Source organism: Trachypithecus francoisi, unplaced genomic scaffold, assembly GCF_009764315.1.
Source record: "Trachypithecus francoisi isolate TF-2019V2 unplaced genomic scaffold, Tfra_2.0 Contig01440, whole genome shotgun sequence".
Taxonomy (NCBI): domain Eukaryota; kingdom Metazoa; phylum Chordata; class Mammalia; order Primates; family Cercopithecidae; genus Trachypithecus; species Trachypithecus francoisi.
This window is the reverse complement of record NW_022681431.1, coordinates 2,854,414-3,142,771: the sequence shown is the minus strand read 5'-3', so window position 1 is coordinate 3,142,771 and position 288,358 is coordinate 2,854,414. Positions and strand designations below refer to the sequence as shown.

At 37.0% G+C, this 288,358-nt stretch overlaps 1 protein-coding gene, 1 long non-coding RNA gene and 2 pseudogenes across 3 annotated transcripts; 2 read left to right on the top strand and 2 right to left on the bottom strand.

Annotated features, from left to right (window-relative positions):
- Positions 1 to 20,645: 20,645 nt before the first annotated feature.
- On the top strand, positions 20,646 to 21,823 carry LOC117092107 (annotated as a pseudogene).
- A 49,188-nt stretch (positions 21,824 to 71,011) lies between these two features.
- Positions 71,012 to 286,922, bottom strand: TUSC3 (tumor suppressor candidate 3). 2 transcript variants are annotated; one of them, XM_033225936.1, is made up of 11 exons: positions 286,236 to 286,922; positions 212,752 to 212,921; positions 190,909 to 191,026; positions 181,813 to 181,953; positions 177,523 to 177,663; positions 163,642 to 163,731; positions 105,449 to 105,512; positions 92,739 to 92,813; positions 87,657 to 87,747; positions 78,789 to 78,853; positions 71,012 to 72,781 (listed from the first exon to the last, which is right to left on the bottom strand). In XM_033225936.1, the coding sequence occupies exons 1-10, from the start codon at positions 286,371 to 286,373 to the stop codon at positions 78,835 to 78,837; spliced, it is 1,047 nt and encodes a 348-aa protein (XP_033081827.1). In that variant the 5' UTR covers positions 286,374 to 286,922; the 3' UTR covers positions 71,012 to 72,781; positions 78,789 to 78,834. The 2 variants fall into 2 exon arrangements, with proteins under 2 accessions (XP_033081827.1, XP_033081836.1); XM_033225945.1 differs by lacking the exon at positions 78,789 to 78,853 and having other exon boundaries at positions 286,236 to 286,717.
- LOC117092421 lies at positions 147,934 to 148,598 on the top strand (annotated as a pseudogene).
- Positions 257,001 to 271,440, bottom strand: LOC117092426. The gene is made up of 3 exons (XR_004440810.1): positions 271,307 to 271,440; positions 257,277 to 257,282; positions 257,001 to 257,010 (listed from the first exon to the last, which is right to left on the bottom strand). It is a non-coding gene; the product is annotated as an uncharacterized LOC117092426 (long non-coding RNA).
- Positions 286,923 to 288,358: the final 1,436 nt, after the last annotated feature.

Genomic DNA, 288,358 nt, shown 5'->3' with positions numbered 1-288,358 from the left:
AGAAAAGATTGATAAACTAATAAAAATTTAAAATTTTGCATAGCAACCTCTATTATAGTCAAAAATAGAGGAAATGGAAAACTGAGAAAGATCTTTGCAACTCATATTACAAAGGACTCATTTATATTAAACTGTACCTAATAAGAGTAATGCAACGAAACTACTCTGAGATAAATTAAGCCTTATCAGATTGGCAAAGATTGAAAAGTTTGATAATACATATTTAGGTAAGGAAGGGTAAAAAAACAGCCCCTCTCACTTAGCCCCTTTGCAAGGCAATTTGACAGTATGTTTCAAAACTGAAAGTATACATAATCGCAGTCTGGCACTTTCTCTTCAAAAACTTTATCAAACATATATACTCAAAAAGGTATATTGACATGAGTGAAGTTGATTCTTTGCAACATTTTTTTTCTAATAGCAAATGATTAGAAACAACTCAAATGCAATTTAATGAGAAACTGGTTGAATAAGTTGCAGTACATACACAATGGAATTGTAGTGCACATTACCATAGAACAACAAATAATAATACAATATGAAAAAAGAAAAAGAGAAATGGTAAGTATGAGAAGAATACATAAGTGAAAATTTGGCGAAAATAGATAAAACAGCAGCACGAGTGGGGAGATTGGCAGGAACTCTGCTAGAATTGGATACTTTTTCCAGTTCATGTTTTTTGTCAACAGAGGAAAGTGCCATTTAAATATTTAATGGATTCATGTATTTTCTTTCACTCCAACATTTGTTTGCTTGGCTTGCCTTCCTCCTCCAGTGATAAAACAAATGGCACAATAAGATTTAATACACAAAGAAAGAAAAACAGACTGTTTTCAGCCTTAGAGAGTTTGGTAGCTAGCCACCTTACAGCATGGATTCCACCAAGATATAAATATGTGGCAAAGGATTGTTTCAGCTCTCTGTGGTATCACAGAAAAGTCCAATATTAGATATTATTTACAATGTGTTTTACTGTATTTTTCTAAGGAAAATATCATTTCTTGTTTGCTAACACCTTATTCTTTCTTGATCCAAAAGCAACAGATGCATGCCTTTGTAATTCAGTTTATGTGGTAAATATATGAACAAAGCAAAATTCCCATTTGTTTACTACTTTCTAAAACAAACAATTGGTAGCACACTTTCAGCTACTAGAGAAGTTGCAAGAGTGGCTTGTAGAAAATAAAGACCAAGCTGGCATCTCTTACATAGTATTCTGTTCAATGGTAACAGAAACTAAGACAGTTGATAAAATGTCTAAGAGTTTATGGTCACCTATGGATGTTGATATAAAACTAGGTTAAATGCATAGGTTTATAAACCTAGTTTTACATCAACATTCCAATCTACAATCTACAAACTGTAGATTTAAAAAATGATATTGGTTGGGTGTGGTGGCTCACGCCTATAATCCTATCACTTTGGGAGGCCAAGGTGGGTGGATCATGTGAAGTCGGGAGTTGGAGACCAGCCTGACCAACATGGAGAAACCCGTCTCTACTAAAAATACAAAAATTATCCTGGTGTGGTGGTGCATGCCTGTAATCCCAGCTACTTGGGTGGCTGAGGCAGGAGAATCGCTTGAACCCAGGAAGTGAAGGTTGCAGTGAACCAAGATTGTGCCACTGTACTCTAGCCTAGGCAACAAGTGTGAAACTACGTGTCAAAAAAAACAAAATACCAATTTCTGTATTAGTTTTCTGAGGTGTTAGGACTTCAGTATATATTTTGAGATATACACAATTGAATCCATAACAGTTCACCCTCTGGTCCCCCAAAATTTGTGTACTACATATATTTACCCCATCCTCAACTCTCATCTAAATATCATCAACTTGAAGTTCTAAATCTCATCATCTAAATTACCCAAATCAGTTTTCAGTGAGATTCAGGGTATGGCTTTTTCTGGGGCAAATGATTAAGTTTACCAATAAAATTTACAAAGATAATCTGGTTTATAAAAGATCTATGTCCAAAGATCAAATGTACACATTAGCAAAATCTGAGGGTAAATATTATTCTTAAAATCGTGAGTCCATAGGAACAATTTCAAGCCTAAAATCTAGAAGTGAAAGCCTATCATCTTAGAGTTTTCTGAAGCCATTTTTACTTCTATTAAGCTAACTGTAAGGTTTTATTTGTATAATAATCAATGAGAAATTTTAAATCTGTCCATCACACAGCAAAACCCAATGTAAACTGAACACTACCCATTGAATCCCATTAAAGATTACTTACACAGAAAACACTCCACTTTTTAAAAGAATATCCATAAATACCATGTATGACACTAGTGTTTGGTAGAACATAATTTGAGAAATATTTTTTAATGTCTTAAGCCATTATTGCCCCATAACTGGTTTGTTTTCAGTCTTACATGAGTTAGAATCAAAGAATGTTAGTGCTACATAATAGATCACATGCTCCTTGTTACAAATGCTTATGCTGAAATCCAGGGTACCCCATCAGTTATGTAGGATCATGGAGAGGGATGCACTTATAGTCTCTAAATTGCCTCCATATCGGTAAGAAAAGCTTCAGAGTCAAGAGACTAGAAATAGGATGCTAATGTCAGAAATGTGGCAGGGAATTCAAAGGGAGAGGTTGAATATACAGCTGGACAACGAGCAGACCATATATTATAACAGAACTCTGACCTGCAACCTCTGCAGCAGTCAACCCAGAATGGTCAGAATTTAGTTGAGGATTGAGATCTTCCCTATTTTTGTCCCTGTTCCCAACCCAGGCCTAATCAGATAAGACTGGATATGCTCCTCACACCAAACACATAAGATGCCCCCTCCTAGTTGTCATCTCCAGCTTCTCCATATCAACACATTTCAATAAAAGGATAGGTAAAAATTTCTTTTTTCCCCTTACAATAAAGCCTCCCCATTCCTCTTCCTGCCTTTGAATCTCTGTGCTATGCAGGTGATGGTGGCTGACTCCTATGCCACAGCAAGCTTGAAATAAATAGCATTCGCTTCTTCTCATTTGGGTTATCTTCATTTATTTCCAGAAAAGGTAGCATCATTTTACCTTAAAAGCAGGAGAAAATAGCTCAGATAAAAATCCAAGCCTAGAACCATTTACTCTTGAGTGCAGCAAAACACAGCTCCCCTATATAGGTAACTAGTGTTTTTTCTAACAGTTGCAATATATTAATACAATGTGCGATATCACTAAACCAGAGGAATCTTATTTTTCTGTGTGTTCCACAAAGAACACACTGAAAAAGCAATTAAAACTATTGAAGGCATAGAGGGTGCTAATTAATCTTTACTTGTTATTTATTCGCTGTCTGGAAGACGAAGGATGATTATAGTGGAGGTGTGGCTGGCCAAATCTCATTCGTACTTAAATAAACCAAATGACCCAGAAGAGTATCATAAATATCAGAATTCCCACTGCAGCCAAATATGCCATCTCCTAGAATTACATTTTTAAGTAAGCCCTAAAATTTTAGAAAGAATGCATGAACTGTATATTTAAACTACTCAGAGTCATGCATCATGTTTATGCACTGGAAACTCTGAGCTCAGTTCAGATACAACATACCTCAAGCTAGAAATACAAAGTAACGTGGAAAATGACACACTGATAGCACCTTAGTAGCAGCTAAAATCTAGCTCACATCAGCACATTTTTACTTTAATGTGTTCAAGTTTGTGCATGAATTTCCCTAGGCAAATTTCTTTAGGTGTATTGCTTCTTGTTTAATGAGTTAAAAAAAAAAAAAAAAAAAAACTGTTGATTCCATAATTGGTCACTATCAATCATTTCACCAGATTTACTATACAGTTAAGAGAATGAACTTAAGGTAAAACAGTCAAGGCCTTAACAACAAAATAACTGGGCAAAAAATGGAGAGGAGTTTATCTCTGCTTTGTAATCTCAATGTGCGTATCTTTCACATTATATATAATACTTCAAGGCACTTCTTTGTATGTATGTTCTATTTTCCTCTTATGGACCTTAATTTCCTTAAGAATAAGCAGTGTCTTTAATAGAGTCTTAGCCTGAGTGTCTCAGCACCTTGTTGCAGCCTGATATAGTTTGGTTCTTCCCTACCCAAATCTTATCTTGAATTGTAGCTCCCATAATTCCCTCATGTGGGAGGGACCTGGTGGGAGGTAACTGAATCATTGGGATGGGTCTTTCCACAATGCTGTTCTTGTGATTATGAATAAGTCTTACAAAAATATGATGGCTTTATAAAGGGGAGTTCCCCTGTACACATCCTCTTGCCTGCCACCATGTAAGACGTGCCTTCCTCCTCCTTTGCCTTCCACCATGATTGTGAGGTCTCCCAAGCCATGTGGAACTGTGAGTTCATTAAACCTCTTTTTCTTTATAAATGACCCAGCCTCAGGTATGTCTTTATCAGGAGCATGAGAACTAACACACAGCCTAAAACATAGTAGGTACTTAATGAATGCAGAATGGGTGAATAAAATTGTCATTGGCCGTTATTTCCCTCCCTTGGCACTGACTGTCATTTCTGGCAGTAAATATCAGGAGCTCCTGAAAGGACATAATTGCATGGTCATAGGAGATGGTTAAAGCTGAGTTACTACTCTAATATACATTACCTTTGAAAATTTAAATGAATCAACAATAAAGAGGTTGACTTTTGTCTCAAGAGTCTGGTTTATATAGAGAGTCAATCTTATGGTCAAGCAAGGGAGGAATAGCATTGTAACTGAATTTCATCAACAGATACTAAAACTTTTTAGTCCAATTAAAAAAGGGTAGGAAATGCTATCCCCTGGGAGAACTGACAGGTTGGCTTAAATTTGTAATGGGAATTCTGTGATAGTTACATAAAAAAGACATAGGACAGTGAACATCTTTATAGACTTTTAAGAGTCCCAGCACCAAGTTTGTATATATGAAGCCCATCTGTTAATATTCATACCTTGCCAATGGAGTTGCCTATTTTAGGAAAACATTGCTAAGTGTTTGGTTTATTTGCATTAGGTGTATAAATAGACATTTGTAAGTACCTTACTAGGAAGACTGTGGAGTGATTGATGCATCAGGTAGTAATTGGATATTAATGATAAATAACAAGATATCTTCCACTTCTGTGACTATTTTATTCTATGAGACAATGCAGTGATTCTCAGTTTAGCTCTGCCATGAGTGAGGGCCACTCTGCACTTCCTAGACCTCATCTTTTTCCTCCCTCTAAAATGCCGCTTAGCTGTAGTTGATTCCTAAAACATTTTCTTACTTAAAAATTTAGAATTCTTTTTTTCTTCAAGAACCAAAACCTTTTTAAATGATAAAAAACACTGCTTCTTGGATATGTTTTCTCAGTGCTTTAGTCAATATAGGGAAGGCATCATATTCCATTTCAGATCATACTATCCCTTAGTGGAAACTACAATAATAAATAATGCTTTACAGAAGAGATTTGTGGCAGAAAAATTCTTGTTATTTACTGCTCATATACCAATAACAGAGGTGGTAACCCTTAACTTACTTAACTTCCCAGTCTCAGTTTGATTTAGTTGCAGAATTAAGAACACGATTTCAACACTGACATTTTAGATCCAATTGGTAACTCCTTTCTAAATAACAGACGTGTTTATATCACATTTGCAATTATGTACGAACATTTTACATGGAGAAACTTTATCAAAGACTTATTTTATAGTCTAGATGTTTTCTTAAAAATTACTTAAACTCAGATTTTTATAAATCAAATACTTCAAATATATTATGGTATCTTTTGTTTGGAAGAATCTACAACAATGAATAAAGAAGACATTCCTAAATACTGACTTCAATCTCTTGGAGGAAATTTAGAGAACCTTAAAGAAAGAAATGCTGCTTGACTGCTTTACCATTTTTATCTTAATGTAAAGTTATAGAATCATGGAAGTTTAAAGATGAGTGTGAGTTTTGAAATGAGGTGGTCCACAGTCTTTAATTCACATAAGACAAAACTGAGGTTATGGCTGCTTAGTAAAAAGAAATAATGGAAAAGACAAATTTGGACTTCACCAGGAAAGTGGGACTATGATAGAGCCTCCACTATTCAGGCTTTTGGGTGGAGCTCCAGAAAACTCATTCTGTTGACAGAGCTAGAATTAAACAGGATCAGAAGAACTGTCACAGGTTAAACTAACTTTTAAAAGACTGATACCATAAGCAAAAAGTCAATGTGTTAATTTGAATTAAATATTTTTAACTTTAAGGCAAATAGGAAAGTCACACTGGTTGGTCTGCTTGTCCTCTTCCTTTAGAAAAAAAAAAATCTATGATGGATAGTATTGTTAAGAGGATTTTAGTGGCTGGTATTATTGAGTTATGAGGGCCAATGAACCTGTCTGTGAACTTGACTGTGTTATACAGATATGACTTCAATTCACTACAAACAAGCTTTTGCCCCCAAATCTCCAACAAAACTGATACTGTGAAGGTCACTAAGAATCTTCTTACTGGTGTAAGCAATGGTCAGTTCTCAGTTCTTATTTTATTACTTGACGTATCAGCAGCAGATGACAGCTGATAATCCTCCCTCCTTGAAAATCTTTTCCAGGACACCATTTTCCTGCTTTTCATACCGCACTTCTTCTCTGTCCCCTTTGCTGGTTCTTTATCTTTTTTAGGACATCTTAACATGAATTTCCCAAAGCTCAATCCTTGGCAGCTTTCTCTTCTTTATCTTCATTCACACCTTAGGGCAGTAATTCTCAAAGTGTGGTCCCCAGACCAGCAGCATCAGCAAGACCTGGAAACTTGTAAGAAAAGCAAATTTTCACATCCCTCCAAAGACCTAATTAATCAGAAACTCTGGGATTAGGGCCTAACAATTAGTGGTAACAAGCACTGCAGGTAATTCTCTCGAATATTGAAGTTTGGAAACCATCTCCCTAGGGGACTTTATGGAGTCTAAACTATTAATAATACCTTCTGTAAAGTGGAAACTCTATTTTTTAAAATCTGTAGCCTAGTCTCTTCCTTATGAACATTTATATGTCTTCTGCTAATTTGACCTCTTCACTTGAATAGTTAATAAGCATTTCACCCATTACATGTCAGAGCTAAAGTCTTGACAGTTCACCCATATTTTCTATTTGTAATGTTTTCAATTTCAGTTAATGACTAAACCTGCCTTCCTATTGCTCAAGCCAAAATCTTAGCATTGTCATGGATATCTCACTTTCTTTCCTGCTCAGTATCTGATTCACCAGAAAACTTCTGCTGGATTTTAAGAGGCATCTAGAAAATGGATACATCTTATTATTTGCAGTGCTACCAGCCTTGTCCAATCACTATCATCTTTCACCCGCAGATCTGCAGTGACATCCCAAGAGGTCACCCTCTTACCTGTTTATAGTCTCATTTCACCAGAGCAACTAGAACGATGCCTTTAAAACAGAATTTGGGAATTTAGTTGCACTTTGATGGTGTAGTCCACAAAATCCAATCCTTTTGCTAATTACAATAAAAATTTGTGAATGAAATACAAAGATACAAGTAAATAAAAGGAAAATACCAATATCTATGGGCTCTCAAAGGCAAACAAAAGGGGGCAGATTGTGAAGGAAAGTCAACACTTAGAGAAGGAACCTGGCTTAGGGTGTTTGCTTTTGACTCAATGAGAGGTTTTAGTCCCAGAGGAGAACATCAGCATTGGTAGATAAAACTCCTAAAAAAACCACCTCATCCTTTTGGGAGAGTACAGGGGAAATCTTATAGTGGGAGAAAAAAGCAGAAGAAAGGCTAGTTTAATTCTGTGTAGGAATCAGTATAAGGCTGAGATTGGAAAGAAAAATCTTGAAGAAATCATAGCAGTAAACTTCCAAATTGTCTCAAACACATAAATTTACAGATCAGCAAACCACAAACAAACTACCCTACCCCCCGCCCCCCCCAAAAAAAAGAGAAAGAAAAAGGAAACACTTGCCTAGGTACATTAAAATCAATCTGCTAAAATCCAGAGATAAAATAATCTCAAATGCTACTAGCAAAAAGAGACATATTACAAACAGGGGAACAATGATTTAAATGACTAAAATTTCTCAATCATGAAGGCCAGAAAACAGTGAACACCTTTAAAGTACTGTAAGAAAATAACTGTCAACCCAGAATTATATAGACATTATAAACAATTTTCAGATATGAAGGCAAAATAAAGTTATTTTAAGATGAGGGAAAACTAACAGACTTCTTCACTAGCAGATTTACTCTACAAAAAAATGCTAAAGAACATTTTCAAGTTGAATAGAAATATGTTAGAGAGAAATCTGGAAACAGAAATCTGTTTTGTTAAGAGTAACAAAAGTGGCAAATAGCTGAGCACATCTAAAACTCAATTTTTACCTGTTTATATTATACTTACATTATGTATTACATCTACATACATTGCAACCTCACAAGGTAATGTTATGATTTTGATTTTAAAGAACATATATTAAAGGACATAAAAGGGAAACGTTGAATTTGTTATCTAACGCGTTTCCAAAATAATATTCCAAGGTAGGTAGTTTCAATAATCAAGGAAGACATAACACTAATCTCACAGAAAGGTTTTCAGAAAATAGAAAGGGTGCAATTACTGCTTAACTCCTTTTGAAAGCCCAGCATAACACTAATACCGAAATCAGAAAGTGATGTTAAGGTAAAATAATTACAGAGGCTGGGTGCGGTGGCTCATGTCTGTAATCCCAGCACATTGGGAGGCTGAGGTGGGCGGATCATGAGGTCAAGGGATCGAGACCATCCTGGCCAACATAGTGAAACCCCATCTCTACAAAGAATACAAAAATTAGCTGGGCGTGGTGGTGTGCACCTGTAGTCCCAGCTTCTCGGGAGGCTGAAGCAGGAAAATCACTTGATCACTTGAACCTGGGAAGTGGAGGTTGCAGTGAGGAAATATTGTGCCACCGCACTCCAGCCTGGTGACAGAATAATAATCCATTTCAAAAAAAGAAAAATTACAGATCAATATCTTTGATTTCACATAATCTTTCACATAGTTATGATTGTCCTTCATTTGTAAAAATTTAAAAAGTGAAATAGTGTCATTTATACCATTATGCTTAAAAGTCTTCTTCTGATCCTCCATGTCAGTCACAGAGGATTTGAGAAACAAAAGATTTCTTTACTCTTTAGAACTGCATTTTTGATCACCTGTCTAATGCATTGGCTGAGTGGAATGAGCGAAATGACAAAATTCAAGCTGTACAATCAACAGATCTAAGAACATTCGATTTTGCCAATTCTGTGAAAATTAAAAATAGAGTACATTTGAAGGCATCTTAAAAGAGGCAAATGAAAGTACAATAATAATTTATACAGAAAAGTCAGCTCTAAGGAAAAAGCTGAAAAGCTGTTTGAAAAGGATTTCTATTGAAGTCCCACAATGATATATGAAATCTTTACATGGTATTTGCTTCTGAATACATGCTCTCTCCATCACTAAAAAAGAACAATGACTATCGTGTGTCAATTTTTTTTCTTAATGTATCAACTGAGAATGGAAAACTTTTAAAAAGTTTGTCTTGACATCATCCCCTGACAGAATATCCTAATAATCTCAGTATTTCCACTTCAGATTCAGCTTGTCTAATCTTACCTCTGCTCTTCTCCAAGGTCCTAGAATTTAAATCTGAAATTTTATTTTCACCTTGACTGCTAGTTGTTCTTCCTTTCTCTCCTTCATCATAGTCTCCCCACCTTCCACCTTTTATCCATTCCTATAGTCACTGGTATAAGTCAGGGGCTTTTGACCTGACTCTGGGACCATTGAAGTCTGTGGGGTTTCTCTTCCTCTTATTTTTCCCCAATTCACTTTAGCACTATAGGTGCAGTTCCTTAGAAGAATATCATGACACATAGTTTGGGGACAAGATCTTTAGTAGGATCAACACTTGTGTATTAGTCTGTTCTCACGCTGCTAATAAAGACATACCCAAGACTGGGTAATTTATAAAAGAAAGAGGTTTAATTGACTCACAGTTCTGCAGGGCTTGGGAGGCCTCAGGAAACTTACAATCATGGTGGAAGGGGAAGCAAACATGTCCTTCTTCACATCATGGTAGCAAGAAGTGCAGAGCAGAGGTGGAGGGGAAACCCCCTTATAAAACCATTGGATCTCATGAGAATTCACTATCACGAGAACAACATGGAGGTAACCACCCCCATGATTCAATTACCTCCCACCAGGTCCCTCTTACAACACATGGGGATTACAGGAACTACAATTCAAGATGAGATTTAGGTGGAGATGGAGCCAAACCACATTTGTTTTATATGTTTGCTTAAGGGTACCACATAGTTACCCTTTGGGCAGATGCATTTCAAGTCTTGATTTCTTTCTTCTCTGGTTGTTTAGAAATCAAAGTTCTAAGGTGGTAGAGAGAGTAAGTGGGACAGTCATCACATACCATGAAGAACCTAAATATGGATTGACAGTTTCACAGCTGTGCTTACTTCACTACCTCATGCTTTCAAATCACAGAGAAAAGCCTACCTGAGTTTTTAAAAAAGAGCAACATCATTGGTGACTTCATTAATAGGAGTAGTCTGCAGCGACTGAGAGTCCCTTTTAGATAATGACAAGATTGTACGGAAATTATTGCTGGAGTTAACATGATTGTTTTAAAAGCAAGTTCCAAATTACTAATCAGTAATTTCAGTTTCTGGCCTTCACATCTTATATTTTATTCTGCAACAAAATAAAGGAAGGACATTTTGGAGTGACAAAAATAGAAATAATGAATTTACTTTTTCTGTTTCATGTGAAACATTGGAGAGCTGGTTCTGCTAGGTGCTATAAATCCCAGTGCTGCTATCAACACATACTTGGTCTAAACTGTGATTGTAAGTTACTTACATCATATCATTTAAATGACACTGAATTACGTGGTGGGTGTCAAAACATGCTTCTTCTCTGTGAGGGCTTTTTGATTGTTGGGAAAGCTCTAATTTGAGGGCATGTGAATGTCTTATGTTCCCGGTACTAAAAACAAAAATGTAGTTAAAAACCTTTCCCCAAAAGCTTGTACTGAATGAACTGGTGGTTTGGGCAAAACCATCATGCGAATGAAGTCTTCGAACAGGTTGACCCAATAAAGTCCAAAAAATCCCAGGGATAGAAGAGCCAGCAATCCTCATTGCTGGTAGTCACCTACACCAGGATGCTTCAGATATCTTTCTTGTCCCATAATATCTTTTTTCTTAATATATTGTCAAGCATTTTACTATCAGAATTATTAATAAATGGCCTAAATTTGGAATTTGTTCTCAGAAGATTAGTGAAAATGCATACATTGCCACCCCTTCCATTGTTTCCTCAGTATTCTAATATTCACAGCTTATACTTGTGCAATGGATGGCCCAAATCAAAGAACGAACGAGCCTTTCCAGTATCCCCTCTGAAAACTCATCTCCAGTTCTCTTCACTGTCTAAATCTCGAGATAATTTAGAAATCTGACTCATTAACAAAGGCACAGCCGAAGACAGAGCCTTAGAGAAGCTCCTAAACCTCCCTCCAGGTTCCATTTATCCAAAGACTTGCTAACCGGGGAAAGAGGGTCATCCATCTTAACTGCCATCCATGTTGAATGCTCATACACTACACTGGGTAAACTGCCTCACTGAAATTTGGATTCAATATATCTAGTACCTCTTCCTCCTTCTGACAGCCCTGCCAGAGAAGGCAATTAGGTGTGTCCCATGAATTGCTATTTATGGGCCCATGTTGGCAATTAAAGAGAACTTCTACTGTATTAATTGCTCTATATGATAATTTATTCTGGAATTTTTCCCTGGAAACAATGCCAACTTTGAAATTCTGTAATTTGTAGCACTCACCTTTAGAAAACATTTAGTGATACTGTCTGCAAGTTCTTTAATAAGGGACTAAAATGTAATTTGTCTGAATCAAGAGATTTGAACTCATTGTTCAAAGGACAAGAAAATGAGAGACAGAACGCCATAAGAGATGGTATTTGCGGAACATTAGAAAGTCAGAGCTCTGTCTAACATTTGCCCTGGGAATAGGTAAAGATTGCCCTGCAGAGATCGCCGACAGATGCTTCTGTTTTCAGGTCTAATTACTCTTCCTGTGTCTCTCCTTCCTCTGCATGAATTTCTCTGACATATTGTTTTCACTTGAGCTTTATCCTATTCCTGACCCATTGAAGAATTTTTAATAACTCCTAATAGTCTACTGTATGCAATGAAAACACATCTACTTCTTAAAAGTCTGCAAATCTGACTCAGTTTTTAAGACTAAATATCACTTACTATGTTCCCCAGGGACTCCATCTGACTCAGGATGCTGATTTCCTACATCTTTCTGTATGCACCCCCCAAGAACCTTCCATGATTATGTCTATAGATTTGCTCCTGCTCTTACCATTAGAATTCCCTTCCTCTATCTTTATTAATAGTCTGTCTTGCAGATCCACCTTGTGCAATACCTTCCTTGAAGTCTTGCAGTCACTTGCCTTCTAACATTTTTATGTACTATTTACTAGCAGTTTATTCTTCAGTTAATACATTTTATTACACTACGTTGTCTCATTACTGGTATTTCATTACTTGTTTACTACATTATCTCATTACTTATATCTCATTACTTATAACTTTAAAAGCATTTAATTTGTGTCTCTGTGTATCTTGCTTCATGTATTTTCCTATCAACTAAACGATAAACAATTTGTTGTAACCAATATGTTTCATATTTCTCTTGTACTCAGCAACATTAGCATGCATGTAACTTTACTATGAAGTATACAGTAGGCAATCAATGTATATATACTTGAATCCTGGATCACCTGGTTTTCAGCCTATGGCAATATATTCACGAATATTTTTGTGCAATAGGTTATTTGACAAGATTCCACACTTTTAAAATATTTAATGTTGATAAATCTCTAAGTCCACAGGTCAGCTGAAATTTTTCATTTGCGCAAAAGAAAGACTCTGGGTAAGGCAACTCTTTAGATAATAGAAACAAACATAAAAGACTAATATTATGTGGATACTTGTGTGTGAACATGAATGTATATTTTTCATTCAACTCCTGAGCAAAGAGATATTTGTGAACTTAAGCAAATTCAATCACCTAAAGTGCAGTAGCACAGAATTCCTAGAAAATCAACTAATTGTTGAAGCAAATGTATACATATTGACAATGCATTGCATTGGAGTAGCTTAAAATGAGGCATCTACAATTACATCTTGGTAGGTTGAAAACTGCATCTCCCTCACTTCTCTATTAGCTACTCATATTCAAATATGATTTTCTTCCTGCAAGGAGTCAGGTAATACAAAAATATACATTTGTTTTGGTGGGCTTATGTCTTCCTCCTTCTAGAAAAAAATATATTGCTACTGTTTTTATCATGGAACTTAGTAGGAAGACCACACACACACATACACTCCATCACAGAAAGACTGAATATAACTACAGATAAGTCAGACATTAAATTGAGTTCTTACTCTCTTTATTCTGGTGGGAGACACCTGCTGATGCTATGTGAGACTACATCACAACGATGTCTAAACTCTTTAAATGAAGTTCTCAAGATACAGATAAATAATATAGAAGAACTCTACATCCAGGCACTGTTCTAAGTATTTAACGGGTATTAGCTTGTTTAGTCCTCACAATTACCCAGTGAGGTAGATACCCTCATTTTGAAGAAACAGACACACAGAGGTGAAGTGACCTGCTCAATGTCACAAACTTAGTAATGGTGGAGCTCGAGTTTAGACTCAGGCAGACTGGCTGTGAAGACTGTGATCTTCACTTCATCCTACTGCCTCAACATAATACTTTGATGGTTAGCACTAAGACTGAATGAAGAATAACACTGACTGGCTAAAAAAACTCTCTCTCACATGAGGGTTAATAAGCTATCTTGATCTATCCCAAGAGTGTAAATACAGAAGGAGCTCAATGCAAACTTGTTGAGTTAAAATGATTCCATTTTCCCACATATTTTATAGATTAAAATATAAAAATGATACATTTCTTAGAATCATAGACAGTCTTAACATTTCATATCATTTTTATTCTAAAATAAAATGTGCCTTAAAATTTACAGTATCTTCCCATTGCTGCCAGCAAGTTGTAAGGCGGTTATGATTACCTCATACTTTCTAGTAAACTCAGGAAAGATCCAGTATCAGAACTTACAGGATGGGGTTAGAAGCTTTTTTTTTTTTTTTTTTTTTTGAGACGGAGTCTCGCTCTGTCGCCTGGGCTGGAGTGCAGTGGCTGGATCTCAGCTCACTGCAAGCTCTACCTCCCGGGTTCCCGCCATTCTCCTGCCTCAGCCTCCCGAGTAGCTGGGACTGCAGGCGCCCGCCTCCTCGCCCGGCTAGTTTTTTGTATTTTTTAGTAGAGACGGGGTTTCACCGTGTTAGCCAGGATGGTCTCGATCTCCTGACCTCGTGATCTGCCCGTCTCGGCCTCCCAAAGTGCTGGGATTACAGGCTTGAGCCACCGCGCCCAGCCGAAGCTTTGAAGAGAACCCCAGAGACAGCAGAGACAGGTGTGCCTTTTTTTTTTTTTTTTTTTTTGGAAATGCTACATCACCAATATTCTTAATGGTACAGAGGACTCAGCTGCCTTGAGTTGAAAGTCATTTCAGGGGAGTCAGACTTCCAATTGGAAGAAATTTCAGAAAGATTTTAATCAATCTAGTTCCACTGTATTTTATTTGGCCGATTACACAATGTCTACATCTAAGTGAAATCCTCCAGCAAATGTAAATTGTAAATCCCCAGTGATAAAAGAGCATTGTGTCCTGGATCAATGGCAGCATTTTTTTCTTTCTTTTTTATTTATTTATCTTTTTTGAGACATGGTCTCGCTCTGTTGTCCAGGCTGGAGTGCAGTGGTGCAATCTCAGCTCACTGCAACCTCTGCTTCCCAGGTTCAAGTGATTCTTGTGCCTCAGCCTCCCGAGTAGCTGGGACTACAGTCACGTGCCACCACACCTGGCTAATTTTTATATATTTAGTAGAGATGGGGTTTCGCCATATTGGTCAGGCTGGTCTTGAACTCTTGAGCTTGCGATCTGCCCTCCTTGGCCTCCCAAAGTGCTGGAATTACAGGTGTGAACCACCACACCCAGCCCATTTTTTCCTTAGTGTTATATAAAATAATGCTATATGTTGCATTCCGTAAGCTAGTGGAATCAATGGAACAAGACATATCATGTTGAAAAGGTCTACACTCATGTACTATTCGCAATAGGTTTCTGTCCATTTTCCACTATTGGGAGTTATCCAAACACCCACTGTACTCCACCCTCAATAGGCTGCCTTTTTTGGGACCAGTGGCAGCCATTGAGTGCAGAAGGCCAGGAGTACAAGTATTTGCTCAGTGAGAAATTAAGGTAGGTGAAACCTGTGACATAATTGGTTGCAACCATGGCCATATTTTTACAGCAGTAACAAGTGTATATGCTATCTCTGTGACTATTTCTTTCACAGGAAAATAGATATATTCAAATCAAAACTATTTTTTCAAAATTATGCTCCTAGTAGTTGTATCGATGTGTACACTTTCGTATTTTGACTCCCACAGAAATAGTTAGAACGTACACAGACAACGTCCTGAATGTCACCTGTAACACCTTCTAAATGTTTTCTGTTTGTGATTCTTTTGAACCTTTCAGTCTACAATCCTCTAGCTGTAGAAACAGATAATTTTACATTGAGTACTTGTTTGTTTCTAGGATTTATATTCATGGCAGCAAATACATTTCAACTTAAGATGCACTTTAATGCCTGCTGACAATACAATTAAAACTTCTCATCTAAGTTGGATGTCCCCAAAACCTTGACAAGAAAACCAATAAAAGTAGTCTTGCATCGTGTGTCCTATTTCTTTGGAGAATAAAAGGAATGCAAATTAAGTCAATGAGAAACCATGGGCAAAATATTTTAATTGATCATCATCAAAGAGAACATAAAATCCTCTGTTCTTCAAATACCTATTACTGTTTTTTTTTTTTTCTTTTCTATTTTTAATCTTGCAAGAATCAGTGACTGGAGAACTGGCTCGGCTATTTTGTACAGGCTTTTGCTACTCAGACAAATGTGACAGCCCTCAAGGAAACTTAAAAACATCATTTAGCCCCAGAGGGTTCTTTTAACCTTTACTATATTATCAAGGCACTGTAAGCTTTAAAATTTAAAAAGTCAATTTATCCCACCACCTATTCACTTCTTTCACCCCTCTCCTCATTTGCCTTTTCCAAATTGAATTCATAGGTCAATTTTGATACTCACCTGGTCGCTCATATCCACTAATTCCTTGCCTTTCATTTGCTTCTTTGTGCCTGTTCTGCAGACCCCCAGTTCTGGTTGGATCCAACTCTCTGCAAATAAAGCTCGACTCCTTTTTCCAGTCTCCTTGACAGCTGGTTGAAGCCCTGGGACTGATTTCTGGTCAGTGAAATGTCAGCAGAAATGATGGCAACTACCCCCGAGCTTGACTCGTAAACATCTGTGGAATTATCTGGTTCTTTCTTTTATGATCGTGAAGGAATTTTGGTGGACTTCGAAGTTAAGAGTAGGGTGTGGAGGCGATGTAGTTAGTTATAGACACTTGATGTAGACACTTGACTATGTGAAGAGCAACTGTTACCCCTAAACCTCTTTGGAATGCGACAACAGAGAGGAAAACAAAAAGCCTCCACCTTGTTACGTCTCTGAGATTTGGGAGCTGTTTGTTAGCTTCGTTTGCTTACCGTAATCAATAGCATTAACACCAACAGTGGGTCCTTAAATGCTACAAGAAAACCATGTGACATTTTCCAAGCATGTTGACACTTCTTGTCTCCTAAATGATTTTCTCATACCCGTTTTTTTCCTTTCCTCACTGTCTGCTGATGATCTTGTTTCTTATTTAGCTGAGAAACTGGAAGTAATCAAAGGAGAATGTCTATAAGCTCCAGGTGATCACATCTGCCTACTCACCCAGCATTGCCTGGATGTGCCCTGCTTCCCTGGTGTCAGTGGTCCTGTCTAACACGACTCTAGGTGTATGTACTGGTAAATGTGTCGGATCTTTATGTCAGACTCTCAGCTCATCTTTCCTATATTTGGCCAATGGAAGACCTGGTGGTCTTAATGGAGATTCTCTACAGATGCAAATTTCCCTCACAAAAGACAGCTTTGCAGGGCAACTTCAGTCTGCTGGCCATGTGGCAGCCATCTCAAAATATGTCAAAGATATATATTTGGGGATAAAATATTTTGATTTCTGCCTCGTCCCCGTCCCCCACCAAGATAGGATCTTGCTCTGTTACCCAGCCTGGAGTGCAGTAGTGCCATCATGGCTCATTGCAGTCTTGACCTCCTGGGCTCAAGAGATCCTCCCACCTCAGCCTCTCAAGTAACTGGGACCACAGGCAACTACACCCAGCTAAGTTTTTTATTATTTGTAGAGACAACATCTACCTATGTTGCCCAGGCTGCTCTCAAACTCCTGGACTCAAGTGATCCTCCCACCTTAGCTTCCCAAAGTATAGAGATTATAGACATAAGCCACCATTCCCAGCCCTGATTTTCTTCACCAGAGTATTCAACATCTTGTGTATAATGAATTGGCATGGAGGAAATATTTTAACATGCAATACTCTAAGCCAGGGGTTCTTTAGCTACAAAGGGCAGCAGAATCACCTGAATGACCTATTACAACACGGATTTCTGAGCCCCACCCCCAAAATTTCTGATTCAATAGGTCTGGGGTGGGACCTTAGAATGTACATGTCCCCCAAGTCTACAGATGATGCTTCTGCTGCTGGTCCAAGGACACACTATGAGAACCACTGTTTAAGGCTTGCTGCCAAAAGTGTGATTCCTGAACCAGCAGCATAGAATTATATAGCATCTCTGTCTATATTATATATATATATAATATATATTAATTAATTATATATCAGAATCTCTGTCTATCCCAGAACTATTTAATTGGAATTTGCATTTTAACTAGGAGGTTTAACAAGGTGTATTCTCCAGGTAATTTGTATGCATATTAGAGTTTGAAAAGCATTAGGATTTTTAAAAATAGGAGGGATGTAGGATTGAATGTTTTCCTTAAGGCAAGGAGAAGTCTGGCATTGCCAAGTGAGAAGAAAGCCAAATGTTGAGAACTGTTAAGTAATATAGTTACAGTAGTTCTTCTCATCCATGGTTGCATGTGCTATGGTTTGGGTTACCCTTGGTCACTGAAAATAGGTGAATATAGTACAATCAGATATTTTGAGAGAGAGAAAATACATTCATAAAACTTTTACTACAGCATATTGTTACAATTGTTCTGTTTTATTATCGTTGCTGCTAATCTCTTACTGTGCCTAATTTATAAATTAGACATTCTTATAAGTATGTATGTATAGGAAAAACAACATATATAGGACTAGATACAGTCTACAGTTTCAGGTGTCTACGGGGCAGGGGGACTTGGAATGTATCCACCTCAAATAGGTATAACACCAAAGCAGCAAAAGCCAACATAACTAACTTCATTTTTGTTTAAGAGAACTTTACCTATTCCCACACATAGGCAAGGGTAATTATAGAGCACTGAGATCATATACAAAAACAGCAATCATGTAGTTTTTCAGAAAGAACACTGAGTTTAAAGGAAAAGTACACAAGCAACTATGTTTTGTTAAAGATTTATGGAAACACTGTGACCTGACCAGGAAAAGAAATTCCCAACATCCTCTCACCCTTGCTGCTGCCCAGATACCTACAGTCATCAGTTACCTCTTGCCCCAAGCCCTCCATCTTCCTCCTGCCCTTGACATAAAAAGAGCCAAAAACTTGGAATGACTTAAGATGGTACTTTAGCATGATAGTCTGCCATCATCTGGGTTGGCTGGCTTTCTAAATAAACCTGCTTTTCCTCCCACCAACCCTTGTCTCTTGAGTTTTGCCTTTCAAGCAGTAAGCAGCCAAACGTGGGTTTAGCTACAGGGGCACTATTGTGTATATTATACAAAATAGCTATAATTATATATATCTTAATTATATGTGTGTATGTGTATAATTTGTTTGTAGTCTATAAATACATGTTATCTTTTTTTAAAAAAAGACAACTGGTATAGGTTGAGAAGCTTTAGAATCCCTGAAAGCACAATTAGTAACCCAGGTGACAAAGAGCTCAGAATGAGGCAGAATTTCTTGGGTGGCAGCAGGCCAAAGCTAACACTGACTGACACCTGAGCCTAGAAATTGTCAAAAATGGAGAAGCCATTGGGCAAGTTCCCAGCTACATCTCTGGCACTCTTACTCCTGGGAACTATAAAAGGGTTACTCTTGGGCTACTTCTGTCTTCCATGTTCTTAGCTTCATGTAAGATGTAATGATGGCAGGTCTGAGAGTAGGGAAAGACGTTCAGTAAGAGAATAATTCTCGACAGTCTCATTAAAAGGCTAGAAGCAGAATTGGCCAACGAGAGGTATATATTGAGAGAACTTTTCTAACCCCTTAAGCTTTTTTTGTCCAATTCAAAACCTCTCACTGATAGTAATAAAATGCAAAGGATTATTAAGAAAGGGTTACATAAGTAAATGTATCATTTTATCCCCTAGTGCTCTGGAAATAGTATTTTTTAAAACAGTTATATTCGTTTTATGTTTAATATTTTAGAATAAAATTTAGTATTGAAATAATAACCAATATTTGAAACAAAAAGTCTTTGAAATGTTCTTAAGTTTCTTAAGGAACATATTATACCAGGCGAAAGAAGTTTGCATAAAGATTGTAGGTAATTGTTACTCAAATCTTTTCTAATACTGGTCAGAAAATAAAGCTTCCCTGATCTCTACAATAAAATGATATGGGTATTTTAATCATATGTTCAAAAGCTAGTATATGTAGGATGCTTTAAAATTATGCTAGTATAAAGTTTTTAAAAATAATTTCAACTTTCATTTTAGATTCAATGGATACATATGCAGGTGTGTTACATGGTTATATCACATGATGCTAAGGTTGAGGATGCAAATGCTCTGTCCCCCAGATATAGAACGTAGTATCCAAAAGTTAGGTTTGCAAATCTTGCTTTCCTTCCTCCATCCACATTCTGTTAGTCCCCAATATCTATTGTTGCCATATTTATGTTCATGAGTTCTCAATGTTTAGCTCCCACTTACACATGAGAACAGGCAGTATTTGTTTTTCTCTTCCTGTGTGAATTTGCTTGGGATAATTGCCTCCAGCTGGATCCAAATTGCTGCAAAGGACATACTTTTGTTCTTTTATATGGTGTTTAGTAGACCAACATGTATATGTACCACATTTTGTTTATCCGATGCACCACGGATGGGCATCTAGATTGATTATGGTGCTATAGTAAACAGCACTGTTATGAATATAAAAGTATATGTCTTTTTGGTAGAATGATTTATTCCCTTTTGGATACATACTCAGTAGTAGGATTTCTGGGTCTAATGGTAATTCTGCTTTATGTTCTTTGAGACATTAAAAGTTTTAATTTCTTTGCTTTCCACAGTGGCTGAATCAATTTACATTCCCACCAACAATGTATAAGCATTCCCTGCCTCCACAGCCTTGTTTTTGTTGTTGTTGTTGTTTTACTTTTTGGGGTTTTGTTGCTGTTTTTTGACTTTTTAATATAGTCCTAGAGGATTATGACATAATGGGAGCATTTTTAGACAAACAAAGATGGAAGAGCATAATGCCCAGGGGTAGGGTAATGAGTTGCAATATGAGCTAAGCAGCATGCAAGGTTGGCATATTGAAATGGAGGATGCACATACGGCTGTGATTGCTTTGCCAGCTAGACTTGAAACATGGTCATTCTTTGCTGTGTAGGACGGACATCCTGGTTCTTAGGTTGCCAAATACTGCTGTGAGCATTTGTTAGATCACATTGCCAATAACCAGGGTTTTAAACGGTCTGTAGGAGCCCCTTCTGTGGAAAATGTAAAGAATGGAATCAGAACAGGTTTCCTGGAGATTGATGAGCACATGAGAGTTATGGCAGAGAAGAAAGATGGTGCAGATAGAAGTGGGTCAACAGCTGTAAGTGTCTTACTTTCTCCCCAACATACTTATTTCACTAACTCTGGAGACTCTAGAGGTTTACTTTGTAGGAACAGAAAGTTCATTTCTTCACAAATTGCAAATCCGCTGGAAAAAGAATGAATTCGAATGCAGGTGGCTCTGTAATGACTCAGCATGTGAAAGGCTCTCTGGCTGTATCGATAGCCCTTGGGGATTTTGATTACAAATGTATCCATGGGAAAGGTCCTACTGAGCAGCTTGTCTCAACAGAGCCTAAAGTCCATGATATTGAAAGACCTGAAGAAGATGATTAGTTCACTATCCTTGCATGTGATGGTATCTGGGATGTTATAAGAAATGAAGAGCTCTGTGATTTTGTAAGATCCAGACTTGAAGTCAGTGATGACCCTGAGAAAGTTTGCAATGAAGTAGTCGACACCTGTTTATACAAGGGAAGATGAGACAACATGAGTGTGATTTTGATCTGTTTTCCAAATGCACCCAAAGTATCATCAGAAGCAGGGAAGAAGGAGGCAGAGTTGAACAAGTACCTGGAATGCAGAGTAGAAGCAATCATAAAGAAGCAGGGGGAAGGTGTCCCTGACTTAGTCCATGTGATGTACACATTAGCCAATGAGAAAATCCCCAGCCTGCCACCTGGGAGTGAAATGACAAACAAACAGAATGTTATTGAAGCCATTTATAAAAGACTGAATCATTATAAAAATGATGACACTGACTCCACATCAAATGATGTTATGTGTTAAAACTGCTCATCTAGCCATGGAGTTTACCTTCACCTCCAGAGTTGAGTACAGCTCAGCTTTGAACTTCTAACATCCGTCCTCAACTTTAAGGAAGGGGATATGACATGGGTGAGAATGATTATACCAGAGAACTTCAGTAGTACAACTTCTAGCTCAGAACTGATTTTTTTTTTTTTTTTTTTTTTGTAAATTTGACACGTAAACGTGATTTCAAACCATAATTCAAACATACCTTCATCCTCTAGGTAGTACCAGCTGGTACTAATTCTACTGAAACTATTCCAAAAAAATCTAGGAGGACGGAGTCCTCCCTAACTCATTCTATCAAGCCAGCTTCACCCTGAAACAAAAACCTTGCAGGACACAACAAAAAAGGAAAACCACAGGCCAATATCCATGATGAAAATAGATGTAAAAATCCTAGCAAACTGAATCCAGTGGCACATCAGAAAGTTAATTCACCGTGATCAAGTAGGCTTCATTCCTGGGATGCAAGGTTGGTTCAACACATGCAAATCAATAAATTTGTCACATAAACAGAATTGAAAACAAAAATCATGTGATCATCTCAATAGGCATAGAAAAGGCTTTTGATAAAATCCAACTCCTTTCATAATAAACCATCAATAAATTAGGAATCAAAGGAACATACATCAAAATAATAAGATCCATTTATGACAAACACAGAGCCAACATCATACCAAACAGGCAAAAGCTGAATGCATTTTCCTAAGAACTACAGCAAGACAAAGATACCCACTCTCAACCACTTTTATTCAACATAGTACTGGAAGTCTTTGCCAGAGTAATCAGGTAAGATAGGAAAGATCAGATAGGAAAGAAGAAGTCAAATTATCTCTCTTTGCAGACTTAATGATTAGATACCTAGAAAACCCTGAAGACTGCACCAAAAGACTCCTGGAACCTGATAAACAACTTCAGTCAAGTTTCAGATACAAAACAGTACCAAAATCAGAGCATTTCCATACACCAATAATGTTCAAGCTCAGAGCCAAATCAAGAACACACTCTCATTTGCAATTGCCACACATACAAAAACAAAATACCTAGGAATATATCTAACCAAGGAGGTGAAAGATTTCTACAAGGAGAACTACAAAACACTGTCAAAAGAAACTACAGATTACACAAAGAAATAAAAAACATTCCATGCTCATGACTGGAAGAATCAATATTGTTAAAATGGCCATACTGTCCAAAGCAATCTACAAATTCAATGCCATTCCTATTAAACTACCAATGTCATTCTTCACAGAAGTAGAAGAAAACAAAACTATTCTAAAATTCACATTGAACCAAAGAAGAATCAACATAGCCGAAGCAATCCTAAGCAAAAAGAGCAAAGTTGGAGGCATCACACTACCCAACTTCAAAGCATACTATTAGGCTATATTAATCAAAACTGCATGGTACTGGTACAAAGGCAGACACATAGACAAATGGAACAGAATAGAGAACCCAGTAATAAAGCTGTGTACCTATAGCCATCTGATCTTTGACAGAATCAGCAAAAACAAGCAGTGAGGAAAGTACTCTCTATTCAACAAATGGTGTTGGAATAGATGGCTAGCCATATGCAGAAGAATAACCCCAACATCTCACCACATACAAAACTTATCTCAAGATGAATAAAAAATTTAAATGTAAGACCTCAAACTATAACAATCCTAGAAGAAAACCTAAAAAAACACCAGTCAGGACATCAGCCTTAAGAAATAATTTATGACTCAGTTCTCAAAAGCAATTGTAAATAAAACAAAAATTGACAAGTAGGATATAATGAAACTAAAGAGCTTCTGCACAGCAAAAGAAACTATAAACAGAGTAAACAGTGTAAACATTTTTAAAAATCTATTTAGCCATCTCATACCAGTTAGAATGGCGATCATTAAAAAGTCAGGAAACAACAGGTGCTGGAGAGGATGTGGAGAAACAGGAACACTTTTACACTGTTGGTGGGAGTATAAATTAGTTCAACCATTGTGGAAGATAGTGTGGTAATTCCTCAAGGATCTAGAATGAGAAATACCATTTGACCCAGCAATCCCATTACTGAATATATACCCAAAGGATTATAAATCATGCTACTATAAAGACACATGCACACTTATGTTTATTACAGCACTATTTACAATAGCAAAGAGTTGGTACCAACTCAAATGCCCGTCAATGATAGACTAGATAAAGAAAATGTGGCACATATACACCATGGAATACTATGCAGCCGTAAAAAAGAATGAGTTCATGTCCTTTGCAGGGATATGGATGAAACTGGAAGCCATCATTCTCAGCAAACTAACACAGGAACAGAAAAGCAAACAACGCATGTTCTCACTCATAAGTAGGAGCTGAACAACACGGACACAGGGAGGGGAACATCACCAGGGCCTGTCAGGGGGTGGGGGAAAAGGGGGAGGGAGAGCATTAGGACAAATATCTAATGAATGCAGGGCTTAAAACCTAGATGACAGGTTGATAGGTACAGCAAACCACCATGGCGCATGTATACCCATGTAACAAACCTGCACATTCAGCAGTGTATCCCAGAACTTAAGGTAAAATATAACATAAAAAAAAATCCATTTAACCTTTTATGCTACTGAAATTTCCTGCTTGTTTTTATTTCACCCTTACATAAGAAAAATATATTTTGTTGTCATATTAAATTCATTAGATCTCCTTGCTTACTGTGACCTTTCTCATCTTCAATTGGAAATGTTTTGATTTCAGAAATTCTAGTGCATGTTGAAAGAAGTTATTGATTTTTGTCACATGTATGCTTGTCTGTCTAATTAGGATGATAGTACTACATTTACTGAGATATATTGTGCATTTCTATGCAATATTAGGCTTTACTTTTTTTTTCCTTGGAAAGTATGATGAAAAATTGCCACAAAATTGCATTGCCCGAAAGATAAATTCTATTTGTTTTAATAAAGCACGTTTTAGGAAATTTGGAAATGACTCACCCCTCACTGTTGACTTAGTGCACTGGTTATGATGACCAACCTTAAGAAGGTAACTAACCTTAAGAAGGTAACTAACCTTAAGAAGGTAAACTTTTAGAGGAGAGGAGCGAACATCAACACTGACCTTGGTCTTATATTTAATTCTCTGTCTTCTTTCAGCCAGTATTACCATAAGTTGTTTACTGAATCACATATTTACCTAAAATAAGTCCTTTTTATGCAGCAATTATTGCAGGTGACATAGTATACACCTACTAATTGCATATGCTTCTTGATTTTTTAAAGAAAACTTTTCTGCTGGAATGACCACTGAATATGAATGCAATTAGTGATTTTCTGCTACATTTAGCCACATTCTGGGTACTTGATGACACAAATGGCTTTTCTTTTGAGAAGATAAGCTTCATTTGAGTTACGTACGAATTTTGTCTTTTATCTGATTAATGATCCTTAGACTGGCCACAGATGGATTATATGACCAGTAGGGGCATATTTCTGGACAAAAAAAAAGTAATTAACCCTGTGTTTGTTTATTCAATAGATGAATTATAGCCATGTCCAGCATGAGGAAAAATGAGGATACAAAAAATTAGCTGGGCCTGGTGATGTGCACCTGTAATACTAGCTAGTCGGGAAGCCAAGGCAGGAGAATCGCTTGAACCCAGGAGGCAGAGGTTGCAGTGAGCCAGGATCACATTCTGCACTGCAGCCCGGCGACAGTGCAAGACTCTGTCTCAAAAAAGAAAAGAAATTTTGCAATTATTTATATTTCTTCTTATATACAATTTTCATAGTTAGTCTTTCAGGAGTAGCTCAGTCTCAGTATAATTTACTTAAGCACCATGGACAAGCAAAACATTTATTAAGATCTTATGTTTTGACAAGAAAGGAGGCGTGTTAATTACCTGATAATTATTTAGGGCTCTTCATGCCCATAATGGGGTGGGATTTTACCCAGTGACTCTTACAGCACCAGTCTCTATCGTGGATTAAAATGTGTTTAATGAATCATCTTCCAAAACCAAAGTCTCAGTCATCCGTCCTTCTACTCTTATGTGGTGTGCCTTCAAAAGCGCACGAACGGAACAAGAGTCACGTTTAACAGCACTGCAGCTTCCCAGCTCCATACTCTCTCCCATGCAAGTATTGCCCGAGATTCTTCTCGAAGAACAGCTGATCAGAAGTGAAGCCTTTGGGACCTGATAGGAAGAGCTAAGAGACTAAAACCAAATCTAATGGCAGCTGTTCATGTCTTTTCCCCATGATTTCTGAGTCCTCTTTCCCATTTCAAAATCCCCACTATAGCCTTCAGGATCCTTGTTTACTCAATTTCTTGAAGAGTGTTGCCTATTTATACCCGGCTACAAGAGCATCTAAATGAGAAAAAACTCATCCCATGGTGTCAGGAGGTTCTCTTGTGGCTCTAGAACCCCTCTGAGCACAGCGAGGGTACGTACTGCATGGACTGCCACACCCAGCCCCGCACAGCTCTCTCACAACCCTCACGGTGCTTTTATTCTTATGCTTCTCTGGGTGTTTGATCAAGTTGCCTGCCATATACTGACTCCAGTTTACCCAGCCATCTATAGACACTGAGCCATCATATTTACGAAAAAACACAAGATACCAAAATGGACATGTCATTTTGTATTTCTCTTTTTTTTTTTTTCTCAAGGCTACTAATGAAAAGGTTTTAACAAAAATAGCAACGGAGCCCAGTGACTTCTCCAAGATAATTTGTGAAACTCCTTCTTCACACAAATAGGACAGCTTCAACAAACATGCTCTCAGCCACCCCACACATTGATGCAGTCTTTAAACTGTTCTGTTACAGCCCCTCAACTCCATACCACCAACCTCCCAAAAATGCTTTCAGGATTTAAGCTCCAAGCAAAATGGTAAAAATGTATCCATGAAATGTTTAAAAATCCAGCGGGTCTCAGAAATACTGAAGGGTTTGAGATAATGAGATTGATTGAATATCTTCAGCAAATGCCTGTCTTTGTGGTTAGCTGGGAGTTGAACACCATCTTGTGAACTGTCAGGAATAACTGTAGTTATGATTTTTATTAGTCTCTGGGGGATAGAGTTACATGTTCTCCCATCTTCATTTTCAGGCAACTTTGTGGTGGCCTTTTCTGCATCTTAATTTAGGAAACTGTGTATTAATGAGTATATACCAGTCTGCCAGGCGGTATGTACAGGAAATAAATGATCCCTATTCCATATTTTTGAGATCTCATCAGCTAGACTTAATATGACTTTTTAAATCATGCACTTCAATGTGAATATTTATATTTATTTGAATCTCTTATTCCCCTCACATCAGGAACAAAACTCGAACAGGCAAACGTACTTAAAATGAACCCTTGCAAAACTGTGCATTTCAGACTTGTGAATGTGGTGAGCACTTTTGATGTTGCAAACTTCCTTTGGCCTCTCTTCTCAGCTGTGAGTTTTCCTTCTCCATTCCTGGGCCCTTCAGGTTAGATTCTGAACATGTGAATAGCGTATTTTAAATATCGCTCAAGCACTGGGTCTTTAAAAGACACCAACACCTCATGTGGCATTGGAGGTAATTTTCATCAAAGGAAAGGAATTTCCTAGCAGAACAGAAGCAGACTATGTCCTTTTTTGTACCGTGTTGGAATAATTCTAACTTTACTATCAGGAACACCTGACTGTGACCCATGAAAATGAGAACAGTTGTTCATTTTCACTCTATTAGGAGAGTGAGAAACCCTAGAGTTAGAGGCCCCACTGGAGCTCTGGATCCCACCCCTCCCACCTTTCCAGGACACTGCCCCAGAAATTCTACCTCCCTCCCTGCATTATTATATGACACCTGTCTTGTATCATTTTTAACAGCAAAAATATGTAACTATATATATATATATATGTATATTAAATCCCTTGACCCCTTGTAATCGTCCAGTTACTATCTCATTCCTTTGCTTTTTTTTTTTTTTTTTTTTTTTTTTGAGACAGGGTCTTGCTCTCACCTAGGCTGGAGTGCAGTGGCACCATCTTGACTCACTGCAGCCTCCACCTCTGGTCCCCAGCAATCCTCGTACCTCAGCCTCCTGAGTAGCTGGGACTACAGTAGCACAGCACCACACCTGGCTAATTTTTATATTTTTTGTAGAGATGGGGTTTTGCCACATTGCTCTGATCCGCCCACCTTGGCCTCCCAAAGTGCTGGCATTATAGGTGTGAGCCACCGTGCCCAGCCCCTTTGCATCTTAACTGAACATTTTTTTTCCAATTTTCTCTGGAGTTGTGTAAGTTCCCTACTTCCAAATACTCTTGCGTTGTTTCTCAAACTAACTCCAGCCAAGCCACTTTACTGCACTCGCTCTTGATAAGGTGGCTAAGAATTTTCACAGTCCCAGATCCAATGAGCAGCACTCAGCCCTCACGTTACCGGACTTAGCAGCAGCATCTGATTTAGCTGATGATCCTCTCCTTTTCAAAACATTTATTTCACTTGGCTTCGGACGCCATTGCCTTGTAGTTCTCCGGCTTCATCGCCGAGCCTCTTAATCTCGGCAGCTGGCGGCTCCTCATCTGCCAAGTGCTCAGAGTTAAATGCGCTCTGAGTTCTGTCAGTATCTGTACCTACACAATTTTCCGAGGTGATCTCATCTACTTTCCATGGCTTTTAATACATATATAGACTGACAATTCCCTAATTTCTGTCTCCTGCCTGGACCTCTCCTCTGATCTCCAGATTCCCATACACACTGTGTACTGGATAGTCCCACTCGAGTATCAACTAGACATTTCAAAATTAGCATGTCTAAAACGAAATTCCTGGCCGGGTACGGTGGCTCACTCCTGTAGTCCCAGCACTTTGGGAGGCTGAGGTGGGTGGATCATCTGAGGTCAGGAGTTCGAGGCCATCCTGGCCAACATGGTGAAATTTTGTCTCTAGTAAAATAACAAAAATTAGCCAGGCATGGTGTTGTGCCTATAGCCCCAACTACTCAGGAGGCTGAGGCACAAAAATCGCTTGAGCCCTGGAGGCGGAGGTTGCCATGAACCGAGATCACACCACTGCACTCCAACCTGGGCGACAAAGGCAAAAATCTGTCTCAAAAAAATAAATAAAACCAAATTCCTGTTTCCTCGTCCCACTCTACCTCATTTCTGGCAATCATCCCGAGGTCAGTTTATGTGAAAACTCTCTTCAAGCAGTTGCTCAGAAAGAAAAACAGACAAACCTTACCGTCATCCATGATTCCTCTTTTTTTCCTCATATCCAAACCCTCTAGTTTTCCACCTATTTTGAGTGCCGCTCTGCCTCCTTCCCCATTCAAGCCACCCTCACCTGTCACCTGGTTTAATAAAATCCCTCCTGATTTCCTGCTTCCATGTTTTGTCTCCTGTTCCACTGCCATCCCTATACCATGTTTATCACCTTACAACCGTCAGAATAATCCTTTTAAAATATTAGTCTGAGCTGTCTTTTGTCTGCTCAAAACCCTCAACTGACTTTACTTTTTACTCAGAGTAAGATTCAAGAATCTTGACAATGGCTTAGAATCTTATTAATGACACCGTCTGCCACCTCCCTGATTGCATTTTTTTTTTTTTACTTTTATTTTTTTTTGAGACTGAGTCTCGCTCTGTCACCCAAACTGGACGGCAGTGGTGTGATCTCAGCTCACTGCAAGCTCCGCCTCCCGGGTTCATGCCATTCTCCTCCCTCAGCCTCCCAAGTAGCTGGGACTACAGGCATAAGCCACCATGCCCAGCTAATTTTTTAAATTTTTATACAGATGGGGTTTCACCACGTTGGCCAGGATAGTGTCAATCTCCTGACCTCATGATCCACCTGCCTCGGCCTCCCATAATGCTGGGATTACATGTGTGAGCCACCGTGCTTGACCCCTGATTGCATTTCTTAGCACATGACACAGTCCTTATTCTGCTCCAGCCACACAATCTCTTTGTGTGACTCAAAAATGCCTAGGAAGCTCAGGCCCTAAGGTCTTTCTCTCTGCCCAGGCTAACCAGTGACATGAGTCACTCTCAGCTACCTTAGGTCTTGCTCAAACATCACCCTGTCTTAGGTGGCATCCCTGACCATCTTGCAAAATAGCAATAGGACCCCAATTAAGTCCCTCTATTTTCCTTACCTTATTTTTCTCCGTTACACTTAGCTCTTTATTTAGTTAGTTAGTTACTTGTTTATCTCAGTCTTCACCCTGGCCCCATAAAATGCATGCTCCATGAAAATAAGACTTTTGCCAGTTTTCACAGGTTTTTTGTTTTGTTTTGTTTTGTTTTTTCTCAATGGCTGTTACAGGTGTTTGAAGCAGAGTAACTCCATCTTGAATAGCAACTGAGTAAAATGAGGCTGAGAGCTACTGGGCTGCATTCCCAGACAGGTAAGGCATCCAAAGTCATAGGATAAGATAAGAGGTTGGCAGAAAATACAGGTCACAAAGACCTTCCTGATAAAACAGGTTGCAGTAAAGAAGTTGGCCAAAACCCACCAAAACCAAGATAGTAATGAGAATGACTTCTAGTCGTCCCTACTGCTACACTCCCACCAGCGCCACAACAATTTACAAATGCCATGGCAACGTCAGGAAGTTAAAGTATATGGTCTAAAAAGGAGAGGCATGCATAATCCACCCCTTGTTTGCATATAATCAAGAAATAACCATAAAAATGGGCAACCAGCAGCCCTTGAGAGTGCTCTATTGAGTAGCCATTCTTTTATTCTTTTACTTTCTTAATAAACTTGCTTTCACTTTACAAACTCACCATGAATTATTTCTTGTGTGAGTTCCAGAACCCTCTCTGGGGTCTGGATCAGGACCCCTTTCCTGTAACAGCTAAAACAGTGCAGGCATGTAATAAGAGCTCAATAAATGTTTGTTGTATAGATGATTAAGTGACCAGAAAAGTCTCTAGCCGTATTGCTTGGAGTTTTCAGAAGAAGCATGCTGTAGAATCTTAGGGTGTGGAGGGAGACCAACAGAAGACAATGAACACAGTAGCAGGTTAAGAACAAGTTGTATGATTCTTGTGTTTGAAAAAGGGTGTTACTATAGCTGTGCCATGAATGTCTCAGTGTGCATAAAATACTAAGAAGGCATCTTTTATATTTCTACATTCTGCAGAGCAGGCTGACAGGTAAGCAGATAGTACAGGCCGGGGATAAGTAGTCATAAAATCAGTATTGCTCTGAAATCTGTTCATCCGTAGGAGAAAATGTCTTCCTTCCCTTCCTTTCCCTTCCCTCCCCTCCCCTCCCCTCGCTTTCTTTTCCTTCCTTCCTTCCAGACATGGTCTCACTCCTGTCATCCAGGCTGGAGTGTAGTGGCATGATCTCAGCTCACCGCAGCCTCAGCATCCCAGGCTCAAGTGATCCTCCCACCTCAGCCCCCCTCGTAGCTGAGACTACAAGCATGAGCCACCACGCCTGGCTAATTTTTGTATTTTTTGTGGATACGATTTTTGCTATGTTGCCCAGGCTGGTCTCAAACTTGTGGGCTCAAGCGACCTGCCCACCTTGGCCTCCCAAAGTGCTAGGATTACAGGCAAGAGCTACTGTGCCCACCCTAAGAGAAAATGTCATCTACGATGTTGTCAAGTGGTAGTGTCAGAAGAAAGCTACAAAGAGCTAATTTGCCATGAATCTTTTATGTTTCTCTAAGTTTTGGGAGCATGGCAGTGATTTCCCTGTGTTCTGGACTATCCATTCAAGGAGCAGCTATGGACATAGAGGTAGTGTCTCCTCTGTAGCAAAGGATAAGTTTGCTTACAACCTTGGAAGATAGAGGAGTATATCCCCTTGGACATGCTTGTTGCCCGTTATAAACATTTGGGGTTCCCAAAACTCTCAGGGTCCTCTCCTGTAGTGCAACCTACTGAATGTGTAGGGGCCATCTGACCCTCTTTGTGTTGACCTGTGGTACAAGCAGCTCAGGAAACCGGCACAAACATGCACATGTTCTGGCCGCTGCTGTTGTTTGATGAACTGTTTTTCATCTATGACGTGGGGTCTTATGAGGTCTGTCAACATCCATGAAACTGGGGCAGCCACACTTGTTAGCTTGCAACGAGAGTAAGATTTCAGACCCTTCGTAGTTCTCCACAGTTCTGGCATTAAGTGTGGGATGCTGAAAAAGGTATGCCTTTCTAGAAGGGAAAGAATGAGGACCTTATGGGCTGATGAACAAGACTTGAGAAAAGTCCATGGGAATTGGTAGTAAATATTTTGACCAAATTGTATGGTTAGCTGGACAATCAATAGAACTTCACCACTGCCCACTGATGAGGAGGAACTGGGAAGGTGGTCACAGCTGACAATACCAGGAAGCAGGTTCAAAAAATCTAACAAATTTATCATTGTTGTCAACTCTCCTCCAGGCAGAGGAACTTCCTTGAGAAACTGATGGTTAATCGGGTGTACTAAATTATAGCAACTTGTACTAAGATTTATCTTAGGTCAGCAAAAATTTCCACCTCTTTCTAACAACTGTTGCATAGCTGAATGTGTATACTGAGTGTGAAAGGAGGAATCTTTGGGACCATGATTAGGGGCTGAACTAGGCTAATTGTTAGAGCGCTGGCTGGTTCCCTTGAGACATGTGCTAAGGAGGAATGGTAGCAGCTGGGCCCTCTTCCAGTTCAGTCCCTCCTGCAGTTCATCATGCCAATTGTGGATCCACTTAAGACAACGGTACACGGACTTAGAGGCGGTTGGTTTTTGTTTGGGTTTTGTTGTTGTTTGTTTGTTTTGCAGTGCATCCTGGCTGCTATAAGGGAGGATTAGCCTTGTCAAGGAGATTTCTTGATATAGTTAAAGTCTTGGAGAAACCATAGAAGAGACATTGACTAGTATTCTGGCTCTTACTGCTCCTGATTGGATTTACAATGTTGATAAAGGAGACCCACTGGAGAATGAGATATTGACCCAATGAAATCTACATGAATTCTTGTGGGCAGCCTCACCACCATGGAAAATTTCTATAGTCTTTATATTGAAATAAGGCAAGAGCTTAAGTGATATTAGCATGAAAATAGAGTTGCAGGTGTCCCATATTAAAGTGAACGCCTTTAAAATGTTGCCCCTCTAAGAGCCAGTCAAGCATTAGTTGGCCGGAGGATGCAAACCTAGTGGTCCCAGCTGGAAAACGGCTGACAAGTTATGGGGTTCTCATGGTGTAAACAAGAGAACCCCTCCACCCAGGAGAGTACTGGCTGGGATGAACATATTTGAAGTTCCTTCGGTTGAACCAAAGCTGCTGCTACACGGAAAACTGAAGGTAAATGTGAAGCTGCATGCGCAGAGCTTCCCTCTTTGTCTGTACTATCCTTCACTCTTTCTCTAACCTGATCTCAGCCACTTTAAGGAGACAGAAGATTAGAGGTGGAGTTGAGGTCTGTTTCCAAGGTGGAATCAAAGGTTATATGCGCCTACTGGAATATGTTTGGGAATTTTGAACAGGGGAAGGATTCAAACTTTTATGGCTTTTTGGGTATGGGCACCTAGGGAACTATGCTATGCAGACCCATGAAAGAAAATGGGTCTAGATTCAGCTAATGAGGTTGGGGAAGGGTTCATGGTGCGAAAAGAAGGTTAACGTGACCTTATGGGCCTATTCAATGTTCTGTTGTTGATGCTTGTACATATGAATGTATAGTAGACATGGGTGTGTCATATGATTGTACTTCTTTGTTCCATACTGCCACAGACAACTTTTTTTTGACTGAGAAGAGCCACACGTAGAGAACTCCTAGTGGGACACAGAAATAGCTCCATACCTTATATTTTTTTCCTCTCCTAGGTGTTCTATCAGAAATCATACAGCATCTTGGGGAAAGGAAGATCATAGCCTTGTTGAAGGACTTAGAGGTAGAAAGAATAGCAAGAGATGCATTAGCCCAATACAACAGCCTTATACAGTCAGTGGAAAAAAACTTAACAGGACTAGAGTTTCACAGGAGTAATCAACTTGAATTCAGTTATTGCTCCAAACGTGTCAGCAGTTGCAGACATTGTAAAGGTGATTGAATTCATTACACAGATTGATAGCACTTGGTGTGTTGTCTTAGACACTGCTGAAACCTACTTTGCCATAGGCCCAGCACCAAGGCATCCGGATCAGTTCTCATTCACGTGGTAAGGTCTCCAATGTATGGTTGCCATACTCCCTGAGTGTTGCTTAAACTTCCCTGTAGTTTGTCACCAAGGAGCAGGTGAGGATTTAGCACAAGTGTTTCTGTTCTTTAATTTCCAAAGTTTTTCTTATGTGCGTGTTACCAAGTCAGAATATTCATCCTCAATGGCCCCGACTGGTTTTATCACACTTTCTCTAGCGGGAGTAACTGATAAATTCTAAAAAACTGCAAAAGAACTGTTTGCCAAGTAAAGTTTTTTATGGAACAATGTGAGTGGATTCACGATGCTGAATCCCTCTGGCGGTCAAGGAAGACTGCTGTCTCATCAGACCTCAAAGCCCAAAAAAAAAAAAAGAAAACCAAAAAGATGCCACATTGTTGGGCTCTTTAAGGACTGGAGATAGAATGTACCTCTCTTGGGCGTCTACTTACCGTTTATATTGGCTTATCCAAAAATCGTAATTTGAATAGGGCCCAAACCAACAGTCTCCACTGAAAGGTGTTCAGTAAACTGAAATATGCTTTCCATTTTGGGAACCCACAGCTTTAACATTCATCTTGAGTGACCAATGATTTGCTACTTTGTGCTTCTGATAAAGAGAAGCTGCCTCCATTCAGAGGTGCCCATTAGGGTCTGGAGTTGTCCACTCCTTGAGACAGACAATGCAGTCAGGGAGAGGATAAGTCCTGACCTCAGTGGGTGTGCTGAATGGAGACTGCTTCTCCACCAGAGGCTGAAAGTAGCAAATTATCACGCCCTTTATAAAGCAGCTTCTGGTTCTTGTTGACATAAAAAACATGATCTACAGAGGTCTTGTGACTTGCTGAACTGATATTGTCATTTGGTGGTGGTGGGTGAATTCAGAATCAATGACAAGTTGGGAAGGGCCCAACAAGCCTTGGCTGGCAAAAGGAAACAGCATATTTACGAATGCAACTAGCTTGGCCTCAGCACTTTCTTAGCATCCTGGCAGCAACTTTACATAAAACATGGTAACTATCTTTTTGGTAGATTCTTTATCTCCTTTTCTGTCACCTGAGGATAAGCTGCTATATCAATGGAGCCTTCAGTCCACAGTGGTCCCCTAAATGCCTACGGCTGGTTCACGGATGGTTTGGCTGAGCTGAATTACAACAATATCAGCAAGGCTGCTGGGGCTGTTGAATCTCTGTGGCAGCTATGCAGAAAATGAACGTGGTTCTCTCTAGTAAGTGGGCACAGCTCAAGGCCATTCTCTTTGATCTAGCAAGTATAGTCCTTGGTGAACTTTGTTACATTTTTACTGACTCTTGGACTGTTCCCAGTGGCCCAGCTGTTTGGCATGCCACTTGGAAAACCACAGACCGACAGATTCAGTATGTTCTCTTTGGGATCAAGAACTGTAAAAATACTTCACAGCTGTTAATCAAAACATGTGGACCACTCATGTCGATACACCACATGAGTTTGTTTTCTGATAAGACCACCTGGTAGCGAGCAGCTGATTGAGCTTGCACCACCGAGGATGTCACCTTGGCTGCCTGAATCCATCATGGTATCAGGCATGCTAACATATCCACCAACATAGACTGGATACAAAGGAAAGGACCCTGTATTTCTGATGCAGAGGCCACCATGCAAGCCAGACCTGGGATTCCTGCCAGAAGCTGAACAAACAGCTTACCTGAAGGTGAGGCCACATTGTTTGGGGTACTGCACAAACCCATTCTTGGAAGCCTACTCTAAGCAGTCAGGTGGTGGTGCTTCACCACTCTTGATTTAATTTAGGTTCCACTGTGGCTGTTTGAGTTTGATCATCTGACCCTGTGGCATTCTTGGGGGGGGTAGACAAATGCCCCCCACGAACATAAAGGGCAGACTGGACTGGCTGGTGTCATGCAGTCCCTCCAGAATAAGGATTGACTGCATTATGCAGACTGATCTGGAAATGCCAGGGCTCACCAGCCATTTGGGCAGCCACACCGGAGGCCCTGGGACCTTTGCCCAAAAACTGATGTGGGTGCTACTTTGGCCACTCCAACAAATGTATACAGTGCCTTCTTTCCAGGGACTCTGTGTCCTCACAAGAACTTTGCTTCTTGTGTGAAGCCACGCATTTGTTATTCTCTCCTTGAAAACACGGTGACTCATACCTTAGGGTGGTCATAAGAAACCTCTCAGATGACCTCAAGGATCCCTCCAAAATGAGGCTGTCTTTGGTTTATCCAGAGAGCTTCCTGGAGGGGTAACTGACACTTTTTTTTTATGTGCAACCTGTGGGCAGTTATCTGTGCATTGGCAGTCCTTCAATTAGAAATGGTGATACAAAATGTGTCCCTGATTTTAGCTCAAGTGATCAGTGGTGCCAACTTTGCCCTGGAAGACAATCAAATCAGTTTCAGCTCACTGGCCAGGGTTGTTATGGATGATACGATTGCCCTATTATTTTCTGCTTGCAAGCCAAGGCAGGGTCTATGCAAATGCTAATACATCCTGCTATATGTGGATTAATGTCTTGGGTCAAGTGAAAAGGTCGATACAGAAACTGATGGTTTATGGGATTTGTTTAGCTGGTTAGGCCCGGGATCCCAGGAGCCATGACTGAGGTCACTCCTGCTGCTTGGAGTCTTGTTGGTAATAGCCTCAATTAAATACTACATAAGATAAATTGAAAGCATGTGTTCCAACCTCTTTCCGTCAGAGTAATTAGAGTGGTTATTAGAGTGGCATACGTAAGGAAAATTCATCAAAATCCAGGATGGTAGAGAAACAAGGGGTAGATGTTGGCAGATAACCCATCATAGGATTCTTACATTTATCCATATCTTGTGACTTTCTTTGTTTTGGATTGTCTTTTAGAGGATGTTTGTCCAGAAAACAGCCATGGAAGATAGTTTGTCTCTCTAGAGCAGAGGACAGACATATTTGCTGTCTGGTGTAATAAAGGTATTTTCCCCCCTGTGGATCAAAGGGCAAACATGCTTACTGTCAATTACAAAAAATTTGGGTTCCCAAAGCTTAGGTTTCCTCTCCTATAATGCAGCGCACTCACATGCAGGTGTCCTTGGGCCCTCTTTGTGTTACTGCCTAAGAATTGGCATTTATGAAACCAGAAAAAAATTCCTGTTATTCTGGCTATGCTATTGCTTTGAGTAATATACCATCCTTTATCTCTAACAAGGAACCTAATGCCTTCTACCTACCTTCATGAAATGGTGGCAAGCTAGGTTGTCAGATTGCAAGAAGGAAAGAATCTCAAACCTTTTATAGTTCTTGACAATAAGTTCCAGTGAATTCAAATTATGTTCGACTTATCCCTCTATTTGTGAGGAATCATCAATTTTGTATATAAAAATGCAGTCTGATTTTGCAGTTAGAAAGATGGAAGGCCCAACAGTCACCTCTGTAGGGTGAAGTTTACTAAAGAAAATAAGAGTGGCTGTGTTACTGTGGAAAGACTTATCCTCAAAAAAAGGTGGGTCCTCAAAAAAATGGGATGAGGCAGAGAGAGTCAAAAACGACCAAGGAGGCAGTGTTTCTCAAGGGCCTAAATGATGCTGAGGTCCTGAGCAGGTTCCGTAAGTTTAATTCTATCCTGCATTATGTAGTAGAATGTATTGTGTTTCAGAAGTGCTGTCATTGAAATGTGCAGTTCATTCAATAATGAATAACGGGAGGTCCCATCCAGCAGAGGGAGAAAGCATCAGGATATAGCAGGCAAGGAAAGGTAGTTATCAACTGACTTTCTTCTTTAGGAGGCAGAATCTTGGACCACTCTTCTCTCTTCCCACTTTGCTCTACCCACACTGACCTTTGGTTTCTTCCAACACACAAAGCTTTTCCCCTTTATTGGGATATTTTATGAGCTATGACATCTGCCTGAAACGTTCCTTCCCATGATTCTAACAAGACTAGCTATGTCTTGCATGCATTCAGTTCATTCAGCAGTTAGTGAGACCCTGTATGTGCCAGATTTTGCTCCACATTTTGGGGATAAGACCCCCAAAGAAGCTGTGCATTAATACAAAATCCTGCCCTCATGGAGCTTACATTCTAGTAGGGTGTAGGAGCACAGACTATACATTATGTAAATAAATAAACCAAGTGCTGTTGCAAATAATGGCAAATGCTGTAGAGAAAAAACAGCTGGCAAGAGAGATTGTGAATGGCAGAATAACAGTGGGCATTTTACACAGGTGTAGCGAACATCGCACTAGCAACATGGGAACAAAGAAGAGAGGTCAGGGGTGAGTTGTGTAGATACCTTGGGGAAGATAGGTCAGAGCAGAAGAAATAAGTACAAAGGCCCTGAGGTGGAAGTGTGCTATGCTGTGTGCATGGCTGGAGTACAGGGGAAAAGGAGTGAAGATGGAGGAGGAGCTAAGGTCATGCAAGTACTATGGCTGAATCATGTCAAGTCTCGTAGTCACTGTAGGGACTTGGATGCTGCTGTGTGAGAAGAAACAGAGTTTCCATAGTCTGGTGCGCTGAAATGATGGATGATTAGATTGACTGAGGAGAGAAGGAACTATCGGAGAGACAGGAGAGCGTATCTCAGGGTAAGTCAGAACAAAAGATCTAGTGCAAAAGTGGAAAGAGGCACCTTACATAGAAGCACAGGAAGTTCTTCCTCCAGATCAGCAGGAGAAGGCAGCAAAAATGGGTAGGATTGGTTGTTGGGAGCTGAGGAAACATCTCTTCTCATTGCTTTAATTTTTGTTTTCCCCCAGAGAAACAGGAGGCAGGTGCCTTAGAGAGGGTGAGAAAAGGAGATATTGGGGCTATGCAGAAATAGTAGGTGGCCAGGCATGGTGACTCACGCCTGTAATCCCATCACTTTGGGAAGCTGAGGCAGGTGGATCACTTGAGACAAGGAAATCGGGACCAGCTTGGGCAACATGGCAAAACTCCATTTCTACTAAAACTACAAAAATTACCTGGATGTGGTGGTGTGCACCTGTAATCCCAGCTACCCGGGAGGCTGAGGCACAAGAATCACTTCAACCTGGGAGGGAGAGGTTGCAGTGAGTTGAGATCACACCACTGCACTCCAGCCTGGGTGACAGAACAAGGCTCTGTCTCAAAAAAAAGAAAAGAAAAGAAAAATAGGTATACAATGGACTAGAAAAATGCAATACGATTTTCAGCAGTGTCAAGTGTCCTCTAGAGGTCCCCGATCATGAATTTCCTATGAGACTTCTCATTATGGCTGTATGTTTTTACTTTAGGCTAAAATTCAACTGTCAGTACAGGTGAGAAGTAAGCTAGTCACTGTTTGTTTCTCAAAAATGCTCTATTGAGATAAATCTCTTTCCCTCTCAAAAGTGGCCACCCAGTAACATCAGCCCGATTTAATTCTTTGCCTTGAATACACCACTATGCATATTTCTTGTTGACTTAGTTGTCTTGATGATATTTGTTACTTACACGGAAATATAAGAACCAACCTATTTGTACCTCATTCACTGTTAAGTTTGAAAACATTGCTTGGTACATATTAGGTGTTCATAATATTAAATAAATGATGACTTCCATTAAAGGTGGGTAGAGGGTATGTGTGCATGTGTGCATGCATATATGTGTGTGTGTGTGTGTGTGTGTGTGTTACAGGATGGGTAATCAGAGATTCATTTGTTTTCCAAGTACAAATCCAACTGGCAAACAGACATCCAACCCATGAACCACACGACATTCTCCTACGCATCTATGGCTTTTTTTATGTTAGAAAGAAAAAGGAATGTCTTGGATGCTCCTTTAAATACTAAGAAACAGTTCAGTAATTTCTTTGTCACTGGTTGAGTTTTCACACTGGAGAAGACAGATGATGCAGGTTGGCCTCATAGATGACCTAAGAGATCACCGCTTGTTTGAAGCCCAGTTGATGAGCTGAAATGGTGAAAGAGCATGTACTTATTTTATGAAGATGCAAAAACAAAATCAGAAGACCTATGACCCTACCAATAGGTCAAATTAGTAAATTATTTACAACGTAAAAGGCAGAGCTTAAATGAACTTTCTCCATTTCTCACTTTTAATTATTTTTTCCTATGTGTAAGACAATAAGAAAGGGAATGGTTTTGTATTTGAGCATTGGCCATGATGTGAAACTTTCCGGGAGAAAATCAGGCCTAATATAAAAGACAAATTCTAACAGAGCTGGCCAATGGTGGAGCAGTATCTCTCGGAACAGTGGTCTCCCCAGTCTTGTCATCCAAGCAGAAACTGGATCAGATGATTTCTAATCCAGTTTACAAACCACACATTCAGATGAGCAGGCCTATGCATATAAATTAACATATTGTGAAAACAACTTATAGGACCTCTACTAATTTTGTGCATAATGATAGGATTACTGCTTTTTACCACTATGGATAATCATATTCCACTATAGATAATCATATTTCAAGATGCCTATGTGTGTGTGTGTGTGTCTGTGTGCGCACGCGGGAGTGTGGGCGGGTGCTAAAAGGCTGGTTACCCAGTTAGCATGTTATCTTTGCCTTTGGTTCTTTCTCATCATTACATCAGCAACTATAATAGCAAATAGGTAAACAGTAGGGCAGACAGACTGGCAAAGGTAATTCAGCTGGCAACTCTCATAAACTATGTGCGTGGGGGAATATTGTGAATTTTTTTCTAAGATAAAATCTTTATTCTCTCCATCACCATTTCCATTACCCTGGGTTTAGTTCATTCACTTTCTGGCCTTGACTATTGCAATCTCTTCTATACTTGCCCCCATCCAATCTGTTCCCCATGTGGTAGCATAAGTGCCACTTTTGAAATGCAGATTGAACCACGCCTCTCCCGTGCTTAAAAACCTCAGTGGCTTGTTGATGGGCTCCGTATCTATTCCTCAAGTTTTCAGGCTCCTTCAGGATATGAACCTCACAGTTGTTTCCAATCACCTCTGGGGCCCCCTCCTCTCCTCACTTGTGACATCTCCGCCGTGTTGAACTAAATTCATATCCTCAAATATACCTTGATTCTCAAGTTTGAGTTTTTACCAGTTCTCCTATAATTTGTGTGCTTTTCCTGGCAAACTCCTACCATCCTTAATCTATCACTAAACATTGTACCGGTACCTCTACCCTTCGAGGTAGAGGTTGTGAGGTAGGATACTGGCAGGGCTTACTTCCTGGGTCAGACAGGATGAAGTGAAGAAACTGGCCAGAAACAATAGGTGCCACTGAAGGCAACCTCTAGTTACCCTCACGGCTCATTAGTATAAGACACTCCCATCAGCACTATGACAGTTTACAAATGCAATGTCAATGGTGGCTCATGCCTGTAATCCCAGCACTTTGGGAGGCCGAGGCAGGAGGATCAGAAGGGCAAGACATGGAGACCATCCTTTCCAACATGGTGAAACCCCATCTCTACTGAAAATACAAAAATTAACTGGAGTGGTGGCATGTGCCTGTAGTCCCAGCTACCTGGGAGGCTGAGGCAGGAGAATCGCTTGAACCCAGGAGGTGGAAGTTGCAGTGGCACCACTGCACTCCAGCCTGATGACAGGGCCAGACTCCCTCTTGAGGGGGAAAAAAAAGGCCATAAGAACGACCGGTTAGTTACCACTCCTTATTCATAGCAACAACCCCACGGTTACTACCCCTTTTCTAGAGATTTCTGAATAACTTGCCCCTTAACTTGCATATAATTAAAAGTAGGTATAAATACGGCTGCCTACAACTCATATGCTTCTGGCTCTGGGTGCACTGCCTAGGAGTTAGCACTGGTCTGCAAGGAGCAGCTCTGGTTCAATCAACATTGCTATCTAACACCACCAGCTCACTTTTAATTCTTTTCTGGGTAGAGTCAAGAACCTTGACAGGGTAAGCCCCAATTTGGGGGTGTATCTGCCCTGCATCAGTTGGGTGTCTTCTTTTCATACCGTTTTCCATTGTCATCTGCTTTTCTTTTTCCTTGTTATTTTTAAGGGCATTGAGAGCAGGGACTCTATATGTCCTGTTTCTTATCGCAGCCCCAGTGCATTTCATAGTTCTCGGCGCCTGGCAAATGTTTGGTACATCTTTTAAATTTTGTTCAGTGCAATAGATTTAGAATTGTAGTTTCATTATATATATATCTGCATATACAACTATGTAATTGGCACAGTCACAGGTTATATGATTTTGTTTATTTTTGTTAGAATGATTTGAACGTTCAGAATGCTATTCATAAAATTTCATGGCTTCATTATGTTAATAGCCTTCATTAGGCATCTCTGTGAGATCCTCTGTCAAACTTGTGAGCTGTCTCTGAAGACTGGCTGATAAATGAACGTACAGTTAAAAAAACAAAAATAATGTTACCAAAGTCGACTGGGTTGAGATGATATGAAACACCATTCTTGAAAATGCTATTTTCTATGATTTCATTGTGTAGAGACTGGAGTCTTGGCTGCTCTTGATCATGTGGTGACGTAGGATATCAGATCCATATTACGGTACACTGAACATTGCAAACAACTGCTGAGATACACTCACTTTGCTCCTCTGAGTCAGTGACATAAGCCGCCTTGGTGGAATGCACTGTGGCAGGTTCTGGGTGACACACAGAAAACAGAAAGGTGTTTGCTTAACACTCTGGAAAATGTGGATAATGCTATTGGTTCATAGTCATGAACCATGATGAATGATGGCTTGAATGATGACACGGATTCTGTTTCCTTGAAATGGCAAGAGCTTTTAAACAAGCATATGTGAAGCTAAGCCTGAGGGTAAGAATTCCTGGCAGCTGAGGAAAGGGGAGGTGTAGCTTGCCAGTGCCATCTGCTTAATTTTCCTAATAATCTAACACCTGCCAATGAGACTCATCTTGTATCCCAAAATGGCTGAGAATTGTAGAAACACCAATAATAACTTCTTCCAAGCCCCTCGCCCTCATTACTAAGAGAGTGGCTTTCCAGCTTACCTACTTAGTATAAAATGATGAGGACGTTAGCATCTCTCAGTGCCATCATCAGTGCCATTAAGCTCTGTTTCCTGAGAACCTACAGCATTCTTGGCACACTCTGTTTGAACTAAGAGACTGATTAAATACAAGGCTGTAGAGAGAAAATCACCTTTCACCTGATAGTAGGCTACTTTGATGCTTCCATCAGCCCTCAGGTAGGCAGTCTGGACTAGGATCCGATTTTCTTTAGTTTTCTTGTTACGAGTTTTGAAATTTAACTTGTTTGTTTTTGTTTGCTTGTTTGTTTGTCTTTGAGACGGGGTTTCACTCTGTCACCCAGACCAGAGTGCAGTGGCGCGATCTCGGCTCACTGCAACCTCTGCCTCCTGGGTTCAAGAGATTCTCCTGCCTCAGCCTCCCAAGTCGTTGGGACTACAGGTGCCTGCCACCATGCCCGGCTAATTTGTTTATTTTTAGTACAGACGGGGTTTCCCAATGTTGGCCAGGCTGGTCTCAAACTCCTGACCTTAAGCGATCCTCCTGCCTTGTCCTCTTAAAGTGCTGGGATTACAGGTAAAATTTAACTCTTAAATAAGCACTTACCTCCACCACAAGAATGGAAGAACGCTTGTATTCTAATGTAAAACAACCAGAATTTAGTTTAATTAGTGTTCAAGGTCTAAACATGTCTTTCAAGTCAGAATTTTCTCCCAAATATTCTTGTCTCGTTTTCAAAAGTCCTTACAGCCGTAGTCTGTTAAAGCCCTCATCAACCCTATGAAAGGAAGGACTACAGAGGGACAGGGGGCAGGTCAGACCATTCAGGGAGTTTGAAAATGTTCCCCTGAAAGTTATGTACTTCTTCAGAATTATCCTTTGTAAATGAGAGAGAATAGGAATATTTGAAGAATAATAATTTACCTGGTATGACTACATAATGTCATTCATCTCTCCAAGTAGTAAATAATTATATTTCTTAACAAATATTGGGCTTGTGACTAAAGTTCAACCTGGCACATTTTAATTCTTTGAAGAATGGGAAGAAATTATGTGAATGGTCTTAATATCACCTCTGGGAAGCAGGTTCTATTTTCATGGACACTTCCAATCTAGAATAAAGAGGAATAAGTTGTGTAATAGTAGATACCCTGTGGTCGACTGATTTCTGTTGCATATTAAGATTCGATCTAGGAAACAGCTCCTATGAGGTGAAAGGATCAAATTCTCATCTTTGGGAACCACATATCATAGAAATAAGAACTGATCGGTTTTTGTGACAAAATATACAGAAGTCACTGGTAGTGGTCTACTATTCCAAGGTTTTCATTGACATCATAAAATCCCTCAAATAATGTATTTTCCTGACAAATTTTTTAATAGACTGATACACAGATACTCTAGGAAATACAATAATCAACAATAAATATATAATCTGTTGACAGGATTTCACGCAGACCAAATCATCATGTACTTTGTATTTTCATTGCATTTTATATTCCATGCCTAGTTTTATTGTCAAGGATTGATTCTAATCCAACATTAATCAGCACATTAATATTTTCATTATGTAATTAGTGCGCATGATGCTGATTGTAAAAATAGCTTACTTACACATAAGAATTATTTTTGAAACTAAAAGAACTCTAAGACTTTAACACTCTGTATAAAACAACACAATGAAGTAATATTTTTCTGAAAATGATGTAATTGGTAGCCTGATTTTACCCAGAGGAAATTTATAAATTAACTCACAGAAGGATGAAGTGAAAATATAGCTACCTGCATGTTTGATACCCTGGAGAATGCCAAAGTTCTCAATCTTGAGATGCAGTGTGGTAGGGTGGGTAAAATTTAAAAGGACATAAAAAGCATTAAGTATAGTAAACCACAGACCCAAAGTTATTAAGTTCATGACTTCCCTACTACCTTTGAATCCCATCTTATTCCACTCCAGTCTTTTTTTTTTTTTTTTAACGGAATCTCGCTCTGTTGCCCAGGCTGGAGTGCAGTGGCGTGATCTCGACTCACTGCAACCTCCACCTCCCGGGTTCATGCCATTCTCCTATCTCAGTCTCCCAAGGAGCTAGGATTACAGGTACCCACCACCACGCCTGGCTAATTTTTTTAATGTTTAGTAGAGATGGGGTTTCACCCTCTTGGCCAGGCTGATCTTGAACTCCTGACCTTGTGATCCAGCACCTCGGCCCCCCAAAGTGCTGGGATTACAGGTGTGAGATACCACACCTGGTGCACCCAAGTCTGTCTTTAATGAGTTTTCTGTATGTTTCAAGTGTGTCTACCTGCGTTTATGTTTGAGTGAAGACTAAGGGAACTAGAAATGCACCAGGCAGTCTGTTTTTCTCTATTCTACATCCTTGTTTGGTTCTAGATTAAAAGAGAAGAAATGGTTGCTATTGAAAATCTTTGTGAAAAACAAGAATTTTCAATTTTCCTACTGTCCTTTGAGTACTTTCTTTTGTAGCTTCCACATTATTTTGTCTTTCATTTTAAAGACACAGTAAAATATTTTCCACTTAAAAGTAGTCTATATAGAGACAGACTGTACCTTTCAGAAGAATGTTTTCAATTCATATAAATTTTCAGGATAATATTTAATAACTTGCTACTTCACTGAGATAGTGTCACATGGCCTCAATTTTAAATTTGTTTTCGGCTTTTACCTGGGACAAGCTTGCATGTAATGAAGTTGCAATGGACTCTTTAGAGGTGTGAAAAACATTTGTGCTTAGTCTGCCATCTTAAACTGGAGTATGGTATAGATTTAAAAATCTTTTAAATTTAAATGGTTTAAATTTAATCATTTCATTGTATACAAAATTTATTAGCTTTGGTCAGAGTAATTATACAAATATATTAAAAAATAATTTTCAAAACATCTCAAGAACTTATAAAGAATTAACACTCAATTCCTTTTTAAGTTAAATTGCTTGTCATATAATACATTTAAATATTTTAGCTAGTAAAATTCTTTTTAATTTTTATTGAAAAAAAAATTTTTTTTTAAACAAACAGTTGTATCATGCAGCATAGAACTTCTGAAATGTCTCTATCCAGGAGGATGAATTAGATGATCAGGACTGAATTTAGCTCTTTTCACTTCCTGGCATGTGAGCTCATTATGGTAGCTAGAATGCTTGGTGGTATGTTAGGCACCTATTCTGTACCACCAGGCGCTCTAGATTGCAGAGCTCCACCTGAGGGCCATTAATAACCTTATTGTCCATCTCTTTAAATAATCAGTGTGTGTGTAGGAGGCAGGGGCAGGGTGGAGGTAAGGGAGTGGAGAGTTGTTACAATGCTCAGATTGACCAGTTTTCAGTTTATATATCTCTAAAAGAAGGAATAATGCCTCCCCCCCAACCCTATCCTGAGAGTCTCAGAGGGGTGTTTTCCAAAGAAAGTCAGGAGGGTAGTTCCAGAAAGGTTAAATGGTGACTGAATAAAAAACAAAAGAATGAAAAAATAATATCCACAATATTTAATGTACTTTTAATATGCTAATGCTTATATTTTAAAGATATCTAGGCTAAGCCCTAAAAGCAAAGGAAACTTTTCATTTCTGTCTTGACTTAGCAACATATTGGTTGTACCAATATGTAGGTGAGTTACAAAAGTGAAGATTTTTACTAGTCTCTTAATCTGTAGTTTCTTTCTATATGGGTAATAGATCTTCTTTTTAAAATTTCAGTAGCTGTGGAGGTATAGGTTACATGGATTAGTCCTTTAGTGGCGATTTCTGAGATTTTAGTGTACCCATCACCCAAGCAGTGTATACTGCAGCTAATATGTTAGAAATTCATTCCTTGGTGGATTAACACATTATCCTTTTTTCCTTTTTAAAAAATTCATTTTTAATTGAAAAATAATTGTACATATATATTAGGTACAATGTCATGTTTCTATACATGTATGTATTGTGGCATGATCCAGTTGGGCTAATACATCCATCACCTCACATATTTCTTTGTATTTCAGAATATTTAAAATCGAATCTTTTAGCAAATTTTTAAAATATACATTGTTATTAACTGTAGTCACCGTGCAACAGGTAACCAGAACTTATTTTTCCTAACCAAAACTTTCTATCCTTTGACTATCATCTCTCCTTTCCCTCTCCTCAGCTTCTGGTAGCCACCATTCCATTCTCTGCTTCGATGGGTTTGACTCTTCTATATTTCACATATGAGTGAGATCATGCAGTATTTGTCTTTCTCTGCCTGGCTAATTTCACTTAGCATAATGTCTTCTAGATTTATCTGTGTTGTTACAAATGATAGAATTTCCTACTTTTTTTAAGGCTAAATGGTATTCCGTGGTGTGTGTCTGTGTGTGTGCATATACACACACACATACATATGTATATATACACACACACACATACGCACACATAAAACAATTTTCAAATCCATTCATGATGGGCACTTCAATTTTTTCGTATCTTGGCTATTGTGAATAATGCTGCAATGAACATGGCAGTGCAGTCATTTAATATACAGTTTCAAATTTGTTGGACATCCTGTTTTTCCACATTTTATTTTCAATCCCAAAAGTAAGAGTGCTGGAAAATCTATTTTTAGTGTTTTGCGGAACCTCCATATTGTTTTCTAAAATGGCTGGACTGATCTACCTTCTCAGCAAAGACTGTACAAGACTTCCCTTTTCTTCACATCATCACTATCACTTATCTTTTCATTGTTTAAAAATCATAGGCATTCTAATGGTTGTGAGGTGGTATCTCATGGTTTTAATTTGTACATCCATGATTATTAGTGTTGTTCAGCATTTTTTCATATATCTGGCCTTTTATATGTATTCTTTTGAGAAATGTCTATTTAGATCCATTGCCCATTTTTAAAATAGGGTTATTTATTTTCTTATTACTGAGTAGTTTGAGTTACTTATATATTTTGTCTGTTAGCCCTCTATCTGATGCATAATTTGCTAACATTTTCTCCCCATCTGTGCGTTTTCTTCACTCTACTGCTGCTTTTGCTATGCAGATTTTGTTTCACGTCATCCCATTTGTAGATTTTTGCTTTTGCTGCCTGTCCTGTTGGAGTTATATCCAAGAAATTACTGCTCAGACCACTGCCGTGAAGCTTTTTCTCCTTTGTTTTCTTCTTGTAGTTCTACAGCTTGTGGTCTTATGTTTAATCCATTTTGAGTTGATTTTTGCATAAAGAATGAGATACTACAAATTCATTCCTCTATAGTTTCCCCAACACTATTTATTAAAAAGATTGTCCTTTCTCTATTGTGTGTTCTTGGCACTTTTGTCAAAAATCAATTGACCATAGATAAGTTGCATTTTTTCCAGAGTCTGTATCCCATTCCACTGGTCAATGTGTCTGTTTTTATGGCAGTACCATGCTATTTTGAATACCATAGCTTTGTAATATATTTTGAAATGATATAGTGTGATGCCTCCAGCTTTGTTCTTTTTGCTCAAGATTGCTTCAGCTATTTAGTATTTTCTGTGCTTCCATATACATTTTAGGATTTCTTTTTCTATGTGAAAAATGACATTGGAATTTTGATAGGGATTGCATTGAATCTGTTAGTGGATAACACATTAAAAAATGTCATACTTTGGACAGTATAAAACATTTTAACAATATTCTTCCAGTCCATGAATATGCGATACATTTCTATTTATTTGTGCCTTCATTTTTTTTTTTACTAATATTTTATAGTTCTCAGTAAACAGATCTTTCACCACAGGTTAAATTTACTCCTAAGTGTTATACTTTTTAAATGCTATTTCTTTTTTCCACTGGCAGCAATGTTCAGACAAGAAACTGATTTTTCTTTTCCTACCTTTGAAAGTTTCAAGTTCACTGAGGGTATCTAAGTCTCTGGAGAATATAGTTTAAGTGCCACTACCCAATAGGTTTAATGGAAACAGGTTGTGGGGTAACTTCCTCAAGATGATACATACAAATTTCAGTCATTCTTACCTAGTAACCACCGTGGCTTTCTTGTTAACGACTAAAGAGCAAAAGACATTTAGCCTCAGAGAAGTATCTTATCTCATTAATGCTACTGCATATCAAAGAAGTTAAAATTCACAAGCTGAAATAACATATCAGAGTTTTCATATCCACCACTAAGTATTGATTGATCCACAACAGTAAGTCAATTATGTAGTTATTATATATAAACATCAAAACCAGACACTGAAGGGGATCTAGAAATGTAACAATCAGCAAAAACCAGACTCTTGTCCTTAAGAAATTTAGAGGGGTCAAAGCCCTAGATAACAGGAAAAGGTATGTGAATAATCTTTTTAAGTTACAAAAGCAAAACATGTGCTATCTTTTCACTAACTAATGAAGTTAGTGGTGACAATAGGCAAAGTAAGCAAGATAATAAAAAAAAAAAAGGTGTTGTACTGTGTATTGGGCTACAGTTTTCTAGAAAAGCAATTTAGGATGTTGAACCCTAAATTAAGACCAATAATTCTTGGTAGAAATCATGTGAACATTGAAATAAAACCATGGCCCATGTAGGTGAGAAAAAAATAAATAAATAAATGCTATTGTAAGTGGAATTGTTTTCTTAATCTTCTTCAGATACTTCATTGTTAGTGTATAGAAATGGTGATTTTTGTATAATGATATATATCCTACAACCTCACAAAATTTGTTTATTAGTTCTAATGGCTTTTTGCTGGAGTCTTTAGGGTTTTTGTTTTCTTAAATCACATCATGCTATCAGAGACCCAATTCGTTGTTTCTTTTTCAATTTGAATGTCTTTTGATTATTTTGACAAATTGCTCTGGCTAGGACTTCCAGGACTATATCGAATAGAAGTGGTGAGAGTAGACATCGTGGTCTTGGTTCTTCTCTTAGAGAAAAAGCTTTCAACTTTTTACTATTCAGATGTTAGCTTTTGGCTTGTCATACATGGCTTTTATTTTGTTGAGGAACGTTCTTTCTGTACCTAATTTGATGGGAGTTTTTATCATGACAGGATGTTGAATTCTGTCAAATGGTTTGACTACATCTATTGAGATTAATCAAATGATTGTTGCCCTTTGTTCTGTTAATATGGTGAATTATATTTATTGACTGGTGCACATTGTTGAGCCATCATTGCATCCGAGAAATAAATCCCAGCTGATGGTGAATAATGTTTAGTGTATTAGTATATTCACTTTGCTACTAGTTTCTTTTATTCTTGAGACAGGGTCTCACTGTGTCACCAAGGCTAGAGTGCGGTGGTACATTTATAGCTCACTGCAGCTTCAAATTCCTGAGCCCAAGTGATTCTCCTGCCTTACCCTTACAAGTAGCTATGACTACAGGCACATGACATTATGCCTGGCTAATTTAAAAAAAATTTTTTTTTTGTAGAGATGGAGTCTTGCCATGTTACCCAGGCTGATCTTGAACTCCCAGCCTCAAGCAATTCTCCTGCCTTGGCATCCCAAAGTGCTGGGATTACAGGGCCACTTTGCTCATATTTTGCTGAGGACTTTGCATCTGTGTTTATCGGGGATGTTGTAGTTTTCTTTTTCTGTTCTTGAGACAGCGTCTCACTCTGTTGCCCAGGCTGGAGTGCAGTAGCACAATCTCGACTCACTGTCACCTCTGCCTCCTGAGTTCAAGCAGTTGTCCTGCCTCAGCCTCCCAAGTAGCTGGGATTTACAGGTGCCTGCCACCACACCCAGCGAATTTTTGTATTTTTTAGTAGGGACTGGGTTGTGCCATGTCGGCCAAGGTGGTCTGGAACTCCTGACCTCAGGTAATCTGCCTGCCTCAGCTTCCTAAAGTGCTGGGATTACAGGTGTGAGCCCCGTGCCCGTCCATTTTTTTTTTTTTTTTTTTTTTTTTTTTCTTATGGTAGCTTTGTTTGGCTTTGGTATAAGAGTGACTCTGGCCTCAGAAGATGAGTTTGGAAGCATTCCTTCTTCTTCAGTTTTGTGGAAGAGTTTAGAAGGATTGGTATTAACTCTTTAAATGTTTCATGGAATTCACCAGTGACGCTATCTGGTGTTGGGCTTTTCTCTGATGGAAGACTTTTTATTACCATTTCAGTCTCTTTACTCATTATTGGTCTGTTCTGATTCCATTTTCTTTTTTTCTTTCTGAGTTTTTTTTCATCCCCCTCCCTTGTGGCCTGAAAGGTTTCTGTTGAAAAAGCCACCGATGGTCTTACTGTCTTTTGTACGTAATAAGTTGCTTTTCCCTTGCTGCTTTCAAAACTCCCTCTTTATCTTTGGACAGTTTGATTATGATGTGTCTCAGTGCGGGTCTCTTCATGGTTTGTCCAAACTGCTGTGTTTTAGGTGGGCCCCAGAAGATTAGGATGTGCCTACACTCTCAGTACAATGAGACAGGTAAGGTAGGAGCCAGACCTATTGGAGGCAACTGGAAAGGCTGGGGTTCCACTTTCTTGTATCCCCATGATGAAGCTGAGAGTGTTTTATTTCAGTTCTCTCTGCACAGAGCTTGGGAGAGGAACTGTGGCAAATGCCTGCACCTGTGCTCAGACTGCACCCTTCCTCCCGGGAAGAATGGGCAGACCTGGATCTACATCGCTCGGGCAACCTGGGAAAGGACGCTCAGGAAGTGCGAAGCTTCTGCTCAGGCTGCTGGAGGGCTTCTGTTTGTCTATCCCTTTAACTACCTGACACAAGTCAGTTAGAAGCTAGGCCATTAAGTAGCCACAGGAAAACTGTGCTTTTAACTCTCGACTGGGGTAAAACAGGGAGCTTTGCTCTTCAGTCTCTTCTCTACTCTGTTCCCAAGGATATAGCCTTTGGAAATAGTTGCATATTCTCTAAGTATCTCTTCACTTTCTCACTTAGGGAGACTTACATATTCTCAGTTTCTCCTGCTCCCAGAGCTAGATTTAGAATGCAGCTAGTCCCTCAGGTGGTAGCTGTAAAATGCTGGGGTGCTCAATGCCCACACAAACTTCTTTTAGGAGGAAACAGTAGACCTGAAGTTATTGCTGGGGTGAGCCAGGGAAGGGGGCTGAGAAAGCGTCCAGGTCCTACTCAGGCTGCTGGAAGTCTAACATTAGTTGGCCCCATTAGCTCTCTCATGCAGACTAGTTAGAAGCTAATGGGTCAGCAGCAACAGGCGGCAGAGTATGCTGGCAAGTGCCTTCCAGAGAAACTGGGAACTTTTGAGTTTATCCCTTTCTCTGCCCTATTCCCAGGAATGAAGCCCCTGCAAGTGTTTGTGTGTCTGTACAAAACTGCCCTTCTTTTTCTGTGGTCTAGAGACACTTGTGCATGCCTAGTCCCCTTTGTTCGAAGTTGGTCAATCAAGAGCTAAACCATGGGGGAAACTTAGAGTTAGGACACTGCATGTGTGGTTCAAAGTCTCCTCCCCTCAGGGAACAGCTGTGTGTTAGGAATTCCTTTCCAACTATATTGTGCAGTACCTGGGCATGGGGTCCATGCCCAAGTGTGCCTCAGCTTTGCCTACCCATTTGATGTTATTTTCTTAGTTGGCCAGTTCATCAGAATCTTTGAATTCCTTTCTGATTTTCTCTGAAAGGGAACTGACCCATGAACATATGTGTGTTTGGTGCGCGTGTGTGTGTGAGTCAAGAGTCAGGAGCCTCCTCTTTTGCCATGTTGCTGACATCACTGTATTACTCATTTTCTGAATGGCGTAACACATTGCTAGTTTGGTGTAAGGCCAGAGGATGAAGAAAACAGAATTCAGATTCTATTTCTCTTTCCAGAATCTCCACTACGTTGTTGAATATACATCATGAGAGACACCACTCGTTTTGCTTCTGATCTTAGCAGGAAAGCGCGCATTAAGGCTTTCACCATTAAGTATGACACTGTGACTATAGCCTTTCTGTAGTTGCCCTTTATTAGTTCCCTTCTGTCTAGTTTGGTGAGAGTTATAATCAGAGGTAGATGTTGAGTCTCCTCTAGGAATTTGGATTTACAGATCATGGTAAAACATAAAATGATGACTTTTATACTTATCCAAAATAGTCGATCTTTTTAAAAACATGCAATTAAAAAGACTAATTTTTGATACTATTTTTATCAAATCCTAGGAATATGTCACATTTTTACTCTTCCTCTTTTCAGCAATTATCAATGTAAATTGTAAGAACATATTAATATTGTAATTACTAAAGTTCTTAAAGTACTTACTGAAATGTTAAGTTATGTTGTCTTAATTACCAGGGTCACAATAATGTTTAGACAGCTTCCGTATTACAGTGGTGGCAAAGCTCATTGAGCTTTTGCATCATTTTGTTTCCTGATTTCTCATGTTTGCTTAATCACATGGTTGGTAAGAGGATATTTTTGGATAATTTTTATTTTTTATAAAAATGCATATGTGGGCTGGGCACTGTGGCTCATGCTTTGGACTCTGGGAAGCACTTTGGGAAGCCCAGGTGGGAAGACTGCTGAAAGGAAGGAGTTCAAGACCAGCCTGGGCAACAAAGTGAGACCCCAGTCATATAGTTTCTTTTCTAATTTATTTATTTTTTATTATATTTTTAAGTCCTAGGGTACATGTGCATAACTTGCAGGTTTGTTTCCTATGTATACATGTGCCATGTTGGTGTGCTGCACCCATCAACTCATCATTTACATTAGGTATATTTCCTAATGCTGCCCCTCCCCTCTCCCCCACCCCACAACAGGCCCCGGTGTGTGATGTTCCCCTTCCTGTGTCCAAGTGTTCTCATTGTTCGATTCCCACCTATGAGTGAGAACATACGATGTTTGGTTTTCTGTTCTTGAGATAGTTTGCTGAGAATGATGGTTTCCAGCTGCATCCATGTCCCTACAAAGGACATGAACTCATCCTTTTTTCTGGCTGCATAGTATTCCATGGTGTTTATGTGCCACGTTTTCTTTTTATTTATTTATTAATTATTATTATACTTATAGGGTACGTGTGCACAACGTGCAGCTTTGTAACATATGTATACCTGTGCCATGTTGGTGTGCTGTACCCATTAACTTGCCATTTACATTAGGTATATCCCCTAATGCTATCCCTCCCTCCCTCCCCCTCCCCACAATAGGACCTGATGTGTGATGTTCCCCTTTCTGTGTCCAAGTGATCTCATTGTTCAGTTCCCACCTATGAGTGAGAACATGTGGTGTTTGGTTTTCTGTACTTGAGATAGTTTGCTGAGGATGATGGTTTCCAGCTGCATCTATGTCCCTACAAAGGACACGAACTCATCCTTTTTTATGACTGCATAGTATTCCATGGTGTATATGTGCCACATTTTCTTTTCTTTTTTTTTTTTTTTTTGAGACGGAGTCTCGCTCTGTCGCCCAGGCTGGAGTGCAGTGGCGCAATCTCGGCTCACTGCAAACTCCGCCTCCCGGGTTTACGCCATTCTCCTGCCTCAGCCTCCCGAGTAGCTGGGACTACAGGCGCCTGCCATCTCGCCTGGCTAGTTTTTTGTATTTTTTAGTAGAGACGGGGTTTCACGGTGCAGGCCAGGATGGTCTTGATCTCCTGACCTCGTGTTCCACCCGTCTCAGCCTCCCAAAGTGCTGGGATTACAGGCTTGAGCCACCGCGCCTGGCCGTGCCACATTTTCTTAATCCAGTCTCTCACTGATGGCCATTTGGGTTGATTCCAAGTCTTTGCTATTGTGAATACTGCCACAATGAACATACGTGTGCATGTGTCTTTATAGCAGCATGACTTACAATCCTTTGGGTATATCCCCATTAATGGGATGGCTGGGTCATATGGAATTTCTAGTTCTAGATCCTTGAGGAATCGCCACACTGTTTTCCACAATGGTTGAAGTAGTTTACAGTCCCACCAACAGTGTAAAAGTGTTCCTATTTCTCCACATCCTGTCCAGCACATGTTGTTTCCTGACTTTTAAATTATTGCCATTCTAACTGGTGTGAGATGGTATCTCATTGTGGTTTTGATTTGCATTTCTCTGATGGTGAGAGATGATAAGCATTTTTTCATGTGTCTGTTGGCTGTATGTATGTCTTCCATTGAGAAGTGTCTGTTTATATCCTTTGCCCACTTTTTGCTGGGGTTGTTTTTTTCTTGTAAATTTGTTTTGAGTTTTTTGTAGGTTCTGGATGTTAGCTCTTACTCAGATCAGTAGATCGCAAAAATTTTCTTCCATTCTGTAGGTTGCCTATTCACTCTGATGGTAGTTTCTTTTGCTGTGCAGAAGCTCTTTAGTTTAATTAGATCCCATTTGTCAGTTTTGGCTTTTGTTGCCATTGCTTTTGGTGTTTTAGACATGAAGTCTTTGCCCATGCCTACGTCCTGAATGGTATTACCTAGGTTTTCTTCTAGGGTTTTTATGGTTTTAGGTCTAACATTTAAGTCTCTAATGCATCTTGAATAAATTTTTGTATAAGGTGTAAGGAAAGGATCCAGTTTCAGCTTTCTACTTACGGCTAGCCAATTTTCCCAGGACCATTTATTAAATAAGGAATCCTTTCCCCAATTCTTGTTTTTGTCAGGTTTGTCAAAGACCAGATGGCTGTAGATGTGTGGTATTATTTCTGAGGGCTCTGTTCCGTTCCACTGGTCTATATCTCTGTTTTGGTACCAGTACCATAGCCTACCAACCAAAAAAAGTCCAGGACCAGACGGATTCACAGCCGAATTCTACCAGAGGTACAAGAAGGAGATGGTACTATTCCTTCTGAAACTGTTCTAATCAATAGAAAAAGAGGGAGTCCTCCCTAACTCATTTTATGAGGCCAACATCATCCTGATACCAAAGCCTGGCAGAGACACAACAAGAAAAAGAGAATTTTAGACCAATATCCCTGATGAACATCAATGCAAAAATTCTCAACAAAATACTGGCAAACAGAATCCAGCTGCACATCAAAAAGCTCATCCACCATCATCAAGTGGGCTTCATCCCTGTGAAGCAAGGTTGGTTTTGGTACCAGTACCATGCTGTTTTGGTTACTGTAGCCTTGTAGTATAGTTTGAAGTCAGGTAGCATGATGCCTCTAGCTTTGTTCTTTTGCCTTAGGATTGTCTTGGCAATGCGGGGTCTTTTTTGGTTCCACATGAACTTTAAAGCAGTTTTTTTTTTCCCAATTCTGTGAAGAAAGTCATTGGTAGCTTAATGGGGATGGCATTGAACCTATAAATTACCTTGGGCAGTATGGCCATTTTCACGATATTGATTCTTCCTATCTATGAGCATGGAATGTTCTTCTATTTGTTTGTGTCCTCTTTTCATTTCACTGAGCAGTGGTTTGTAGTTCTCCTTGAAGAGGTCCTTTACATCCCTTGTAAGTTGGATTCCTAAGTATTTTATTCTCTTTGAAGCAATTGTGAATGGGAGTTCATTCATGATTTAGCTTTCTGTTTGTTACTGGATGCTTGTGAGTTTTGCACATTAATTTTGTATCCTGAGACTTTGCTGAAGTTGCTTATCAGCTTAAGGAGATTTTGGGCTGAGACAATGGGGTTTTCTAAATAGACAATCATGTCATCTGGAAACAGGGACAATTTGACTTCCTCATTTCCTAACTGAGTACCCTTTATTTCTTTCTCTGCCTGATTGCCCTGACCAGCACTTCCAATACTATGTTGAATAGGAGTGGTGAGGGCGGGCATCCCTGTCTTGTGCCAGTTTTCAAAGCGAATGCTTCCAGTTTTTGCCCATTCAGTATGATATTCGCTGTGGGTTTGTCATAAATAGCACTTATTATTTTAAGATACGTCCCATCAATACCGAATTTATTGCGAGTTTTCAACATGAAGCGCTGTTGAATTTTGTCAAAGGCCTTTTCTGCATCTGTTGAGATAATCATGTGATTTCTGTCTTTAGTTCTGTTTGTATGCTGGATTACGCTCATTGATTTGCGTATGTTGAACCAACCTTGCTTCCCAAGGATGAAGCCCACTTGATCATGGTGGATAAGCTTTTTGATGTGCAGCTGGATACGGTTTACCTGACCGTGTGAGGTGTCATTCTGCCCCTAGTTGGGGGTGCCTCTCAGTTAGGCTGCTCGGGGGTCAGGGACCCACTTGAGGAGGCAGTCTCCTGATTTCAGATCTCAAACTCCATGCTGGCAGAACCACTACTCTCTTCAAAGCTGTCAGACAGGCATATTTACATCTGCAGATGTTTCTGCTGCCTTTTGTTTGGTTATGCCCTGTCCCCAGAGATGGAGTCTACAGAGGCAGGCAGGCCTCCTTGAGCTGCGGTGGGTTCCACCCAGTTCAAGCTTCCGGACCACTTTATCTACTCAAGTCTCAGCAATGGCAGGTACCCCTCCCCTAGCCTTGCTGCCACCTTGCAGTTAGATCTCAGACTGCTGTGCTAGCAATGAGGGAGGCTCCATGAGCGTGGGACCCTCTGAGCCGGGCATGGGATATAATCTCCTGATGTTCCTTTTTCTAAGACCCTTGGAAAAGTGCAGTATTAGGGTGGGAGTGACCCAATGTTTCAGGTGCTGTGTGTCATGGTTTCCCTTGGCTACGACAGGTAATTCCCTTCCCCCTTGCACTTCCCAGGTGATGTGATGCCTCGCCCTGCTTTGGCTCTCGATTGGTGGGCTGCTCTCACTGTCCTGCAACCACTGTTCAGCATGCCCCAGTGATATGAACCCAGTACCTCAGTTGGAGATGCAGAAATCACCCTTCTCTGCATTGCTCATGCTGGGAGCTGTAGCCTGAAGCTGTTCCTATTCGGCCATCTTGGAACCGCCCCCCAATCATACAGTTTCTATCCAAGGTCCTGGTTTCCCTTGTAGATACATGGGGATTCCCCCGATACTGACCACAGTAGTTCTCTCTGGATAACCTAAAGTTGTATACAGTTACTCTATTACTAGAAGTAATGTGAAAAAAAAAAATTAGTGGGTGGCCTGCTTCTGGTACTTAGCCAGGATGAATGTGAACGTAACTGAAATACAGTATTCCGACTCTAGTCCTAGCACTGAGGAATTACTAAAGCTATGTAGAGGTGATATTATTGTGAACTAAATAGCCTTTTGGGTTTCATATTCAAATATAATTAATATAAACTCAGAAGGACAGAAAAGTATAAGTGCCTCATCTGTATTCATTGTTCTGTATCTAACTCAAGTCTGAATGATTTGCATAAAGAGTTTCTTGATGTTTCATTCCCAGATAGTCACAGTAGCCTAACCATGTTAATTTTGGAGGAAATTCCTTTTGTGGCCAGTTATAGGGCCCTTTGTCTAAGGAAAAGGTATGTTTTCAGAAAAGCAGATTTTGAAATTTACACTTTCCCTATTTAGCATAAAATCTAGGTAAATAAGGATTCTAAATGATATATAAAGAATTATGAATTATGGCTCTGTCTACTACTTGGAACAGAAAGGGGTGAGACAAGTTATTCTGTTAGCTAATAATACTGGCTCCTTTTATATTGTGTTCACATGCTGATGATGAAAGTGGGAAGCAGGTAAAAGAGGAAAGATGCTTGTATTACAAAAAAAAAAACAGTAACTTTTCTTCTGTGAGTCAGGCTTGATTTTTAGTCCCCTGGCTAAGCAGATGCTGATTAGTCAATAACATCTAATGTAAGAGCGCAGAGATTTCTGCTTTGTCTCCTTGTCTGTTTTTCCAGGACCCTAAAAGTAAACGGTAATTGGGAAAATGTTTTCCAGTACTGGTAACACTCTCACCTCATCAGGTCAGACTACCTGAGTAAGAATTACAGTTTTCAGAATAAGTGTAGTAAATCAGGTCTTGATGGAAATCAGGTGGGAGAGGCAGTGTTGGTACTTAGGAAGTAATTCCTAATTAGTTGGAAACAGGGGTGATATTAGCCAGTGGTTTTTATTTTTATTTATTTTTTGCCTTAAAGTGTGGGCTCTGAGTCTGATGTCACGCAGACTGAAAGCACAGTCTCTGAAAGCACAATCCTACTAGGATTGGTAGGGGGCAAGGAGAGGGAAATCAAGATGTTTTTCAATGCTCTTTTTATTTAAAAAAATTAGGCATAGATCTTTTGCTGGTCATTTCTAATCTGGTCCAACTACAATGAAGTTACACCAATTCCTCCAAGGGACTGACAAACTTCTGATTGATAGCCTTAATTTTTAAGAATGTTTATGAATATATACTTTTTGTGTGTGTCTGTATATATATCTGTATATAATATTTTAAGAGAGAATTCCTGAAAAGGAGATAATTCAAGAAGTTAGCTAATTGCCATTGTAGTCAGTCAACCTTTAAGCATTTACCTTTGTCTGTCTGTGTCTTAGACATTTATAAAGCTTATACTTGTCTTATCAAGTATGTAAAGTTGTCAGGATCAAATAAAATTACTTATGTGCAAAAATTTCAGAAAGCACAGGCACTATATTAAAAAGGAAGTAGTATCATTTATATACTTCCTATCTGCTTCAATTCACGGATTCTGTCTCTCCAGTTTTACCTACTTAAATATAGCACAGTGAAAACCTGAATTATATTTTCATGTGTATATTTAAGCAGCATACATGGGGATGTATATATTTTACTCAGTAGTTTTTGAGCTTTGGCACCAGGATATGATAAATCCCCCTTTATGGATTATAGAAACTGCAGTCAAGGACATATGGAGCTCAGGAAATTTGCTGAGGCACACTATGCCTTCCTTTCCTTCAACTTTGGGTACAGCTTGGAAACCCCTCCCAGCCCCCGAAAAGGGGGGGTGAAAGTTACACAATACCTTGAATTTTCATTAGTAAGCTTTCTTTGAAATATTATTCTTGATATGATTGGAAGCAGGAAATTTTAAGAAGTAGTTGACTTATCTTTTAGTTACCCAATTCCAGACTCTAAGATGAGGCCAGGAAAAGTCTTCTCTCTTTGTTTCCTGTTCTTCAAAGAAGATTCTAGCTGGAAAAGAACTTTGTAAGACTTAAAAAACCAAGAACATGTAAAATACATTTTTTGGATTTCACAACCTGTCTACATTAGATATGGTACCACTACTATATTTTAAAAGCAGAGATAGCAACACACAGAAGTTAAATGATTTCTTTTTCAATAAACATGTGACAGTGTTACACTTAAAATTTCAGTCTCAATTTTTTTTTTTTTCCCATCACATTACCCTGTTTTTTTCACATAACAGTAAAAGGCTCATCTTACAGAGTTTTATGGAATCATTCTGGAAGACACCAATTAAAATGATAGTATCTGAAGAATGCCTTAAATGAGTATTTTGTGATGGTAGAATACAGTGCAATTGGTAATAAAGTTACTTAAGTCATAATATAGCTCACTGCCAATTGAGTATAGGGATGAGGCAAAAATATTACTGTAAGTTACAAAAGAATGTAAAAATTGATTTGAGGATCTAGCACAGAAATGCTGGATTTTAAAACTTAAATATCAGTAACACAATGAAGTGTTTAAAAGATGGCTGTGTTGAAACTTGCCAATATGAACAGATACACATGGGCAGATGAGAAACTTGTGCAGGCTGACAACGGAAAACATAACTGACATGTCAAGTACTGCAAAGGTGCTTAAAAAATAGTATTCCCTAGTTATCAAGCAACAGCCTTCTCTCCCAAGATGAGTGGTAAGACGTGTGTTCCTTTTTTAAGGATATTTGCCCATTCATAAAATAAATAAAAACGTGTTAAAGATAGAATTATTTCTTCCCAGAGAGGCCACGGGGGGGTGGGGGGAGCACCTTTACATTATATGTTTATAGGTAAAACTGAGGCCCCAGGTAACTTTAATTTTAGCTTTAAAATTAGGCTGAATGAGGCCGGGCACGGTGGCTCAAGCCTGTAATCCCAGTACTTTGGGAGGCCGAGACAGGTGGATCACGAGGTCAGGAGATCGAGACCATCCTGGCTAACACGGTGAAACCCCATCTCTACTAAAAATACAAAAAACTAGCCGGGCGAGGTGGCGGGCGCCTGTAGTGCCAGCTACTCGGGAGGCTGAGGCAGGAGAATGGCGTGAACCCGGGAGGCGGAGCTTGCAGTGAGCTGAGATCCGGCCACTGCACTCCAGCCTGGGCCACAGAGCGAGACTCTGTCTCAAAAAAAAAAAAAAAAATTTGGCTGAATATTATTCATAATCAGCTGAAAAGTGTTTGATATAAAAGCAATCACCAGTTAAAACGTCATTCAAGGCTACTACACTCTCTGTGATAAAGGTACCAGTGCTTTATCACAGAGAAACTATTCTGTATTTGGAGAATAGTGAATTAGATGAGCACATCTTTTCTATAGTCAAACTATACAGTAAAAATTAAGAATTGAGAAATCATTAACCTCATTCCATTATTTAAATATTATATATTTCATTTTTCTGCATCTGTTTATCTTGTTCTCTGTCCATTTTCTCTTGCTTTCCACTAATAAACATCTTACTCCTACATAAAGGCACAAATACAACAGGAAAAGGAATCCATTCAGGTACAATGACTGCTTCCCTTAAAAGAATTAAATGGTGCTTTTTCATTATTATGGACGATATATAGTGTAATATATAGTTATATGTGTGTGTGTGTGTATATGTATGTATATGTAAATCTTTTTGGTTATGACAAGGCTAACTGGGACACTGAAGTTCGGATAAGAGAACCATGTCTTCTTGAACAGCATCAGCAGGTTGTTAAAAAATTTTTTTTTTTTTTTTTTTTTTTTTGAGGCGGAGTCTCACTGTCTCCCAGGTTGGAGTCTGGTGACCGGATCTCGGCTCACTGCAAGCTCCGCCTCCTGGGTTTACGCCATTCTCCTGCCTCAGCCTCCCGAGTAGCTGGGACTACAGGCGCCGCCACCACGCCCGGCTAGTTTTTTGTATTTTTTAGTAGAGACGGGGTTTCACCGTGTTAGCCAGGATGGTCTCGATCTCCTGACCTCGTGATCCACCCGTCTCGGCCTCCCAAAGTTCTGGGATTACAGGCTTGAGCCACTGCGCCCGGCATAAAAACCTTTATATAGCTATATGCATAATTTGTGTTGTGGTGTTGGTAAAATGCATGTAACACAAAATTAATCATTTTAAACTTTTTAATACGTATAAATGACTAGCATGAAATACATTTACAATATTATGCAATCATCACCACACTCCAGAATAGTTTCATCACCCCCTAAGAAAACCCTCAAACTACTAGTCACTCCCCATCTTACCCCTCATCCAACCCCTGGCAACCACGCATCTGCTTTTTGTGTATGAATTTCTCTATTCTGGACATTTCATATAAAAGGAATGATATACTGTGTGGCTTTTTGTGTCTGGCATCTTTCACTTGTTTTCAAAGTTCACTCATGCTGCAGGATGTATCAGTATTTTGTAACTTTTTAATGGCTAAACAACATTCTAATGCATGGATTTATCAATTTTGTTTATCCATTCCTCAGCTGATGAACATTTAGGTTGTTCTCCCTGTTGGCAATTGTGAATAGTGCCATGAACAGTTGTGCAAGTTTTGTTTAAACACCTACTTTCAATTCTTTGGATATATACCTAAGTGGAATTGTTGTGTCATATGGTCTGTTTCATTCATAAAAGAACTACTAATGTTTCCAAAGTGGCCAATTCATTTTAAATTCCTGCAGTGTATGAGAGCTTCGTTTTCTTGACATCTGCACCAACATTTTCCTTTTTTTTTTTTTTTTTTTTTTTTAACAGACATTCTGGTGGGTGTGAAGTGATATCTCATTTTGATTTCGATTTGCATTTCCGGAGTAACTAATGACATTGAGTGCCTCATGTGATTGCTAACGTTTGTATATTTTACTCTAATGTTTATTCAAGACCTTTGCTCACTGTATTAGTTTCCTAGAGCTGCTATAACAAAGTACCACAAAATGGATGGGTTAAAAGAAATTTACAGTCTTAATGTTCTGAAGACTAAAAGTAAAAAGCAAGGTGTTGGCAAAGCCAGGTTAACTCTAAGACCTTCATGGGAATCCTTCCTTGCCTCTTCCTAGCTATTGGTTTGCTGGCAATCTGTGGCATTTACTGGCTTGTAGATGCATCAGGCCAATCATCCATCTTTGTATGGTTTTCTCCCTGCATCTATCCGTACATGGTTTCTGTCTTACAAGGGCACCAGTAATACTGGATTAGGAGCCTCATTCCAGTATGAGCTCATCTTAAGTAATTGCATTTGCAGTGACTCAATTTCCAAGTAAAGATGTACTCTGAAGTACTGGGATCAAGACTTCAACTTATCTTTTTTGAGGAGACAAAATTTGACCCTTAAACTCCATTTTTAATTGAGATTTTGTCTTTTGGCTATTGATTTGTAAGAACTCTTTATATATTTTGGATACTAGATCCTTATCACATACATGATTTGCAAACATTTTATTACCATGGGTTGAATTTTCACTCTCCATAGTGCTTTTAATGCGCAAAAGTTTTTAATTTTGAGGTCTAATTTATATTTTGATTTTGTTGCTTGTGCTTTTGATGTCATATCCCAGAACCTATTGCCAAACTCTAGGTCAAAAAAGTTCACACCCATGTTTCTAAAAGTGTTACCATTTTAGCTCTTAAATTTACATTGTTGATCCATTTTGAGTTACTTTTATGTGTACAGTGTGCGGTAAGGGTCCAACTTTATCCTACTTTTGCACGTGGAAATTCAGCTGATGGTTTTGGCACTCTTGTTGAAAATCAGTAGAGAGGTTATGGGTATATTTTTGGATTCCCAATTGCATTCTATTAATCTACTATGTTTATCCTTATATTAGTGCCTATGTTTGGTACCTGGTAGTTGTGTTTCTATTATTGTAGAATTGTATTAAGTTTTGAAAGTGTGAGTCTTTCAACTTGGTTCTTTTTCAATATTTGGTTATTCATGACCCCATGCATCTCCATACGAATCAGTTTTCTTATTTCTGCAAAAAGGCTAGGCCATTAGATTATAATAGGAAATTGAATTTGTAGATCATTTTGAGGAGTATTTCCATCTTAATAGTATCATGTTTTTCAACGTATGAACTTGATGTATTTCTATTTGTTTAAGTCGTCTTTTAACTTCTTTCAGCAATGTTTTGTATTTTTAGTTCCTTGGTTAAATCTGTCCGAAAGTATTTTATTATTTGGTTCTGTTATAAATGAGATTGTCTTATTTTCCTTATTCAGACTGTTTTTTGCTAGTATATAGAAATTCAATTGTATTTTGCATGTTAACCATGTATCCTGCAACTCTGGTGAATTTATTTTTAATCATTTAAAAAATTCTTCATTTTACTTTATATATATCATGCCATCTGTGAAAGGAAATAAGTATTATGTCTTCCTTTCCAATTCGGTTGTCTTTTTGTGTCCTTAGTGTCCTTACCTAGTTATCCTGCCTAGAACACACAGTATCATGCTGAACAGAGGTGGTGAATGTGGGCATTCTTGCCATGTCCCTGATTTCAGGTGTAAAGTTTTGTTTTTAACCATTCAGTGCTATGTTAGCTGGTGGTTTTTCACAAATCTCAACCTGATAATGTTGAGAAAGTCCTCTTTTTATTCCTATTTTGTTCAGTGTTTGTGTTCACTTTTAAATGATGGATGGGTATTAGATCTGGTTAAATGCTTTTTCTGCATGAACTATATCATTATGTAGTTTTCCCTCTTCATTCTGTTAATGTGGTGTGTTACACTGATTTTCTTTCTCATATGTTGAACCACCTTTGCATTTCTGGAATAATTCCCACTTGGTCATGCTGTATAAAAGTTTTAATATCCTGCTGGATTGTTTGCTAGTATTTTGTTGGGTTTTTACATGTACTGTCATGAGAGATACTTAATTACATAGGAGATGGTTTTCTTAGTGTATTTGGTTTGGTGTCAAGGTAATAGTTGCCTCAGAATTAGGAAGTGTTACTATCTATCTCTTCTGTTTTTTGAAATTATTGAGGATGATTGTGTTCATTCTTTAAATATTTGGTGTAATTCACCAGTGAAGTCATCTGGTCTTGGGTTTTCCTTTATTGGGAGGTTTTTGATAACCAGTTCAATCTCTTGTTAAGAGGTCTGTCCAGATTTTCTGTTTTTGCTGAGAAAATTTTTGTAGTTTGTTTGTTTCTAGGAATATGTCCATATCATTTAGGTTGTTTAACTTTTGGTATACAATTATTCTCTTATAATCATTTTTACTTCTGCAAGGTGGGTATTAATCTTCCCACTTGCATTTCTGATATTAGTAATTTGAATCTTCTTCTTAGCATAGCTTAAGGTTGGCCAATTTTGTTTGCATTTCAAAGAACCAACTTTTGGTTTCATTGACTTTACGGTTTTTCTATTTTCTGTTTTGTTTAGCTCTGCTCTGATCTTTATTTCTACACATCTGATTGTTTTGGGTTTGTTTTTCTTTTTCCAGCTCTTTAAGGTGTAGTTCGGATATTAATTCAAGATCTTTCTTCATTTTTTTGAGACGGAGTCTTGTTCTGTGGCCCAGGCTAGAGTGCAGTGATGCGATCTTGGCTCACTGCAAGCTCTGCCTCCTGGGTTCACGCCATTCTCTTGTCTCAGCCTCCCAAGTAGCTGGGACTACAGGCACCTGCCACTATGCCTGGCTGATTTTAATTTTTTTAGTAGACACACAGTTTCACCATGTTAGCCAGTCTCGATCTCCTGACCTCATGATCTGCCTGCCTTGGCCTCCCAAAATGCCAGGATTACAGGTGTGAGCTACTGCACCCGGCCTTTCTTCTTCTTCTTTTTTTACTACAGACATTTCCGGCTACAAATACCCCTCTGAACATTGCTTTTTCTGCATCTCATAAATTTTGGTATGTAGAGTATTTGTTTTCATTTGTCTTAAAGTGTTTTCTAATTTCTGTTGTGACTTCTGTGATCCACTGGTTGTTTTACATTATTTATTTTCCACATATTTGTTAGTTTTCCAGTTCATTTATATATTGTAGAGTTTTTAATTTATGGGTTCACAAGATTTACAGTTACTATATTATGCAATCATCTTTTAAATTACATGAAACAAAGTTAAAAACCAAAAATAATGCTGTCTTTTATATTTAATCTATGCACTTATTTCTTTTAATAATATTTTTCATTTCTTTGTATTGCTCTGAGTTGTCCTTTCAGCTTGAAGGACTCTCTTTAGCATGTTTTATAGGTTGCGTCTATGTAGAACAGACTCCTTTGTCTGAGAAGGTACTATTATATCCTTCATTTTAAAAGGAAAAGTTTGCCAGGTACAGAATTCTTGGCGGATGGTTTCTTTTAGCACTCTAAAATGCCTTTCTGCCTCAATGGCCTCTAATGAGCAACTGGCTATTAATCTTGCTGAGGATTTCTTCTTCATGTTGAGTCACGTCTCTCTTGCTGCTTTCAAGGTTCTTTCTTGATCTCTTGACAGTTTGATTTTAATGTGTCTTGGTATGGACCTCTTTCAGTTTGTATACTATGTGGAATTTGTTGAACTTCTTGGATATTGGCTTCATGTCTTTTTTTCAGATTTGGTAAGTTTGAACATTATTTCTTCAAATACTCTTTTCTGTCCTTTCCTCTCTCTTCTGGGACTCCTGTTCATACTTAATATGCTTGATGGTGTTTAACAGGTCTTTTAGTCTGTGTTTATTTTTCTTCATTTGTCTCCTCAGACTGGATCATTTCAGCAACTAACCTAGCTTGAAGTTCAATGATTCTTTTTTCTGTCTATTCTCCTGTCAAGCCTCTCTAGTGACTTTTCCAATTATTATATTATTATAATTTCAACTGATTCATTTTAAGATTATATTTTTCAACATCAAAATTTATATTTGACTCCATTTCATAATTTTTTTGAGTTATCCTTAAAGTTCTGGGATACATGTGCAAAACGTGCAGGTTTGTTACAGAGGTATACATGTGCCATGGTGGTTTACTGCATCCATCAACCCATCATCTAGACTGGGTATTTCTCCTAATGCTATCCCTCCCTTAGTCCCTCATCCCCTGACAGGCCCTGGTGTGTGATGTTCCCCTCCGTGTCCATGGGTTCTCATTGTCCAGCTCCCAGTTGTGAGAAAATATGGTGTTTGGTTTTCTGTTCCTGTGTTAGTTAGCTGAGAATAATGGTTTCCAGCTTCATCCATGTCCCTGCAAAGGACATGAACTCATTCTTTTTTATGGCTGCATAGCATTCCATGGTGTATATGTGTCACATTTCCTTTAGCCAGTCTATCATTGATGGGCATTTGGGTTGGCTCCAAGTCTTTGCTATTATGAACATTGCTGCAATAAACATACCTGTGCATGTGTCTTTACAGTAGATTGATTTATAATCCTTTGGGTATATACCCAGTAATGGGATTGGTGGGTCAAATGCTATTTCTGATTCTAGATCCCTGAGGAATCGTCACACTGTCTTCCAGAAGGGTTGAACTAATTTACACTCCCACCAACAGTGTAAAAGCATTTCTATTTCTCTACGTCCTCTCTAGCATCTGTTTCTTTTTCAATGATTGCCATTCTAACTGGTGAGAGGTGGTACCTCATTGTGGTTTTAATTTGCATCTCTCTAATGCCCAGTGTTGATGAGCTTTCTTTAATGTTTATTGGCTGCATAAATGTCTTCCTTTGAAATTGTCTGTTCATGTCCTTTGCCCACTTTTTGATGGGGTTTTCTCTTGCAAATTTAAGTTCTTCGTAGATTCTGGATTATTAGCCCTTTGTCAGATGGACAGATTGCACAAATTTTTTTCCCATTCTGTAGGTTGCCTTTTCACTCTGAGGATAGTTTCTTTTGCTGTGCAAAAGCTCTTTAGTTAAGATCGCATTTGTCAATTTTGGCATTTGTTGCCATTGATTTTGGTGTTTTAGTCATGAATTTTTTGCCCATGCCTATGTCCTGAATGGTACTGCCTAGGTTTTCTTCTAGGGTTGTTATGGTTTCAGGTCTTACATTTAAGTCTTTAATCCACCTTCAGGTAATTTTTGTGTAAGGTGTAAGGAAGGGGCCCAGTTTCAGTTTTCTGCATATAGCTAGCCAGTTTACCCAACACCATTTATTAAATAGTGAATCCTTTCCCCATTGTTTTTGTCAAGTTTGTCAAAGATCAGATGGTTTCAGATGTGTGGCATTATTTTTGAGGCCTCTGTTCTCTTCCATTGGTCTGTATATCTGTTTTAGTAGCAGTACCATGCTGTTTGGTTACTGTAGCTTTGTAGCATAGTTTGAAGTCAGGTAGAGTGATGCCTCCAGCTTTGTTCTTTTTTGCTTAAGATTGTCTGGGCTATGCAGGCTCTTTTTTGGTTCCACATGAACTTTAAAGTAGTTTCTTTCTAATTATGTAAAGAAAGTCAATGATAGTTTGATGGGGATAGTAGTGAATCTTTAAGTTACTTTAGGCAGTATGGCCATTTTCATGATACTGATTCAACCTATCCATGAGCATGGAATGTTTTTCCATTTGTGTCCTCTTACTTCCTTGAGCAGTAGTTTGTAGTTCTCCTTGAAGAGGTCCTTTACATCCCTTGTAAGTTATATTCCTAGGTATTTTATTCTCTTTGTGGCAATTGTGAATGGGAGTTCACTCATGATTTGGCTGTTTGTCACTGGTGTATACAAATGCTTGTGATTTTTGCACATTGAATTTGTATCCTGAGACTTTGAAGTTGCTTATCAGCTTAAGGGTATTTGAGGCTGAGACAATGGGGTATTCTAAACATACAACCATGTCATCTGCCAACAGACAATTTGACTTCCTCTGTTCCTATCCTTTTTATAATTTTTATCTCTTGATTGATATTCTTTAATGATATATCATTCTCTTTGTTTCCTTTAGTTGTTTGTCCATGGTTTCTGTTAGCTCTTTGAGTATGCTGAAGACATTAATGTCCCTGTCTACCAAGTCCAGTGCCAGTGCTGCCTCAGGGTCAGTTTCTGTTAATTTCTTTATTGTGAATAAGATGCCTTTGTCTCTTTATATGCCTCAGTTTTTAAATTTTTATAAACTGGATAGCCTGAACATTATAATGTGGCAACTCTGGAAACTAGATTCTGCCCCCTCCCCAAGTTTTGCTATCATGGCTTGTTGTGAATTGCAGTTTGTGTAGTAGTGATTTGTTTAGTGTCTTTTGTAAACTGTCATAAGTTGTCCGTGTAGTATCTATTCCATGAGCTTAGTGGTCAGTAAGGAGACAAAAGAAAAAAAAAAGATAAAAGGAAAACATACTCTCCCCACCTTTACAGACAGGTTCTCTATTGGGGAACTCTTTCAACCCTTATTCGGGCTGTTTACAACTCTGTTTTAGTCTTCACTTCCTGTTTGGTCTGGGTGTAAATATTAGTATCAGCAAGAGGTGAAAGCTTAGAATCTTCTCAGGACTTTTCTGAACATGGATCCTGCCCTGGGTATGGGTACATCCTTCCAGAGTCCCTGTTATATGTAGTATTGTTTCCAAGTCCTTATTTTCCAAATTATTTCACTACCCAGCTTCTCCTTTCCAGGCTTTCAGAGTGTGTCTATTTGTCCCAACTGCAATGTCTTCTCCAGGCAGCAGTGGTTTGTTCATTTACTTTCAATGCTTTCAAGAAATCATTCTCAGCACAGTCACTTTTTCACCTGGAGAGACTTCTGAGTTACATGAACCAAAGGCAAGCCCCTAGATAGGTCAAAGCGAACACCATTTCTTAAGAATGGGGTCTATTCTGCTCCCTCCAAAGCCAGGAGCCCACATAAGGAATGCAGGCTGCAGTCTTCAAGACCATTCCTGACCGGGGAGGAAAGAGGGCGAATCAAGATAAAATGCCATTAAGCTATCCAGCTGAGTTTCAGCTGCCTTTTTAATTCAAGCAGTTGTTTGGTAAGTTTTTTTTTTTTTTTAACCAAATTTCCAATAAGTTGGAGTCTGGCAGTTTTTTTTCCCAGCTTTTCTAAGGATGGCTATGCACCTGGAGTTCCTTGTTGTCATTTTTCCTCACATCTATGCATAATATTTGATGGAAATAGATAGACGTTATCAACATTTTGGTAAATGTGACATGATTTTCCTATTATGGCCAGAAGGTGAGATGCTTTGTTAAAACTTTATATAGTACTTGGACCCTTGGTATATGATATAAATATATGCATGTATTTCAGCTATAGAGGAATATGGAAAAAATCATAAATGGCAGATGCTCATGAATTATATTAGGGAATTTAGGAGCTAATGAGTGCATACTTGTACCCTTTGAGTGTGACTAGCTACAATGCTCATCTTTTTCGTATTACATTATTACATATATTGGTCTGATCCAGTATAGTATATTGCTGGAGTATGAAGAAGACGTTGTTTTACTATTTTAAACTTAATGAGCTCTGTGGACTCTGAGAACATGGAGTCTTCAAGCATCAATTCAAATATTTTGTCCCTAGATACTCCAGCTAATGTGTTTGCCCCAGTGACCAGTCCTTTTTAAAACACAATTTTTAATGTCATTGCTTGAAAAATATGTCATGCCTTATTTAGAACAACCACTCCCTTCATGTACCCTTAGGGAGGTTCTTCTGATAGCAAGAAAGGGAATACTTGTCAAACTCTATGGTTACAGCAACATCTAATCTCCCCAAATCACCATGCTTGCTGAATTGTAATTGACAAGGGATATTACTTCATGTGTAAAAGAAAACTCCAGTAAGCGCAAAATGCTACTGGGCTTACTTATGTGAATATCTAATGCCAGGAACAGTATGTTGAGCAAAATGCAACAAGTTATTAATCAGATGTTATTATAAAATGAAACTCCTTTAGGTGGAATTTTATAATTAGGATTTTTCTCTCCATTGTAGTAGAAAAATAATTGTTAAACATATAATCAATTTTTATGACAGCCTGGAACACACAGTGAGTCTGGTTAAAAAGTGACAGTGGAGGATATAACATACCAGGTACAAATCAGTGATTCAATTTTCATTGTTTAGCAAAGGTCAACACATCATATGTATGTAATTTTGCGCATGTTACATTCTGTAAGCAAACTATGTGTTTGAGCCACTCTTTGCAATTCTGCCTAGAGCATTTTCCAGTCAGTAATGACTTATGCTGAGGCAGTATATTTTGCTCTAGAATCACTTCCGTAATGTAACAGTTGTCTATAGAGAAGCCACAGCTTTTTAAACCATGAAATTTTAATTTTAATTGCTCAATTAATTTTAAATGCTCAGAGGAAATTTTAAATGCTCATAGGAAATTACAAAATAGGAGCTAGAAAACGTTTACTAATATGCTATAGGAAAGCACTACTTATCTGATAGTGTCTGAGAATGACCTGACTTTGATATGATTAAAAGATTTACAGTGAGATTAGAGATAATTTGTAAGATCATTTAATCAGCTGCATATTAACTGCAAGATAATTCTGAGGTTTAAGGATACAAACAAAAGTGATTATAATTAACACGTTTAATATTTGTAAAATTTGACCTGAGATTCTCTATGTAATCTCTGAAGTTTTGAGTAAAATGTAAAAAATCTTCAATGGATTAAGAATTATAGGTCAGGTTTTGTCTAGGGATAGGCAGTGAACAAATGACTAAGTTCATCTATTGCTTTTGCATAAATGTTATTCCAAAACTAAATTTATTCATCTAAGTACAAGAACTGGGAAAATTAATGTTATTTTTAGTAACAGACTTGGGAGTATGACTATAAACTTAAAATTATGTGATTTTCACTGAATATTATGTTTTGAAAAGATAGCATTCATCCTGCTAACACACACATTGCGCTGGGATATAACTTGATAAACATGCCCTAGTAGGCCTCTGTATTTTGCATTCTTCATTGAAATTCATAGATTTAAATAAGTAAACTCAGTGGTTGTATACCTGTTTCTTGTCTGAGGCTATATAGCTGGAACTTGCAATGAAAACAATCCTCCATGGTCTGTTATTCAAATGTTAATGAAAATTAGATAACAAACCTTAAAAAGAAAAAGCAAACACTTACTTGAACTGACTGAAGAACTGCTTTCCTAAACCCATAATTTGGGTAACTCCACAGAATATAAAAATCCATGTTTGAGAGTTCAAAGGCCTGGCTATAAACTTTAGTTTTGGCTTTCAGCTTCCATCACTTCTATAAGTCGGATAAAATTTACATTTCCTGACTAATTTACAAGGTTATTGTGAGGAAGAAATACCATAATATATGTGTAAGTGCTTTATAAACTAAAACAGGATAGAAACATAATAGGACGCTACACTCCTGCATTTGTTTTCAAGAAAACTTCATTGAATCATTCACTAATCCTATGATAATTAACCTTTTGTCTGGGTTCAAGGATTGAGGCTTTGATGGAAAGCTGGTTCCATAAAACACACGAGGAAAATGGACATAGTGGGTTGTTTCCTCGAAAATGGATAGAGCGTGTTAAGTTTGCTCTTACTTGTAAGTCTATATTCCCAGATGACATCTAAAGTTTGAGAAATAACTCCTAGTTGTGGTATGTTGCTTTTATTGTCTGATGCCTTTGAAGCACACTGATTTAATGCATATTTACTTTAGATTCAGATCTCAAGAAGCTCTAGGCCTTGGTTAGGCATCCAAATTCTAGGTACCATTCATCCAGTTCCCTGTCCTATATACCTTTATTTAGTTAATAATAACAAAAGACTATTTATAACAGTGCACGTCCTTTATAACTGAAACTGCAGTAAGTTTAATTTTCAGTACATGACATATTTTCATGCATTTGCTTTATCCCTGTACAATACTAAGAATCTTTAACATTCATTTCATAGGTTTTCTTTACTAACATTGCAGTCCTTTACTAATGAGTCAACAGTTCTAAAACATGAATTCATAATTACATTGTCATTTATTTCAATCCTGTGGCACACACTGAATATAATAGGCTTGAAAAACACTTTGATATTTCCTTTGTAGATTACTAAATGCTACCATTGATTTCTATAAATTAAATTTACTAGGAAAACCCACAGTTTAAAAAAAGTACACAAGAATAAGCTAGCTGATCACAATCGAATGAATTCAAAATAATATCAAGTCAGGAACAGTTTATCTTCATGGTAAACATTCACTTTACGCAAATCCCACTTGGCTTCATTTAATTAAAAAGCTGAAAAAGAAAGAAAATTATTATGTGCTGAACATAAGGAAAATACAGTATGTTTTTTATTCCATTCTAAATTAGCACATGTAAATATAACATTAAAATGTCATAATTGTATTAATTCAGCTAATTGTAATGTTTACATCAGAGCAATTTTTCTGAACTAGTGCCTTTAACCAGATCAGGCTTAGGGTGGGAACAGGGTCAGCTGAGAGAAGATGCTGAAAACTATTTTGTGGTTTAAATTTACATAAACATTCTTCTCACTGCTGGCTAGAGAAATAGTTAAATCAGCATTTAAAATGGTAATGTAGAAGAAATACAAGGGAATGGACTGAAACAAACGTGTGAAGTGGGTCATTTGAATGTCCTAAAAATATTTTTTCTCTAAATGTATAATTTAATCACTTGTTTTTTTGTTAATATAATTTACAATTTCATCATATTGAACAACCAAAAAGAGTATACATAAATCATAAAACTTCGGATGAAACATCAGCAGAGATACTTGTCCACATAATAGATAACTATTTTTTTTAAGCTTCCCTAAGCAAAGCTTTATGAAACAAAATTTAATTTTGTAAGATGGTAAATCAATTTAAATAACATTAATGAAGCTTTTGTTTATATCTGTATCTTTCTGCTAATATGTGGCATGTTCTTTTTGAGTCTTGACAACACAAGACAACTTTGCAAGGCAACCAGAGACAAACCAATTTTTAATTAAATATGAAAGCAAAAATGAAATCAATAGTTCCTGTAGTTAAAAAAACAAAAACAAAAACAAAAACAAAGAACAACAACAATAACAAAAAACATGTAGCTGGAAAAATGTCCCAAGTAGGTAAGTTTTATTATCTGGATGTTTGAATCATAATATCCTAGGCATAAATTGTTTTGTCTTTCTGAACCTCGGTTTCCTCATTAGTGAAAAGAACATTTGTTTTGGATGATTCCCAAAGTTCTTTTCGGTGCTAGTATTTTAGGATTCTGGTGATACTATGTGCAAAAATAAATACATAACATTTTAGTATAAAACATAAAATATATATAATATATTTAAATTATATAATATACAATGTATATTATATAGCATCAATTAAAATGTAAATAACGTCATAGCACAATACAAACCAGAAAAATTACTCTTCTTAGCTGTTTCTGAGAAATTGTTAAATTAGAAGATAAAAATGATGTGGTGCTATCAGGACGCAATGAGACATCACCTTTACTTTCAAGATAATAAGTAATGAATAAAGCGTACTATAAGGGTGACCATCTCCATGAAGAAGAATGTCAGCAGTAAACCTCGTCAGGATCTTAAGCTGTAGTTGCTGTTCAATCCACATGATCCTTAAAAACACTGCTGGTAAAGCAGATAGATGTGTCAGCTGTAGATGAACTGTGGCATTATGTTTTGAAAAGATAGCATTCATCCTGCTAGCGCACGCAAGCTATCATCAGCTTGCTCTGAAGATGAAGCTAACTGAAGAACCAGGGTTAATGAAAAAAGAAACCTTAATCATAAAATAAACTGATACTTAAAACTAAGGATTTGTAGCTTTTTGTTGTTTAGTTTTTAAAGGATCTGCAATTTTTGAGTTATGGAGCACTAAAGATAATCTTTATTATTGCTAATATTACCCCTGTAAAAGCAAAAATACTAACTTGATCCGTAATGGTAATTTTATACCTTGTAACTTTTTAGGAGTTTTATGATACTTAGGTATAATCAGAGTAAAAGGATCTCTGTGAGTACTTTAATCTTTAGTTATGCTGTTTTTTTCATTTTATGGTTTTCAAAACTGAAATACTTAGTAAATTTTAAGCTGTTATAACAATCAGTTGTTTATATCATGAAATGACCAGTATATATTTAATCTGAAACTGATTAATTGTCCTACAATAAAGGATACATCTAACAAGTAGAGTACTTTCTATGGTTTTATTTTCAAAGCTATCATTTTCATTTTAAAATGTTATAAAAATGTCTTTATTTGTTCAAGACACTGTAAACACTTGAAGCACAAAAATGTCAAAAATGTTTGGCTGGTTAAAACGTTTCTTAGAAAAGTATGGACTGCTGTTCTCTAATCAGTATTTTAGGTTTCATTTTATTTTCGTTATATAAACAATGTCCAAGGTATGTTCCAGTATGAATGTTTTATGTTGATATTATCACTTAAGGAATTAGTCTCTCATTTCTAATCAAGATCGGACATGTATTTTTTCCCTTTTCACATTTATCTGTCTAACAATTTTGCTGCATAATCTAACAGTGTAATAGTTCTTACAGATTTATGGTTCAATAGTGCTTGGATATTGTTTTTTCTAATAATGCTTATCACAAAAATGTATAAATGCCTTTGTATCATACTTTTTAAAAAAACTGTCAAGAATAGTGAAAACTGAATGTATTCCCCTTATGTGTGCTTTTTAGTTTTGCGGTCTGCTTCCAGAGTGAGTGAGAAGCAGCCTTGGGTACCACCATCAACTTCTGTATGGAGTCCGCTCCACTCTCAGTCATGAATGAATCGCACTATAGTTATCCACAGTAGTAGTCAGCATGTGCATAGCACTGATTGCTGGGACTGGCTTATTTGCTTATTCTGAAGTGAATATATGCATGGTCAGCTGTCACTCAGGTAGTAATAGAAAATGGAAGCTAGCTGTCAAGAGTAGCAAGTTGCACACAAGGGATAGGATAGAAGGCTAGGACTAGCACAAATGTGACCCCAGAAGCTCCCACTTCCCCTAGCCTAAGGGAAGCAACCATTCCTTTCTAGTCTGTGTCACTTTGTTGCTTAAAGTCCATCAGGGATGCAGAGAGAGACTGTCTACACAAAGAAGGAATGGGATGACAACTTCAAACCATTTCTCTGTTTAAGGTTGGCTCTCTCCTCAACACTTCCTCATGGTAGAAAACCACGTTTTAGATGAAAATATTGTCTTTGATGTGCTGAGGAATATTCCATAGGTTTATTAGCAAGTTTATTACTTGAAATTCAAAATACTTTTCTAGAGAAACACGCAAGTGTTAGCTATTTTCTTAACCTCGGGGCCCCTAGAAGTCTGTTTCAGTCAGCATTGAACAACTAATGTGTACTAGAATTCTGTGGATAGAAGCGTGTTGCAGAAAATGAAATGATTGAAAGTCATGGCCCTTATGTTTCTTTCAGCTAAACGAGAGAAAGACCTGGATATGATGAAGTAGGATACAGTGACATGTTTGATATGATGATGGTGTTACAGGAATTGAAAAAGCAAAACTCTGAGAACAAGTAAGATAAAGGGACAGCAGCCTAGACCAAAGAAGCTGGATGGGGAAGGGTATCAAAGTATGAGAACATATTCAGTGTTGTGTTCAGCATGGCTAAACTAGGAGTTAGCGCATTTTCTGTAAAGAGCCAGAAGGTAAATATTTTAAACTTGGTGGGCCATGGGTCTTTGCCGAAACTACTGAACTGAGCTGTTGTACAAAAGCAGCCACAGACAACACATAAAACAAACCTGGCTGCGTTTCAATGGAACTTTATTCATAGGCACTGAAATTTGTATTTCATAATTTTCATGTCACAAAATATTCTTTTTGACTTCCCACCCCCTGATGATTTAAAACTGTAGAAGCCATTCTTAGTTTGTAGGATAAACTAACACAGACAGCAGTTCCTGAGTCTTGTATTAAACCAGAAGGTGTACTGAAGGATATACCATAAAAAGTTGAAATGGCATGAAACTTAAAATAGTTGTGGCAATTCATACAATGGTATTACTATATAGCTAGTAAAATCATATATAGTGTAGAATGTAGTTAACTGCATTGGAATATGCTCATGGTGCATAAAAGAACAATAAGCAGCTTACAAAATATGTACAGGCTAAACTGATGACAGTTGATGACCTGGGTGTTGGGATTTATGAATATATTTTCTTCATTTTGCTTATCTATCTGTATCTTCTAGAAGGAACATGCATTAGCTTTCCCTTCCTCCTTTTTATTAGCTATTAAGGAATTTTAATGCAGAAGCAACATAATCAGTGCATATCTTTAAAGAATTCTGACACTACCGTACAATAACTGATGGATTATGGGGGATAATGACTAGACATTGGGAGACAATTTAAGAGGCTCAGTGATAGTCAGAAAAAGATACAACGTACTTAAGACAGCAACTGTGGGAAGAGAAAAGTAATGTAGACCAAATAACACAAAGCAGGATGAGGATGTGGGATGAGGACGAAATGACTCCAAGATTTCCATCTTGCATGACTGTGAGAATGACAGTGTCAGGGAAAATGGGGGAAAAGGAACGGAGAAACAGATCTGGAGGCAGATAATGATTTTTGAATGTATTGAGGTGAACTGTTAATGTGGTATTCAGGTCTGGTTCTGGATCTCAGGACAAAGGTCAGGAGGTGATAATGTATATTCAGGGCTGAGAAATAATCTCAAAGAGAAAAAGAAGGTGTAAGAATGTCATGTTACAAAATCCAGGGTATACAGTTTCCAAGACGGGCTTGTTAACTATAATGCTAGGAAGGTCACATGAAGAGAACTTTGGATTTGGTCACTGGTGGTTACTAGAGCCTGAGGATATATCAAAAGCTTGTTTGTTGCTTTTCCCTTTCTGTGAAATATCTGAACAGGTAGCAAATAATGGCTTGCTGTTTGTTTTGTTTTTTTATTTATCTTGAATTAATGACTCCATCTGTTTCTCATATTTCGAAAAACCAGAATGTACACAGTGTTCCGGAACAAATGTACTGTGTTCCAAGCGGGAGTTGGTTAGACTCTAATATCTTCAGCTTGACAGAATTTTTTGGGGCACTGTTCTTCCTGTTCTCAAACTGGGGAGGAAGTCAGGGAGACCTGGTGGTTACAGAATGTCATCTGTCTCACAGAAATCACCTACGCGGGTAAGGGGCAGTTGCTCAGACTTCATTTGGGATCAAAAAAAGTGCAAAGGGGAAAAAAGGTCTGGGTTGTTCACCAAACAGAGACAAGCCAGTAGCTGAATTTTCATTCCTATCCATTGACCTTGTGGATATTGCAACTCACTGAGTTATTCCTTTTAATCTTTACTCTACATTCACATGTGTTCTATGAGAATGCTAGAGAGAAGGACATTGTAGCTCTTAGGTAGAATTCTTTAGCCAAAAGTCCTGGGGCTCTCTTCTCTGTAACAGAAGATGACTAAACCCAGAAAAGTCTTCGAATCTGAAACAAGTGGTCTTCCAAAAAGGCCTGAAGAAATCTAAGCCTGGCCGGGCGTGGTGGCTCACGCCTGTAATCCTCCTGCCCTGCTTTCAGTGGGTTGCTGAATGATACGGAGTTTCTGCCAGAGTAAGAAAGCTGAATTACCACAATGGAACTAAGTCTGTAGAGCTGCTTTTGATGTGTGTGTTAGCCTAGACCCTTGGTTCTCTGGGTTTGAGGGGGTAGGATGTGTAGTGTGGGATCCAAAAACTGGATTGTGATTTTTTTGCAAAAAATTACCGTGAATTTATATTTTATATATATAAAAGAACGTACTATCTGTTTCTGAATTTAGCAAATGTTGATTTTAAAGTATTCAGTAAGCTAACTGTTTGGAACACTTGTATTTTTTTTACCTTGAATATTAAGACTTACATTATTTGTTAATGGGAAAAAAGATTTGGCTACATTTTTCCTAGGCAGAGTTAAACATATTTGTCAACTGCCTTTTTCCCCTAAGTGATAACAAACAGAAGTTAAGAAAGTACATTTGCTGGGATTGGAAGGATTGCATCTGTCAAATGATTAACTTCACGTGTCAGTCTTTTCGTAGAAATTTTTATCTGAGGACTTTTTCCTAGAGCAGATAGACATAATAATGTAAGACTGGAATATGGAATCTCACAGTTAAAAGTTAAGTTATCTTACATTTGTAAAACAGTAATTTACTATAACTTGTCTTATGAGATAAATGTTATAGTCTCTATATTTGAAAAATGAGGAAAACTGAGGCTCAGAGAAGATTAAAAGACTTGCCTGAGGTTATAGAGTTTTTAAGTGCCATGGTCCAAATCACATCTTCTCACTCAAAGTCCAGATCACTTTCCAATACACCACAATGAAATACAACAATATGGAAAAAATAATCCTTAAGATTGAATTTCCATTTGTACAATATTATTACAAGATTTAGCACTACATTCTTTATCTAGATAAGACAGGGGATAGACAATGGTGCCTTTACAGAATGCCAGCTTATCTCTTAATCATCTCTAAATCCTTGGCCCTTTATAAGTCATTCTACAAAGCTAGGACTCAGTATGAGAAAGGTTAATACCAGTGAAATTCTCATCAATGATGTGTCCTATGGGCTGATCATCACACCATTTAGATATTATTGTTCTATTTGTACAGCTTAAGGTTGTTAAGATGTACAAATGAATGCAATATTGCTATACACTCTACATGCTGGAATTTTTGCCTTGCTGTGCTCGTTCATTATCATACTTTCTTCAAAATTGGTATGAGTGCCTTTCATTTTTAGCTGTTATTCTGTACATTTCCTTACTGAGCACCATTCCATTTTTGTTCATCTCAAGGTAACCAAGGACATTAGGAAGGAACTATCAGTTTTGTTTTAAGATAATGGAAGGCACTTTGTGTCCACTATAAGCTTAATTTATATATTCTGTTTTTCACTTGATATCGCCCAGCTCAGAACTGGAATGGCAATACCTCTTTTTTAAAAAGTTTTTTTAGAGACAGGGTCTCACTCGGTGGCAGAGGCACAATCATAGCTCACTTGCAGCGTCAAACTCCTGGGCTTGAGCAATCTTTCCACCTCAGTTTACCCAGCAGCTGGGACTACAAGCATGTGCCACCATGCCAGGCTCATTTTAAAAATTTTTTTGTAGAGACTCATCTTGCTGTGTTGCTCAGACTGGTCTCAAATTCTTGGCCTCAGCCTCCCAAAGTGCTAGGCATGAGGCCTGACGTACCACTCCCAGCCACTGCAGGCTGGAGTGCAGTGGTACAATCTTGGCTCACTGCGACCTCTGACTCCGGGTTCAAGCAATTCTCCAGCCTCATAGTTATCTTTAGAGCTCAAGTTTCGGGAAAAACTAATTTTTCCACACACCTTCGGCTATGAAGAACAACCTGACAACTCCAGGGGGTGTCATCTGATATGAACTGCATCTTCTGGAGCTGGGGTAAGCCAGTAATCTTCACTATATTTCTATTTTAATGGTTCCGATTGCATTTAATGGAAGTAGACAAGGAATAAAGTTTTCAAGTAAACAGATTCAACTAACAACTATATAATGAGCACCTACTATGTGCATAGCACTTCGGAGATATATAAAAGGTATTTATCAAAGACACAAATACCTTATAATCTAGAAGAAAAAAGACAAACACATGAAACAACTGTAAATGAATACTTAATGAAAAACATAATGCAATAAAGTATGACTGAATAGTCAATTGCTGACATGGCTAGTACAGTTGAAGAGGTAGGTGAAAGTGAGTACTTTTTATTGAGAACCCATTACATTTCAAGGACTATAAATGGATTATAATAATTTATCCCCATACAATTCTGAGGTAGGTTTTATCATACCAAGTTTACAGATCAAGAAACAGGCTTAACCAAGTTCAATATAGATAGAGAAGTGACTAGAGCTGCAGAAAAATGAGACTTGGAAGTTAAGTAACTAACTTTAAGTCCCAAAGTTAAGAGGAACCAAAATTCAAACCTAGATTTGTCTAAATGCAGAGCCAGAGCTCTAGCTAATACACAGTGAAACCCCAACCTTGAACTCGGGACCTCTCCTAATTACTGTTATTTTTCTGTTAGATTATACTACCTGCCTAAGACAGAGTCTAATGAACAGTTAGGAAGCAAAGTGATGGAATTACTAGAAATGTCTCATGTTATTTTCCTAACAGAGAAAACAGAGACTTGATGTACCTCAGATGTAACTACAGACATCTTCTAAAGGAAACTTTTGTGAACACAGAGTGCCAGTGAAAAATATTAAGGTAGTTACCCATATGTGAATATGATGTCGTTGCTAGCACTTTGCTCTTCTTAGAAAATGGGGCAAGCAGCAAAGTTCATGTAATATATAAAATGAATTCAGTGCTACTCCTGAAGTAGTATTTCCTCCTTTCTGAACTATGGCTCAGATGGTAATTACATCAGATTGATAGTAACCCTCCTATTTCATTGACAGCTTCAAGAGACTCAGGAGCCCAATTACATTAATCAAAAATAAGACAAAACTACTTAATCTTTAGCATAAAGAAAAACTTTATAGCAAAAGATTAAATAAAAATGAATTTAAATAATTAGTACTATGTACCAGGCAATGTGCTAAGTGATTTGCAAGCATTCTCTCATGGAATCTTTGTAATAGTTGAACGACATATGACAAATCATCTCCATTTATAAATGAGAACTTAGGTTGACAAAAGTTAACTTGCCCAAGGTCACACAGTCAGTAACCAGCACACTAGGGATTCCAACCGGGAAAGTTTGCATATTAAATTTAGAAGACAATTCGAGAGAATTTAGTAATGGCATGAAACAGATTCATGCTGTAAAGTGTTACGGGTAAACTTTAGGGAAGATTTAAGAATACAGGATAAATATTTAAAGTAGATATTTATCCCTTTAGCAGGTACATGTATCAGCAAAGAAAACAGCAATTTTTGTTGTTGTTGGCCCCGCGTGCCCCCTTCGCAGGGGCCCGTCCCCTAGCTCCCACCACCCGAGAACCCCCAGAAAACAGCAATTTTGAAAGTACTATGAAGTACTGAAAAAATATGAAGGGCATAGATGTTTAAGGTTTTGAAATAAGGCTTAAGATTAAAATAAAAATGAATAAACAGAATAGGATCACTTCATACAGAAGAAATTAAGGACTGTATTTTAAATAAAATTAAAACTTGTGAGGACAGAATGTAAAAAAAATTAGTTCAAAGATAATTCTGATCATGGTTCTGTACATAAAGATAATTATGGATACAGTCCTGTGTATCAGTGCCACAAAAGTTTATAATTTAGAAAAATTAAAAATGAAGACATTGAGGGCTTAAAAGGCGGATGCATAACACCCAAGCGAGTACTTTGGCATTGGAGGCTAAAGGCCATTACGAAAGGTGATTTTAATTAAAAAAAAAAAAAAAAAAGTAGGTGTTATGTTCAAATGTGCATTTTCACTAAAGGGTAACTCAGGTGTCTTATCCCACGTACAGGTATGATCTAAAGTAGAAGTGGGAAGCTTCCCAAGAGTTACTGTGAAGAAGAACGTGCGTCTGTACTAGTAATTGATCTCTGCAACATGCATTCTTGTTAAAATTGGGAAAGTCAAGGATACAGTCTTGGTTGAAAAACTATTTTTCTCCTCTTGTCAGCCTACTTCAATGTATTTCTATCTTGGGTGGCTGGAGTGGTTCAGGTCTGGGTTACTAGAGTTTACGATTTACTATTTTACAGTCTAATGCTCTTAGAAAATGGACATCTACAAATGTCTTTGCAGAAGTACCAAAGGCCAGGAAATACCTTCTGGGTTATGTGTTACGGATTTTCCTCTTCCTAGAAGAATTGTTTCCTGCATCTCTTTCTCTCATTTTCTACAAACTGCCTTTATCTGATGTGAGCAGTTTTTAAAACATATATAATGCTGGTGCCACAGGTAAATGCTTCCAGGAATACAAAAATGTTTTTGAACAATGTGGTGCTCTTTATCAGCATCTCATCTTTCAACTAGTATCAGAATTATTTCTTCTTCTCCTTCATTTGTTCCCTCTTTGACACTTGCTTCTGCCACCACCTTTGCTCTTTCTTTCGTTAACTAATTGAATAGATATATATTTGCTTTCCCTGTACTGTCAGGTTTTTGTAATTTGGCTCAGGGTGTACCCAAATCTCTGGTATAGACTCTCTGCAGTCTTTTAGTAACATTTGTTTTTGATGTTTGTCAGGCAATTATCATAATCATTCACAAGAGAATGGATAAAACAACTGAGAAGACAATGAAAGCTTATTTAAAAGGAAATTAATGCCATGAAATAAAAAGATGACTCAAAGTAAAATATATTATTACTAAGTTAACTTTAGCATATATACATGTGCTAGACTAACAAAAGGGATTAAAACTTTTCAAATGGAAAACTGGTTTTTTGTTCATAATTCTCCCCTGTCCACTGTATTTTGTTGGTTTAGAAGGATATTGTAAATGTCATGAAGGGAACAATTATACTATGTAAACCTGAGAGCAAAATAATTCAAGTATGAATGATCATAAGAAGGGTTATCTATGAGCACCATGAGGATTTATGAAAGTTTGCTAAACAATTTCCCAGTATATCAATAGAATGTAGGAAAATAGATAAATGACAGTTCTCAAAAGAGCTGAAAGGACATATTAGAAGGCTTTAATGTGCTCTGGGAAGCTGTAATTACAGGGATTATTTAAATTGGACAATACAATAGCTCAATAACTAAGTCATGAAATTCATAAGAACAATCTCAGATATGATCTGAGGATACATGAAGAGAGTATTATAAAGATTAAAAAAAGGGCATCACATCTATGTAAACTATAGCAGCTTTCACTAGTAAAGAATAAGATATAAAAACTACTTAAATTTAACAAGTAGATTTTGTCAGTGTCTCTTAGTTTTTCTGTAGATTTTCTTTTGTTTCATTGCATATATTTGTACCAAGTTCAAAAAAAGAGAAAGTTCTTCCTTGAGTAAAATCGTCATCTCTCGAACTAATTCAAGAGGCCAAAGTAAGTTATTATCTTGGTGCTGAACATTTATCTAATTGTCAACATTTTTCTTAGAGGCTTTGGCTATCACATTATTGATGTCATTATACATTTGACCTCATGTTATTTTCTACATTTGACCTCATGTTATTTTCAACTTTGATTCTGGGATAATTTTCCACTTATATGAATATACAAATCATGTTTTTCTACACAAAATATGGCAAAGGAGAGACAAGTGAGCTAAGAGTCAGATTTTCTGCTTCTGTCTTTAAATAGAGACATTCTCTTGTTCGCATCTGTAAAATGAATAATAACGATATGATCTCTATGATCCTGTGCAAGTACTAAAATCCCAGAACACTATGATGTTCCAGAAAAAAAAAAATCCCAAAAACTCACCTGGAAAAATACTTATTAGTTTTGCAAATATCTAGAATTTGAATTAGAACACTGTCGTAAAATTCACCCAAATTGGTTAGGAATATTTCCTTTTGTGTATATATCTTCCTTTTCATATATTTCTTTGTCTGATTAATGCATTTTAAGCCAGAAACATGTTCACTATTGAGTAGTATACTCATAATCCTCAGAAGATACCATGAACATATTTCTCTTCCCATTCCTCTGTACACAAATTATGACTTTCTGTCCATGAAATATCCTCAGCCCCTCTTCTTTGTCTAAATGCTTTGTTGAATTTTACCTAATTCAAGCCTTCTTCTGGAGTCTTCCTTTCTCATACCCACAGTGATCTTTCTCAATTATTTCCATACAACAGATCTGCCACTTAGCTTTCGACACGTTACACTGTTATTCCCTGGTTCATGGATGTATGTACTTTCTCCAAACAGATGACTTCACAGTAAACATCATGGCATCTCTATAAAGCATTTGTTTAACAACTCAAATTTAAAGCTGAGAGGCAATTGTGAAATCCTTTATCACTTAGTTCCCTAAGACAGGATCATAAAATGGTTATATCAGATTAACCTAGGTAACTAATAACCTGATTCTTAAAATCCACACTTGCAGATTCTGACTCAGTTGCACATGGTGTAGGAATAAGAAGCCACAGAGTTTGGAGAACCATCTCTTACCATCTCTTAGGATCAAAGATCTATTTTCCCAAATACATGAGCTGAATTAAATACTGTTCACATATTTGGTGGTTTTATCTTTCATAGGTGTTTGTCACTGTATTGGGCTTCTGTTGGATGTGCTTAGAAAACAGAAAATTAATGTAATTCATTGGGCTCTTTGAAAAGCTCCAACAAAAGGTGGTAAAGGAGATACCTTCAAGGAGTCCAGAAGATAGACTATGGCATAAGAGGTAGACTGGGGTGAAAGTTCTACTTACATCAGAAGCCCAATACTGGGGAGTGAAAAACTTAGCCAATCATTCCCTTTCTCTTAGAAAAGAAAATTCACAAAATCATGTTGAGAGAGTGAGAACCGGTAGCATAGGGGGAAGTCTAAGGGACAGAGAAGGCTCTAATCAGCTGAAGAGAATGGTATACAGACATTACTCAGTAATAATAGTGGAAGAATTAGAGCAAGAGATTAGTCATTGAGTTACTTCTGAAGCTATGGATTTCTGTTGTTGAATGACCTATTTTCTGAACCTTTTCAAACATCTGTGAGATCTAGCTATGGGGCAACGTTTTTAATTGTCTTCCTTGCTTCTCCATATATCTCTCCAATAAACCTCCCATTATCTAACATACTCTGATTGCCTTTTGGCTTCTTGAATCTAAAATTGCCTAACAGAGCAACCAAACTCTACTTAGCTTGTCTAGGTCAATCTGTGACACAACAGCACAGCAAATGATGGAACACTCTGAAGAGCTGTTACAGCAGTCAGAGGCCTACCTGTCATTTCTCCACACAGCATGGCACACTGTTTAGCACACCTGGTGTCCCAAGCTTCTTTGATAGGCTCTCTTCTGATTCTGTTTCTTGGCAGCTCCTTGTTAGGGTTTTCATCTAAACTATGTCAAATTTCACATTCACAAACCACTCTAAGACATAATTTCCATCTCTGACTTCTTACAAGAGTTTCATCTATATTTCCAGCATTATAAGGCCTGCTGAAGGCAAATCCATCTCCTGTTAGGTTGGTGGGGAGCTGACAGGAGTGTGGGATTGGTTACATAAGAAGAATGTTCAAATGCCACATTCACACAGAAATAATGTAAGTGGCATATATGCTGGTTCAGATGTGCTTACTATTCATATCTATGGAGAAGTCAAGGATATGTATTTTGAAAAGCTTCCCAAGTAATTTCTATGTCCAACCTCAGTTAAAAAACCACCACAAAACCCCAGAGCACTGGAGAGTTATACTAAATGACAACTGCTACTTCAAAAGAAAGTACAAACTGAAACTCTTCATATCATAACAAAAATAGTGCTGGCAAATGCAACATTATAAAAAACTAGTAAAATACTTTTTTCTGCACTTTTCCTAGTCATATTGCTGTGTCAGATAATCTAGATAGGGAATGATATTTTGGTATCATTACGTGCTCTGATATATAAGGAAAATTAGAATTTGCCCTTTACTCTTCCCTATGTCCTGTCAACTAATTAGGGTTTAAGAATCTCACAGTATCACTTACTGTATAGTTTATCTTTTCATAAAAAGATATATATTTCCTTTGAAACTGTAAGTACTATAGATGAAAATGGATAAATGTTCAAGTGTTTATGGCATCATAGATAAAATAGAGTATTTCTATTTTTCTTACTTTACACCTTCCATTATAGAACACATGTCAAACTAAGTACCAATCATACAGAAACATGATTCTCAATCCTAGAGCAGGGCGAAAGAAAAGAAAAACTTCATCTTTCTTAGGTATTACTTAATCTTAGATTTGATTATTTCACATCATCAACACCGAAATTGGCTGGCTATCTAAAGTCAAGAATAAAATGAAAACCCTGAAGACTCTGCTGGCTTCTCTCGTAACTCTTGCTGTCCTCGGAACTGATATTTTTAAAAATTTACACTGCAAGCAGGGTGTCAGGAAATCTGATTCCCATCTTTCTTCCATTCCCTTGGTATATTTATTTTTAATGGCGATGGGAAGAACAGAATTGGAAATGTACCTCTGGCCATCTATGAAAACAGAGGGGGTGGGGCTGAAGACTCATATTCTTGTGTTATAATCCCATGGTTAGATCTCTCTTTTATGGGATTAGTTTTCTCCCTGATAAGGCTATATATTGTTACTATGATCTGTGTAGAAATGTTCTAAAAATGTCTACTGTTAACAGGCAGGAGAAATGTAGGCTTTGAGAAGCTTTCATTTTCTATCAACGTATCACTGGTTCTATTACCTAAACAGAATCTTCAAAATCTCTGAAAAAGGAAATACTGAGCTTTTACTCATTAGAGAAATGAGCTAAGCTAAAAGAAGGACTGCCTAGAGAAAGAGAAAATGAAAGTTATTTAAGAAAACTTGGAGGAAAAAGCTTAAGAATGAATACAGGCCTAATTCACAAAGCGAATAACTGTAATCTGGCACATCTACTATAGTGTACTTTAGTGAAAGTATGGTTTGGTAATAATAATGTGGTCTTTGATTTTTCAATATCTTTCCATCTCCAATTATGATAATTTGTAGAAAATTTTACGAGATACTCATTATGATTTATAATGACCAGAGATTATTTTATCACTTAATTTTTCCCTTTCATGTTGGCTCTTATTTTTGAAAAGTGAAAATTTTGTAGAATTGCAAAGATAATACAAAGTTTATTAGACAATGAACAGTGAATTATATGAGAAAACCATCTTGCAAATGAAGTCAAAATCATGACAAACCAAGGGAAGATAAAATTTTGAAGTCTTCAAAATGAGCTTCAACCTCATTTGTTATATAAAAATATGTATGTCTAAAAATAAACTATATGCTGTCAGGGAACAAGAAGTATGTCGTATATCTCCTTTGTGTACTTTACTATGCTGAACACATGGCAGGTGCTCAAACACTTGCTTAACTGAATTCAAAAATTACACAGCAACTTTATATTCATCCTTAATTATATATTAACCACTGAAATTCTGTTCTATTAGTTAAAAATAAAAACATTCATGTTAGTATAAAGATATTACCTATAAGGATAGCCGTGGTACTTGGAACGAAATATTGAAAGTAGAAAACTGAAGAAGAAGACCACCAGGCCCAATCCCACTAGGCAAATTACTGGAAATAGACAGAAAATACCATTAGTGTCTAAAAATATGCAAATGAAACCCCAATTGTTTATATTTTTAAATGCATTCAATTACAGTATACTTACATTTAACAGTTCATGGCACATACAGGTACAACAAACCAGATTATCCACAATATAATGTGTTCATTATTTTCCACATTCTTCTCAATGAAAATGTACTATTTGGGGTATGAAAACAACAAAATTGACTGATCTAAGTCTTCTGGAGGTTTTCTTCTGGTATAGAGTTCTTACAACTACTAACATGCCCCAGAGTGATCAAAACAAACCATGTTATAAACCACAAACAAGATCATTGGCTCTTGCATTATTAAGCATTGTCTATATTAGCAGGAACATTTGCATTGCTAAAATGCTTAATATAATTTTAATATTTTCAGATGCTAAGCAGTAACTTTAGGTTTTGGTTAGTATCGCCTCAGTGAGAGCATACTGAGGAATAAAAGCAAGAAATAAATAGGAAGCAAGGAATAAAAGCTTGGAGAGAGAAAATATGGTCTAAGTGACAACCAGAGGGGAGGAAACTCCCTCCACGGCAGGTAATAGTGTCAAAATGTTGTCTGTCTTACAAACAAACTGAGGGCACATGTTAAGGTCAAATGTGCTGTGGTCTAGGTTTTCAATATTCCTCTGTCCCAGGAAAGCTAACAATAGGAAAAGTACTTTATTTTCTCATTTCCTTTTTGTTATGATTGAGAAGATTTTACTCTAAAGCAGATAAATAATAAAATATGTTTCTTTTGTACATATATTTTGGATATTTAAACAAGATTCATTGCAATTATTAGTACAATCTAAACATGCTTATAAAATTTAAATACTTAAATATGTTCTGGAAGTAGAAATTAGTGTTAATCTCTTAAGAAATATCTAAACATCTTTTAAGAACAAATATTTGCACAATACACCTTTTATTTCAGAGATTTCTAAACAAATATTTGAAATTACTTGTAAAATAAAAAAGATTTTAAAAGATTAAAAACACTAAAGCAGAATTAGGAAAATCAAACATCTATATGATTCTATAAGGAACTATGATTTTTAAAATTTTTTCCAATATATAAATGAAACCAAATTTAACTGCAATTCTGGCAATCATGGAGTACACAAGGTACAGCTTTGTCAAAATATAGTCTGCAAATGTGTCTGTTTTTATGCAACTCTGCAGGAATACCTTCTAAGTTTTCAATATGAATTGTGAAACATCAAAAGCATTTAATAGCATCCTCAAGCCTGTAATCCCAGCACTTTGGGAGGCCGAGACGGGCGGATCACGAGGTCAGGAGATCGAGACCATCCTGGCGAACACGGTGAAACCCCGTCTCTACTAAAAAAATACAAAAAACTAGCCGGGCGAGGTGGCGGGCGTCTGTAGTCCCAGCTACTCGGGAGGCTGAGGCAGGAGAATGGCGTGAACCCGGGAGGCAGAGCTTGCAGTGAGCTGAGATCCGGCCACTGCACTCCAGCCCCGGCGACAGAGCAAGACTCCGTCTCAAAAAAAAAAAAAAAAAAAAAATAGCATCCAAGTGTAGCCTCTGACATTTCATTTCAGACAACACTCATGCAGCTGAACTTCACATGAATATTGGGAGAAAATAAAGCAAACAATGGGTTTGTGAATATCATAAAATAAAAAAGTTTTTGAAAATTATAGAATATCCCCGTATGACAGACACCAGGACCCATACAGCATAATAACTTTGCATAGAACAATCTTACTAAATCCATCATGAATTACAAAATGATTTACCCTATACCTTCCCAAATCTGGTATTTTATCTAACACTTCTTTCTTTTCCTTCCATCTCCTTTTTTATTTTTCAAAAGAAGAATAAAGCACTCTTTTCATTCCCTTTACTCCTTTTTAGTAGCTCCCCTGGGTTGTGCTCTATGGGAAATGAGGCTCGAAATATGTGATCAAGTAAGACAGAAAAAAATTACTTGATCCTATGCAGTGGAACCAAATAATGCTACTTCCCTTGTATATGGGAAGGGAGAGGAACTGAGGGTACTGAGGGGTTAGTAATTATTAAAGGAACCATGGCAGTCACATGAGATACTCCACCTTTGGAAAGAAAATGCTATGGTAAGGCAGATGCATTCTGACCTGGGAAACACTAATCATAGTAGTTGTGCCACATCAAAAACAAAAATCACATCAAAAAGGAGTAATCTGAAAGTTTTAAAATGTTTTCCAGCTCGCGCTCATACACACACACGCACACACAGAACATGAATAAACAATTCAGGGGTGGGTGTGAGCTGGAGTTAAAGGTACATCTATCAAGAGGGAAGTTGGAAACGGTGATTTAATAAATTCGGTATCATATTACTATAATAAATGATCTAAGATTTAAAAATTTACTACACATTTCTTACTATTATTTACCTTAAGACAGGATATACAGTAAACACATAATTAAGAGGATGTCCTCCACATAGACCAATGGAACAGAACAGAAAACCCAGAAATAAAGCTGCACATTCACAACTATCCAGTCTTCAACAAAGCTGACAAAAACAAGCAATGGGGAAAGGACTCCCTATTCAAAAAATGTTGCTGGGATAACTGGCTAGCCATACGCACAAGAATGAAACTTGGCCCCTACCATTCACCATATAATATGAAAATTAACTCAAATGTAAGAACTAAAACTTTAAAAATCCAAGAAGAAAACCTAGGAAATGCCCTTCTCAACATTGGCTCCGGCAAAGAATTTTTTTTTTTACTAAGTCTCCAAAAGCAGTTGCAAATAAAAATTGGCAAGTGGGACTGATTAATGAGCCTCAGCAAAACCATAAGACAGAGTAAACAGACAACCTACAGAATGGGAGAACATTTTTGGTAGCTATGCATCTGACATCTAGTATCCAGAATCTACAGGGAACTTAAATCCATGAGCAAAAAACCACCCCATTAAAAAGCAGAAAAAGAACATGAACAGGTATTTCTTAAAAGACATACAAGTGGCCAGTAACCATATGAAAAAATGTTCATTATCACTACTCAGCAGAGAAATGCAAATCAAAACCACAATGAGATACCATCTCACACCAGTCAGAACGGCTATGATTAAAAAGTCAAAAAGCAGATACCGGTGAGGTTGTAGGGAAAAGGGAATGCTTATGTACTGTTGGCGGGAATGCAAATTAGAGCAGCTATTGTGGAAAGCAGTTTCGAGATTTCTCAAAAAACTTAACGTAGTGCTACCATTGGCCCAGCAATCCCCTTACAGTGTATACACCCAAAGGAAAATAAATCATTCCACCAAAAAGGCACATGAACTCTTATGTTTACTGCACCCCTATGCACAATAGCAAACAACAACAACAAAAAAAAGGAATCAACCCACGTCGATTCCATGGTGCATATATACCACATCCATGATGGACTAGATAAAATGTGGTATATATGCACCATGGAATACTATGCAGCCATAAAGAACAAAATCATGTCCTTTATATCAACATGAATGCAACTGGAGGCTATTATCCTAAGTGAATTAACGCAGAAACAGAAAACCAAATACCACATGTTCTCACTTGAAAGTGGGAGCTAAACATTGCATACATATGAACATAAAGATGAGAACAGACACAACTAGAGTGGGGATGGAGGGAGGCGTGTGTAGGTTGAAAAATCACCTGTTGCATACTACGGTCATTATTGGGTGATGGGATCCGTACTTAAACTTCAGTATCATCCAAAATACCCATGGAACAAATCTATACATATACTCCCAAATCTAAAATAAAAGTTGAAATTATTAAAAAAAATAGTATGTCCTCATAGGGATAATTTGTCATTCCTAAGGACATGAAGTTTATTCAAAAGACACATAAATACAATTATATTCAACATGATAATGTGCTCATTTCTTTTGTAGTTTCTTTAATAGATGATACCATAGGAAAAGAGGGCAGTCTAAACTGTGTATTACATCAAAAACATTTCAACCCCTAAGACTTTTAAGTATTTAGAAAGCACTATGATTTGTTTATACACATGTCACCCTAGCTAAAAACCCACGAGGTCTGGATTTTTGTTTTAAATTTATTAATAAATACTCTTTCAGATACCTATGCTGCTCATACATAAATTTTGGGTTTTAAAGAGTTCAGAAATGCAAAGAATAATCAGAAAAACTGATAGGTTTGTGGACATATAAAATCAGATAGGGACTTGATATTAATTATAAAAAGGTCTGTGGCAGGAAACACCGACTGTCCTTTGCTCCTCAGAGCACGTTTTCCCTGTGTGTTCTTCTCCTTTTGCTAGAAAACTCTTTACTTCTCAATAACCTCATATGTTTTTCTACAACTCGGAGAGAAATGGTCCCGTCAAAGAAAAACCACAGAATTAACTTGCTTAAAAACATAATGCTGGAAAACTTGTTGGAGCTGTAAATCTTGTTATATCAATGGAAAAGGCAAAGACCCTGGAAGAGACAGTATCAACAGACGCCCTTTAAAAAATGTTAAAGGAAGCTTTGGAACGAATGGAAAGGTAATACATCTCAGTGTACAATACCTATGCAGAAGTTTCATCTAAGTCAGGCTTTGAGTGCACCCCTGATTCTTGTAGCTGAGAGAGTATGTTATATGACAATAAAATATCTGAAGACTCTGTCCCCAGAATTTTCCATCTCTCTGTGCCGGGTGGAATTACAGCAAAGACTATGGCTTCAGCAGGGATGGATTAGAGCACCCTGACAAGGGTGAAGGACAGCTCCACTTTATATGCAATTCCACAGAAAACTACCCCGTCCCCTTTTGGAAGAAATATATTTGCAAGTACACGAACACGTCCCAGACATAGAAAAAAGTTACAATCTTCTTCAAACCAGAACATTTCTTTATAAGTTTGTTTACAAAGGGCTTTTATGTATTTCCCATTTGACTTAAATGAATCTTAAGACTAAAACGAAATTACAAAAATGGCAACACAGAGACTTACTCCGTCTTTTTCCAACATCTCCTTTCGAAGTTGCTGCTTCGTTTAGAAGAACCATCCCCATGGTGATAGCGGCATCTGCAGTAGTTGTCAAGGAAGCCATAGACATACATGTGAATAAAATCTATTAATTTTTCTGGCTCTGAACACAATGATCCAGAATGGTTAAATTATAAGTGCACAAAGAGATAAATAAAATCAATTATCTTTATATAACATAAAATTACCATTCTTTGCGTGAGGAAATATGCCTTAATTTTTTAAAAATTTGTAACACGAAAGTTCAATTTGTGATATATTGAGAGGCTAATTCTAAAGGTTCTTAAATTCCAGGATTTTCATAGCACATATGAACTATATGGACTCTCAAAACCAGTTACAACATTTCACATTATACATAAAGATATGCACTGCTTATAGACATGATGACACATGACACTGACACATTTCATTTTCATTGTGTGCACACAGCTTTTTCTTCTAAATGTGTTTTTTCATAGATTTTGTTTAGCTGAAATCTTTATGAAGCTCAGGTATCATGCCACTTGAAAATCTGGGGGTATAAAATTAAAAATCTTACAAAAGCAAATGAACATATTATAATAAAACAATTTAATGAATCTAGCAGGACCCTGAGCTAGTCAGCTAACTGAAACCTTAAGAATGAGATCACAAAATTACTTTCGTATTTAATACCTGCTTCCAACAGGATGGATATATTCATGCTATGTTGAATAATGCCAGAATTAAGAAAATGATGGGAAATTTTCACCTTCATAAAAACATTCTTTGCCATATTATTAAAAAATTTTTGACATCATCGACTCTTAAGATTTTAGAACTCATCAATTCTGAAAATACATTTATTATGTATTTTGCCCAAGCAATTAATGGATTAAAAATTGAAGAGAAAAATAAAACAATTCAGGCCAGAACTTCCTCAATTTGCTTAATTTCATTATGATTCCCTTGTATTTGTTTCTACTGCTATTTGTGTATAAACAGCATCAATAAATCTCCTGTGCTGGATCTCTCTATCAACAAAAGCTCAAAGGATAATATTGGGTAATATACGATCAAGTGGAGGAGGTGAGAGAAAATTCTGCAGAGAACATTTCCTCTCTGAGTCTTGTTTTTATAATCATATTATTGAAATTCTGATTATTTATAATGCTCATATTTGAGTCTGTCTTCATGACCGTATTATCCAATTTCTGGATAATGATAAATGCCTGACTTCTCTATTAAGGCATTTATGCTTCCATGACCTCTCTATACAAATGGTTTTCAAACTATTGTATTTGTTTTAGCATTGCAACTCTTTCTAGGAAAAAGGAAAATAAAGAAAAACCTGTTTGGAAGCCTAACATAATACAAGCAAAAAAGCCCCTGCCACCCCTGCACAATGTCAACCCTCCCCACCATACACATACATACCATAGACTAGCACTAAACTTCTAGAGATCCCTGCTATACAGCTTGAAAAACACTGAAACTTCCATGAAATTCCTGCCTTTCAATCATGTACCAGTAGCCTGAAAAGAATATTTTAAGAGAATGACTGTTTTGTATTCTTAAAGTATTTTGGACCATCTACTTGTATACATTACCCTGAATCCATAGACACCGGACATTGTTAACAACATGATAAAAATTAAAACCTTGTTTCACTAAAACTGTTCATATCAGTTTTCTGGAACAGATAGATGTGACTGACATGGATCCTTAACAAGGAGTTACTGAGTTTCCCCTTCAATCATTTTTTCTGTAATACCTTTTATATTCATGCATAAATTTTTATCTACACATTTAAATACACATATTTAATCTAATAATTCAAATAGAACTGTAGATTATTTTACTATGAGTTTTTAAATTTTTTTTTTTAATTTATAGAGACAGAGTTTCATGTTGTAGCCCAGGCTGCAGTGCAGTGGCACGATCTTGACTCACTGCAATCTCTGCCTCCTGGGTTCAAGCGGTTTTCATGCCTCAGCGTCCCGAGTGGCTGGGATCACAGGAGTGCACCACCATGCCTGGATAAATTTACTATTTTAGTAGAGATGGGGTTTCTCCATGTTGGCCAGGCTGGTCTTGAACTCCTGGCCTCAAGTGATCTGCCTGCCTCGGTCTCCCAGAGTGCTAAGATTACAGTTGTAAGCCACCGTGCCCAGCTGCTAGGACATTTTTAACTATTCAAAACATAAATGATATTTAAGGTGAATTTATGTAGATATTAAAAGGAAAACATACATTCATGTTATGATTCCATCTGCTAAGCAGCTTCCTCCATTCCATTAATGAATCATGGGGGAAATGGCAGTATTTCTATTACTAAGGAAAATAAAGCCTACAAAATAAAATGTATGACAATTTTGATAGGAGTAAAGCCATATATTAATATGTTCTTACGGTCCAATTTTAAACACACATAAATGCACATGTACACAAATATATGTATCGGTTCATACACACACAAAGACATGAACTCAGGGAAAACTATATTTTACTGGGCATTAACTATGGTCACCCAAATATAACATGTCCCTATAAATGTATCTTCATAACATTTTTACTACTCTCTCTCCATATTATTACAATGTTGAAAACTATCAGTAACGTGTTTCTCATTTGAATCGCTTAAATTAAAACAATGTGTTAACAGAAAATAATGTACATTTTCGTAAGAGTATACCACATTTTATTGCTTTATCTTACTGATGGCATTTGTTTCCAAATGCTTGCTACTACAAATATTCCTGCAAAGAATATATTTTCACAGGTCTCCTAGTGTGTATGTGTGATATATTCTCTATGGTCTACAACCAGAAGTGGAATTTTTGAGAGGTTCAGTAAGTGTATTTTCAGATTTGTTAGGTATAATCATACTGCTCTCTAAAAAGAGCAATGTTCAGGTTTTCTTACATTTCACTAACACGATACTACCCAATCATTGGTTTTATCAAACTGGTAAGGAAAGAGTTGTATCAACAGCTCCTCACTTGGTTCTGAGCATTTTTTGATATGTTCATTCCTCTTTTTTTGGTTTAGTCTTTGGTACACTTTTTTTTTTTTTTTTTGCCCATTTTTCCAAAAGCACAGTTGCTTTTTCTTATTAAGTTGGAGGACAACACTTTTTTTTTCTAGATACGAATTGACTGAAGTATTGCATTCAGATTCTCCTTTATAGTTTGTATTTTAAATTATTTTGTCATGTAGGAAGCTTTAATTTTAATGTGGCCAAATTTATTCATCTTTTCCTTCATGAGTTTTAGTGCTTGTTTCCTGCCTTAGAAATTAAATCCTCCTCCTAGGTTCCTAGCCTTTTCTCCTAATACCTTCAAAGCAAGTCAGGTAATAAGGAGATCTTTGAATTTGTTATTCCCACTGCCTGAGGTACTTTTCCCTGGGATGGCCATGTAATTTACTCCCTCACTTCCACTGGGTCTCTGTTCAAATGCAATCTTGTTAGAGAAGCCTCTTCTCACCTTTATTCTGATTTTTTTTTATAACACTGTTTTTTAAAGAAATTTCAGACGGTTTACATTTTACAGTTTACTGTCTTTGTTCTAGGACTACAATTTTAGCTCCAAAAGGGCAAGAACTTTGTTTCATCCACTATCTTACCCAGTACCAACAATTATTTGATGTAGATATTATCATCTGTTTACAAATAAGGAAACTGAAGCCCAGAGAAGTTTAAACAACTAGCTCAAAGTCACAAAACTGAAGAGTGAAAGATGCAAAGCAAAAAAGCACAAAAGTAATGAAGTAAGATGTCAGGATTAAATGAAAATGATAACAAGCATTGGGCAAAGAACATAATTGCTAGCCCAGTTTCAGCATGAAAAACATCTTTATGCTGAGTATAAAAATCTTTTTCATAAAGCACAGAGCATTCAAATACATTTTACTACTCCATAAATATATTCTAGATTTTACAAATAAGTTTGCAATAACTTACAAAATTGACATTTCAAACATGTCTATGATTTTACCTTTATATCACTTATGTTTCACATTGCTTTAAATCACATTTTTATAATTTACTATTTTTGTTGGGAGCAAATGCAGTAACAATATAGCATTTTTCAAATTATATAAGTTAAAAAAATATGCAGACTCTCTATCAACAGGGCAGAAAGAGACCAGAAACCCCACGTCTAACATCAAAATTTTAAGATTTCAGCATGTCAAAAACCTCAGAAAATCATCATTTATCATTAATTATATGTGCCAGAAATATGCCCATGAACTCCACTCCTATAAAGCTATTCCCAAATATGACAAAATACAAAGTACTAAAAAACTTAATATACATACAAAAATCTATTTTAGAATAATTTACATAGTGAAAAATTAAAATGTAAACATCCAATTATAATATGTGGGACATTTTTGTAATAGGTTAACTACCCATATAAAAAATTCACAAAAATTCTTAATAACAAAGCAAGATATATTAATAGTAATTTTGTCACCATACCAAATGAAAAGATGTATGTATGTATAATATGTAGAAAAGTATGTATAAAACCTTGACTCCTTTAAAACAAATACAAAGAAATGATTGCAGGGAATGAAAGATAAAAACAGTAATTGTTCATGGGTGAGTTAATAAAATTGTGGATTTTTGTTGTCTTTATTGACCACAGCCTACAGAGCAGAAACTGGCAAACTTTTTCAGTAAAGGGTCACAAAGTAAATATTTTCCAGCTATGCAAGTCATATGGAGTTTGTTGCTATTACTCAACTCTGTTGTTGTAGTGCAAAAGTAGTTACAGGTAACACATAAATGAATGGGTGTTTCTGTGTCCCAATAAAACTTTATTTACAAAAATAGCAGGCAGGTTGGATTGGGCCTAAACTGGTCCTAGTTTGCCAACCTCTGCTGTAAACGTTTAAGGTGGTGTCAAAAACACTGTATACCACTATGTCTCATTGGAATTTAGCTTTCTTCTTACTTGACAACTTTTTAAAATGCAAGAATTTAGTAAACATTTGTGCACACAACCTTAAAGTGGGAATTTTAAAGCAAAGGGATTACCAGACATAGGTTATATACAACCTCAAGGTAAAATCTTTAGTTAGAAATCAGCAGGGTCAGTAAATAAGTATGATCTCTTCCTCATGTTTCTTACAAAAGTGAGTTTTCTAAGCTTTAACAAGAAAAGAGCAGTGAGCCGTTTAAAAACCTGATGGCTGTAATTAAGACATATGAATTATACTAAAATGGCTTTAAGCTTGCTAACCCTCCCTCTCTATTATTTAAAGATACATATTTTAACTCAAGGCCTTTAAGAGTTGAGAATCATTTGGCTTAAATTTCATTGTATTAACTAAAACATTTTTGGCTGAAAAAGACTGCATAATACTTATCATTTGGGGAAAATTACATTTGTAACGTAAAAATCTTCCTTTTTATACAGAGGAAGAAGCTAGATGATCATCTCTCAGTGTTCTTACGTGGCATCGAGTGGAAGGCCAAATGATTAATGAAAGACCCTCCAAATCTGACAAGATTCCACTTCTGACGAAAAAGAATGTTATTCTTTTTGGTCATTAAATTGATGGGTGTAGCCATCTAGCTGTGCCTCACTGAAATATCCCAACATTAAAAGAAAATAACAGATGGACCTCCACCCTTTATCCTATACACACATACTTTGGCCTAGTTTTTGTATTACTTTGCACATTTTTATTAATATCATAGCAATATATATTTAAACTACTGTGCACACTCCATTCTTTGCTGATCCTGTTGATCATTTTCCTATGCTTAGTCAAAATATTGACATGATCCCACATAAAAAAGCTGCTATTTGTGGAAATTACATACAATACCCAGAGGCACTGAGCATTCCACAGAGATAGTAACAAATACATTTACGAAACATTATAATCCCTTCTCAAATGCATAAGTTTTCTGTTGCTCCTAGGAATTGAATCAAGATGTTTTCAATTTAAAGATAAATGTAAATAGATGTTGAAAAAACTGTTAGCACATTACAGAAGACTTAAAGGAATCTAAATCTAAAATTTTCAACTTGCATCTATCATTAATTTTTTTCTATAGTATGTTTCTCCTTGGATATAACATATTAAAAGCAATGTTTGCTCTACGTGATAGACTAGAAACAGATGCCGAATAAAATCATATTCTTTCATAATAAATGGAAAAAAATGTTTTGCTCATAGAAAATGCAATGTGATCTTTATAAGAATAAACATTTTAAATTGCTAGTACAACCTTTACTTTTATATAAATAATTTTACTTCCAACTAATATTTATTTCATGTCATTTTCTTGAGACCCTCTAACTTAAAAAACGTGGAGAATTAAGGGGCAGTGGCAGGTCAGAGATTATGTAGTTGACACTAAAGCTGATCCTAGAACTCATGTATTCTGTATCCACTCATACAGAGAGACCATCTCTTGGTGAATTCAGTGGGAACATTACTGTCTATGGAAATTAATTTGATCTGATTGAAATTTTAAATATATTTTTAAATGACATTAGTTCTGCCCCTCCAGGACTGCCTACTGATAGAAAAAAAAGGCAGATTAGTTAGGACAATAAAATCATACATTTCTGCAAACATTTCTCTAAGTATGAAACGAAGGTACCTTTTTATTTTAGAAAACTACTACTTGTAATTACATGTCTGCTTTATTGTGCCATATTTATAGGTGTAGTAAGAAAAGCAGATTTCAGATTATCTCATTAAAATCATACCCGAGGTTTTGAATTTTAAGGACATTCTACAATCAAAACCATATCCGACCTTAATTCTATCACTGGATCACCACAGCTGAAACTCTCTACTCTGGGAAATTATATAAACAGTTTTAGACCAGGCACGGTGGCTCATGCTTGTAATCCCAGCACTTTGGGAGGCCGAGGCAGGTGGATCATGAGGTCAGGAGATCGAGACCATCCTGGCTAACATGGTGAAACCCTGTCTCTATTAAAAAAATAAAAAATAAATTAGCTGGGCATGGTGGCGGGCACCTATAGTCCCAGCTACCCAGGAGGCTGAGGCAGGAGAATGGCATGAACCCGGGAGGTGGAGCTTGTAGTGAGCCAAGATCGCACCACTGCACTCCAGCCTGGGAGACAGAGAGAGACTCCGTCAAGAAAAAAAAAGTTTTAAACATAATTTCATATACATACTAATTCTTCCAACTATGGTTTCAAAAACTGCATATTTGCACTTCATGACTTGTACCTCAGCACTTGGCATGTACACCTACCTGCGTGTATGTGTGTATTTATATTTACATATCCCCCACACATATTTGTTTTTACACTGCTAGAGGATGTTGTATTCTATACAAAAATATGATAAGAGTAACTAAAGAAATATGGGCGGGCGCGGTGGCTCACGCCTGTAATCCTAGCAGATCACGAAGTCAGGAGATCGAGACCATCCTGGCTATCATGGTGAAACCCCGTCTCTACTAAAAACCCAACAACAACAACAACAAAAAATTAGCCGGGCGTGGCGGCGGGCGCCTGAGGTCCCAGCAACTTAGGGGGCTGAGGCAGGAGAATGGAGTGAACCCTGGAGGTGGAGCTTACAGTGAGCCCAGATCGCTGCCACTGCACTCCAGCCTGGGAGACAGCGAGACTCCGTCTCAAAAAATAATAAAAATAAAAAATAAAATCAACATATCCACTGTATCTTTATTAAAATGATCTTTTCAGATGTATACAACAAATACACACAATATACAATTTGGTTAGAATATTACTGGCCTATTCACAGAGGTTTTGATTTATTGGCAAAATATTACTAAGTAGAAAAACAATGCGTTAAAAGTTTTAAGCTCTTGACTCTTCAACTGATTGGCTTTATCATCTTAAGCAATTTAAACAAACTAATCTCTTTCTCATAAACCAATTATGAGGCCTAATCAATCTTAGGAACTTTTCTGGGCTAAACATTCCCCTCCAAACCTTGTCTTCCTCCATATTTCTATCCTACAACACATAGCTGAACTTCAGAATCATCTCTGATTTCTGTTCTTGAATCTTACTTGTGACATTTATTATCAATTTTGATTCTTCTTCCTCTCAAACAGCAGCTGAGTCACTCATCCATTCCTTTACTTAGGTTCATCCTTGAGGATCAACCATTGCCAGCAGCCAGAACGACTGCCAGCGATTCCCGCTTCCTTTGCTCCGCCTTCTCTACCCTATCCTTAATGTTACTACTGGAGCAAACCTCCACTGGCTTTCTGTTCCCTAAACAGGCATGACACCACTATTTCCCCTTGCACAGCCAAATTTATCAAGAAGACATGTGGGGCTCAACCTCATAATACTTCACAAAGAATTCACAGGTTACTCAATGCCAAATATGTAAAATTGGCATATTACTTGCAATGCATCTACCCCCTGTAGCTAAGATTCAAATTTCTCAGCAAGGTTTTCATTGTTCAGCCTAACCAAACTTTCACCAATCTCTTCAAAATGTATATTCCAGCCTTGATGTATTTATCTTCCTGAAATAGAGTATTCACTCTCATTTTATGATTGTGTACCTGTTGTATCTTCTACCAAAATAGCTTCCTCACTCATTTCTCTGTCTCTGAAACTCCTTTTTATACTTCCACATCCAGCTGAAAAGTCAGTGCCAATTCTCTAGATAGGGAGTTAGCTACTCCCTTGCTACTTCCTTCGCATATCTGTCTCACTGTATTATAAGTATTTTTCTGTCATCTACCTTTCTGTAAACAGCAAATATCTCATTCACATTTGCATTAGGTGGTGAAAACATTAAAAAAGGAAAAATAAGTGAAATAAAAATGAATTTACTTGCAAAAATATAAAGTCCTATGTAAGTTATTTTTAGAGGGTTTACATATATTCCACATGAAAATATAATGTTTCTTATTTTTTCATATAATTTTCTCTCAAAGACTACTTAGGATTGTTCTTTTCTTAAATAAGGTACTGAAAAAATAAAACACTACTGATTTGGAGACAATTTTATTCTTAGTAAATATCAGTCTGTAACCTATGATACAAAATAACTCCATCTGTTTTCTCCTAGGTTTTTTTCAGCAAATCTTTCTATATCGCAACTGCATCTAATAATCTGACTTACTAAATTAGGACGAGAAATCCAAAAGACAGAAATGTTCTCTCTACAGATAAATGAAAAGTAATCATCTGGTATTGCAACTTTTTGCCTGAAGAAAAAAATATATACAAATGACAAAAAAAAAAAAAAAAAAGATTGTTCAAAAAGTAGCAGTAGACTGTCAAATGAAACTAGAATCAGAAATTATTGAAATTATTTTTATTTTTTATTTTTTGAGACGGAGTCTCACTCTGTCACCCAGATTGGAGTGTAGTGTGTGATCACACCTCACTGAAGCCTTGACCTCCCGGGTTCAAGTGATCCTCCTGCCTCCGCCTCCCAAGTATCTAGAACCATAGGTGTATGCCATCACATCTAGCTAATTTTGTAATTTTTTGTAGAGACAGCGTTCCCCCTAATTTTGTAATTTTTTGTAGAGACAGCGTTCCCCCTACTGTTGCCCAGGCTGCTCTCAAACTCCTCAGCTAAAGTGATTGGCCTGCGAAAGTGCTGGGATTGCAGGCATGAACCACTGCGCCTGGATTTCTTTTAAAGTTTTACTGATAATGAGTCCAGCATTTTAAAAGAATTTTTCTCTTTCTTAGTAACAGATATGTCTAAAATTCAAAAAACACAGGAAAAATGAAGCAACAAATAATGACTATTAGCAAAAAGAGCATGAGGCTTTTCTTTTATGTGTCACTGCTAAGATCTATATGAAGAAATTCATACTGCTTGTGAAATTTCTTTGAATCCTAAATCTCGGCTTGATGTCAATGATCCATGAAATGAAACCTTGGAGACTTCCTGCCATACAATAAAATGAGGATCTCAACACAGCTTTTCATCCTTCTGCTCAGTATTCCTGATGTGTTTCAATAGACTCATCACTTTATCTAGATAAAGTATACCTGCTAAAATGCCACAGCATGGACTGAAACAAGTCACAACAACAACAACAACAAAGAAACTACAATAATTCAATAAATCAGAGTTAAAAACTTACCTGCAACAAATGCTTTATGTTTCTATCAATTTGCTTTAATGTTAACATATTTTGCTTCCTGAATATCTTTAAATAATAATTGAGAGTAAATACAGCTTTGCCCTTATTTTCTAATAGGGAGGAGTGGGTATGTCTACAAACATATATACAAATACTTCCTTTTCTCACCAAAGGCCCCTCTGATGTGCAGAAAGCATTACTCTCTTACCATATTAAAGCTGGTGTGCAGAAATTCAGTATTTGTTGAAAAATACAGCAAAATTTGTATTTCCGATTCCAGTCTGTGAGACAAACTAGACCCAAACAAGTACTCCTCATAGTAGTTTCTTAATTTTGAAACCATAAAGCATACAGGCAAGTAAACAAATGCAAGCAAGAAATGGGCTGCAGATATGCCCAATTTCATGTATGTATCCAAGCATGCATAATCAAGGGTGGAAGAAATAAAAATGTTGAGAATTGAGACATAGGAAGAAGATGGTCAGGTCAGTGTTGTTCAATGAGTTTTAGAAAGGTATCTTTTAGTTCTCCTGCAATATAAAGGAGATTTATAATCATTTTCTTCTCAACTTCACGTCCTTCATTTTCATTAAACCTTGAAAAACAGTGCCTTTTTATTATAAGCTATATGATTTAATGGGTTCAAAAATTTTGCTCTAGAAAAATTAAGTCATTTCACTGTTTACAGTTCAAGTTTTAGAATTTTGATAAGTTTTATTAGATGATTTTTTTTTCCGGTCATCAACACCTTTGTCAAAAGCTAGGTGTATTCATTCTCACACTGCTAGTAAAGACATACATGAGCTTGGGTAATTTATAAGGAAACAAAGGGTTAATGGACTGACAGCTCCACACGGCTGCGGAGGCCTCACAATCATGGTGAAAGGCACATCTTACATGGCAGCAGGCAAGAGAGAGCGTGTGCAGGGGAACGACCCTTTATAATACCATCATATCTCATGAGACTTACTATCATGAGAACAGCAGGGGAAGACCCATCCCCATAATTCAGTTACCTCCCACTGGGTCCCTCCCATGACATGTGCGGATTATTACAATTCAAGGTCAGATTTAGGTGGGGACACAGAGCCAAACAATATCACTAGGAATCAACCCATATATATGTGTTTATGCATATTATCTGTGGCCACCAAAGTTCCGAGTAAGAAAGAAGGGAAAATAGAGAGAGAAATAAACCAACTAGCCTTTTGTGATTACTGGATGCCTCATGTGTGCTAGCTCATTTTCTTCACACAAAAATGCCGTGTGGTTAGTATTGCTAATCCTGATTTTACAAACAAGGGAGACTTTCAGTTTCTTGAGAATTCCAAGAGCTTTAAACATTTTCCATCCCTTTTCCCACCATACAGTAATCACTATATACCACCACTTCATGCAGTGCCTAAAACACAGTAAGCAAATTAAACAGGTTTCTTGAATAAACTGAAGGGGTCAGTCTTTGCTGGTAGATTTTTAAAAATGCATTGTTATGACACAACAAAGTAATAAAATCCAAAAACTTCAGTGTTGTTAAAAAGATAGTATTTTTCATCCAGATTGAAAAGAGTAGGCATGACTGACATTCATTCATGAAATTATACATCACATACCATAATAAAGTATTGTACATAAAACTTAAGTACTTGAACAACCGACAGACCATGAAAAAGAAAACTGAATTCTAATTCTAGCTCACGTAGGCTTCCCTATAACGTAAGCCCTTTGTGGGCTCTAGTTCTCCTACATATAAAATGAGGTTTGGCCTAGATGAATTCTAAGATACTTAAAGGTTTACAGCTTTGGTTATATACAGTACTGGAGAATTTGGTCTAGACTACTTCATTTGAATATGAGCCTTAGTAACCAAGATATTAGTAATCAAAGTTTATAAAGGATACTAGAGGCACACGTTAAATTCTCATAATGACTCAATATGTTCAAGCAACACTATGAATTTAAATTTCAAATATTTTCATAAGACTCACACAAACATCAACGTTCCCCCAAAACAGTGTCCAAACTAATTTTATTTCATTCTAAGAATATTCAGATTAGATGCTTAACTTTACCTTTTTCTTATCCTGCTACATTCTTTACCCTTCTAAATCCAAATCATAAATTACATTGTATGATCTGATTCACAACACTTAGTCTGACTCAGTCTGGTATGTTACAAAAAGGCATGCTGAACCACTCAAAATCTCCTTCTTCTGACATACCATATATTTAAGGGAAGCAGTACGATGATGATCCCTTTTTTAAGCTGCTATTTATACCATAAAGGCACTTTTTTTGTCACCATTAAGATGCCATAGGGGAAAGCCATATAAACTTCACAAAAAAAATCTAGCCAGAGATCATCAATGCAGAGTAAGAGTAATACTTTGAAATTCAACAGTCAGTAAAAAATAAATTATGATCTGTTAATGATACTGAATAGCAACAAATTACACTGTAGCAGGAAATAATTAACAAAAAAATAAAACCAGTCATACAGTACAGCTTCAAATTTAATGTCTTTTAAAAATCTTGATATTTACTGCCAGGAAAAATGTCAATTTAATAACATGTAGCTCTGGTTTGCCCTTTTCAATTCATCAATATTTTAAAAGGATACTCAGTACCAGAATAATGTGTGATTCTGCCACAAACTGAGCCTGGCTGCTCCCATGAATGTAGCTCTATAAAAGAAGACAAAGAAACAGAAATTACAGTTTGAGAAAGCCTCATAATTATTTTGTAGTTTTAAGTCATGCAAATAAACAATGGAAAAATCCAATTAGATTTTTACTAATTAAATTTTTATTACTTTCTACTAGGTTCCACTTATTTTAAATAATTATTAGTTAAATGCAATTAGATGACAATGTTGGTTGATACTACTGTAAACTGTAGGTGGCAACTTAGTATCAAAAGCAAACTTAATATAACTTCTTCAGGGATTTATCACAAACATACACACATTAAATATGATTTCCTGTAGAGTTACTGCAAAAGTACAATTTTTTATTTTTTTTTATGATTTTTCATCCTTTAAAATAAGTTAGAAGTGACCAAATGTCTAATCACTACTTCCCACATTATCAAAGTTTTTAAAATAAGGAGTCAGCTTTATAAATGCACATAATTCATTATAGCATTTACATTTTTTCAAAACAAAACTATTATAATTGTTTTACCCTATTGAGTAGCATACAGTTGATAACAGTTGATTATAGAAAATCCAACACAAATCTCCATCTAGATTATCTGGTTTCTAAATTGATTCTCATGATTATTTCTGTTGTTTATCTCTCTTAGGAATATCAGTTGCTATGCAGTTGTTTTAAATACATGTCCTTGTCTAGGTTTTCTATTTATATTAAAAAATACTGGAGAAAAAAATATACCAGCTTACAGTACAAATCACTGACTCAACTTTTACATCATTTATGATGTATAACTGTATCATATGCCTCAGATAGTATGCTCACAGTATCTTGTTTTTTCTTCTTCTTCAAACTTTTTCAGGGGGTACATGTGCAGATTTGTTACAATGGGTAAATGGCATGTTGCCAGGATTTGATGTACAAATGATTTTGTCTCCCAAGTAATGAGCAAAGTACCTGATAGGTAGTTTTTCAATCCTCACTTTCCTCCCACCCTCCAACCTTAAGTAAGCCCCAGAGTCTACTGTTCCCCTCTCTGTCCATGTGTACTCAATGTTTAGCTACTACTTGCAAGTGAGAAGATGTGGTCGTTGGTTTTCTGTTACTGCATTAATTTGCTTAAGATAATGCCTTCCAGGTGCATTCATGCTACTACAAAGGACATAATTTCATTTGTATGGCTGTGTAGTATTCCATGGTGTATATGTACCACTTTTTTTTTTAAATCCAGTTCACTGTCAATTGACAGTCATATAAAGTAGTTATTACCTGTCAACTTCCAAATGAGGAAACTGAGACTTAGAAAAATTTACCTAACTTGTTCAAGATTGCACAACTACTAATCGGTGAAGTTTGGACTGAAACCTAGGACTGTTTGTATAGATATGTATGCCCTTTCCACCATACAGTAACAACTTACCAAAACACAGGAGGAACCTCAAGTAAAACTTTCTAAAAACTTTAATTAAATGTTGACAGTTAAAGTAATTAAAATCAGTATTTAAATAACTGACGAACATATCTGAGTTTAACAGTACAGGATAATATGACCAAACTTACATAACAACTGCAAAGTAGTTTGCCTCTATAAGGATCACAAACTTAAGAGAATAACTTCAGACGTCTTCTAGGTGAGTGGTTTATAATCCTTTATGTTTATTTTCAGTAACAGAATCTTCTTTGATCAATCTTTTGTCAAGGTCATCAATGGACTCCCCCATTACTAAATCCTATGGTCATATCTAAGTCTTACTGGACTTAATCTACCTGAAAAATCTGCTGCATCTAACCACTCATTCTCTTTAATATTTTCTTCATTTGACTTCCAGAACCCCAGTCTTGAGGATGATTCTACCTCACTGGCTCTTCTTCCTCCAGAAGGAGGAGGCTGTTCCCTTCCTACATTCTAGACTCTGAAGTATCTCAGAGCTCAAAAGGCTTAGGCCTCTTCTCTCTATTCAGCCTTCCCAGGTGTTCTCATCCAATTTCATGGGTTTAATTATGTCTATATTGATGATTCTCACATTGGTATCTAGTCTGATATACTGGAAGTCTGAAAACAGCTAAAACGCAACTCCTCATCTGCCTCTATTTCTGTCCCAGCATCTTGCTTCTCTCCCATTCTCCCCTAACTCAGGAGAATAACTTAATTTTTCCAGTTGTTTAGGTAAAAATCCTGGAATCACCTTTGTGTCTCTGTCCTTACTTTTCTTTCACTCTTTTCCTTGCCTTTATTCCCTCCTTCCCTCCTCCCTCCCTCCCTCTCCACATATCCAGTCATTCAGAAAATACTGTTGGCTCTACTTTCAAAATTCATTCCAAATTCAACCACTTTTCACCACTCCCAGGAAGAACGAGCAAAGGAGGCTAAAAAATAAGGCCCCAAGATCTGTCTGATCCAACCAGTCATCATCTCTTGGCTAGATGATTGCAATAGCCTCCTTTATTCTCCCTGCCTCTACCCTGGAGTTGATTCGTCATTCAGATGAATATTGCTGAAACTATCCTATCATTACTTTGCTCAAAACCCTTCCATGCTTTCTCAAATGTGTGAGAAAAGCATCATATCATGCAATGCATTTTGTGTTTCCAGTCACAATAACAAGAAACCTACGTATTTCTTTTCAATTTAAAAATGCAGCTAGGTTAAAATAAATCACACTTTGTCCTTAGAGACTTAGTTCATGAAACTGATCTGTAACACTTGTAGCTTATTTCTTGCATACATAAGGCAGGAGAAACGAAAGGCTTTGGAGACAGTCTGGAATTTGCCACCTACTAACTGTTATTATGAACAAACTACTTAACCTCAATTATCTTTAAAATAGGATTAAGAGGATATTCCTCAAGATACTTTCCTAAAAATCAAATAAGATAGTATGATATACAGTAGTGTAATTGATCAAACAGAAATCATTTCATATTCTCCACTTCAACAAACTTTGTATCTTGTTCATTTATCTCCTCAACAAACAGCATTCAGAAGTTCACTTCCTTTTCGTAAGTGAATTTAGTGTGTTGAACTGATAGTTTTAAAAGATAATATTCAGGAACGTATACTAACATTCTATAAAATACATTCAGGAATGTATACTAACATACTATAAAAACACTGATTTTTGTACATCTTTTTATTTTTGTCTTCAAAGTCACATCAAAAGTAGATACCCTAAGAGCCTTCAGCATTTACTTAGGTTGAATTTGTTTGCAAATTTTTAATTCGTCAATTAGTATGTATCAGGCACCACCTGAGGCAACAGAAATCCAGCAGTTATAGGAAAAAATACCTATGTTCTCAAGCAGCTTACACACACAAATTACAAGATTACATTTTATCTACTAATGTGCAACAAAGAGATTACTGGCACACACCAAAAGCTGTAAAAGTAAGCACAAGAATAAGAATGATTAAGTATTGCAAATGTCTTAAACACTGACCTTAGATAGTTAGCTTTCATTTATGGGGCCCTTAAAGCAATGACTTAATTCACTTAAAATTAACCTTAGGTCTGCGATTTTAAGCTGGTCTTAAAAATTTGTCTCTAACAGATGTATATACTTTCAAAATCCTTTGAAAGAGGGAATATTGGCCGGGCGCGGTGGCTCAAGCCTGTAATCCCAGCACTTTGGGAGGCCGAGACGGGCGGATCACGAGGTCAGGAGATCGAGACCGTCCTGGCTAACATGGTGAAACCCCATCTCTACTAAAAAATACAAAAAAAACTAGCTGGGCGAAGTGGCGGGCGCCTGTAGTCCCAGCTACTTTGGGAGGCTGAGGCAGGAGAATGGCGTAAGCCCAGGAGGCGGAGCTTGCAGTGAGCTGAGATCCGGCCACTGCACACCAGCCTGGGCGACAGAGCCAGACTCCGTCTCAAAAAAAAAAAAAAAAAAAAGAAAGGGAATATTGAATAATGAATTCCCTGAAAGCTAAAGCATGATGTTCATTTATTTATTTTCCTCTCTGATTTTTTACTAATTCTCATGAGTGAGGGAAAGAGCACTAACTCAGGATAATTTATTCCAAAATATATATTTAACTTGTATTTATAAGGGCAATGCATTTTCAGATCAGGTGAATAGTCAAGAAAAAAATGTGTGCAGGCTTTGATAATGAATACATATCAATTCTTCCAAAGGAACAAATGTTTCAACAAACCATTAATATCAATGTTTTTTACTTGTGTAGTCCATTGAATACTTCTCTTCTTTTTCTTTTGTTTTTGAGACAGTTTCACACTTTTTGCCCAGGCTGGATTGCAATGGCGTGATCTCGGCTCACTGCAACCTCCGCCTCCCGGGTTCAAGAGATTCTCCTGCTTCAGCCTCCTGAGTAGCTGGGATTACAGGTGTACACCACCATGCCTGGCTAATTTTTTTTATTTTTAGTAGAGAGAGTTTCACCACGTTGGCCAGGCTGGCCTCGAACTCCTGACCTCAAGTGATCCGCCCACTTTGGCCTCCCAAAGTGTTGGGATTATAGGCGTGAGTCACCGCACCTGGCCTCATTGAGTATTTCATAGAGCATATGAACCAACATAAAATAAAAAGTGGTTTAATTTAAAAAATGGTTCATAAAAATAAGGTTGTAAGAAAATTCATTGCCATGACTCATGACTTACTTAAAGCCCAATTTTATGTAGAAAAACAGTATAGCATAATATGAGAAAACAATATATATGAATGATATTATGTTCTTAATTTCAACTAACATACTTGAAAATAAAAAATTGTATATTTTGTTTAATATAGTTTCTATACCTCTTATATGGCAATATCAAGAATGAGTAAAAATAAAATAGAAATGAAGCTAAATATACTATATATCAGTATGTGAAATAAACCTGATTCCACTTAAGTTATTACTAAATTCTTGGGAAGATGACACCAGTCAGCATGTTCTGCTTTTTCAACATTTTTAAATTCTGCTGGTAGTAAATACTCCTTAAGGAATCCTTTTAAACACATGTTTTGAAAATAAGAATGGCTACGGTGGACCAATAGGTTGTTACTTGAGAAGGTAGCTATGGTAACAAAAAGCAAACTGAACTTAGAAGTCAGTTTCCAGTGCTAATAATGGCCATTCAATTTAAAGTAGTAGTGGTTACTTAATGAGTTCAGTAATTTGGGCCTCAGTTTCCTAACCGGCAAATTGGAAACTGACAGCATGAAGGAAACAGTGTAGTGCAGTAGTTTACAAAATAGATTTTAGTCAAATTCCCTGAAGTCAATTCCCTATCCTGGGTTTCACAAGTAAGACCTTGAGCAAATTACTCTAAACTTCAAATTGTTAAGCTCTTTGATCGAAATAATAAAGTGTGACAAGTGAACTGATTATACATGTAAAATAGCCTAATGCCTGAAACACAGTAAGAAGTCAATAAATGTAACCTATCACCACCACCACCACCACCACCATCATCATGATCAATCATCTAAGATTCAAATGAGATTCCAAATTTTAATGTCTTAGGTCATATGACTCACAGATGATAAAATTAATCTCCACTGGTTTATGCCCATTGTTAATTCAGTAATAGCAAACTATATCTGAGTTAATTCTCTTGCTAGTGAGTAATTTGTTTTTGTAAATTTATGCAAGTCCCTTATATACCAACCTGATACTATTAGCCTTGAGAGCAAAACATATTAACAACCAGCCTGTTTAACCCTAACAATGACTGCTTTAGTTAAATGGGCTTTGGATCAAAACCAAATTCTAATATAAGCAGAGTGCAAAAAGTTGTTCAGTAATACATATTTGCCAGAAAATAGCTATTTTGAAGACAATAATACACAGTGTTAAAATTAATTAATTATTTCTCTTATTCACTGATAAAGCAGTGCTTGCATCGCTTTGCTTTGGCATATAATCCCTACTTAAAAAAAAATTTAAAATGCTTAAATCAATCCCATGAAATTTCGGAATTTTGATCATTTTTAAAATTATAACTTATTTTTAAAAGGCCCATTTATAACATTAAGTAAATGACAAATGAAACTAAGATTTGACAGTGTTGGATGATACCCAAATGGTGATTTGTCTCAGTTTGGGTCAAATCCACAAAATTTGGTCTTTTCTTCTTGCATTTTAAAATAATACATGATTGCAAAATAAACCAAGAGCTTGTCTACAGCTAGAGGAAACACGGCTGATTATCTCTGAGCAGCTATATGAATTCTTTCAGTCCCAGCTTGTCATGCAGTTTTACGCAAATCAGTATGAAATGATATGCAAATTTTTTTCCATCTATTTTCTTTCATCCTCCTTGAAAACATCATGAAAAAGTACTAGTGTAAATCCTTTCAGTCTGTTTCAGTCCTTTATTCACTACCTGCCAGAACAAGGGCAATGGACACGTAAAATCTGAGAAAATCTTTTAAGTGATAATCTCTCAATTGTTCAGCATCTGATTCAGTAATCTTTATGAATACAGAAATTATTGCAATAGCAAAAAAAAAAAAAAAAAGGAAGAAAATATGATAATTTACTCTCAACCTAAAAACAAGAGGGAAAAAACCTTGTATTTTCCTTGACAACACTTCTCAGAAGTCAGAGGGTTGCCTTACTGTTTTTAAATGAACCTAACTATCTCTGAAATTCATCTTAACTACTTAAGATTTTCCAGGAGAGAAGTCCTAGTTTTCCTGATCAATGTCTACATAAAATGAGAGATCTGCTTTTCTATGCATGACAGAATCAGTTTATTTTTGCTGAGTGTCTTAGTCTGCTTGGTTGCCCTAACAAAATACCACAGACTGGATGACTTAAACAACAGAAATTATTTTCTCATAGTTTAAGAGATTCAGAGTCCAAGATGAAGGTGCCAATGGGCTTGGTGTCTGGTGAGGACTCTCCTTGGGCAGAAGACAGCCAGCTCCTCACTGTGTGCTCACATGACCTCTTCTTTTTGAGCAGACAGAGACAGGTGGACGTCTCTATACTTTCCTCTACTTCTAAGGCCACCAATCCAATCAGATTAGGGACCTTCTCTCATGACCTTATTTAAACTTAATTGCCTCCTAAAGGCCCATGTCCAAAGAGTCACATCTGGGGAGTAAAGACTTCGACATCTGAATTTTAGAGGAACAGAACTCAGTTCACACCTCTCATTAATTCTAAGTGAGTAAGATAGCATTTCAAAACCTATCAGCTAGTGGGAATGTAGTCCTGATACTAGTCCCGAGTCTCCTTTGTGTGCTAAAATACTAAGAATTATTTTCTTTTTAGTTTCTTTTTTAGGATACTAACGTCCAGGAAAGGATACTTTTGAACTCTTAAGACAGGAAGTATCTTGGGTCATCACTGTAACTGCACAAAGTAAGCTTAAATCCCACTCTAACATTCTAATAAAAGATTTCTGTTTCTTACTAGTTACATGTTTGTAGTCCTATCCTTGGGGTCTTCTTTGAGGCAGCATTAGTTCTTACTAGGCTCTACACCAAATGGCAGACATGATATAGATGATAAAATACTCAGGCCAAGTCCTTCTGGATTTGCCTGAAGGAAGAGATATAAACGGGTATTATCTCCATCCAGGTGACAAAGAATGCCACTTGTCTGATTTCCCAGACGTTGCACATATCTTCTGCTGGAAATTCCTAAGCACTTCATTAAATATTTGGCTTCCACTAAAAAATGATTACAACAGAGAAATAAAACTGTTCTTCATGAAAACAGTGACAACTCTTGATTACCTGCCACGTAAAGAACTTTTTCTCTGTGAGGTGTCAGCAATAAGCCACCATTCTTTTTTCATCTGAACTTGCAGGACATTGTTTAGCAATGTCTCAGCTGAACTTACTGCACAATCTGTTGTGGAGTACGAAATCCTTACCCGGCCCAACCATACTCCAAAAAGTCATCTTGGAATTTTATTTTCATATTTGAGGATCAAAATGGCTGATATTTAACCTAAGTTAGTGGTTCTCAAAAGAATTTCAAAATAATGTGTGCATGAAATTGACCAGAGATATTTGTTTAAAAAGCAGATTTTCAGGCTCTATATATGCAAATTCCAATACATCAGGTCTGTGGTAGGACAAGAAATATGTACTACTAAAGAGCTATAAGCCATGACTAAATAACTACATTTTGTGGGAGGCTGTATGGGAAGGTGCAATGTATAATACTGTAAAACCTTTCAGAAAGGCTATATATTCAGGGAAAACTTCTCACTAGTAAGAAGGTTTTTTTTTTTTTAATTTATTTTAAAAGTTTTTTAAAATAATAAATGGACTGCTACACATCCAGATAAAATATCTTAATAGTGTAAGATGATTTGTTTGTTTTTTAATTAAAAAATTTCCATTGGAACAGTGGGAGTTGAGAGCTCCACAGACAGAAGCCACATAGAGAGCATGTGGCAAATTGCGCCCAAGCAATGGAAGATTCTACACACATGAGGTGAATCAGGCAGGTAAGCAACACCACGTAACAAACAACGTATCTCTGAAAATTCAGATTGCAGTCATCCTGTCTAGTATTCTCAGAGCGTCTCTAGAATACTATAAGAGGCATGGTAAATATTATAGGAAGACAGAAACTGAGCCTTTTGGAGACAGAAGAACCAAATGGTGGGTAACCAGAGACTGGATTAAGTCCACGGATTTTTGGTTAACTGTGGCCCCATGCTTGGTCTTATTCAGTCCCTTCTTCATAAAAAGTTATCTGTTCTGATAGTAAAATGGAGAAATAGCTCTCTTGATGAGCTTTACCTTTATTACACTGCGAATAAGACTGGTAGTATAGGTGTTAAAGGTAAAAGAAAAAAAAAAAGAGACAAAACAAAACCCATCAATAATAAGGAAACCCTAAGCAGAATATACTGAAATAATTCACGATAACTGCCCCTCCATAGAAAGTCAGTCAACAAAAACATAGACTGCAGGTATGGAAAACTCCTACGATCCTAGGATGACATAAAACAACACTAAGCCCCAGACACTAGTGAGACAGCTAATGGGAATCAACTGTGTTTCAGGAAACACTTTATACTTTTTGATCAAAACTGTTAATAGGACCAATTAGAGAGCTTCTCATTCTACTTTATTTTCCAAATAAATGTTGAGAGAACAAAAATATAACACAATAAGATGAAGTTTCTTCTAAATATAAACTTTAAAAGTCTGTCCTATGAACTGCTTAAGTAATTTTAGTAATTTCTGTTTTGTTGATAATACATTTCTAGACTTAATAGATTTCATTTTGTTCACTAACAAAGAAAAACTGAAATATATAATTGCATCAAATTTTCTTGTGCAACTAAATGAAATTAAAAGTTCAAAATGAAAAAGTATACATCCTTCAGCATTTTAAAATTCAACTGAATAGCTTTTAATGTAAGATACAGAAAATACGTATATCTATGCTGGAACTGCTTTTGTAGCTGTCACATTGGGTATACATGAAAAGTATAATATAATCTCTCTCTGTGTATGTGTGTGTGTGTGTGTGTGTGTGTGTGTGTGTGTGTATTTTACTTTTTATCCTTGGGGGGGAAAAAGCAAATATATCAAGGAACGTTAATATTCTCATACCATTATAATAAATGTAAATCCAAAATACAAAACCGAAAAAAACTTAAATAACTTAAAATTTACATAATTCTGCATTAAGGATGAAGTTACTCATTTCATATCACCAAATATTTTGCACTGTGATTGTCTAAGAAATGAATTAGGAACAGGTTCTCTGTGCCCTAATCTAGATTTGCCAATAAATTGAATGATTTCCCCAGGAAAGCTATGTAACCACTGCATAATTCATTTTCTAAGTACAGATCATTTTTTCTTACTTAGGGGTGATTAGGAGATAAAAAAGATGTTATTAGCAAGCAAAGTCTATAAAATGTGTTTAAACAAAAAATAAGAATCATTGTCTTCTTTAAAGCAGTCTGTCTCTTACATTTTCTTTTGATGTACCTATGAATATGAATGTCCATAATACTCTCAGTATTCACATGAAAATGCTTTGACAATTCTATAAGCACATGAACATGGATGACAAGAACCCTGGGTGGCCAGGGAATTACTCTTTAATAAGGAACCTTTTCATATATCTGTCATATTGCCCTGTGATCATTATCTGGATTTGTATTTATTTGTGGTCACTGCCTCAACTGCAATATAATCAAAATCTCTCTCTCAGTGCCATTATATCATGCTAAACTACTATGTCCAGTACTTCAGATAGCTTTAATTTACATTCTTGAAACTTCTTTTATATGGTCTCAAGAATGACATTTCCCCTAAAGTTCACCTAATGCCAGCAGCTTTGGAACTCTAATGTCATCCATTTGCTCTCTATGTCCAGGACCACTGCACTGTGATGAGCAAATCTGGAAAGTCACTGCTTCTAAATCTTTGACATCAGAGACTTTATCTTGACATCTGATATGAAATATAGTACAACAGTATGATAAATGAAACGTGTCTAAGAAATAAAAATGGCCCTAAGGATTCAGATATTAGGCCTATATAACATGGCTGACAGTAACATGGCTTTGCAGGCCTTCAGACTGAGTTTAACTAATAATGAGTGTTACTTGTTGAGGCTGCCTAATGAGACTTAAATTTGTAGGTAATTTTATATTTCTTTAAGCTTGCTACTTGAAGGCTACAGATGCCCAAAATTCATTTTTATATTTAATCAGTAAACTATCAGTGTGAATCAAGCTATATAAGAAATGTTCTGTGTATATATATACCATATTTAACAATGATATATCACTTCTGCTTCTACTACAAATACTTTATAGAACTCAGCCTGGGCAACACTGTGAGACACTGTCTCTACAAAAAATAATTAGCTGAGTGTGGTGGCAAGTGCCTCTAGTCCCAGTTACTCAGGATGCTGAAGCAGGAGGATCACTTGAGCCCAGGAGTTTGATATTACAGTGAGCGATGATCATGCCATTGCATTCCAGCTTGGGCAACAGAGTAAGAGCTTGTCTGTACAAAAACAAACAAACACAAAACTTTACAGCACTAAACACAATAATCACGTTTAACAGAAATCCCATACTCTAATGGTTTGGATATCTGGTTCCATACCAGACTGCTAGGCTTGAATTCTGTGTGGAATTGAGCGTTTTATTTAGCCAACATATGGTGCAGTTTCCTGTAATGTGAAATGGGGATAAAAGGATCTCTACTTCATTAAGGTCGTTATAGTAACTTAAAGTTTTTAGAAAAGTGTGATGTAAGCCTTCAGTGTTAGCTATTGTGGTTGTATGTTATCATGTTTATTTATTCTACAAATATGTATTGAGTGTCTAATATATGGCAGGTTACATTCCTAGGCATGTGAGATAAAATAGTGAACAAAGCAATTATCTCCAGCCTCATGGGGCTGTGTGTGTATGTGTTTGGGAGATGACAGACAAAAAACAGTGACTCTAAAAATATGTGTATGTGTACAACATAAAATGAACTGTACACTGTAAGTGCAAAGTGCTGTTAGAAAAGGAAGAGCAGAAAAAAGTAAGGGAGTCAGAAGTATTGACAATGGGGAACAGGCTGCAATTGAAATGGGAAGAGGGTCAGGATAAACACCACACAGACTGTCTCTGGCATCTGAACACAGTTGCGAACAAGGGAAGGCAGTTAGTCATATGGATTCTGGGCGGAGCACATACAAGAAAGATGGAATAATGGTCAGCAAAAAGGCCTTCAGACAGAAACATGTTCAAGGAACAGTAAGAGGGTCAATGTGCTGGTGAATACTTAGATGTTATGTTGAATTATATGGTGAGTCATAAAAGGAAGAAAGTGAGAAGACTGACATGACCTATGTCAAGAACAGATCATAATGAAGCAAGAATAGAAGCACGGAGACCAGGGAAAGTTTACTACAGTAATCCAGACCAAAGATGCTGATGACGTGAGGCAGTTCGACAGCAGGTAGTAAGAAGTGATCTGATCCTGTAGCAGGTGGTAAGAAGTGATCTGATCCTGGATATATTTTAAAAGAAAGAATACATACATATATATGTATATATTTGAAGGAAAAATGACAAGATTTCTTGTTTACTGTGTGTTTTTATACAAAAGGCAACAACATTAAAACTGATAGGACGGGCCGGGCGCGGTGGCTCAAGCCTGTAATCCCAGCACTTTGGGAGGCCGAGACGGGTGGATCACGAGGTCAGGAGATCGAGACCATCCTGGCTAACACGGTGAAACCCCGTCTCTACTAAAAAAAAATACAAAAAATTAGCTGGGCGAGATGGCGGGCGCCTGTAGTCCCAGCTACTCGGGAGGCTGAGGCAGGAGAATGGCGTAAACCCGGGAGGCGGAGCTTGCAGTGAGCCGAGATCGCGCCACTGCACTCCAGCCTGGGTGACAGAGTGAGACTCCGTCTCAAAAAAAAAAAAAAAAAAAAACTGATAGGACGTAAAGATTTAGTTATTTTAATGTCCAAATTCACAGTAAACACGTATTTGAGTATTTGTAATACAAATATAGACCATTTAATATTTAAGTTCAATTGAGGATATATGAATTTCAAATAAAATCAACGTAAGTTTTATATCTAAGTTTATGAAAATTAAAGAGGTCACCAAAATGGTAAATTGTACTTCAATTACAAGAGAGATATATTATTTATCCATGAAGTTCTATTCTCTTTTTATATTTCTCTCCTTTGGAAGATGTACATCCTTAAACTCAACAGTTCTTTTACATGAAAGACTCCATCCCAGACAGGTCTATATTTTCACAACTTATGAAGTAACTACCAGTTTCTGACTTGATATCCCACTTGAATGTCCTAACACTCTAAAATCAAAACCGTACAAATAAATGTCAATATTCTCCACACAAATTTATCTTCCCAGCACTCCATGCACCTATCAATATTACAACCATTCTTCTAATGACCTAAGCTTCAACTTTGACATCTCTGCCTTACAATCAATCACAAAGCTAATGGGCATTTCCTATTTTCTACTGCCACTTTTCTATTACTTTGACCCAAATGATTCTGTCTGAATGTTTAATGTATCATGCTTGGATTATCACTCATCTTTACTTTCCAATTCCTCACTTCTAGTTAAATTTTCCAAAATCACTACTTTCATCAATCTATTACTCACAAACATTTGAAAACTTAAAATTGATTAGAGGTAATTCAAATCCTTTGGCAATCTATGCCAAACATCTTTGAATCAATCAATAAATATCCAGTATTTAGATATTGTTTCATAAAATTCAAAACACAAGTATATATAAAACATAATGTCTTGTCTCAAAAGGAAATATAGTATATATACTTAAAAATGTCTAATCATGCAAGGCAAAATAGAATCTTCATTCTCTTTTAAGTATTTTGTTTAACACTCAAGATTTAGTATAGTAAGATGTAAATCTGCGCTTGAGTTAACCTCCTTCGTAACTGAGGATAAAAGTGTTTCTCTTCTTGAGAGCTGCTATAGGACTCAGCAGATCACAAATTAATACAATTGGCAATTAAGTTTTATGGTACAAAATGAAGAATAGAATTTTGGTGGTCAATTTAGCTATATGTCCAAATGAGTGCTAGAGAAACACAAAAGTTGAAATTACAGTAGGCTGACATGGAAAGACTCCAGAGATGGTTAACCATAAACAGAATATTTTAATGTAGATTATACTGAGGTAAGTAAGGAATATTGAGATAGGATTTCAAACAGGTACAATGTGACAAGGAAATTAATAGAGGATGGAAAGCAAAATTGTTTATCTGATCTTACTGGGAAGGAGTTTGGAGGTAGACATAATTGAGATACCATATTATGTACAATTTTCTTCACATCTCTATAAACAAAATCACATATTTCAGTAAAAGCAGTCTCTTCATTATTCTCAAACAATCCTATCCCCATTTTGACTTCTATACAGGTTCTTAGGGCTGTTCTATCTCTTTTCCTGATTCATCTCAAAAAATGATGTTTCCTCTTACTGACAGACCAAAATTCACATTGATTTTAAGGCTCATTCAAATTCCAACTCCTTTAATGAAGATTTTTTTCTAAAATGTTGCCTCAGGATAATATTTATTGCTATTAAACTATTCCAATACTTACTACCTATAACATTAGACCTGTATTTTAAACATATATGGATTTATAATGTCATAGTGTTGTTTTCAAGCCATAAGTCCAGAATTCTGTCTATTGCAGGTAAAATGATATTATTTACAGAAGACAATAAAGGAGAAAAGGCTTCAAATACATCGTTCAATATATTTTAAAACAATTAAATCCATCCTGGCTAACACGGTGAAACCCCGTCTCTACTAAAAAATACAAAAAGCTAGCCGGGCGAGGTGGCGGGCGCCTACAGTCCCAGCTACTTGGGAGGCTGACGCAGGAGAATGGTGTAAACCCGGGAGGCGGAGCTGACAGTGAGCTGAGATCCGGCCACTGCACTCCAGCCCGGGCGATAGAGCGAGACTCTGTCTCAAAACAAAACAAAACAAAACAAAACAAAACAAAAAACACAATTAAATATACAATATATTTAAACCCTACAGTAAAATATTCAGGGATTTTTAAAATTCAGAGCATCTAATTACAATTCTCTATTTTTTAAATTTCTCAAATGAAGCTACATAAAGTCCTCAAAAGGGTATGAAGAACAGTTAAACTCAAAAAATCACATAAACAGTACAGAAAAAGAGTGATGATTTAAATAATTACATAGTAAATGTTCTTTAAAATTAATAAAACCAGAGTTACTTATTTCATATTTACAATGAGCTCAGTAAATAATTATTTTCTTTTTTGGTAAGGAGTTTTTTGCCAGTGAAGTTTCTTAACAAATAAATATTGATATTTGGTACTTAGTATATACTATTAGTATATAATTAAAATATTTCTCCAGAGATTTCAAAGTATATTTTATCATTAGTAATTAATGTATCACAAGTCTATGAGTGTATTACAACAGAGCACTTATACACACTTATTCAATTTTTTACCCATAAATTGGTTTTATCAAATATACTTCCATTTTTGACAACTTTATAGATTTCAAAAATGTTACATTGACTTGCAAATATCAAAATCATACTTACTTATAAGAGTGTGTGACACTGTAAATATGCTTAATTTAAAAATGAAGAACTTTTCTTTAAACTGGCTTTTTTTAAGCTGCTAAATTTATATGAAATCCCTCAGATTTGTCCTTAATCAGAAATACATATTAATGAAAACAAGAACATTCACAAAACTTCAATTAGAATTTTTGTTTTTTTATTCTGGAGACAGAGTCTCGCTCTGTCACCCAGGTTGGAGTGCAGTAGCACAATCTTGGCTTGCTGCAACCTGTACCTCCTGGGCTCAGGTGACTCTCCCGCCTCAGCCTCCCGAGTAACTGGGACTACAGATGTGTACCATCACACCAAGCTAATTTTTGTATTTTTAGTAGAGACGGCGTTTCACCATATTGGCCAGGCTGGTCTTGAACTCCTGACCTCAAGTGAACTGCCTGCCTTGGCCTCCAAAAGTGCTGGGGTACAGGCGTGTGCCACCACGCCCATCCCTTTCATTAGAATATTTAAGCACAATCAACACTCATTTTACATAGCATATTTAAGGTCTTTGCATTTTTTTGTATATAAATCATACCTCAATACTAAAAAGAGATACTTTTTCATGGAAATATTATTTGGAAAACATTAGGAAAAACAAATGAGAATTGTTCCATCATATCCACAGAAAACTATGCCCATAGGTTTTACATTTATAATCTGGAAGCATTTTTTTTTTCTAAAACAGAGACTACTGCTGGAAAAATGTGAAATAATTTTTTATTTTTTACATCAGGAAATGCACAGTAGTCCCCCCTTATCTTTGGTTTTACTTTCTGTGGTATCAGTTACCTGCTGTCAACTACAGTCCGAAAATATTCTATGGAAAATTTCAGAAGCAAACAATTCATATGCTTTGAGTTGCAGGCTCTTCCGAGTAGGATGACGAAATCTCACACCATCCTGTTGTGTCCTCCCTGGGGTGTGAATCGTGCCTTTGTACAGCATATCCACACTGTACATGCTACCCTCCCATTAGTCACTTAGTGGGCCACTCAGTTATCAGATCACAGGAAGAAGAAGAATGGGTATAGTACAGTTAGGTATTTTAAAGGACAGAGACAGACCACAAACCACATCCACGTAACATAATTTATTACAGAATATTGTTAAAATTGTTCTATTTTACTATTAATTATTGTTGTTCATCTCTTACTGTCCCTAATTTATAAATTAAACTTCATCCTGGTATGCATGTTTAGGAAAAAACACAATATATATAGAGTTTGCTACTATCTGAGATTTCAAGCACTCAGTGATTGTCCTGGATTAGGGTGGACTGTATAAAGATTATTTAATTTAATTATCAAAACAGAAAAAAAAGAAACCCTGAGGTGTACAGATTCTTCCATTTTACAGAAAAGGTTAAGTAATTTGCTTTATCAAGAAGTGTCAAGGGACAATCACTGAGTGATTCAAATGCAGAGTTGTATAATGTGCAATTCCATGCTCTTATTGTTGTATCATAGTTTCCAAAATAATCCAGTTTAAAATTATAAAGAGGTACAAAGAGGAAGAAATCCTACCAAGAGAGCTATTAACAATAAAACGCAAAATTCAGTTCTGAGTATCTGAAAATAGAAAACCACTATCTACCAGAATTAGTTATATAGCTCTCACTCTAGACATTCTCTGGGTTTAATATACATCTTTCTTTTGAACATTCATCTTCTCAATTAAATTTACTGATTCTTTATCAAACTGAACAAACTGAAAGAAACCTTAAACTAGCAGACAGAGGACAAGAAATTATATATTTAGCATTCCTACTAAGAAAAAAGTATAACCTTGGAAATCATGTAGCACTGAAACATCTGGATTAATACCAGATGTTTCAAGATAGCTCACAATTCTTCATTAGTACAATTATTTCAGAACCATGTTAGTATCACCTCTAAAGTTTCTCTTTAATAACCACTTCTAGCAGTTACAAACTACCAAATATAACTACTATATAAAATGCAGTGCCTGTACGGTAATGTAGAAATTTTTGATAATTAATACACTTTCTGGCTGGAAAAAGCGATGAGATGTCATTTTTTTACAACCCTCTATCTTTAGATGATGGCATAATAACTTCAATAAAATTGGGGTTCAAAAATCAAAATTTAAAAACAATATATATACTGGTACACTTGTTATTTACACAAATTTACTTTATGGATTCATCATTCAAATCCTTTATAAGTGTGTCAAGAGCTATACAATTCTACCCTCATATTCCAATAATACAGCATTTTAAGTTGTACAATGCAATTTATACAGACTGTCTTCAAAATGCTTTGTACCACCAATAACATATCTCATGCTGAGTAAATGAGGCAGACGTTACTGAAAGTTGTTCTTAATTGTGTAAGACGTCTGTAGCTTCAATGAAGAGGTAATATCCTTCAAGGTGCACTTTCACTAAAATAAAACTTAAATCAGTAAGCCATTAACATGCAATTGGTATTTGCTTAAGTACTTTTCAAACGAGACCAAGGTTGTGAATAAGTGGCCAACTATTTTCATGAGAAATATGTTTAACAAGCGTCAAATGAATATTAATGCTCTGTTAGAGGCTGAATTGAGTTCCTCCCAAAAATTCTTAAGTCCTAAACCCCCAGTACCTCAGGATATGACTATTTGGTGAGAGAGTCTTTAAAGAGGTAGAGTCTTTAAAGAGGTCATTAAATGAGGTCACTAGGATGGGCCCTAACCCAATACAATTGGTAAAAAGAGATCAAGACACAGACGTGCAGTGAGTAAAGACTATGGGAAGAGGCAAGGAGGAAAAGGCAGCCATCTACAATCCAAGAAAGACCGCAGAACAAACTTGCCCTGTTGACTCTTGGGTCATGTAGGCTTCATAATCTGGAGCAAATACATTTTCTGTTTTTGGAACCATCCAGTCAGTGGTACTTTGTTACGGCAGCCCTAGCAAACTAATACATCTGTTACAACTGACAAAAATTATGCTCGTTTTCTTAAAATCTTTTAATCGATGCCACTAATGCCTTATGTTTACTGTCAGCACTCTTTTGAACAATAGCAACAGTATGCTTAGATTTTACTTTTAAAAATGTAATTTTAATTGGAAATGCTTACAAGCATGTAAATTAACACATGTATTATATATATATTTGCAAGTGTAAATATGTGTGGAAAAGCATAGAAAAGAAATGAGAAGAGACCACATTAAACTGTAAACCACTGTTACCTTTGGAATGAGTATGATAAATTGGGAAGAGAATAATGAAAGGGAGGCTTTTATGTTTTCTTTTATGTCGCTGCGAATTATTTGAATCTTTTATGACTTTTACAAAAAAGCATTTGTGGATTATTTGGGATCAACATGTTCTTTAAAGAAAAGCAAAAATATTTACTGTTGCCATCAAGTTTACAATATACTAGAAAAATAAGAACTACTTATAAATGCTGTGGACATCCATCTGATTTAACAACATGGAAATACCTGGTGAGCTTAGAGAGTGAAATTGTCAATGGAGCTACGAATAAAGGAGCTAGACTGAACTGTGCTGTGGAATGAACCAGAAATGAAGAAACTTCATGGACACAGATAACTCTTCTAGCAGTTCACACAGGAAATAAGGTCATCTAAAGTGACCTTTACTGTGACCTGTGAAGGCGAGAATAAAGGTGTGCAGTTGAGAAACTTTAGGAACAAACATTGTGGAATGTATTAAATCAAAACGTTATTTCTGACTTTCTACAGTATTTTACAAGTAGCAGCAAAGCAGACAGTAAAGCTTAAAAGGATTGGGGATTGGCAAGGAAGATACGGTTGAAAAGAAAGAGGATTGAGATTCTGGAGCAGGAAATCTTAGTGTCCTTTGGAGACCACGTAAAGCCTTTTATATAAAGGGGTGATGAAAATGGGAACATAAAAGAGATCTAAGAAAACGGCTAAGGAATAAAGATCAAAATAAGCAGGAATAAGAGAAGGTGAGAAACTGAAGTTAAACTCAATGATGTGAATTTCGAGTTGAAGATCTTGGTTTTGGAACCGTTACATGTTTTTATGAGGTTTCAAATGGTTCTGAAAAGAGCACGTTAAGTGGAATGAACAGGTAGTGACAGAAGTTAAAAAGAAAAATGATAATACAAAGATAGTTTGCTAAAAGAACAGCATGAGTACTCTGAACAAAAGCATTAAAACAAGGAAATCTGTATTATATCTGAAGACGAAGAATGAATTACATAACCTTTAAAAGTCCCTTAAGAGCCTCTAATCTTATTTTTCAAATAAGCTATTACTTATTTGAAATATTTTTCAATATTTGTAAAATAAGATTGTATTTTCTAAAAATACTATTAATAAGATATATTCAATCCTAGAAAATACAAATTATGTGAAGAAACTGTGCACAGCAACTTAATATTTTTTCTTCTCGGAAGGAAAACATTAAAAATCAAGGTCGGAGCAAATCACAAAAATAATATTCATCAATTTCATAAAGTTAGTGTCTTGTTTATTATTTCCTTTCAGTTCCTAAAACTATAGTAAAAACCTGACAATCAAACTGGGGATGGCAGGCAGGAGGAAGTTATATATTTTAAAATATATTCTGAAATTGTAGAGTAACTCTAATTGTCAACTAAAATTCTCAAGTGGAAAGCTTAAATATACAGGTAAAATATATTGGCAATTAGCATTATCTTTATGGATATAAACAAGATACTATTGTTCACGAAAAGATTTTCTTGAGCAGATCAGACAAAACAGGTTAATATCTTTTTTTTTGAAGATAAACAAATTCAATATAATTGTAGGATGCAAAATCAACATACAAAAATCAGTGGCATTTTTATACACCAGTAATGAACCAGCTGAAATAGAAATCAAGACAGCGATTCCATTTACACTAGCTACAAAAAAAAAAAAAAAAAAAAAAAAAAAAAAAAAACCCTAGGAATACATTTAACCAAGGATGTAAAGGACCTCTACAAGGAAAACCAAAAAATATAAATGAAAGAAATTGAAGAGGACACAAATGGTAAGGGATCCCATGCCCATGGATTGGAAGAATATTGCAAAACAGGTTAATATCTTTAATTTGCTTAGTAAACGATGTCTACACAGTGCAATGGTAAATTCTCTAAATATGATGCTGAACTGTCACAGATTCTAAAGTTAAGAATCTTAATGCTTAATGCATTTATGTGATTTATACAACTGTATATACATATAGTAAACACACACACACACGTACCTTCTTGTTTCTCTAAAACCTAGTAACCTTTTGTCCGAGACAAGCTTTTGGTTTAGAAAAAGTAAACTAAATTATCAATGGCATAGATCCTTTGAAATTATTTTTATCCATTCAGTCTTCTAAATAATATTTGAAAAAAAGAGCAGAATCTTCTATGCCTAATGAAGAAATTCTAGGAATCCTACAAAAGAAGGGAGAGAACCCTTAAGATATTGCCTCAGCTTAAGTAGGTCAACATCGAGGAAAAACTTGCAGGAATTTTTCAGGAGAAATGTTTCATTACTTTTTATTGCCAAGGAAAATGCTGATAGTGAGAGGAGAGGACAAGAAAAAGGGAAAGTGAAGAAAATGGAGGTAGTAATTTGGGGACTACTGTTTTAATGTCTACATTATCACAGATAAGCCTGAATTTAGATCAGAAGTTCTTAATTTACTATACATAAGACTCAGGAAACCCTTGAGGGGTGACTTGGGTGGAAGATATGTTAACTGCAAAGGAAAGTGAAATTCTGGAATGCAGACAAAATTCCATTTCTTGCTTTGGTGCTAGTTTTATATATATATATATATAGATTCACTTCATGCAAATTACCAAGCTGCACATTTATGATTTGTGCATTTTTATGCCTATATATAATGTTTCTGTAGAAATTTCACTCAAATAACCTGGGAATCTTGCTACAGAGGTGTATTTCTGGATCCCATTTTCTGGAATCTGCATTTTAATAAGTAGCCTGGGGGTTTGCTCAGCCAACCTCTGGAACATAACTGGAAAAATGACAGTGGAGAGGTAAACTATTTCCTTTTTCATGTCAGCTATATATTTTCCTGCCATAGGAACTTCTGGACCATTCAATGAATATGCTGACTTTAAACCGCAGATTGATTACTCATTGTAGAATGAAGGCCCTTGTTGGGTCCGAACTCATTTCCACTCCCACTCTTCATTTTATCTAGGCTGAAACAGCACGAGGCCCTATACCAGAAAACACAAAAATGAGGAAATAATTATCTCTGACTTCAAAAAGTTTAAGTTTACACTCCAGCTTAAATAACTGTATATTATCTAAACTACAAGTCAAGCAAAAAATCAGGTAACGTAAGTGGTAGCAAATAAAGCATTATTCAGTGAAGAGGAAGGGTGGAGAAACAGACAAAGTTTCTTGTGAGAGATCATCACAAGATGATTCTAGCCTCCAGATAAAACCTAAAGTAAGATTTCAGTAAACGGAAGAAAAAGGAGGCAGGACTTTGAAAAGGGCAGGGAGGAAAGCACTAAGGTAAAAAACAGTATAGACTGTAGGTAACTCCACCAGGAGGCAAAAGGCTGTCAGTACATTTGGAGGGACTCTGGAATAGGAGGGAAATAACTAATTTTGTTAAGTATAAGGAAGTCACGGAAGACTTTTGAACAGAAAGGACATGTGATTGTAGGTCGTTTTAGGAAGCTGAATCTGAGTGCCATAATTTAATGGATTGCAACAAGGAAAAGATGTAGGTGAGCCAGTCTGCTATATTAAAGTGATTAGGAATCTGGACTATGCAGTTAGATAGGTCTAGTTCCAGTGGAACCCTATTTAAATTAAGCTACTTAACCTCTCTAAGCCATATTTTCCTTACCTAATTGGGAGATAATAGTGGCAATTTCATATAAGGACTGAAGGAGACAACACATAAAGGTCCTAACACTTTAGACGTAATTTATCCTCCTCCTCCTCCTCCACATTTTCACATCGTTCAGGCTTTCCTCGTGCTCTTAGATACGGAGTATATAAATGTCTCAATGGGAGTTTTGTCTGGAGCTAAATTCTGGCTGGGAATAATGAGGAAGTCAAAGGGGAAAAAATGAAGAAGGCATAAAATACATGTAAGAATATGGATTAACTAGAGCTAGTTCAATCAGCCAAAGGAGAGCGAGGAAATATGTGAAATAGTCAAAATATACAAAATCTAATTTCTCTAGCAGGACTTATCTCACACTTGGATTTGGATAAAAGCTTTCAAATTGGCAATCCTCCAGTCTTTTATTTTCTAAAAAATACAAGAACTACATATTACTGTTGAGCTAATATTACTAACAAAATTTTTTTTTCCCATAGTAACTAATTAGCTATGCAGTGAATACAAATTACCTACCTGATCTTCCAAGACAAATTATGTTGGATGCAGGATACCTCCCAAACATAATACAGTCTAACATTTGGCTATCCTCTCTCTTCTAGTCAGGCTCTTTCCTGTATAAAAACACCATTTTTATATCTGCCTTCCAGTCTTAAAGATCAACTATTAGTTGGAGTTCTATCTTCTTTCGAACCAATTCAAATATAATTTATCAAATCTAAATTAAGTACTACTTTGTCAATTTAGATCAGAAGTTGTTAATTTACTATACATAAGACTCAGGAAACCCTTTTTATAGCACCTAACTCCACACAGATCTTTTTCTAATCTGAAATTCTGATGTATTTATCAGTCAGAATCATCAAGTTTACACACTCATTTGGATTGTTTTCTGTTTCACTTTTATCAGTATCATGACTCCAGGAATCTCATAAAGATCTTGAAATAGAAGCCATGATTATAATCTCCAAAGTATCTAGACTAATGCTAGACAGAAAGCATTATTAAATAAATGTTGATTGACTGTTTAACCCAATTCTTTATTTAAAAATTTAATGTTTTATCTTTCTTCCCCACCACAATTGTTAGTTACGGCATATGTTATCAATTTGCTTCCAAAAGCTTTCCCAAAATCATTTCAACCCTCTCTTCACACTGCTCACTGAACCACAGATGAGGCTTAATAATCATCACTCTTAAATCACTACCACACTTTCATTTAGGAAGCCATTATATGTTACTTCCGTTTTCAAACTAATCTTTTAAGTCTTTCAGTCTTGTGTCACTTTTCTAAAATAACATATCTCCTCATGCACCTCAAAGGTTTATAGGCTTCTGGTACCCAAATGCCTACAGCAGAGTCTAAACATCTTCTGTGGCACACAAGGTTTTTCCCAGTGTATTCCGAATCAACTTTCTCAGTATTTCCTCCAATTGCACTCCGTTTATTCCATTTCCTCTAAATTTATTACCCTGAATCTACCAATAACTTTAAATGCCTCTAGGCCTTTGGGTATTTTCTTTACTTTCTTATGCTACTCTGCCCCGTGTAATGAGATTGAATCATGTCCTCCTCCAAAAATTAACTTGGAGTGTGACCTTATTTGGAAACAGATTTAATTAGTTAAGGATTTAGGTGGGCCCGAAATCCAATGAAAGTATCTTTACAAGAGACAGAAAAGGACATACAGAGAAGCACAGAAGAAGGGAATGTGAAGATGAAGGCAAAGACTGGAGTGGGGCATCTATTAATACAAGCCAAGAAACGCTTGGCTTCCTTCCTCAGAACCTCCAAAAAAACCAACCCTGATAATCTCTTGATTTTGTACTTCAGCCTCCTGAACTGTGAGAGAACAAATTTGTGTTGTTTTAAAGTTACCCAGTTTGTGGCATTTTGTTGTGGCAGCTGTAGAAAATGCATACACCCAGTGATGCACATGTCAAATTCTCACTTAAATGTAAACATCTAGGCTTTCCATTTCCCTTTCCACATCTCCTACAGAGTCATCTAGGCAATAAGCTGCTGCTCCATCTTCGCTCCCGCAGAAGTACATTCAACATTATATTTCATTATCACCAAGCTGCATGGCTGTTGTCTACTTACATGTCATTTCCCCTACGGGCCTGGGAAAATATCAAGAGAGAAAAATGACTTGTGCTTTGATTTCTGCTCTTTAGTGGTGGTGTTTGCTATAACAGATGATCAAAAATGACTTGCTAAAATATAAAAAATATAGGTTTAAAAATCATAAGGCCCAAAACGTAGACATTCTTCTCCTGTACTCAATCAGTGAAAAGACATGATGGGACTCTTTACTACAATGCTTATTGCAGAAGTTCAGGACAGGAAACAAAAGTCCAACATAACCAAATTTCAGATTTCTTAAATGTAAATTTTAAAGCTCACTGAGAATAGCTTGGCATAAGCATTTTCAGCTGTACATGCATTCACATTACCAGTTCAATTACTTTATGTAGGCATTATGAAAGTGGCTGCATCTCAAAAAATACTATCTGACATAAAATTAGGTTAGTTTCACAGATTTTTAGTATACTACTAACCAATGGTGATAAAGCTTTGAGACATAGTAACTCAAAAAAAGTCAGCACTCAGAAAAAAATATGGAGTCCAAAACCCATTAAGTATCCTCCTTTTATAGCAACAAATGATGACTTATGACTCAGTGATCAGAAGTAGCATTTCTCTAATTCTCAGTTTTATATGTTGCTCTGGATGGCTGAATCAACTTCATGTGCCCTACAACTTAACTTCCCAAATTTAAAAGGACAAAATACTAAAAGAATAAAGTTGACAGCTGAAATACATGCTTCTCTAGAAGTACTTTAATTTTCTAAAATATCATTGTACAATGGAAGAGTGCTTAGAAAATGCTCACGATCAGATTTGCACAATCAAGAGTTCAATGTAGTTTGTTTCATCCATACAGAAGGCATAATTATTTTCAAGTTATGAAATATTTATTAGTATATTAACATCTTGTATTAAAATCCACATTTCTGTATGGGCAACACGAAATTGATAATACTGTTATCTTTTCTCCACTCCTGCAAATAGAATTTCAGAGTGGAAGCTTCTTCTATTGACATTTCAAACCCTTTTTAAGTATTCATATTATGACTCTGACATCTGTTTGATAACAGCAAAGTCATGAAAAAAGTTTGAAGGGTACTTTCTTAATTGGCTTACTTAAAACCAATATTTTAATATCTAATTGGATGTTCTTGTTAGATTATGAAAAATCTTTCTTTCATTTCCTGAGGAAAGCACTGCAAAAGAGAATGCTGCTCATGAAAAATAACACTTTATCTTCCTTTGCTTCCTTAATCGACTTATTGACAACATAAATGCAAAGAATTAACACTATTAGGCTCTCAAATGAAAATACACAGCAAACACACAAATATATACCAAAATATACCATATATATGCAATAATAGTAATTTATTATTTACTGAAAATTTAGGGAAACATTATGTAATATTCTACTACATCAGAAGTACTGAGACAATAGGAATTAACACTCCTGTCTCTAGATTACAATCTGGTTTAATTAGGGACAAAGGATAACTATTTTTGTTACACTCACAGCTAAAATTTGAGAGATCCAACCACGTATAATATGAGTATCTTTATTTTTATTTTTATTTTTTTTGAGGCGGAGTCTCGCTCTGTCGCCCGGACTGGAGTGCAGTGGCCGGATCTCAGCTCACTGCAAGCTCCGCCTCCTGGGTTTACGCCATTCTCCTGCCTCAGCCTCCCGAGTAGCTGGGACTACAGGCGCCTGCCACCTCGCCCGGCTAGTTTTTGTATTTTTAGTAGAGACGGGGTTTCACCATGTTAGCCAGGATGGTCTCGATCTCCTGACCTCGTGATCCACCCGTCTCGGCCTCCCAAAGTGCTGGGATTACAGGCTTGAGCCACCGCGCCCGGCCAATATGAGTATCTTTAAAGAGTACTTAACTGGAATCTAAAACCCAAACTTCCAAAATATAAGAAAACAAGTAGTGAAAAATGGATGCCTCTGTTACGTCACAGCACAGAGATTCAAGATAAACTAGCAAGAAAGGCAGCAGAGTTTTACCTGATAATATGTAAGTCGTAAAGCATGAAGGAGGGGATGAGAACCAAAAGAGAAGCTATTTCTGTAATACCTAGAAACTCTGACGGACTGAAGATGGCCCACCTGCCATCATCATTGGGCTGAAGCAGTATTACACAGGATAGATGCACAAAACCCACTAAATATCGAAGAGATGCACAAAGACCTTGTTTCTTCCACTCTATCACACAGAGTCATGCTCAAGGATGTTTGAATTCAGCCTTCTGAGAAACTTTTATCAGAGCAAGCTATCAGCACTTTGTGAAGAATCATTTTAAAGGGAAGTCTGGTAGCTCTGACATATTACCCACCAAAATTGGTTACATACAAGAAAATATTTTATTCCATTTATAAAAAATTTTATTTATATACACTACACATTACTGTTAGGTGATCAATCTAATTTAACGGAATATTATAGTCATTCTGATTTCTACAAATGGTTTCATAAAAATGAATAGATTTTGGATTGGTTTTCCGTAACAAAAATTTGAGCAGTCTTCTTGTTTAATTAGTTTTTGTTCCAAGGAAATCTGTTTTATTTTAAACAAATATACCACTGTGAAACGCCACTCATCCTAAGAAGCTAAGAAAACATTCCAGCACTGCTTCCTTTCATCATCAAATCAACGTCTCTGTACTCTTTCTTTAATATAACTGCTTTGGCAACTATGGCTCTAATTCCTGTCGTTAAGAAGGTCCAAGAAAAAAAAAATCATGCACCCAGGGCATTTTAAATTATCTTTCAAGAAATGGGTCATGAAAATACAAAGATGTAAATAATAATAATACACTAATAAAATAAAGGTATAAAATATGAGATGCCACAGAGAAACCTAGTAAGTTATATGATAAGTGATCCAAATAATAAAGACTATTTTTTTTTTAAGAATATAGGATTAACAAAGAAGCTAGCGTGGATTCTAACTGCTTTGTGATTAACTTGTTATGTGCTTTGGGCAAATTACTTAACCCTTTTGATTCCCAGTTTATCTACAAATTCAAACGTAAGAAGTAATGATCCTTCCTATTGTAAAACTCTCTGATAGCAAAGTTAGGTCAATACAGGAGGAAACAATGCTCATTCTTTTTATGTCCCAAGCATCATGTATCTGCTGCTAAAAGGAAAAAGAGGAGAAGGATTGGATGTACAGACAGACACAGGGGCGGTGGGTTAGGAAAGAGAAAAGAAAAGAAGAAAAAAGAAAGTTTCCTTTAGTTGGTATTTATGTGTTCTGTGGAGAACCAGCATTACAGTCTAGTTTAGTAGTTGCCATAAACTGAATGAGAACAAATAACCAATAAAGCTATGTAGCTATCTTTCTCAAAAGCAAGTGATTTTTAAAATGTCAGATTCTCTCACTCTTTGGCTTGATATCCTTCAAATGGCTTCCACATCACTAAGATTAAAATTCAAGGTCCGTAACAGAGTTTACAAGGCCTTACATAGAACACATGTCAACCTATGCTCTTGCCTCTGCCCCACGGCACAGCACCGTCACTCTCACCATATCTACCACTCTCTTCCTCACTCTCATTACTACAATCATACAGGCTTCCTTGCTATTCCAAAAAACAATCCAAAAAACCATTAAGAATGTTTCCACTTTGGGGCCTTTGCACTTGCTGTTCCATCTTCCAGATACTATATAAATCACTCTCTCATTTCCTTCAGGTCTCTGCCTACATGACTTCTTTTCAGATAGGCCTTCTCAGAACACTTTTATAAAAACGCATTCTCCTCAACCTTTTATCACTCTGCTTTACTTTTCTCAAAGTATTTACTACCACCTCATATATTTGCTTTTTCACTGTGTGTCCCCTGGCTAAAATAAAAGCTTTTTGAGGTTATAACTTTATCTATTTTGTTCATCACTTGTTTTGCAGTGCCAAGCCAGACTGCTTAAGGCAGCATACAGCAGACACTCTGTAAACTTCTGCTGAGCAATTGAGCTAATGAATACAGTGCTATGGTTTGTATGTTTGTCCCCTCCAAATCTCATGTTGAAGTTGGAGGTGGGCTTGACAGGAGGTGTTTGGGTCATGGGGGACTTGGTGCCACCCTCCCAGTAATGAATGAGTTCTTCCGCTATTAGTTCCCGTGATTTAAGAGAATCCGGCACTTCCTCCTCTCGCTCGCCATGTGATTGCTACACATGCTGGCTTCCCGTAACTTCCGCTGTGAGTGGAAGCAGCTTGAGGCCCTCACCAGAAGCAGATGCTAGTGCCATGCTTCTTGTACCACCTGCAGAATGGTGACCCAAATAAAACTCTTTTCTTTAAAAATCACCTAATCTCAGGTATTCCTTTAGAGCAACCCAAATGGCCAAAGACAGCAAGGCTGCCCAAAGCTGTTATTTTCAATATCACTAATGAATATTTTAAAAATGTTAAAAACAAGACAAACTTCAAATTCTCCAACTCAACTGCAACCCAAAGTACATTAAATTTGAAGAAAAAATTCCCACTTAGAAGGGTTCAGAAAAGGAAATTAAAAGTATAGAGTAGCTGGAATATGTTATTTATTTTACCTCTATTTCCATAATATTGAAATCTATAATTAATTAGGCTCAAGTCACAAATCTCTTTAAAGTTTATAGCTATACTAATGTCCCCTGATACTTCCTCTACAACATTCTTGAATTCATAAAGAGTTTGGAAAGACATTTTCTTCCCTAATAATAGCAAGCTATGCAACTAAAATGAGATTCTATACTCATTTGGGGAATCAACATGAAAGAATCTCAGCAGTTCTTCCCTATACTAGGGTCTAAGTTAAACAAACAATAAGATAGCTTCACTGCTACCTCCACTGCATGGCTGTTGTTTGTTTGTTTAGTTAGTAAACAGGGACAGTATACTTCTTGGCATCATGCACATAAACAATTTCAGCTCATCTATCTGAAACTCTCAATCACTGTCAGCTATGCCTAACAATGCTGAAACCAAGTGAACCATTATGAAGCTATTAGAAAAGCTAAAAACAAGTTGTGTTTTTTGTTGTTGTTCCTTGTTTGTTTCAATGTGTTACTTTAAGTAATATAAGTCTGGTACACAGAAACAAAAGTAATACTTTCACTCTTCCCTGTTCAGAATGCATCTGGAGAATAATATTCAACGTGAACACTGCAGGTATTAATGGTGACACCGACAAACTGGAGAGCAAAGCAGAGAACAGAAATCAGGATAGTGAGACTCTACCAATCTGCTGAAAGAGCTGGAAATAGATTGCCTAGAGAGTCCAGTGTGAACGCCCACCGCAAATATTTGTTCAGCTGATATTCGAAACTTGGAAGGTATTTATACCATGAGATTCCAGAGGGAGGAAAGCAAGCACTATTAAGCATTTCAAAGGAACGGTTTTCAGCTCCATATATGAAACATTTTCTCAACAAATAAAGCATTCTAAAGCTACAATTGGCTGTCTCCTGAGAAAGCAAGTTCCCTATCTAAATTGTTTAAGAAGAGGCTCAACAACTATTATTTAATACTGATGTTTACAAAAAGGGTTCTTACTCAAACAGAAGATTCTGGCTTTGGTAACATTAGAGTCTTTTCCATCTGAAATATCTATGAAAAGTCTTTTAAGAGTACATGCCAGAGTAAACAAAAAGAGTCTACAGAAGGAAGCCCCATCAGGCCGAGAAAATAGGCTCTCTTGATTTTGTTCCCCACACACCCCTGAATGGTCCCTTATATAATAGCTCTTCCATTCTCAACCCATTTCCATTACCTTGGAGTGGCCTTAAAAACCTCAAATTCATCAACAACCTCTTATCTCTGAGAACTGAGACCATCTGTGTCAACATGACTTACTAGTTTGTTAAAGGAAATCTTTGCCTGGCAAAGATAAGACTATAAACCAAAAAAATAACCTACTGTTTGCTTCAAGAAATTCTCACAGATCAATTTATCAGAGACAATAGTCCATACACCTGGATAAACAGCTTACTTTAAGACTCTTGCCTTAGTGTCCAACAAATCTAAACTGTTCCATCACAGAATTTGCCTAATCCACATAAGCTGCCTGTCTTAAAAAGCCCACCTTAAACCATTTAAACGCAGATCCCAAAGCCCTATAAATATCCTTCTTCTACTTCTTCCTTCTGAAACACTGCAAAGTTTTTCTTACTGCAGTTACTTTCTAATACATATGGCTTTGCTTTATTAACAGATTGATGACAACTGTGGGGAATTCAGCATCTCCATTCATCTACTTCTGTACTGAACCATCAAACAACCACCAACCCAAAACGGCTACTATATCCACTACAAAATTAACTTCCTTCCTACAGCACTACTCTTATATTATTCTATGGCAAAATTTTAAAAATAAAAAATACACACACACAGTATTTTACAAATCATCTTCAATTTCAAAAATACGTTAAGTAGAACTATCCAGATGCATACTATGTGATTCACTTTATGGTAACTTCAAGCAAAGGCAAGGCAATCTATGGTGATAAAAATCCTAACAGTGGCTTCCTATGAGAAATGGCAGGTGTACATGCAAGAGGCCCTGAGGAAATTATGTGGGAGAATAAAAAAGCTTTATAATGATTATTACAGAGAAATATACACTTATTAAAATAGGCATTTAAGATCTATGTATTACACTAGTTGTACATTTTACTTCTATAGCATTTTTTAAAGTCCATTTAAGATTTCTAATTCCAGACAAGATGAATGGAGGCACTTGTGTCTGTCTCTCTGGTTAAATACTGCCAAACACCCTGGATATCACATACAAAACAAACATAAGATTCTGAAAGGTAGAGAGAAGAAAGTATACAGAATAGGGATCTCCGGACTAACACTATGATTCTTACTTAATATATCCTGGACTGGATGTTACTGGAGAAGCGGGCAACCCAGAAACACCAACAGGCAAAGTCAAAAAAAAAAGCTCCAGCCATTGTCTCTAGCCAAAGGACCAGAAAACGGACAACAAACATTCTCTTTCAGACAAACACTGAAAGAGACATCTGTCTCTGTTAGACAAACAGTTTCTTAGGTAACTACCCAACACCACTCTTTCTTCACATCATTCCATGATTTCCTACTGCTCAGATGATTAGGAGCAAATTACCACAAAGCTTTCAAGGTCCTTCACAATCTAGTAACAAATTATCTTTCTAGTCTCATTTCTCAACACTCACAGGCAGGAACCACATCAAATTACTCTCTGTTCCCTCAACAAGGCATATGGCCTTTGTTCATTCTGTCCTCTCTATCTTTCCACTTGTCCATTAACTGAAGAAATTTAATTTTTTTCCTACAATATCCAGCCTAAGGAAAAAGCTCTTTCACTCCTACTTACTCTGTTCACACAGCACTTTGCTTATATTATGATTATAGCTAGTCTTATATTCTATCAGAAATTATCTGTAGAATCACCTACAGCCCTGAATAAATAGTGAACTTCACAAATACAGGAATTGAACCCAGAATATTGTTACATCCCCAGAGCTACAAAGAGGGAAAAGCACACAGCAGTTATTCATTGAATTGAATTAAATAAACGACTCAAAGTGTGAGTATGTCTGGTGCAAAAGCATGATAAACTTTTTTCTGAGTCAATGCAACTAGCTTTCTGGACCCAGAGATTACTTGGAGTTGAAATGTATTTGGATTCAGAATTTCATACCTTAAGCTGCTGCTTTCACTATAATGTTGTCCTGTTTTCAATCTAAGGAACACGCAAAAGACAGGGTATTTAACCTCTACAACTAATAATAGATTCTATTCAAAAGTAGATAATAAAAAGATTCTCATATTGCAGTATTGGAATGCCCTTTCTGCTGATTCAAGTCCTGTTTATTAAAAAATGGGCTAGCAAGACATTATATAGAGGCTTTTGCAGATGCTTGTATAATTCTTGCTTCTATAGCACTTGTTGAAAGGCTAATCACTTGGTCAAAAAAATCTATTTCAAAAGTTCTATTTAAGCTCTAAGTGCTTTATAAAACATTGAATTAGACTTTTCCTGTACACTGTCTAAACAAAGTCCATACTCTTTGTAAACTGCACTAAATCTAACAAGCAACAAAGAATTCCAGTGGCTTTTCGCTCTTGTCAACCTCCTGATCTTTCAAACTCATATTGGAGGGAAAATGTCATGTGCTATCAGTATCTAAAGTTGATTTGAAAATGCAACTATTAATTAATAAGGAAATTACTTTCTGCATATAATCTTATTACTGCAGCAAACAGCATTTTTTAGAAGTCATATCAATGATATCAGATCATATGACCATTGTTAATGCTAGGTTTTATGGTAAAGTCTGAATACTGACATATGGACACTAAAATCCAAGTAGTCTGTTTTACTACCATCAATGATATAATAGAGAGAGAGCAAGAAGGAGTTGTGAGAGAGTGACGTCTAAAAGTTTCGAGAACTACAGTGAATGAAAGTGCTAGGAGAAAATGAAAAACAATGAGAATGCCTTCAGTAATGACTTAATAACCAGTAATGAAATATACATTACAATTCACTGAATAGTTGTTACAGTTAAATGATTGCTAGTTATATTTACAATGTATTTTAATAAAATTATTAACTTAAAATAGGCTGAAGATGGCTGCCCATAGTGGGCTCACCCCTGTAATCCGGGCACTTTGGCAGGCCAGTGTCAGAGTGTCACTTGAGGCTGGTAGTTCAAGACCAGCCTAGATGACACAGCAAGACCCTGTCTCTACAAAAAAAAAATTTTTTTTAATTAGTTGGGCGCAGTGGCATGCACCTGTAGTCTCAGCTACTAAGGAGGCTGAGGTGGGAGGATGGCTTGAGCCTAGGATTTTGAAGTTATAGTGAGCTGTGATCACACCACTGACCTTCAGCCTGGGACACAGAAGGAGACCCTGTCTCAAAAAAAAAGAAAGAAACAAAAGAGAATGGTCCATGCTTTCAGAACTTAATATGCTAACTGATAAGCAAACTGGAGAACAATAAAGGTTTCTATTTGTAAGCAACAGAAGAGCATAATGAAGATGTATCACAGTCAAACGTATAAAAAAATTTCATTTTCACCTAGTAATGAGAGAATGGCATAGAAAAAATATCTTAAATATCTAATATTGTCAGATACAGGCCGGGCGCGGTGGCTCAAGCCTGTAATCCCAGCACTTTGGGAGGCCGAGACGGGCGGATCACGAGGTCAGGAGATCGAGACCATCCTGGCTAACACGGTGAAACCCCGTCTCTACTAAAAAATACAAAAAACTAGCCAGGCGAGGTGGCGGGCGCCTGTAGTCCCAGCTACTCGGGAGGCTGAGGCAGGAGAATGGCGTAAACCTGGGAGGCGGAGCTTGCAGTGAGCTGAGATCCGGCCACTGTACTCCAGCCCGGGCGACAGAGTGAGACTCCGTCTCAAAAAAAAAAAAAAACCAATAGCAAATACTCTGAGATGTAATAGTATAAACAATTTAGGTGCCATAGAGATTACCTTGATAACATAATAAAGACATTTCTAAACCATAAATGAGGTTTGAGGCAGTCTCATATAATGGGAAAAGCATTTCTGAAGTTGAAGTTGAGTTTATATTTTGAACCTAAAACTACAACTTAAGGATTTAGTAAGTATATAAACAGAAAATCGAGTCTCAGACACAATATACAGTTACTACTTATTTCATAATTGATTGTTTTCATACATTTAGTGAAAGAAATTGTAAAGTCACCTCACAGAGTTTTTAACAGATTCTCGCAGAGTTTGATGTAGAACACAATAATTTTATTTCTTGGCAGAAATAAAATGTTGCTTTTCACAGTAATTGCTAATTTGGGAGAAAATTACAGCATTTTTGCATTATTAACATAGCAGCTTTGCTAGACATCTATTATAAAATTCATTTTAGGAACAAGGCTTACTTTGAATCTTATAATCTTCAATAGTATTTTTTAAGTTTCATTTTAAGGGATAAAAGAGTATAAGTCATAGTAAAGAAATATTTTAAATTGTTTTTAAATTTGTATGGTATATATTAACTTTGTATTTCAACATACAGTTTGGGATAAACCAAATTAAATATATTTTGGATAAGTCCAAAACTTTTCAAAGATTAAGCTCTGGTATACCCTGTATAAGGTAATTTATTAACTAGACTAAATATTGATATTATTAGATAGCTAGAAATAATTTCACAAATAATAATCTTTGCATTGTATATAGTAAAGTCTCCTAGTTACTGCATAAATCTAAATAAATGTAAAACAATTTCTCAAGTTACTCCAAAAACAGGCAAACAAAAACAAAGTCCTTTATGTTTTATAAATACATAGGAAAACACAGGCAGCATTATGACCTAAACAGATAATAAACATAACCCACTAGGTCTGGTCGTTTTACATGCACTTTCTTTGGCTCATTCATTCATTCAGCAGATATGTGCAGCCTTACAGAGAGAATTATAAAGATAAGATGAGTAAAATTCTGATTCTGTGGTCAAGATATTTGCATTTGAGAAAGTTGTAGCAAGACAGCCAACTAGACTCCCGGCACTTGGCTCCCTCACAAAGACAGCCAAAACCTATGAAAACCTCTGGTATATAGCAAAGGCCGTGCAAGGAGGAAAGTTCACAGCCCTAAATGCCTACATCAAAGAGTCTGAACGAGCACAAACAGACCATCTAAGGTCACAGCTCAAGGAACTAGAGAAACAAGAATAAACCAAACACAAACTCAGCAGAAGAAAGGAAATAACCAAGATCAGAGCAGAACTAAATGAAATTGAAACAAAAAAATACAAAAGATACATAAAAAAGCTGATTCTTTGAAAATATAAATAAAACTGATAGACCATTAGCAAGATTAACCAAGAAAAATAGAGACAAAATCCAAACAAGCTCAATAAGAAATAAAACAGGAGATATTACAGCTGACAGAACTGAAATACAAAAGATCATTCAAGGTTACTGTGAACACCTTTACATACCTAAACTAGAAAATCTACAGAGATGGCTAAATTCCTGGCAAGCTGCAACCCTCCTAGCTTATTTGATACCCTGAACAGCAGCAAGATTGAAATGGTAATTTAAAAATTACCAACAAAAAAAAGTTCAGGACCAGATAGATTCACAGCAGAATTGTACCAGACATTCAAAGAAGAATTGGTGCCAATTCTACTGACACTATTCCACAAGACAGAAAAAGAAGGAACCCTCCCTAAATCATTCTATGAGGCCAGTATCACCCTAATACCAAAACCAGGAAAAGATATAACCAAAAAAGAAAACTACAGACTGATATCCCTGATGAGCATAGGTGCTAAAATTCCTAACAAGATGTTAGCTAACTGAACCCAACAACCTATCAAACAGATAATCCACCTGAACAGATGATCAAGTGGGTTTCATAGCAGGGATGCAGGGATCCAGGCACACAGTGTAAACTGTCAGTGGATCTACCATTCTGGGGTCTGGAGAATGGTGGCCCTCTTCTTACAGCTCCAGGAGGCAATGTCCCAGTAGAGACTCTGTGTGAGGGCTTTGACCCCACATTTCTCTTCCACACTGCACTAGCAGAAGTTCTTCATGAGCGCCCCACCCCTGCAGCAAACTTCTGCCTTTACATCCAGGTGTTTCCATACATCCTCTGAAATCTATGCAGAGGTTCCAAAACCTCCATTCTTGACTGCTGAGTACTCACATGCTCAACACCACATGGAAGCTGCTAAGGCTTGGAGCTTGTGCCCTCGGAATCCACATCCTGACCTGTATCTTGGCCCCTTTTAGTCACAGCTAGAGCGACAAGGACACAAGGCACCAAGTCCCTAGGCTGCACACGACACAAGAACCCTGAGCCCAGCCCACGAAACCATTTTTGCCTCCTAGGCCTCTGGGCCTGTGATGGGAGGGGCTGCCATGAAGACCTTTAACATGCCCTGGACAAATTGTCCCCATTGTCTGGGGGATTAACATTCAGCTCCTCATTATTTATGCAAATTTCTACAGCTGGCTTGCATGTCTCCTCAGAAAATGGGTTTTTCTTTTCTATCTCATTGTCAGGCTGCAAATTTTCTGAACTTTTATGCTCTGCCTCCCTTATAAAGCTGAATGTGTTTAACAGCACCCACCTCACTTCTTGAATGCTTTGCTGTTTAGAAATTTCTTCCACCAGATACCCTAAGTCATCTCTCTTGAGTTCAAAGTTGTGCAAATCTCTAGGGCAGGGGCAACATGCCACCAGTCTCTTTGCTAAAACAATAAGAGTCACCTTTGCTCCAGTTCCCAACATGTTCCTCATCTCCATCTGGACCACCTTAGTCTGGATTTCATTGTTCATATCATTATCAGCATTTTGGTCAAAGCCATTCAACAAGTCTCTAGGGAGTTCCAACCTTTCCCACATTTTCCTGTCTTCTTCTAAAGCCCCCAAACTTTTCCAACCTCTCCCTCTTACCAAGTTCCAAAGTCACTTCCACATTTTTGGGTAGCTTTTCAGCAACGCCCCAATCTACTGGTACCAATTTACTGTATTTGTTCGTTTTCACAGTGCTGATAAAGACACAAGAAGAAGAGGTTTAATGAACTTAAGTCCCAGTTGGCTTGGGAGGCCTCCAAATCATGGCAGAAGACAAGGAGGAACAAGTCACATTTTAATGGATGGTGGCAAGAGAGAGTTAATGCAGGGGAACTCCTCTTTATAAAACATCAGATCTCATAAGACTTATTCTACCATGAGAACAGCATGATAAAGACCTGCCCCCATGATTCAATTATGTCTCACTGGGTCCCCCCTATGACATGTGGGAACCGTGGGAGTTAAAATTCAAGATGAGATTTAGGTGGGGACACAACCAAACCACATCAGAGGGTGCTAACTGCATGCCCTCCTGTGCCCAATCTTTCTTTCCACTGACACCACCACTGCACTGACACTAGTGGCCTTGCCCCCAGTGCTGCACTGCCACTACTGCCTGTGTGAATGGAGGGTACGAGTCCCATGCCCAAAAGATCTCTGCCCCTGCTGTGATACTGGCAATGGTGCAAACACATGCTTGGATGCCAGCACACCAGCACACCCAATACCTCAGCTTGGCCAACGAGCATGCACCCCACCAAGCTGCTGCTGCTGCTGCCATGAGTAAACTAGCACAAATCTCACTGCCATCTTCCCATCAAGCACTTTGGCTGACACCACTCATGGGAGTGTTGTGACCAGCTATCTGGGAACAACTCACCCCCTCTAGTAATCAGGAGGAACCAGAGAACAAAGCTAGAGCCTGAAACCAGCGCCCCAGAGTTAGGGCATGCAGCCTGGGAGTCTTCAGCTAAGCCATGGCCCCCCCAAAATCTTCCAGAAACAAAGCCAGCCAACCAAACCCACCTTATACCATAATCAAGGCCCCAAGGTTATCATAAAGGATAAAAGAACAAAAAACTCATCCAAAAGATGGCAACTTCAAAGACTGAAGGGACATCAGCCTACGAAGATAAAAAGAAACCAGCGCAAGAACTCTGGCAATTCAAAAAGCCAAAGTGTCTTCTTACCTCCAAATGACCACACTAGTTCCCCGATAATCATTTTTTTATTTTTGGATGGAGCTTCCCTCTTGTTGCCCATGCTGGAGAGAAACGGCATGATCTTGGCTTACTGCAGCCTTCCAGGTTCAAGTGATCTTCCTGCCTCAGCCTCCTGAGTGGCTATGATTACAGGCGCACGCCACCACGCTTGGCTAATTTTCTATTTTCAGTAGAGACAAGATTTCACCATGTTGGCCAGTGTGGTCTCCAACTGCTGACCTCAGGTGATCCGCCCGCCTCGTCCTCCCAAAGTGCTACAATTACAAGCATGAGCCACTGCGCCTGGCCAACATGGTTCTTAACCAGACTAAAATAACAGAAATACAATTCAGAATATGGATAGAAACGAAGATCACCAAGATTCAAGAGAAAGTTGAAACCCAGTCCAAGGATTCTAAGGAATACAATAAAATTATACAAGACATGAAAGACAAAATGGCGATTTCAACAAAGAACTAAACTGAGGTAACAGAGCTAAAAAACTCAAAGAATTTCAGAATACAATCACAAGTATCAACAGCAGAATTGAGCAAGCTGAGGAAGGAATCTCAGAGGTCAAAGACTGGCTCTTTGAAACTCATTCAGAAACGAAGAACAAACAATAAAGAAAAATGAACAGAACCTATGTAAAAAATGGGATTATGTAAAGCGACCCAAATCTACGACTCATTTGTGTCCCTGAAAGGGAGAGAAAGCAAGCAACTTGGAAAGTGTATTTCAGGATATCTATCATCCATGAAAATTTCCCCAAGCCTGCTAGAGAGGCCAGCAGCCAACATTTAGAGTCAGGAAATGAAGAGAATCCCTGTGAAATGCTGTACACGATGCCCATCCCAAGACACACAATCATGGGATTCTCTACGGTCAAAATGAAAGGAAGAAAGTTAAGGCAGCTAGAGAGAAGGGCCAGATCACCTATAAAGGGAACCCCCAATAAGGCTTAAAATAGCAGAAACCCTACAAGCCAGGAGAGACTGGGGACCTATATTCAGCATTCTTAAAAAACAAAAACGAACGAACGAACTTCCAACCAAGAGTTTTATATCCAGCCAAATTCAGCTTCATAAGCAAAGAAGTAAAATCCTTTTTGGAAAGAAAATGCTAAGGGAATTCGTGACCCCCAGCATCACCTTAAAAGAGGTTCTGAAGGGAGTACTAAATGTGGAAAGAAAATATTACTACTGGCCACTACAAAAATATACTTAAATACATACACCACTGACACTGTAAAGCAACCACAGAAACAAGTTTACATAATAACCAGGTAACAGTAGGATGACAGGACCAAATCCACACATGTCAATATCAACCTTGAATGTAAACAGGCTAAATGCCCCAATTAAAAGGCACAAAGTGGCAAGTTGAATAAAGAATCAAGAGCCAATGGTAAGTTGTCTTCAACAGATCCATCTCACACGCAATCACATCTGCAGGCTCAATGTGAAGAGGTGGAGGAAAATCTACCAAGCAAATGGAGAACAGAAGAAAGCAGAGGTTGGTATTCTAATTTCAGACAAAACAGTCTTTAAAGCAACAAAGACCAAGAAAGGCAAGCCCTTTACATAGTGGTAAACGGCTCAATTCAACGAGAGGACCTAAGTATCTTAAACATATATGCACCCAACAGAGGAACACACAGATTCATAAAACATGTTCTTAGAGACCTATGAAGAGACTGACATAACCACACAGTGCAATAGTGGAAAACTAATAAGTTAAATTGACCACTAGCTAGAGTACTAAAGTAAGAGACAATATCCAAATAAACTCAATCAGAAACGACAAAGGGGGTGCTACCACTGACTCCACAGAAATAGTAAAAAACATAGCCCCTCAGAAACTACCACAAACACCTCTATGCACAGAAGCTAGAAAACCTAGAAGAAACAGATAAATTTCCTGGAAACATACAACCTCCCATGATTGAACCAGGAAGAAGCTGAATCCCTGAACTGACCAACAGTAAGTTCTGAAATTGAGTAAGTAATAAAAAGCCTAACAACAAGAAAAAGCCCAGGACCAGATGGATTCAAAGTGAAATTCTGCCAGATGTATAAAGAAGAGCTGCTACCATTCCCACTGAAACTACAGCAAATAAATAAATAAATAAATAAATAAGAGGGGTCTCTTCCTGAACCCATTCTATGAGGCTAGCATCATCCTGATACCAAAAACTGACAGAGTTACAACTAAACCAGAAAACATTAGGCCAACATTTTTTATGAACATGGACCAAAAAATCCTCAACAAAATACTAGCAAACTAAATCCAGCAGTATATCAAAAAGTTAATCCACCATGATCAAGAAGTCTTTATCTCTGGGATGCAATGTTGGTTCAACATACACAAATCAATAAATGTGATGCGTAATATAACAGAACTAATAAAACCAACCACATATGCCAGGTGCGGTGGCTCACGCCTGTAATCCCAGCACTTTGGGAAGCCATGGCGGATGGATGAGTTCAGGCCAAGAGTTCTAGACCAGCCTGGCCAACATGGTGAAACCCTGTCTCTACTAAAAATACAAAAATTAGCCAGGTATAGTGGCAAGCACCTGTAATCCCAGTTACTTGGGAGGCTGAGGCATGAGAATCGTTTGAACCCAAGAGGCAGAGGTTGCAGTGAATTAAGATCATACCACTGCACTCCAGCCTAGGCAAGAGAGCAGACTTTGTCTCACAACAAAAACCAAAACCACCTGATCATCTTCATACATGAAAGGCTTTCAAAAAAATTCAATATTCCTTCATGTTAAAAACCCTCAACAAACTAGACACTGAAGGAACATATTTCAAAAAAAATAAGAGCCCTCTATGAAAAACCCACTGCCAACATCATAGTGAATGGGTAAAGCTGGAAACATTCCCCTTGAAAGGTGGAACAAGATGAAGATGCCTTCTCTTACCACTCCAACACAACATGGTACTGTTAAGTCCTAGCAAGAGAAATCCAGCAAGAAAATGAAATAAAATGCATCAAAATAAAAAGAAAGGAAGTCAAATTATCATGTTTGCTGACAATATAACTCTATACCTAGAAAACCCCATAGTCTCTGTCCAAAAGCTCCTGGATCTGCTAAACAACTTCAGCAAAGTTTCAGAACAGTAAATCATGTAGAAAAATCAATTGCATTCCTATACACCAACAACATCCAAGGTGAAAGCTAAATTAAGAATGCAATCCCATTCATAATTGCCACAAAAAGAATAAAATACTTAAGAATACAGATAACCAAGGAGGTAAAAGCTCTCTAAAATATTTCATAATTGTAAAACACTGTTCAAAGAAATGAGAGATGATACAAATGGAAAAACATTCCATGTTCATGATTATGAAGAATCACTATCATTAAAATGACCACATTGCCCAAAGCAATCCACAAATTCATTGATATTCCTATTAAACTACCAAGGACATTCTTCACAGAATTAGGAAAAAAACTATTTTAAAATTCATATGCAACCAAAAATGGGCAAAGCTGGAAGCATTTGGCATTACCAGACTTCAAACTATACTGCAATGCTACAGTAACCATAACACCACTGTACTGGTACAAATATAGACACAGAGACCAATGGAACAGAATAAGGAGCCCAGAAGTAATGCTGCAAACCTACAACTATCTGATCTTTGACAAACCTGACAAAAACAAACAATGGGGAAAGGATTCCCTATTCAGTAAATGGTGCTGGGGTAACTCGCTAGCCATATGCCGAGGATTGAAACTGGATCCCTTCCTTACACCCTACACAAAAATCAACTCAAGATGGATGAAATACTTAAACGTAAAACCAAAACTATAAAACCCCAGAAGATAACCCAGGAAATACCGTTCTGGAGATAGGATCTGGCAAAGATTTCATGATGAAGACGCTCAAAGCAACTGCAAGAAAGAGAAAAATTGACGAATGGGACATAATTAAACTAAAGAGTTTCTGCACACCAGAAGAAGTTATCAACAGCATAAACAACCTATAGGACAGGAGAAAGTGGTGGCAAATTACGCATCTGACAAAGGTCTAATATCCAGAATTTGTAAGAAAAATAAGCAAAAAAAAAAAAACTCCCTTTAAAAGTGGGCAAAGGACATGAACTGACACTTTTCAAAAGCAGACAAACACCTGGCCCACAAGCGTAAGAAGAAATGCTCAGCATCGTTAATCATTACAGAAATGCAAATCAAAACCACAATGAGATGCTACCTCACACCAATCAGAATGGCTACTAAAAAGACAGACAATAATAGATTTTGGCGAGATTGTGGAAAAGAAGAAAGCTTATACACTGCTGGTGGGAGTGTAAATTAGTTCTGCCAATGTGGAAGGCAGTCTGGCGATTTCTCAAAGAACTTAAAACAGAATTAATTACCATTTGACCCAGCAATCCCATTATTGTGTATATATTCCCAAAAATGTAAGTTGTTCTACCATAAAGACACATAGACGTGTATGTGCATCATAGCACTATTCATAGGAGCCAAGAAATGGAATTAACCTAAATGTTCATCAATGGTAGAACAGATAAAGACAACGTGGTGCATATATACATATATATATATGTATATACGTATATATATGTGTGTGTGTGTATATATATATACGTGTATATATATATATATATGACTATTAAGCAGCCATAAAAAAGAATGAGATCATGTGCTTTGCAGAACATGAATGGAGTTGGATGCCATTATCCTAAGCGAACTAACACAGGAACAGAAAACCAAATAGAGCATGTTCTCACTTATAAGTGGGTGGTAAACACTGAGTACATATAGACACAAAGAAAGGAACAACATCTCCCAGTTGGTACCACAACCACGATTGCCAGGCATGGTGTCGGTGGATTGGTTAGTTTGTCTCTTACCATTGGTGTCTGTGCCATTAAACTGCAAGACATGGCTGAGCAAGATCCATTCGGTGCCCCTGGTGGCACCCCTGGGGATCCTGTCCCGGGGAATGGAGTGGCCGGCGCCAGTGAAGAAGACCCAGCAGCGGCCTTCTTGGCACAGCAAGAGAGCAAGACTATGGGTATCAAGAACAACAAGGTCACCTTCGACATCCTGGATGGTGTCGCCCCCGGGCCCCAGCCACAAGGCGAACAGCTAGGGGTCCAGATGCTGTTGACGGAGTGATGATGGTGACTACCACCAGGAAATTAATGGTCCAAGAGACAATTATGCAGCTATTTCACAAGTGGATCGATTCTAATCACAGCCTGAAAATATTTGCAAATGGAAAGAAGAGAAAATGGAACACTTGGAAGCACTTGCTGCCTATTCTCAGAAGCAAGAAGCAGAGTGGAAATAAAACATGATAAAGGAGCTGGAAGAGTGGTGTACAAGACAAGACGAGCAGCTACAGAAAACAAAGGCAAACAACCAAGGGCAAACAAAGGGCAGAACATTTTGTTAATGACGTTGATGAGTCATCCCCCAGCACTGAGTGGCATCAAGTGTCCTGGCTCTGTGACTGTAACCCCAGGTCCAGCAAGCAGGCCAAAGAGGTCCCCTGCATGCGCTCAGTCCTCAGCTCCCTCGAGCAGGCACCCCTGGTGCACTGATGAACCGCCCTTGGAAACACTACATCTGCAGTATCTTAATCCTACCCAGTGAAGTTCTACAAAATAACTGCATTAATTATACTGAGTTCTTTTGGACCAAACTCTTTTGTGTTTAGAGCTGATTGTTGTTTGTGATTGCATGTTTCCTTCAACTGTGTCCTCCCTGGCATACAGAGGAGGGGGAAGGAGGAAATGGGAGGGAGGGAAGCCTCCTAACAGTAGCTTCAACCTGTGCTTTTGTGCATTATTCTGAGAATAAATTTCTATTTCAAACAAAAACAAAAAACAAAGGACAGAAACAACAGACACTAAGGCCTACTTGAGGGTGAGGATCATAAAACTACCCATCGGGTACTATACTGATTACGTGGGCAGTGAAATAATCTGCACATCAAACCCTTGTGACATACAGTTTAGCTATATAACAGATCTGCACGTGGACCCTTGAACCTAAAAGTTAAAAACAAAGAATACTGAAGTGTTAGTTTTAGAATGTTCACCTCATGTAAGGCTACGAAAAACTTACTAAAATCATAGACTAGCATGATATGGAATCAAAACCTAATGATGCTTGATAAACATGCATTGAAAAGAATTTTTCTGAGTTATTGAAATGTACATCTTGTTTTTGAAATTGTAGAGTTATAAATGAAAAATGCTTTTTTAATCCTGAATGTACATAATTATGAATTATCTTTAATATAATTATACTTCACTGATATGAAAATAATTTGTTTATTTTTTTTAAGACCATAGGACTCTTTCCAGTGTACTACACAATGTACCTAATAGGAAAAAATGTAAAGAATATGGAAAAGTTAACAAGTAGTTTATCCCTTTCTCTGTGGGAGGACTGATTCTCTCTTTTTGTTCTTATACTTTCTCCTCTGATGTAGTATTTCTTCCCGATACTCAGAGAATAATTAACTGTATTAGATGAAGTTTGACATATTAAGACACATTCGCATTATGTAGTTCTATAATCCCTCTGTGCGTGTGGTTTTAATTACAAACAAATGTTAGCAGGGAAAACATTTTTTTTCCGATCCACTTAACATTTTGAAAGGCTAAAGATATAATTTGAGTTCCTATTTGCAAAGAAAGATTTATTTATCTATGCAATATCATTTATTTAGTATCTACCACGTGTGAAGTGCTTTGTCATGAAGTAAGGGTACAATTCACATGGTTCTTCATTGTAATTAATTGCCAGGATCATAGGTAGGTAGCAACAATTGAAGGGAAGTATAAGAGCAGTCTGCGCTGGCAATCAAGATTCAGTAGGATGTGAGGATAAAGAATGCATATACTTTAAATGGTGACACTAAAAATTAAAACCAGGTAGAAAGAAGGAATGAAGAGGCAGACACAAATATTAAAAAATAAAAAGGAATATAAAGATAAGGCAGAGTTTGTAAGAGATCAGATGCAGTGTCACGGCCATAAAATGACCATGGTGCTGAGGCAAAATTCTAAAACAATTCCAGTCTCAAATATCATGCAACTCAATAAGAAGCGAGGCTCTCAAGACTGAGACTTTAGGCTAACCGATATCATATTATTTAATGTATCCCCACTAGACAATGAGCTGCATGATATATCCATACTACTAGTGCAAACAGAGTACATAACAGGTATGTTAAGTGGATAGAAAAATAAAGGCATAAATAAATAAAAGGGAAGAATCTCAATTCCAAATACTACCACCAAGATTTCCGTATATCCTTAATGTGTGTCAATTACTCTTGTCTTGCTGGGTTTTTTTGTTTAGGATAATGTTAACATTCTCTTTGCTGGTGATATGAAGACTGTAATAAAGCCACTGAATGCCCTTTGTAAATATTTCTGTTGAAAGCATTGCATTTAATCTAAATCAGTCTATATGATTTTTAACTTTTTTAAAAAATGGGATGATAGCATCCTTAATGGCTCTCAAAGACCTAGCATGTACAAAATCCCTGAGGCATGAAAGTGAAGAAAGTTGGATAAAGTATAATATGGTTGCCTAAGAAATAGGAAAAAAATGCCTCAATGATAAAATTTTAGACTACATCAGCAGGTCATTTTGCAATAAAATGTTCTGCATGTGCATGTAGAATATAACACTCAGTTTTACTCACAACTGACTTACAATGCAGTGAAAATTTCTGGACTATATCTGGCAAACCCATAGAAATCCTTGTCAAGCAGTAGCTAAAATCCAAATCTTGAAAATAACGCATTTGTTCATGGTGGGAGTTACAGCCTACGCATAAGCTTTATTTCGTCAAGCGCATATTGTTAAAAGATTATTGCTTTTTTAACAACAAAAATTGTTTTTATGTCCTATGTAACCATACATTTGTATAGTTTCCCTTTATTACACAATAATGACTGCTTTTGTGGTGACTTTCATGCTGTTCAGCGGACCATTAGTACTTGACTTGTGCCATTACATAGTATCTTAATAGTGACAAACAAATTAACTTGCAAATCAGCACAGCACCACACCGCCTGCACTATTAATTTTCTTTATATTCTCTGTGTTCATTTACATTTAAGTTCAATGAAGAAACACTTTGTCAATATCTTCAGGTTTTCCAAGACATGTTTGATTTCACAATTAATATATGAAAATATGAGCAGAGTCACTAGCCTTACAAATACCACTAATTTTTCAAAAACAAACTAAGAACTAAATGAACACCCAACAAAATACTCCTGTCTTTTATTAAGCTTGTCAGGCCCGATTTGCTCACTGCAGTTGGAAAATTCAGCTATTAAAGATAGAATCAGAGTATCAGAGCTGATCCAGGTCTGTTATACACTGATTCTGTTGACTGCCACAAACTATGTGCCATTCTGAACACTGTTTTCCCCAAGTGTACACTCTTGATGTTGAGGTCAATGTGCAGTAGAAATAAATGGCTCAGAGGACTGCAGTGAACACTACTTCTGAAAAATACAATTCAAAATAAAGGCCCTGTTAACAACATCAACAATAAACTTTCTGAGAAGGGAACAAATTATCTATCCATCTGTTTAAGAATTTTTAAAATCTTCAAGATGTCTAACTAGAAACAGCCGGGAACTGTCTATTCCACCAAAAGGAACCAAAATATCAAATAAACCATCACACTCTGAATAAAGATTTTGTGAGAAAGCATCAGGTCAACAGAGAGGAGATGGCCATTGTGATTACAGAGGGAGGAAGCTAGGAGGCCACTGAGTTGTGGGGCACTAGGACCGGCCCCCTGTACTGAACCAGACCTGAGGAAGCAGTCAGTGAAGGAACTTCGGCACCACACTCCCACCACATACCTCTGGGATCCTAGCTACAGGTTTCCCAAGACCCCCAAAGACCTCTGAACTGGCAGGGAAGCCACCCAGAGAATAGGCAGAAGCACAGCTCAAACTTGCATACATCCCCAAATGTTTCACTGTGCAGTGCAGCTGCAGCAAAATGTGGGACCATAGGTGTCCATGCCCCAAGGCTTGCCATGCTGTACTGAGTGGCTGCAGCTCCTGCTGTCTGCTAGGCTGGAAGAGAGCAGGGCCACCATTGCCACAGGGCTGGGGTGCATCTGATCCATGTAACCCCGTGGCCCCTCCTAAGCCTGCCTGCCTGAGTGATCTTGCAGAAGTGTGCCCACAGCACAGCCTCCATTGCCCCTTCTGAGTGTTTTGCTGGAGGCCTAGGAGCAGTCTGCTCTCCTGCAGCACAGCTGGTCCTGACATCCAGGGGCTAGAGAACAAACCCCTGGATCTGGTCCCAACTCCCCAGGACTTGACGACACCACCCAGGGATACCAAGCTGAGATCTGTGGCCTTAGCTTGAGTGGGCAGCCCTCAGTCTCAGGACACAGAGAAGACTGTGGCATGGGCTCATGTGCTGACATCAGAGCTGGGCATCCCCCCTTCCGTAAGACTAGTCCGGGACGAATGCAGCCTGACAGCCAGCTGCAGCTTCTTCCCCAAGGAGTCCCAAGGCATCAAATGTCTAGAACAGTTATCTGGGTGCAGAAGGCTTAGGACAAGCTTAGCCGGTTGGGCCTGTTCCTGGTGCAGACACTGGAGGGAGACCCACCAGGTCAGGAGAACTCAACCTTGTTGGGCTGCCAGGTTGAAAATATACCAGTTGTACATATGGTTCCATGCCCTGGTCAGGATCCTCTGCCCTTCATCTGCTGCATCACCAGACCACCAGTGAACACACTCCACAACTCGTTCTGACTCGCGCAAATAAAGAGAACAGTGGGTTTCCAACGAGTTGTGACTCTCCTGGACAGCATCTACAGGAGGCAGAAGCATAGCCCATTAGAGCCCGCCCCCTACCCATCTCCAGGGCAAGCAAAACATTGGAAAGGCACCAGTAGTTGGATGGGTTACCACCAAAGCTCAGAAACCAGAGAGGCAGTCATATCTCGCCCCCGCCTTCCCTCCCCACAGCACTACTGTGGATGCAGTGAAATACAAAAGTCTCCTATCCAAGTATTAACCAGGCCTGACCCTGCTTAGCTTCCGAGATCAGATGAGATCGGGCGTGTTCAGGGTGATTAAGAAAATGTGGCACATATACACCTTGGAATACTATGCAGCCATAAAAAAGGATGAGTTTGTGTCCTTTGTAGGGACATGGATGCAGCTGGAAACCATCATTCTTAGCAAACCATCTCAAGAACAGAAAACCAAACACCGCATGTTCTCACTCATAGGCGGGAACTGAACAATGAGATCACTTGGATTCGGGAAAGGGAACATCACACACCAGGGCCTATCATGGGGAGGGGGTAGGGGGAAGGATTGCATTGGGAGTTATACCTAATGTAAATGACGAGTTGATGGGTGCTGACGAGTTGATGGGTGCAGCACACCAACATGGCACAAGTATACATATGTAACAAACCTGCACATTATGCACATGTACCCTAGAACTTAAAGTATAATAAGAATAAGAATAAAAATAAATAAATAAATAAATAAATAAAAGAAATACAAAAGTGGAGAGCACAACTAAGATCCTATTTGCAGGCCCTTATCTCTTAAGTGTCATCCAGTGGACTGCAATCTGAATTACAACACCAAACGAAACCACATTGCTTCAACACTCAGAGCCTGTGAAACCCACCACAGGAACCTATTTGCAACCAAGGAAACCGTACAAAGTCTTGGCCCTATGAAAGTACTCAGAGACGAAGCCAACTGACTATACACAGCATATGTCATAGTCAAACCTTCAAGGAAAGGAGAATATAAAAATAAAAAGCCCCAACCAAACAATAGCAAATTCAAAAAGAAAAAGCAGCACCAGTTCCTTCTGAGAAGGAATCAGTACAAGAAGTACAAGAATTGAAAAAGGTAGTCTTTTGTAATGTCCAAAGGATTGCACTAGCTCCCTAACAATCGATCCTAACCAGGATGAAATGTGTGAAATTAAAGATACAAATTCAGAAGCTGGATGGCAAAGAAGCTCAACGAGATCCAAGAGGAAGTTGAAATCCAATCCAATAAAGTCAGAAAAGCAATTCAAACTTTGAAAGACAAGAAAGATATAGTAAGAAAGAAACAAACTAAACCTCTGGAATTGAGAAATCCACTACAGGAATTTCAAATTACAGTTGGAAGTCTTAACAATAGACTAGATCAAGCAGAAGAAACAATTTCAGAGCCTGAAGATCACTCCTTCAAATTAACCCAGTCAGATAAAGAAAAAATAATTTTAAAAAATGAACAAAGCCTATGAGAAATAAGAGATTATGTAAAACAACCAAATCTGTGACTCATTTTGCATTCTTAAGAGAAAGCAGAAAACTTGGAAAACATATTTGAGGATATAACCCACAAATATTTCCCCAATCTCATTAGAGAAATGAATGTACAAATACAAGAACTGCAGAGATTCCCTGCAAGAAACTACACAAGATGACTGTCCCCAAGGCAAATAGTCATCAGCCTTTCCAAGGACAATGCAAAAGAAAAATCTTAAAGGCAGCTAGAGAAAAGGGTCCTATCACCTATGAAGGGAACCCCATCAGGGTAACATAGGACTCCCTGTCAGAAAACATACAAGCCAGAAGAGAGTGGGGCCAACTTTTAGAATTCTTAAAGAAACAAAATTCCAACCAACAATTTCATCTCATGCCAAACTAAGCTGATAAGTGAAAACATAAAATCTTTCCCAGAGAATCAATCACTAAGAGAATTTATTACTACAAGACTGGGCTTACAAGACCTACTTAAGAAAGTTCTAAACATGGAAACAAAAGAATAATAGCTGCCACCACAGAAACACACATAAGCACATGGCCCAGAGACCCTATAAAGCAACTACACAATCAAGACTAAAGGTTAACCAGCTAACAACAGCACAATAGGAAGAAAACTTCGCTTATCAGTATTAACGTTGAACGTAAACAGTCTAAACGCTCCACTTAATAGACAGTGGAAAACTGCATTAAAATATGTTCTGTCTCCAACAGATTCATTTCACATGTAACAATACTCATAGGCTCAAAGTAATGGATAAAGATCTAACACTCAAATGAAAAACAAAACAGAGCAGAGACTGTACTTATATGAGATAAAACTGACTTCAAATCAACAACAGTTAAAAAAGGACAAAGAAGGTAATTACATAATGATAAAGAGTTCATTCAGAAGACTTAAGTGTCTTAAATATACATGCATCCAAAATTGGAGCATCCAGATTCATAAAACATTCATAAAAATTTTCTAGACTTACAAAAAGACTTGGATAGGCACAGAACAATAGTGGGGAAATGTCGAGACCCCAATCACAGCATTAGACAGATAACTGAGGCAGAAAATTAACAAAGAAATTCTGAACTTAAATGCAATGGACTTAACTGACATCTACAGAATACTCTGCAAAACAACCACAGAATAAACATTCTTCTTATCTGAACATGAAACATCTTTGGTGTATTCAAAAGAATCAAAATCATACCAAGCATATTCTCAGATCACAGTGGAATAAAAATAGAAATTAATTTCAAGAGGAAATCTCAAAAACACAAAATTACACAGTAACTAAATAATTTGCTCCTGAATGATTTTTGGGTAAATAACAAATTAAGGCAGAAAACAAAAAATTGTTTGAGTCAAATGATAGCAAAGATACAACATACCAAAATGTTTAGGATACAGTAAAACCAATGTTAAGAGAAATGTTTATAGTGTTAAATACCTATATCAAGAAGACAGAAAAATCTCAACGGTCTAACATCACATCTAGAGAAATTAGAAAACCAAGAAAAAACTAGCCCAAAAGGTGGCAGACAAAAATAAATAACTAAAATCAGAGCATAACTCAATGAAATTGAAACCAGAAATCTATATAAAGAATCAATGAAACCAAAAGTTGGTTCTTTGAAAGGATAAACAAGATCAAAAGACTACTGGCTAGATTAACAAAGAAGAAAAAGAAAAGATGCAAATAAGCACAATCAGAAATGACAAAGGTGACATTACAACTGATGCCACAGAAATAAAAAAGATACTCAGGCACTATATTAATACCTCATTGTACAAAAACTAGAAAATCTAGAGTAAATGGATAAATTCCTGGAAACATACGCTCTTCCAAGACTGAATCAGGAAGAAACCGAAACCCTGAACAGACAAATACTGACTTCCAAAATTGAATCAGTAATAAAAAACCTACTAACCAAAAAAAGCCCTGGACCAGATGTATTCAGATGAATTCTGTAAAATATATAAAGAAGAACTGGTACCAACCCTACTGAAACTGCTCAAAAAAAAAAAAAAAAAAGAGGAGGACGGAATCCTCAGATGAATTCAAGATGGATAATAAAGAAGAGTTGACATCAACTTTACTGAAACTATTCCAAAAAAAAAAAACACACACAAAGGAGGAATCCTCCCATCCTCCCTAACACATTCTATGTAGCTAGCAGCACCGATACCAAAACCTGGCAAAGACACAACAACAACAAAAAATTATACACCAATATCACTAATGAACATAGATGTAAAAATCCTCAACAAAATACTATTATAGCAAACTGAATCCAACAGCACATTCAAAAGTTAACTCACTATAATCAAGGAGGTTTCATTTCTGGGATGCCAAGTTGGTTCAACATACACAAATCAATAAATGTAATACGCCACATAAACATATTTAAAAACAAAACCATACCATAATCACAATAGGCACAGAAAAAGCGTTCAATAATGTCCAGCATCTATTCGTGATAAAAATCCTCAAATGCATCAAAGGAATATACTTCAAAATCATAAGAGCCATCTATAACAAACCCACAGGCAACATCATACTGAACAGGAGACAAAAGCTGGAACCATTCTCCCCGAGAACTGGTACAAGACAAGGATGTCCACTCTCTGCTCCTATTCAGCATAGTACTGGAAGTCTTCATGAGAGCAATAAGGAAAGAAAAAGAAACAGAAGACATACAAATAGGAAAAGAATAAGTCAAAGTGTCTCTTTTTGCAGATCATATGATTCTATATCTAGAAAACCCTAAAGACTCTACCAAAAGGCCTGATAAACGATTTCAGTAACGTTTCGGGATACAAAATCAATCTACAAAAATTAGTAGCATTTCTAAATAATGCTTGAATTATTGAAATAACGTTCAAGCTGAGAATCAAATCAAGAACACATTCTTATTCACAACTGCCCGCCCCCCCACAGACACACACACACACACATTACCTAGGCATACATGTAACCAAAGAGGTGAAAGATCTCTATAAGGAGAGCTACAAAACATTGCTGAAAGAAATTACAGATGACACAAATAAAGGGAAAAACATCCCATGCTCATGGATTGGAAGGAGGCTCACTATCATTAAAATGGCCATTCTGCCCAAAGCAATGTACAGGTTCAGTACCATTTCTCTCCGTTTACCATGATTTTTCACAGAATTAGGAAAAAAAAAAAAAAAAAAAGCTATTCTAAAATTCATATGGAACCCAAATATAGCATAAACAGTCAAGGTAATCCTAAGCAAAAATGACAAAGCTGGAGGGATATTACCTAACATCAAACTATACTACAAAGCAACAGTAACCACAACAGCATAGTATTGGTACAAAAATAGACATGCAGACCAATGGAACAAAACAGACAACCCAGAAGTAAAGTTACACATCTACAACCACCTGATCTTTGACAAAGTCTACACAAACAATGGGGAATAAACACCTGTTCAATAAATGGTGCTGGGGTAAGTGGCTAGCCATATGCAAAAGAATGAAAGTTGACTCCTAGCTTTCCACATACACAAAATTAACTCAAAATGGATTAAAGACTTAAAAATACCTAAAACTATAAAAATCCCAGATGAAAACCTAAGAAATATCCTTTTGGACACTGGCCTAGTCAAACATTTTACGACTAAGTCTTCAAAAGCAATCGCAAACAAAACAAAAATTGACAAGTGGAACCTAATTATACTGAAGAGCTTCTACACAGCAAAAGAAACTATCAACAGAGTAAACTGACAACCTGCACAGGAGAAAAGACAAACTATGCATCTGATGAAGGACTAATATCCAGAATCTATAAGGAACTTAAAAAACTTAAGCAAAAAATAAAGAACCCCATTAAAAAGTGGGCAAAGGATATGAACCGATACTTCTCAAAAGAAAACATACAAGTGGCCAATAAACATGAAAAATTGCTCATCAACACTAATCATCAGAGAAATGCAAATCAAAACTACAATGAGACACCACTTCACACAAGTCAGAATGGCTATTATAGAAAAGTCAAAAAAACACAGATATTTTGCAAGGCTGTGGAGAAAAGCGAATGCTTATACACCACTGCTGGGAATGCAAATTAGTTCAGCCACTGTGGAAAGCAGTTTGGAGATCTTTCAAGGAACTAAATGAGAACTGCCATTCTACCTAGCAATCTCATTACTGGGTATATACATAAAAGAAAATAAACAGTTCTACCAAAAACACACAAGTACTTGTATGTTCACTGTAGAATTATTCACAATAGCAAAGACATTAAATCAACCTAGGTGCTCATCCACAGTGAATTAAATAAAGAAAATATGGTACATATACACCAGGGAATACTATACAGCCATTACAAATAACAAAATCACGTCCTCTGAATCAACATAAATGCAGCTGGAGTTGCAAATTCACGCAGAAACAGGAAAACAAATATTGTATGTTCTCACAAGTGGGAGCTAAACCTTGGATGCATACGGACATATACATTAGAACAACAAATGCTAGGGACTCCAAAAAGAGGGAGTGAGGGAAGGAGGCCAAAATCTGAAAAACTTCCTATCTGTGTGATGGCTTCAGCAATGCCCAATCCTCAGCATCACACAATATACTCTTGTAACAACCTGCGCATGTACTCCATCAATCTAAAACTTTTAAAAAGACCTATTAAAATGTGAAACAAAGATAAAATTTCTTATAGAGATAGATGTTCTTAAATATGCATATATTTTTATACTTTTTTCTGAAGGACTGTTTACAAGACATATGGTACCGGCTTAAAAACAAAACTATATTTAATTGATGAGACTTTTATTTGTTGCTTTGTTTTCCAGAGCATAGCTTGAAATAAAACCAATACCAAATGTGTTTTTTTCATGATTTTTGTCCTCTCTGTTGGAATCTACTAAAACAGAATAAACTAACCTAAGTTGTAGTAAATATAGTCTATGAGTAGTACACTGCCCATGTTTCTTTACCCTTAATGCCTTAGTGTGTTCCAGCCTGACTTCCACCACCAGCACCTGCATTTCTTTGACTGGCTGGCTTTCTTTGACAGATGAAGTCCACCAGTGCTGAAGAAGTAATAACTTTGCCAAGAGAATAGCACTCAGCAAATGACTGATGAGATCTGGTGTATAAATACCTCAGCTCCCTCACCACTGCAGTAGGAAAGTTGATATATGTGTTCTACACAGGCTCCCCCAGATCCCATAGCAGAATTAAGCTTCAGTCGCTCACAACACTGACTGGATAAACACATCTTTTTTGGCTGCTTTCCTTCCTAGACTTAGTTTCCCACTCTTCTCCCATGTTTCCTTAACCTCCAATATGAACTTCTTTCACTTAAATCACTGTCTTTGGATCTGTTCTGAAAGGACCTCAAAATAAGACAAGCGTGTTTTCGACTTTTAAAAGTGCTTATGCAGACGAGGCCTCTCCAACCAGTGGATGTTTCTGTCTTTCTCTCTCTGTTCCTCCCACCCATGGCACCCTTCCTGGTGCTTCCAGCTTCTGCCTATCTTACTACTCCCCCACCTTTTCTGCCCCTGGACTAAGCCTACTGCTGGCCTGCCCCTGGTAGCTGCGTGTCATAGAACCTGGCTCTGTCTGACACCGCCTTCCCTCTTTGCCTTATGGCACTGCCGTCTACCAGGTTTGTGTTGATATGGGCATGGACACAGCCATTCTCAGCCCTGTATTTATTATCAGATTTTATCTACCAAAAATTCCACACTAAGAAAAGCAGAATTCAACTAATTTTACAGAAGAACGAGAGACTAAGTAACTTCCCCAAAAAAGACAGACCCAGTAAGAGGCAGAGTTTGGAAAAGAATTCTGGTCAATTTTCTTTCTGTTTCTCTTTGCCTGCACACTTCAAGACAAAGGCATAAAAATGCCTCTGTGAACCAGAGTCTTTACTTTCTCTTATTAAAATCTCTTTTTAAGCATATAAAATGTCACAGATTAAATCATACTTACTAATGCATAGTAAAAGAAAACCCATTTACAGATGGACACAGTGGCTCAGGCCTATAATCCAAGAACTTTGGGAGGCCAGGGTAGAAGAACTGCTTGAGTCCAGGAGCTGAAGACCACCCTGGGCAACACAGTGAGATCCTATTTCTTGGGGGAAAAAAAAGGCCAGGCACAGTGGTATGGGCCTGTAGTGTGAGGTACTTAGGACACTGAGGTAGGAGAATCACTTGAGCCAGGAGTTGAAGGCTGCGGTGAGCTATGATCGCACCACTGCACCAAGGTGACAGAGTCAGACTCTAACTCTATAAAATTAAAATTCTTAAAAATTAAAAAAAATCATTTACAAACCAATCATATTTACTAATGACTTTCAATATATACAACCATCCGAAACATTAAATGTAGGTCAGCATGATCCTAATCTCTAGATATTTCAGTTTTTCAAATTATCTCTTTTTTGAAGAAAAAAGAAAATCATTCTTTGGGATTATATGCTAGATGGGTTATTTTTCTTGGCTGCAAATTACGTAGGAAGACCAAATTGTATCTAAGGTTCTCTAGGCTTCTCACTTTCAACACTGTGACATTTGGAGTTGGATGATTTTTTTAATTGGGTATAGGAGGCTGTCCTTTGTATTTTAGGTGTTCAGCAGCATTCCTGGCCTCTACCACTAATGCCAGGAGTGGGTAGATGCCCTGAAAGTTGAGCAACCTGAAACGTATCCAGACACTACCAAATGTCCCCTGGAAAATGGCCCCTGGAACAACCCAGGAAATATCATTCTGGACACTGGCCTCGGCAAAGCATTTATGGATAAGACCTCAAAAGCAATTTAACAAAATAAAAAATTGACAAGTGGGACCTAATTAAACTAAAAAAGCTTTGGCACAGCAAAAGAAACTATCAACAGAGTAAACAGATACCCTACAGAATGGCAGAAAACATTTACAAACTATGTACTTGACAAAGGTCTAATATCCAGAATCTATAAGCAACTTAAATCAACAATCAGAAAATTAATAACCCCATTAAAAAGCAGACAAAGACATGAAGACACTTCTGAAAAGAAGACAGGTAAGTGGGCAAGAAATATACGGAAAGATGCTCCACCCATCGTACATTTAATTTCTAATCATTTAATTTCATACATTTAATTTCCAATCATCAGAAAAATGCAAATTAAAACCACAATGGAATACCATTTCACACCAGTCAGAATGGCTGTTTTTTAAAAGTCAAAACATAATAGATGCTAGCAAGTTGTGCAGAAAAGGGAACATAGACACTGCTGGTGGGAATGTAAATTAGTACAACTATAACGGAAAACAATATGAAGATGTCTCAAAGAACTTAAGATATACCTACGGTTCGACCCAGCAATTCCTTTGCTGGGTGTATACCCAAAGGAAAATAAATTGTTCTACAAAAAAGACACATGCACTCATATGTTCACTGCAGCATTATTCTCAACACCAAAGACATGGAATCAACTGAGGTGTCCATCCACAGTGTGGATAAAGAAAATGTGGTACATATACAACATGGAATACTACATAGCCATAAAAAACAATGAACTCATGTCCTTTGTAGCAATATGGATGCAGCTGGAGGCCATTATCCTAAGCAAATTAACAGAAACAGAAAATCAAGTACTGCATGTTCTTACAAGTAGGAGCTAAACATTGGATACACATGGACACAAAGAGAGGAAAAACAGACACTGCGGGCTACTAGAGGGTAGAGGAGGAAAGGGCTGAAAAAATACCTATTTGGTACTATACTCAGTACTTGGGTGACAAGATCATTCATACCCCAATACTTAGTATCATGCAATATACCAATGTAAATAACCTGCACAGGTACCCCCTAACCCAAAAGTTTTACCAAACAAACAAAAAAAAGTCTGATACCCTCCTAAAAAAAGGATACAATGATATGTTAAAATATTCCATAAGAATGTTGAACAATTTTTCTTATACTATAACAAACCATAAACAGTAATGAATTGTTTTGAATTCATTATTATATATAATGAATTACTGGGGTCATGGCAAAAGGCAAATGGACAAAATAACACATTAAGTAAATTATGTAACATACTGTAAGGTGACAAGTACTGTGGAGAAAAAATAAAACAGGAGAGGGAGACAGACTGTAGGGACTGGGGAAGAGGAAGAAAGGAAAAGTCCAGCTTTAAATAGTGTGGTCAGGAAGGGTCTTGTTGGGAAGCCAGCATTTGTGTGAAAAATTAACGGTAAGGGAATAAGTTATTGCTCTAAAATTACTTCCAATTATTTGTCTTTGTGTAACTGAATTTTGCATCTTGAAGGCTTTCTGAAATTACTGTTCTTTCTAAATAATGCGAGATTTCAAAAGCATATAAATATAGCAAAAACTATGTCTAATTTATTATGGCAACCAATTATTCAAACAGGCTATCTTTGACTCCATATCTTTGTCTGTACTACAGAAATCTGAAAATGTTCCCCAAAATATGGGACCAAATGATTATTATATAGTAATAATAGTAATTATTTTATTATTAGCAGGTGAAAATGAAGAGAGAATAGATGAAACAAGAATAGTTATGAGATGAGAACTGAAAAAGTCTAGTGATGGCTACAAGAAGCCATGCCATTATATTATTCTCAAAATATGTACCTTTTCCAAAAGAAAAAGTAGAAAAAGTCAGAGAGAAAATGAAAAACTGTTCATCTTCACCACCTTAATACTGTCTCAAAGACAATATGTTTCTATGTTGATTTATCACAGTATTTCCTACTCACCGAAGGTAAGGAGAAGGCAACAAACTCAGTTATGTGAATTCAGTAGCAGTCACTAATGTGAACTCTCCTACTAATGTGCACATCAATTTCACTTTTACTTCTGTGGCAAAGAGCTTCTAACATTCTAATACAATGACCAATAGGGTTTTTAACAATGTCATAATTAATCCCTTCTGAAGAAAGTTAAATCTACCATGGAAGGGAGGGACACTGACTACAAACTGTTCCAATTTCCTCTAGTGGGGTTATATATTATTGCCATAGCAGTAGATAAACTTGAAAAAATAGTGTATACATGTATATTTGATATAGTAGATACTAATTTTTAAAATCAACACTAAAGCGGCCTTCATCCTAAAAAAAAGTAATATTGTGTGTGTGTATGCATATGTGTATATATGTGACACAGGTAGTAAATTAGAAAGAATATATATTTTGAATTACAAACAGAATCTTTTCCTACTAAATACTAAACATAATTTCTTATTCCTAAATTAAGCTGGATTAAACTTCAGAATATTCATGCTTACGAATTATACTTACCACTTGCCCATTGTGTGGGTTCTTATGAGCATATGGAGGTCCACGGATATGGTTCCACATCTGGCCAGAAGTCATAGCAAAGACTATACACTGAAAAACAGGGTACAATATATCAATATGTAAACCAAAGAAAACCAGAATAATGCATTTCTAAAAGATAATGGTCATCAAGAAACTACCTTTTAAAAATCATACATCAGTTCACCCATTTAAAAAATTTTCACTTATTAACTGTGACTTTGAGTAAGTTACTTATTCTCCCTACATGTCAGATTCCGTATCTATAAAATTGGGATGCCAGCTCTGTTAAAGAAATATGTTAATGATTGCATCGGATAACATATGTAAAGCATCTGGCCTGGTGACAGGCAATCTGATATGTGCTCACCTGAGCCAGTCAAAAGCACAAAAGACACGCTTGATGTTTTAGTGATATTTTAAAGGACATGATAATCATCTTCTATATCCTCTAAACATCATTCTTCTATTAGTTTGGATAACCAAAAGCCTACATTCTTGGATTATGGTTCTTAAATCTCCATAAGTACCTAAATACTTTTAGCAAAGTGTACGACATAGTAAATTCAGATGTTAAGAGATGGAAGAAATCACAAAAAGACACAGCCAGGAATAACTCACAGATATTATATACCTGCTGGATGTATCAGAAAAAAACTGTATTTGCAAAACTAATATTGAAGATCCAAAGCATTGCAGGAGGGTGGGCAGAGAATGTACAAACCAGAAGTCACAGTTCAAAATCAGTGTAACTGAGGTGTCAGCGTGCTTTGTTTAAATCACAAAACATTTTTAAGTTAATGAAATGGGACTCCTTCAGACCAAATGTGTTCTCTAGGTCAAAACAGTATCTGGACTTCCTGTGTCCTGTATCTTGCCCAATCACTCCTTATTTCAGCTTCCTGGCTCTGATAGGCATTTGTACCAAAAAGAGTAACACCACCACCACCACCACCACCAAAAACACCTAAGACAAGAATGAGCAACACACGACTGGCAGTCTAAATGTTCTAGGTTAGCACAATTGTTAAAGAAGAAAAGGATACAAAAGGGAAGAAGTAAAGTGGGGCAAATAAGAAACAGTATCTAAACCCAGAAAATACAAATGGATTGTGTTTTCTGCTTGGCAGCCAAAGTGTTTCAACAGATAATGACACAGCTTTAGAGGCGTTAATCTGAAGCCCTTTCTGACTTTCTTGAGAATAACTCTGAAATTAACTCAGACTTGTTAAAAGCCAGATTTGTCTTACAGACTAAGCGTAGGTTGGAATATTTTCTGAGTCAGGATGTATAAAATATTTTCACTTAAACTTGGTAAACACACTAGATAGATTATTAAGCCCAGGGCGAGCACAGAGTGTGATTCCCCATCTAAAAACATCAATTACAAATTTGAAATTGTTATATGAGATAAATAAATTCTATATTTAATGTACAGGAGTATCATATCAGTGAATTTGGAGTATACATTAAAGTTGATTATTTATGCTATAAATATAACATAGTGTTTTAGGCAGACTATATTTTAAAATCCAGAAAAAGGAGCCAGACATGGTGGCATGTGCTTATAGTCTCAACTACTCAGAAGACTGAGATGGGAGGATCCCTTGAGCTCAGGATTTCAAACCCAGCCTGGGCAACAGAATGAGCCCTTACGCTTTTATGTGCATGTTCACTCCTTCTCTCCCTCCATTTACTGATTCCATAATATTCCAATACTGAATTACAAAAGCACATGGTGAAGTATGTATTTTAGAAAGGTGGCACTAATCACAGTATGGAGAACATACTGGAAACATCAGTTTGGAGGCTGATGCATAAATACGAAAGACTACTGTGGTCTATTTCATGATACAGGTAACAATTGAGAGAAGCAGACATACAGGGCAAATATTTAATAGGTGGAGTCAGTAAGTTTAGGTGATTGAGTGATGTGACAGAAAATAAGAGAATCAAACCTAACCCCACTGTTTCTGATATGACTGGAGCAGCACAGTAAGTATGGCCCAGTGAGATACAGAGTGACAGAAGCATGTCAGTGAAAGGGAAGCAGGTACCAAAGATGTGGAGTTCAGTTTTAAAATGACTGATTCTAATGTGCTTTCAAAACATTCACTTCAAAAAACCGCTGAGACGTCCACGAGACACTTGCATATACTGTTTAATAACAGACATCTAGGAAAAAGCTAGATTTGGGGATTGTGAGCACACAGTTGGTTACTATAGTCATAGGAATGGATGAAGTTGTTCTAGGACAGTAGGTAGGGTGAGAGAAGAAAAGCAAACTGAACAATGAGATCACTTGGACTCGGGAAGGGGAACATCATACACTGGGGCCTATCATGGGGATGGGGGAGGAGGGAGGGATTGCACTGGGGAGTTATACATGATATAAATGATGAATTGATGGGTGCTAACGAGTTGATGGGTGCAGCACACCAACATGGCATAAGTATACATATGTAACAAACCTGCACGTTATGCACATGTACCCTAGAACTTAAAGTATAATAAAAAATATATAAAAAAATAAATAAAAAATAAAAATAAATTAAAAATAAAAAATAAATAAAGATTATAATGACAACAAAAATTATAGTACAAAGGAAAAATGCAGACTACAAATTTGTAAATACTGCTTGATCACAAATATGTAAATCCTGAGTTTTAGGATGAAAAGATAGATTTTATTTTCCCTTTGTATGCCAATAAAAATAGTTATTATAAAAAAAAAAAAAAAAGAAAATAATCCCATAAGCTGGTTCATGAACAGCTGCCCAGGAAACTGGGACGCACAAGTCAGAGAGTTAGAAAGAAAATGAAGAAAGCAGGTATACTGGCTGAGCGTGGTGGCTCATACCTGTAATTCCAGCACTTTGAGAAGGTGAGGCAAGAGGATTGCTTGAGCCCAGGGTGAGACCAGCTGGGCTAACATGGCAAAACCCTATCTCTATAAAAAAAACACAAATATTAGTTGGGCATGGTGGCAATCACCTGTAGTCCCAGCTACTCAGGAGGCTGAGGTAGGAGAATGACTTGAGCCCAGGAAGTGAAGGTTGCAGTGAACCAAGATCATGTCACTGCACTCCAGCCTGGATATCTCCTAAGGGCAGGGGGAGGGGAAGGAAGTGGGGAGAGGCAGAGACAGAGAAAGAGAGAGAAAAAGGAGGGAGAAAGAGGAGGGACAGAGAGAGGAGGGAGATGGAGGAGGGAGAGAGAGAGGTGGGGGGAGAGGGGGAGAGGGAAGAGAATGAGAATATAAAGTCTCACTTTCTTTGGCTATAAAAATATTTAACCAACTAAGATATTCACAAACAGTAGTATCTACCCAAGAACCTTCCATGCTCTTAAGACCTACCACTGGTATGTTTAAAGTACCTTGCCTAGAACTTTATCATAATAGTTGGGAATGGAGGCTTGTAAATTATAATACTCGAGTTGCAGATGTATCTTCAGCACCTGTGCAACCTTGAGCGAGTCCGTTGCTTTGGGCCTCAGTTTCCTATCTATAACATTAGGATAATACTGGTATCGATCTTCCTAAACTGCAGGGGTTTTAAGTAGGTTAATCTATGTAGAGCCCTTAAAAATTACACACAATACACAACACATGCTCAATAAATATCATTATTATTCCCAAGCCCTCCACAATTTGCTCCCATACTCCTAAATGGCTCCATGTACTAGCACTCTTTAACTGGCACTGCACACTCCATTCAGGCCACTCTTTCTGCTTCCCCCTGCATCCATGATGATAATGCCTGCATCCACATCTTGTTAATGCTTTGTCAACTCAGTCAATCTTCTACTAAAACAGGGTTAACTCATGGCCCATAGATGGTGCTCCACAGAACGCTTCCAGTTTGCTTTACTCATTTAACAATTACTTATTGGAGTACTAGTGCACACCAGACACCAGAGATGTAAGAATTAAGTAAAATAAAGAGGCTTCCCATCCTCAGCTAGAAACCCTGAATACGTGGCATGTGCCCTGACATTTAAAAAAGACTCATTTATTCACTCAAGATACTATATATTTAAGAACTGATTTAGAAGCAGAGAACAAAGCGATGAACAAAAATATAAGATAGAGGCCGGGCGCGGTGGCTCAAGCCTGTAATCCCAGCACTTTGGGAGGCCGAGACGGGCGGATCACGAGGTCAGGAGATCGAGACCATCCTGGCTAACATGGTGAAACCCCGTCTCTACTAAAAATACAAAAACTAGCCGGGCGAGGTGGCAGGCGCCTGTAGTCCCAGCTACTTGGGAGGCTGAGGCAGGAGAATGGCGTAAACCCGGGAGGTGGAGCTTGCAGTGAGCTGAGATCCGGCCACTGCATTCCAGTCCGGGAGACAAAGCGAGACTCCGCCTCAAAAAAAAAAAAAAAAAAAAAATACGATAGAAAACTGTCATCAAGAAGCTTACATTCTACATGGAGGAATAGAGACAACAGCAGTAGCAAAACTATTTATGGTATGTCACAAGTTTAAAAAATCATCTTAATGTATGATTTATTCAACATGCCAGGAAATGGTTTAATAAAACAAAACCAGGTTCAGACCTGGAATAACATGCAGAATCATTTGAAGTAGTGACAAATGTATTTATTCATACAGCTCTGGCACTTTTCATAAGAAACAACAAAACACTAAGTAACACGCACTTCTAAAATGCAAAATAGCCTAGGTTTCAGTTTATCAAAATTCTTATAACTGATGCCTCCTTTTTTCGTTGTAACAACTGAAATGTCACCATTTCACTACTTTCAGCAATCTGGAAGTTTTAGTTTTGCAATTAATTTGACTAAAATATTTTTATTTAACTACATTCATACAAAAAAGGCACAATTCATAGTTATAGCTAGATTAATTTTCACAAAATAAATACATCCTTGCAACTAGCTTTGAAATCAAGCAAAGGAACACTATCAGAAAGACAGGAGCTCTCCTGTGTCTCTTCCTAATCATAATCTACATAACATGCCCAAGGTAAGGAATATTTTCTTGAAAATTCTGTATCACAGAATATGTAAGTACTCAGCTTCAAGAGATATAACCAAACACATTTCTCAGGAGGTTGAAAGAAATTTATATTCCACATAGCGGTACATGAGAGACCCAGTTGATATCCATCTTCACCAATTATTGGTATTAGCTGTGTGCCTCTGTGTGTTCATTCTAGTTTTTCTGGTAGAGGTATGATAGTGTCACATTGTCATTTTATTTGCATTTCCCTGATTAATAAGGTTGAATACCTTTTCATATGTTCATTGAAATTTGGACATTTTTGTAAAGTACCCAGCACGCCATTTACCTCTTTTAAAACTTGCTTGTCTTTTTCTTCTTGTTTTGTCAAGCTTTTTATATTTCTGGACACAAGTTCGTTGTTAAACTTATACACGGCAAATAGTCCTCACCAAAACATGAGGCTTGTCTTTCTTTTCATCTTATTAATCGTGTTTTTGACAAACAGAAGTTCTTAATTTTAATGTAGTTCAGTTTATCAATTATCGCTTCTATTATGGTTACCACTTCTTATGTTCTAAGAAATTCTTGCCCTCCCACCAATTATGGAGATACATATCCATACTTTCTTCTAAAACCGGTAAATGTTCACATTTTACTTTTAGATTCATGATTCCTCTTGTGTGTGGTGGGAAGTAAAAGTTGAAATTCATCTTTTTCCCATATGGATATCCAGTTGGCCCAGCAATATTTATCAAAAGTGCTATACTTACTCATTGCACTGCAAGGCCACTTTCGTCACAAATCAAGTGATTTTATAGTGTGAGTATGTTTCTGGACTATAGATTCTGTTTCAGATGCCTTTTTGTGAAATGAATACCATGAAGGCTTAAATATTAAAGATCTATAATAATTGTTGATATCCGTAAGTGTAAGTTCTCCAGCATTATTCTTCTTTAATATTGTCTAAACTACTCTATTCATTACCCATTGCTAAAATCTCATTGTCAATTTCCACACAAAAATCTACAGAAATTCTGCTCAAGATCAAGATGGGTAACTTTACAATGTTTAGTCTACCAATCCATTAACAGATTAACCTGCCATTTAACTTTTTAAAAAATTTATTTGAATAAATTTTTCAGTTTTCAGTGTGCATATCTTTTCTTAGATTGATTCAAGATTTTTGTTTGATGCTATGACAATAGGTTTTTTAAAAACTTCTTTTATGATTCATTACATGAATTATGATTTACTATGTATTCATTAACCTTACTGAATTTACGAATTAGATCTAATTTTTTTTCTATGTACAAAATCAAATCATTTGCAAATGAGGGCAATGTTATTTTTACCAGGATGTGTGTAGGTTTTTTGTTTTGGTCTCAATGCACTTGCTCAGGGTCCCAGTAAAATACTCAAGAACAAGCATCTTGTATTATTCCTCATCTCAGGAATTTCAATAAGTTGCCAAATATGACATGTACTGTATTTTTTTAAGTCAAATTAAGGATATTCCCTTCTATTTTGCTTTCTTTTTCTCTTATGCCCACATAAGCCCTGAACCTATTAAATGCTGATATGCATATATCAAAGATGATTACATTTTTTTCTGTTTAACTATTAGCATAGAGAACTACACTGATAATTTTCCCATAGTAAATCATCCTTGCATTAGTGAAACAACTTCACAACGTACTACCATTTTTATTTCTGTCTGTAATTTCTGTGTTTAGAATAAATGCATCTATATCCATGACAAAGACTTGCCTATCAGTTTTCTATTTGTGTATGTCCCTGTCAGAGTTAAGAATCAAAGTTAGTCTTGTTTCAGAGAATAGAGGCATTTCCTCTTTATTTCATTCACAGAAAAGTTTACCTAAGATTAGTATTATTTCTTCTCAATTGTTTAGAAGAGTCATCGTGGAATGAAAGTTTTCGCAATGGATTCCACTGCTTTAGCAATGGATTCAATTGTTTCAGCAATGGATTCAATCCATACTGGAGTATGCAGACTTTCTCATTCTTCTCGTGTTGATTTTGTTTGCTGGTTTAAAGTTGTTCAACTTCCTTGATATTGTCAACCTTAATAGTGATGTGTAATCACTCTAATCTAATTGGGGAATGTACTGATCCATGGCTGGATTATGGCCCCAACAAAGTTCTATCTACATTTGATCTCAGCCACTGAAGGTTTTCCAGCAAGAGTCCAGTGGGTCCCAAATTGTAATTTCTAATTCACAAGACTGCAAAACACTCTAAGCTTTCCACTTGGGCATTGCATCCATTTACCACCAGCATACATCCCGAGACTTGAGACTTGTGAAGTTTCTACTAAAAACTCTGCTTATTTTTTTTGCTTCTCCACAGAATCAGACACTTGGGTATCTAGTTTCATACAGCCTCAGAAATGGTTCTTTTTGAACTCTGGCTTTAGGACAAATGTGACACTAGACAATAATCCTGAAAAGAGCAAGAATAAAACAGATACTCAGATATTTGTTGCAGTTAATTCAAAAAACACCTTCAAAGGTAGTCCTTTTGGAAGTATTTTGTTTTGTACATTTGGGTTCTCTTTGAGAGTCACAAATAATACCACCTTGGGACACCAAGATTTTGGACCTATGTTCACCAAAGCATTTGTATGTTACTGATGTACATATCTGATTGACCTTCCCCACTACATATGTAAGGTCCCTGTGGGCAGGGCTCATGTGCTAGTCTTTTTAACTTGTCTTATCTTTGTATCTCCACATGGTTCTTCACAGACTTTGATACATCGTAGCTTTCAAACTCTTGAATGGTCAATAAATGAATAAACATGAAAAACATAGAAAAGGTAAATGCACTGAAACAAAGAATCACTATTCTAAGACTGATCAATATGTGAATATATAAGATTTCTAGAAAAAAATGTACTAATCCCAGCCATGACCTACAATGCCCTAAGTAACAGTGAAAAAAACAACCATGTTTTACAATGTCCTTAAACCTTTTTATTCATGTAACTTTCACTCACTCAACAAATATTTATTTAAGACTTTCTACATGCCAGGTACAATTCTAAATGCTGTGGCTCCATGTGTAAAACAGATACCAATCCTTACACCTCACTGTAGTCGGAAAACACTTACTTTCATGTAAGTCGGAGAACACTACATTTATATAACAGGCAAGCATTCAATAAACACAACTGAACACAACCATGTGTTATCTTTCTCACATCTAGAGGTTTCCATAGCCCTGTGGTGAGCTGAGAACACCACTGGCTCAAGGCACCCACCTTTAAGCGTCTATTGTCCTTGTTTTTCAAAACAAACTGCTCAGATCCCATAGTTCTCCAAAGGCTCAAGATGTTCACACCCACTTCAACTAGAGCAACTTTGCTTTTAACTATTCTATACAGTGAACTTTCATAAGCGATTTGGTTTGGAGAAAACATTTCACATTGTATTTTAAAAAGAAAAATAATCATTATATGCTTTCAACACGTTGGGTTCATAATTATTTCATAGATTTCCACTATGCAGTTGATATAGCTTTGCAAATCAAAAGTTTTCATTTTCTTCTGCAAAATACAAAATTTAAGTAAGACCCTGAGTTAATCTGAAGGTATCTTCATCAGCTGAATATTAAAATAAGCTGCTAAAGTGAAATTTTTAATGCTAACTATGCAGAAAATAAGTAATATCCTATACACATTTTATACAATCCTTTGTGTATTCCATGTTTTTAAAAATATAAAAGTTTTTAAGTAATTTAATGACATTACTTAATAAACAGGGGGTATGAATCAGCAGAGTAACAGCAGACATGCATATCAGTGAATTTATACACTATGCATTTCTACTGTTCACAAGTGCATTATTTACTGTTGATTTTTTTAAACTTGGTTTCAGTGTTACAGAGAAATACTATCATTATTTCTTTCATTTAAACTCAATCGATATACTGCATTCGTTACAAAAAAAAAAAAGAAAGGAAAGGTGGGAAGTATCTTTACGGTCATCTCAGCAACAGCAACAAAAAAAAAAGCTTAACTCTAATTCCATAGAAAGGAAATTATGCATTGAGGATAACAATTTCAACAAGTATTTATAACACCTATTGAGTTGGATTAAGGAGATGAGCCGTGCATGAAGTGTAGTAGATCCATGCATGACACTTTGCAGTGAGGCTTATTCAATTCTGACTTTATAGTAAGATAAGCAAAGACTCAGCCAACAACATTCAAATGTTAAAATGGATCCATATATGAGTAATTTTAAAATGTACTTTGAGTTACTGAGGCCACTGCTTCCTCTTACTACAGAAAAGTAAGAATTAGATATATTAAGTATATCCTAAAAATATACGAATTCATTTTATTTTCTGTTTTCCTAACTCTACACAAATGGCTACACATAGAAATACCTGTTTGCAAAAACCGTAACCAACTCCAAATGGCCAAATGACATAGTCACCTGATGAGCAAAACTGTCTGGGGCCATCCAAAAACAATGTTACTTTATCGAAAAAAATATTATCAGAAATTATTTGCTTCTCATTTTTAAAGAGAACAAAATAAAGATCATATGTATATAATAAAAGTTATGTAATTTTATTCAAATAAATTTGGATGAAAAAAGACCCTTTTCTACCCCCATCTGAACTCAAAGTCATCTGTAGCTTTGAATGGTCACAAGAAATAAATTTCTACTGATAAATCACAATGCGTACATGCCAAAGTACCTTTCATGAATGTAAATATTGTATAATGCTGTACAGTAATCTCCAATGCTGAAGATTTCAAAAAATTTAATTGAAATGACATAATTTATTTGGGGCAACAGAAACATGAGGGTATATGAATCATCCTACAATACACCGTATTAAAAGGCAGAAAAGAGCTTCTATCCTATGGTGATTTACGGTGATAATAAGGTTGTGTTATTAGATTATTTTAATGATGCTTTATCTTTCATGGTTTTACGAACACATCCTTAGGATATTTTCCTGGGTTCAAAATGAATGTTACTACTTATCCTACTAATATTTTCTGGCTTGAAATGACAGTAACCTATGAAGACCTTTAGGATGCCATGAAGATCTTCATTATGGGCTACAAAACATACTATTTTAACTCATTTTGGTTCCAAGTCAATATTGTTTTCCCAAGACCATAAACTACGTATCTATGCTACAATCTTTGAAATTATGTACTAGTATATTTCAATATTTTACTCATTCTACTTTAAATTCATCATAAAGCCAGTAATCTATATGCTTATTGTCCATCATCCTCCATGTTTAGGGGGTGAGGGAAGGCAGAAGTGACTGAAAGCAGAACCAATCAATGATACATATTCTGTTCCACGAACAATCATCAGGATCTATAAATATCAGTTAATAAAACTTTTTCCCCCTTAGAAAGCATGAGACCAGGAAGATTGAGTTATGAATACCTGTAGCTCTTTTTTAAAACTCAGAACCAGGAAATTCTAACATATATGTATGTTTTAATATTTGCAATATATTGCAATATACTGCAAATTTAATCTCATTGTTTAAATATATTGCAAAGTAATATATTTGTACATATTACTTCCATATATTAATATTTACATACATTAATTTCCTATTTCACAAAATTGCAAACTTTCCGTCTCCATCCTACACCCTAAAGCGTACTATAACTTCCTCTCCCTCAGCATACACTTCATTCTTATCCTACCTTTAAGTCACATACAATAAAATACCACAGTAAAAAAAGAAAAAAAAATACCAGCCTTAGAATACATTCTACCCAGGACTAAGTGTTCGTAACAGTAAATAATTTTCCTCGGAAGTACTTTTGTATAGGTTAAATGATTAAAAAACACCACTGCTAACTGTACCTAGACTTCCTCTTTACTAAAAAGTTAGCATGGGGCTAGAGATTCTGTAGCAGACATTTCTCTCATTCATTTCCCTTCCTTTGTACACATTTTTTTTGTTGTTCTATGGAAGTTATCTACTCTTATATGGTTCATTACTATTTTACTTTAAGAGCTGTCCTTTTACTGTCCAGTCAAAGGCTTTCATCAGAGTTTGTGTAAGTCAGATGACAATATTTTGGCAAATTTAAGAACATACATGCTTTTTCCTTACTTTCAAGGAAAAATGAGATATTAGTTATTTTAAACAGGCAAATGTTTGAGAATCTGAATGAATAGGGCAGCATTCTGGACAGTCTCTTAACTTTCTAAGGAAATCTCAAAAGTAGGATAAGAAAAATTACATATGAACAAATTCAATTTTTCAACTTATAAGCAACAATCAAGTTTAGTGGTGATGGTAAGGGTGGTGGTATCAGGCAGAAATGGTAAAGAAGGCCCAAATTACATATTTATATACACATATATGTAATATAAATTATATGCATAAAATATATAATGTAATTTATATATATTTAATCTCATTGTTTAAATGATTCAAAGAGTTTCCAAAGACTAGCAAACAGAAGTATTTCTGTATTAATGAGAAAAACTGGAAGAGATGCAGAAAAGTATTACAAAAGTTGTTTAACATTATATTATCAGGGTAGTGTTTTAAAGCACATTGTTTGAAAACACGTCTGTTCTCTGCAGCCTGTTATTGACTTCTAAAAGGCTGTGACTGGGGAGCAGGCATACCTGCCAAGATATCTTGGAATTTATATTCTTCCATGCCAAATTAATTCACTTTCCAAAATTCGCAGTAAAACAGCAAAACAATAATAATAATAAATCTGTATAACATAGCAGAGGTTTTCAAGAAAATTGATCAAGTGAAGTATTTAACATCTATATATCGTATAAATGTTCCTCTATGACTTTATTTGCAGTCATAATGGCTAATTGTATCTACTGAGTAGAATGACCAACATATAAGATACACGTCCAGATTTAAAGAAGCCCAGCTTCGTCTAAACAATATAGAACTTGCAATCAGATGAATAAGATCAAATCCCAGTTCAATCACTTTCTAGCTATGTAAGCTTTTGCAAGTTGAGATTACTGAATCTTTGTTTCCTTTCTTATAAATGAGGCCAACATAAATGCCTCTGCACAGTTATGACGCATACCCCAAAGAAGAAAGAGATCAGTAAAGAGTAATGTCAATTATTACTAGCTTACAATGCAATAGCTCTGGGCCTCTTCTTGAGGAATAAGAATAATGTAAGTACGTTAATGTTATTTGAATGTAATTCACAGATGAGACTACATCAATTTTTGGTAGACTAAAACAGTGACAAGATTTGATATGACATTAATTCTTAAATATCAAAGAAGTTTTAATTTTCCTGTGACACAGTGAAAGTACTGCATTTTTACCAAGAAACCTGGGGAGCTTTACTGAGTGGAGCAACTTGAAAACTAGCATGGAAAAAAGCCAAGACAGTTTTTAATTTAATGACTAAGGTAATTAAGATCACCCGTAGTGTCCAATAACTTTAAATACAGTACAATTAATTAATCCATTTTAACTCATTCATCAAAAGTGAGAAAACAATATTAAGAAACTTTCCTTAAAAAAAATCTTATCTTCCTTGCTCTTAAAAGGCCAAACATCTAATTTCTATTTTGACTATCTACTAGAAAGCCACAGAGAGGTTCTGTCTGAATTTCTAAGCTCTAGGTATTACTGCAGAAAATGAAATTGCTTCAAGGTGACTCTTGCCTGGGCTGCTTCTCAGTCGGTCCAACTTAGTCATCAAGACCCCTAATTTTTTGGTAAAAATAAAATGGGAACGATGAAGGGCGACTGCCAGAAAGCAAAAGAAACAAACTGACAATTAGCTGTAAACAATCTATTATATTATTATAGATATAATACATTGTATATAGTTATAATACATTATATCCTTAATATAACATTTTTATATTACAGACAATACTTATCTATAATAGATATACACTGACATAATATATAACGTATTTATCTACATATATGTATCTAGTCTCTATTTCAACATTCTATTTATAAATATTTCATACATTTTCTGTTAGATTTATTTTTAAGTACCTTACATTTTTCCTTCTAGTTGTGAAAGAGATTTTATTTTCAATTATACCTGAATTGTTTTGTGTACAAAATCCTAATGATTTTTGTCCAGTGGCTGTGAGCTGGGAACTGCTGAACTGTAATGTCATCTCTTCCCCCTCCTACCTTGCCATCACTGCTGTAGCCCCACAGAACTGTAGTTCTCCGAATATCCCAGGCTTCACTTATGTTGAACACTTGGCCTTAATGACTTTAGAATTTCATTTTGTTCTACAGAATTCAGCTCTTGTCACAGTCTGGGAAGCCTGTCATGATTCCCTTTACTCTAGGTTAGGTTTCTTTCCTGTGTATTCCTATAATACTTTGTTACTTACTGTCATCATAGCACACGTAACCTTATACTCCATTTGTTGATTACTCTGTATCCCCGCAATGCATTTCTCATAGGCAGAGTGTATTTCTCAACTTTATATCCCCAGTATCTAACAAATATCAGTCACATAAAAGATACACAAGAAACAGTTGTCAGAAAAGAAACAGCTGAATAAGAAATTCAGAAATAGCTGAATTTCCAAACCACTTGCAAATTACTCTGAGCTATTAATTCTGATCGTCTTACCATATCTCTAGACGTATTCAATACGTATTTATTTAGCATTTGTGCAAAGCAAAGAGGGACAGTACATTTTAGCAGTGAAAAGTTGAAGGAAGATAGCACAGTTTTGGCTGACAGAAAACTCAAACTACATTATCCAAGTCCTAAAAAGTTACTTCTCTTTCAAACTTGAGTTCTATTATAGTTATAATCTGGCTCATTTTGTTAATATTACATAGTTTATACTATTATACAAAGAATAGGAAACAACAAAAAAAAAAGCACAATGTATTAACATACCAGAGACACCATGGCCCAACCAGTCTTGTTATAGATGAACTCCAAGTTGTTCCTTCTCAAATAAAGCAAACCTCCAACAAGTGACACTAACAGGGCCAAGGCAATGGTACCAGAGTAGTTGGGTGGTCTGAAAACCCGAATCTGCAAAAATGCAATGGAAATTTTAAAAGTGAAAGAAAAGAAAAATAAAATTTTTCTCTTGATCATATTCCAGTCCTCGTAATTTTCAACACAGAGAACTCAGAAACATGCCACCCACATTTTCACATGTGGCGCTAGCACTACTTACACTCTGTGTCGAAGATACATGCCTTAAAACATAATGGCTATGTAAAATGACTTTGCACTGCCCTGATGACTAACAATGCTGAGCATCTTTTCATGTACTTGTTGGCTATTTGTATCTTTTCCATGAAGAAATGCCCATTCAGATCCTTTGCCCATTTTTAATTGGGTTTTCTCTTTTTAAGCTGTAAGAGTCATATATATATATACACACACACACACACACACATATGCATACAGATAGACACACCAGCTATAAGTATTTTATAGAAAAATTATTTGCAAATATTTTCCCCCATTCTGTGGGCTACTTTTTTGATGGTATCCTTTAAAACATGAAGACTATTTTTAGAAATAGATCTAATTGGTCTGAACTCATGACTTCTTTTATGTATACCTATCTTGGTTCCAATAACATTCCCTACTAAAAGAAAGCAGGATTCCTAGAATAGATGACTAATTGAGTGCTGGGCAAAATAGATAGGTAGATACAAAATGAGCCTGGAATAAATTGTTATGTCACAAAATAAGAAAATACTTAAAAGAAAAATGATGGAAAGATGTCACAAGAGCATAGGGGCCAGCATAAAGAGGCTCTCACTAGTCAAATCTAGAACAAGTTTAGTACCAAAATAGTTCAGAATAGCAGTAAATTACAAACCACCAGAGGAAAAACATGTCTTGTATTCTTTTACAAGACATCAATTAGGTGCAGCCAGGACAGAAGACACAGGAGATCAGATGAAAACAAGGTTGATTATACTCACAGGTCTCCTAGAAACAAGAAGCATGCTACGCCATGCAGGGCCACATGGGAGAGACACCAGAGTGGTCAGGTGGCAAAAGATACAAGTGAAGGGAAGTTAAGCCACTCGTTTTTGGAGTTTGCGTAGGAAAGGCAAGGCAGGGCAGAGTAAACACTTTAGGACTGACTAGTTTAAATAATTTTGGCCGGGCGCGGTGGCTCAAGCCTGTAATCCCAGCACTTTGGGAGGCCGAGACGGGCGGATCACGAGGTCAGGAGATCGAGACCATCCTGGCTAATACGGTGAAACCCCGTCTCTACTAAAAAAATACAAAAAACTAGCCGGGCGACGAGGCGGCGCCTGTAGTCCCAGCTACTCGGGAGGCTGAGACAGGAGAATGGCGTGAACCCGGGAGGCGGAGCTTGCAGTGAGCTGAGAGCCGGCCACTGCACTCCAGCCTGGGCGGCAGAGCAAGACTCCGTCTCAAAAAAAAAAAAAAAAAAAAAAAAAAATTAAATAATTTTGGTGGGCTGTGGGCTATAGGAGTGGTCTCTAGTTGTCTGGTACCTGGCCCCGAGATGATTAAGGCAGAGGAATATTGTTTCCTAGGGTGTACGGAAGACTTATTACTGGCTGGGCTTATCTTTAGGAACTGGCTAGCCCCAAGAGAGCTACACTCTCCCCAGCTGGAAAGATTTTTTAGAATGTCAAATCCAAAATACTCAGAAAACACAATTTATAAGTTCATACCAATGATGGATAATTAGATGATGGATGGATGGATGGACGGACGGATGGATGGATGGATGGATGGATGGAGTACGACTATTGCTTACAGTAGAATGCTGAGGGCCAAATACAAATATGAAGAAAGATCTAGAATTGGAATCATCATTTTGTAACCATAATGGTAAAAACTGTGTCAGGCAAGAATCATCAATGCATGCTATATCTAAAAGAAAAGTCTGAAGGAAGAGGATATCTGCATGATCTTAAGGTATCTCTACATAGATAGCTTATTATTACCAAAAAAAAACCAGTAATCATACCATGAAAAAATGGGAAACATCTTGATATTTGAAATTCGTATCACCAGTAAAGGACAGATGGACATTACGTGCCTACTGAGGTGATTAAAACAAAACAGGACCTATACAGTATTGTACTCAAGGATGCATGAGAAGTCAATCATGAACAAATATGAGGCAGAACAAATGAAGATCACTCTATTTAAAAAGTAGCAAAGGACTATATTCTTCAAAGTGTCAATGTTTTTAAAGAGAAAAGATAGGCTATAGAAATATTCCAGATTAAAAAAAACTTAACAGACATGACAATTAAACGAAATATCTAACTCTAGATCAAATCTTGTACTGAAGGGAGAAAAAGTAAAGGATATTATTAGGTCACTTGGCAAAACTGTAATATGGGTAGTGGTAGCTCAAATAAAAGTAATACGTAATGTAAACCTATGAAGTTGATAACTGCTTTGCTTATTTCTTTCGAAATGCAATTCACCCTAATATTTTTCAGAAAGAAAAAACTGTGCGTATGTGTCTGCGTGTGTGGAGAGGTAAAGAGACAATGGGGGTAGCAGGGATAATGACAATCACAAAGCAGATGGAATAAAATGTTAACAATCACTGAACCTAAATAAAGGATATACATTGGCATTACTTGTACTGTTTTCATTTCTAAAACATTTTAGAAATTGTTTCCACATATAGGTTTTTGGGTTTTTTTTTTTTTTTTTTAACAAAAGTTTATCGACTACATGTGTAAGTCTGCTAGTGAGACAGGTTTGAATAATTTCTGATTAAAATGTAGTATTTCTTATAAGGAAACAATAGTACCCTTTCAATATTACTCTTAAGGTCTTGCACCAACTAAATGATACATTGCATAACAAAAAATTTGCCAAATCATTAAAAAAATGACAAGAATTAGGAACTAAGTTTAGTCACCAAAATGTCATCAAAACCAATCATATAATTTTACAATGACTGTGGTACCATATGGGCAATTATCACCTTGACTCAGAATAAATGTGTTTATATCTTATAGTAAAAATTAATGCTTCTGTGTTACTGCCTGCATGAACATACTTTTAAAATAACTGGCTCCAATTGTTTACTGTCAAAAACAGTTGTGAGAATAGGGAAAACATGGTCATAAAACCTCCAAGTAAGTATCAACTACCATCAACATTTAGGTTCATTTCCTTCCAATAATAAATTGTCTATGTCTATCTATACTCATATTTACATTTTACAACAAACTAATAGATCATACTATTAACTAATACTACTTTTCCAACCTACTTGGAAACTTTTTACACCTTGAGCTTCATTCTAGGTAAAATATTCTTGTAAATCATTTTTTGGCTAGACCATAGTATATTTACTTATTCTTATTTTTAGACATTTGATTCATATCCAATTTTTCCCAATAAAATGAATATTATTTTCAAAATTTCTATGGATAAAAATTTAAATCATCCTTGATAGCATCCTTAGGTTAAATTCCTAGAGGTGGAATTATTAAGCTATATTATATGAAGACATGACACATGCTATTAGTACAGTTACACCAATTTATAGTCTCAAAAGCAGTAAATCTGAGTAGGTATTTTTCCACATAGCTTTAAGGTGGGTATTAACCTTTTCTGTTTGCCCAAAAGATAGATAAAAATTATATATCTTGCTTTTTTATTATTATTATTATTATTATTATACTTTAAGTTCTAGGGTACATGTGCATAACGTGCAGGTTTGTTACATATGTATACTTGTGCCATGTTGGTGTGCTGCACCCATCAACTCGTCAGCACCCATCAACTCGTCATTTACATCAGGTATAACTCCCAATGCAATCCCTCCCCCTCCCCCCCTCCCCATGATAGGCCCCGGTGGAAGGGGAATATCACATCATATATCTTGCTTTTTAATTAGAATTTCCTTGATTACTACCACTGACACGTTTCAAATATGTTTTTTAGCCTCTGAAATTACCTTGTGCTTAACTTCTGTACTTTTTAATGGCTTTTAAAATATCAATGGACCATTACTTTAAAAACCACCTGAATTCACCTAACAGTACAAGTTCAACTTATCATTTGCAGTGACGGAACAGAGTTTTCTCTATGCAAGGAGAAAAAAACGACAGAGAAATTTAAAAATATTAGTGTGGCCTTATTAAAATGTTCCAAACAAACAAACCAACCAGCCTATTATTAAAACTGCGGGGAATAAAAACATACATGAACATCCGTTCTGTCAGCAATCCACTTTGCTAGTTGTTCAGCTGCAAATCCAATTCTTTGGAGGTCAAAAGTATCAGCTCTCTTAGGTCTGCCTTTTGGAGGAAAATGCATAAATGTAGGAGCAGAGTTCATGTTGAGCTGTAAAACATGAGGAAAAAAATACTAAATATAGTATCATCCCCACATTATAGATCATTAATGCAACATTTTACACTTTTTCTGTAGAAATTTGGGGAAAACAGCATTTATTACGAAAATCCAAGTGGTTTTCCAGAGGTAAATTTCTGTTTCTATTTATCTTAATTCACTAGTGGATGAAAAAGAACTTGTAAATTTGACTAAGTTATCTGAATCCTCACATTTAACATACATTATTCATACCATACATTATATTCTCTGTATTTTATAAGTCATTTCATTCTTTTTCCTTTCTTGAATTCTATAATTAGGGTAAAAAAAAGTGACTGAAAGTGCAAAGTAGAAATATAGCAATTTGGTAGTACGTGAATTATTTCACTTCTTAAGCAGTTATTTTTAAAAAGTACTGGAATTTGTTTTAAAAAAAATAAGCATATTATGGAATTAATTTCCAACAAACTACAAGTAGACTGAGTTCCCTATTACAAATGTAAAAGACTTTATTTTTTGTGTAATGATGATGACTGTGAAAGAGAAACCAACATTTCTGCTCTAAACAAGTTAAATTTACCAGAGAATGAAGAAGAAATTCTCAATAACACTCTTCTTCTGCTCAACTTGTCTATTAACTCAACTGTCTTAAATTGGTTATATTTCAGAAATATTTTCTACAAGTAATTTCCATTTGAAAAGTATACTAAAAGAACACTACCCTAGTATAAATGGTGCTTATTTAACAATATAATATCTAAAAACATATATCAGGTTAATTTGCAGTAAGGAATAAACTACAAATATATATATATATATGAATAAAATTTCTGTTCCCCAGGAATTACCAAAAAAAGTTTTAAAATGAAAGGCCAAGAGATTTTTCAGCCCTTGACTTGCAACACAGTTCAGTATTTTCTAATAATGAAAACAAAAATCAGTATATATATATTAGATCACAGTTGACATCAAGCAAACAATACAACAGTAAAAGCTTAGCTCCCCATAACAACGAAGTTTAATAACCAAGGATACACTCAAGACCAAAACAGGTCTTGCCCTATAAATGAACTCTGGCTACAGCAGTCATATTTACAAGACAGCTCCAAATCATTTTATAGAGCTTCACACATCTTAGCACAAACAAGCTGAATACCCAAAATCAATGGCTCTACATCAAAAATTTCTCATTTTTAGTACTGCAAATGCAATCAAATTTCCATTATTTACCTCCATGTTATCTACATTGGTACTCTTCAAACACTACTGCTAAAGATTAACAGGTGGTCCATGTTTGCTATGGTTTGAATGTTTGTCCCCACCAAAACTCATGTTGAAATCTAATTGCCATTGTAGCAATATTAAGATGTGGGAACTTTAAGAGGTGATTAGGCTATGAGGGCTCCACTCTCATGGGCGGGATTAGTGCTACTATAAAAGTGCAAGTTGAGCGTCCTCTTGACTCTCTCTCACACTTTCACCTCCTGCCATGTGATGATGCAGCAGGAAGTGCCTTGCAAGATGCTGGTAGTTAAATATTGGACTTTCAACCTCTAGCACTATGGGAAATAAATTTCTGTTCATTATAATTGTCCAGTCTCAGGCATTCCGTTATAGCAGCCCAAAAGGGACTAGGACAAACATGGTCTCAGAGGCACTGGATGCTGCTACAGCAAATACCTGAATAGGTGAAAATGGTTTTGGAACCGAATAATGGGTAGAGACAAAGAATGTGGAGAAGCATACAAGAAAAAGCCTAGGTTGCCATAAATGGAGCACTAAGGGTGATTCTGGAGAGGGCTCAGAAGAAGAGGGGAGCTGCAGAGAAAGTCTACAACATCTCAGAGATTATTTAAGTGATTACGATCAGAATGCTGGTAAGAAATATGGACAGTAAAAGACATTCTGATGAGGTCTCAGATGGAAATGAGAAACAGGTATTGAAATCTGGAAAAAAAGACCACACTTGTTACAAACTGTGACGAACTGAGCTGAAGTGTGTCTGTGTCCTAGGACTTTATAGAATGCAGAACTTAAAAACAATGAAGGAGGATATTTGGCAGAAGAGATATCTAAGCAGCAAAACATTCTGGATGCAGTATGGCTTATTTCAAATGCATATAAAATACAAGAACACAAAAACGATTCAAAGACAAACTTTATAATTAAAAGGGAAGCAAAACATAAAGATTTGGAAAACTCCGAGTCTGGGTATGTAAACAATAAAAAACATGTTCAGGAGAGAGTATCAAGAATGTGGCCTAGGGACTATTTATAAGGAGATTAGCAGAGATGGAAAGGAAGCCAGGTATTACTCATCAAGACAATGGGACAAAGACCCTGAAGGCATTTCAGAGCTCTTCAGGGGAAGATCTGGGGTATCTATGGGGCCTCAAAGCTCACTGTTCAGAGCCACTTGGGGTGTCCACTCCCTGCATTCTAGTGTAGTGCTCTTCAGCTGCCCTCACCACGGATCAAGTAGGCCCGAGTGCTGCTCAACCCACTACTCTGGAGGGTGCAAGCCATGAACCTTGGCAGCATCCATAAAGGGCTAGCTCTGCAGGTGCCCAGAATGTAAGAGTTGAGCAGGTATGTCTTCCTTCACCTAGATTTCAAAGGACTTTGCGGAGAGCCCAAGAGCCCTGGCAGAGACCTGTTGCAGAGGCAGAGCCATTGTAAAAAAATCCCCCTTAGTGGATCTACGGCAGCAGGGCCTCTGCTGAAACCGCAAACTACAGAGCCAAGAGCATGCAACACCAGCCTGGGAGAACTGCTGTGTGGGCTTGGGCCTGGCAAAGCTATAGGGGTGGGGCTTCCCAAGGCCTTGAGGGCTCAACCTTTGCCCCAGTGTGCCCAGATGATGGCACGTGGAATGAAAAAAAATTAATCTCCAGCTTTAAGATTTAATAGTGTTTTCCCTATCAGGTTTTGGACTTATTTGAAGCCAGTTACCCTCTTTTTTTTTTCTTGCCTATTTCTCCCTTTAGGAAGGGAACGTCTATTCGATGCCTGCTCTACCATTTTATTTTAGAAGTAGATAATTTGTTTGATTTCAGATACACAGCTGGAGGGGAATTTGCCTCAGGATGAATCACGTCCTGAGTCTCATCTATATCCCATTTTGTTAAGACTTGGGACTTTGGAATTTTGAGTTGGTGCTAGAATGAGTTCAGACTTTTGACAGTATTGGGACAAAATCAACGTATTTTGAGTGTGAGAAAGACATGAGTTTGGTGGGGTTAGGGGCAGAATATGATGGTTTGAATGTTGTTTACTCTTTGTTTGAATGCAAAACATTCAAACCATCATATTCTGCCTGTACCCTCCCCACAAACTCCTGTTGAATAAATTAGCCAGTCTCAGGTATTCTGCTGTAGCAGAACAAAATGAACAAAGACAATGCTTAAGCAGTTAGCCCTTCCAAAGGGATTCCGAGGTAATCTTTTCATCGTTTCTTTCCTTTCTCTTCATTCCTTTACCACAACTTTTAATCATTTCTATAGAATTTAGATTTAACCAACTTATGCAAAACTAAGGTGGTTTTAGGAAGGGGCAACGCTACACATCAGTATTATTGCTAATGTTATGTAATAGTAATAAAAACTATTTAGCATATATTTATGCATCAGGCACAGAGCTAAACAGCCACATATATTAGTGTTAGCAGTGGTGAATCCGTAGGGGTCTGGAGTAACTTAATTCTTGCCTCCTCAAAGGAATCTGAGGGTTATAAAGCAGAGTGAGAAGCTAAGGCAAGTTTTAGTGCAGGAGTGAATGTTTATTTAAAAGTTTTGGTGCAGGAATAGAAGAGAGCGCACTTGGAAGAAGGTCAGGTGGGCAACTTGGAGACATCAAACTGCACTGTTTGGCCTTTGACTTGGGGTTTCATACACTGGCATAACCCCAGGGTTTGTCTCTTCTCCCTTGACTTTTCCTTTTGGGTGGGCTATGTGCCTGCACAGTGGCTTGCCAGCACTTGGAAGGGGCCATATGCAGTGTGTTTACTGAAGTTATGCGCATGCTCATTTGAGGCATTTTTCCCTTACTAGTCGAGTGCTCCCAGAGACAGGTCATATAACAGTTAAACTCCACCATTTTGTCTCTTAGTGCGCATGCTTGAGTCTGCTTAAGTCCTAAGATCTCATCAGGAAGCGGCTTATCACCATCTTCAAGTGTTTTCTATCTACTGGGAGAGGGCCGTTCCTAGCAGCCAGCTGCAACCAATTATTATTTTAGCAAGACTGTTTAACAATCACCTGATCATCAAATGATGGTCACCTGACATCCTGGGGCGAGGGACCCTCTCCTGTCCTGCTCATGTCTGCGTAGCTACCTACTGTAATGCTAACATCTTATTTTAATCTTCCCAATAGTCTTATGAGAAAGGTAGTATTATTTTCCCTCTCTTACAGATGAGTAGAGGCATATAAAAATAAAGTGATTTACCAAAGGTCATACAGCAATGAAGAAGTAAAGCTGGAAGATGAACTCAGGTTTTCTGACTCTAGACACTTCATTACCAGGATATCATAATACCTTCTGAACTCTATCTACATTTAATGAAAACTTTTTGTGTGTGTGAGATGGAGTCTTGCTGTGTCACCCAGCCTGGAGTGCAATGGCACGATCTCGGCTCACTGCAACCTCCACCTCCTGGGTTCAAGCCACTCTCCTGCCTCAACCTCCCCAGTAGCTGGGATTACAGACATGCACCACCACGCCTGGCTAATTTTTGTATTTTTAGTAAAGACAGGGCTTTCACCATGTTTGCCAGGCTTTAACAATATTTTTTTCATAAACCTTTTTTAATAAGTTCATTAGAAGACTGATTTGTAAACAGAAGCTCCTGCAATACAGTATAAACATCATACACATTATAACATATAACATGCATATATAACATATATAAAAATATGTCTCTAATGTATATAGGGGCCAGGTGCGGTGGCTCACACCTATAATTCCAGCACTTTGGGAGGCCGAGGAGCCTATTATATATAAATTATATATATAAATTATATCATATATAAATTATATCACATAAAAATATGATTTAATAGTCAGCTGGAAAAAAATAAGGTCAGGAGATCGAGACTATCCTGGCTAACACAGTGAAACCCTGTCTCTATTAAACATACAAAAAATTAGCCGGGCACGGTGGCGGGCACCTGTGGTCCCAGCTACTCAAGAGGCTGAGGCAGCAGAAGGGCGTGAACCCAGGAGGCAGAGCTTGTAGTGAGCCGAGATCGCGCCACTGCACTCCAGCCTGGGTGACAGAGCGAGACTCCATCTCAAAAATAAATAAATAAATAATATGTCTCTAATGTATATAATAAGTGTTACATGGCCCTGTACATCAGGAGTCTATCTTATTCCATTCTCCCAGCAGTGGGCTTCCACATAATGGACATTTAGTAACGTTCATTAAACTGAACAAAGCACACAGTTACCAGTTCCTTCTTTCTTCCCTGTGCTTCTCCCATTCCATACTTTGTTCATGTTTGTTTCTCTCATGGATACACAAGAGACATCTACAGAAACCATGTAAATACAAAATCATAAGGCTGAAAGTCCCCATCTTCCTCACTCCCCACATGAAAACTATCAGAAAATCCATACTAAGGCCTAATGTGCTAAAACTTCAGAGGTTCTTAAAAATTCATACAATTCAGTCCTTTTTCTTAATTAAAATACCCAATTCCCCAAGGCTACCCACAGGCGAGTACAACATAGACCTACTTCCTAGCTGATCGCTCCTTCCAACACACCATGTTCATTAACCCACTGGCCTGTCATCAGACACCTAGCCTCGGCCATTCCTATGGGAATCACATATAATTGAAGTTACTTTCCCAGTAAGTCCCCAAAGAGCTAGAAATTACCAAGTTTCTGCACTTGTTATTAATATTATCTTCAGACACCACATTACTGCTGACAGCGCTTTAAAACATCAATTCAGAGACGGTACTTCAGCAAAATATGATTTAATAGTCAGTTGGAAAAAAATAAGCATTAAAAATATTTTAGTGTTTCTCAAGTGAAGCAAAACATATACTTTTCCATTTTTGTAGATTGAAATTCCTCATAAAACTCATTAACTGCTATAACTTTTATGCATTTCTGCATTTTAAAATGAGAACTCTTGTTGCTAAGCCAAGGGCTAGATTTTGGGAAAGACAAGGCAGTTCTATAGCAGGATTCCTGCTGAATCAAAATTAACCTGAGGAAATGTTTCAATTAAAAACAACTGACTTCAACTCTTACAGGCCAAACTTTAGAATAATTATGTCTAAAGCAAACAAAAGAATTTAATGATTATATATAACCATTTATTTATATTATTATATACCAGCAGCCTACATTCAGTACTCAACACAAAGATAACAATATCCCATAAAGTTTTTTTTTTAAAAATATAAATTAACTGCCAACATTTTAAAGAGAGAAATTTCATATAAAAATTATTATTTAGGTCTTTTCTTGAAAGAGATCTAGCTACATGTGGCCTACATTTCTTCTACAAAGCTGATGCTGAGCTGTGCCTCTCCCACTGAGGTCAAGCACATCCCCTTTCCAGTCTGCTGTAGTCCCCACCCACACCATACTGCTTCCTCAACAATGACACCAAGGATCAGATACATGGTGTTTTGGCAGTGTGGTTTCTTACAGTAGTTAAGAAATAAAAGTACTTTTAAAAAGTGAAAAATGAGTGTTTCTGTCAAGGATTTTTAAAAAGACATACCAATAAAGGCATTGTTTTAATAAAAGTAGGAGAAAGCATATTTGTAACAGTAAATAACATGTTTAATATGCTAATATACTTAGTATATTAGGTACCACAACAAAACAAAGATAACATATTATCAACAAAAATAGCATAACAAAGATACAATGAAACTAAACTAACCCAACTCACTGTCTTCATTTAGTCAACAGGTCTAGTCATGGGCTTCAAGATCATGCTCTGGCAGTCTTGTTGGACCTAGAAGACTGTCTGCCAATGTGACAGAGAGGATTCGAGTATATACTGAATAGCACTTCTATCTGATGAGCTCTAAGGCCAATTATCCTGAGATTCTATAGAGATCTATCATTTACATGAAATAATTTTTGGTTCTTATAGTATTGTAATTATTCTTTATAAGGTTATTTGAAATTACATATTTATATGTTTTATTATGATACTATTATTATTAGCTTCCTAATCTGTAAGCTGCTTATAGAGGAGAACTATGTATGTTTTTCTTGCCAAATTTATTGCTCCTATAGAATAGGCACTATAGGAGCAAAACTATTTGCTGAAGGGATGAATATAAAGAAACAACCTAAAAAGGCAAAATAAATTTGGAGGAAATAAGTGAAGAACACTAACAGAAAAAGTGTTGAAGGCAAAAACAGAGAATTTATTTTATTTAACTAGAAACTGGCAAGAACAAATGATCTGGATGCAAATAAGTAAAAATGTTCACTAATGGTGATATACAATTAGTAGGCTAGATTCTTCACAGAACTGCATGCTTTTCCATGACGTGGTAAGCATTACGCCAAAGAGTATCACATGTGAGAAAAATTAAATAGGCCAAGATATCCGAAAAGATCAACTCCGGGACGGCAGTAAGTTTTGAATTTTAAATGGATTGATCGCACAGTAAAAACATGTTAAAGAATAAATAATAAACTGCAGAGTAATAGCATGATTAAGGGCTAGGGCTCTGGAAGCCAGACAGTTGAGTTCAAATTCTAGTTACACATTACACTAACTTGGTGACCTTGGACAAGCAACAATCTCTTCACTCCTTATTTCCTCACCTATGAAATGGAGCCAGTAACAACATTTCTCTCACTGTGAAGCTAGATGAAATAATACGTAAGAGGCCCTTAGAACAGTTCCTAGACATAAGCTCTCGATGTCAACAGTGATGATGATACAAGCATGACAACATCGATGATAATGAGAATTCTGGTCTCAAGTCCAACACCTTGCTTTAGCGAGAAGACTGGGTCAATACGCTTATTAGTTTGCTTGGGCTGCTATAACAGAAAATTCCAGAATAGGTAACTTAACAGAAATTTATTTTTCACAGTTCTGAAGACTCAAAGTCCAAGAGGAAGGTGCCAGCAGAGTTGGTTTTGGGTGAGGCTCCTCCTCCTGCCTGCGGCCATCTTCTCACTGTGTTCTAACATGGCCCTTTTCTCTGTGCACATGCACTCCTGCTCCCGATTCCTCGCCTCATATGGACACCAGTCCCTTTGGACTAGGGTTCCACCTTTATGACCTCATTTAACCTTAATTACTTCCTTCAAGGCCCTGTCTTCAAATATAGTCACACCAGAAGCTATGGCTTCAACTTATGAATTTGGGGGTATACAATTCAATCCATAACAGAGAGAAAATACTTGTAAATAAATATTTAATCCTCTATATGTAAAATTCTGCCCCACTGGAAAAAATAACAGTTAAGTAAAATTTGCAATGAATTTTATATAAAATGTCACAAATCTGTGCAAAATACTATCTATAATATACTACCACCTATAATTAAATACCAAAATAAGACTAATGCATGTAAACTGCCACTGCACGCTGAAAAAACACATTTCCTGTATGATGCAAAAGTTAAAATGAATTTATCATAATGGCAAAGACCTGTACAACTATAAAAATCAGTTTAGCCATAATTATGTTAATCACATCACAAAATTTATTTTAAATACTTACTGTATTTATTTACGTATTGAATGAATTGTATTTGTGTGTGTGTGTGTGTGTGTGTGTGTCTCTGAGTGTGTGAGAAAAAGTCTTGCTCTATCCCCCACTGGAACGCAGTGGCACAATCTCAGCTCACTGCAACCTCCGCCTCCTGGGTTCAGGCGATGAATGAATTTTATTTTTATGTGCCAAACAAAAATGTATCGAGCATAAACAACTATGTTAAATATATGAATAAGATATAACTCTTTTACCTGCTGAAAAACGTCTGTCCCCTCATCATAGTCCACCATACTGAAGAAGAGCTTGTTACAAAAAGCAGAAGAATAGCGCCAGGAGTTTGCCAGTATTTGATATTCTTCATTAGCTTGCCTGATAAGAACAATGGGTCAGAGTAGAAACACATCAGTACTGAAGCATCTACAAAGCAGTTATTAAAACAGACAACCCGAGGACAAGCACTGGCCACTTTCTGTATAGACTGCAATCAAAGCATCGTTTTTAAAAAGTATTTTTTTAAAAAAAGTATTCTGACGTGAAAATTACATAAAATTCAAATTCTGATGTTCACAAATACAGTTTTATTGCAACACAGCCACATTTATTCATTTACATATTGCTTATGTGCTAAAAGGGCAAAGTTGTAACAACACCACAGCAACTACATGTACCACAAAGCCTAGCCCTTGAACTAAAAATTTTGCCAACTCTTACTCTAGGGAATAAAAACATTTTGCAGCATTCCCTATAAACATAAATTAAATCTACCAATAATGTTTAGTAAAATGCAAAGACCAATTTTTAAGAATATTTGCAACTTAGTTTAACAGAAAAGCAAAATTCATAAGTAGTTTTAAAATTGAAAATAGTTATACTCCACCTTATTCATTCCATTTATCTAAAAATGCATTTACATTCAAACCAACAGTAAGCAAAGATTTCCCTTTGTAGCTAAACCAGCTGCCACAAACATTCCTTCTCTAAGATGATATTTGCTTCTATTTTGAACACATTTTTATTAGATATTCTGCTAATTTTCCAGATGATAAAACTTTATATTTAGATGTAGGAAGAGAATAGAAACAGAAAAGTGGCATTTATAGGAGGATGTAAATACGGTAATAGAAATAAGAAGCAACAAGTTAGTGCTGAAATATTTTTAAAAAATAAAATTGCTTCTTCGGTATTGTTGACTATTCTCTGGAGTTTATCTCCTTCCCCTCCCCAAAATGAAAGTAAATTAAAAGGTACAATCTAACAATAATAAAAGGACTTGGAGCAGAGACAGCAGCAGAAAGATTTCCACAAACATCTGAAAAACAGAAAGCTGGTGAAAAGTTTTGAGAGGAAGTTAGACTCTCAAAGGAGATTACAGTGCAATAAGAAGCTAGAAAAAACATTAGATTCAGAAGCAGCAGAGTCTGGAGATTTAAAAAAAACAAGCAGCTAAAAATAGATGTTTTAATTAAACTTCTTAATACTCAGTAGTAGACCAAACTTCTGCACCCTCCTAAACCAGTCCCAATGTTAGTCTTCACCCACTGCCCCCCCAAAAAACCATGTATTTGAGGAAAACCTTATGTGATTTATTAAAAACTTCCCAAAACAAACAGACTCTACAAGAACAATCAGAAAATATTATAAAGAAAGTGGAACTGTAACTAACATACTTAGAAAAATTCTGTCAAAAAAGATACTGTATTTGTCAAGAACTGAGCATGGTCTGAGATTTTACCACATATATAATGCAAGCTAACAAGCTAGCCTGTTACTATTCCATGGATGCTTGCAGAAGACATGAGACTCCTGAGTAAGAGACAAGGGACTTTACTAGTTCATTTTCATTTGCATCAGTTGCCTATCCCCCAAGTCTCAAAGGGTAACACAAAGAGTTCTTCATGGAATCCTGTATATACAGGTGACTGTTACAGGAGAGAAATACTAGGTTTAAGGAAATTACTGCTTTTATGGTAAGTCATAACAAGATGATGCTTTGTTCAGTGGGAGTCATCTTATTCTTTAAGGCTTGTCACCGCACACACAACCCCTAGAATCTGCCCAGGTCTAGTCAGGCCTTTGTATTGTCGACATACTCAGTGAAAACATGCAGGCTGCTTTATTCAGAGGTATTCACAGAAGAAAAAAAAATATATATATATATATATCATATAAAAAAGGAACAAAGATAGTAAAAGAGCACTTATACAGATTTCAAATATGACTGCTCAAATAAAACACCAATATTAGATGACAGAGTCGAATAAAATTCACAGAACAAAAACGACATATGAGGGAAGGAGAAAGACCTAGAGATATAATCCAATAAGTCCTTTTTCAAACAGGCGTCACAGAAATAGAAGAGCGATGAAACAGAGAAAATGGTGTTTCTGTAAACAATACAATTAAAGGAGATTAAATCTTCAAATTAAAATCATTTCCCAGTTCTGAACAAGAGAAATGAGAAAAGAAAAACCTGGAGAGATACCGAGATATACCAAAACGCGTGGATAAAAAGAAGATCCTAAAAGTTTTCAGAGAAAAAAATTTCCTCAATAAGGGCAAGCAATGAGATTGGGAATGGATTGATCATTAGCAACACTAGATACCGGTAAATAGAAGAATTTCTTCAGAATATTATTTTCTATTTAGAATTGCACGTTGAGACAAATAAGTAAGTTTGAAATAAACATACTCACGGAAATGTAAGCAATCTGAAATTTACCCCCACATTCTTAGAAAATTAACTTAAAATATAATTGATAGAAAAGGTAGTATGAATGAAAAACTAAGAAAATACTATGATAGAGCACTATAAGAGAGGAAAAAAGGCAACTAGAAATGCAGTGAGGTAGCACGGGGAGAAGATATAAAGCTGTAGTCTGTGAAGCTATGATGCAACCAATACAAACTAGAACAGGAATTTTAGACTTCAAGATGAAAAGAATAGATTCTAAGGATAATCATTAGAATCAGAAAGAGCTAGAACATATTAAATCTATAGTAAGAAAACCATATTTATTCCAACAGGAAAAATAAAAACAAAAAAATAAACATAAGAGACAAGGTCCAAATATGCAGCTTATTAAAATGTATCACAATTTTGATCAACGGATTAGAAAGACTATTTAAATATATTATTTTGTGCAGGTCAGGGGTTATAAACAATGGTGCTATAGAAAAGGAATCATAATAACCTACTACTTTGCCATTGATGCTGTTTATGCAGAAATAATAATGTAAGTGCTGTTTATTCCCTTTTAACTTTCTAAATCAACCTATACACAGAACACAGATGTAATAATTATGGTTACAGTATGGAATGTACACAGTATAAACTATGACAGTATAGAAGGATAGACAACAGAATTTGGTAGGTGAAAGAGAAGAAGAAGAGGTGATGGGGAAGAATATGCGTGCTAATATTCATATCACAAATGAGGGAATCAAAAGACATCATCTATAGATAATGGACAAAAAACACAAGGATGTTATTTAGTGTTACAATGATAAACAAAAGAAGAAATAAAAAGCAATGAAAGGTGAGATTAGTTAAATCTTCATCTATCATAACAAGAATGTAAAGATAAGTTTACTGCATAAAATGTTGTTATAAGAATAACATTTAGAGCTATTTTTTGAAAACAACAGAAGAAAAAAATCACGAAGCAGTAACAGTGACCATCTCTGGCCTAGTCTACCTGTGTGCAAATCAGATGAGTGCAAGATCCTCTTTTGCAGTTCTTTTTTATAAACGAGAAGCACATAACATTGTTTTGATTAAAATATTATGTTTTAACAGGGTTAAATATGAACAGTACTACAATCTGAAAACTTGTAACATAATACAAGTATTGAATATTAAAATGCAATTAAGAAAAAATTAAAAAATAAAATGTGATAAAGTAATGGGGAGTCAAAGAGCATGAATTCAATTTGCCTTCGAACACTGTACTCTATATTACTCTACTTTTTCAGATTTCATTTCCCAATAACCAATTGGTAGATTCCAGCCTCTGATATAAAATCCAAAAATGTTCCCCACTACCTACATAATGAAGACAACAGGAAGAATAAAAGTCAACATTCTCCATACCTTAGCCACAACTTACATAATCTATGTCTTCATAAAAAATATCACACTCAAAGAGTCTGTTTCATGAACATACTATGTCCATTCTTAACCACGTGCATGAAATACTTCACTGAGAATGTCCTACCTTCTTTCAGAAGTTTGCTCAAAAACTGCCTCTCCTTTGGAAGTCACTCTTCAAATCTCTACACCTACAATACTTGTTGATGCAACTCTCTGAAACAGAAATTCTCAGCGACTGTGTAGCACTACTGATTTTACGCATAGCTGTTCTTATTACATATTGTCCATTGGCTAGGATCTAGTATAGAAGCTGCATTTAATAAAGGTATAATGATATTGATGAATAATACAGTTTCATAACCAGTCACTGTATCATAAATACCCTAAAGCTAAGTTTACCACATTAGAATTTCTGAATTCTAGAGAGTCTACTACAACTCATTTAGTCAGATTTATGTCACTGGATAATGTCTCTTTTAAGGCAGATTTCTTTTACTCTAGTTTTGGTGTTGAGGAGAAGAAAAAATGAAATTTTAAATCTGTACTATCACAAACATATGCTGTTTGTCAAAGGAATAGTGTTCATGATTCAAACGTTACAATGACTACATCATCATGTGATATCTTGTTAGTAATGACAATTTCATAACAAATGTAGAATCCAGATCTTAGTCATCAGTGAAATTTATACTCAACATTTTCATATGTGCTGCAATAATAAATAAGTATACCTCACAGTCTCCACCTTTAAGAGGTTAAAGACTAGATATGCACTGTAGTACATAAATAAGGTATATATATTTCAAAGAGGAATGCAGATTGTAGGTGCTATATAGCATACAGAGGAGGATGAGATCATAGTGAGCTGGAACAGTTCAACAAAGTATGAATGTAAAAAAAAAAAAACTGGAAAATAATGGTGGTATGTCTGGAAGGACTACACTTAGAATAAGCAAGAAAGGCAGGGAGAGAAAAGTAAGGTAACAGACACAGTATAAACAAAGACTACCCTGTCTGGAATGCGTATTCTGTGTTCAAGTAATAGAATGTAAGTTTCAGGTTAGACAATAAAGACTGGAAGTGGTAGAAAGATAAATAGGATGCTGCTTTTATTCTGTAAATAGTAAACAAGTGTTTCTGAAAGAAGACTATGCAAAATACTATTTCAGAATGCTGTATCTCACAACATTACATATGATACATTGGAGGAGAAGAAAATGAAGGTTTGGAAACCACTTTCAATGTTACTATAATGGCCTGGCTGGGAAAACATATGAGGCTATTAAAATATTATGTAAATGAAGATGTAAACTATTTCACATAAATTCTCCATTGCAACCTAGCAGGCCATAGCATCCAGCAACATTTTCTAGACAATATACTTAGAAATAGCTCTGGCTAGAATAAAGAATTCCACAGGAGCCAAAACAAATTACATTTTCTTGACTCAAATACAATGCTTAGAGAAAATTTAACACTGACAAGGCAAATGGGGGCTTTTTTCTGCTGTGTGTAATTCAGTAGAAATAGGATCACTATACAGATCTGTATGTCATTAAAAATAAATAAATGAGCCCGAGGAACATGTATTTTAATATTAATGATATCTCTTCAGAGTACAAAAGATTTATTAGAAAAAAAAAATGTGCCCCAATAACAAAGACCCTGTGCTTACCCCATCATCCCTTATGCACTCGCCATATCCCAACTTCTTAACGTTTAATAGGGGACAAAGAAAACCTAACTAATGACAGATAAAGAAATTCAGAGGATCCGTGCATATGTTTCTGTCAGCCTGGACTGATGAGCGAAATGAGACATTATGTGTGCTAACAATAAGAACACTTCTGACCTCACTACCATCTGAAATTGGAAGTTAAAAACCACAAATACTCCAAGCACTTAACTAAAATAACTACATTTCCAACACTATTAACTAAAAAATATTTTGTTGTGGTAGTTCATAGTAATAGTAAAGGCCTAACTTCACCAATGTAGGGAATGCCGTAAATTCTAATATATATTTACGCAGCCTGAAGAGGGCAGTCACGCTGCGTCAAAGGATACAGGAATGCTTAAGCAATAACTGCAGGGTACTGTTCTGTTAAATGTGTTATATTAAATCTTCTCCGTCTTTTATTATGGGGGAAAAAAATCACTTAATCTAAATGCTACAATTTTTTATGTTATAATGCTTTTTAAAAGGTTATGTAAAACTAAAAAGAATTATCTCATCTACAGTTCTACATATTCAATATATTTCCCATGATGAATAATATTTTTAAAGAGATATTTTAAGAAGTATAGCTTCTCTTTTTAATGTTAATCAAACTTCTTATAGCAGATTCATATGAAAATACCATTGTATGTCTTTATAGTTATATATGCAAAATGAATTGCACTTATGCCGTAATAAAACCCCAAATAAAAAAAATTCTACAGACAGTGATATACACAGATCTGGAGTGAGCGAACTCACCTATTACTTAAGATTCTGGTACCCTGAGAAGAAAAATAAACTGGTAACACTCTGCACAAAGATTTCTAACACAGCTGCTCCTCTGGTCATGCTATACATATCAGGGCCCAGCTGAATATACTGAAATATATTAAATAGACCCAAGGCCTCGGAAGAGCTGAGAAATCAACAGTTCACTACCATATTGTAATTGACTGAATAATTCACTAGATATAAGATAAAGAGGTTGTGTTTCTTAAAGCTGTTTCCTGTGTATCCATTTTCTTCATTAGACCTAAGTAGATCTTTCCGTGGAAAATAGTAACCTATGTGATCCAAATACATATTTTAAAGCAAAAGTGTATATGAACATAAAATATGTTGAAGTGTATACAATATGCATAGTTAGCACTCGGCTTTTGAAAATCAAGGGAATTTTAGTTCTCCTTAAAAAAAAAAAACAAAAAAAAAAAACAAAAACTAACAGTAACATGTAAATGCTTAAATGTGGTATGCCAAGAAGAATGTCATACAATAGTAAGGAAATCAACTAACACATTGTTCCTTTAACAAGTTTTCTTACTCTGTTAGTCTGTTCTCATGCTGCTACTAAAGACATACCCAAGACAGGGTAATTTATAAAGAAACAGGTTTAACTGACTCACAGTTCAGCATGGCTGGAGAGGCCTCAGTAAACATGATCATGGCAGAAGGCAAAGGAAAAGCAAGGCACCTTCTTCACGTGGCGGCAGGAAGGAGTGCCAAAGAAAAGGGGAAAAGCCCCTTATAAAAACCATCAGGTCATGTGAGAACTCACTCACTATCACGAGAACAACATGGGGGTAACAGCCCCCAGGATTCAATTACCTTCCACTGTGTCCCTCCCACAACACATGGGGATTATGGGAACAATTTAAGGTGACATTTGTGTGTGGACACAGCCAAACCATATCATTTATCTAGTACATATGATCATAATATGTATTTAATATTCGCGCAACTAATGATAGAGAATTAACAAATGAATGAATAAATGGGTGAATTAATTCAATGTTTGGAAGAGGTAAGACATACAGGCCACTGCCTCAAGATACTTCAATCCATTCTGGTAACACTTATAATCTTAAATAATAAATACAAAATAACAAAGTTATGTAAACCTTTTTTATGATAAGATGCCCAGGAACCATCATGATACACAAAAAATATCTGTTAAATAAATTCATATATATATTGTAAAACCTGAGAAGTCAAAATGAGGAAAGCATTAACCCACACCTTAAATCCTGCAGGATTTCCCAGTAAGTCTATTCTTTAGCTTGACATGTGGTAAAGAACAGAATATATGCCGACTTTAAAGACTTTTATTGTAATCAATCAAAAAGGCAGACATAAGATGACAGAAACTGTGTCCCAAGAGATGGAGATTATCTTTTCTGGTCAACTGAAAGTATTGCCATCACAAGAAACATTCATGGAGGTTTAGTGTGTGCCAGGAATCCTTTTGTGTATTTATACATACTTGTCTTCATTTTTTAAAATTTTTTCATCAAACTTATTTTTAATAGATTATTTTTAGAGGAGTTTTAGATTCTCAGCAAAACTGAATAAAAGGCATAGAGATTCACAAAGTTTTTTTAAATAATTGGACTACTATTACTTGGACTACTGATTAACCAATTAACTATCTGAGTATGTGAATTATATATTATATAGAGAGAGATCTATCTTCTGATACTACAAAATTCCATTACAAGCAACTTATCTACCCAGTGATACTGTTCCAGACATCTCTAATTTTATTAATGAACTGCCAGACCACCATAGGAATGTCTTATGCTAAACACTGAAGGAATGTTCTTTGACTATTCTTTTCCTCTAGCTTCACTAAGGTATAACTGGTATATGAAAAAACCCACACGATTAATGTATACAATGGGTACAACTTGGTGAGAGTAGACAAAAGTATACACTCATGTTACCACCACCACAGTCAAGTTCATAAACACTTCCATTACTTCCAAAAATTTCCTTGTGTCTCTTTTTGTCTGGGTTTGATTTTTGTTAAGGCCTTTAGATACACATAAAATAACCGTAACACTTTTCACATGACTTCCAAACAATGTAATACTATACCTATTATTATGATGTGGCCAAGCAGAAAGAACACAGATAACACATGAATTCTGAAAACTGGGACTTGTGGACTGGCTTTCCACTTTATAATGTATACACTTGAGAAAGTCACAAATACTTTATTTTCCCCTTTTTAGCATGACAATACTAGTAATCTCTCTTAACAGTTCTCATGAGATTAAAAATATGAGGCATAACAAAGACTCTAGTAAATGGCAAATGGGTATGCAAACCTTGGGGTGGCCAGCATCTAGCTTAAAATTCACTGACTATTTGCATTTGCAGACCTTACTTCTACTTTCTTCCCCTCTCACTCTCTGCACTAGACCCAAATTTTGTTTAATTTCCTTTCATAAACTAGACTTACTCTTGATACAGGATTTCTGTGAAATTCCTTCCTTCTTCTCAATGCAGCTTTTCTTTTCTTTCCTTTTCTTCTTCTTTTTTTTTTTTTTTTTTGAGAAAGAGTCTCGCTCTGTCACCAGGCTGGAGTGCAGTGGTGCGATCTCAGCTCACTGCTACCTCCGCCTCCTGGGTTCAACCGATTCTCGTGCCTCAGCCTCCAGAGTAGCTGGGACTACAGCTGCGTGCCACCACACCCAGCTAATTTTCTGTATTTTTAGTAGAGACAGGAGTTTCACCATGTTGGCCAGGATGGTCTCAATCTCTTGACCTTATGATCCACCCACCCCGGCCTCCCAAAGTGCTGGGATTACAGGTGTGAGCCACTGTGCCCAGCCTCAACCCAACTTTTTTATAGCTACAGAGCACACATGGCACACAATACATGTAACACACTCTGTATACATAGCAAAGAGTTATGTCTAGTCAATGGGAGCAGATAAACATGCCTTATGAATTCCTCGTCTTTCTGTATAACTTAACACTTCAATTATCACTCCCTTAAATAAATCTTTTTGAACACACAAATTAACAGGAAAAACCAGGATCCTCTCATAAATCTCTGTGGTTTCCCTTCATGACATTTACGAACTAGACTCTGAGATAATGAGAGCAGCAGCTAGGTCAGTTTGTTTGCCATCATCTCCCCTAGGATCCAGGAGAGTATTTATACATAGTGATCATTCAATAAAAATGGTTCAAAAATATATGCCAGTATCGATATCATGTCACCATACTAGTATCCAGTTCCACAGTAAAAAGCCACAAGTTTATAAAATAAGGTTTCTTTTTGTTCCTAGTCCTACTTAAGATTCTTAAGGGATGGGGGAGGCTTATTCTACAGATCTGAAAAATTAAATAAAAACTAAAATGAATATTAAATATATAACTTCTTGCCAAGACCAGGAGAAAACATTTCAGAACTATTAAATGGTTCTGCGTTGGGGGTCCCCAATACCATCACCAGGTTTGGTGATTCACTAAGGGGACTCAGAGGCATCAGAACATGGTCACATTCACGGTTGAGATTTGTTACAGTGAAAGGACACAAAGCCAAATCAGCAGAGGGAAAAGGCACATGGTACAGTCTGAAGTGAACTAGGTAAATTTCCAACAGTGACTCCCTGTCAGGTCACACAGGATCAATTCTGTTGTGGCACGTGTAAAGTGCTGTCTACCAGGGAGGTTCATTACACATTCAGTGCCCAAGAAGGTTGGTCATGTAGATGCCCTCTGTATAGCAGGTGGCAAAATTCCAGACCCACACCAAAAAAGCAGGTGTTCAGCATTAACCACATTGTTTGTAAACAGTTCAGGGACAGTGAACCACCCTTCTCAGCTAAGGAGTGGTGGAAAATTTCCCAAAATCCATGTTCCCATATGGCAGGCAAGGGCCAAATTTGGGAGCTCCCCTTTCTAAGGATAACAATCTCAGGCCTGCTATGTTAACTCTCTTCTGCATGGGCTCATGATAATCACTATCTTCTGATAAATAAAAAGAATAGTATTTTGTTCATTGTATTACGGTGACAAAGACAACAACCTATCACAAGAAAGGGGCATATCTGAAGTGGTTTTACTCGTATTGACTGGATTGTACCAAGTCATCCTCATGGGTCCAAAAAAAACCCAAAATGGTTCTTATGCATCTAAGAGAAATTATTTGAGGACTAAAGTCTGAGACCATGAAAACTAGTAAATCTCATTTAATATGTTAATGACTAAGATAAACTGAAATCACGGAAACCAAGGACAAATGCTTAAAAATAATACAAAGATTAATTGTAACGTATGACTTTATTATATTTAATTGTTGCAGCTTTAGATATAAAAATGCAGAAAGTTTTATCTTTAAATGGTTAAGTGCAGCTATCAAGATTATACTTTTAAAAGTCATTTTTTCATTTATTTCAGTTATAACCTATATAAATAAGACATTTTTAGATAAAGCACTGTTTTATATGATATTTACTCCTGTATCTGTATATTAAGAAACTTTTCAATGAGTTTTTCATCAATATCAAAAACTTCTCATTCATTTCATTCAATAAAATCCTACTAAGCACATAGAAAGTCCAAAGCCCTGAACATCACGTGATCTAGCATCAACACATGATCATCACTGAAACCCTGAACATTACGTAATCTAGCATCAACACATGATCATCATAATCACTGTAATGCTAGTATTTGTCCTCGGCCGGGCACCGTGGCTCACACCCGTAATCCCAGCACTTTGGGAGGCAGAGATGGGTGGATCACTTAAGGTCGAGACCAGCCCGGCCAACATGGTGAAACCCTGTCTCTACTAAAAATACAAAAATTAGCCAGGTGTGGCAGCCCATGTCTGTAATCCCAGCTACTCAGGAGGCTGAGGCAGGGGAATCACTTGAAACCAGGAGGCAGAGAGGTTGCAGTGAGCTGAGATCACGCCACTGTACTCCAGCATGGGCAACAGAGTGAGATTCCTGTCTCCAAAAAAAAAGAAAAAAAAAGAAAAAAAAGAAAACAAATAGTTTGTCCTCAAAGAACTTTCTTATTTATGGTCAGATTCCAATTTCTCCTACTAAGATTAAAACTGTATGTGAAAATTACTGAGTTCCTGTAGGATAATGATAACAAAGAACTCCAAAAACCATGTAGTTCTCCAAAAAGCATAATCAAAACTACTAATGCCAACACAGTAACTGGGATAAAAAGAATCCTACAGAATATAAATGTAAATGGAAGCAAGGAAATGAACACCTGTAACTTCAGTAATCCATGTAAGAATAGGAAGGTGGAGACTATATGGGGAAAAACGGGTAAGAGGGATCCTAGCAGAGGCGAAATATGGGCGGTTGGGTGGGGTGGGAATCACCCCGAGAGAGAGAATCTCAGTTGAATTGGAAAACACTGAGAACAGGTCTATATGGTGGGGAAGAACAGTGGCTACTGCGGAACATAAAGAAAGGGGCTTGGAAGTATACAGGAACAAATGTGGCAGTCTTAAGAATGCACCACTTTGTGGGGAGTGGGGGACAACTTAGAAGAAGCCGACATGCATTAGTGGCTTGGCGATACAGTGAAACAGAGAAGTCATGGAAATTAAGGGACCGATGGAAACATATATTATCTCAGAATCAGAATATGCCACTGCAAGGAGGAGGAGAGAGGAAGAAAAAGAGAAGGGAGGAAGAAGTGAGCAGGGGAGAAAAATAAGCCTGCTGAACTCAACCTATTTCACGTTATGAGGAGAAAGCATATTTGAATTAAGAAATCAGTAGGCCACCCAAAAGTCTAGCCATCACCACTCACACGTAAACTATGGTTTCAGGTCTGGTATAGGAAAGAAAAAAACAATTTTAAGAAGCAGCAAATGATCAATAGCATCTACACAAGGCTACTACAAAAAGAAATCAGAAAGAATCAAAATTTTTCAACTCATAAAAAATTTCCCTGGAAACAAAATCATGAGGAGAAAACTGAAACAAAATACTCCAAACTAAAGTAAATATCATTAAATAAGCAGTTGAAGACAGAAAATCTCAAATCAGAAATTAAACAACTAGAAATAGAAGGAAATAAAAAGCAGAAAGATGTTACATCACAGTTAGTAAGACTCAGGAAACCAGTATGTTTCAGAAAAGCAAAACAGAATCCATGCAGAAATGACGTCTGCATTACAAAGTCTTCAAAGAAAAATAGAGTTGACTGAAAATAAATAAAGGACATTAAGAATAGGATTAAAAGCAGGTAAGAGAACAAAAACAAAATAAAAGTTTAAGACGGAATGGGGTAGATTTTAAAAGATTAAACATGGAGAATTAAGAGTCCCTGAGGTAGAAAAAACAATGAAATAGAACTGGTATTTTAAACTACGATACAGTAACATTTCTAAAAATAAAGTCCCTGTATACATATTGAAGAGTTCTTTGCGTTCCTGAAAAAGGCAACCCAGAATAGTCAAATGTAAGACATAGCATAATAAAATTATCAGCCTTCAGTGAAAAAATTTAAAACATACTTTGGCCCGCAAGGCAAAAAAACAAATCACATTCAAAGTAAGAAAACTGGATTGGCAACAGTATCTCAATAGCACCAAATAAAATTTCTTGGGACTATGTGAACAGACTACAAACACTCAATTTCTCAAGCAGTGAAAGAAAAACTGTTATCTCTTCAGACTTGACCCCAAAAAGAAGGCCCAACACCTTACTGAACTCTTTAGGTACTGAAATAAGTTAATCTCCCACTGGGGCATTCTTCTTCATCATTTATATAGACCAGCCCACAAATCGGTGTTCTCTGAAAACGGAATAATCCAACAGGCTACACTGCAAATGTCCAATAAACCACATCCTATATCTTTGGGGACAGACAAACCTAATGACTGCTTCAAACTACAGTCTCCATGAGTGATAATTGTGCTAATGCCTATGGCAATATGAGTTGACTTCCACGTACCGACCCCAATTTGATTTCTGGACAGCACCAGCCTGACATGACCACCAAGTACAAATAAATGCCTAATATCTCTATTTTGGGGTTGGTCTACTGGGATCTGATGACTAAAGTATGAAGCGTCCACCAGTCTTTGCTTGTGGAAATGGTATATTTCAGAGTGCAGCTGACCTGACCATCCATTTTTTTTTTTTTTTTTTTTTTTGAGAAAGAGTTTCACTCTGTCACCCAGGCTGGAGTGCAGTGGCACGATCTCGGCTCACTGCAAGCTCCGCCTCCCGGGTTCACGCTATTCTCCCACCTCAGTCTCCCGAGTTGTTGGGACTACAGGCGCCCGCCACCACGCCCGGCTAATTTTTTGTATTTTTAGTAGAGACGGGGTTTCACTGTGTTAGCCAGATGGTCTTGATCTCCTGACCTCGTGATCCTCCCGCTTCGGCCTCCCAAAGTGCACCCATCAGTTTTACATTAAAAAACAGCAGCCATCTCTTGTGGGAAACTTTATCCCTAACTCTGCCACCCAACTCAAAGTCAATGGCCCAGTGGAGCCCTCAGTTCACAGAGGTTCCCTAAATGCCTGGGCCTGGGTTACTGATGATTCCGCTAAGTTGAAATCTGATGCTGTTTGATGGGCTGCTGTGACTGTTTCCCCTCAGAAACAGCTGTGTAACACCAACAGCAGGTGTGGTTGTTCTGCTTAGTGGCAGAACTGAAGGCAGTCAAGTCCTCACAGTCCCGACCAAGACCCACTTTGACAAATCTTCCAACATTTGTACTGAATATTGCCACTGGCCTAACCATATGATCTGCCGCTTGGAAGACTACAGACTAAGAGATAAAGACACCTCTCTCTTTGAAACATCAATCTTCTGGACAACAAATCACACAGGCCAAGTTGTCACCAAGAGGTCACTTAACGAAGATGCCCACAGTGAGGATCCGTAATCTGATAAACCATAGGGAATCAAGCTGCTGATTGAACTTACACTTACCAGATCACCACCAGTGCTACCTGGCTCCATTAGTGGAACTTTATGCAGAAGCTGCAATGAATACTAGACTTGAGACTCTTATCAAACAATGGCCTGTTTACTTTGCAGGGAAGGAGCCATGCTAGTGAAAACATCATACCCAACTGTTCTTAACAAACTGACTTTAATGAGCCTTGGTCCTTTTCTTGGGGCTACCACTGGCACCTTACTACTATTAAGGTACTCTCACCGTGAGAGTACAGTGTGTTGGAGTACATTGTGCTAGTGAACTCTAGCCATTCCATTATGAATTTTAAAATTAAAATATGTCATATTTCTGGCTTTCTGGACTATTTTACAGTCTAATAATACCGTGCCTTTTGCCACAAAAGCCACCAAAACATAAGCCACAGGTAAAGTATTCAGCAGTCATTCCACATGCCCTAACATCTACTAGCATCCAGCATTGCGAAATGCATTTGAGCCACCTCCAAAATTACCATGAAAATATGTGTGACTCGACTTCCTCTCCTCTTTTTGTCCACACACCTTAACCAGGCAGTTTGGTGACTCAACCCATCTATCCCAAGAAAGAGTTCATCTCTTCTTGGCTGCTTCCTAAGAAATAATCAGTACAAGAGACGTGGGCATTATTCAGATCTATTTTGGAAATTCACGATTCTGTCCTGACCATTCCCGGGATAATGCTTCCTTTTCCCACTTGACAGCTACCTTGAGGAAACTCAATCAATATATCCCCTGGGTGGCAGCCTAGCTTTGGAAAAAAAAAAGGCTTAGGAAATTCAAATTTAATCTGGGTTCAGTCACTGGGTTCTCTTCTTTCACTGACATGGTCTTAGTTAATAAGGATAACGACCACTTGGCTGAGTGTATTACACACTAAACCCTCCTGCAGTGGCCTACAGAGGCCAAAGTGAAGGATGTAATCAGTCTCTATAAATTTCACTGAAAGGCCCTTGTATCTCTCATACTAAAACTCTCCAGATGAACATCTAATAACGTGGGTGTGCATAGGGGATAACTGGAGAAAAGATGAAGTTACAGATACTCAGATGGAGACACTGATTTTATGAGGGCAAGCAAAAATTCTAGTATGTGAAGATGAAAATTCAGATCCTAGCAGGTAAAGAAGAGAGAGAGATAGTAAAATCTTCTCTTTGAGAACCACCTTTGAAAACTTCCTCACATGAAAAAACATACTGGTACAGCTCTCTGAAACCATCAACTACCGTATCTGTCATCCTCCACCAGTGGGGTCTGAACTGATTTTGTCATTCTTCTTAATCTTTAGAAGGAATTTATGGAAGTGTTAATGGAAGACCCCGGCTTCCATGCAAAATATCAATTACCCTTTCTCTCATGTTCCTCTCAGACCCACTCCCATGGCGATAGCTCAGTCTTTCTTAGGAGGGAACAAGGGATGGCCTGTTAGGGCCATAGACAATAAGACAGGTTAGACTAACTACTCCCTGCCAGTCTGTCTAGGATTGTGGACACAATGTATTCATCAAACTGAGTTGGAGGAACCAAAGTCTACCAGCCAGCCAAGAGGCTACACTGAAGGCACTGCCAACCTCGGTTTCTTATGATGAAGCTCCCATTTGTGAGACCTCAATGATTGTAAGCAAAACTTCACAAGGGCACTACATACACTCCCCAGGGCTGGACTTCTCACGCAAAAGTTTAATACCATCTTGTCTTTGCTCCAATACCACGCTAGGTATGATGAACTATACCTAGGAACGGGTTATAAGAGACCTTCAAGTGTTTATGGAAGCGTATAACCCTCAGATCACTGTAGAGATCTCTCTAAAATGAGGCTGGCCTTCAGATACCTGGGGGAGCTGTCCCAGAGGGATAACTGACTTGTGTTTATGCATCCCCTGTGGGATGTTTTGTCTATGGTGAGAATCATCCAATAGGTAAAAGGTGGTGTATTAGTTTCTCACGGTGGCCATAACAAAGTATCACAAACTGAATGGCTTAAACAAAACAAAACCCATAGTTCTGGAGGCTAGAAGTCTAAATCAAGGTATCAGTAGAGCCATGCTCCCTCTTAAAACTGAAGGGGAGAATTTTTCCTTGCCTCTTCCTGGCTCTGGTGATGGCTGTCAATACTTGACATTCCCTGGCGTCCAGCTAAATTATTCCATTTCCCCATCTCTGTCATCACAAGGCATTCTTCCTGTGTGTCTATAACAATGTAATAAAATAGAATTTAGTAAAAAAAAAAATTGCGCTCTTTCGCTGATATAGCATCAGTCATATTAAATTAAAGGCCTGCCCTGCCTGAGTATCACCTCATCTTAACTAATTACATCTACAACTATCCTATTTCCAAATGAGGCCACATTCTGGGATACTTGGGGGTTAAGACTTCGGCATATCTTTTTACAAAGAAACAATTCCATCTGTAACAGGTGGTAAGAAATTTATCACTAAGTTTCACTGAAGTCATCAATAATACCACTTCAGCCTCAACTCAATGAGGCATTCACATCAGCTTCAACTCACTGAGTTGTTATGGATGAGAGAACTACCCTAGACGACTTCTTTATGGACCAAGACAGATTCTGCTATACCTGTATTAACGTCTCAGGCCAAGGAGATAAAAGTACGGAATGAGGGAAAGAGAGAAGAAAACATGCAATGTTCTGCTACAATAATACATATCTAATTGAAGTCATAATTTTAAAATACATACCTACATCTACATACACACGCACATCCCCACAGAACCATACCTCTTAGCTTTGTCTACTAAAAAGGCCTCAAAGCAATAACACTACCTCAGCAGTAAAGCGTACATGTAGCTAAGCTTTTGCTTTCTAAATATCATTTTCTACTAAGAGGAACCAGGGCTCCTTGAAAAAAGTGCTGATTACAGTTCCACAGCAGAGAACATACGAAGTAAGCTTAGAATATCTTCTGCTAGAAAGTAGACTAAAGGAGAAATGCCATGATATAGGAGTTGGTTACCAATGGTCAAATTTAGGACAATTTGAACCTGAAGAATAATCCTAGTAATGGATTAGGGAATGAAAAGAATCTTTTGGTTGGAATACTCAAAACAAAAGGTAAGTGAGGTTAGCAAAGCTTGCTTTTACAGAAGAATGGCAACTAATTAATGTAGAAGAAATGACAGAATTTGAAAATCTCCATTTCACAATCACTAACGTAATATCAAGTTCAGGCAAAGATTACCAATGAATGCTACAAGTGCTGGGTAAAACATTACTTCTGAGAAACAGAATATTCACATGATCACCCTGAATCCTTCCTCCCAAGCCACTTATCTCCCCAAATACTTAATACAAGGGAAAACAATATCCGTGTACAGTGGAGAGATCTGACAACCATCACCCTAATCAAGTGATCAATCTCAGCACTGGTACATGAACAAGCTAATATTATGGGCCTCCTGATAATATACCATAAGAGGTATTCCAACTAACCACTATAGTACTCTTCCCTTGAATATAATCATGAAGAAACAATCAGACAAATCCAGAGCAAGGGACACCATAAAAGGCAAGTAGCTTGGATTCCTCAGGGAAAAAAAAGAAAAGTCAACGTCATTAAAACACAGACTTTTTTTTAAGTGTGGAAATGTTATAGATTAAAAGAAAGAGGTGCAACAATCAAAGGTAACAGATTAACTTCGAACGGATCTCACACGGCATGGGGGTGGGGGAAGGAAATGAAAGACATTTTGGAGACAAATGTAAAATTTAAATATAAACTATATAGTAAGATTACATCATTGAACTAACATTAATTTACTTAAAAGTTATAATGGTGTTCTAATTATAGAAGAATAGCTTTAGTCGGGCATGGTGGCTCACGCCTGTAATCCCAGCACTTTGGGAGGCTAAGGCAGGCAGATCACGAGATCAGGAGTTCAAGACCAGCGGGTCAACATGGTGAAACCCCATCTCTACTAAAAATACAAAAAATAGTTAGTGGGGCATGGTGGCAGGTGCCTGTACTCCCAGCTACTTGGGAGGCTGAGGCAGGAGAATCACCTAAACCAGGGAGGCGGAGGTTGCAGTGAGCCATGATCACACCACTGCACTCCAGCCTGGGTGACACAGCAAGACTGTGTCTTTTAAAACACACACACACACACACACACACACACACACACACACACACCGGTCTTCAACTCAAGAGATGTATTAGTGAAGTATTTAGGGACAATATTCCATGATGTATGTAACTCATAGGTAGTTTTTTGCTAATATTTGACTGATTTCTTTTTATCTATACTTAGAGCAAAACGCAAAGTGGCAAAACATTAATAATTAGTGAATCTTTGTAAAGGGTAGCACAGGTGTCCACTGTACTAGTTTCAATTTTCTGTAAGCTTGAAATTAAAAAGATGAAGAGACTACAGCTAGACTTTAAAGGAAAAAATATAGAACATAGAAAAGAATTCAAGGAATGCTACAATGTCACATATATAATGAATGTTTGTTGTAAACAGTAAAAAATGTTGGGATTATCCTGTCTGAAGAAGACACACCTAGGAAGAAAGTTAACACAGTGAAGTTACATCATATGCCTTCAATATAATTAAACTACATAGCTCAGCAATAACTTGAGGGCATCATTTATACCAAACTGGTCATGATTCACTCAAGAATGAAACGTGTCTTATGTTAGCCAAACCAGAAAAAGAACATGTGAACAGCATGACAGTTCCCCAGTCTTGACAAAGAGGTGAAATACCTTGTTCACGTAGTCAAATAAATAAAAGAAACTTAAAAAGTAAGGGCCATGAAGAAATATTATCAAAGGTAAGAGGAAATTATAAGGGTTATAGTACCAAACCCAAATAAAGTAATATACTTACAAGTACTTTAAGTGATATACAAGGGTAATTTTATCTATACCCAAGTTTCACCTTATCTGTTAATTTCACACTCTAAACCCATGAGAGGTGTGACCTCTCTGTAATGAAACAAAAGGGTGACAGGCTCTTTTCCACATGATTTTAGCCAGCTGTATTCAATTCACCAGTCCCCATCATGAGACACACCCCGAATCCAAGCTTTTCATGATCATACGAGTTTAGGATATGCTGGCAGAGGGATCACTGCCCTAAAACACTAATAATCTTGGTTAGGAACACAAAAACAAGAAATAATTACAGTTTACAGAAGAGGGACAATAATGAACACATGCACTTAAGAAAAGCATTAAATTCTAATAGCTCTGGAGTCACAAATCCCAACCCTGAACAGCTATTAGCTGTGTGACTTTAGAAAAATCATAACCTCTCAGCTTTAACATTCTCATCTATAAAACGAGTTTTGTTCATATCTAACTCTCACAATGAGAATCACATAAGATTTTATATATATATATATCTATATATATAGTGTATATATAAATGACTTAACATAGTGTCCCCAATAGTTCACACAAAATAAACAATAATTTTATTTTGTTGGGGTAGAATGGATGTTGGTTAATATCTAATATATCAATATAATAAGTTATTCATCAGTCTCAAAATATTTTGTAATTTACCAATTTTTCATTTAACTGGAGTCCAATTATATATTAATCTTCAACACATCACCAAAACTTTCGTTATACAAGCAACTTGCTTGATTCTACATAAGTTTTTTTATTTCCCTTCCAGTGAATTTTCTTCTTAAGCCTCCTGATCCATAGTAATATCCTTCGATGAGAATATTTCGTTCTCAGAATTTGTAATAAACCCTGGAAGAGATGAGCAATTTTGTAGAAGAATACATCTAAAAGAGTTAGCAATTATGAAGAATATTCCCTACAGTATAATTTGATTTTTTAAAAAGTTTGGAGTTAACACTTAAGGGAGGTGAGAATTATATCGAGTAGTCTTAATTAACAACTTTATTTGGCCGAGGAGTTTGATGTTAGCACTGAGGGAGGTGAGAATTGAATTCCAAAATTTGTGAATAAACTGACTGTGTGAAGGAAGAGCAGAATTATCTGCTGAAAGGGCTTACAAGGAAGCCAACAGCTCATTCAGCAGCCTTTAAGCAAGGAAAATCAACTGAAGAATCTAAATGCAAGCTAGCTCTAGAAGAAAATTTCACTTTTTTTAAAAAAATAAAGAAAAAAGCAAGGAAGTCTCAAAAAGGAAAGTCCTACGATTTTTAAATTGTAACTACGAACTCTTCAAAGATCGCATACAATTATAAAGATTACGGCAGTGTTACAGAAGTGGTCCAAAATTACACGACACAGAAGGACTCAGGAGGAGTAATTCAGGTGAGAAAAAAAAAAAAAACAAGATGGCCACAAATGACAGGGTGCCTTTCTCAGTGCATCTACAACTCCCTCTGAGGCTTCATTTACTACTCAGAAATATAATTTGAATAGTTTTTCTTGAAAAATATTTCTGGAAACTCCTCTTTGCCTTTTCATCTTAGTTGTCACCCTGAGATCTCTTTGGTCCACTCTGCCCACTATCATATGGATTACAGAGCTCTCCTGGCTTAGTAACAATAGATCTCAAGACCACTTCCTCTACCACAATTACTTAACAGATGCCCCTTTGAAATTCGTATCATTCTATAGTACAACCTAGATGTCCTTTAACAAATGAATGGTTAAATAAACTGCAGTAGAGCCATATAATGGAATATTATTCAGTAATTTAAAAAATTAATTACTGAGAAATATAACAACACTGACATTTTTTTAGGGAATTACGGCAAATTTTTAAAAGCCAAACCCAAAAGGTCACATACTATACAATTCCATTTACATAAGATTCTTGAAATGACAAAATGATAGAAATGGAGAACAGATTAGTGATTGCCAGAGGTCAGAGGTCAAATTCAACAGGTAAGAAGTACAATGTAGGGCGGGTGTGACTTTAAATGGCAAGAAGTATTCCTACAGTAATAGAGTTGTTCCGCATTTGTCTGTACCAATGCCAATACTCTACTTGTGAATTTGTACTATAGTTTTATAACACGTTACCCATGGAGGAAACTGGGTAAAAGATGTGTACCTACAATTATCTCAAAATAAAAATTTCCATTTAAAAAAGTGTTTGTTGCATACTTTTAGACAAGCATTTATACTTGTCCAAAGTTTTCTTTAATTTGTTCCTGACAAATATTTCATTCATTTAAAACTGTTTACTTCTATAGCATAGAAATTTCTAATCATTGGCAGTATCAAAAATTAAATGGGTTACGCTAGGTAAAAGTGAGTGCTATTAAAAATTAAAAATTGATTATATTTAAGGGGGCTACTTCATTAAGCATAGCTGTAACTGAGTGACCTACAAGGCAATCTGCAGATATAAAGAAGATAAACCAGTTTTATGACTATATGTGCAACTGGTCAATGAATATTTTACATGCCCACAATAAAAGAATATTAGCCTATCCATATCATTTTCTAAAATACACTGATTTTTCAGCTTATTTTTAAATGCACACAGTTATATTTGACTACTAAACAACTGTTTAATTATCTTACATATATTTATCTTCAAATGAACATTAAAAATACATATGTAAGCCATGGATAATAGTTTTTAACATTTTTTAAATACATAAATTACCTGCACACAGAACACTGCCGCTGAGGCTGAAGAGCAGTGAACATAACAATCATGGAATAGTTTCGAGGTGGTGCCTTTATAAATTTTCGGAATTTATCACCATTCATTCGGAAGATTGAGCGTCTGGAACTCCATTCCATCAGCTGCTCTACTTTTTCAGCTAAAAGATTCTGCAATTAAACACAGAAATTTACATTTACAAAGAGTTAAAGTCCTTTTGTTTGAATTTCATATAAATGCATAAAATGTTTTTTCTTTTTCCTAATGATATCCAAGTTTATAGAAAAGACTGTATTTCTGCTCCCAGAAAGATAGAAAAAGACACACATTTTTCTAACGTTGGGTTTTCTTTTGGCCTTATATATCCCACACCAGTTGATAGAGAAGTCAGCAATCCAAGAATGCCAATAGGGGCAGACATTAAAAAAAAAAAAAAAGGCTCAAGAAAAGTTAGCTCTTGCTATTCAAAAGACAAAGAAAGGGGAAGCCCAGAAAAACAAAATAGTAACTGCTCTACTCTAACCAAACATCACAGCAAAAGGAAAACAAAACAACAACAAAAACTACCATCTCACAACCACTCCCACAAATATAAAGCTGAAACTATACACAAAAGAGTGTTGTATGATTCTACTTAAAGTCAAAAATAGGAAAAACTGATCTACTGTGGTAAAAGTCAGTATGGTGGCTAGTCCGGGAGGCACAGTAACTGGGAGGCAGCACAGGTGGAGCTGGGCTACTAGTAATATTCTGTTCCTAGGGAGGTTTGGGAGGCGACAGCACTGTAGCTTCTGTATAGAAGGCTCTTATAGGCTAGGAATGGTGGTGGCTTACACCTCTAATCCTAGCACTTTGGGAGACCAAGGTGGGAGGATCACTTGAGCCCAAGGAGTTCAAGATAAGCTTGGGCAACATAGCAAGATCGTGTCTCTACCAAAAAAAAAAAAAAAGGCTCTTATCTTCAGATCATTCATTTTACTTGAACAAGTCTGAGAAGTTAACAACTCTACAACATTGTATTCCTACAAGAAAAAGAAATTCCCTGCCATTTTAAAACCAAGCTAGTATCAATGGTCAAGAGAGAAAGGCTTGAACTGTGCCATTTAACCAAGCTCTACTCTAGAAATCAGAGAGAAAAGTAATCTCTTTCCCCTCTCCTCTCAAGTGAAAAAGGAAAAGTGGGTCACAGACACTGGGCACATATACACCAAGGAGAGAGAAGGCAAGGTAGACATCTGATCCTAAGTTAAGGTAAAAGACCTGTTGCAGTGCTTTGCACTCACCTGAATAGGAAAGAAGATAAATGGAAAGAAATGGAAGGGAGGAAGGAAACGAAAGTAACCTGGCCAAAGAGCATAGTAACCGGCAGAGACAGAACATTCAGATATGCATGCATGCTAACTGTATGAAAAAGAAAAATAGTTAATGACTCGACTGTGTTTGTTTTTTAAAAGACACAATTTTGCCACAACCAGAGGGCATCAACTGAAATTGATCTTAACCTCAAAACAGATTACTTGCATTTAGTCAGATTTATATAAATATATATTAATATATAATTTATATAGATAATTTATATAGATAAATCTATATATATATAAGCAATCTGAGTTATATATATAGCTTTGGAAATGTACTTTATATATATCACATATTTTACATATATTTAAGTGTATTTTATATATATATATTTCCAAAGTAAAATAATCACCTTAGTAAACTGAAAATGAAAACTTACTTCTCTGCCTCATCAATATACCCAAAACAGTAGAAAATGACACACAAAGACTTCTCCTAATTGTTCTTAGTTTTAATTTTCAGAAGCAAAGTGAGGTTGTTTTCCATGTTAAGCATAATTTAATAGTGTTTGCTTTACAGAAAACTGTTATATATTTAATAAGATTTAAAGTCTCCAATATTTACCAATACATGCAATGAACTAACTCACTATATAAATTCTTTTGAGTCTTGAAAACATTTTAAAATAATAAGATGAAAACTATACGAATATTTATTTTTTATATATTTACAAACTGTGACCCTCTATGAAAAGAGTGGAAATCAAGCAGGGTAATCCACTAATGAGGGAAGAAGACAATTGGTCTAACAAAGTTACTTACCTATGAGTTACCTCAGTATACTTTTCTCATTAAATACATGCACAACACACTCTCACACACAGACACACACCACACACACTCTTTTAATACTCTTTGAATTTCTACAATAATCTGTTTTTCTTATTTAAAAATCCCATTTATAGCAAATATCTATCTATAAAAATAGTAAATAACTGTAAAAGGTCAAAGATTTCACTTTACTTTTAAGTAATCAAAGAAGCCAGCCCCAGTTTCATGGATGCTGAAAGGAATGAGATTTCTGAGTCTGGTACTCCTGTCTCCCATGCTTCCCACCTTCAAGGTAGTATGAAACTCATTTACGAGGCTGATCACAAATGAAAATTCCTTACAGAGGAATATTTCTTATTTAAGCAACAAACGACGAGGTAAGTTACAAGTGCCTTTAAAAAACAAACAAAACACAAGAATGTATACTCTTAACTTGGCTTAACTGAACTCCTTTTTGTACTACACTTCTAGTTATCATACTATATTCCTTCAGAATTAGGCAAATATAAATATGCCATTTTTCTTTTTTTTTTGAGGCGGAGTCTCGCTCTGTCGCCCGGACTGGAGTGCAGTGGCTGGATCTCAGCTCACTGCAAGCTCCGCCTCCTGGGTTTACGCCATTCTCCTGCCTCAGCCTCCCGAGTAGCTGGGACTACAGGCGCCCGCCACCTCGCCCGGCTAGTTTTTGTATTTTTAGTAGAGACGGGGTTTCACCGTGTTAGCCAGGATGGTCTCGATCTCCTGACCTCATGATCCGCCCGTCTCGGCCTCCCAAAGTGCTGGGATTACAGGCTTGAGCCACCGCGCCTGGCCAAATATGCCATTTTTCTAAATATTAAGAACCACTGTGCTACAGATTTCAGGGCACACAGTAATGTTTAATATTAAAAAATCAATGTAAAATATAACTTTTACACAATCACATCTTGAAAAATGTAGAATTCCAACTATATGTAATTTTCCCATTACAAATATTCTGGAAAAAAACTTTTAAAAAAAATGCCTATTAGTCCCATCATTTTGCATCAGTCTTGACAAACTGGTATTTTTTCATTATCGTGACGACACTTCCTTACTAACACTGTATCAGTGTGAAACTCTAATGTTATCTGCAATCTATTAATATATTATAGTGTGAGATTCACTATACCCTCACCAGATTAGGGTATTCACATTCATTTTCTATATCTCTTTATAGTATACACATATGCACACACACTTCCAAATTAATCAAAAATGGTATCTTATTTTAATTTGCAGTTTGTTTGTTTGTTTCTGAAACAGTCTCCCTCTGTTACCTAGGCTGGAGTGCAATGGTGCAATCTCAGCAAACTGCAACCTCTACTTCCAGGGTTCAAGGGATTCTCATGCCTGAGCCTTGCACTGTTATTTCTGGCAAAATTGAGCCATTTTTTCACAATTCTGAATGCTCTAATTTTCTTTGTTACTAATTATATCTCGTCCTTTATCCTTGATCCATTCATAAATATAATCGGTCCTATACAAGAGATTAAAAAGTATACAGAATAGGCCGGGCACAGTGGCTCACGCCTGTAATCCCCAACACTTTGGGAGGCTGAGGCAGGTAGATCACAAGGTCAGGAGATCAAGACAATCCTAGCTAACACAGTGAATCCCCGTCTCTACTGAAAAAACAAACAAAGAAAAAATACAAAAAATTAGCCAGGCGTGGTGGTGGGCGCCTGCAGTCTCAGCTACTTGAGAGGCTGAGGCAGCAGAATGGTGTGAACCCGGGAGGCGGAGCTTGCAGTGAGCCAAGATTGCGCCACTGCACTCCAGCATGGGCGACAGAGCCAGACTCTGTCTCAAAAAAAAAAAAAAAAAAAGTATATGGAATAAAACTCTTTCCAGACTAATCAATGTTAAAACTAGGATAAAATTTTGTCACTTCTAAATTGTTTTCTTTTTGCTTATAGGGTAAACTAGGAAGAGCAGAGAGCAATTATAACTGAGAAAAGTAGCATTTTAAGAGCATATACTGTATTTGATTACATTTTGTGAATTATTTTTCTTTTAAAAGTCTCAATCTATTACATGAAAAATATCAATTATTTAAAAGCTAGAAAAACAAATCCATGCTCTGGAACAGCAATAAATTTCAAATCATAGTGAAAGTAAGAACTGAAATCTCTCTCCTATTCTTAGTATCCCAACTGCCTGATTATTCAAACACATTTCTCCCTTAAACTAGACTAGAATATCAGTAAAATCCACGAAAAGATTTTTCTTTGAATTTTCAGTATGAAACAACTTGTAATAATTTCTTCCAAAACACAGCATATAGGATAATGGAAGTGTTCCAACTCGTGACTAGTGGTAGAGCCATGACTGCATTTGCCAAAACCCACAGAAATACAGTCATGTGTTGCGTAGTGACATTAATCACTTAACAACAGACTCCATACACAAAGATGGTCCCAGAAGATTAGAATGGGGCTGAAAAATTCTTACCGCCTAATAATGATGGGTAGCCATGGTAACACTGCAGCACACCATATTACTCCTGTGTTTGTGGTGATGCTGGTGTAAACAAACCTACTGGCTGCCAGACATATGAAAATACGGCACATGCGATTATGTAGAGTATATAATACTTGATAATGACAACAACTTTGCTACTAGTTTTATGTATTTACTATACTTTTTATCTTTAGACTGTACTTCTTCTCATTTGTTTTCTAAAATTAAATGAAATATAGCCTCAGGCAGGTCGTTTATGAGGTGTCCAGAAGAGAATGTTATCCTAGGAAATGACAGTTCCATAACTGTTATTGCACGTGAAGGCCCCCCAGTGGGACAAGATGTGGAGGCAGAAGATAGTGATATTGATAATCCTGACCCTGTGTAGGCCTAGGCTAATGTATGTGTTTGTGTCTTAGTTTTCAACAATAAAGTATAAAGAAAAAAGTTTTAATCAGAAAAAAAGCTTACAGAATAAGGATATAAAGAAAATATTTTTGAACAGCTATAAAATGTGTTTGTATTTTAAGCTAACAGTTATTACAAGAGTCACAAAGTTTAAAAAATTAAAAACTTTTAAAAAAAGTGATAGTAGGGTAAAGTTAATTGATTATTGAAGAAAAATTTTTCAATACAGCCTAAGTGTGCAGTGTTTAGAGAGTTTACAGTAGTGCACAGGCCTTTGCACTCACTCACCACTCACTGACTGATTCACCTAGAGCAACCTTCAGGCTTGGAAGCTCCATTCATGGAGAGTGTCCTAGACGGGGGGACCATTCTTTATCTTTTATACTGTATTTTTACTGTACCACTTGTAAATTTAGACGTGGTCAGATACACAAATACTTTTTATTGTGTTACAACTGCCTACAATATTTAGTAGAGTACTACTGTGCACAGCTTTGCACCCTAGGGGCTATACCATACAGCCTAGGTGTGTAGTAAACTATACAATCTAGGTTTGTGTAAGCATACTCTATGATGTTTGCACATGACACATTTCTCAGAACATATCCCTGTCTTTAAACAACAGTAAACAACACAAAAATGATTTCTGACTTACATATTTTTAAATGATCAGCCAGGGTTGGGAGGATGGTTCCAAAATGAAAAGCAAACTTCAACAACTGAACTTGACTGCATTACTAACGTAAACATAACTTTGGAAAACAGTATTTGGCTGGATATTCTTAAAGCCAAAGAGAAAAAGAAAGTGTAGACAAATAACATACTCGATTTATTTTTGTTTCTCATGGAGGTATGTATTATCACTTCTGTTACTCTGTGAGTACACCACAGTTGGAGAAATAAATATACATCTGGCTTTGTATCACTGTCAGAAAAGAACTCACAAGTAAGGAAAGGGGGAGAGCCAGAATGAATCCTGTGACACTGGATAGGAGCTGGAGGCATCCATATTAATCTGTGGCTTTTAAAACAGGAATATAGGCCAGAAGTAGTGGCTCACGCCTGTGATCCTAGCACTTTGGGAGGCCCATGCAGGTGGATCACGAGGTCAGGAGTTAGACCACTCTGGCCAATATGGTGAAACCCTGTCTCTACTAAAAATACAAAAACAAGCCAGGAGTGGTGGCATGAATCTGCAGTCCCAGCTACTCAGGAGGGTGAAGCAAGACAATCGCTTGAACTCCGGAGGCGGATGTTGCAGTGAGCCGAGATCACGCCACTGCATTCCAGCCTGGGCGACAGAGCGAGATTCTGTCTCAAAAATATATATATACGTGTGTGTGTATCTATATAAATAATATAGATACACACACACACGTACACACACACATATATACATACATATATTTTTTACAGATGGATACAGAAACAAATATAGACTTGTATGAGTGAGTGCATTACTGTACATGTATTTCCTCCCTTTGTCTGCTGATTACGCAGGATTCTTTCCATGACCCTTCGCTAGCCAGAAATCTCTGTGGCCAACGGCGCCTCTGCTCAGGCTTCGCTGGGCTCATTCTGCCCACTCTGCCTAGCAGGCTGTGCTGGTCCTGTGCTACTTGCCCAAATTCGATGCCCCCTGCAGCTCTATGCTTGGCCTGTAGCTGGGCCAGGCATGCGGCGACCTGCTTCTGACTTGGAAATCGACATCTGGATGAGGAGAACACAGCCGCACCCAAAAACTCAGAGATGCCAGCAACAGCAGAGCCCCAAGGGGTGTTACGGGTCTTGCTCAGGGAGTCTCGAGGTCAGAGCCTCAAAGGACTGTTGCAGCACTCTCTCCTTCCTGCCACCCACGGCACAGCCAGAACGAATCAAAAATATTTCCAATTGAGCTTGATAGTTTTCACATATTTGAGTTTATTTTAAAATCAATAAAACAGATTTTTTTTTTTTTAAGATGAACTCTCACTCTGTCACACAGGCTGGAGTGCAGTGGCGCTATCTCTGCTCACTGCAACCTCCGTCTCCCTGGTTCAAATGATTCTCCTGCCTCAGCTTCCCGAGTAGATGGGATTACAGGCATGCGCCTGGCTAATTTTTGCATTTTTTTTTTTTTTTTTTTTTGAGACGGAGTCTCGCTCTGCCCCCCAGGCTGGAGTGCAGTGGCCGGATCTCAGCTCACTGCAAGCTCCGCCTCCCGGGTTCACGCCATTCTCCTGCCTCAGCCTCCCGAGTAGCTGGGACTACAGGCGCCCGCCACGTTGCCCGGCTAGTTTTTTTATATTTTTAGTAGAGACGGGGTTTCACCATGTTAGCCAGGATGGTCTCGATCTTCTGACCTCGTGATCCGCCCGTCTCGGCCTCCCAAAGTGCTGGGATTACAGGCTTGAGCCACCGCGCCCGGCCAATTTTTTCATTTTTAATAGAGACAGAGTTTTGCCATGTTGGCCAGGCTGGTCTCCAACTCCTGACCTCACGTGATCCACCCGCCTTGGCCTCCCAAAGCGCTGGGATTACAGGTGTGAGCCACTGCGCCTGGCCTGATATTCTGGAAGACATATATAATATGCAAATTTCTATGAGTAAATTTTGTATAAAAATACATGTCACTATAAACTTCTAAAATAGAAATTAGTCACTACTGAAAAAAAAGCAAAAAAAATCAAGGTCTCTACTTTTATTCTGTAAGAGTCTTCATTTCTGAACCTATTCCTATACCACACTAAATTATCTACTTTTATTCTACTTTCCTACTCTGTTATCTACCAGTAGAACTTATTCCTTCACCAGCCTGGACTGCAGCAGTGAGACTCCAACTCCACAAAATTTTTTTAAAAAATTAGTCGACCTTCATGGTGTGTGCACGTGGTCCTAGCTATTCGAGAGGCTGAGACCAGAGGATCACTTGAGTCCACAAGTTCAAGTGACTGAACTTTGGAACTTATTCCTTCTATCTAACTACATGTTTATATCCATTAACCAGCCTCTCTTCATTTTTCATTTCAGTACTTATGGGTTTAACTCATTTTTGTAGTATTTCATAACATTTTAGTGTATACACGTCCTGTGTTTTCTTTTTTCCTTTTTAGTTGACACATAATAATTACACATATTTATGAGTAGAGAGGGATATTAAATCAGGGTAATTAGAATATGTATCACTTCAAACATTTATCATTTCCTTGTGCTGTGAACATCTGAAATCCTCTCAGCTTTCTGAACATATGTAACATATTAGTGTAAACTATATTCACTCTACACTGCTTACAGAACATTAGAACTTATTCCTCCTATCTAATTTTGTGGCTAAATAACCTCTTCCTATCCCCCTCTCCTACTTTTCCCATCCTCTAATAAGCGTAATTCTACTCTCTACTTCTGTGAGCTCAATCTGGTTTTTGGTTTCTTTTTAACTCCCATATGCATGAAAACATGTGGTGTTTGTCTTTTTGTGCCTGACTTACTTCATTTAACACAATGTCCTCTGGACTCATCCATGTTGCTGTGAATGGCAAGACTTCACTTCTTCTTACAGTTGAATAGCATTCCATTGTGTATATACGACACTTTTGTTATCCATTCACATGTTGATGGACATTTAGGTTGATTCCACATCGGGGTATTGTGAATAATGCTTCAATAAACATGAGAGTACAGATATCTCTCTGATATACTGATTTCCTTTCCTTTGGATAAATGACCACCATTAAGATTCCTGAATATTATGGTTTTTGTATTTCTGGTTTTTTAAGAAATCTCTATACTGTTTTCCATCATGGCTGTGCTAATTCACATTCCCACCAAGAGTATACAAGAGTTCCCATCACTAAGCATCCTTTTCAGAATTTGGGGTGGTTTTCTTTTGTTTTTTCTTTCTTTTGGTCTCTTTAATAATGGCCTGAATAGCTGTATTTCTATACTTTCAATACATATAAAAGTAAATCGAAATTTCAATTCTAATCCAAAGAGTCTGTTTCATGTATAAATTATTATGTAACTATATCCTTAGCAAAAAATAATAATAATCTGGCATTTCACAAATTACTATGTCCAAAGCAATTTACAAATTTGTACAAGCATGACTTCATATTTAAATGTCATGAAAACGTAAACGTTCATCAACTGTTGAATGGATAGACAAAATGTGGTAGGTCCACACAATGGAATACTGCTGGGAAACAAAAAGAAGCAAACTTGTAACTGCCACGACATGGATAAGCCTCCGGAACATTATACTCACTGAAAGAAGCCAGACACTAGAGACCACACATTTTGTTCTTTCATTTATAAAAAATGTCTAGAAAGGCAAATTTATAAAGACAAGAAGTAGATAAGGAGTTGTCTAAGCCTAGAGGTAAGAATAGGGATTAACTGTAAACAGGCACAAATATCTTACTGAAGCGATAAAATGTTCTAAAGCTGATTTCTACTGATGGTTGTACCACTCACTAAAGTTAACGAAAGTCATCTAATTGTACACTTAAACGAGTGCAGTTTTTTGTTTTTTGTTTTTTGAGATGGAGTCTCACTCTGTCACCCAGTCACAACACTTGGCTAATTTTTTGTATTTTTAGTAGAGACGGGGTTTCACCGTGTTACCCAGGATGGTCTCCACCTCCTGGCCTTGTGATCCGCCCACCTCGGCCTCCCAAGGTGCTGGGATTACAGGCGTGAGTGACTGCACCTGGTCAATGAGTGCATGTTAAGAAATGTTAAACATACTTACGCAAAGGCTAGTGGCCATAAGTGAGCCTCATCCAAAGCTAAAGACCCCTATCTCAGCCTAGATTAACTGTTCTCTGCCTGTCCTTACAGACTCAGTGCTTCCAAAAATGATTTAAAAAACAAAAACCTTAATTAAAATAATATGTGTTACGAGCTAATGCAGAGAAAATACTTAATTCTCTCAGAAACATAATTTTGGTACTAAATAATCTGAGCATTCTCACGTCTTTAGGAGAGAAAAGAATAATTTTCTCTTCTATCCTTCACAGAGTTCTTAACACAGACCCCCACCAAAAAAAAAAAAAAAAAAAAAAAAATCACAAAACAGCAGAACCTTAATAAATGTATACTTCCTGTACACGTGGGAGATAACACAGGGAAAGTGAGTGAATCTCTAAAATAGATCTCAAAGGCCTAATTCAAACTTCTCTGTTCAGGCGTCCCTTTCGGTCTTCTGAAGAGAATTATGCTCATGGATCTCAGCTCCCTATTCCCAGTGAAAAATGAAAGTTGGGTCAAAAAGTTCATGATTAAAGGGAATGTTCTGTAGTTAAAGGAGGACAGAAATATCTATAAAATGGAATATAATACAACCCTTACAAAAACTGAGATAATGCTATATGTATTTGTATTAGTCTGTTTTCACACTGCTAATAAAGACATACCCGAGACTGGGTAATTTATAAAGGAAAGAGGTTCAATGGACTCACAGTTCCACATGGCTGGGGAGGCCTCACAAGCATGACAGAAGATGAAGGAACAGCAAAGGGACGTCTTGTATGGCAGCAGGCAAGAGACAGCATGTACAGGGAACCTTCCCTTTACAAAACCATCAGATCTCATGAGACTTAATGTTTGTAAAATTACATGGGCCAATGTAAGGAAAACTCCTAGCACAGCATCCTGAAATGATAAGACACTCAAATTTCTTTACCTTTTCTTCAGATCATGATCTATCAACAACACAGATCACGTTGCTAAAGGAATTATCTGTAGTGGGAATTTTTAAAAATCTCATTAATACCTTCAATCTCAGAGTTACCTAATGTTTCTGAGTATTACAAGAAAAGCATTGTGCTAAATTTACTTTAAAAAAAAGCACTGTGAAACACATGTTACATGAAAAGATAGATTATCTCACAGTCCTCAAATTTGGCATAAGACAGATCCCATTCTCAAGGCCTTAAGGCAAATAAACTCTAGCACTAAAAAGTGTCCATGTGTATACACACATACATATATATAATACATATATATCATACATATGTATATATAAAATATGGCTTATATTGATGTGCGATGGCTGTACCTTTGCTGTAAAGTAAATGGCTTAGTGCCAGCTCAGGAAGGGACGGTAAAGAATATATTATTTCTGTGAACATTAACTGATATTGTGGCTCCTTTAAATTCAGTGCAGAAGATTCTGAAGCCTAGATTGGTCCTATCAGTAAAGAGTGGGTGAACAGTTGGCTTTGTCTGTTACTGGTACAAGGATGGGACACAGAGACAAAGATGTCATAAACCTATCACATCAGAAAATGACAAAGAAATCTGTAACTTAGAATCTTCAAAAACAAAACAAAGAAACCCATCCTTGTTACTTTATAAGAAACAAAGGTTTGCAGGTCACATCTATTAATGAAGTTAACAGAATCAGTCATAGTAAGTTCCGATACCCATTCCTCTTTCTTATATTTTTTCTTTCTTATATTTTTATCTTAATATTTTATGAAGGCTTAACTTTACAGCAACTTAGTATAATAAACAAGCTGGCATAATCTACACGCCAATCTCCAAATTATGACATCACTCCATTGTTTCTCAATTAACATTTTACTACAATAACCAATTTATAACCAAAAATACAAGAAATAGTACATTACATTAAACAATACATAATAAAATGGTTCATTCCAAAGTGAAGCTTAAATAGAGTAAGAGCTCACTCATCTAATATTTTTTACTTATTTTTTGTTTCTTTCAACATTTTATCCCTAGAAACATTCAGATAGCAGGTAATCATCAAAATAGCCATACTATAAGTTGCTTATAGTAATTCACAGCATGTGGATCTGGAATGAGAACAAGAGGTCCATGTTGAAGGTATCAACTGGTAACACATAGAAACAATTTCATGACCCCTTTTGTTCTTCTCATATTTTTAAAGGAGTCTCTGAGCAGAAAAGAAGCCTTTAGTTTTCAAGACTCTAATATTTAAGGAGTTCAATCAAAACCCAATCATACATCAAACATGAGCAGCCAGATGCATATCGTTTTGCATTTGGTAGAAAAGTTATCTTCCATGTCGGAAATTCGATCTTAAAAATCCATATTCATATCTCTTTTCTTCTTTTTTTTGGAGACAGAGTCTTGCTCTGTCGCCGAGGCTGGAGTGCAGTGGCGCGATCTCGGCTCACTGCAAGCTCCGCCTCTCGGGTTCACGCCATTCTCCTGCCTCAGCCTCCCGAGTAGCTGGGACTACAGGTGCACACCGCGACGCCCGGCTAGTTTTTTCTATTTTTAGTAGAGACAGGGTTTCACCATGTTCACCAGGATGGTCTCAATCTCCAGACCCTGTGATCCGCCCATCTCAGCCTCCCCATATTCATATTTAATATTGTCATACTTATCAGATTTAAAAATATATAAAGGGCAATTAATGCTTCCAGGAACCAAAAAATCAGAGGTTAAGCACTATACCACCTTATCTACATTACAAACTGATAGTTCAGTAAAGACCACCAATACTTTTAAAGGCACTCAGAAAACCATAATAAGCTATACAATAAACAAAACAAATACACCATTTTTATCAGAAATATAAAATGCATAGAGCACACATGCCATAAAGAAAGCAAAAATTCCAAGAGGTTAATCAGTTAAGAACTCAGCAAATCATGGTATCTCCAGAGAAAATGTAATTAGCATTGCATCAGAAAACAATTTTCATTACATTCAAAAGTAGAAAGGTAGCCAGGCACGATGGCTCACGCCTGTAATCCCAGTACTTTGGGAGACCGAGGCGCGCAGAACACGAGGTGAGGAGTTTGAGACCAGCCTAGCCAACAGGGTGAAACCTCATCTCTACTAAAAATACAAAAATTAGCTGGGCGTGGTGGCAGGTGCCTGTAGTCTCAGCTACTTGGGAGGCTGAGGCAAGAGAATCGTTTGAACCTGGGAGGCAGGGGTTGCAGTGAGCCAAGATCGCACCATTGCCCTCCAGCCTGGGTGACAGGGTAAGACTCTCTCAAAAAAAAAAAAAAGTTATTTAAAATATTTGATAGAGGGCACTATAAAATTAAAGAAAGAAATACTGTAAAATTCCATACCAATTCCACCTCTGGGAAGATCCTAAAGATCTTTTGTGTAAAGTTATCTAACGAGAAGTGGAGAAATTAAGTTATTCTGACATCACACTTTTTTTGAAAAAGAAGCTGTCAGTGGATGGCACTACAATATTCAATTAAGTGAACTTTTTCTAGAGACACATTAAAAATAATTCCAGTAACACTCTTTTAGTTGTGTGTTTATCAACCTCAACTCTCCTCAGAAAGTTTCCCTGAGGAGAGATCCACATTTTGACCATGTTTGTACCCCACAGAGTGTCCTGAACACTGGTGGCTCCTGAAAGGCCCTCTAGCCCTCCCTATACCTCTACTAAATGAATGGAAAATTTGTAAAACTTTTACGCTCTAATATAGGAATTGATAACGTAGTAGCCCTATTCAGATGTCACTTTTTTAAAGGGTTTACTTCAATTTGCCAGTCTCTTTGCTCTATTTATTCTCTGTTTCAAAGGTAGAAAAGAGTATTTTGAAGTAACAACTGTTTCCGAAACTTGCATATGTATCTCACTTACATATAAAATCAGTATAACAACAAGAACTTAAGAATTACTGTTGCCAAATGTTAAATTAATATTCCAAAGATTTAATATGAATTTTAAGTTTGCTAGGATTTCCTTATTCATAAAAATTAATAAAGGAAGCAGTGAATTCACATAAACACATCAACATTAAATTCTACATTGAAAATACCAGAACTGTTTCTCCATAAGAAACTTAACTACCCCCTTGCAGTAATAATTTTAAGAATTCTAATGTTAGATGTTGCTATACCTTAATTTTATCAGAGCAAACATCATGCAGTATATTGAAATATTTTGCATTTGATACTTGTGGTAAGAACAAAATTGGATCAATGAATGTATGGAATTTTACGAATTTCAAAGTTTACTATGAAATAAATCCCATGCTTAAAATGTAAAGCCCCTCATAAAAACAATGATACTAAATACATTAAACTGATTATAACTTATTCAACACATCTTAATATACCTTAAAAATTTTCCAAAGAAAAATAGTTAAATCATATAAACATAGTTGTGTGATTAACAGCAACAAAAATAAAAACAGCTAGGAAATAAAAAGCATAATAACGCAATAAAATATTAGAGACTAAAATGAACGTGGTCAGTGACTAGTAAGAAAATTCTATCACAACGGTAAGTGGAAAGATAGAAGGTAATAGATTCATAGTAATATATTAATATCACAAAAGCATATCTGTTTGTTGATAAAGATAAGTCATGAAGTCATGTAAATAGTTGAAAATGGTCTTTTTTAGTTTTGGGAGTTACTCTGTTTTATTTTTAATGGACAGTGAAAACTTTTTTTTTTTAAATGTTTGTTGTCCTCCTGACAATTTTTCACTATAAAATTGCTTAAGTACAATACCCTACTGTCAAGAAACAGTATCATTATAATGGGAACCATGATAATTTCTCTGAAAGCGTCAAAACGCGAAGTCATTTTAATCAGGGACAGTCATAAAATGGGTCAAATGAGCATCCCATTTTTTTTTCCACCACTGCATTAGCTTCTGCCACCATTTTTCTTGAACTCTTTCATATCCTTCTGTTGGACATTCATTTATAAATAAATATCTCATTTTAAAACAAGTACCAGATATAAGAAATGAGGGCAGCTGTTAAAAGCTGAAAGGAAAATCTTCTTCCAGCTATACACAGCCATCTGGCCTGCCTCTCTTGGGAACACAGATCCAGGCAAGATGGCTATTACCAGTGTAAATGAGTATAGCAAGTACTCTATTGTAATAATACATTATATCATAAAATTATCTTGCACTGCTTTAGAAGCCATTGTGTATAACTCTTCACTATCAATGGCAATATATTATATGTCACAGCTGAAAAAAATTTTACTAACAGAATGTGGGAAAACAAAACTACATAACTATACTCATAAATTATACTCATAAATTGCAAAACTGAGTTAATTTTTTCAGACTTATTCTTGATTCACACAAATCAGTCAGTAAAATATGTAATGCTTACATTGTTAAAACTAAGAAAAATTCAATAGAATCCAAAAGAAAATCAGTCAAGAACAAAGCTTTAAATGTACTTTAAAATTTTTCCAATGCTTGTTTTTCATCAACTTAAATAGTGTTTAATCCTACCAAGTTTCTTCCAAATGGCAAGAGCAAGTCAAGTTTTTTGGGGTAGAATCAAAGATTTCTTTTGGTTGTTTTGTATAAAGGTATATGTATTAGTTTTTGCACTGCTATAAAGAAATACTCACAACTGGGTAATTTATAAAGGAAAGAGGTTTAATTGACTGACAGTTATGCATGGCTGGAGAGGCCTCAGGAAACTTACAATCATGGTGGAAGGGGAAAATGGCACATCTGACATGATGGCAGGCAAGAGAAGTGAAGTGCAAGCACAGGAAAAACTGCCACTTTTAAAACCATCAGATCTCACGAGACTCACGCACTACCACAAGAACAACATCGGGGAAACCACCCCCATCATCCAATCACTTCCCATCAGGTTCCTCCTGTGACACATGGGACTTACAACTGAAGATGAGATCTGCATGGGGACACAGAACCAAACCATATCAATATACAAAGGTGAAAATCTCTGAAGAAACTTCTCACATTGCACTTCATGTGGAAGACTGAGTAATACTAGAGATAAGATTCTAGGTTCACCCCTAGCCCTAGGATGTCCCTAATATTGTTCAATTTATCCTTGTAAGATAAACAACTATTTTATATTGGAATTTATTGTTTACAAAAAGCACCAATAAAATGTACCAAAGCAAGCAAAAAAATTAAGGAATTCAGTACACATTAGACCATCAAGGAAAAGAGAGGAATCTCTTGAAGATAAAATATAATCAAGAACTGAATCAAAATAAGTAACTCAGGAAAAGAGAAGCTATGGATAAAATTCAGCCAAGAGGTGAATCAAAAATCAAGAACTCAGGAAAGAAGCTATGGTAAAAGACTAAATGTTGAATATAGTGCTAATTAAAAGGAATACATTTAAATGTAAAACCAAGAATAAACAACTCTAGCATTTATTGTTATAGACATTCTCACTATTCTAGTTTGCCAAGGAAACCCCAAACTGCACTTGCTATATTGCTGCACAGCTATCAAAAATATTCCAGTTCAGGTAAATTATATGGGCATTTAAGATATGACACACCCCGTCTCTACTAAAAATACAAAAACTAGCCGGGCGAGGTGGCGGGCGCCTGTAGTCCCAGCTACTTGGGAGGCTGAGGCAGGAGAATGGCGGAAACCCAGGAGGCGGAGCTTGCAGTGAGCTGAGATCTGGCCACTGCACTCCAGTCCGGGCGACAGAGCGAGACTCCGCCTCAAAAAAAAAAAAAAAAAAAAAAAAAAAGATATGACACTTACATTACATTTCGTAACTAGACAAAGTAATTTAACAAATATCTGCTGACAAGGAAGAGAATTAGGTAGGAAATGTCAAAGTCCAAAATTTCTACATTTTTAATAGCATACAGTCAATCAATATAGGTTTCACTGAAACACAGTGCTGTTTAAAACAACAATTCACGTTATGCATATTGAATGAAGGACACTTGTCTCCAGCTTACTTTAAAATGCATTTAAAAAGAAAGAATGATTACTGATACATAAGATGAAGTTGCGATAAAGCAAGCACAGTCAATTGTTAATTGTGGAATCTAAGTAGTCGACACCTGGGTATTCACTATAAATTCTCTCAACTTACCTTTATGTTTGAAACGTTCATAATGAAATGTTAGAGGAGAAGTAAATTTTACTTAGTTTGTTTCCAGGGGGTGAAATGTTTCAATAAAATTTTTTCTCATCTTTATTTCTATTTTGCTTTGTTATAATAAATTATTTTACAAATGTATGTAAACTGTACACACACTTTACAAATGTATTATAACTATAGTTTGTAAAAGAGTTGCCTGTTTTGAACCACTTATAAGTTTCTTTTTTTTTTTTTTTTTTTTTTTTTTGAGACGGAGTCTCGCTCTGCCACCCAGGCTGGAGTGCAGTGGCCGGATCTCAGCTCACTGCAAGCTCCGCCTCCCGGGTTTACGCCATTCTCCTGCCTCAGCCTCCCGAGTAGCTGGGACTACAGGCGCCCGCTACCTCGCCCGGCTAGTTTTTTTGTATTATTTTAGTAGAGACGAGGTTTCACCGTGTTAGCCAGGATGGTCTCGATCTCCTGACCTCGTGATCCGCCCGTCTCGGCCTCCCAAAGTGCTGGGATTACAGGCTTGAGCCACCGCGCCCGGCCCACTTATAAGTTTCTATCACTAAATTAGAAATTCTTGAGAGCCCAGAACTGCCTTTATCATCATTGTATGCCCAGTGACCACGCCGGTGCCTGCCTCATTAAATAAATATCTGTATAACTAATTAAGTAATGAAACAAATGTATTGAAAATACAGAAATAGAATTAACACAGCTCCTTCCTGGTCCACACATTTCCTTGGTTCAGACAACCCCCGCCCCCAACATTTGTGGCAGGAGAAATATCCTTTTTAAAACATTTGTGATTATGATCAGAGAGAACAGCCCAGGGTAAAAGCTTACTACTGAAACTAGCGGGTAGTCTGCACATGAGATACCATGTTTAATGCTAATATTAACTGGATGAATATACTATAAAACATTGTACTGTTTTATAAATATACACACACAAACACATAATGTTTTATCAAAAATACCACTGGAAAATGTACTGTATTAAGGAATACAATATGGCTATGCACTGTTAACATCCTTCAAGAAGTCACATTTATAATACATATGAAGTTCTAAATGTGTGTTTCCTTTAGTTCAGCTATGTCATTTCTAGGAATTTACCCTAAAAAAAAATCAGACAAAGTACACATGTATATATAAAAGGATATTCACTGAAGCACTGTTTATAATTCCAAGTATTTGGATATAGTATTTATGCCTACAGAGAGGAATTTGATTACATCATAATAAGGTATGAAACCAGACAGTATTACAGTTATTTAACAAGATGAAACAGACTTACCTACAAGAATATCCACAATTTGTGTGTACCTATTCACTCATTAACTTTTTTGCTTACATGCTAAATATCTGAAATAATATAGAACAATGGGAAGGTCAGGGGCACCCACACAGTCAAAAATCATGTGTAAGTTTTGACCTCACAAAAATTGACTACTAAAAGCTTACTGCTGACCAGAAGCCTTACCAATAACATAGTCAATTAACACATATTTTGTACATGTATTATACACAATATTCTTACAATAAAGCTAAAGTTATTTAAAAATCATAAAACAAAATACATTTATAGTACTGTACTGTATTTACTCATATTGTTAAGTTTCTGTCACCTATTTACAAGATGAATCATCTGTTTAAAATGGGCGCGACCACAGGTACAGATTGCAATCTATGCTATCTATCAAGCAATTCAACTTTTTCTTGTAGTATCTTGACTTTTGTCTGCTTCTTGGGAGCACTTCCAGCATCACTAGTGGCATTTTGTATGGGTCCCATGGTGTTACTCAAGCTTTACACTATTACACTAAACAGAATGAAAAATACAGGAGAACCTCGGGTGATCACTGTTTAATGCAATATGCAACTCACTGGAGAGATGAAATGCTCACATGGAGATGATCCATGTCATAAGGCATGTTAAGTGGCCACTGCAACACTTAAGCTCACCCCAGTAGCAACAGAACGCGGCTACAGTCATGACAGTAGCCTATTATGTACCACAGTTAATTTTATGCAGGTGTGATTTAATATGGCAACCTTACGTTTACATTTCTCTCAACTACAAGTGGTGCCATGTGTGATTTGTAACCGTGTGTCTAAGTTTTGATAAGTTTTGATCTTTTTATAATAGACGTGTATATTTTATAGTAATAAATGATGAAAACAGACTAGTATGTACATACATTTTGTGCCCTCTTGACATACTTTTTTCTCCATTTTTTTGGTATTTGTAGGCAATGCAGTCCATCTGAGAATGTTTTCGAATTGTCACAGATCTTCAAAAAATTTTCCAATATATTGATTTGAAAAAAATATATGTATAAATAGACCCACGCAGTTCATACCCATGTATTCAAGGATCAACTGTGTAGCAAATTGATAATGGTTTCCTTCTAGAGGAGAAGATATATGATTATATTTTTACTTTAAAATCATGTGATTTGAAATTTTTACCTGTATTGCTTTACAAAGAATAGAACAGCTATTGCCAGTTCGAGACAGTTTAAGAGATATCCAAAAAAAAAAGAGTAGCTAAAAGCCAAGTAATTTTGATTCCTCTAGAAGAAGATAAGAAACAAAGCCAGGCAGCGGCATTAGTTACTCTGTGCTTCTTTGCTGTTCCTATACTAATCTTCCCATCTATTGATTGATTCTACTCTTTTGGAAGCTATGTTCACTTCACGCTTGGGGTCAGGCTGCTATTTGAGAAAATGAGGATGTTTCATTATATTCTAACTTCCACAGTCACTACTACATTCATCTTTATTGACTAACACCTTAGCTCATTTCAGTAAAAACGACCTGGAGTATCAGAACTTCTCTACAATAACCAGAGTTTTATGTATCTCTCTACCAAAAAACTGAAGAAAGCAATCCCAGATATTTCAAAACTAATTTACTGAACCATTAAAGAAAGAGAGATACAAGAAACCAATATAAGCCCAAGAAATAAAACCATTTTCCTGGGTCTTGTAAGATAAACTTTTGAGATTCTCTGGTGATAAAAATGCCAAATATAGAAAAATTTAGGGCTATTAAGTTACTGCGGAGTACCACAATCCTAACCATATTCAGGGAGTTTACATTGTGCTCCATAAATATCAACCACTGTTCAAAGTCTTACTTTGACATTCTAAATAGAAGATCAAAATGCAACAAAGACTTGGCATTAACTAGAAAACAATCAACTCATTAATTATTGAGTAACCCACATGTACTTGAAGCGAATGACACACGTTAATCCCCTTTGCAACTGATAATCTATCTTGGTGCCACTTGTATTTTTATTAAAATATTTATTTACAATAATTATAAGAAAATATTTTCTTGTTAGTAACTATTATTTTGAGAATTTTGGGAACTATTTTAGTGCAGAAAAGTACAAATAAGAATAAAACAAACACCCATGTACTCATCAATGACAATTACCATTGAATAAGGTCTGTTTGTTTGCAATCTACTTGGTTTATTTCTTAACATAAATAATTAAAATACTACAGGTACATCTGAATTCCTTTATCCCATCTTACTCTCCCTCTCTTCCACTAAACTAAAAACATTATTTTTCTCAAACCTGTCTTTATGTGTATATAAAGACACACACATAAACAGGTACATAAAATCACAAACCATACAATAAAATGTGACATATGGCTGTAATTTGCATAATACTGTCTCAACATCATACTGAAACTTCTAATGCAAACTTCTGTTTTAGAAACCTCTGCATATTGACGCTTATAAGTAAGTCATTTATTTCCATTGCTATAGGGCACCCCATCATATTAATATATTACATGTTTCCATTTCTCTTAATAATGGTCACGTAAGATTTCTCACTTTTCTTATAATCAATAATAGAATCATTATCATTGTTCATGAGTGAAAGTCACTCTAAAAGGGTTCTTAAAAGGGCATTTGTAAGTTCTATGATTCTAACTCAAGGAGCTGATGAAAAGGGGGAGAAAACATCTTAATTTACGTAAGTCTCTAAAATTTAACATTTCAATTACAAGTGGAGGCAAAAAAGAAATTAGAATTAGCAGTCCCTGTGACTTGGTAAACCACAGGCATCACAGGTATTTTCCTATTCCATTCCATTTGTTGCTGTTATCTCAAGATATAGTTCACATTCATCATTTTGAAATTGTAGCAGTTATCAGACCTGTCACTAAATTCTTGTTATAAAATTTCTTCATAAAAATATTACTATATCTTTATACTGTGATGATATTTCAATATGACTGTCTTTTATAATCCTATATATTGTATGTATTTAAAAATTTTTTCTGCAAAGACGTACACTGGCTTCATTCACCAGACTGTCAAATATGCCCACGGAATACAAAAACTTACTAACCAATTACAAGATATTGCCAAACTGTTTTTCCAAACTAACTCCTACCAGCAACACGTGGGTTCCCATTTTCCTACATGCTTATCAGACATTTTGCATTCTGTTGCCAGAATGATAAGTAATAAATAGCATCTCAGTATTCTTCTAATTTTCATATCCATGATTAATGATATTATACATATATATATTGTTTATGAACAACTCAAGTTCTGGTAATAAACTCTGATCGGATTATCTATTTTTCAATTGAGTTCTCGTTTCTTATTAATTTGTTCCTTATTTGTAATTAACTAGTAATGTATTAGTAATTAACTACATGTGTGGCAACTATGATATCTTCTGTCTAGGACTTGACATATCAATTTACTTATGGTCTCCTTTCTCACAAAGACTTTTGTTTTGTACTGTGGTCCAACTGAATCCGTTTATAAAATATTCTCCTAATCTACTAACATTAAAGTTTTATTAACAGTTAGGTTTTTATTTTTCATTTATGTTATAAGGTAATAATCTACTTTTACTTTTCCATGGATCACTTCCAGTTCCTCTTTTCTTTGTATAAAACGAGTACAATTAATAGCAAGTTATAATAAAAACTGCTAATGTACGTTAAACTCATACTCCATATTAGGTTCCATACAACCCACGTTTTGTGTATATGTATACACATATATACATACACATATATATATATACACATACACACATAATATTTTACTCTTCACAGCCCAAAAAGAGAGCAACTATTACAACTCCAACAAGATTAGGCAATTTGCACAATATCACAAAGATAGGTACTTGTGCCTGTCTGACTGCAAACCCCATGTTAGTTATCTCAGACCTCTGCTTTACTTCCTCCTTACACCAAGAGAAACCACCTCTAAATAAACACAGTACTTTTCCCAAGTAGATGTAAAATGTAAGATGTAAAAAAGTGAAACCCATTTGATAAACTGTGGAGAAATAAAACCTATTTAGTATTTTTCCTCATAATTGTATTAAAATTCATGATGGAAATTTTGTGCAGACAAATCAAACTTTAATCATATATTCTCTGCTAGAATCCACAAAACCTAAATAGTTCTGCATGAACAACAGGCAATAAGAAAACAAATTTATTCATAAGAGAAGTCCTATACATAGGCTGAGTATCCCTCATCCAAAATACTCGAGAAGAAAAGCATTTTGGATTTCAGACTTTTTTCAGACTTTGGAATATTTTCAGGATGGCTACTGACTGAGCATCCCTATTCTTAAAATCCAAAATCCAAAATGCTTCAATTAGCGTTTCCTTTGGGCATCATGTCAGTGCTCAAAAAGTTTTGGGTTTAGGGTCAGATTTCAGACAGACATCATATTTTTAGATCACAGATGCTCAATTGATACAAATTATAATGTACAAATAAATGCTAGTTCTGTATGTCAGTTAATTCTGGAAACTAAAAAAATACAATATAAATAACCACAATATTATATGAATACATTCTTATATAATATATACACACAACACAAATATATCCATAAAAACTGATAGAAAGCAAGTCACAAAATCTCAAAACCCATAAATACTTCAGAAACTCAGGCAAGCTCTTAATCAGTACCATTCATTACATTAGCACCAACATTACTATACATACTAGCAGTGTACATTTCTTTACTTCCTTCCCAGTCTCCTAAGATTTGCCTTGAACCTAATAATAAAGCAATGCCCCTACTGCTACAGAATAGATTCTATAAATAGACAATAAACTTTAAAAAAGGTATCAAATTTAAATATAAATAATTATAGAAGTAACCCAGTTTCTACCCCGATCAGCTGTATGGCCTCCAGCTTATTAACTTGTAAAACAACCAAAAATTCTCCAAAGAAAGCATCTGAGTTTTGCTGTAATGTTTTGGGTTGCCAGGTTCTGCCACTAGAAGCGAGTCACTACTAAATTATTTCTTGTTCAGTGTGCCTGGATCTCTCCCTAGATCCATTCAAACTATAAACCTGCTGCTTTAGACACTTAGGCCTTGCATCTCTACTACAGGTGTATACTGATCCAAGAAGGATTTGAGGAAATGTTTATAGGCAAGGGGGAGGAGACAATACATTTTATAGACTGACAAATACAAATATGAATTACCCAGCCATGATAATAAATTCAAATACTGCCTGTTAAAATAACAGTCTTTGGAAATGAGTTAAGAACTCCTCCTCCTAAGAATCTTTTAGGTAACAGACTAACCTTAAGCTTGCTACCTATAGATACTATAACAAATCTGCTGACCTTTATCAAAGTTAATTCATATTTCACAGTTCTCTAGTGTTACAGCTTGCACTCTGAATTACTTCTCTTGATTTCAGTGAACTTGTGTATTTCTTCTGAGAAAAAAATATTACTTCCACTAAATACAAAGCATTTAGTACAGTATCTGTACACACTGGCTCTCAATATGTAAAATTATTATTCTGTAATTTGGGTTCATCATTTCTATTGTTATTAAACAATTTTACACTGATAGCACATTCAACTAATCTATGAAGAATAAAATTCCTTTATAAGCAAGATCAATAATGCTAACAAAATAACCATTAAAAAGTTTAGAATCTATAGCTAGTAGCTGAGCTATTTGTTGAGAGGGTGCAAGAAGAGATAGTGAGTTTAATTCTTAACTTACATGGCAAAACAGTATCTCATACTTCTTATCTTATAACCATTACTGAATCACCTCCTCAAATGTTCATGTATATTTATCCCTCTCCCCTATCTCCCATCCCATTTATTTTAATCTGTAACCCACTAAGACAAAGCAAGTAAGAATAAAACAGTATCTTCTATTTGCCTAACAAACTTAACAGTCACAATGATGATAAAAATGTAATGAAGAGAAATTTACACACAAAATAAACTAAGAATCACTACCCAATTCTAATTTTCCTTTCAGTGGGTTAGGATTATGTTCATACTCTCTAAGCCTACTGACATCCTAATCAAACCTGTTTGTCCTTAGATGAAGCATCTCTATTTTTTATTCTAATTCAGTATTCAACGTTTTTCTTAATTACTATTACTACCGCAATATTATTTTATTTTGCTGTCATTACAAAGGCCATTATTCTCCCTACTGTCAAATGGTCTTCCATAGAGTATAGTTTTCTAATAGAAAATATATTTAGAAGATGAATTAGAATTTTATAGGACAAAAGCTTACAAAATAATTGTTTTGTTTTAAAAAGCATTGTTCATGTCCCCACTACCACTTGTTTTCAACATCATACTGGAAGTTCCAGCTAATGCAGTAAGACAAGATAATGAAATAAAAGGTACACAGATTACCAAAGAAGAAATAAAACTGTCTTTGTTTGCAGATGGCATAACTGTCTTGCAGAAAATTCAAAAGAATCAACAAGAAACCTCTTGGAACTAGTAAGTGATGACAGACAAAGTTTATGTGGAGAAGTAAAAAAGCCATTATAGCCAACCAACATTTAAGAAGAAGAACAAACTTGGAGGATACTTCCCAACTCCAACCTCAAGATATACTACAAAGTTACAATAATAAAGACAGTGGGGTACTGGCAAAATAACAAACAGATCAATAGTACAGAATAGAGGGCCAAGAAACAGACTGACATAATCAACTGATCTTTGAGAAAAACAAAATCCACTGGCAATACAATGGAACAAAGATAATCTCAACAAATGATGCTAGAACAGCTGGATATCTACATGCAAAAAAATGAATCTAGACTTTTACATCCTTCACAGAAGTTAACTCTGTATGAATCAGACCTAAATGTAAAATGCAAAACTATAAAACTACTAGAACATAGCATAAAAGAAAACCTAGATAACTGGGTATAGCGATGACTTTTTAGATATACCAAAGGCAGGATCCATGAAAGAAATAATAAACTAGACTTCATTAAAATTCATTAAAATGTAAAACTTCATTAAAATTTAAACTCCAAAAGAAATGGTCAAAGAAATAAGAAGACAATCCACAAACTGGGGGAAAATATTTGCCAAAGATACATCTGATAAAGAACTATTACAAAAATACACAAAGACCTTTTAAAACTCATCAATAAGAGCAAACCCAATTTTAAAATGGTCGGAAGACCTTAAGAGACATCTCACCAAAGAGGATACACAAATGGCAACCAGCACATAAAAAGATGCTCCACCTTACATGTCATCAGGGAAATGCAAATTAAGACAATTACAAACCTATCAGAATGACCAAAATCCAGAGCACTGACAACATCAACTGCCAGAGAGGATGTGTAGCAGCATGAACTCTCATTCACTGCTGGTAGGAATACAACATGGTACAGAGAGTATAGCAATTTCTTATAAAATTGCCATAATTTTAACCACTTGATCCAGCAAACGCATTCCTTGGCATCTACTCAAAAGGAATTGACCACTTATGTCTACATAAAAACCTGTAAGTTGGTGTTGATAGCACCTTTATTCATAATTGCCAAAACTCAGAAGCTACCAAGACCTCCTCTGGTAAATGAATGGGTAAACAAACTGGTACATCCAGACAATAGATTATTCAGTGCTATAAAGAAATGAGCTATCAAACCATGAAAAAACATAGAAAAAACTTAAATGTACATTATTAAATGAAAGAGGCCAATCTGAAAAGGCTATGAACTGTATGATTCCAACTTTGACATTCTGAAAAAGGTAAAATTATGAAGACAGTAAAAAGATCAGTGGTTGCCAGAGGTTGGAGACTGGAGAAGGAGGAGGTATTAACAGGTGAGAGACAGAGGAGTTTTAGGGCATTATCCATTATAATGATGGATACACTTCATTATACATTTATCCAAACCCATAGAATATACAACACCAAGAATGAACCCAAATACACTACAGACTTTGGGTAATTATGATGTATCAATGTAGGTTCATGAATTTTAACAAATGTACCACATTGGTAGGAATATTGATAATGATGGAGATGACGCATGTGTGGAGGCAAGAGATATACAAAAAAATCTCTGTACCTTCCTCTCAACTTTACTGTGAATATAAATCTACTGCAAACAAAAAAGCATTTTATTTTTAATGGTAAAGTATCATGCAAAAATATGTATTGAAAAAGAAAAAAGCCAAAAGAAAAACTTTCAATGTATTAATTAATAAACATTTGGATGGAGTGCGAGGACAGGGAAGAGGTAAGGTTCTAGACAACGACAAAGATCACATAAAATTCCAATTGATATTATGGTCTCCAAACTCTTGCTTCCAACCAGATTTACTCAACCAGAAACTCTTGAAGCAACTTGATGCTCAAAGCAATGATTTACGTTGAATCTAGAAACAATAAACTAACGTGAAAAGCAATTTGAAAATATCAATCTTAGGACACAGAATAAGTGTTGTGTGTGCATGTGTGTAAATATACAGATATAAATGCTCATCAATAAACATTTACTATATACTATTATCTAAAATTAAGGGACAATATTAACTAATGCTTTTTCCCCATTACCAACTGAGCTTTTCAAATGCCTTAAAAATGTAGGCCATACTCATTTCTGACGAATGATAAAGTACAAAATCATTAGAGGTCAAGAAATTAAGACTTAGCCATATGCTTTCAAGTGTACGTCTTAATTCTAATGTCAGGTATCTGGTCATTTTCAAAGAACGAATTCATGAAGGTTTTGTTTTTCTAAGTACTGTCAATCTAATATCAATGTGTATTTAGCTTACTATACATATTCAATGCTCAAAGCTTATACAAGTAGTATTTTAGATGTTAGTATTTTATAGGCTTGATTCTTTTAAAAAATGATTTGCAAAGAATTTTATTTAACTTAAAGTTCATTGTGCCAAACAGAATAATTTAAAGAAAAAGAAAAAATATGTGAAGGTTCTCAATAAATTAGCAAAGCGTAACTGAAAAACATACACATACTAGCAACTAGTATTTAGGAATGCAGTGTCCAATTGGCTCAAGAAGAATACGAAGTTTACCTTGAGGAAAAGCTTCCCAGATTATACTCTGCTGAACCAAATGATATTAATTTAGATATCTTAAGATCTTAGGGCTACAGGCTTCAAAATCAGTGTAGACAGATCCTGGGTTGGACTGAGAGAAACTTAAATCACCTCCATTAAAATCTGCAGCAAATCTCTATTATTAAATTAGCCTGTCTTTCTACTGTCATGATTCTGACCTTGGACAAGGTACTACCTCATCGCGCATATTCTATTTATCATTGTATCTCTGACCTCTTCCTACTGTACTACCCCTGCTGACATTCTCAGACAAGTCGGAATTCTGCTGAACTGACCCAGCTTTTCTTTAGCCCTACACAACTAAGTACTAACTTTCAATTGGTGCTACCTAATCGACCTTTAAATTGGACTATTAACCTTGTTACCTACCACATGGTATCTATCACAACCTCCAGTCAACTATGTTAAATCAAAAAAGATCTTCTATTATTTGAAGTAATAATTAAGTACAATTAGAAGATTTTTATTTCATAAAACATTTAGGGAAGGGAGAAAAAGAGCTATCAGTAACACAACTATATTCAACCCCAACCAAAACATTATATCCAATCAGTTAAGAAATAAACTCTCCGAATATCCACACCACATCTGCCACTCTCAACACCTCTTTATAAATCAATTAAATAAAATCAACTAAAGAAAAATATAACTGTAATTAACGTATGAAGACATCAACATAATAATAATAATAAAATTAACGTTACACCTTACAGTGTGTCCCACAGTATCTTAAAATTATAGTCATTCCTCAGTATACACAGGGTATTGGTTCTAGGACACCCCACATGCCAAAACTGCATATACTCCAGCCCTGCAGTTGGTCTTGCAGAACTTGCATATAAGAAAAGTCGGCCCTCTGTATCCACAGGTGTTGCATTCAGGAATACAGGGTCTTTAGCTGCATCTGGTTGAGAAAAATTCTGTGTAAAAATGGATGTGTGCAGTTCAAACCCATATACTGTATTACTCTTCCATGGCATGTTAACTGAAGTTCCAAATAATTTTTTACTACAACACCCCTAAAAACATGGCATATTTTTCTTTCTCTGAGCAATTATCCAAATGACGTAAACTTTTAAAAATACAACCATTTCACACTTTGGGAGGCCGAGACGGGCGGATCACGAGGTCAGGAGATCGAGACCATCCTGGCTAACACGGTGAAACCCCGTCTCTACTAAAAATACAAAAAACTAGCCGGGCGAGGTGGCGGGCGCCTGTAGTCCCAGCTACTCGGGAGGCTGAGGCAGGAGAATGGCGTAAACCCGGGAGGCGGAGCTTGCAGTGAGCTGAGATCCGGCCACTGCGCTCCAGCCTGGGCGACAGAGCGAGACTCCGTCTCAAAAAAAATAAAAAATAAAAAATACAACCATTTCAAAAACTTCATTTCATTATTATAGACGGATATATGTTCCCAATTAGAACGTGTGACTATAAAATAGGAAAGAATACTTAGATTTTTTAATGCGTCTTGTAAACTCATTCTGAGAAAATAAATGTTGTATTACTTTAGATGAGAGACTAGACAATTTTCTAACTACATGTAAGAATTCTGGCTATAACCTTGGGCCTATTTTACCCACAACCTTAATTCTAAAGTCCTGAAGAAATATGTTAAAGATATACCTTTGGGACCGTTACTATTCAACTGGTCAAATCACTAAGTTCCTATGGCATATGTGGACCTTATCAAGATTGTCATTTTAATTCTCACAGTAAAGATAGCAGAAGTACAACTTGTAAGACTAAAAAAATTATCTTATGTCTATTTTTATTTCCATACACATACTAGAAAAGAATTTTACTTCTTGAATTTTTGAGAAAATCTTACAGAAGTAGAAAGCTAAAATAAGTATTACATTGTATTACATTAGGCTTAGAAATGACTTCCTCCTATTTCCCTTATCAATCTCTGGATGCTTTTGAAACAGCAACAGCAAATATACTCCTTCCACTTCTGGCCAAGATATGAAAAAGGGACTCATTTGCCTGCCTGCCTGAAACAAACAAACAAACAAAAGGAAACAAAATATATGTAACAGTTTTCAGGACTCCAGTCATCAGGATATAAAGGACACTGATGCTTAAGAGACAGGGAGCAAAGTGAGCCCTATGACTGTTCCACCCTACTCCCTTGAGAGAGATTCAAGCCTACAGCACAGAGAGGGAGAGTACAGGTAGAGATCAGCTGACTCCTGAGCTATGGAAACACAGCAGAAAGTCCAGGTAACCAAGGCACCTAGAATCACAGGGCAGAGTACTAGAGAGGAAAGATTTACACAAAGAGAAGCCTGAAAATCTAGAGATTCCCCGTGAGTATTCAGCTGAAAGCTGATCAAATTCTATATGTAAAGAAATTACCAGAGGCTGGGAAAAGTATCTATCTGAAAGTAAAATGAGGACTACAGGACAGTTCTCCAAATGGCCTTCAGAGCCCAGCTTTCCGTATTTTTCTCACTTGCAGTTTAAGAAAAACAATGTGATGGGAATGCAAGATTCTGAGCTAGGGTGGGAGTAGCCCAAGTTCTGTTTCAGTCCCTCTTAGAAACAGGATGTACTTCAGAGCTTTAGCCCAGAGTACCATATTGCCACAAAGTATAAAACCTAGGGTACACAACTTTCCAGGGTCCCTCAACTGCAGTGCAGATGATGTACACACAGTCAAAACTCCATCTGTTCCATGAAATCTCTCTAATCCATGGGCAACCAGCAATGAATCCTAGGCTTCTGTGGTCCGTTGCTGCCTGCAAGTAATAAATCGGTTTCATGTAACTTGCTGCATAAAAAGATATTCCATCTCCCCAAACTGAAGTTGATAACTAGTGCAGAGCGAACCTGCTTCATAACAGCAGTATCCAGCACTCACACAGCCAGAAATAGTGCCTGTTCCCACCAGCCAGGTTGAAAAATCTCATTCATAAGACATTATGTAGAGTATTCAGATGCTCTTGCAATAGTAGGGAATAATTATCCCTACACTGAATGTTGCTCCAATCCTGCCTAACAAATCTTATAATCAAGAACTTAAAGGATCAAAATACTTGCATCACAGCCAGAACAAACCTCAATGATAGTCACAGGAAGACAAAATTATCCAGCATCCAACAAAATGCACAATGCCTATCATCCAATTAAACATTTTGAGGCATGCAAAAAAGCAGGAAAATACATCCCATCATAAGGAAAAAGAACAACCAATCAGAACCAACCCAGAACTGACACTGATGTTAAAATTACCAGAGAAGCACATTAAGCTGTAATCCACATGCTCAAGATATTAAGTATAGAGATATAAAAAAGAGCCAAACTTCTAAAGATGAAAACTACAACATCTGAAATAAAAAACACAGTGGAAGGAATTAACAACAGACGAAAAGATTAAACTGAAACCATTCCAAAAAAAGAGGAATCTAAAAAAAAGAAGGCAAATTAAAAATTGCATGGAGAACTGTGAGACAACTTTAAGTGGCCTATTAAATGTGTAATTACAGTAATATACAAGTCAGGGAGAAAGGATATACAAGTAGTACACAAGTTAGGAAGACAGGATATATAAAATACCTCATAAAGTACCATTAGTACATGCCAAAGTTAGTTATACAGAAATAGTAACAGGGAGATATACTGGTTTTAATGATCAGGAACAACTTATAGTGTAGATTAATGTTTACAGTAGATCCTCACAATTAGCATTCTGATTGGTGAAGAAAAAAAAGATGGTAGCCGTTAAACTGCAAGAAGAGAATAAGAAAGGAGGGACTGGACAATGGTAAACAATAGTGCACAGAGCATAAAGAATCAAAGGAAAGGATCATAAATGTAGAAAGAGAAAAACTGAAAATTACAAAATAATTTCAATATAATGGCAGAAATGAGGAAAGACTACAAGAAATGAAGGCACAGATAACAGACCTATGAGGAAAAAATTATGGCTATGTGGATTACAACTGTATTATTAAATTAATCTTTAGGACAACACATGGCAAATAACTGAAATGATTTCAACTTTAAAACTTTAAAAAACAGCAATGAACTCGGAATGTAGATGATGTATACATAATTATTAATGGCTTACTTGGATATCTCAGTGGAAGTATATAATAATGCTCTAATGCTACTCGCATGGTGAAAATATAGTTCATATTATTTCAGTAGTGACAAACATTGTTTAAAAGCATAATAATATACTGACCAGGTGTGGTGGTTCACGCCTGCAATCCCAGCACTTTGGGAGGCAGAAGCGGGCAGACCACCTGAGTGAGGTCAGGAGTTTGAGACCAACCTGGCAAACATGGTGAAACCCCGTCTCTACTGAAACTACCAAAATTAGCCGGGCGTGGTGACACGTGCCTATAATCCCAGCTACTCGGGAGGCTGAGGCAGGAGAATCACTTGAACCCAGGAGGCAGAGGCTGCAGTGAGCCAAGATCGCACCACTACACTCCAGCATGGGCAACAGAGTGAGACTCTGCTTCAAAAAAATTTTTTTTTAAAAAAGCACATTAATATCTAATGAAGAGCTTATGTTAAATATTATCTATAGGCTAATGAATCAAAAAATGTTCACACCCCCAAACCTGACCTTTCTTCACACTCAAAATTCATAAGCACTATAGCTAAGTGGTTTTAAGTGCATGGGCTCAAGAACCAAAAAGCCTGAGTTTGAATCCTGATGACAACAATACTGGCTGACTAGCTTAAGTAAAATAATTCATCTTGCCTCATTTTCCTCATCTTTAAAATGAGGATAAAGGGTAGCATCTACATCACATGTTTGTTGTAAGGCTTGATAATACATTTACAAGAACTCATAACAGTGCTGTGTTAGTCCATCTTGCATTGCTACAAAGGAATATCTAAAATTTGGTAATTCATAAAGAAAGTTTATTTGGCCAGCAGTTCTGCAAGCTGTACGAGCATGGTGTGAGCATCTGCTTGGCTTCTGATGAGGCCTCAGGAAGCTCACAATCATGGGAGAAGACAAAGGGGAAGCCAATGTATCACATGGTGAGAGGGAGCAAGAGACAGTGAGGAGGAGGTGGCAGAGTCCTTTAAACAACCAGCTCTCACATGAACCAACAATGAGAACTCACTTATCACCAAGAGGAGGGCACTATGCCATTCACGAGAAATCCACCACCATGACCCAAACACCTCCCACCACGTCCCACCTATAACACTGGGGATCACATTTTGACATGAGATTTGGAGAGGACAAATATCCAAACCATATCAAGTGCTATTCACAGAGAAAAAGCTGCTTAATAGGCATTAGTTGTTATTGCTATTATAATATGCAATTGTCTGCCTTGAGAGCTACACTGTTAAATGAATAGGAAAATTTACAGATCCAAATTGAATTTCTGACTTCTTTTCAAAACCTATTCTTCCTCTACTTTTTCCCATTTTACTAAGTGGAAAACAACTATTCAAGTCAAGAATCTACTAAGTATCTGCCATTACCTTCCTTCCTCAGCTCCTTCATCTCCAAGTCCAATGACTTTCCTTCTCTTCTTTCCATCTACACTATTAGCTGCCTACTCAAGCCCTCAGTATCTCTTAGACTACTATAGCTGCCTCCTGAAGGCTTTCCCCATTCTCACTCGTTTTCTCCCATTCTTCCTCTGCATTATTGGAAGAGTAATTACTTTAAAATGTAAAAGAGATCATGTCACTTCCTTGATTTAAACTTTTGACCATCTACTCTTAGCACTTAAAAAGTAAACTTCTTAATATTACTAAGAAGGTGCTACAATGTTGTAGCCTCCGCCTATCACTGCAATCTTCTTCTAACCACTTTCCCCTTGGCTCACTCTGCATTGTAACTAGCACATATTCCTCCCCTACACAGAACTTTTCTCTCTGGAAGATATTTACTTAAAAGTCAGATCTCCATTGAAATGTGGACTCCCCAAGTCAAAAGTAAAGCTTTTCCCAATTATTCCCTCACAACAATCTATTATTTTCCTTTAACAGCACTTTATGGCAGTATTTATACATTTAACTGTATCTTTACTTGAATGACATGTCTGTCTTCTACCAGAAATGACATTGACAGGAAGTATTCACATCTTGTTCATAGTATTTCTCCAGAGTTTTGTACACTGCCTGTTGCACAGTAACTACCCAACAGATACTTTGGTATGGAAATTAATAAACAAATAGATAAAACTTTGTCCAAAAACCTATTCTATACGACATGTTTCATAGGAGAAAGCCTTTCTAAGTGAGGATAACTTTTTAAATACATAAATGTAGACATAATAAACCCTCAATTTATCGAAACCTTTAAAAATTGAGAAACTATTTTTAATAAAAAGTTATTTAAAAAAAAAACTAATTTAATTAAAACCTCAAACGATTAAGCTGAAAAACTCCTAGGAATGACCTGTTCATTTCTGGCAACTTTTAAATCTTCAAATACTTTTTCTGAAATAACCAAAAAAAGGACCTAATGATGCCAAAAATAAAAACCACCACCACTTGTTCACCACCTCCTATATGCCAAGCATCATATTTTCTCAAAGTACTTTAAAGGTAATGAGTCCGGAATTGGTGGGTTCTTGGTATCACTGAACTCAAGAATGAAGCCAGGGACCCTGGCAGTAAGTGTTACAATTCTTAAAGATAGTTGGCAGCCTGCTTTTATTTCCTTATCTGACCCCACCCACATCCTGCTGACTGGTCCACTTTACAGAGTGCTGATTGGTGCGTTTACAAACCTTGAGCGAGACACAGAGTGCTGATTGGTGCATTTACAATCCTTTAGCTAGACACAAAAGTTGTCCAAGTCCCCACTAGATTAGCTAGACACAGGGCACTGACTGGTGCGTCCACAAACCCTGGGCTAGACATATAGAGTGCTCACGGACGCATATACAATCCTCCAGCTGGACATAAAAGTTCTCCAAGTCCCCACCCGACTCAGGAGCCCAGCTGGCTTAGCCTAGTGGATCCCGCGCCAGGGCCGCAGGCTGAGCTGCCCGCCAGTCCCGCACTGTGCACCCGCACTCCTTAGCCCTTGGGTGGTCGATGGGACCGGGTGCTGTGGAGCAGGGGGCAGTGCCCATGGAGGAGGCTCTGGCCGCCCGGGAGCGAGCGAGTGAGCGAGCGGGTGGGTGGAGGGGCTCAGGCATGGTGGGCTGCAGGTCCCCAGCCCTGCCCCGCGGGGAAGCGGCTGAGGCCCTGCGAGAATTCGAGTGCACTGCTGGCTGCCAGCAGTGCTGGGGGACCCGGCGCACCCTCCGCAGCTGCTTACCCAGGTGCTAAGCCACTCACTGCCTGGAGCCAGTGGCGCTGGCCAGCTGCTCTGAATGCGGGGCCAGCCGAGCCCGCACCCACTCCAGTCAGCTCGCAAACGCCTTGCGCAGCCCCAGTTCCTGCCAGCTCCTTTCCCTCCACACCTCCCCGCAAGCAGAGGGAGCAGGCTCCAGCCTCGGCCAGCCCAGAGAGGGGGTCCCACAGTGCAGCGTTGGGTTGAAGGGCTCAAGCGTGGCCAGAATGCACGCCGAGGCCGAGGAGGTGCGGAGAGCGAGCGAGGGCTGGTAGCACGTTGTCACCTCTCAGCAAGAACTCACCATGGCAAAGATTTCTCCTACTTGTTTATGTCAGGTCTTCCAAAACAAATTATAGGCTGGTTGCAGTGCCTCAAGCCTGTAATTCCAGCACTCTGGGAGGACAAGGCACACAGACTGGTTCAGTCCAGGAGTTTGAGACCAGCCTGGGCAACATGGCAAAACTCCGTCTCCTCAAAAAATACAAAAAAAATTAGCCGGGCACGGTGGCACGCACCTGTTGTTACAGCTACTCGGGTGGCTGTGGTAAGAGGATTGCTTGAGCCCAGGAGGTAGAGGTTACAGTAAGCCAAGACGGCACCAGAGCACTCCAGCCTGGGCAACAGAGCAAAACCCTGTGTCAGAAAAGCAACAAACAAAAACCAATAAAAACAACAAACATACAAACACCAAAAATAAATAATTACAAATACTTTGAAGAAGCCCCCACATAGAACAACATGGCAGACTGGTGTTCAGGGAAATTCCTTCTATTTTAGAACCTCTAAAAATGGTAAATAAAATTCAAAAGAAAAATTAAATGTTAATGGGGGAATTGGCAAGAAAGAATTTATTTTCCTACATGCTGGGAAAGAGAAGAAAGTTAGAATCCAGGGGAGAAAGAAAACAAAAGCTAATGTTCGCCCATGACGTCTCTCATGAGACCTCATGGCCTAGAACTTGGGTTTGGTATATTAAGAAGCCTGGGTTTGACTTTGCCATAAACTGTCTTTGCCACTGGCTATGAAACTTCTCTGGAGATCCTCTGGAATTCCTCATCTGCAAAATTAAAGACTTAAAGAGATAAAGGCCTGAAACCACACCAGAGTGAAAAGTCCAATCAGAAACTCCTGTGTAAAGCACTGGCAAGCTGTACACTGAAATTATCTAAGATAATTTTAAAATATCCAGCCGGGCGCGGTGGCTCAAGCCTGTAATCCCAGCACTTTGGGACGCCGAGACGGGCGGATCACGAGGTCAGGAGATCGAGACCATCCTGGCTAACATGGTGAAACCCTGTCTCTACTAAAAATACAAAAAACTAGCCGGGCGAGGTGGCGGGCGCCTGTAGTCCCAGCTACTCCGGAGGCTGAGGCAGGAGAATGGCGTAAACCCGGGAGGCGGAGCTTGCAGTGAGCTGAGATCCGGCCACTGCACTCCAGGCCGGGCGACAGAGCAAGACTCCGTCTCAAAAAAAAAAAAAAAAAATCCATAAATGTCATCTATCATCTCTTTTACTATACAATTTGTTACCTCCTAAATACTAAGTCAGATGCTTTTAACAGAACATTAATACAGTGGGGCCTAACTCAAAATTTAAATGGAATTTTCAGAGAAGCATTATGAAATTACAGACAAACATTATGAAGTGAAATCTACCCCAACCAAAAATTTGGTCCAGTCTACATTAAGTTAAGCTCAAGTTGATCCATTCTTTCCTATTCTATCCTCCCTAGGGACAGCGAGATTTTATACTTATTTCAAACTTTTCCAAAACAAGTTCTAGAATCAGAATTTCGTTCATGGCTTGGCTCAACCGTTAACTCACTTTTGGTAGGACACTGATTATATTACTTAAGTTGCCTAAGGCTAAATGCTTATTTGTAAGATTATAATGATTATGATAAGAGATGTACAAAAAACAAATAAAATACTCAGATACTCATTTTTTCCTTATACTGTAAAGATATTTTAAAAACTTTATGAACCAAATTAATACAGGTTATAATAACATTAGCTTATAGATCTAGTACATTACTTATAAATTCCAATGTGGCAGCAAGTTAATTGTCTATCTCGAGGCAAATTTAACATTAATTTAAAATTTAAATTGTAATTAGCCTCTATAACCTCATGTTAAACTCCTCTTTATACTATACTTTTCTTCCTAAAACTTCATCTTTATGTTTCTAATTGATCAGCTTACCAAAATTGATCCACATGCTAATCTTAACCTATGCCATTCTCTAAAATAGTGCTTCTCCAACTTTAACATGCATATGGATCATTTCAGGATCTGGTTAAAATGTAGAGTCTGAATCAAAATGTAAACAGTTTTTTAAATTCCCCAACTAAAAGTTACAGACTGGATAAATGGATTAAAAACACAAGATCTAGCTGTATGTTGCCTACAAGAAACTTGTGTCACCTGTAAAGACACATACAGGCTCAAAGTAAAGGTATATGCAAAAATATATTCCACGTAAATGGAAACCAGAAGGGTGTAGGAGTAGCTATACTTGTATCTGACAAACAGCCTTTAAATTCAGTAAGAAAATAAGAAGAGACATAGAAAGTCATTATATAATGATAAACTACACTCTGAATAGCCAAAGCAATTCTAAGCAAAAGAACAAAGCTGGAAGCATCACATTACCCAACTTCAAACAATGCAATAAGGCTACAATAACCAAAACAGCATGGTGCTAGTACAAAGACAGACACAAAGGCCAACGGAACAGAATAGACAATCCAAAAATAAATCCACATATTCACAGCCAACTGATTTGCAACAAAAGTGCCAAAAACAAACAATGGGGAAAGGACACCCTCTTCAATAAACACTGCTGGGAAAACTGAATGTCCGTCCATTTGCAGAAAGTGAAACTGGACCCTGTCTCTCACCATATACAAAAATTAAGTCAAAATATAATGACTTAAGTGTAAGACCCAAAACTATAAAACTACTAGAAGAAAACATTGAGAAAATGTTTCAGGACATTGGTCTGAGCAAAGATTTTACTGATAAGACTTCAAAAGCACACACAACAAAAACAAAAATAGACAAATGGGACTATATAAAACTAAAAAACTTCTGAACAGCAAAGGAAACAATCAACAGAGTGAAGAGACAGCCCACAGAATGGGAGAAAATACTTGCAACCTACTCATCCAACAAGGAACTAATATCCAGAATACACAAGAACTCAAACACCTCAAGAGCAAATAAACAAATAATCTAGTATTAAAATGAGCAAAAGATCTGAATAGACATTTCTAAAAAGAATACACAAATGGCCAACAAGTATCTGAAAAAATGTGCAGTATCACTAATCAGGGAAAAGCAAATCAAAACCACTGTGAGATAACATCTAATCCCAGAATGACAAGTATCAAATGACAAAAAATAAAGATTGATGAAGATGTGGAGAAAACAGAACTCTTACACACTGTTGGTGGAAATATAAATTATTACCCCCATTAACGATAACAGTATGGAGGTCTCTCAAAAAACTAAAAACAAGAACTACCAAATGATCCAGCAATCAATCCCACTGCTGAGTATTTATCCAAAGGAAAGGAAATCACTATATTAAAAAGATACCTGCAGCCCCATGTTTACTGCAATGCTATTCACAATAGCCAAGATATGATATCAATTTAAATGTCTATCAACAGATAAATGGATAAGGAAAATGTGGCATATATACATAATGGAATATTATTTAGCTATTAAAAACATGAAATCCTGTCATTAGAAGCAATATGGATGAGCCCAGAGAACATTATCTTAAATTTTTAAAACTAAAGCAAAGAAAGATAAATACTGTATGTTCTCAAACATATGTGAAAAAATTAGTTCATACAAATAGAGAGTAGAATTATGGTTATGAAAGGTTGTGAAATGTAGGGGGAAGGAGAGGATAGGGCGAGGTTGGTTAATACACACAAAATGACAGCCAGATAGGAGGAGTAAGTTCTAGTGTTCTATAGCACTGTAAGGTAAATACAGTTAACAGTAAGTTACTGTATATGTTCAAAGACCTAGAAGAGAGGATTCTGGATGCTCCCAATACAAAGAAATGATAAATATGAGGGATGATGGATATGCTAATTACCCTGATTTCATCACTACACATTGGATACATACATGGACATAGCACTCTGTACTCCATAAATATATATAATTATTACAAGTCAACTAAAAGATTTAAAAATATGAAGGGAGTGAAAAGACTGGATGCTTTTTTAAGGTAAAAGACGGAAACAGTAACAAAACAATCTTACAATGCTGCTTTAAGTGAAAAAGGTACCTTTCTGGAATGCTAGCATATCCAGAGAGAAGTTTCTTAAAAAAATAAAGTCAAGATCAGGATGGATACAGGGAGAGCAGTGTAAGGAATAAGGTCCACTAACAATTTCATTAGTTTCAGTTCTGTGCCATATTTAGACGAAACCCAACTTAAAAGTAGTATAATCCAATTAACACAGCAAGCTAATTATGAAATTACTATTAAATAATTTGTTTCAGGACAAAATAAAACAGAGCTTCTTTAATAGAAGAAAACATGTTAGGCATATCGAAGGGAGTAAGAAAAACTGGCTGTTAACATATTAAGAAAAACAGTGGGTTTCAAAGTGTGATCCCCCAACCAGCAGTTCTCAAACTTTAGCATCCATCACAATCACTAAGATGTCTTATTTTTTCCAAATTAAGAATTTCGAAATCAGGAGGTCAATGGGGCCCAAAAATTTTAATTCCAGGAAGTTCCCAATAATGCTGAATGTGGGAGTTTAAGAACTACAATGAAACCACTGCCTTAAACTAATGCTGTTATCACTTAAACACCTACTGATCCTGCTCCCCAAATGCTCGTCTGTATCAGCCCTGGCTCCACAGCAACAGGTATGCTCAGCTTTGAGTGACAGATACTTGAACAGCATTAGGTTCTCCTGACTCCTACTGCATAGAGAAAATTGAAACCATGTTGCATTAATCTCCTAAGTTTCTCACTCCAAATGACCTGCATCCACACCACTTACCTCTAGCCCTCCTGATCTAGATAGAAGTGTGTGTCCTCTCTGGGCCTGAGGTAATGCAACCCTCTTTACTCATGTTCCAGGAAACCAATTCATTCCCAGACCTTGATCAATCATTTAGCCCTCTTCTATCCCACCCTCGGATCTTACTTTAGTGGCTCCTTCTGATGTTTTCCTATAAAAGCCAAGCAGTCTCTCCATCCCACTCACCTAAGAACCAACACCTCTTTTGAACCTGCACTGACTCCAAGTTAACGGTGTGGTTCCCCACCCCACTACTTATACGAGCTGCTCTAACAGGTAAGCTGTTTATTTTCACCTTGAATTCACTTCTTAACTCACAACATTCAGTCCTTCACAGTCACTACTAAGTTACATTGTTTTTGACCAACTAAAAATGACCTTTTAACAAGCAAATATATGGATACTTTTCTGACTTGACCTTATATGAACATAGTATTTAGCACCGTTAATCATTCCATCTTTAAAATATTTTTCCTGGTTTCTGACATACCATACATTCCTAGCTCCCCTCGTAACTCCCTGACCACTTCTCAACCTTCTTCACTGATTTTCTTCAGAATTCCATTTCCTTCAGCCATCTTCTGTCTTTACTCTGTATGAATTCTATGGGTAATCCCATCTACTTTCATGGCTTTAACTATTCGCTTATACATTATGGCAGCTATTATTGAGAGAGGAGAAAGGAAAAAACCCGGTCACGGTCATGCGGGCAGTTAAGGTGGGTCCTCAGTTGAATCTTTTCAAACAAAAGAACCGTCTGCAGGCACAGACACTGACGGGCTTGACTACGACACTCCCACAGTCGAACAGATAAGAAAGGCTACATGGGTGACTTGCTCAGATATTCCCACAATGGAAAATTTCATCCCCTAAAACATCCACTGTAAGGGGAACAAACCAATAGGGAGTGAGTCAAGCTAAGGGTCCATGGGCACATTAGGAGGACAGGGTGGAGCTATAAGAAATTCACACCTTATGCAAATGAGATGCCCAGCCCTCATCAGTTTCCTATAAAAGCCTTTGCATTCAACTTCAAAAAGGACAACCCTCTTCTAGGTCCCCTCTTCACAGCGGAGAGCTTTTTATCTTTCGCTTATTAAACTTTCGCTCCAACCTCACCCTCTGTGTCCACGTTTCTTACTTCTCCAGGTGGTGAGAAAAAGAACTCCAGGTGATAACTCACAATAAGAAATTGCTACATTGTGGTGCACTGGCGAGACTGCTAACATTATCCATCTCAAATCTGTACCTCTCTCTTGAACCATTATTAAATGAAATTGCCAAGGACTTCAAATGCCATGGATCTGAAAGTGAACTAATGTGCCCCCCATATAGCTCCCACATCTGTATTCCTAATGCCACTCTATTCCTAACGCCAGTTAGGCAACTGATGAATTGTTTACTCTATCCCCTTCTCTTCATTTTTAACATAGTAGCAGCAGCCTTTCATTCTGTCTTCCAATGTAATACTTTCATAACCTTGATTTCAAGAATCTTATTTTAGAGTATTTCTAACACAAAATTCTTTCTACACTACTGTAAAGGTTATCTTTTTAATACGCAGATATGTAATATCTCATATATCTGTATATTATCATTCAATGTCTTTATGTCTCCTACAATATAAGCTTCAAACACTTCAAATAGTATTTCAGATCTTTCAAGGCTTTGCCTCCAATTATATCTTTCCAGACTCACTTCATGAATCCCAATAGAACCCTGTACATGTAAAAGATCCCACTATTTGAAATTCCCTCAACTCACCATACTTTCAGACTGCCTTACGTCAATGAATCCTACCCTCACTACCTGGGATTTTCCATTCACCGTCCTCCTTCACCAACCCCACCCATACACACATATTTCAGATCCAACGGGCAGCCTCCATCATGTCACACACTCTTCCTCATTGGTCAAAACTATATTGAGTACCTTACCTAGGAAGCCTTTCCACTTCTTACCATTCCGAGATACAGACTTCTCATTAGGTTATAAAGCAGCTCTATCAAAGCACTTACATTGCTGCTGTTAGTTTTCCTGTCTGTCTCCCTCACTAAAGAGTCTCTGAATAGGATGTACTTTCCTTACCTTTAGACTCCCCTGAACATGTAAGAGGGCTAGCACTCATTTAATGCATGATCAATGACCAAATTAATCAAAACAGGTTAAGAGAATTATAAGACAATTCCTACATGTAAGCAGAATCTTTTGTTTTTATAATACAAAAAAAGGAGGGGGGAAACAACAAAACAAACACCCCCATCCTTCTGGATCACTCTGCCTTTAAGTCAATGTTCTGCTGAGACTGCTAATTTTATAACTAACTACACACCAACACGCTTGTTCTCTAATTACTCAAATTAACCATAAAAATAATTTTATGAGGTTGACAATTAAGAATGTTAAGGAACTATTAAATAAGTGTAACATCAATTAAACATCTAAATATTTTAAATTCCCACAGAAATATTAAAACAGTGAAGTCGCTGTGTTTGATTACACTTCCTTTAAGTACCTGTTTAAACAACATATTCTCACAAAATACTGCCCCGCAATAGAGGACAAACTAGTGACACTATCTATCATGAGATTTAATTCAGCACATCTGCTTACTAAGGTGATACTCCTCTTCCTTATTTCCTTTCCTGATTTTTCCTTCCAAAAACTCCATCCTCATTTTAAGAAAGACCTCTTCTCTAATAAAATAAGGGTTTGTGGGGTTTTTTTCCTGGATTTAGGATATACATAAATGGCTTACACCTCTCATAATGTACTCTTCCAATAGTTGCTTAAGAAAAACATTCATTTTAATTAAATCTAATTAAACCTCCCACACAATATGGCATGTACAACCTTGACAGTTGATCACCAAAAGTGAACACTTGCAGTACAAATTAGCTTGCTATCCTGCTATCCCACTAAGCACCTGATTCCATTTCAAAATAATGACATTACAAAATTCTTTTCTTACATTGAATGCATATATTTACCATCCATGGGATCTAGTTTTGCCCTCTGGAGCTACAAAGAATAAGCCTTAACTACAGAACACATTTTTATAATTCAAAGGGAACAATGATAAGCCTATTATTTTTCATGTTCTAAGCTAAACTTAGCAAATTACTTCCAGTAATCCTCATGTAGCATGACTTCCACTTTTTACCATCACTATCTTCTCTGCACTAGCTCCAGCTTTCAAATCTAAAGTGAGTTTTATTAGTTCTGCATTTTATTACAAAATGACTATGAACTTAAACCAAAAAGCATAGAAATGAACTGAAAATAATTCTGAATTCTATAATCACCATGATCAAATATTAAATGTTTAATGTCTTACATTGCTTTTAAAAGATTTCTAAAGTATACTATTTAATTTCGTTTTTACGACATAAAATCTCGCCCTGTTTGCATTAGATTTGTTTAGAACAGTTCTAGTTTATTCTTATTGCCATGGGGTAATTTTTACTAGCATCTCCTTTCATTCTCAAATGTATTCCAGTTGTAGTGATCAATTTCGTGGTCACCTAGCTATATGTATCTTTACATGTTGCTGAAATCAAAATAAAAACGTACAGACAAATCTCTAAATATAACATTTGATTTGGGAAGCAAGAATTGCGATTTGGGGTATATATAGACTGAGTGGTCTTCCGTATGTCTGAAGAACAAAGAGAAGGTTATAGGTTTTCTAAAAAGGAGAAGTGTTACATATTATATTTAAAGAAAGGTCACTGCCTCCAGTAAAGTTCTGGGGAGCTGGTGAGTGACCGTAAGGGATAAGACTAAGAGTTGCAGCAGGGTGTTCCAGCAGCTATTAGATAAAACTGGTTTCAGGTTACAGCAGGCAGTTTGAGCAGCAGGCTTGCAGAGCAATGTTATGTGACCAGGGCTTTATCCCCCTAGCCTCTTGACTCTGTTTTAGTTGGGTGTGCCAAGATTGACCCAATTTGTATGATCAACTTTCACAATGTTATTTATAGCATCTTTAATGTTTAGTCTCTTTGAGCTTTAATTTTTAATCGCCATTTAAAATGTAAACATAAATGTTTAGAAACGTATTAAGTGTACATATTCAAAGTGGTCAAAATGTCCTTCATTATAGCATAAAGCTATGTAATCTTCAACACATTTCCAAATAACAGTAAAAAATTCATAAAAGACAGGTTTAAGTCTCATCCTTCAAGTAGCTCCGTGTTTACACCTTCATAGAAAAAGCAGTGGATTCTTAATTATCTACCAAAAGAAAACTAGTTCATCAACTAATGAACTAATAATCTAGTCTCTCATAAACAAGCAAGAATTCTGCACAATAAATTCAAAAACTCTGATTCATTATTTAACAGGATATTTTTAATTAGAAAAATTAAAATGGAAACTTTAGTAACAGGTAGGTTCAAATAAAGAAATTTCATCATAACTTCTAAATTTCAAGAGGTAAAAGCTGAGATCAGTTTCAAAATCTCAAACAGTAATATTATTCAGTCATGATGTCAATTCACAATATATTACTGAATATACAAATCATAAATTTGATTATCCCTTTATAACACTTTCCCCAATGTAAAATTCATCTCAATCTTAGGCAAGGAAGCAATTTTTAAAGCCTGAACATGTGTAATTTCCACAAAAAATGATAGAAACTATATATAATATTTGCAAAAGTACCTTTCAGAAGAATTTATTTATTTTAAGGCAGAGTCTCGCTCTGTCACCCAAGCTGGAGTGCAGTGGGACAATCTCAGCTCACTGCAGCCTCCACCTCCTGGTTCAAGTGATTCTCCGGCCTCAGCTTCCAGAGTAGCTGGGATTACAGATGCCCGCCACCATGCCCAGTTAATGTTTGTATTTTAAATAGAGATGTGTTTTCACCGTGTTAGCCAAGCTGATCTCCAACTTCTGACCTCAAGTGATCTGCCTAACCTCAGCCTCCCAATGTGCTGGGATTACAGGCCTGATTCACCACACCCGGGCCTCAGAAGAATTTTTGAAATAAAATATATATTATCCTCTTACAATGAAACAATGAATGTACACACATATATTAGATATTTAGCTTAATATTTAAATTAGTTGCCACATAAAAATTCCATTTGACTTGAAAAATGTTTGAATACCATTGCAAAATAAAATCAAATAATTCTCACTTAATACAACACATTGGCTACGTGACAAACCAGCCTTAGTCCTTTTAAAACGTGCTAAAAATCAAGTACACAAAATCTACTTTAATTCCTATTAATTCCAAACATAAAGTAGTATAGGTTTAGATACAAAAAGTATACATCTATCCCAAAATTATTCAGTTCATAATGTCACATAAAATGTACATTTTAAATGACAATCTAATATTTTTAAACCATTAATTGCTATGCATAGGTTTACAGTAAGTATAAAAATTTTCTAAATAATTCAAGAAATATTTAAATAAAAATGAAGCACAGCAGAAAAAGAACCATCCCAAAGTTAAACTCTCTTTTCTCCTTCACAATAACCTTAAAATGTAATAACACTAGAATAGTTTCACAGCAGGAGACATTCCTTATAAATGAAAGTATAAAGCTGAATATGTTTGTTAGGTTCTAATTGGCTGATTGCTCTAAATGTTTTCCAAGTGATTTACACCTAGATAAAAACCCATTTGAACACAAAGTATAACATGTAGCTTAAATAATGTTTCATTGATCCATTTCTCTGTAGTATAAACTCTCTCAAATTCTCAAGAGAAAATGAAAAAATGTTAGCTATCAAATAAAAGCTAGCTCTCATGGAAGCAACTATGGGTTGAAACCCTAAAAGTAAGCTTTGTGAGACAGTTATCTATAAATCACTCTCAAGGGGTGAAGAGGCAGCTGAATGCTTTACTAAATAATACCTATTGTCCAGACCCACCCTAACCTAATAGGTAAAAATAGAAAACAGTCTTCCTGTTACAGGAAAGGGCCTAAGCAACAGAGGGAGTCTGAGGAACACTGTTTTAGAGAGTAAATGAGAGCAGGATGACAACAAAACATGTAAGAATGTAAGCTGACCACTAAAATATAACGCCTCTTGACAACTCCATAATCTATACAACTTACCCATACTCATATTTATTTATAATTGTATACTTTTGGTAGCAACAATGAAGAATGCAAAACGTGGAATCTCCATAGATTGAGAAAGAGAAGGAGAAACCCAAGAGGAAGCGTGGGAGGAAGGAATTAGGGAGGCACTATAAATTACTAAGGGCACTCACTGTGCACACAACACTAACAGGTGACTGTGAAATGGATTAACAATTGAATGCCAGTAAGCTTCCCTTGAGGGTGAATGCTGAACTTCTCTTGTTAGGTCCATCCAAGACAATAAAGGATTCAAACAAAAAAGTCTGGAATATCTTCCAGGAACAAAACATCACCAAAAAATGGCATGGAAATGCCTAAAATTACCTAAGAAGAGGACTGGCTTAGCCAGCTTCTTCATTCTCTACCTTCTACTGTGAAGAAGATAATATGCTTTCCCCATCCTATCATCTCCCATATTTGGAACTGTCAGGAAAGTTGCAAGATGAAATGTTCTAGCGAAACAATTCTCCATGACATCTCTGCACAGTTTTCTTCCAAAATACATTTAGATGATGTTGGCGAAAAACAAAAACAAAAACAAACAAACAAACAAACAAAAAACAGGCTTCAGAAGCAGGGCTTCCCTGAGTCAGAAGACAGATTTGTTTTGTTTCCTCACCAGAATAATAAAGCTGTATCTCCTGCATGGCAAAATTAGAGGTTTGCTAGCAGCCCCTTTAAAAGTCTGAGGGTTCATAAACAACTTCCTCAGCTGTGACACAGACCCACTGAGTTAAAGCATCCAACAGCCGCTACCTCTGCATTGTCCTCAGGGGATGAAGGGGGAAGAAGAGACCATCTGAACCTGAGCCAGCTAGGTTCAAGTTCAGCTAACTACTGTGCTCTGAATTATAAACACATTGGGCTCCTTCTATCTTTAGCAGCAGAATCTATGGAAGTGTGGCAAGCCAATCTAGCCGTTTCCATCACACTCTTGTGTAGGAACAGCTTAACTGCCTGACACAAACAAGCCCAGTAAGGTTAAGGCTGGTAATTACCCTGGATGTGGATTCCACTGGAAGGCAGCTCTCTCTTTCTCAAAGAGAAGAATCCTAGGCCTCCCGAGAGTGACTTGACAATACCAAAACAAAAAAAAACTCTCTCTCTATATATAGATCTGTAGATAGATCTATATATGTATGTAGAGAGTTTATAAACTATATATAGAGTTTATATATAGATCTATATATAGATATATAAAGACTCTCTAGATATATATAATCTCTCTCTATATATAGATATATATATCTATATATAGAGAGTGCACTATCGTGAAGAAATAGTTACTATATCTATATCTATACATATATATATATAGAGAGAGAGAGAGAGGGGCAGGCAGAGAGAGAGAGCGCGCACTATCCTGAAGCAATAGTTAAGCAAACATACTTCCTTTTATTGTGCTTTGCTTAACTGGGCCTCACAGACAACACATTTTTTACAAATTGAAGGGTGATAGCAACTCTCCATTAAGCAAGTCTATGGGTGTCATTTTTCCCACAGTATGTGCTCAGTCACTGTCTATGTCACATTTTGGTAATTCTCCCATTATTTCAAACTTTTTCCTTATTATTATTTCTGTTACGGTAATCTGTAACCAGTAATCTTTGATGTTACTTTTGTGATTGTTTTGGGGCACCACAAACGGTGCCCGGAAAACATGGCAAACTTAATCGATAAATGTCATGTGTGTTCAGACTGCTCCACCAACCACCCATTCCCCACCTCCACTCTTCTCAGGCCTTCCTATTGCCTAAAATATAAAAACATTGAAATCAGGCCAGTGAAAAACCCCTCAACGACCTCTAGGTGTTCAAGTGAAATGCAGAGTCACAGGTGTCTCACTTTAAATCAAAAGCTAAACATGATTAACCTTAGTGAGGAAGTCATGTGGAAAGCCCAGACAGGCCAAAAGCTAGACCTCTTGCATCAAACAGACAAGCTGTGAATGCAAAGGCAATGTTTTCAAGGAAATTTAAAGTGCTACTCCAGTGAACACATCAATGGTAAGAAAGCAAAACAGCCTTATGGCTGATACGGAGAAAGTTTAAATAGCTTGGATAGATCAAATCAATAATAATATTCCCCTAAACCAAAGCCTAATTCAGAGGAAGGCCCTAACTCTCTTCAATTCAATGACAGCTGAAACAGGTAAGGAAGCTACAGAAGAAAAATTTAAAGCTGGCAGATGTTGGTTCATGAGGTTTAAAGAAAGAAGCCATTTCTATAACATAAAACTCCAAGAAGCAGCAGCAAGTGTTTATGCAGCAAGAAGCTGCAGTAAATTACCCAGATTTAGCTAGCATAATTGACGGAGATGGCTATACTAAACAACAGATGTTCAGAGTAGACTAAACATCCTTCTTCTGGAAGGCGATGCCATGGCTAGAGACAAGTCGATGTCTGGTTTCAAAGGACAGGCTACATCTGTTGGTAAGGGCTAATGCAGCTGGTGACTCGAAGTTGAAGCCAACATTCAGTTACCATTCGGAAAAGCCTAGGGTCCAGTGCAATTAAGCTAAATCCATTGTGCCTGTGCTCTATAAAAGGAACAAAAAAGCCTGGATGAAAAACAGCACATCTGTTTAAAGCATAGTTTACTGAATATTTGAAGCCCAGTATTAAGACCTACTGCTCAGAAAAAAAGATTTCCTCTCAATATATTACAGCTCATAGCCAAAGCACCTGGTCACTCAAAAGCTCTGATGGAGAAAGAACACTGCATAAACTTAGTTGATAAAGCAGTGGCAGGGTTTGAGGACAGACTCCAATTTTGCAAAAAGTGAGACTACAGGTAACATTCTGTCAAACAGCATTCCATGTGACAGAGGAATCTTTCATGAAATAAAGAGGGAGTCAATGTGGCCAACTTAATTTGCTTTCTTATTTTAAGAAATTGCCAGTTGCTCCCACCTTCAGCAGCCAGTACCCTTATTGGTCAGTAGTCGTCAACAAGAAGCAAAACCCTCCACCAGCAAAAGGATTACGACTCACTGAAGGTTCAGAAGATCATATTTTGTAAGCATTATAGCATTTTTAAATTAAGGTATATACACTTTTTAGACAGAGTGCTATTGCCCATTTAATAGACAACAATATAGTTTAAACATAACTTTAATATGCACTGAGAAACCCAAAAACGTGGTAACTCTTTATTATACTATTTGCTTTACTATAGTGGTCTGGCACCAAACCCAAGTCTCAAAGTTACACCTGTATTCAACTGAAAGTATAAAAATAAGCAATTTCATTGGAAAACAAAATTAATAGCGGTGGGGCGCAGCGGCTCACGCCTGTAATCCCAACACTTTGGGAGGCTGAGGCGGGTGCATGACTTGAGGTCAGGAGTTCGAGACCAGCATGGCCAATACGGTGAAACCTCATCTCTACTAAAAATACAAAAATTAGCCAGGTGTGGTGGCGGCGCCTATAATCCCAGCTACTCAGGAGGCTGAGGCAGGAGAATCCCTTGAACCTAGGAGGTAGAGGTTGCAGTGAGCCAAGATCATGCCACTGCACTCCAGCCTAGGCGACAGAGCAAGACTCCATCTCAAAAAAAAAAATACTAATAGGCAATGGAATAGAAAGCAAAGTTTGCAAAATGTTTTACTATATATAAGATCAAACATATATTTTGAACAATCAGGCAGCTTCGTGCTGCACCTCCACATTCCCAGAGGTATGCCTTCACTCTCTTCTTTCTTCAGTATGAGAAGCACAGACAAAAGGGTACTTAAATCAGAAGAACAGCTTTGAAGTCAATTCTGCATTTGAATACCGGCCCAATTACAAGTTTCATGATTCCAGGCAAATTACTTCAACTCCTGAACGTGATCTATACAATAAAAACATGCTAAGGTTGTGATGATGCTTAAATGAAATAATACATGTAAAACAGTTAGCAATTATTAAATTGTGGTTACCATTAGTTCAACTACATTAAAATGTAACAACAAAATATAAATCGTTGCAGCCACTGAATTAAATCTAAACAATTACATGTTTTTAAAATCATTTCCAATTTCTTCTTCCAAGCTCTTTTGATTCACACAGGGGAAAAAATGACATAGGCCTCTATCTGAATTTACATATCTTCACATGCTATAAATATAGTTGCAGCTTATTTCAAATCAAAGAATACAATCTTTCAACCAATTTCCAGCAAGCATCATTAGGAAAATTAGTCAACATTCAATTAGATATGTTTCAGTAAGAATGTGTGCGTGTGTGTGTGTGTGTAAAATATATTATAAAACAATACTGCTTTAACATTGGAAAAAGATATGGAGTGTTTTGTGAAATAAATTACTCTACACAGATGACACACAGCATGGAAAATCAGAACTCCCCTACAATGAGAAAGTAGCCAAGAATTGATAACCCGATGGACAAGCTATAACCAAGAGTAGTGATAACGTGGGAATCTTTTATAAATCTGAAGGTTCTATTTGAGCAAAATTTTCCATCAATATATATAGGATCCAAAATTATTTATAACGGTATTTTATTTTTAAAGAAAATGAATTGCCTCTTAAGCAATGAAATGACTAAAGTAGTATGACAAAATTTTTAAATGCTGAATTTAAAAATTAGAGAAATAAGCAGCACTAAAGCAACCAAAGCAACATGTTAAACCCTTGGTCCGCAGTAAATGGATTACAAATCATACACAAGAGTGTAGCATGGTATTTGAATACAAACAGACAAGAAAGAAAAATTTTCAACTCAGATTCCTAAAAATTATGCTAATCAACAAAAATGCATCAAACACTATGTATCCATTTTCCAACCCTCTACCCCACCTCTAACTCAGGTGACCAGATGTCCCTGTTAGTCCACGGAGAGCCCCAGTTTGCTCCTAACATCTCAGTAAAATTATTAATTGCACTTTATTTCTCTTCCACGTGTCCTGGTTTGAATGATAAATTATTTAGTCACCCTCCTTCTAAATACCTGGCTCCTTCTGACCACAAGCTATTATCTTTGCCCAGGTCCAGATGTCAGGATAATTACACATATATTCTAAGACAAGTTAAATAAACTTTGTGTGTGTATATAATAATGTAGTTTCATTATCATGATGCTTTAATTTTTTATCTCAAATTCACAAGGAAACTCTCTGATTCTCACCTCAATTCATCTACATTTATGGAGTATATTTTTTCTACGAAAATAAACTGCCCATGTATTTTCCAGCAAGCAGCAGTAAAAACTACATAGAGGTATAACAGTGCAAGGGAAGAATGACTAAAAGAATTTAGTAGCTTCTCTATCTTACAGTACTAGGTATGCCAAATGTGGAAGCAGATGGGATAAAAAATGTCAACAATTATAAGACTATAAATAAACATTTCACATGATACCCTCAATCCTACAGTAAGAAAGGAAACATTGATTTTTCATAATTTTTAAAATTTGATCATTTACTATATAACAAGTCACACAATGACTTACCAAAACTATCTAATGTAAACCAGGTCTACTTGGCAATATTTACTAAACAAAATAGTTATTTCTTCCTGAATGACTAAAGAAAGTAGTAAACCCATGTGCCTTGCCAGAAAACTATGAGGTTAAAGCTTAGAATGAAATATGAGGAAAAAAAAATAAAGGATAATGTAATCTCCAAGTACCAAAAATGGAAAAAAGTGTGAAAATACATGACAATGTTTTCCACAAATATATCAATAAGATTTTACATATATATATTTTTTTTCTTTTACAAAAATTAGCCATGTGTGGTGGCATGCACCTTAATCCCAGCTACTTGTGGGGCTGAGGCAGGAGAATCGCTTGAACCTGGGAGATGGACGTTGCAGTGTGCTGAGATTATACCACTGCGCTCCAGCCTAGGCGATAAAGGGAGACTCCACCAAAAAAAAAAAAAAAAAGAATTTATGTATTTTTAAATTCTGTATTATCTTCTTAATGAAAGCTGAAAGAAGTTATGTCTTTCATGTTTATCAAAGCATCCTAAATTACAAATGACATAAGCCTACTTCATCTAGTTTAGGCAAAGTGGACTTTGTAAGTTCATATAAGAAGGTATGAAGATAAATTTGGTTTCAGGAATGACCAGATACAAGAACTTAACTGGTATTGTCAGTACTCCCTCTAGCTATAGAAGCCCCATGAGGGCAACGATTTTTATATGTTTTATTTATTTCTGCATTGATGGCACCCAGAACAAGGAAGGACTGGCACAGAGTTAGTGCTTAAATATTTATGAAATAAATGAATACCTCTTCTCTTTGTGTTTTTGCTTAGCGTCTGCACACCAGAGTTTTTCATGCCAGAAGTGAGAGACAAACTAAAAGCACATTCTTCCAATTTCATAAGCCAATTAGCAAGGTAATCATTCTGCTAGTTCCATTTGGACAAATTTCAGAGAATGGCTCTAGTCACTTTCCCAAACTTGTGCCAGTCATGACAAGAAGAATGAGTAATATGTGTAGCCTTGCCTGACAATATGCTACGAATGTGGTCATTAAAAGGGGGTTGTTAATATGAAAACAAAGAGGAGAAAAAGGAGTGGAGGCCTACAGAGGACAAAAATAAGGGGTACCACACATTACTCAATGTGTCTTTCATTACCAGCAACCCAAATGCAAACATGGCATTCATCTTAGTAATTTTTTAGTGCTTTTTATTCCAGCATATGCCACAGGAGATATGCACACAATAACCACAAAATTTTGTAGAGAGGCAAAAATCATTTGTTACATTGCAAACACTTACAAAAGTTGTCCCTATGTAGACATCCATCCTCATTTCACCCTACCATCTATCCCAATCCATCATGTCACATTATTTTTTGGTCACTCTCATGCTTGACTGCAATCTTATATATGACAAAGGATTTCATCAAGTTGATATTTAAAAAGTGATACAAGAGAGCTAGTCATGTTTATATGCAAAGCCATTGACAACTGAGGACCTGTTAGGATTATAATACTTAACTACTGAAAAGGAATCTTAAGTACTTGAAAATGTTTGCTACTATTTTAAATTTTAAATAAGCAAGTATCTACTCTAGGCAAGGTTCCCTGGGTGATTTGAAGATATATAATGCAAAGGACCTTATGCTAATATTTGATAGGAAAACTTTTTAAATTACTGTGCTAGAACTAAGACAGTGATTAATGTTTGGTGGCTAAGTAAAGAAACAGTAAGTTAGGAAGAACTTTTTTTAATTGAAAAAATGCTAACTTCAGTGTTCTTCTGAAAATAATGCTTCCCCTTTCCCATTGCCCTGAAATGTTTTTCAGTTCCTTCATTAAAAGGAATGATAAAATGTGAGAGTTCAAAGAATCTTTCATCTGGCTCAAGTCTAATTGTTAACTGCTGAAAGTACTGTGACTCAGAAAGATCCGGAGGCTTAACCAAGATCACTGAGTTAAAAGAGCTATGACTAGAATTTGTTGCAGATTCCCAGTTTGCCATTGTCTTAGCCAAGAGCACAAGCAATAAAAGCCCCTCCTGATGGTTATCACTAAGTAAAGACCAAAATACGACTCATGTTACAACTTTTAAGAGTATGTGTTGGCTGGACACACCTGCAATCCCAATGGTTTGGGAGGCCAAAGCCAGAGGATCACTGGATCCCAGGAATTTAAGAGTAGCCTGGGCAACATGGTACAATCCTATGTCTACAAACACACAGACACACACACACAAACACACACACACAGTTAGCCAGTCATGGTGATACATGCCCATAATCCCAGCTACTCAGGAGGCTAAGGTGGGAGGACTGCTTGAGCCTAGGAGGTTGGTTGTGGCTGCAGTGAGCTGTGATTGTGCCAGTGTACTCCAGTCTGAGCAACAGAGCATGACCCTGTCTCAAAAAAAAAAAAAAAAGAATATGTGTCTTCTGTGAAGCCAGATAAACAAGTACATATACCTCCTCTGAGGAATATACGATGAAAAAAGTAACTTTTTTCATGATCAGTTGTTGTGGTCCAGCTCTTTCCTTTAGCAGTTGTGTTACCATGTGACAAAAATCTTTGAACTCAGGTCTCCTCATCTTAAAATGGTAACAGCACATATTCAAAATAATCCTACAAGGAATAATAAAGTGATTTAAAGTTGTTTTCCTCAAAACAGCAACCACTAAAATCTGTTTTTGAGCTCCAGGAAAAAATTAAAGCTGATGATAGACACACATTGGCAATAAAACTGCTGCATCTCATATAAGAGGGAGCATACTATTAAAGAATGGCTTCTGAATGCAATGTTTCAGTCTAGTCATGGCAAGAAAATCTATTACATGACTCACTGCTCTAAATACGCAAATTGTAGCATCTTCTGATAATGCTGTCTAGAGAAGACACTGAGAATGCATATACCAGTAAGTCAGTTCCAGGGCTGAGTGGCTTTGTTAACAAATGATGGACACAAAATACAAGGAAAATGTAGTACTCTAAATCAGGTGTGTTTACATACATCGTAAGAGATGACATTTGTTTTGGTATTCAGTTTTCAATAAGCCATCTTCATTAGTAAGAATGAATTAAGCTATAGAAAGTTTTGTAGTACCCAGACAGACCCCAAAATTTTAGTGGCTTATATCCATATAACAGTCCAGAGCCAAATTCAGGACAGCAAGGAGACTGTACCACACAGCTACCCACACCTAGGCTGATGGCTGCTCTGCCATCCGCAACACATGGCTTTCCAGGTCCCTCTTTACATTGCCAACCTAGTTACAGGGAAAGAGCTTTTTATCAGACTTCAGTCAGGAAAACCAATGCATGTGTTCCAAGTATTAAAGTATTTAACATAGAGAATCAGTTGAAGCTTAGAACACCACTGGAGAAGGACAAAAGAAACAAAGTTAAAGAAAACAGATACAGTCTCTGCCTATAGCTCCAAAGCGGGTGATTCGCAAAAGCCCACCTGGAGTGTATGAATTTCTTGAAAGCTTCCACCAACTATCTTGGTCTGCACCAGCTAGCAGGTAGTTGTGGTAGTTTAAATGTGGGACCTCCCCCACCCCACCAAAGATGTCCAAGTTCTAATTCCAAGAAACTGGTTATGTGTTACCTTACCTGACACAAGATGTGACTAAACAAAGGATCCTGAAATGGGAAGAGATAATCCTATATTAGTCAGATAGATCCAAAATAATAAGGGTCTCTGTAAGAGGAAGGCAACAAAATCAGAGTCAGGTTTTCAGATGTGGGAATGGAAGTCAGAGACTGGAATGATGCCACGTAAGAAATTATGAGGAATGCAGGCAGCCTCCAGAAGCTGCAAAAAATTAACAACAACAACAAAAAAAAACAGGCTCTCCCCTGAACGCTTCCAGCAGGAAACAAACCTGCAGACACCTTGGCTTTAGCCCAGTGAGACTGACTTGGACATCCCACCTCCACAACTACAAGATAATACACTGCTGTTGTTTTAAGCCTCTAAATTTGTGATAACGTGTTACAGCAACCATATGAAATGCATACAGTGGTCATCCTGGACTTCCTTCAACAATGCTTCAAACCTCATATCTGCCCATGAATGTGCCTCAGCTCTCTACAAAGAACAGTGGCCTCTCTCCTTCTCTTCTATCTTCCACATCTCAGAGACACACTAACACAGAACCACACAGGGAAGCTTGTGATGCAAACAAGCTGAGTCCTTAGAACAGGGTGGGAGTGGACACTCCAGCACCAGTGTGGGGAAATCCTGACAGGCCAAGCTGCGGATGACACAGATCACTTCTGTTTACACTCCATCGCCTAGAACTCTGTCCCACTGTCCTATGTAAACACGGGCGACACTGGGAAATGTCATTTCGCTTGTGTCAGTGAAGAGAAAACTCCCATGGTAAACAGCTCTGGCACACCAGCGGATGTAAAACATAATAAAATCTGATGAAAGAAGGAAAGCCACAGAAGGAAAATGACATAAGAAGTAGCTCTAAAGCTGCTGAAAAATGTGTTCAAATAGACACTGCATATTCACAAACAAAAGGGGGTATGAAAAAGATGTAAGTATCTTTCAACATAGTAGAGAATAATACTATATAAATTGTTAATTTTATTAAGGCATTATCTTCACATTTGACACTATTCAGACTTAGTAATAACATGGTAGATAGTGGATTCCATAATTTTCTTTTGTGTACTACTACTCTGTTGGCAGCTGGATGACATTAAGATTTTTATATGAATCTTTCAAATGAGACAAGAAATCACTTTTTTATCTTTATTTTTTGTTTTAGCTGATAGAGAAATGTTAACTCAAAAAAAAATGGCTGCCCAAACTTGGTTATCTACTATTCTTCATAATATTAATAACCTCGATTTGAAAATTTCCTCCCCATTGTTACGAGGTTTCTAATATTTGACGTGCCAGTCACAAAAATTAGAAAAAAAAAAAAATCTAAACTAAAATCTAAACACTTTTAAAAATTTTTGAAACTTCAAGTAAATGTCTGACAGAATAATAATGGTTTATCCTATAATGGAGAGGAAGAAGGAAACATTTCTTTAAAGCATTTAATACATGAAATTCTATTTTAAAAGTATGTCCCACCAAACAATTGTTTCAGACTCAATGAAAATTTGTAAATTTTAATTTTGAATTTTAATTGTTCATATCCCCATGAAAAGGAAAATATCTATTAATCTTCCAAACTTCTGGACCAGTTTAATAGACATTCTGAGACTACAAGGTACATGAACTACTTGAAATAAATCTTATTTACAACTGCTTACTTTTGTGAATACCTATTTTCTCAGTACCATGCAACATAAGAACTATAAGCTTTAAAACTACTCTGAGGATGGTTTCAGTCCACTCTTGTAAGTTCCAGCTTGTTTTTCTTTTATGGTTTTTTTTCTTTCCCCACCCCGACCCCCGCCCGAGATGGAGTCTGGCTCTGTCACCCAGGCTAGAGTGCTGTGGCGCAATCTTGGCTTATTGAATCCTCTGCCTCCTAGGTTCAAGTGATTCTTCTGCCTCAGCCTCCTGCGTAGCTGGAATTACAGGTGCCCGCCACCACCACCAGCTAATTTTTGTATTTTTAGTAGAGATAGGGTTTCACCATATTGGCCAGGCTGGTCTCAAACTCCTGACCTTGTGATCCGCCCGCCCTGGCCTCCCAAAATGCTGGGATTCCAGTTTGTTCTTGAATCTTCCTTACCTTACAGCAATCTTCCTTCCCAACCGCCTGCCCTCAGACCACAATCTCCAACATCACCATGCAAACAGTAGCCTCTCGGAGACTACTTAACAGGTTCACCCCATTGCAAATAAATCGAGAGATAGAGAGATTCACCTTCTTGTGGTCCTGTGTCTGTGACTGAACCCTGACTGACACACATAAAGTTATTTATGAAGCAAAGTGATGAAAAAGTTATCAATTTAATTTTATAGTCATTGGTAAATGTCTTACATTAAATAATGTTATCCTATATACATTGACTATCATGCCTGTTTATGTGGATTTTATAAGCCACCATTTAAAACTACATAAATTCTAAAACTATAAGCTTGCCCACTTTAGCAGGCATAAATAAAATAATCCCCAATGAACCATACTAATGTAACTGCCTCCCCTTGGTTATGGACAGGACCTGTGATACAGCAGAATAGCGCTCCCACAATTATGTTACCTTCTATGGCAAATATTTGCAAACATAAGGTCCCTAATCTATTAACTCTGAGTTATTTAAATAAGAGATTACCCTGGATTCACCTCACCTAATCACGTAAACATTTTAAAAGTGTCAAAAAGTCATCCTAGTGACCTGGAATAAAGCACATAGCCATGCTGTGAACTGCCTACAGATGGTGCTCCATGGCTAGAACCTGGTGTTGGCTGCAAAGAACTGAGAGCAACACAAGCAGGAAGAAAACAGGAAACTCTTTCCTACAATTACAAAAAGCTGAATTCTGCCTACAACTTGAAGGAGTTGAGAAGAGGACCCAGAGATCCAGATGAGAAAGCAACCTGACGTTACCTTATTTTTAGCCTCCTAAGACCCTTAACAGAGACAGAATCCAGCAACACCATGCCCAGACTTCTGACATCTAGAAACCAGGAGATAAAAAATGGGTGTTATTTTAAGCCACTAATTTGTGGCAATTTTTTATGTATCAATATAAAACTAATATACCCACAAACCATCCCTGCACTTTATATCCTATTTCTCAATGCTTAAAGTGGATTATTCATCTTAAGGGAGAGGAGATAAGAGGAATGGGAAGATAAATTGCAAAGCGGTTTGATTAGCTACGCCACACCAAGAGATAAGATTTTTTAGAACAGGGTATCTTATATACAATCCATGAATGATAACATCTCAGAAGAAAACCATAAGATAACAGTGTTGGTAAATCACTACAGTACTTAACCTCATGCAGTAATTGTGTAGTGATACCCCTCCAGGTTATAAGAAAATGCTGGGAAGTTCTTATCTCCAAGATCTCTGAAGCTAGACTCCTGCTTAGCTGTTCTTATTGCTGCTGTTTTTCCATTTCCATCTTAGGTATGAATGCTTACTTAAAAATTGATTTTTACCTCTATTTGCTAATGGTTTTGATCATTTATATCCAGAAAGCATACATTATTGATATATTTTATCAGAGAACTATAATTATAAATCAACATTGGCTTATATTTCATAAAATGACCCACAGCTGAAAGAGTCTATAAGAAATTTAGCTAAAGTTAATACTTCTAAACAAAAGGCTCCTCAGAACAAATAATCAAATGTTGCTAAACTTCTACAAGATTCTTCAGACAGATGCAATATTCCAACAGTTAGGAAATCTTACAAACATGAGAAGGTTTATCTGATTCACAAAAATATCAAAACATCAGGAAACTGGTTTGAGACCTTCAAAGTAAAGCATGAGAGAAACGAAGGTTACCATTAACTGCCTAACAATTTCCCATTTTAAGAATGTAATACTGTAATCCCAGCACTCTGGGAGGCCAAGGCAGGGGGATCACTTAAGCCCAGGAGTTCAAGGCCATCCAGGACAACACAGGGAGACTTCATCTCTACAATACCAAAAAATTAGTTGCGCATGGTGGCACGTGCCTGTGGTCCCAGCTACTGCGGAGGCTGAGGCGGGAGGATCACTTAAGCCTGGGAGGTCAAGGCTGCAGTAAGCTGCAATCCCCCACCACTGCACTCCAGCCTGGGCAACAGAGCAAGACCATGTCTTTAAAAAAAAAAAAAAAATTAGCCTGGCATGGTGGCACGTGAGCCAAGGAGGCAGAGTTGCAGTAAGCCAAGATCACACCACTACACTCCAGCCTGGGCAACAGAGTGAGACCGCCCCATCCCCAAAAAAAAAAGACTGCAATGCTGCAATGCTGTCAATACTGTCACCTACTTACCTAATCAAGGAGAAATCTTATGTAATAATTTTTCAAAATCACAACTAATTCCTTACATCCTCTTTATCTATGTGTTCCTTTAATCTCTTTGCTGAAACTCCAAACTTAAATGGCCCTTAACAGGATTTAGCAGCGCTTCACTGCTTTCTGAGTCAATTTACCTGTTTCCACAGTAGCTATTTAAAATTATAATAAAATGTTGGCCGGGCGCGGTGGCTCATGCCTGTAATCCCAGCATTCTGGGAGGCCAAGGCGGGTGGATCACAAAGTCAGGAGATCGAGACCAACCTAGCTAACACGGTGAAACCCCATCTCTACTAAAAATACAAAAAAAAAAAAAATTAGCCGGGCATGGTGATGGGCGCCTGTGGTCCCAGCTACTCGGGATGCTGAGGCAGGAGAATGGCGTGAACCCGGGAGGCGGAGCTTGCAGTGAGCCAAGATCGCACCACTGCACTCCAGTCCGGGTGACAGAGCAAGACTCCGTCTCAAAAAAATAATAATTATAATAAAATGTAAAAGTCAATAGTCCTTGAAACAATCCAAATAGGTTAGACTTTAGTACACTAAGAGCTCCATATCTTAGTATTTAAAAATAAATAAATAAATAAAAGTATATTTCTTCATTGTGAGTTGTCAGGGAGGCTGCTCACCCTGGTCACTCAGGGACCCAGGCTGATACAACATACATCATCTCAAACATTCCCAGTCAGCATGACACAGGAAAAGAGAATACGGCAAAGCATGCAATGATGCTGCAAGCTTCTGCCTAGCAATGACACACAACACATCTCCTTGCATTTCACTGAAGTAAAATCATGTGGCTAAAGTCAGTCATGTGGCCATGCTGAGTTCAAAATATTAGGAAAGTTAAATCCTACCTGCTAGGGTCTGAATGTTTGTATCCCCACAAAATTCTTATGTTGAAACCTTATCACCATTGTGATGATACGAGGAAGGTGGGGCTTTGAAGAGATGACAAAACCAAAAATCCATAGCTCCAAAGGAGCTCATTTGTCCCTTCAATCATGTGAAGACAGGGAAGGGAACATCTCTGAGAAGGTGGGCCTCACCAGACACCGATCTGAGGTCACCTTGATCTTGGACTTCCCAGCCCCAAGAACTGTGAGAAAAAAATTTGTTTTGTGTATACGCTGCCCAGTTGATGGTTATGGCAGTCTGAATGACCTAAGACACTACCATATGTATGGGGGAAAACGAAGTATCTACGAACAACCCTAAAAACTACCACATTCCCATATAAGGGTAATGCTATCAGCTGTTCTACAATTCCCATTCCTTCCTCCTACCTTCTCAGTCACCTGACACTACATTCTTTATTTTCATTTCAGCTTCTTCTCCAGCTACCACCACTTAACTCTCTCTTCCCACTCACAGCAAATTGTTTGAGAAGTGTTGGCTGCCTCCAATTCCTCACAATCCACTCATTAATTAACCTACCACATTCTAGTTTCCACTGTAACATTGCAGTGAAGCTGTTCTTGCTAAATCCAAAGAACTGTTCAGTTGTTATTTAACCTCTCAGTAGTCACCACTTACCACTGTTGAACTCTGCTTGGAACATTCTCCTCCTGTGACATCCAAACTTCTCCTGCATTTCCTTGTAAGCTCCTCCAGCAGCAAAGTCCAAAGTTATCACTGTTGACCTCTCCTTGGAACATTCTCTTTCTGTGACATCCACAATTTTGCTGCATTTCCTTCTAAGCTCCTCCACCAACAAAGTCCAAGGATCTTTTGCAAGCATCCCTTTTGCAGCACACTGAAATATTAGTATCCTTAAGGGGTTTGCATTAGGTCCTCTCTTTTTCACTGTATGTGCTCTGGCTGGGTGATTTTTATCCACCACCATGAATTCAATTCCCATTTAGGCTAATGATTTTCAAGTCTATTTTATCTTCAGCCCAGATCAAAGCTCCATCTCCACATATTCTGCTTTTCAAACATCTCAGTTTAGATTTCACACAGGCATCTCATACATTCTCAAAGGTGAACATGTTATCTTCCTTCCAAAATCTCCTTCTCCTGTTTCCTATTTCAATAATAGAATTTCCCTTTCATCAAGAAATGTAGTCATCACCCTTGTCTCATTTGCTCTCACTCCACACACAACCAATTACCAAGTACTATCTAGTGTGGCTCCTAAACAGGTCTGAAATCCAGGTATTTTTCTTCATTCTCGCTGCCACAACTAATTTCAAGTCATCATTACCTTTCACCTTGACATCTACAGAAGCCTCTTCTCCAGTCTTGCATCCCCACCTAAGCTATTCTCCACAGCACAGCCACAGCAATCCTTCTCAATATAAACCTCACCTTGTCACTCCCAAGATAAAACCCTGCAATTCTCCCCACTGATTTCAGGATCCAGTTCAGATCCAGATTCCTTAACATGGCTTAAGAAGAGTCTTCAAGATTTGACCCTCACTTCCACCCTGGCCTAACCACTATTCCCCCACCCTGTGTATTCTAAACTTAGCCATATCAAGTTCTGAGTTCTCTGAATTTGCTGGACCTTTACCAGTGCTGTTTTTCTTGGCCTAGAGCACTCGCCCGCTTCACTGGGTTATTTCCTATGATTAGCTCTTCAGTTTTCCGCTCACCCCAACATGCTAGTATAGCACCCATTATTTCCCAGTTTATTCTCCTCTCATATTACATTATAACTGCCTGATTTTCTATCTGAATCTCCCACTGAGCTATGAGCAGTAGGATATATCAGGGATAATGGTTGCCTTATTCATCACTCTACCTTCAAAATCTAGCACAGTACCTACCTAACACGTAGTATTCACCAATAAATATTTGTTGAAAGAAAAATGAAAGCTCACATATTGGAGAAACTTCAATAACTTGGCACTTTGTTCAGTAACGTGCCATATTTTAGGAAGATGATATTCAAATATATTTATTTTGTACTGCTTACATCAATAATAGTATTTCTATGTAAAATCATCAAAAGACACATAATATGAAAAACATTTACAACATGCTTAAGAAATCAATAGCCAAACAGCAATCAAACGTAAAAGGCTTGTCTACTTTGGGCTTCTGCCGTAACTATAATGGCATAGACATCAAATCAAAGAAGTCTCCGTACTCAAGAAGTTTCTACTTTAGTAAGAATCAGTAAAACACAGTATACAGTTCCCTGGGATCATCTATTTACTGTGTCATGATGGAACCCTGTGAGAATCCAAAAACGAAGATTATGAACTATGTAGGGAAATGCTGAGGCTAACTCAACTTAACAGAAGTAACTTTTCAAGGAAAAGGGATACAGAGAAAGGGGAAGTAATACAACCAGTACCCTCCCATTCCTTTTTAAAAGCTTGCAGAATATTTTGTTTATGACTCTTATAACACGTACCTTGAACATAAGAGTCTGGCAGTAACGACTATACTTAGACAAATAACTTCTTACGTTGTTTCTCATGAGTTACTGTGGTTGTAACACCTATGAAGTTCTTTGAAAACTACAGCACTGTACAGAAGTAGCTTACAGATTTAATTTATGGCTTTGGAGATTAGGTATTTGAAACAGGCAAAAATAATGAGAGTGTAAATTTAATTGCTATTTGATAGTCAAATAAAAGAACTTACATAGCCCAGCCACAATTAGTTTTTGTTATTCCCTACGGATCATATAACTCAACTAAACTGTTGAAAATTAATGTTATTTAGGCTTCTTTATGATAAGAAAGTTGTAATCAAATCAAAGCAGGACTGTTACCATAAGTCAACTTCTAAAACATAAAATTAGCTTTGATATATAGAGAAACTACCTAAATCATTCTATTACCATATTTTATATAATCTTAAAAATCTAGAAAGGATCTAAAAAAGTCTACTATAGTAGTTTCTAGGCATTTTTAGAATCTGATAAAAATAAAAGCTATGCCAGAAAAACACATTTATTCCATAAATGAAAACCGTATGTAATTTCAGAGAACTAATGGGAAACTTTCCCTGTGTTTACCAGGTTCAGAAATCCCGATCTTGTTCAACCCTCTCATTTTACATTTGAGAAAAACTGCCACTCCAAATGGTTAAGTGAATTTCCCAAGAACACAGAATTTAAATCAAAGGAACTAGAATCCACATTTCTTTTTCTAGAACCTGTATAAGGTCCTTAACGCTTTGTAAGTTACCATTTTATTTCACCCCTGTAATCTCAGCAATGGGAGGCCAAGGCAGGCAGGTCACCTGAGGTCAGGAATTTGAAGCCAGCGTGGCCAACATGATGAAACCCAGTCTCTACTAAAAATACAAAAATTAGCCAAGTGTGGTGGTACACACTTGTAATCCCAGCTACTTGGGAGGCTGAGGCACGAGAATCACTTGAACCCAGGAGGCAGAGGTTGCAGTGAGATGAGATCATGCCACTGTACTCCAGCTACTTGGGAGGCTGAGGCATGAGAATCACTTGAACCCAGGAGGCAGAGGTTGCAGTGAGATGAGATCGTGCCACTGCACTCCAGCCTGAGTGAGGAGAGTGAGACTCTGTCTTTAAAAAAAAAAAAAATTAATTAATTAATTAAAAAAAGATCAGCTACAAAAAGACGGAGGAAAGAATCATGATAGTCACGAAACAGTATGAAAGTGGTGAAAGGACAGGGGACGGGCGCAGGGTAGGAGGGTAAGACCCCGACAGCATAAATTCTTGTAATGAAGCATGAGAACATAATAACATAAACTCTGGTATGAGGAAACCTTGTTTTTAGTCCCAGCTTTGTTATTTAGCCTGAATCCTGACCTTCCTGCTCTAACATTCAATAATGCACTATTTTTAAAAATCATATTCTACAGTTACTATTCTCTTATGATTTACACTATGCTCCAACATGTAAGCATGCGACTCATGTGGCTGTCAATGGAAATCCAAGCTGAATTAGAGGGCCATTAAGGGACGAGATCAACCCTCATATTATCTTATGCCCAATTTCTGCCTCCAAAGAAAAAAGTAGTAAAAACTAAAAGGCAGAAATGAAATCCATAGGCAAACAGCCCGGCGTCACACCCTGGTCCTGGTAGTTAGAGATCGACCCCTGACCTAATCCCTGTCCTGTTCTGTTCTGTTCTAATTCCTGGTGCTGGTGCATGCAGCCCCTAGTCACAAACCCCCTGCTTGCTCAATCGATCACGACCCTCTCACACAGACCCCCTTAGAGTTGTAAGCCCTTAAAGGGGACAGGAATTGCTCACTCAGGGAGCTTGGTTTTTGGAGACGTGAGTCTGCCAATACTCTCAGCTGAATAAAGCCCTTTCCTTGTACAATTCAGTGTCTGAGTGGTTCTTGTCTGCGGCTCATCCTGCTACACCATTATGATAGTATTCAACCTTGATTTCAGCCATCCTTCCTCCTCATAAATGCTCCAAGAGGAAAAATGTACAGGAAACCATGGCAAGAAACAGCACAACCACACCATTTTTATGAGAAAAACTTTTACTTCCCTTGAAAATTCTAAAAAACATGGCCCAATCAGCATTCTCTCTTCCTTAAGGGAGGTCCCATTTTCTTTTCCTTAATCTTAACTCACATGTTAGCCAAAAGAATATTATTAAATTATAATATTTTAAAAATAAAAGTTAAATGACTCTTTGTATTTCATTTGGCATGCCTTTAAAATGAAACCACCTCCCAATCAATTATATGCACACACACAAAAATAAATAAGTACTTTAGGATGGGCGCGGTGGCTCACCCCTTTAATCCCAGCACTTTGGGAGGCTGAAGTGGGCGGATCAAGAGGTCAGGAGTTTGAGACCAGCCTAACCAACATGGTGAAACCCCATCTCTCCTAAAAATACAAAAATTAGCCAGACGTGGTGGCACACGCCTGTAATCCCAGCTACTCAGGAGCTGAGACAGGAGAATCACTTGAACCCGGGAGGCAGGGGTTGCAGTGAGCAGAGATCATGCCAACCACTCCATTTTTATACGTATGAGAAAACTTTTATTCCCCATGATTATTCTAAAAAAATGGACCAATCAGCATTCTCTCTTCCTTAAAGGAGGTCCCATTTTCTTTTCCTTAATCTTAACTCACAGTCCAAGGAATGGGTAGAGTGCAGACTGGGTGACAGAGCAAGACTACGTCCCAAAAAATAAAATAAGAAATAAGTACTTTAAAAGCATTCATATAGAAAACACATTGTATGCAGCAAATATATCTGAGGTATAAATTATTCTTCCACCCATTCCTCAGACTAACAATTTTTAAGGTACATATTAAATTTTTTTCCCATCTTTTTCCTAAAATTTTTTGATTCATACATTATTTAACAGAGAGCTTCAATTCACTCAATAAAAACGCTTATTTCAATAAAAGGAACACATGGAAAATTCTCTTCCAAACACACACAGATGTTTTTTAATACTGATCACTGAGATTCAAGGATCAGGGAGGGTTACATCTACCTCAACAAGCTCCTACTGATATTTAATGTCTCATTTACAAATAGGGTTATATAGTTACTTATTAAAACACAGTGTAGAAGGAGAATTCTGGAGTAAAATTATAAACATACAAGTTGTACAATCATGCACAACATGCTGAATTCAACAACACCTCCCTTAGTAGAGTGATGTTAGATAAAAAAAATCAGAAATCCAATCTGAAATGTCCTAAACTTTAAGGAAAGTTATTAACTCACAAAGCAAGAAGTTGAGAGAGCAATTACAAGGCTAATACACGTCATCAACTACCCAGTTCTTCCATTTTTCTACTGGGTTTTTGCCCTCAGGCTTGTACTTTCGAGGTAATAAGATGGTTTCAGCAACCCAAGAGTCACATTCTCATACACACAGTCCAAAGACAGGAGAAGAAAATTTCCCTTCCTTGTGTGTCCTCCGTAAAGAAGGAAACTTCCCCAAAGTCATGTACAAGTGTATCATATACTCACGTCTAAAACAATAATTTGCAAGATGCTGAAATAATGACGATCTTTAATACGAATTATTGCTTGGGGCTCCCAAGTGTCCCAGCTTCTGTCAATACTTAAGCCAAACCAACCTACTGTGAGCAAAGACAAAAGTTAGACAAACAGTTTGTCACAACCATCATGCAAAGATATTGTGAAAATTATATGTGATTGTCTTAGTTCCTCTGGGCTGCTATAACCAATTACCATAAACTAGGGAGCAACGGAAAATTTCTCACAGTTCTGGGTACTGGAAGTCCAAGATCAGACTTACAGCATGGTCGAGTTCTGGTGAAAGCTCCCTTCTTAACTGCAGATTGCTCACACTGCTATCTTCTCACCACTGTATCCTCACTTGGTGGAATGAGGGCCAGAGAGCTCTGGGGTCCCATTTATAAGGGCACTAATCTAATTCATGAGGGCTCCACCCTCAGGACCTAATCACTTCCCAAAGGCCCCACCTCCTAATACTGTCTCAAAGTTAGGATTTCAACCTATAAATTTTGTGGGAACATAAACATTCAATCTATGACAATAATCCAACTAAGTCAAATGCCTAGCATCCTGTGTGCTTGTAGCTAATTTTATTTTTATTTTCCTGATATAATTTAAGCCTTATTATCAATCACCAAGTTCATTAAATTCAGTAAGTTATACTAAGGTATTTCATTCAATTTAATATTTAATATGAATACCAAAAAGATTTCACAATATATGACCTTTAGTTTTACTGCGAAACTCCTAGAAACTAACTTGCCAATGGTTTATCTGTTTCCAAGCAGAGAAAACTCTGTACCAGAATATTTCCAAAAGTTGAATCAAATCACAAAGACAACAATGTTATGCCATTCCTAAAAATTATACTGCTAAAATAACAAGTATTTCCATTAAATAAAATCAGTGTTACAACTTACCTAACCTAGACTAAAGTGCACTTTACATTACATTATAGGTACTTGAGTTCTCATGGTAACATGAAGGGGAAAGAAAATTTATTTTTCACCTTCAAATATCAAACTTGGTAGGTATCTTTACATGATTAACCAAAATTTTAATAATAATAAATATACCAGTAAATAATTCACTTTATTTTTAACTTTCTTCTGTTCATTAAATAACAGATGCTATCATATCTTAAGACTTTCATAACATATTTCAAAACACTCTCTAAACTTCTTGTTGACCTTGTGCCTTCCAATATTAAAAAGAAATAAGAGACAGGCTAACTGGGAGGCAGGCAGGCAGGCAAACAGATACCAATTACTATGAAAAATTATTCTTCTGGGCCAGATGCAGTGGCTCATGCCTGTAATCCCTGCACTTTAGGGAGGCCAAGGTGGGCGGATCACCTGAGGTCGGAAGTTCGAGACCAGCCTGACCAACATGGAGAAACCCCATCCCTACTAAAAATACAAAATTAGCTGGGCATGGCGGCATATGCCTATAACCCCAGATACTTGGGAAGTTGAGGCAGGAGGACCGCTTGAACCCGGGAGGCAGAGGTTGACGTGAGCCACGTTCGCACCATTGCACTCCAGCCTGGGTAACAAGAGCAAAACTCCACGTCCCGGAAAAAAAAAGAAAAAATTATTCTTCTGAATAACATTTTTGAAGTCTTAACATTCAATCTATTTATATATGCCTTATTTATCTATGTAAAAAAAAACAGTAATATTTGTTGTAAAATAGAAAGTCCATGTACAACTCCTCAAGAAATTATGTGAAGCCAGCATCCCTGTGTACTATCTGCAAAATACAGGGCAAGAACTACAAAGATACATTATACCGGCAAGTGATTAGATAAAAAATGATGTGTTAGAATGTTAAAATTTGTTTTCCATAAAACAGCACTGTTAACAGCAATGAGAAAACAGACGGGCCAGATGGGCAGAGGGAAGGATCAAGAGTTCCCTTTCAGATATGCTCAGTTTGAGAAGCTGCAGAAATCTTGCCCAACAGATAGAAATAAAGACTGGATAGAGACCAGGATAAATATGCATTTGTTACACACATACACACATGTAACAAATAAAACTTTGTTCACGTACTTGTTTTCCAGCTGGGGAACACAATATTCCTACACTTAACCAAAAGTCAATTTTCTGTCCTGGTGGGATTAGCATGATACTCCAGGAGGGATTCTTACGGAGATGAGCAATCTATAGTCTGATATGCCAAATATCAGAGATATTTGATAGTCTGATACGCCAAATAAACCCTGAAGATCACTGAAACAATCCACAGCAGTCACAGGCATAACAGATCACACTCACATCTAAAATCAATGAGTATTTAGGCCTAAAGAGGGAGAGAACAAAAAAGTAAATGCAGCAAAGGTTAAGAGTTGATTACTCTTTAGCTCGAGTGATGTTTCCACTCTTTCCCCTTCTCTGTGCCTTATGTGTGGAACAGGGCACATATATGGGACTAAACGTGCTGGTGGTGTATGTGGAGAAAAATATCCTGAAAATGTTGTCTTTTGCCCAAGCTCCTACCTCTTACGTAGACAGACAATTCCTCATGGGTTTCTAACACAACTTGTTAGTGTAGGGACTGACTGACTTGTTCTGGATCATCTTTTCAAGGATATTTGTATACAGCACACAGTCAAAGAAGACACACAGTCCTCCTCCAGAAAAGTGAGTGTTTACTTTTGAGTAAAATAAAGATAACATCTCCCTTTAGAGAAGAGGTCAAATAAGCGTACAGCCCATTTTCACAGACCTTGGTTTCTTAAATGCAAGGTTCCTCTCCCGCACTGAAATTCACTACACGAGTGGGCATCACCTAGCCCTCTTCATGTTGTTCAATGTGAACTGAAGCTCAAGGAACCAGTACAAATGCTGAGTAATAAACTATCTATTGCTGTGGACATTAGTTGCTTTAAAGGAAGTAATATTTAATAGTTATGACAGCAATACTTAGCACCAAGGATTTTTAAGTCAGACAGATAGATGGTCCAGTTACAACTCAGCCTCTAACTGTATGACATCAGGTATATGACAAACTCTGAATTTTAGTTTGCTTGTTTTAAAATATAAAACCTGTATCTTGCTTATTATGTATACGTGGGTGTAACATATAATACGTATATGACATACAAAATATATAACTATATGTACATTAAGACTATTCTATTGCTATAATAAACTCTCCATCTGTGACACAAGAATCCCATGTCTTCTGCCGTCATCCATGACACTGCGGCATTCCTGACAAGCAGTTTTGGCTATTTCCAATGATGCTTCAAAGGGCAGTCATACATATAATCTAACCTAAGTGAAATAACTGCCTGCACCGATATATTCTGTGCATATATGTATACATATCAATGCATAACTACCATGATTTCCTGTGTGATGACTGCCAACTTTTTCTTCCACTTAAGTTCTCTGCTTAAAGGTAACATTCATTGCTTACCTCCCTCCTCTCCCCTTTTATCATTTGCTAAGATAGGAAAGTCTCCCTTTCACAAATGTGCCATGAAAACTAACTGGATATTACACATCTCAATATAAAATGCACTTAAAAACATTAATGACATATAGAAGTTATGTCAAAGGCAATTGAAATATGTTTTATTTAGTCAATTTATCACTTAGAAAATATTTATAAGCTGTTCAATTTTTCATATTGCATTATTACTATTCATCAGGGCCTATCAGCTACTCATATTCTTTGCAGATAAGATAAATAATTGTAACAGCTGCTTTTGATGATGGCAAAGTCAGTAAGTGTACTGGAAATAATTACAGAATTGGAGCTCTTTTCACATTATCAGAAGAGGTGATTATAAATTAAAACAATTCTAAGTGAAGCTGATTAACTGATAAGTGTTAAAGACGTAAGAAAGAGAGAAACTGTCAAAATAAAACAAACACAATATGCACTAGATAGGCAAATGATACACCACTAAAAAGCCAAAGTCTCCCAGAAACTCACATCACTTAACATCAGTGAGGATTCAGAAATTAGTTTTTAATGACTATATTCAATGTAATTAAGAAAAGTGACTATAAAAATCTCCAATCTTCTTTGCCTATTCACTTAACTCTCTCAACCACACTCTCAAATAGGGAATATAACAAAACGTTGTTTTTAATAAATGAAAATGTCTTCATGAAGCATACGTGGATGTGTATAAACATACACATAATACATACACACACACACACACACAGAAATCCATGGGATATTACCAAGTCTTCTATGATACAAAATCTCTTCCTGGGAAATTTTCGAACAACAAAGAGAATTTGGAATTCTCAGTGCTTCATAATAAGCAACAGACTATTCCAGAGACCATATAATTTATTATAAAGTTAGTTTCTTTAGCAAAAAAAGAAAAAAATATTTTAAAAACCCTTACTGCATTTCAGAATCTTATTATACTAACGCTTTCATTTAAATGAGGAATATATAGTAATAACTACCACTTAGTGACCATTTGTTATACCCTAGGCATTGCACTAAGCATTTTATATACAGTCTTTATATGCATATAGTTATATATTTTACATGTTACATACATGTATACATAATACCTGAGATATGGGTATTATATTTATATTTTAAAACAAGCAAACTAAAATTCAGAGAGTTCGTCGTTTGCCTGTCATAAAATCAGAGGCTGACTTGTAACTGGACCATGTATCTGTACGACTTAAAAATCCATCCATGGTGGCACTACTGTCATAACTATTAAATATTATTTCCTTTCAATCAACTAATGTCCATTCCTGATTCCAGGCTCAACTTCAAGACTTCAATTTGGCTTCCTCTCTAGAAGGAAGAAAAACACTCTACATGCGAAATCAACTACTTTGGTACATATGTCAATAATATTTATTATATTAACAGTAAATGAAGCTTCAACTGCTACACTTTCAGGTTTCATAGTGTCAAGTCTTATCATAGGCATCTGGTTTTAAACTCAGCAAGATAGAAAGAGACCACATACTGTCAAAACAACCCTGAGCTATCACTAGCAAAATACCACATTGGTGACCAACTGCTTAATGTTTCCAATAAGAGTGTTTCCCTTCCAATACTGGAAGAGATCACAGTGTGTGAACTTAGTGAGTACCAGATACGGAACGGCCAATATTTCAGAAATACACATGCTTATTGAGTAAAGTATCAGAACACCAACTATTTAACAAACTATAGAAACGATCCCTGAAAGTATAGTCTTGAAAACCTTAACTATTTAAGCTCTTATTTTGTTCTTCTTTTCCTTCAGTAAAATACACATACACTGTAATACTGTCATAAATTGAAATCAAGCGCTCCTGCTTAGGAGGAATAAAACTAATTTTGCAAGAAAAACTTGTTTATTCTTCAACAATGTTCTCCCTAGTTTTTCATTTTAAAAATATATTTCATGAAAATATTTTAATAGAAACAGATGTCACTGTAATTTAGATTTAATTATACTAAATCAACAAACGTTTTCACACATTAAAGTCATCTTATCACTGGAGATACTCACATGCTGTAAACATGTACACTTTTTAGATTTTTTCCCCCCTTGCAAACCAAAAACAAAAATGTAAGCACCCTCCGACCTCTACCTCAACCATCTGAAAGGGCCCCTCTTCTCCACCAAGGGCTTCTTCCCAAGATAACCTGAAAAACCACTTCAGGCTACGATGGGAAAAGTGCGCCAGACATGCTCATTATACCCTCCTCCTTTTTGGAATTCAGGAAAAGCCAACCAGCATTAACATCAACACAGACCTTAGGTCTGGTAAGAAACATTTACAATCTACTCTCTCTGAAGTCTGCCACCTGGAGGCTTCATCTGGCTAATAAAACCTTGGTCTCCACATTCCTTTCTATTGGTAACAGTTCTTTCAACCGACTGCCAATCAGAAAATTTGTAAATCTACCAATGACCTGGAAGCCCCTCCCTCTTTGAGTTGTCCCAACCCTTCCAGATCAAACCAATGTAGATCTTACAAGTACTGATCAATGTATTATGTCTCTCTAAAATGTATAAAAGCCAGCTATATCCTGACCACCTTGGGAACATGCCATTAGGACCTCTGCACGCTGTGTCACCAGTGCTTCCTTAACCTTGACAAAAAAAAAAAAAAAAATTGAAGCCTGTCTTAAACACTTTGGGGTTCACATCCTTCAAATGAAAACTGGCGTGGTCCTAGGGATCTTCCTAGGAGATAAAACATCACAATTTCCATGGAGTTCTTCATCATCTTTTATTGCCCTTTGCTTTGGTTATCCACAAAAAGCTGTCTACTTTTTCTTCACTTTTCTACCTTTCTCGTGAACTACTAAATCTAAAACTCTTGGAATATGGTATACAAATACCAAGTGCTAAAAAATATATCATTAATTTATATTTGTAAATACAATTTCAATTTAACAGTGGTTATCTAAATCCCTTAGCAGAACTTCACCAATAATTTCATATGGCCTACTTTCATGTTAAAATTTAAAAGCTAAAGAGAGGTACATTAGCTAATACTGAACGCATAGTATCTGTTTCAGACAAAGAACAAAGGGAAACAGAATTACTCGGCATATAAGGATATTTTTTCACTGTCTCTACCCAGCTATTAAAATTTTGTTAATATCTTAAACCCAATTCAGATTTTGAGCACTGTGTAGGTGTACAACTTAACCAGAAAAAACTATCTTCAATTGTATAAGCAGAGCACTCTTACCAAAATGGTCCACAATTAGAAACCTTAGTCACATTCCCAAAATAACTATTTTTGCTGAAGCAGCTAGATCAACTATCCATTATGGATAACTGGAACTTACAAACACTACAACTACTTTAAACACAGTCACTTCAAACCTCACCCTCTTCAAGGTTAATGGTGGATTAAGGCTGAAATCAGATTGAATGAACTTCAGAAATAAATCCGCATAAAATAAATGTCAGGTTATTTTCACAAGTATACACTCAGTTCAACATAAAGAAAAATAAACATACAGGACAACTTAAAACACATTCTCAATATGTTCTGCTGTACTTGCATAAAATAAATAATGTAAGCTTTTTCTCACAAGTATACACTGAGTTCAACATAAAGAAAAACAAACATATAGAGTAACTTAAAACACACTCTGCACAGGTTCTGCTGCTTCTTGAAATGGGTAATGAAGAGAACAGAGTAAGAAAATAAGGAACAAATAGTTCCTGCAGGCTTATAAATACTCCTAAAGGGTATCTTCACATCCAACACACCCCTTTTAGTGACACAATTGCTCCAAGCTGGGCTTCCAGCTGGGAATAAAAGCGTCCAGGGTCTGAAAGGTGTGAGATGCTCAGAAGCAGAGTCAAGTGCACGCTTTGCCGTGGTTTTTCAAGTCAGAACCCTGCTAACTCCACGTCCCAGAAAGGCCCCGGGGCCTCCCACCCACGCGGCTCCCGCCCCAGCGGCGGCACCGCCCACGCCGGCGGCCAGGCTGCCTAGCAACACGGCAGGGCTGCCTGGCAACGCGGCCCACCCCGGCCCGCCCCCGCCCACAGGGGAAGGCCAAGGGGATCCATTCTACCTCCTTTTTCTTCTGTCCTCCCCCGAGCTGGATGCAGAGCAGCAGCAGCAGCAGAAGGAAGGGAAAGCTCCCGGTGGGCAGGTACCGCAGCCGCCGCCCAGCTTGCCTACGGCGTGAAGGAGCGCCCCGGGACCCCATCGCGGCAGGGCAGTGTCTCCTCCACGCGCGGTAGCCGTGCGCGCCCAGCTCCTACCGCGCACCACGCCTGCCCGGCCAGCCTCCGGGAGCCCACTGGCTGGGCCCTCCGGGGTGGCAGCGGCTTTGCTAGGGACACGGGCCGCGGCCGAGGACGCAGAGGAGGAGACTGACAGAGCATCCGGTTCACCGGGAGAAGACCTGGAAAGTCGCGGGATGGGGGCAGGAAGTGGGCGTGGCGAGGGAGCCAGGCTCTGGGGGCGCGGCGTGTGCTCCCGCCTGGAGCCTGTCTTTCCTGGACCCACGCTGGGGAGAGAGGCGGTCCTTTGGCCCTGGGACCTCAATCTGAGGCCATCCTGCTACTGAACCCAATTACTGGGTAGCCCAGCACTTTACCTGGGGTCTTGCACAGACAGACCTGAGTGCCTTCTTGGATGATGAAGGGGAAGTTTTGGGGAATTAGAACCTGGCCCGTGCGGACCCCTGCAATCTCCATTCCCATTGCGATCGTGATTAGGAACACAGCTCTTCTCCTCCAGAGCCCTGGGAAACCATCTAACATACTCCAGAGCCCCCGATGCACAGAAGCCGTCTCAGAACTTCACAGCTCTTCCAGCCCCAACTGGAAGGCCTGAGGCACAGCCTAGACTCCATTCATTTAGTGACTCGTTCAGCATCCAGGGAGTGCATAAGTACAGAGCACTGTACTAGGTACTTTTAATATAAAAACGAATAGTCTTACTTCAATTTTTATTCTGTGAATATTTTAAGAACCATAGCAGACTGGGCATGGTGGTTCATGCCTGTAATCCCACACTTTGGGAGGCTGAGGCAGGTGGATCACCTGAGGTCAGGAGGTCGAGACCAGCCTGGCAAACATGGGGAAACCCCATTTCTACTAAAAATACAAAAATAGCCAGGCATGGTGGAGCGCCTGTAGTTCCAGCTACTTGGGAGGCTGAGGCAGGAGAATGGCGTAAACCCGGGAGGCAGAGGTTGCAGTGAGCTGAGATCCGGCCACTGCACTCCAGCCTGGGCGACAGAGCGAGACTCCGTCTCAAAAAAAAAAAAAAGGAACCATAGCAGCAGATTGTATGTTGAATGTTTGATTGAACGGGCCTGATCTGTTCTAATGGATCATGGTTTTTATTACTCTCCTAAAGATTTCTTCACTTGGGCCATGAACACCTTTGGTAATGTGATAAAACCTGTACGTGCAGTCTTAAAACAGCACATATTTCTAAATGCATGAAATTAAATATATAGGATTAGCCAGGCACAGTGGCTTACACCTGTAAACCCAATGCTTTGGGAGACCTATGCATGAGACTTGCTTCTGTTCAACAGTTGGAGAGCAGCCTGGGCAAAATAGACCTTGTCTTTAGGGAAAAAAAGAAAAAAAATTAACAGCTGAATATAGTGGGGAGTACCTGTAGTCCTAGCTATTCCAAGACTGAGACTGGAAGGATCACTGGAGACCAAGAGTTTGAGGTTACAGTGAGTTCTGATCATGCCACCGCACTCCAGCCCGGGAGACAGCAAGACCCTGTCTCCAAAAATATATGTAGAATATAAAAATATTATATATATATAAAACTTAAGGAATATATACATATAATGGTTCAAGATATCTGCAACAACTTACTATGCCAATATCTTTAATTTCTATAGGAAACAAAGCTGTAGGTACTGTTAATACTACTGTGGTTTGTTGCCTGCCTTTATAATTGAAAACTGAAACTGTTGAGGTTAATAGACATAAAGTTACAATTTTTTCAATACAAAGTTCACAGATGCTGAAATTGTGTGGACTCCAGATTAAGAACGCTTGCTCCACAACAACCCTATTACTTAGGTTCACTGTAACCATTTTCAGATAAATAAATTAAGGCCCAGAAAGAATTCGAACATTGACAGTCTGGCTCAACAGCCATGCTTATGCTAGGATGCCTTTGTTAAAGAAGTTTACAAATACATCTCACTTTTCT

Bases quoted from the DNA above. Each gene is read 5' to 3' on its own strand.
- TUSC3 (XM_033225936.1), bottom strand. From the start codon at position 286,373: ATGGGGTCCCGGGGCGCTCCTTCACGCCGTAGGCAAGCTGGGCGGCGG. The intron at 191,027-212,751 runs GTAATTTATGTA...TGTTCTTATCAG, and splicing joins CGGCAGTGTTCTGTGTGCAG to GCAAGCTAATGAAGAATATC. The intron at 181,954-190,908 runs GTAAAAGAGTTA...CATGTTTTACAG, and splicing joins GGACAGACGTTTTTCAGCAG to CTCAACATGAACTCTGCTCC.